Below are 234,861 nucleotides of genomic sequence, written 5' to 3' on the forward strand. Positions count from 1 at the left end.
TGTTTATAAATCTATACGTCTCTGTTTATGCTGACTCAAACTATGTATATGTAAACTGATTTTACCATAACTGTATAGGCTTAAATATTTAATCTTACTAATTTTATAATTAAACATTCTACAGTTCTTTTCAAAATTATTTAAATTAATCTGAACACTTTCCATTTACTTGTTGACTATTTTGCTTTAACTGTGTCAGTTATTTATGCTTGTACTTTTCTACTGGAACATCATTGCTTTTCTCAATAATTTAATCAGTTTTTAACATTATAATTTTTCTATCGTACATGGTTTGCATGAAATTTTCAGGTAATTTTTTTCTTGAATTTGATGTTTATTTGGGCTACAAATGCCCATTTTTGTATTCTCAAATATTTTAATATTTCACCTTTGTGAAGTAACAAACCTGATACTTGAAGTAGTTCTTATGTGTTGATAAATGTGAAATTCATTTCATATGGCTATTGTACTAGATGTTACAAATTAAACACAGTAGAAACTGATGTCTGAAATAGCTCTTCTACCTGAACATTATACATTGTTAACTCCCAATTGTAATCCAGGATCCACACTCATGAAACCGTGGTCCATCTGTCTATGCATCTCACTTGCTTAAAATCTATCAGTGGCTCCCTGATCACTCTCTGAGTAAAGTCCAGTCTCCTTGTCAGGTCTATGAAATCTTTTCTGATTCCTCCCTACCTCACATCACCCATCACAATGAATTTTCTGAGTTCTAGTCATGCTGATTTTTTGAAGCTTCGCAGTTGTGCTTTTTCTTTTTCTTGTTGGTCTTTCACATTCTGTTTCTCCTAAGTGTTGATTTTGTCCATGTCTACCTACCAAAGTTATATTCAAGTTTGAATCTCACATGAAATGTCATTTCCTTTCAGATCTATTTCCGGGCCTCCAAGAAAGTGTTTATTTCTTCTCTACATTAGTATAGTGTCTTCCATCTTTTACTATTAATGTGCTTATTATATTGCTATAATTTTTATATGTTTACCCTGTGGGGTTTTGTATCTGCTATACCTATAAGCTCCTTCATCTCACTGCTGCTTACCTGTGTGATCAATGTGCTGGAGAAAAGATTTTTGTTACACAGACCGATACAAAATGAAGAAGCAGGTTTCTACTAATCATGTTTTATTTTTCCTTTGAGTAATATTAATGATAATAATAGCTTCATTGATTTATTGCATACTTACTATATGGTTATAGATATTGTTGAATACTCACTACACTGAAAACTATTTACACACATTTATGAATTAAAATCTGATTTCAAAAATGTTATCTCCATTTTGCAGATGAAACTCAGAGATAGGAACATGCTTCCTACACCTATACATTATTTAATCAGTGAAGCAGTATTTAATGAAAGACATAGACATTTGTTGAGATAGTTTTCACGTAAAAGTATTTTATTTGCTTTTATATTAAGTTCTTTAGTCTTAACAGGTGGTAAGAATGTAGGTGTTGGACTGCTGAAGAAATTCAGAGGACTCAAACAGCTTATACTCAAAAAGGGCTGTATCACAGGCAAAGGGCCCAGCAACAGTAGGAGAGGGTTGTTCATTGAGAGATCCATCCATAGAACTCACACACAGACTTCTTTGTCCTACCACCACTGGGTCATACAGGATGCATTTTATCTCTAGATACAAACCACATCAGCATGTGTGTGTGTGAAACCTGAATTTCCTTTGTTTCACTGAAGCATATGCTGTACATCAGTCCAGTAATGATGTAGCTCAAGCCTGCTGCTTCCCAGATCCATGGCATTTTGTTCTAGAAATGGTAGGGTCTTAGAGAGACAATGTATTTCACTCTTACAGGTGTCTGAATCAAAGGTAAGAGAGAAAATTATTTTCTTGCTCTAAGGCTGTCTAGAGGTAAACAAAGCTATGTTTGATTTTCCCTTTTAATGGTTACATAACTATTCCATTTTAATAGTATATTCCCTTTTAATAGTATATTTGTTAGATATCTTATTTAGGTAATTATGCCACTTTCTTTTTATCTATCACTTATTTTAACCCAAAGTTTCCTCTCCAAAAAGAAACATCAGGCTTGACCATCAAGCTAATCCATTCACTGGAAATAAGAATCATGCCAGTGCCTCTCTCATGATTTGTTTTCATTCATATGGGGTAGGATTAGAAATGTACACACTTATTGGCCTGCTACTTCTACTTGGTAACAAAGCATTTGTCCCTGAAGGCCCAGTTAGGCCAGGTGAGAGGACGGGACATTCTAGCTTCTGTGGTGGCTGTTGCAACTACTCTGTTGTGCCCTGATAGTGTGAAAACAGCCATGGGGAATATGTGAACTAGTGAACATGGTTGTGTTCCAATAAAACTTTATGGACACAAATGTGAATTTCATATAAATTTTATGAATATAATTTTAATTATAAAAATATTATTCTTATTTTAAATTTAAAAAGATGTCAAAATGTAAAAACCATTGTAGTCAGAGCCCTACAAAAATAGGCAGCAGGCCACAGTTCCCCATGACTGCCATTTGCCAGTCCTTCATCTGGCCCAGCAACCCCTTCTGAATTCAGTTAAATTAAAAACTATAGACAGTAACTCCTGTTTAAATATGAGTGATGCTTCAAGAACTGTTCATTTTAAACTGGACTCAGAAGTTATAGCGTAAGGCAAAGAAGAAGGAAATTGTGATGTGTTTGGAAAGACTTGTAGATAAGTGCTGGTTTCATCCCCAGATCGTTGTTTCCTCTACCACTGTATCTAGGAAATTTATCTAATAGTAAACCATCTTTGATTTATCTCATGTTTACCTTTTTAATTTTATTTTTATGTTTTACTTTTGTTTTAGATTCAGGAGTATACGTGTGGGTTTGCTATGTAGGTAAATTGCATGTCATGCGGGGGTTTGATGTACAAATTATTTTGTCACCCAGGTAATAAGCATAGCACCTGATAGATGGTTTTTCTGTCTTCACCCTCCCATCCTCCACCCTCAAGAAAGCCCCAATATTTGTTGTTCTCTTCTTTGTGTCCATATGTATTTGATGTTTAGCTTCCACTTATAAGTGAGAACATGGGGTTTTTGGTTTTCTGTTCCTGTGTCAGTTTGCTTAGATAATGGCCTCCAGGTCCATCCATGTTCCTTCAAAGGACAAAATCTCATTCTTTTTTATGGCTACACAGTATTCCATGGTGTATGTGTACCACATCTTTAAAGTCCAGTCTACCATTGATGGGCATTTAGATTGAATCTCTGTACAGATCAATGGTGAAAAACCCTACCAACCAGAAAAAGCCCAGCACCAGCCAGGTTCTCAGCAGAATTCTACTAGATATGTAAGGAAGAGCTGGTACCATTCCTACTGAAACCATTCCAAAAAATTGAGGAGGAGGGACTCCTTGCTAATTCATTTTATGAGGCCAGCATCATCCTGATACCAAAACCTAGCAGAGATACAACAAAAAAGAAAACTGCAGGCCAGTATCCTGATGAATATAGACACGAAAATCCTAAGAACAAAAACAAACAAACAAACAAACAAAAACTATCAAAATGTATCCAGCAGTACATCAAAAAGCTAATACACTGCAATCAAGTAGGCTTTATCCATGGGATGCAATGTTGGTTCAACATATGTAAATCAATAAATGTTATTCACCACATAAACAGAAAAAATGACAAAAACCACATGATCGTCTCATGCTTAATTTTAATGCACAACTTAGTAAATGAGCCTTTTCGTCCTTTATCACTGCACTACCCTGACTTTAGTTTTTTTAAGCAGGTTTTCAGCTAATGATTCCAAACAGTTCCACTACTCTGCAGATGATAAAGGATACTGTATGTTCATTTGATGTGGTGTTTCTTTGACCATTGTTGTATACCATGTGCTGTAATATAGTATCCTTCGTCGGAAGAATATAACTTGGTAGACAAAAATAATTTCAATTCTTTTTTTTTTTTGAGACGGAGTCTCGCTCTGTCGCCCAGGCTGCAGTGTAGTGGCGCAATCTCGGCTCACTACAAGCTCCGCCTCTGGGGTTCACGCCATTCTCCTGCCTCAGCCTCCCGAGTAGCGGGGACTACAGGCACTGGCCAGTATGTCCAACTAATTTTTTGTTTTTGTATTTTTAGTAGAGACGGGGTTTTACCGTGTTAGCCAGGATGGTGTCGATCTCCTGACCTCGTGTTCCGTCTGCCTCGCCTCCCAAAGTGCTGGGATTACAGGCGTGAGCCACCGAGCCTGGTTAATAATTTCTTTAATTCTTTAATTGTCGTGTGTTAGATTTAACATCCATGAAAAAACCAAGTCTCAATGGCCTTCAAATCTTGCTTAATCTTCCTGTTGTTAAAAACAAACAATATGGTGAAAACCCGTCTCCACTAAAAATGCAAAAGTTGGCCAGATTTGGTGGTGCGAGCCTGTAGTCCCAGCTACTTGGGAGGCTGAGGCAGAAGAATCGCTTGAACCCGGGAGGCAGAGATTGCAGTGAGCTGAGATCATGCCACTGCACTCCAGCCTAGGCGACAGAGCAAGACTCCGTCTCAAAAAACAAACAAATTAAAACAAACAAAAAATCCACCCACCTAATAAAATCTATTTATTAGCTGTATGCTGGTCCATCATTCCTGTGGATATGTCCCAATGCATTTTTTAATCTTACACCTCTTACTAAGAAACTGGACAATTATGATTAACAATTTGTGCCTTTTCTTGTGCTGGTGTTGGTTTGGGTCCTTCTGTGACCATTCATTTCATGTACCTAAGTAGCCACTTCTAGGTAATGATCCAAAATATCTATTCGTTGACTCCAGTTCCTTTCCAGTCCTGGTGGAGTTTTTATTTTGGTAGGCATCTACGTGTCCCAATTTTAATTCCCATAAAGATAGTGTATCAGGCAAGAAGTATTTGAATCAACTGCTTTCCTACGAATTAATCCCTGACTGTGGATTGGTATCAACCCATGTGATTGTGTTTTTTATGTACTCAAAATCTTCCATAATAGCTAGGAATAGAGATTAAAGTTTAGCCCACTGGGCTGGTTTAGTCTTATATTTTCCCATCAGGATCTGCCACAATTTTCCAGGCAGAGAAGTGACCATTCTTTTATGAATGGCCATCAGAGAGATAGGCTGATCATTTAGCCTCCTGCAGCAGATGGTCTAGTGAAAGATCCCTTGTTTAAATTCTTCCTTCTATAGCCTAAGACAGAGCCTCAACAGTCTCTGCAGTGAGTCCCAGAAGAAGAGAAGCTATTTACTTACGAATATGACCAAGGCTGCTACTGTACCCTCTTGTAGAATTTTCTTTCGTATACAATGCCCATTTAACGATGGAACTACTTTGTGCATTCTCTCCTCTTTTGGTATGGTTTTCAGACAAAACCATTTGGACACTTCAAAAATTAAAATAATTTTATACCTTTAAGTTATTAGAGGAATTTTAATTAATGCCCTATACCATCTCAAATGGCAGGTAATTTGTGTCTGCTTTTTTTCCTTAGTTATTTTTGCTAAAAATAAATTTATTATTATTCTCAAAGAATTAGCATTGGTTCGTTTCATTTGTTCTTTGAGAAGATTACTAAAATATATTTTTTCTAAATTGAATTTGCTTCATTGATTTCTTCATTAATATTAATTATTTCCTACTTTCTTATATTGTAAGCTTAGTTTAGTGTTTTGAGATGTTTATTCTTTTCTAGTACATCATTTAATGACATCTCACAATTCTATGGGACAGTAATTTTGGTGGGATTCAGACGGATAATTCTTTTGTTTTTTTGGGCATTAATAAAGGCATTCAATGTTATTTATCTGGTACATATTCTGGAGTTGATGGTTTAACATGTCTTCAGTCACATATTTGGTGCTTTGCCAACAATGGGTGAAATTTGGGGTTCAGGTGACTTCTGTCACTCTCAGGGCCTCTCTACAAGGTAGTAAGAATTCTCACGTACTGGTTAGAAGCTACTAAAGACAAAGCTGTTATTTTTCTTTAAAGCTTTTATCCATAATTGACATAGAGATACTTATACTATATCCTATTGGTCAAAGCAGTCATGGGTTAGCACAAGTTCAAGATGATGGGGAAATAGATCACTTAATCAGAGGATTTTCAAATTATTTGTGGGACATCTTTAATCTGCATAATGTAACTATGCTGCATTACATGCTAATATTTTAATTATCTCCACTCTGAGGTACATACGTGTCATAAAAATGATTGTAATTAAGAATGTACTCCATTATGATTACTTACCTAGTTCATCTTTGTTGGTGACATCAAATATAACCAAGTCTTAACTATTTTAGAAATCATATTTAAATTTAAGTTTTCAAAGTTAAATTGTATTTCTGATGAAATAATAATGTTTTATTTCTTTACCTATGTAGTGCTCACCCATGTTTTTGGGTTTTCTGCATGTTTCTTTAAGAAAAGGTTTAAAAACAAGTCTGGTGTTTTCTCTAATTTCATAGAAGACTGATAATGTGACCCTTGTTAAAATTCTTGCAAGAGAAACTTGTACACCAGATCCAAGATAAATAAGATTCTGGGTTAAGGTGCTCAAATCATGCTTTTTAAGTTGTTCATCTAAAATAAGTATAATAAATAACTGGATTTCATGAGATGCAGCTGAGGGAGCTCATCGACTTATAAAGTACAAGAGATGGAGGAACTTAAGAGACGACAGACACTCAGCAACTATTGTCTCTCTTTGCCACATGCATTCTGAGGACAGATTTGGACAGTCAGAAGCCACACGTGGGAGTTACAATTCTCACTATGCTCTTGACATTATTGCTGTTTAAAATAACTTTTAAAAGTTAACATAATGATAGGTAAAAGTGTGAATTGTTAGTTCTGAAAGCAAGATCACTGCTGTTAGCTGAGCAGTGTAGGAGTTGCAGAGTGGTATCAGAAATGGACACTCAGCTTCTCACCTTCTTCATGAGATGGTAAAGGCACCATGAAATTTAAAAATGGGTAGGATGGAGGGTCTGACAAACTTCTATTGCCAGAGTGTTACCAATCCACTTTTTCTTTGAAGGGAAAATCCTCTGAGGAAGATTATCTGGGATGAATAGTAGGAGTGGAGTTTGGATTATATGACTTTGGCTCCAGAATTTGTGAAAAAATATATTTAGAATAAGATACAATATGATGAAGAAATTAGTAGAAATACAATTTCTTGGTTGCTGCTAACAAGTTTGGTGAAATTAAAACATCTCATGGTGGAGAGTAAAGAAAATGAACAATTTAACCCAGCAATATTGAGAGAAATATTTGAACTAAAAATGTGTGACAAAGGTTCTGATGGAGATTTGGGAAGACACAGGTTAAATCATGGCACTCCTTCGGTCTGACCCTTCATCAACAGATCCCACCTTCCAAGCGCCAGGTTTTAGAGATCAGATGATCATAAATACTGGAGAAATAACATTAAATATGTGATCTGTTTTGCAAAACAGAAAAATATTGGTGCCTGCCAGGTTAATTTTAACCACAGATTCTTTAAAATAAATGGTTTGTAATTTGGTGGTGAATTCAATTACCAGCTTATAGTCAGACTTTGGAAAAGTTCTCTCTTCACCCAGTCTTAGTTGTTCTTGTTAAATGAGAATTTTATCACTGATCAAACTAGCCTCTCTAGTGAATATTAAGTGATACAAATCCTAGGAAGATAGTGAGAGATTTTAATTGGTTAAAAAAATTAAGTGGTAAGATGATGTATTAGTGTTTCCCAGAGAAACAGAATGTACAGTGTGAGATGTATTTAGATAGATGAGATAGAGAGAGTTTTTTTATGCAATTGGTTTACTTAATTTGTGGATATATGCAAGTCCAAAATTCATAGGCTAATGGAGTAGAAGCTCAGACAAGGGTTGATGTTACAGTCTTGAGGTAGAATTTCTTCTTCTTTGGGAAGCCTAAGTTTTGACTCTAACTGCTTCAATTGATTGAATGTGACCCACCCATATTATCAAGGGTAATCTTTACTTAAAGGCAACTTATTGTAGATGTTATTAACTCCATCTATAAAATACCTTCTTCACAGCAACACTTAGATTAACATTTGAGTAAATAACTGGGCTTAATAGCCTAGCCAAGTTGACACATAAAACTAGCCATTGCAGTTGCTAATTCTCACCAAAACACAAATTATTTTGATTAGTTATGTGGATATACATAGTTGCAAGCTCTGAAAGAAGGCCAACATGAGCTCCCAGGCTGTGACTGTTAGGAAATGACATTTCAAGATACCTGGGGTAACATCTAGATATAATTCCTTCAGTTACCAATAATATACTATGGAGTACCAGATAGCTGAAAGGAGAATATTTAATGCTCCTAACCCAAAGAAATGAAAAATGTTTGAGATAATGGATATACTAATTACCCTAACTGACCATTATACATTATATATATGGAAACATTACCATGTACTCCATGAATATATACAGTTATTATCAATATTTTTAAAAAGAAAAAAAAGACAATTCCTAGGTTGTTCTTTAGATTTGGTGAAGATAGTCCTCACCATTGTGACACGTCTCAGATTGTAATTGCATTTTCACAAATCAATACAAAACTTTATTTATGAATAAAAATGAGTAAAACAGTACTTGGAAAATGAAATTGAAAACAAATTTAATAGTAAATTCAGAAAAAAGTTGTGCATTTTACTAATAGTAATGCCATTGATTCTATTTTTCTTCACAACTGGGATATACCAGTTTCCCATTCTGACACATTGCTCGAAATGAATGAGATTTTGTTGGATGATATCCAGATTTACAAACAAATTCAACTATGTCACCTGTTCTTGCATAAAGCTTTTGTTGGTTTGTCCACTTTAATGTTATGCTGTATTTTTCCATAATTTCTTGTGATATTACACATGGATCTGAAAGTAGAAAAAAATGAACATAAAACATTAAGTAGTATGCAAATCTTCACTGACTCTCAGATTTTCAAGTAGAATGTTATATGATGGTTAAGGAATTATTTCTCAAAATCCTTTCCAAACCAATGCTGTAAAAACAAAACATAGATTTAAGTAAAGTTAAAACGGTAAATGATGTAAAAATGAGGTATTATATTTAATGGATGATAATTTGATGTTATTACCAAAGATTCATAACATCAATTGTCATATTAAGATAGTTGCATTTTAGAACCTATCATTGCTGTTTTTGTTTGATTATGATATTGGTGAAAGAATCCAAACTTTCGGAGGCCAAGGCAGGCGGAGCAGGAGGTCAGGAGATCCAGACCGCAGTGAAACCCTGTCTCTACTAAAAATACAAAAAATTAGCCGGGTGTGGTGGCGGGCGCCTGTAGTCCCAGCTACTCGGAGAGGCTGAGGCAGGAGAATGGCGTGAACCCGGGAGGCGGAGCTTGCAGTGAGCCGAGATTGCGCCACTGCACTCCAGCCTGGACGACAGAGTGAGACTCCGTCTTGGAAAAAAAAAAAAAAAAAGAATCCAAACTTTCAGTAATAAGATGAACAAGAACTGGGAATCAAATAGAGAAATGTAAAGACATTAATAGCTAATAATATAGTATTATTTACTTGAAATTTGAAAAGAGAGCAGATTTTAAGAGTCCTCATCTCTCTCTCTCTCTCTCTCTCTCACACACACACACACACACACAGTTACACACAATGGTAACCGTAGGTGGTAATGAATGTGTTAATTAATTTATAGTAATCATTGCTTTATAAATATATCAAATCAACATGTTGTAGAACATAAATATGTATTCTTTTTATTTATCTCAACTAAATGTTTTTCAATAAAATATAAATATAAAGAGAAAAATTTCTAAACTTTACATTCTATCATATAAACATTTGGTAGGCAAGCATTCAGCAGAATGCTTGTTTGTTAATCTATGAAAATTCTTTTACAAACAGTGAAATATCAGACTCATCACACTGATTTTTCCAGAATCCATGAGAATATTAAAGTACTTACGTAAGCATTTTGGTGGTTCTGACCATTGTCCATTTCTACACGTTATTCGCTTGTTACCCTCAAGTTGATACAAGTTCTGGCATTGGTAATCAACTGATGAATCTGGAGCATATACTGACAATGGGAATGAAGTAATGTCTCCATTGTCAATAGGTGGAGGGGGCCCACATTTTTCTGCAGAAACTAAAAAAACATCATTTGATTTACTGGGAGGGCAAATAAAAATACAAGTTCAAATAAGGCAAATACAAACTAGGCACTTTGTATTCTATCAGGGCTTTTGTGATTTGTGCTGAATGAAATGATTCCTGGAGTAAAATTTATCCTACAAACTGAAAGTTAAATTTTAAGTTCTTTTCTCCTCACTGAATGAACACATACAGCATTAACAAAGACAACACCTTGTAGTATTCCAGGATTAAGAAATGTTTTTCTAAATGAATACATGCTAAACAGATAGAAAGCTATGACAAAACACAGAAAGTTTCTTATTTTAAATTCAACATTGTTTGGAGTTTATTGGGTCTGTAGTCATTTCATTCTTTATTTTCATTTGCCTTGCAAAAGAAACATTAACTCCTTGAAAAATTTAAAGAATACAAATTAATAGAAAGTAAAAGGGAATTGCTGGATTCTTGGTATTGGCAAAATGAGGAACAAACTTTTCTACCTCTTCCTTATGCGAAGTACAACTCGAATTTTGGACACAATGTAAAAAAAAAAAGGAAAAGAACATTAAAAGACTCTGAAAGATGTAGAGAATTTGATGTGGCTGGAGACTTCAGGACTCAAGGAATGACACAGCAGGGTGTCATGTGGGTTTTCTTATGCACTCCTTTGTATCCTGGATAGGACACTGGAGAAGACCACAACCCAGTATTGATATGAGGTTCAGACAAAAAAAGAAAATCCTCAGAAGAGCCTACTTTCTATACCCAAAAGCCCAGGAAAAGAGCAGCCTTACAAAATAAAAATCATTTTTAACAATAACTTACATACTGTAGGAAAGATCCTAAGAAGCCAATGACCACCCTCCACACTTCCAGATAAACAGAGGTCAACTGAGGAACGTAGACTTCTACCCACATGGTCAAGTAACAAGACACCTCTCCATTTTCCCATGATGTCAGCAGAAGCCAAGCGGGAAACCTGGGCTTATACCCAGCATGGCAGCAATGGAATCTGCCAAATAAGACTTTTTGCAATCCAGTACTCAAAATATAACAGCTAAAATATCTAGAATAAATTTAAAAATTACTCTTCATATTAAGGACCAGGAAACTCTCAATAGGGAAAAGACAATTATTAATAACAAAAGACAACACTAAGAAGACACAGATGTTGAAATTGATGATGCTTTAAAAAATCCAATAGGAATTATAAACCCAAATAGTAAAACAAGAATTAAAAAACAACCACTGGATGGGCTTAATAATACATTGGGAGATGACAGATGAATAAATTCATGAACTTCAATACAGAGCAATATTAATTACCCAGTCTGAAAATAGACTGAAAACAGAAAGCTGAACTGAGCTTCAGAGACCTTTAGAATACAACAAACAACAACAATTAAGTAGAGGCAATCCAGAAAGAGAAGAGAAAAAGTACTGGGCTGAAAACAATAAAAAAACGACTGAACACTTCCTAGATTGACCATAAGGCATAAACTAATAGTGAAATGTAGAACCAACTAATACTATACAATATTTTTCTCATAACTTGAAAAAATGATCAGCTATTTAGACTTAATTACATTAAATTATTCCAAATCTATCAAAAATACAAGAAGAGACTGATATTAGAAGACTGAGGAGATATTGGTAGCTGGAGCGCTTGAGATTACTCTTTTTTGCGTTCACATCATTTATTGCACATACTTGCCACCTGATATAGTTAGGCTTTGTGTCTCCACTCACACCACTCACATCTTATCTTGAATTGTAATCCCCAGGTATTGAGGCAGAGACCTGGTGGGGGGTAGTTGGATCATGGGGATGGCTTCCCCCATGCTGTTCTCATGATAGTGAGTGAGTTCTCATGAGATCTGATGGTTTTATAAGTGTTTGGAAGTTCCTCCTTCGCCCACTTGTTTCTCTCCTGCTGCCTTGTGAAGAAGTGTCTGCCCCCGCTTCTGCCATGATTGTAAGTTTTCTGAAGCCACAGCCATGTGGAACTGTGAGTCAATTAAACCTACTTTATTTGTTTATTATTATTATTTTTCTGAGACAGAGTCTCGCTCTGTCACCCAGACTACAGTACAGTGGCACTGTCTTGGCTCACTGCAGCTTCTGCCTCCCCGGCTCAAGTGATGCTCCAGCCTCAGCCTCCCGAGTAGCTGAGATTACAGGTGTGCACCACCATGCTCAGCTAATTTTTATATTTTATTAAAGACAGAGTTTCACCATGTGGGTCAGGCTAGTCCCAAATTCCTGACCTCAAGTGATTTGCCTGCCCCAGTCTCCCAAAGTGCTAGGATTACAGGTGTGAGCCACCATGTCCGGCCAAACCTATTTTACTGATACATTACCCAGGTTGGAGAAGTTCTTTATAGCAGTGTGACAATGGACTAATACAGTAGATTGGTACAGTGGGCACTGCTATAAAGATACCTGAAAATGTGGAAGTGACTTTGGAACTGGGTAACAGGCAGAGGTTGGAACAGCTTAGGGGGCTCAGAAGAAGACAGGAAGATGAGAGAAAGTTTGGAACCCCCTTGAGACTTGTTCAATGGTTTTGACCAAAATGCTTATAGAGATATGGACAATGAAGTCCAGGCCGAAGTGGTCTTAGATGGAGATGAGAAACTTATTGGGAACTGGAACAAAAGTCACTCTTGCTATGCCGTAGCAAAGAGACTAGTGTCAATTTGCCCCTGTCCTAGAGATCTGTGGAACTTCGAAGTTGAGAGAGATGGTTTAGGGTAACTGGAGTAGGAAATTTCTAAGCAGCAAAATGTTCAAGAGTGACAAAGTTTGCAAAATTTGCTGCCTGACCATGTGGTAGAAGAGAAAAACTCATATTCTGGGGAGTAATTCAATCCTGCTACAGAAATTTGCATAAGTTACAAAAAGCCAAATGTTAATAGCCTAAGACAATGGGGAAAAGGACTCCAGGGCATGTCAGAGATCTTTGAGGCTTTCCCAGAGAAAAATATTTTCATGGGCCTGGGCCCTGCTGCTGTGTGCAGCCTCGGGACCTGGTGCCCTGCTGAGTCCTAGCTGCTCCAGCTCCAGCCGTGGCTAAATGTGGCCAACATATAGCTCAGGTCATTTTTTCAGAAGGTGCAAACCTCGAACCTTGGCAGCTTCCACATGGTGTTGTGCCTGTGGGTGCACAGAAGACAAGATCTGAGCTTTTTTTTGGTTCCAGGTGGGAACCTCTTCCTGGATTTCTGAGGTTGTATGGAAATTTCTGCATGTCCAGGCAGAAGTCTGCAGGGGTGGAGTCTGCAGGTTCATGGAGAACCTCTGCTAGGGCAGTGTGGAAGGGAAATGTAGGGTTGGAACCCCCACACAGAGTCACCACTGAGGCACTGCGTAGTGGAGCTTTGAGTAGGAGGCTACTCTCCTCCAGACCACAGAATGGTAGATACACCAACAGCTTGTACTATGCACCTGGAAAGGCTGCAGGCACTCAATGCCAGCCCATGAGAGCAGCCCTGGGGGCTGAACCCTGCAAAGCCACAGAAGTGGAGCTACCCAAGACCTTGGAAGCCTACCCCTTGCATCAGTGTGTCCTGGATGTGAGACGAGGAGTCAAATGAGACCTTTTTTGGAGATTTGAGATTTAAGATTTAAGGAGTGCCCTGCTGGGTTTTGAACTTGTATAGGGACTGTAGCCCCTTTCTTTCGGCCAATTTCGCCCATATGGGCAGAAAGTTGGAGGGAAATTATAAAGCAAATTATTCCCAATTTTACCAAACGGGTAACTAAATATCAAAGACTTTTTAAAAACCCCATCTTCTAGGTTTTTTGAACCTTTCCATTATTCTCAACTCCATCACTAGTATGTTTATAAAAACTAACTCATTATGAATATCTTCTGATTCAATTAGAAATAGCTATGTATATGAATATGTGTTTATTTTTCTTAATCATCTTTCATTAATGGTTAGTTTATAAAAGTATATATTAATTCTTATGTAAACTACATAATTGACATTCAAGACAAAGTAAATAATCTGAATAAATCAAGTATACACAAAAAAATTGAAATATTTTCTAATAATCTCATAAATATTATTTAAAGAAACTAGTTTTATGTACTGTTGTAGGCACTGTAATGGTTTGATTGCAGTTTACTCAAGCAAATCCCACTAAAATGTGACTCATTTCACTTATATAAAACTTGTATCCCTAAATCTCTGTATTTTATTCCAATATTTGGATGGCAATTCTTTATTGATTATCATCTTTTAAAAAATCTAATTGTAAAAACTAAATGCCATTGAAAACGATCTGTCTGGGTACAGTGGCTCATGCCTGTTATGTCAGCACTTTGGGAGACCAAGGTTGGTGGATCGCCTGAGGTTGGGAGTTGGAGACCAGTCTGGCCAATTTGGTGAAACCGTGGCTCTACTAAGAATACAAAAATTAGCTGGGTGTGGTGACACATGCATGTAATCCCAACTACTCAGGAGGCTGAGGCACAAGAATCGCTTGAACCTTGGAGGTAGAGTTTGCAGGGAGCCAAGATCCCACCATTGTACTCCAGCCTGGGCAACACAGTGAGACTTTGTCTCAAAAAAATAAATAAGTAAATAAGTAAGTAAATAAATAAATAAATAATCTTGGCTGATGTAGGGTTTCCCAGCTGCTTTATTCATATATGGTTATTGCATGGTGTCGTAAACGAAATAACAGCCCCCAGAGATTGCGCTGTACTAATCCCTGCAACATGGATTACCATAACTTGCAAAATGTTACCTTACATGAAAAAACAGACTGTGCAGCTATCACTAGGAGTCTAGTTGCCCTGAACTTTATTAACTCTCCACAGTGTTCTTGAGCTACCATTCAACCTTGGACATAGAGTGTTCCGCTAAATTCTTCCACTTTGGAGACTCTGACTTCCTCCATCTACTCTGATAACCTCAATATGTTGCCTTATGCTTTTGGAATACGTGACAGGCAGAGAGGGAAAAGTAGCAATATTCTGAGAACTTGAACAAAAAAATGTGTTCTTTGTCAGATTAAATAAAACGTGCTAAAAGTTTTGAAGCCAGTTTATTTTGGCAACTTAGTTTCTAAATGTCATTACCCACTGAATGGAACCAGAACTTATTGGAGGTATGGTTGATTCTAGTTCTTAGATGGGGAAAACATGAATTAAACCGGGGATATTTTTTGTGTCACAAAACAACAGACTTAATCAAAGCTAACAAATTCTTAGACTGTACACAAGAGCCAGCTTGTATGGGACACAGCTGGTCAAACTTAATTTGTCAAGCTTCTAAATTATAATTGTTGGGCTGACAATAGCCATCATCCCACGAAATGAAGAGAGCTTGTTCATGACATAGAGAAAGTATGGAAATATTTATGCCATCACTGAACCCTATAAATCCTAAACCCTATTCAATCACTGGAATTTTCTGGTATTCATAACATTCGTTCTTTTTTTTGTTTTTTTGCAAATGTTAATAATGTTTAATCCTCTAGTAATAGAAAGGGGCTATGACTTAACTGTTTACTGAAAAACTATCACATTTCAGCTGTTTTAAGAAGACTCAATTTTCTAGAAGTGTAAATTTAGTGAAGACAGGGTCTCACTCTGTTGCCCAGATTGGAGTGCACTGGTGCCGTCATAGCTCACTGCAGCCTTGAACACCTGGGCTCAAGTGATCCTCCTGCTTCAGCCTTCCCAGTGGCTGGGACTAGAGGCACACACCACTGTGCCCTGCTCTAGAGGTTTAAAATTAAGAATTAAAGATGTGGAATAATATTTGATAACATCTTTTGAAAAGCATACCACGGATTCTATTTCCTATTGGATGGAATAGCCGGTATCAACATAGCCTCCCAGGAAAAAAATTAGAAAACTGTACAAAATATATTTCAAGAACACTGGAAATCACCCAGCACATGACCGTGATGACTAAGAAAATGAAAAAAACTCGAAACCCCAAACTACCATAGCACACAGCCCCATCTGTTTGCTGGGAGGCCTTTTCTAGACTCTGTGCTGTGAGGGAGAACTCAGCAAGAACTCAGTGGTCTTCTTTAGTTGAGACTGATAAAGTCAGTCTTGGAGACTGCGGTGGCCAGAAGTTACTGGGCATAGTAGGAGAGAGAAAGTGGTATGAAGAGAAAGAGCTATAGAATTGTCCATGGGGCTCCTTTTGTTTTTAGTTGAATACTGAGCTGTGCAAGCATAGGACGGAATCGTATTGGGCTGGGCAAAAAACAATTACTGAGGAACTATAAAGATGAAGAATTGCAAGAGTTCACACAGGACTGGGAGGTGCCATCATTTATACCACAGGTTTCCAAAAGAATCGTTTTCCAAATGCTAAGCTACTCACAAATAAACATACCTCTCAGAAGTATGGACTTTCTAAAACTTAGGAATTGATGATTTATCGAATAGAGCATATGAATTTAAATAAAGATAAATATTACTGTCTTACTTATAAGACATTTTAACTAGAGTTGGATTTATTTTCACTTCAGTGCTTCAGTTTTGTAACCATTTCTTGTCAACTAACCTGATACTATAAACCACACACAGGTATTATTTAAACTTCAAGGGATTATCTTCAAGGTGTATCCTTGTCTAATATTTTTACTTATCACATATATTTGATTTATATAGGTAGGCAAACTATGTTACTGCACATCCACTTAGACACAATTGGAACTGAGAATCAAATGAATAATGATAGAAGTATGTGGTAAAGCCTGTATTTAACCTATATTTAATCTGTAAAAAAAGATTTATTTCTTTTAAACTTTATAATATATAACAGCATCTGAGAGAACAGCATTGTACTTACCAGTGGACCTGCATTTGGGAGGAGTGGACCAGCCCCGTTCTACACATGAAATGTTTTTCTCATTGTTTTGAAGTCTGTATCCTGTGTTGCAAATAATTTGTACAGTATCACCTTCCAGATGTGTTTGTCCTGAAGATTCAGAATGACCATTTTCCACAAAAGGAAAGAAACACAGTCCTAAATACCAAAAACGGATTAATATACAAGATGGAAGTAGCAAAGAAAAAGTACAACTGCATTTTAAAATATTTTAATAAACCAGGTGAAGTGGCTCACGCTGGTAATCCCTGCACTTTGGGAGGCTGAGGTGAGTGGATCACTTGTGGCCAGGATTTCGAGGCCAGCCTGGCCAACATGGTGAAACCCTGTTTCTACTAAAAATACAAAAATTAGCGGGCATAGTGGTGCGCACTTGTAATTCCAGCTACTCTGGAGGCTGAGACAGGAGAATCACTTGAACCCAGAAGGCAGAGGTAGCAGTGAGTCAACATGGCACCACTGCACTCCAGCCTGGGTGACAGAATGAGACTCTGTCTCAAAAAACAAAACAAAACAAACAAAAAACCAAAAAGGAAATCTTTCAAAGCTGATATCAAATATAAACATTTTCAAAAGAAGTTAAGTCATGCTACTATATATATGATGAAATATATTTTTGGGTCTTTTATGTGTATGTATAGAAGAAAATATTTCATGTTGTTGTTCTATGGTCTTTATAATAAAATATTTTATGTTTAGCAACTCTTTTAGGGACAAAAGAACATCTCCATATATCTATTTCTCTCTTAACTCTCATAAATGTTTCTTAGGAGAAAGATCATTGCTATCTCCTTTGTTGCCTCATCTATCTGTCTCCCAATTGTTTTCTCTTTTAATACACCTGTTATCATCGGAGTCTGCTCTCTACATTTATTGGAGGGTTAATATAGCTACACTCTAAGGACCAAAGAAATTATTTATTGAAATATAAAAGTAAAAATGCTAAACCTCCTTGCAATATGCAAAAGAATGGTAAATTCAAAACAGAATATGTATAAAAATGACATTTAAAAGGAAAACTATGATCAGGCTGCTGCCAAATGAATATTAGTAAAGAAATATTAGCAGTAAAATATATTAATCATTAGTTTAAAAAATTAATGTATTTCAACATGTAGAGCATTTCCAGGTAATGCAAGACAGTTGACATATTTATTCTTCCCTGATTCTCATAGGAGGCATCTCAAAATAGGAGGACTACATCTCCCATCTTTCCAGCTCCTCTGGTCACCGCCCCCGTGATTATCAAGACCTTATGATCTTGTCTGGTATATCCTTCTCTATTCACTGAATGACATCCATTTAATGAACAGGGCATTTACTCACTGAGACACTTTGGTGCTGGTGACCATCCTTCTTCTGTGCATATTATGCGAGTCCAAAAGGATTTTGAAGGAGACACAAAATTATAATCACAGGAGTAATAGAAAACTTCCCCTGTAGGAACCTGGGAAAATGGCTTATATTTTTCTTCATCATATAGAATTCCATGGTTTATTTTTGGAAAATCACAAAATGTTGCTGGGAAAATAACACAAAACTGAAGAGTTACATAATAAGCTACATAAATAAATCACTAGATTATATTTTAATCATCTCACTTAGTTTTTTTCTTTCATTTAGCTTAAATGCCTTTAGCTTAAATGCTTTCCAGTGTACAAATTAGGAATGAAAAGACATCACTAATTAAGAGTACATGAGTATTTGAGGAGGTAATTGTTAATGAATATAAAATTTATATTTTGGAGTGATATGAAATATGAACTCTCTTGCAATGTCTTCAAGAAGAAAACCCTCACACAACAATTTAAGAATGAAGACAGAGTGTAAGAGTAGCAAATCTTCCTGATCTACATACTATACAGTAGAGGGGTGATAGGGTTGTTCTTAGCTCTCAGTTTACTTCTTTTCTCTATTCTCATTGACTGTTGTAGGTATCTCAGCCAGAAACTCTGTCCTATTTTTTTTTCAGGTGCAGAAAAGATGTTGGGTAGGTAGTTTTGTTTTTTGTTTATTAATATCATTTTGAATATTTTCTGATTACAAAGTTAATATAGTTTCAGTGGAAATAATTGAGAGAATATAAGAAAATCACTAAGAACAACTCAATCAAGATGAAGTTAGAGCTAAATTCTGGTTAATGTTGTATATACAAATACATATTTGTATATTTGTATTTATATATTTATACTTGTATACATATATATATACGGTCAGCCCCACTGGTTTCACATCCTCTGATTCAACCAACTGCAGATCAAAAATATTTAGAAAAACAACAATAAAGAGACAATAAAACAATAAAAATAATGCAATTAATACAATATAACAACCATTTGTGTAGCATTTACATTGTATTAGGTATTAGAAATAATCTAGAGATTACTTAAATTGTATGAGAGGGCTGGGTGTGGTAGCTCATGCCTGTAATCCCAGCACTTTGGGAGGCTGAGGCGGGTGGGTCACTTGAGGTCAGGAGTTTCAGACCAGCCTGGCCAACATGGTGAAACCCCATCTCTACTAAAAATACAAAAATTAGCCAGGTGTGGTGGTGCGCACCTGTAATCCCAGCTACTTGGGAGGCTGAGGCAGAAGAATCACTTGAACCCAGGAGGGGGAGGTTGCGGTGAGCCGAGATCATGCCACTAAACACCATCCTGGGGGCGACAGAGCAAGACTCCGCCTCAAAAAAAATTAAAATGAAATAAAATAAATTGTATGGGAGGATATGCACAGGTTATATACAAATACCACATCATTCTCTCTTAGAGACTTGCGTATCCTTGGATTTTGGTATCTGCTGGGGGTGGGTAGAGTCCTGGAACCAATTCCTTGAGGATACTAAAGGACTACTGTATATATATATATGTCCTGTGCAAGATAAATTAAAACAATGTAGAAAATGGGTGAAATCTTCATGCTTTTTGACTCTTTCTTTGTGTACATGTACATATATATACACACATATTTTTTATTAGACTTTACATTTTATTAACAGGTTTTTCACAGCAAAATTGAGTGGAAGGTAGATATTTCCTACATACCACTTCCTCTTCCCTACCACATGCATAACCTCCCTCACCGTCAATATAATTATCACCCAAAGTCCATAGTTTATGTTAGGGTTCACTCTTGATGTTGTACATTCCATGTGTTTGATACACTTTATCTTTGAGTATGTATTTAGCTCAAAATATTTCCTCAATATAATACTGCTCTTTGTTTTTATGTCAAGATATTTTTGCAATATAGTACTGCTGCATAAGAAATAATTTTATTTTTCACCTTATTTGGAAGATGTGTGCAGAAATTAAGCTGACAAATCAAGAGAAATTTCTCTTTTTCATCTATCTAGAAGTAATGTTTAATGTTGCACAATATTTGAAATATTATCACCTCGTGAAACCTGAAATTGATTATCTATCTGTTTAAAATTTGACATTAGATTGTTTTGGTAAAGGTGTTGAGGGAAAGACTCCCGTGTTGATAATATTAACCTACCATAACTCTTTCAATTATCCTTCACTCTTCCAAAATTATAGTAGTTTATTTTCATACATTTGTACCTACATATTCTTTGCTATCTAGAATAACTTGGTTTTCATCACCCAGTTATATTGTACCTATGCTTCAGAACTAACTCTATGACATTCATCAAATATTCACTGTGCATATCTGCAATGGTGCTAGCTAGAAGTGTTAATGTATTTTTGCAAGCCTCCTTCACACAACCACCCACTTCAAAAGTAAGAAATAATTTTTCTTGTCTCAACATTCTGATAGAACATTATGAATATATTTCCTCTGGGATATATATATATATACACACACACACACATATATATATACAGTCGTACAGTTATTCACCACATAATGACATTTTGGCCAGTGATGATCGCTTATATGACAGTGGACCCATAAGATTATAGTGTAGGTGAAAAATTCCTATCACCTAATAGCCATTGTAACATTGCAGTGCGATATATTACTCACATGTTTGTGGCAATGCTGGTGTAAACAAACCTACAGCATTGCCAGTCACATAAAAATATACCACACACAATTTTGTACAATATGTAACTTGATGATGACAATATAGAAGTGCTACTGGTTAATGTATTTCATATAGTATAGTTGTTATCAGTATTTTATAGTTTGCTTCTTCTATTCATTAAAAAAATTAACTGTAAAACTGTTAATTTTTCCTGAGGCAGGTCCTTCAGGGACTATTCCAGACGAAACCTTTGTTATCACAGGAGAGGACAGCTCCATGAGTGTTACTGCCCTGAAGACCTTCTAGTGGGAAAAGAGCGGAGGAGGAAGACAGTGATACTGATGATCCTGACCCTTTGTAGGCCCAGCTTAATGTGTGCGTTTGTGTCTGTTTTTAACAAAAAGGTTTAAAAAGTAAATAAATAAGTAAAATATTTAAAAGATAAAAGCTTATAGAACAAGAACAGAAAGAAAAAATCTTTTGTACATCTCTACAATGTCTTTTAAGCTAAATATTATCACAAAAGACCAAAAAATTATAGTTGATGAAGTAAAAAGGTTAACATAAACTAAGATTAATTTATTATCGAAGAATAGCTTTAAAATAAATTTAGTCTATCCTGGGTGCATCAAAAGCTCAGTAATTAGCACTAAAGAACTTATCCATGTAACCAAAAACCACCTGCTCCCCCAAAACTATTGAAATAAATAAATAAATAAAATAAATTAGTTTAGCCTAAGTATACAGTGTTTATACCACCTCTAGTAGTGTATGGTGATGTTCTAAGCCATCACATTCACTCACCACTCACGTAATGACTTACTGAGAGTAACTTTCAGTCCTGCACACCCTATTCATGGTAAGAGCCCTATATAAGTCTGCCGTTTTTAATGTTTTATACTGTATTTTTATTGTACTTTTCCATATTTAGATAAACATATACTTACAATTGTGCTACAATTGCCCACAGTATTCAGTACAGTAACATGCTGTACAGGTTTGCAGCCTAGGAGTGACAGGCTATATCATATGGCCTAGCTAGGTAGTAGGCTGTACAACCTAGGTTTGTGTAAGTACACTCTATAATGTTTGAATAAGAAGACAATCGCCTAAGGATGCACTTCTTAGAACGTGTCCCTATCATTAAGTGATGCATGACTGTTTATACACACACACACACTCACAGTTACCTATATATAGCCTTGCAATTTATTTGCCTATTTACATTTTGCTTTTCTTTAGGACACTATAAGTTGCAGTGAGGTGTGGTTAGGGTTGTCATTTTCTTCCGGCTTCTTTGCTACATGAAGCACAACATATTGCTTGATAAATATTTTGCTACTGGAAGCATGCAGTTTTCTATGTATACAAATGTGTTGCTTCAGTGTGTTGTTTTTGCTGTTTGGCAGGTCTCTCAATAGACACCTAATCGACAGTGTAACACACACTTACAGATCATTTAACATCTAGGCAACCTTTAGATAGAATTTCACTGAAGTTTCTCCCAGAGACTGGATTGAAGCTTGAACTTTTTTGGTGGGGGGAGGGTTAGGAATTGTCAAAATTCTATATATTTTTCTCATATTTTTCACTTATCTTCCTCTGCTTCTCCCCTATTTAGAAATCCTCGTGTAATGCCATTTGTAACAGGTGTATAAGCCACTTAATAAATACCATAAACACAGACTTAAGAAAAATCAAATACACTCATACAATCGCACTCCTGTGATTACAGCTCAGCACAAAAGTGAAAACAAAATAAAATGAATTTCAAGGGCTAGGCGTGGTAGCTCATGCGTGTAATCCCAGCACTTTGGGAGGCCGAGGTGTGTGAATCACCTGAGGTCGGGAGTTCGAGACCAGCCTGACCAACATGGAGAAACCCCATCTCTACTAAAAATACAAAATTATCCAGGAGTGGTGGTGCATGCCTGTAATCCTAGCCACTTGGGAGGCTGAGGCAGGAGAATCTCTTGAACCTGGGAGATGGAAGTTGTGGTGAGCCGAAATCACACCATTGCACCCCAGCCTGGCAAACGAGTGAAACTCCATCTCAAAAAAAAAAAAAAAAAAGAATTTCAAGCCAATAGAAATAATATTTTGCAACATTTCTAAGGGCAAATATTTAAAGGAAAGCATTTTATTTTTCATGTTGTTCTCTTATGTCAGGACTGAAGAGAAACTGTTCAAATAAAACTTCAAAGGTCTGTAAACATTAGGAAACAGCAAAACAGTAAAGTAAAAACTTTCTGGAAATCAAAGGGTAAAGCATAATGATCGAAAGTCCATGTACAGACATAGTTTAATTAGTAGCCTAGACCTTGGTAGAGATTTTGTTTGCAATTCCTTTGATATGGTGGCCTTAATTTCAACATGAAATAAAATGGGACTGTTGATAAAATATTGTAAGAAGCAGTTTGTAGTATTAATAAAGAGGTGATACATTACTTTATTCTAGACATTTAAGAGCTCAGAAGAAGCAATTTCTTGACAGTTCGCCGGTTTATATATAAATGATATTTTCTATTGTTTCAGTAAAATATATTTCCCTCTGTTGAATGATAATTAGATTGAAATGGGAATTCCTCCACTTTAATGACTTTTAAAATTGAAATGATCAAACCTAGGAAAATAAAATCCAAAGAGCGTTTTGAAGGTGGCCAAATCTTTTTGAGATTGATTTTTCTAGTTAGTGGCATTGCAGTTTATGCAGAATTACCCTGATACTTCACCTTGCCACCGTTATTATAGCAGGTTTTCCCTCATTTAATTCCTCTTTACATTCTCTATTTGGTGGCCATTTAGCTTTGCAACTTAGAGGATGGAAAGAACTAATTTTATTCTATTTTCCTGCTAATTGCATGTTAGAAAGTATTTCCATAAAACAGATTAATATTATAACTCATTTAAAATATTTTCAGCTATTTATTCATTTAAAAATATGTAAGCATACAAACAAAAACCGATAAATGTATCTGAAAAAGGAACTAAATATTCAGGTCTATTTTGAACTTACCTTCTCCCCCAACAGAGGATATCCGTGAGATTAGAATTACACTGACCATGAGCCACATGCTTGGTAGTTCCAATCTTATATAACTAAAAATACTTCAGTGGTGGTGGTGTTGCTTTGAATCTGCTTTCATTAACAGTTATGAGCATGACTTTGAATTTCAGTGTACTAAGTGGAAGCTAGTTTAGTAAAGTCCTTTGTGGTAAAAATCAAAGTTCATGGAGGGTTGTGCAAAATAAGCAAATAGTGTCTAATCAGTGTTTTCACAATAGTACTCTGAGTTTATCATGTAATATTAACTTGAGCAAAATAAAAGCTGTTCAATTCCCTTGTTGTGGTCCCTGAGTCCCTGAGATTGGAATATTCAGAAATGGGCCATTGAAGAGGAAAGAGGAAGCTCCTTCTTTTTTCTAGCCAAGAGTTCAGCTACATCAATAGGCAAGCAAGTAAAGGTGATCAGTCCTCATCTTAACATAACAGCATCACTGTTCTATTTGTAAATTCCACTTAAAACTGGTATTAAGAATGAGGTAACTTCAGACCATCCTGGCTAACATGGTGAAATGACATCTCTACTAAAAATACAAAAATTAGCTGGGCGTGGTGGCAAGCACCTGTAGTCCCAGCTACTTGGGAGGCTGAGGCAGGAGAATGGTGTGAACCCGGGAGGCAGAGTTTGCAGTGAGCTGAGATTGCACCACTCCCCTCCAGCCAAGGTGACAGAGCGAGACTCTGTCTCAAAAAAAAAAAAAAAAAAAAAAGAATGAAGTAACTTCTTAATGGTTTTCATATTTTGTAGACTATAAAAAGTCAAATCAAGAATAATTTTTGGTATGTAATGGTTCCTGAAATTTTTGAACAAATTTTACTTCAGAATCATTTTGTTCAGATGGGACTTTGAGAATGGGTATTTATGGGTCTTGGTATATTCACTCACCACCAAAAGGCAGCAATAAAACTGGATAAAATTATAAAAATAATCTCTAGAAATTGGACAAAGAGCATACTGTTGGGAAATATTTATTCCAGAAAGTCCACATAAATCTCAGTAAAAAAGAGTGGCTGTTTTTATCCACCTTTGTCTCGCAGCCCAGTTCTGTGGCTCAGAAGTTGAACCCCGGATAGGCAAGCAGCCTATGTGGACTGGAAGCTCTGCTGCCCCACTGGAGGGGAGTGACTTTATAGTGTGGAAAAGTCCCTGCCCAAGGATCCTATTGAATACAAACAGGTTACAGTGGGAAGCAAGTAGAGAAGATTAGTATGTGTAGAGGATATTAGCTGGGGCAAGCAACAAAGTGGCCAGTCAGCCAAAAATTTAATGGCAAAATTTGGAGAAAGGGACAGCCTAAGGACTCCCACTAAGATGAAACTTACTGATGATGGTTCAGAAGTCAATGGGAATGCATATAGCTATGTTCAATCAAGAAACCAGAGAAGTCTCTGTGAGCTACTAGTCTGCACTATTGATCCTAGTCTATCTAAACCTTATCATTTCCAATTAAACTACCTAAATTACCTAAATATTAAGCATCACACTCTAGACCATTTCAACAATCTTTTTAGCTCATTTACTCTACTAAATTTGTTCCAACCATTCAATGACACTGATGCTTTTTCACTATTCTTTTCCCTTCACTTTCTCGCTTCCCACCATACCCAAATTAGATTCAATGGTTCATCACTGTAAGTCAATCCCTTGCACACACTCTCCTGCCCATTCCTTTCTTTCTATCTGTAATCCAAGTCTTAGAAAACCTCAATCCTTTGCAAATAAATTCTCTGCCTGCCCTCTCCCTGAACTGAAGCAGCAGAGTGTGTCTACAAGAAAAACAAATGCGGTCACCGCTCCAAGATGGCTGAATAGAAACAGCTCTGGTCTGCAGCTCCCAGCGTGATCAGTGCAGAAGATGGGTGATTTCTGCATTTCCAGCTGAGGTACCTAGTTCATCTCACTGGGACTGGTTGGACAGTGGGTGCAGCACATGGAGGGGGAGCTGAAGCAGGGCAGGGCATCGCCTCACCCCAGAAGTGCAAGGGGTCAGGGGATTTCCCTTTCCTAGCCAAGGGAAGCCGTGGCAGACTGGACCTGGGAAAAATGGGACACTCCTGCCCAAATACTGCACTTTTCCAAGGGTCTTAGTAAACGGCAGACCAGAAGACACTCTCCTGCTCCTGGCTTGGTGGGTCCCACACCCACGGAGCCTTGCTGACTGCTAGTGCAGCAGTCTGAGATCAACCTGTGAGGCAACAGCCCGGTGGGGGGAGGGGCATCTACTATTGCTGAGGCTTGAGTAGGTAAACAAAGTGGCCTGGAAGCTTGAACTGGGTGGAGCCCACTGCAGCACAGCTAGGCCTGCTGCCTCTGTAGACCCCACATCTAGGGGCAGGGCATAGCTAAACAAAAGGCAGCAGAAACTTCTGCAGACTTTAAACATCCCTGTCTGACAGCTCTGAAGAGAGAGGTGGTTCTCCCAGCATGGCATTTGAGCTCTGAGAACAGACAGACTGCCTCCTCAAGTGGGTCCCTGACCCCTATGTAGCCTAAATGGGAGACACCCTCCCAGTAGGGGATGACTTACACCTCATACAGGCGAGTGCCCCTCTGGGACAAAGCTTCCAGAGGAAGGGTCAGGCAGCAATATTTGCTGTTATGCAATATTTGTTATTCTGCAGCCTCTGCTGGTGATATCCAAGCAAACAGGGTCTGGAGTGGACCTCCAGCAAACTCCAACAGACCTGCAGCTGAGGGACCTGACTGTTAGAAGGAAAACTAACAAACAGGAATAGCATCAACATCAACAAAAAGGACATCCACACCAAAACCCCATCTGTAGGTCACCAACATCAAAGACCAAAGGTAGATAAAACCACAAAGATGGGGAGAAACCAGAGCAGAAAACCTGAAAATTTGAAAAACCAGAGCACCTCTTTTCCTCCAAAGGATCGTGGGACAAAGCTGGACAGAAAATGACTTTGACGAGTTGACAGAAGTAGGCTTCAGAAGGTCAGTAATAACAAACTTCTCCAAGCTAAAGGAGGATGTTTAAACCCATTGCAAGGAAGCTAAAAATCTTCAAAAAAGATTAGATGAATGGCTAACTAGAATAAACAGCATAGAGAAGACCTTAAATGACCTGATGGAGCTAAACACCATGGTACGAGAACTTCGTGACACATGCACAAGCTTCAATAGCTGATGCAATCAGTGGAAGAAAGGATATCAGTGATTGAAGATCAAATTAATGAAATAAAGTGAGAAGAGAAGTTTAGAGAAAAAAGAGTAAAAATGAATGAACAAAGCCTCCAAGAAATATGGGACTATGTGAAAAGACCAAATCTACGTTTGATTGGTGTACCTGAAAGTGACAGGGAGAATGGAACCAAGTTGGAAAATACTCTTCAGGATATTATCCAGGAGAACTTCCCCAACCTAACAAGGCAGGCCAACATTCAAATTCGGGAAATACACAGAACACCACAAAGATACTCCTTGAGAAGAGCAACACCAAGACGCATAATTGTCATATTCATCAAGGTTGAAATGAAGGAAAAAATGTTGAGGGCAGCCAGAGAGAAAGGCCGGGTTACCCACAAAGGGAAGCCCATCAGGCTAACAGCTGATCTCTTGGCAGAAACTCTACAAGCCAGAAGAGAGTAGGGGCCAATACGCAAAAATCTTAAAAGAATTTTCAACCCAGAATTTCATATCCAGCAAAACCAAGCTTCATAAGTGAAGGAGAAATAAAATCCTTTGTAGACAAGCAAATGCTGAGAGATTTTGTCACCACCAGGCCTGCCTTACAAGAGCTCCTGAAGGAAGCACTAAACATGGAAAGGAACAACTGATACCAGCCACTGAAAAAACATGCCAAATTGTAAAGACCATTGATGCTATGAAGAAACTGCATCAATTAATGGGTAAAATAACCAGCTAACATCATAATGACAGGATCAAATTCTCACATAACAATATTAACCTTAAAGGTAAATGGGCTAAATGCCCCAATTAAAAGACACAGACTGGCAAATTGGATAAAGAGTCAAGAGCAATCAGTGTGCTGTATTCAGGAGACCCATCTCACATGCAGAGACAAACATGGTTCAAAATAAAAGGATGAAGGAATATCTACCAAGCAAATGGAAAGCAAAAAAAAAGCAGGGGTTGCAATCCTAGTCTCTGATAAAACAGACTTTAAACCAACAAAGATCAAAAGAGACAAAGAAGGCTATTGCATAATGGTAAAGGGATCAATTCAACAAGAAGAGCTAACTATCCTAAATGTATATGCACCCAATACAGGAGCACCCACATTCTAAGCAAGTCCTTAGATACCTACAAAGAGACTTAGACTCCCACACAATAATAATGGGAGACTTTAACACCCCACTGTCAATATTAGACAGATTAATGAGATAGATGGTTAATAAGGATATCCAGGACTTGAACTCAGCTCTACACCAAGCAGACCTAACAGACATCTACAGAACTCTCCACCCCAAATCAACAGAATATACATTCTTCTCAGCACCACATCGCACTTATTCTAAAATTGACCACATAGTTGGAAGTAAAGCACTCCTCAGCAAATGTAAAAGAACAGAAATCACAACAAACTGTCTCTTAGACCACAGTGCAATCAAATTAGAACTCAGGATTAAGAAACTCACTCAAAACCACACAACTACAAGGAAACTGAACTCCTGCTTCTGAATGATTACTGGGTAAATAACAAAATGAAGGCAGAAATAAATACGTTCTTTGAAACCAATGAGAACAAAGACACAACTTACCAGAATCTCTGGGACACATTTAAAGCAGTGTAGAGAGGGAAATTTATAGCATTAAATGCCCACAAGAGAAAGCAGGAAAGATCTAAAATCGACACCTTAACCTCACAATTAAAAGAATTAGAGAAACAAGAGCAAACAAATTCAAAAGCTAGCAGAAGGCAAGAAATAACTAAGATCAGAGCAGAACTGAAGGAGATAGACACACAAAAAACCCTTCAAAAAATCAAGGAATCCAGGAACTGGTTTTTTGAAAGATTCAACAAAATTAATATACCCCTAGCAATACTAATAAAGAAGAAAAGAGAAAGGAATCAAATAGATGCAATAAAAAATGATAAAAGGGATATCACCACCCATCCCACAGAAATACAAACTACCATCAGAGAATACTATAAACACCTCTATGCAAATACACTAGAAAATCTAGAAGAAATGGATACATTCCTGAACACACACACCCTCCCAAGACTAAACCAGGAAGAATTTGAATGTCTGAATAGACCAATAATAGGTTCTGAAATTGAGGCAATAATTAACGACCTACCAACCAAAAAAAAGTCCAGGAGCAGATGAATTTACAGCTGAATTCTACCAAAAGTACAAAGAGGAGCTGGTGCCATTCTTTCTGAAACTATTCCAATCAATTGAAAAAGAGGGACTCCTCCCTAACTCATTTTATGAGGCCAAAATCATCCTGACATCAAAACCTGGCAGAGACACAACAAAAAAATAGAATTTCAGACCAATATCCCTGATGAACTTTGATGCGAAAATCCTCAATAAAATACTGGCAAACGGAATACAGCAGCACATCAAAAAGCTTATCCACCACGATCAAGTCAGCCTCATCTCCAGGATGCAAGGCTGGCTCAACATACGCAAATCAATAAACATACTCCACCACATAAACAGAACCAAAGACAAAAACCACGTGATTATCTCAATAGATGCAGAAAAGGCCTTCAACAAAATTCAACAGCCCTTCATGCTAAAAACTTTCAAGAAACTAGGTATTGATGGGATGTATCTCAAAATAATAAGAGCTATTTATAACAAACCCACAGCGAATATCATTCTAAATGGGCAAAAACTGGAAGCATTCCCTTTGAAAACTGACATACGACAGGGGTGTCCTCTCTCACCTATTCTCTCTCCTATTCAACACTGTGTTGGAAGTTCTGGCCAGGAATTTCCGTCAAGAGAAAGAAATAAAGGTATTCAATTAGGAAAAGAGGAAGTCAATTTGTCTCTGTTTGCAGATGACATGATTGTATATTTAGAAAACCCCATCATCTCAGCCCAAAATCTCCTTAGGCTGGTAAGCAACTTCAGCAAAGTCTCAGGATACAAAGTCAATGTGCAAAAATCACAAGCATTCCTATACACCAATAACAGACAAGCAGAAAGCCAAATCATGAGTGAACTCCCACTCACAATTGCTACAAAGAGAATAAAATACCTAGGAATCCAATTTACAAAGGATGTGAAGGACCTCTTCATGGAGAACGATGATCCACTGCTTAACGAAATAAAAGAGGACACGAACAAATGGAAGAACATTTCATGCTCATGGATAGGAAGAATCAATATCGTGAAAACGGCCATATTGCCCAAGGTGATTTATAGATTCAATGCCATTCCCATCAAGCTACCAATGTGTTTCTTCACAGAATTGGACGAAACTACTTTAAAGTTCATATGGAACCAAAAAAGGGCCCTCATTACCAAAGCAATCCTAAGCAAAAAGAACAAAGCTGGAGGCATCATGCTACCTGACTTCAAACTATGCTACAGTAACCAAAACAGCATGGTACAGCATGGTACCAGTAACAAAACAGAGATATAGATTGATGGACCAGAACAGAGGCCTCAGAAATAACACCACACATCTACAACCATCTGATCTTTGACAAACCTGACAAAAACAAGAAATGGAGAAAAGGTTTCCTATTTCTTAAATGGTGTTGGGAAAACTGTCTAGCCATATATAGAAAGCTGAAACTGGATCCCTTCCTTACACCTTATACAAAAATTAATTCAAGATAGAATAAAGACTTGAATGTTAGACCTAAAACCATAAAAACCCTAAAAGAAAACCTAAGCCATACCATTCAGGACATAGGTACGGGCAAGGACTTCATGACTAAAACACCAAAAGCAATGACAAAAAAAGCAAAATAGACAAATGGGATCTAATTATACTAAAGAGCTTCTGCACAGCAAAAGAAACTACCATCAGAGTGAACAGGCAACCTACAGAATGGGAGAAAATTTTTGCAATCTACCCATCTGACAAAGGGCTGATAGCCAGAATCTACAAAGAACTTAACAAATTTAGAAGAAAAAAACAAACAACCCTATCAAAAAGTGGGAAAAGGATATGAACAGACACTTCTCAAAAGAAGATATTTATTCAGCCAACAGACACATGAAAAAATGCTCATCATCACTGGTCATCAGAGAAATGCAAATCAAAATGGCAATGAGATACCATCTCACACCATTTAGAATGGTGACCATTTATAAGTCAGGAAACAACAAATGCTGGAGAGGATGTGGAGAAATAGGAACAGTTTTACACTGTTGCTGGGAGTGTAAATCAGTTCAACCATTGTGGAAGACAGTGTGGCGATTCCTCAAGGATCTAGAACTAGAAATACCATTTTATCCAGCAATCCCATTACTGGATATATATACCCAAAGGATTATAAATCATGCTACTATAAAGACACATGCACACGTATGTTTTTCGTGGCACTATTCTCAATTGCAAAGACTTGGAACTAGGCCAAATGTCCATCAATGATAGACTAGATTAAGAAAATGTGGCACATATACACCATGGAATACTATGCACCCATAAAAAGGATGAGTTCATGTCCTTTGAAGGGACATGGATGAAACTGGAAACCATCATTCTCAGCAAACTATCACAAGGACAGAAAACCAAACACCACATGTTCTCATTCATAGGTGGGAATTGAACAAAGAGAACACTTAGACACAGGGCGGGGGACATCACACACCAGGGCCTATCATGGGGTGGGGGGCAGGGGGAGTGATAGCATTAGGAGAAATACCTGATGTAAATGATGAGTTGATGGGTGCAGCAAACCAACATGGCACATTTATACCTATGTAGCAAACCTGCGCGTTGTGCACATGTACCCTAGAACTTAAAGTATAATAATAAAGATAAATAAATAAATAAAGGTTTACATTATGAAGAGTCAAAAAAAAAAAGAAAAAAAAAAACCAAATGCAATGGTGCTGACTTGCCTTGCTTTAAATTAATGATCATGGGCCTAAATGATTTTGACACTTCCTTTCTCCTCACCTGTTTTATTATCTCCCTCCTTAACCACCAGTCCTCACCTTGTGCTTTGCTAATGACTTCATTTATTTTTTTCATCTAGATATAGAAGCAATCAGAAGAAAACTACCTGCTGTTCACATGCATCCTTTTCTGCATTGTCTCCTGTTTCACTAGATGTTGATCCTTACTCCTATCCTGTTATGGTCTCTACCAGATTTGATCCCCTCTTTTCTATGCAAGGATTTTGCTCTTTCAATTATTCCCTCTCAACTGTGTCATTAATTTCTCCATTTTTCAAATTATTTCTGCCAATATGCAAAAATACCGAACATCTGCCACCTTAAAGAGCAACAACAACAAAAAAAGCTCAAAAAATCCTTTGTGGAACAAAATCTCTTCCTAGTAATCTCCCAATTCTCTTCTCATTTTATAATACAATGACTCCAATGTATTATCTACAATTTCTGCCTCATTTCATTTTTTCATTCCCACCACTACACTTAAACCTCTCTTGTAACAGTCACCAATGTCTTCTTTGTAATCAAATCCATTGGTTGAAACTGAATAATCTGCAAAAATTCACGAGTTTCCCATCTTTCCATTTTGAAATACCTGCTTCACATGGTCTATGGAACAACATATTCTCCTGGTTTCTCTTCTGTCTGAAACGCTTCACCATGTCAATTTTTTGATGGCTTCTTCTAAACTCTCTGACATTTAAATATTGGCTTGTCTGAATCTAGGGGATGTTATCATTTATTTATGAGCACAGAGTTAATTTTCACAGAGCTAGTGCTAATTTTTAGTTGAATTAACAGTATCTTCTCTTGTCTATTCTTTTTTGAAGCAGTACTCAACAATTATTTTCCAATTTTTTTGCGAATTTTTCTCCTATTCTTCTAATTTGGAAACTTAGATTTTCCTTTTGTTTTTCTGTTTCTTATTTTGAGTAATTTCAGTAGATTATGCCCTCCCATGTATTACCAAGTACAATAACTGAGACCAGGGAATTGACATCAGCACAGAGTGAGACCCTGTCTCAAAAAAAAAAAAAAACTGAAAAACTTTTAATTGATTTATTTATGCACATATAAAGTACAAACATTATTTCTAAAATCCTGTATAATTTTACAAACTTCAACACATTTTATTTTCATCTTTTTTATTTGTTTTGTGTTCTGTGTTTTCAGTGCCCATTGTGTTCCATCAGTTGATAAGTTTTAATGGATAATGACTTGACTTTTACCTACTAACTGAGCAAAGAAATGAGAACAGGTTGTGATGCCCTACTCATGCTATTTTCCTCCAGGGATCACGTAAGATGATCATGCAAGAGTTTACCTAATCCATAGCTTCCTCCCTTGCGGAGAGCTCCAGTGTTCTCCAGCTGTACTCCATAAAGTCCTTGCTATACATCCCATCCTTTACTTACAGAACATATTCTTCCTACCGATACTCAAGACCAAACCATTTTAGAAATATATGTCTCATAGCAGAATTGTGCAAGTTTACTAAAAATGCTCTCAGATGTTTTATATCATGTTTTGTGCCCTGAAAGTAATTTATGAATGGTTGCTAATGGAAAACACCTTCATTTCCTTCTTCAGCCTTTTTTCAACTCAATCAGGATAACTTTTTGTTCCCAAAACAGTCAAGCTTTACACTTCAGTATCTCTCTTGTTTGTCTGCCAACGACTCTCAAGGATTTTCTATTTTCTTGCATATTTGTGGATAGTTTTAAAATCATTTAAGAACAGTATAGAGATTTCACATTTCATGTTATATTTAAAACCATTAATGTGATTTTGATGATTTTAATGTAAGCTTAAATATTTACAACTTCTGTCATATAATTTAATATTTCCTTTTGGGTAATAAGAGTGCTCTCAGTTTTTCTGGTTATAGTGAAGTTGCAGAAAAATTGTTTGTAAATAATATTTTAAAAAGTTATTTACATAAATTTTGAGTAGTGGGAAGGAAAAGACAAAATATTGATGCATTTTTTAAGTTCTGGTTAAACCCTAGCATGTTGTTTATAAACCTGTACATATCTGTTTATGCTGACTCAAACTATGTATAGGTAAACTTTTTACCATAACTGTATAGGCTTAAATATTTAATCTTACTAATTTTATAATAAAAAATTCTACTTTTTTTACAAAAGTATTTAAATTTTTTGAACACTTTCCATTTACTTGTTTACTATTTTGCTTTAACTGTATGAATTATTCATGCTGTACCTTTCTACTGGAACATCACTGATTTTCTCAGTAGATTGAATCAGTTTTTAATATTATAATTTTTATTGTACATGATTTGCATGGAATTTCCAATTAATTTTCTTCTTGAAATTGAGGTTTATTTGGGCTACAAATGCCCATTTTTTTATTCTCAAATATTTTAGTATTTCACCTTTGTGAAGTAAGAAACCTGATACTTAAAAAAAGTATTTCTTTTGTCTCAATAAATGTCAAATTCATTTTGCATAGATATTGTACTGGATATTACAAATCATACACAGTAGAAACTGATGTTTCAAATAGTGCTGCTCCTATCTGAACATTCTATGTTGTTAACTCCTGACTTCCTGACTGTAATTCAGTCTCCACGCTCATGAAACCGTGGTCCGTCTGTCTATGCATCTCGCTTGCTTAAAATCCATCAGTGGCTCCCTGATCACTCTGTGAGTAAAGTTCAGTCTCCTTGTCAGGTCTATAAAGTCTTAAAATCTTTTCTGATTCCATACCTCACATCACCCATCACAGTGAATACCCTGAGTTTTAGTCATGCTAACTTTTTGAAGCTTCCCAGTTATGTTTTTTCTTTATCTTGTTGGTCTTTCACATTCTGTTTCTCCTAAGTATTGATTTTCTCCGTATCTACCTACCAAAATTATATGCAAGTTTGAACCTCACATGAAATATAATCTCCTTTCAGATCTATTTCCTGGCCTCCAAGAGGGTGTTATTTTTTTTGTCTAAATTCTTGTAGTGTCTTTCATCTTTTTCTATTAATGTGCTTATTATATTGTTATAGTTTTTATATGTGGGATTTTGTATCTGTTATATCTATAAGCTGCCTTTAACTCACTGCTGCTTACCTGTGTGATCAATTTGTGGGAGAAGAGATTTCTTGTTACACAGGCTGATGCAAAAAGAAAAAGTAGGCTTCTACAGGCTTCTACTGACCAAGTCTCTGTTTTCCTTTGAGTAATATTAATGATAACAGTAGCTTCAATGATTTATTGAATACTTACTCTATGGTTATAAATATTGATGAATGCCCAGTATACTGAAACCTATTTACATACATTTGTGAATTAAATTCTGATTTCAAAAATGCCATATCCATTTTGTAGATGAAACTCAGAGATGCAGACATACTCCTGCAAATATATATTATTTAATGACTGAAGCAGTTTTTAATGAAAGACTTAGACATTTATTGAGATAGTTTTCACATAGAAGTATTTTATTTGCTTTTATATATATTAAGTTGTTTAGTCTTACCAGGTGGTAAGAATGTAGGTGTTGGACTGCTGAAGGAATTCACAGGACTCAAATAGCTTATGCTCATAAAAAGGCTGTATCACAGGCAAAGGGCACAGCAACAGTAGGAGAGGGTTGTTCATTGAGAGATCCATCCCTAGAACTCACACAGAGACTTCTTTGTCCTACCACCACTGGGTCATACAGGATGCATTTTATCTCCAGATACAAACTACATCAGCATGTGTGTGTGTGAAACCTGAATTTCCTTTGTTTCACTGAAGCATACGCTGTACATCACTCCAGTAATGATGTTGCTCAAGCCTGCTGCTTACCAGATCCCTGGCATTTTGTTTTAGTAACGGTAGTGTGTCTAGAATTAGTGGGTTCTTGGTCTCACTGACTTCAAGAATGAAGCCGCAGACCCTCGCGGTGAGTGTTACAGTTCTTAAAGGTGATGCGTCTGGAGTTTGTTCCTTCTGATGTTCACAAGTTTGTTGCTTCTTCCTTCTGGTGGGTTCGTGGTCTCGCTGGCTTCAGGAGTGAAGCTGCAGACCTTCATGGTGAGTGTTACAGCTCTTAAGGCAGGATGTCTGGAGTTTTTCATTCCTCCCAGTGGGTTCGTGGTCTCCCTGGCCTCACTCGCTGGCTTCAAGAGTAAAGCTGCAGACCTTCGCAGTGAGTGTTACAGCTCATAAAGGCAATGCGGAACCAAAGAGTGAGCAGCAGCAAGATTTATTGCAAAGAGTGAAAGAACAGTGTGGAAAGGGACCCCAGGGGGTTGCCACTGCTGTCCAGGGCAGCCTACTTTTATTCCCTTATCTGGCCCCATGCACATCCTGCCGATTGGTCCATTTTACAGAGAGTTGATTGGTCTGTTTTACAGAGAGCTAATTGGTCTGTTTTGACAGGGTGCTGATTGGTGCATTTACAAACCTTGAGCTAGACACAGAGTGCTGATTGGTGTATTTACAATCCCTTAGCTGGACATAAAGGTTCTCCAAGTCCCCACCAGATTAGTCAGATACAGAGTGCTGATTGGTGCATTCACAAACCTTGAGCCAGACACAGAGTGCTGATTTGATTGGTGTATTTACAATCCCTTAGCTAGACATAAAGGTTCTCCAAGTCCCCACCAGATTAGCCAGATACAGAGTGCTGATTGGTGCATTCACAAACCTTGAGCCAGACAGAGTGCTGCTTGGTGCATTTACAAACCTTGAGCTAGACACACAGTGCTGATTGGTGTAACTACAATCCCTTAGCCAGACATAAAGGATCTCCAAGTCCCCACTAGACTCAGGAGCCCAGCTGGCTTCACCTAGTGGATCTCTCACTGGGCGGCAGGCGGAGCTGCCTGCCAGTCCCGCGCCCTGCGCCTGCACTCCTCAGCCCTTGGGCGGTTAATGGGAATGGGTGCTGCAGAGCAGGGGGCCGTACTCGTCCGGGAGGCTCTGGCTGCACAGAAGCCCACGGCAGGGGGGTGGCTCAGGCATGGCTGGCTGCAGGTCCCAAGCCCTGCCCCACAGGGAGGCAGCTGAGGCCCCATGAGAATTCGAGCTCTGTGCTGGCCAGCTGGCACTGCTGGGGGACCCGGCACACCCTCTGCAGCTGCTGGCCCAGGTGCTAAGCCCCTCACTACCTGGGGCCGGCTGCACGGGCCGGCCATTCCAAGTGCAGGGCCCACCGATCCCACGCCCACCCGGAAGTCCTGCTGGCCCGCAAGCTCCACGGGCAGCCCGGGTTCCTGCTTGCATCTCAACCTCCACGCCTCTCCCTACACACCTCCCCGCAAGCTGAGGGAGTCGGCTCCGGCCTCAGCCAGCCCAGAAAGGGGCTCCCACAGTGCAGTGGGCTGAAGGGCTCCTCAATAGCGGCCAGAGTGGGCGCCGAGGCCGAGGAGGCGCCAAAAGCTAGCGAGGGCTGCAAGGGCTGCGAGGGCTGCCAGCACGCTGTCGCCTCTCAGTAGGGTTTTTGAGAGACAAGGTATTTCACTCTAACAGACAGACTAAAAGGCAAGAGAGAAAATTATTTTTTTGCTCTCAGACTCTCTAGAAGCAAAGTTATGTTTGATTTTTCCCTTTAAATAGTATATTTGTTAGATCTCTTATTTAGGCAATTATGTCACCTTCTTTTTATCTATCACTTATTTTAACCCAAACTTTCCTCTCCAAAAAGAAATATCGGGTTTGACCATGGAGCTAACCCATTCACTGGAAATAAGAATCTTGCCAATGCTTCTTTCTTGGTTTATTTTCATTAACATGGGATAGGATTAGAAATGTACAAACTTAGTTTAATTAGATTCCATTTGTCTATTTTGGCTTTTGTTGCCATTGCTTTTGGTGTTTTAGACATGAAGTCCTTGCCCACGCCTATGTCCTGAATGGTATTGCCTAGGTTTTCTTGTAGGATTTTAATGGTTTTAGGTCTAACATTTAAGTCTTTAATCCATCTTGAATTAGTTTTTGTATAAGGTGTAAGGAAGGCATCCAGTTTCAGCTTTCTACATATGGCTAGCCTAAAGAGCTTCCGCACAGCAAAAGAAACTACCATTAGAGTGAACAGGCAACCTACAGAATGGGAGAAAATTTTTGCAACCTACTCATCTGACAAAGGACTAATATCCAGCATCTACAATGAGCTCAAACAAATTTACAAGAAAAAAACAAACAACCCCATCAAAAAATGGGCGAAGGACATGAACAGACACTTCTCAAAAGAAGACATTTATGCAACCAAAAAACACATGAAAAAAATGCTCATCATCACTGGCCATCAGAGAAATGCAAATCAAAACCACAGTGAGATACCATCTCACACCAGTTAGAATGGCCATCATTCAAAAGTCAGGAAACAACAGGTTCTGGAGAGGATGTGGAGAAATAGGAACACTTTTACACTATTGGTGGGACTGTAAACTAGTTCAACCATTGTGGAAGTCAGTGTGGCGATTCCTCAGGGATCTCGAACTAGAAATACCATTTGACCCAGCCATCCCATTACTGGGTATATACCCAAAGGACTATAAATCATGTTGCTATAAAGACACATGCACACGTACGTTTACTGCGGCACTATTCACAATAGCAAAGACTTGGGACCAACCCAAATGTCCAACAATGATAGACTGGATTAAGAAAATGTGGCACATATACACCATGGAACACTATGCAGCCATAAAAAATGATGAGTTCATGTCCTTTGTAGGGACATGGATGAAACTGGAAAACATCATTCTCAGTAAACTATCGCAAGGACAAAAAGCCAAACACCGCATGTTCTCACTCATAGGTGGGAATTGAACAATGAGAACTCATGGACACAGGAAGGGGAACATCACACTCCGGGGACTGTTGTGGGGTGGGGAGATGGGGGAGGGACAGCATTAGGAGATATACCTAATGCTAAATGACGAGTTAATGGGTGCAGCAAAACAACATGGCACATGGATACATATGTAACAAACCTGCACATTGTGCACAGGTACCCTAAAACCTAAAGTATAATAATAAAAAAAAAATAATAAGAAATGTACAAACTTACTGGCCTGTTACCTCTACTTGGTAACAAAGCATTTCCACCTGAAGGCCCATTTAGGCCAGGTGAGAGGACGGGACATTCTCGCCTCTGTGATCTCTGTTGCAACTACTCTGTTGTCCCTGATAGCGTAAAAACAGCCATGGGGAATATGTAAACTAGTGAACATGGTCGTGTTCCAGCAAAACTTTATGGACACAAATATGTAAATTTCATATAAATTTTATGAATATTTTAATTATAAAATGATTTTTCTTACTTTAATTTTAAAAAGATGTCAAAATGTAAAAACCAGTATAGTCAGAGCCCTACAAAAATAGGCAGGAGACCACAGTTCCCCATGACTGACATTTGCCAGTCCTTCATCTGGCCCACCAATCCCTTCTGAATTCATTTAAATTAAAAACTATAGACAGTAACTTCTGTTTAAATATGAGTGATGCTTCAAGAACTGTTCATTTTAAACTGGACTCAGAAATTACGGGGTAAGGCAGAAAAGAAGAAAATTGTGATGTGTTTGAAAAGACTTGTAGATAAGTGCTGGTTTCATCCCCAAATCGTTCTTACCTCTACCACTCTATCTAGGAAATTTATCTAATAGTAAATCATCTTTGGTTTCTCCCATGTTTAACTTTTTATTTTAGTTTTATGTTTTACTTTTATTTTAGATTCGGGAGCACAGGTGCAGGTTTGCTGTATAGGTAAATTGTGTGTCAGAGGGGTTTAGTGTGCAAATTATTTTGTCACTTAGGTAATAAGCATAGTACTCAAAAGGTGGCTTGTTAAATCTTCACTTTCCTCCCATTCTCCACCCTCAAGTATCTGTTGTTCTCTTCTTTGTATCCATATGTACTCATTGTTTAGCTTTCACTTATAAGTGACAACATATGGTATTTGGTTTCCTGTTCCTGTGTTAGTTTGCTTAGATAATGGCCTCCAGCTTCATCTATGTTCCTGCAAAGGACATTATCTCACTATATTTTACAGCTGCACAGTATTCCATGGTAAATGTGTACCACATTTTAAAAATCCAATCTACCATTGATGGACATTTAGATTCAATCTCCAAGCTAAGCAAAAATGAGTTCCAAAATTGAATCAGTAATTAAAAGCCTACCAACCAGCAAAAGCCCGGGACCAGATGTATTCACAGGCAAATTCTACCAGATATGAAAGGAGAGCTGATATCATTCCTACTGAAACTATTCCACAAAATTGAGGAGGAGGGACTCCTTCCTAAATCATTCTGTGAGGCCAGCATCATCCTAATGCCAAAACCTGGCAAAGACACAGCTGAAAAGAAAACTTCTGATCAATATCCTTGATGAACATAGATGCAAAAATAGTCAACAAAATCTGATCAAACTGAATCTGGCAGCATGTCAAAATGCTAATACACCACAATCAAGTAGGCCTTATTCCTGTGGTGAAAGGTTGGCTCAACAAACATGAATCAATAAATGTTATTCATCACATAAACCAGAACTAAAAACAAAACCACATGATTATCTCATGTTTAATTTTAATGCACAACTTGAAAACAAGTAAACCAGCTCTTTCATCCTTTATTACTGACCTACCTGCCCCAGTCTTTTTTTTTTTTTGGCAGGTATTTCAATTAATGATTTCAAATATTTCCACTACTCTGCAGAAGATAAAGGATATGATATATATATTCGATGTGGTGTTTATTTGCCCATTGTTGCATATCATGTGCTGTAAAATAGCTTCCTTGATCAGAAGAATGTAACTTGGTGGGCAAAAACAATTCAAATTATTTAATTTTCATACGTTAGATTTAACTTCCATGAAAAAAACCAAGTCTCAAATATGTTTCAGTGGCCTTCAAAGCTTGCTTAAATCTTCCTGGTGTTAAGAACAAACATCAAATACAATCTATTTACTAGCTGTATGCTGGGCCATCACCCCAGTGGATATGTCCTAATGAATTTTTAAATCTTACCTATCTTGCTAAGAAACTGGACCATTATGGTAAACAATTTATACCTTTTCTGGTGCTTCTGTTGGTTTAGGTCCTTCTGTGACCATTCCTTTCATGTATATAAGTAGTTACTTCTAGGTAATGAACCGAAATATCTATTTGTTGACTCCAGTCGCTTTCCAATCCTGATAGAGTTTTATTTTGGTGGGCATCAACTTGTCCCAGTTTGATTAGTCTTTTTAATTCCCATAAAAGTAGTATCTCAGGCAAGAAGTGCTTGAATCAACTATTTTTGCATTAATTAATCACTGGTCATGAATTGGTATCAACCCACGTGATCTGGCCTTTTATGTCCTCAATGTCTTCCATAATAGCTGAGAAAACACATTAAAGTTTACCCCACTGAACTCCTTTAGTCTTATATTTTTCCATGAGGATCTGACACAACTTTCCAGGTAGAGTGGTAACCATTTATTTATGAACTGCCATCAGAAAGACAGGATGATCATCTAGCCTCTGGCAGCAGGTGTTCTAATGGAGAATCCCTTTAAACTCTTCCGTCAACAGCCTAAGACAGAGCTTCAGCAGTCTCTAGAGTGAGTCCCAGAAAAAGAGGAGGTATTTACTCTTGAATATGACCAAGGCCATTACTGTACCTTCTTGTAGAATTTTCCTTCATATAAAATTTCCATTTAATAATGGAACTCTTTTGGGTATGCTCTTTTATTGGTGTGTTTTTCAGACAAAACCCTGACACTTTGGACATTTCAAAAGTTAAAATAATTGTATATCCTTCAATTATTGGAACCATTTCAATCAACGCCCTATACCATGCCAAATGACAGGTAATTCGTTCCTTATTTTTTTCCTTCATTGTTCTTGCTAGAAATATATCATTTATTCTTCTCAAAGAACTAACTTTGGTTTTATTCATTCTTTGAGAAGATTAAGAAAACAGTTTTTTTCTATATTGCACTTGCTTCATTGATTTCTACACTAATATTCATGATTTCCTACCTTCTTAAGTTGGAACTTAGGTTAGTGTTTTGAGATATTTCTTCTTTTCTAATATACCATTTAATGACATCTCACAATTCTATGGGGCATAGAATTTTGGTGGGGTTCAAATGGATAATTCTTTTGTTTTCTGTGTATTAATGGAGGCATTCATTGTTACTCATCTGGTTAATACTCTGGGGTGGAGGGTTCAATATGTCTTCAGTCACATATTTGGTGCTTTGCCAGCAACAAGTGAATTTGGGGTTCAGGTGACTCCTGTCACTCTCAGGGCCTCTCTACAGGGTACCCCGAATTCTCTCATGCTGATTAGAAGCTACAAGACACCAAGGCAGAAGCTGCTATTTTTTAAAAACTTACATCCGTAACTGGCATAGAGATACTTATACCATATCCTATTGGTCAGAAAAGTCATGGGCTAGCACAAGTTTAAGATGATGGGGAAATAGGTCACTTAATCAGAGGATTTTCAAATTATTTGTGGACATCTTTAATCTGCAAAACATAGTAACTATGATACATTACATACTAATATTTTAATTTATCTCCACTCTGAGGTATGTATGTGTCATAAAAATAATTGTATTTAAGAATGTACTCCATTATGATTACTTACCTAGTTAATCTTTATTGATGTCATCAAATGTAACCAAGTCTTAACTATTTTAGAAATCATATTTAAATTTAAGTTTTCAAAGTTTAATTGTATTTCTAATGAAAGAGTAATGTTTTATTTCTCTACCTAGGTAGCACTCACCCATGTTTTTGAGTTTTCTGCATGTTTCCTTAAGAAAAGTTTTAAAAACAAGTCTGTGATATTTTCTCTAATTTCACAGAAGACTGATAATTTGACCCTTGTTAAAATTCTTGCAAGAGAATCTTTAGGTGTACACCAGATTGAAGATAAATAAGAATCTGAGTTAAGGTGTCCAAATCACATTTTTTAGGGTTTTCATCTAAAATAAGTATAATAAATAAATGGATTTCATAAGATGCAGCAGGTGAGGGAGCTCATCAACTAATAAAGGAAAGGAAATGGAAGAACTTCAGAGATCACAGACACTCATTGAGTCATCTCCCTTAAACATGTGAATTCAAGGTGAAGGTTAGGATAATCAGACACTACACATAAGAGTCACAATTCTCACTATGCTGTTGACATTATTGCTGTGTTAAATAATTTTCAACAGTTAACATAATGATAGGTAAAAATGTGAATTGCTAGTTCTGAAAGCAAGATCACTGCTGTTAGCTTAGCAGTGTAGGAGTGGCAGATTGGTATCAGAAGTGGACGCTGAGCTTCTTTCCTTCTTCATGATATGGTAAAGGCACCATGAAATTTAAGGAGGATAGGATGAAGGGTCTGACAAACGTTTATTGCTAGGGTGTTACCAATCCACTCTATGTCTGAAGGGAAAATCCTCAGAGGAAGATTATCTGGAATGAATCATAGGAGTGTAGTTTGGATTATATGACTTTGACTCAAGAGTTTGTTATATATATATATTTAGAATATGATAGAAAATGGTGGAGAAATGACTAGAAATACATTTTCTTGGTTGCTGCTAACAAGTTTGGTGATATTAAAACATCTCATGGTGGAAAGTAAAGCAAATGAACAATCAACCCCAGCAATATTGAGATAAATATCTGAACCAAATATAATTGGCTTCATGTGTGACAAAGGTTTTGATGGAGACTTGGGGAGATACAGGTTAAATCATGGCACTCCTTCACTCTGACCCTTCATCAACAGATCCTACCTTCCAAGCGCCAGGATTTAAAGACCAGATGACTATGAATACTAGAGAAGTAACATTAAATATGTGGTCTGTTTTGCAAAACAGAAAAGTGTTGGTGCCTGCCAGGTTAATCTTTCCACAGATTCCTTGAAATAAATGCTTTGTAATTTGGTAGTGAATTCAATTACCAGCTTATAGTCAGACTTTGGAAAAGGGCTGTCTTCACTTGGTCTTAGTTGTTCTTGATAATGAAAATTTTATAATCGGTCAAACCAGCATCTCTAGCGAATATTAAGTAATACCAAATCTTGGGAAGATAGTGAGAGATTTTAATTGCTTAAAAATGTTAAGTGGTAAGATGATGTATTAGTGTTTTCCAGAGAAACAGAATGTATAGTGTGAGGTGCGTATAGATAGGTGAGATAGAGAGAGATTTGTTTTATGCAATTGGTTTACTTGATTTGTGAGTATAAGCAAGTCCAAAATTCATAGGGCAGGCTAATAGAGTAGAAACTCAGACAAAGGTTAATGTTACAGTCTTGAGGTAGAATTTCTTCTTTGGGAAGCCTAAGTTTTGACTCTAACTGCTTCAATTGATTGAATATGACCCACCCATATTATCAAGGGTAATCTTTACTTAGAGGCAACTTATTGTAGATGTTATTAACTCCATCTATAAAATACCTTGTTCACAGCAACACTTAGATTAATATTTGATTAAATAACTTGGATTGATAGCCTAGCTAAGCTGACACATAAAACTCACCATTGCAGATGCTAATTCTCACCAAAACACAAATGATTTTGATTAATTATGTGGCTATGCATAGTTGCGAGAAGGCTAACATGAACTCCCAGGCTATGACTGTTAGGAGTTGGCATTTCAAGATACCTGGGGTTAACACTTAGATGTAATTTTTTTTTCACTTATCAAGAATATACTATATAGTACCAAATAGCTGGAAGGAGGATATTCAGTGTTCCCAACAGAAAGAAATGATAAATGTTTGAGATAATGGAGATGCTAATTACTCTGACTACTATACATTATATATATGTGTGTGTGTGTATATACACACACACACACACACACATTACTATGCACCCCATAAATATGTATGGTTATTATTTGTGAATTTTTTCAAAGGGGGATTAAAAGACAGTTCCTTGTTCGTTACTGAACTTTGATGAAGATAGCCCTCACCATTGTGGGTAATAAATCTAAAACTCAAAATGCCTATTATTTCATAGGTAATATCAGACAAGCATTCCAATTAGCATGGAACAGTTTAGAAAAACTAATAATATGGAAATGACACATGCAGCAGTCCTCCACTGGTGGTTGCTCTTGGTGTATGTTACATTCATAAGCAGTTTGCAGCCAGCATTTTTGACCAATGATATAATCCACAAAAGAACTTCTAGCTCCTTTTTTGAAATGGTCTAAACTCTGTGATTCTTTTTCTCCTTGTGCAAAGCAATCTGCCTGTTTTTCTGATAGCACATCCCAATTTGAGTGAAGCAATCACCTTGTAGATAATAAAATCTGGATTACAAGGCAAGATTCGTGGTAAATAACGTTGAAGGCAATATATCTGGAAGTTCTGAAAGAATTGAGTGGTTATCCCAAAGGCAATGCTTAGATATGTACAGACACATGGATTACGGCAAATGCTATGAATGGTCAGATCATACATACTTCCAACCCCGTAAACTGTTTCTGTTTTGCCAGATCCATTTCTACCAATTTAGAATTACAGCTGTAGATTTTGCCACAAGAAGTCATTGCAGCTGAAAACATTACTTCAAGTCCTCTGAATTTAAGTGTACATTACTAAAGGGACAATGGGCTGAGGAATGATTATTTCTCTCACTAAACTAAGACTGCCTAGATGCTGCCCCCGACTAGTGGTAGAGATACTCCTGCCATATTTTATATTTGTAACTGTACTTTTTCTTATTGGGAATGTTCATAGAGGGAAGTTGTGGAAAGGCTATTGATGCAAGGGGCTATTGCTGCACTCTATGGGTGGGTATTATAGCTCACTTATGGACTTCCATCCAGAGATACTAAGCTTGGTTAAGATAGATAGTAAACAGAAAATGGCAAAAAGTGTGACCAATGATGAGGGAATGCATGTATGTGAGAGAATATCCCAGAGAAATAGAATAATACTCTAGGCTCCTTCTTTCTGATGTGGTACTGAGGTATGGCAGATGCTGGGGGAATATATGGGGCCAGTATTACCCTGATGCCAAAATTAAACAAAGATACATCCAAAAAAGAGAAAGAAAATTACAGGTTAAAATCTCTAATAAATATCAATGCAAAAATACTCAACAAAATACTAGCAAACTGAATTCAGCAATACATTAGAAAGATCATTCATCATGACGAAATGGGATTTACCTGTGGGATGCAAGGATGGTGCAATATACACAAGTCAATCAATGTGATACATCATATTAACAGAATGAAGGATAAAAACCATATGATCATTTCAGTTGATGCTGAAAAAGCATTCGATAAAATTCAATATCCTTCATGATGAAAACCCTCAAATACTGGGGATAGAAGAACACACCTCAAAGTAACAAAGGCTGTATTCAACAGATACACAGTTAGTATCATACTGAATGGAGAAAAACTGAAATCCTTTCCTCAAAGGACTGGAACATGACAAGGATGCCCACTGTTACCATAGTTATTCAACATAATACAGGAAGTCCTAGCTACAGCAATCAGACATGAGAAGGATACAAAGGGCATCCAAATTGGGAAGGAAGAAACCAAGTTATCCTTGTTTGCAGACGATATGATCTTATATTTGGAAAAACCTAAAGACTCAACCAGAAAACTATTAGAACTGATAAATTTGGTAAATTTGCTGGGTATGAAATCAACATACAAAAATCAGTAGCATTTCTATACGTCAGCAATGAACAATGTGAAAAAGAAATCAAGAAAGTAGTCCCATTTACAGTAGCCACACACAAAGTTAAATACCTAGGAATTAAACAAAGAAGTTAAAGAGCTCTATAATGAAAACTATAAAAGACTGATGAGAGAAATTGAAAAGGATACAAAAAGATGGAAAGATATTTTATGTTTATGGATTGGAAGAATCAACATTGTTAAAATGTCCATACTACCTAGAGCAATCTACAGATTCAGTGCAATCACTGTCAAAATACCAATAACATTCTTCAGAGACGTAGGAAAAAACAATTCTAAAATTTATGTGGAACCACAAAAGACCCAGAATAGCCAAAGCTATCCTAAGCAATAAGAACAAAACTAGAGGAATCATATTACCTGACTTCAAATTATACTGCATAACTATAGTAATCAAAACAGCATAATAGTGGCATAAAAACAGACACATAGACCAATGGAACAGAATAGAGAACACAGAAATAAATCCACACACCTACAGTGAACTGACTTCTGACAAAAGTGCCAAGAACGTACACTGGGGAAAAGACTGTCTTTCAATAAATGGTGCTGGGAAAACAGGATGTCCATACGCAGAAGAATGTAACTAGACCCCTATGTCTCACCATATAAAAAAAAATCAAAGTGGATTACAGACTTAAATCTAAGACCTCAAACTATGAAACTACTACAAGAAAACATTGCAGAGAATCTCCAGGACATAGGCCTGTTCAAAAATTTTGGGGGCAATATCCCATAAGCACAGGAAACCTAAACAAAAATGAACAAATGGGGTTACACAAAGAAAAAATCTTCTTCTGCACAGTAAAATAAACAACAAAGAGAAGCGACAACCCACAGAATGGGAGAAAATATTTGTAAAGTACCCATCTGACAGGGCATGAATAACTGCAATATATAAGGAGCTCAAACAACTCTGTAGGAAAGATTCTAATAATCCAATTAAAAATGTGCAAAAGATTTGAATAGACATTTCTCAAAGGAAGTCATATAAATGGCAAACAAGCATGTGAAAAGGTGCTCACCATCATTGATTATCAGAGAAATGCAAATCAAAACTACAATGTGATATCATCTAACTCCAATTAATATGGCTTATATCCAAAAACCAAGCTTATATCCAAACACCAGTAATAAATGCTTGGGAGGATGTGGAGAAAAGGGAACACTTGTACACTGTTGGTGGGAATGCAAGTTAGCATAATCACTATGGAGAACAGTTTGGAGGTTCCTCAGAAAACTAAACATTGAGCTACCATATGATCCAGCAATCCTACTGCAGGGCATATACCCAAAAGAAAGGAAATCAGTATATGGAAGAGACATCTGCATCCCTATGTTTGTTGCTGCACTGTTTACAATAGCTAAGATTTGTAAGCAGCCTAAATGTCCATCAACAGATGAATGGATCAAGAAAATGTGGTACGTATATACAATGGAGTAGTATTCCGCCATAAAAAAGAATGAGATCCAGTTATTTATAACAACATGGATGGAACTGGAGATCATCATGTTAAGTGAAATAAGTCAGGCACAGAAAGACAAACATCACATATTCTCACTTATTTGTGGGATCTAAAAATAAGAGCAATTGAACTTACGGACATAGAAAGTAGATGAATGGTTACCAGAGGCAAGGGGCTAGTGGTGGGAGGCAGTGGTTGGGGGTGTCAGGGAGGAGGTGGGTACCTATTTTCAATAGGTACAAATAAATAATTAGAAGAATGAATAAGACCTACTAATTGATAGCACAATAAGGTGACTATAGTCAACAATAATTTAATAGTATACCTTAAATATAACTTAAAGAGTGTAATTGGGTTGTTTGTAACTCAAAGGATAATGCTTGAGGGGATGGATACCCTATTCTCCATGATGTGCTTATTTCACATTGCATGCCTGTATCAAAATATCTCATACACCCCATAAATATATACACCTACTGTGTACCCACAAAATTAAAAATAAATAAATAAATAAAATAACTGTAAAATAGAAGAAACCTCAAAGTGATAAAGTCAAAATGTCTTGTTTATCCTGCCAGTCTCCCCTCTGTTTTCTTCCCTTATTGTTAACAACATACTCTCTACATATTTTTGTATTCTGAATTTTGTGTTTGCATTGTATCTTCAAATAAGTTATAATTAACTTGATATCAAGCAATTGTATTTTCAAATTCAAAATGTGCTTCCTATCTAGATAAAAGCATATAATGATTCTTAATGGGTGTGTTAAAACAATTTAGGCATAAATTAATGAACTAATAAATGGGGGTGTTGTTTTATTTTCTTTTTGAGACAGGGACTTGCTGTGTCGCTGGGTTGGAGTGCAGTGGCACAATTGTCCCACCTCATCCTCCTCTTGTAGCTGGGACTACAGGCATGCACCGCCACGCCCAGCTAATTAGTTTTCTTTGTTTTTATAGACAGGATCTTGCTATGATTCCCAGGCTGATCACAAACTCCTGACCTCAAGCAACCCTTTCACCTCAGCATCCCAAAGTGCTGGGATTACAGGATGATCCACTATGTCTGACCCATAAATAGGTATTTTGCTTGATAAGTATCACACTAAGTATATTATATTTACATTTTAATATAACAACCATTCTATTTTCCCTAAGATTTCCTTTTCGGTCATTTTTATTTTCCTGCCTAAAGATTTGTAAGATTTGTTCATTAGTCTTATAATTAAAAAACAACTGGCTGGATTATGTTTCTGTGAGATTTTATCTCTCGCTGTGCCTGGAACCACATTAAGCTATACACTAGGAATAATTGTTTAGAAAGAAATGTAAGAATATTTTGATGATTGTACTTACTGCAATTGTTCTGGTTTCTTCCCTAGACTTAGATTTTTATGGTTTATCCTCCAGATTAATAATCTCTGTAATCATTCATTTCTCTATGGTTTCCCTTTGAAAACCCACTACACCAAATTTCTTATCTATCACACCAATTCACTTTGCTAGGTGCATACTCTACTCTTTAATAACCCCACTGATGCTTTTATATCACATTTTATTTTCATCTTCCTGATGATATTGCTTGTTGCTCCTACAATTGTGGTTTCCTGCCATTTATTTTTGTGCCATTTTAGGAAACTAAGGCAATCGTATTAGTCTGTTCTGATGCTGCTAATAAAGACATACCTGAGACTAGGTAATTTATTAAAACAGGAGGTTTAATTGACTCACAGTTCCACATGGCTGGGGAGGCCTCACAATCATGGTGGAAGGTAAATGAGGAGCAAAGTCACATCTTACATGGTGACAGGCAAGAGGGCTTGTGCAGGGGAACTCCCATTTATAAAACCATCAGATCTTGTGAGACTTATTCACTACCATGAGAACAATATGGGGAAACAGTCCCCATGATTCAGTTATCTCCACATGGCCCTGCCTTAACATGTGGTAAGATTTGAGCAGAGACACAGAGTCAAACTATATCATTCCATCCTGGCCCTTCCCAAATCTCATGTCCTCACATTTCAGAACCAATAATGCCTTCCCAAAAGCCTCTCAAAGTCTTAATTCATTTCAGAATTAACTCAAAAGTCCACAGTCCCAAGTCTCATCTGAGACAAGGCAAGTCCCTTTGTAAAATCAAAAGCAAATTAGTTATTTCCTAGATACAATGGTACAGACAATGGTGCCGACAATGGGTAAGTAAATCTGTTCCAAATGGCAGAAATTGGCCAAAACAAAGGGGCTACAGGTCTCACGCAAGTACAAAATCCAGCAGGGCAGTCAAATCTTAAAGCTCAACAATGATCTCATTTGATTCCATGTCTCACATCCAGGTCATGCTGATGCAACAGGTGGATTCCCATGGTCTTAGGCAACTCCACCCCTGTGGCTTTGCAGGGTACAGCCTTTTTTTCTTTCAGGTTTTCTTGTTGTTGCCATAATTATTGTGGCTTATATTTTTTGAATTGTGTTGCTTCAAGTTCATAGTACTTGGGGGACAAAATTCTGGAAGTATAACTATGTTACTGGCTTGAGGGGTTTTTAGTGTATTCATTTTGATTCTGGTATAAGGGAAGAGGAGAATAAGGTAAAAATGGAAAAGCACTGGGTTATGGAAATGGCTGAAGTTTCGTTAATTTCTTTCTTGCTTGCTACGAATACTGATAAAATATAAGTAAGAATAATAATCAGAGAAAGAACTTCTCAGTGTTAACCAGCTATGTGTTCTATCAGGAAAAATTTCATGTTTTCAAGTAGGATTTAATAGTTTGTGGTTTTTTGAAACAGTGTTTTCAGAACTGTTTGAAAACTCTTTACCTCAGTGTTAATAATGTGAAAATGATTACCGGTGTTAAGCTGAGATGCCATATTTCATATGTGCGCATAAATGGATGTCATTCTTGAAGACTCATTGTATCCATTAACAAATTGAAGACTCTGAATATTCTTGGTTTTTTCTTTTTCTCTTTTTCTTTTCTTCTTCTTCTTTTTTATTTATTTATTTATTTATTTTATTTTTATTTTTTTATTTTTTTATTTTTGGAGACGGAGTCTTGCTCTGTCGCCCAGGCTGGAGGGCAATGGCGCAATCTCCACTCACCGCAACCTCTGCCTCCCGGGTTCAAGTGATTCTCCTGCCTCACCCTCCTGAGTAGCTGGGATTATAGGCATATGCCAGCATGCCTGGCTAATTTTTGTATTTTTTGTAGAGATGGGGTTCACCATGTTGGTCAGGCTGATCTCGAACTCCTGACCTCGTGATCTGCCTGCCTCGGCCTTCCAAAGTGCTAGGACTACAGGCGTGAGCCACCACCCCAGGCCGACATTCCTGTTTTAAAAAAGAAACTTGGTCATTGTTTACATGGAATTTTCTAAGCTTATACACTTATATATTAAGATCTGAAAGGCAAACATTCAGCAGAATAGCTGTTTGTGAACACAGTTCTGGGGTAATAACCCATAAAAATTCTAGTATAAAAAAGCAAATATCAAACTTATTACTCTGATTTTCTCATGATCTAGAATTTTAAGAACTTACGTATGCATCTTGGTGGTTCTGACCACTCTCCATTACTACATGTTACATAATTAGAACCCTGAAGTTCATAGTAGGACTGGCATTGGTACTCAACTCTTGACTGTGGCACATATACTTTTAGTAGAAAGGATGTGGTATCTCCATTGCTAATAGGTGGAGGAGGCCCACACTTTTCTGAAGAATCTGAAAAAAAAAATACTTTCTATGTGGGGAAAAATCAACAGTCTTATTGGGAACTTTCTAAATAAAGCTTTTTATATACTCTTAACTGTATTTTATTTGATTTCTTAGGAAGACATTTGTATTTTCAACCTTGTTTTTTTTTTTAAAGTCTCAAGATAATTCACACTCACAGGAGGACTACATATATATGTACATATATGTACACACATATATGTGTATATATACATATGTAGGTGTCTATTATTTTATTTAAAATATTTGAATAAAATACTTACTATAACATGTTGGCAAATGGGACCACCCATCTTCACCACACACTATGGAACCTGTGGTGTTTCCATAACTGCTTTCATATCCATCATAGCATTCGTAGTCCAATGTGTCATGGAGCTTAAACCACATGCCATTACTCTTGGCTCTGGAATTCTCAAAAACAGGCATATCACAAAATTCTGAAACAAAATAAAATTGAGGATTGCTTTTCTATGCCATACGATGCACAACTCAACTAAGAAAGTCCTACTGTAGGGATAAAATTTACCAATCAGTGTGTGCTAATAAATTGAGTACTATTAAAAATAGTCTGACAATCAGTGCTTCTTGTGCTATAATAGTTAACTACGATAGTTAAATATATTTCTCTCTGTATATTCTTTCTCATCATTCAAATCCTGTGAAAATATATTAGAAACATTTGGTCAGATCTATTTTTATTTGTGAAAAATCTCATTGTCTGTTATTAAAGTCTATTATTATGATGGTATAATATATCATTTTAAAGATGATAAAATTTTGTGAATTTAAAAGTTAATGTAACCATTTATGTAGTTATGTAATGATTTACTAACAGTAAGGGTGTATATGTTAGATAAAAATTATATTAATTGGATATAAGTTTTATAAAAATTTATGAAGCATCTTGTCTTTTATTTTACAAGTTTTAAAGTAGATCATTTGTCAAAGCTGAGTAAAATTGAAGTATACACCTTTTTCTTTACACAGAGCCCATGATAAGCATAGAAATTGAAAACAGTATTCTAGAAATGTAGGAATTGATATAGCCCCCAAAACTCATGGTAACATTGAGATAATCACTTTGTAAGTGTATCTTTCTTTTTTCTCACTTAGCTTAATAATTTTGAGAGTCATCCATGTTGTATTATGTATCAAGGTTCCATATTATCTCATGGCTAAAAATAGTTGCATTGTACCCTTGAAAATGAAGTGGATTTGGGAGTATGTAAATTATACAACAGTATCTGGGTTAAAAATACATTAAGCAATTTATCTTTAAAAATCTTTGTGAATATATAAAGAGGAAAGAAAAAAATCAACTTTTGCCACTGAAAGATTTCTTTTGTTCATTATGCAATCTCTTTATCATAATAAGTAAAGGTCAAGCATGTTCAGAGAACTTTACATGTAAGGAATCCATTGGCAACTATGAGGTTTGTAAACATTGAGCCCACCCACCTACCCTTTTCCTTTACTTGTTTTCTCTGTAGTAAACAATAGGGTGGAGATAATTTTTTGATTGGATATCCTCAGTAGCATCATTGATACAAATTATTAAGGTCTGATTCTCCTGATGCTAGCAGAAATTCATAATTAAGCACTCATTTCTCCCCCAACATGTACAACTTTTCTGAGTGTAAGCAAGGAATACAATAAAAGCAGTTGATAATTTTGAAATACAAAGAAAGGGAAAACAACAAAGTTTTTATTGGCAACTAACACATTTTGCTGATATTCTCATGCAGCTCCCTAAATAGTCTGTACATGATAAGATTGCTTTTATGTAAAGGCAGATTGAGTTGTAAGAGATGAAATGATCATCTTCCCAAGTAGCCATTACTCTAAACATGCAAAAGACTTAATTTGGCACAGAATGTTAAATGGTTTTAGAAGTATTTGTATCTCTTTACTCCTAAAAGTGTTTTATATATTTTTAAGTAAAACACTATCATCTCAAAGAGAGGAACGAAGTTGACAGAAACTGAATGGGAATATGTAAATCACTTACTAATGCAAATTGGTTGTGCTGACCATCCATTTTGCAAACATGTAATTGATCCTGAAGAATTTCCATCTGCTGTTGCATATCCTGGTTTACATTTATATTGTATTTCTTTATTTAAAATATAAATAGAGGAAGATTCAGAAATAAATCCATTTTCAATTTCTATATCTGATTGTGAGCATGTTCCTAAAATAGATAAAGTAGAGAAAAAAATAAATATTTGTTGAATACTTCTTTTATAGGAGGGAAGAAGTAAAAACATGGCAATATGGCAAAACAATGAAACATTTGTTAATGAGTTGAAAACAGCAAAACTGGAAGTTTCCTAGACATCCGTGTTCTTAAAAGAAACCAGAAATTTCTAAAGAAAATGTTGAAAACACAGGGAAGGGCAGAATAAAAGCAAAGAATCCTTGAGACTGTCAACAGAGCTCTGTCAGGCCTTGAGGAATGCTGATCTAGCAGACTCTCAAGTCCCTAATGGTATTTTGGAAGACTTTCTGGCTACTTTGCAACAACCTGAGTATTTTTGGTACTATTAAGGGGTCTTAAACCTCATTAAGTCAAATGCCATTTCCCAAGCAAAGATACGGCACACACTGCTACCATAGGCAAGAAAGTAATTTTGTAAATCCTTTGTCTACAAGAATTTAAAATGGTTGTCATCTTAAGTAGGTGCTTAAACCCATATAGACGTGGTGTTTGAGAGGTGTGTGGAAATGTAAGCAGAAAAAAAAAGTAAACAAGATAGCCAAAATAAGTTCTAATATATTAGCAATGTATTTGTTCTTTATATATTAGTAATGTATGTGTTCTATACATTACTAATGGGTATATGTATAAGGTAGTATTTATTTTACTAATGTATATGTTCTAAGATGTTAGTAATGTATATGTTCTTTTCTAATTAGTAATTAGAAAACAAATGTAAATGGACCAATTTACTATCTGAAAGAAAAAGAAGTCAAGTTAAAGATGATAGACATGTATACTATAGCATTTGTCATAATCATGAGTTTTCTGATCTATTCTTGTGTACTTTCCTATTAATCTCCTCCAGCCTCTAAACTACAGTGTTCACTTTCTCCTGTAAACAATTTTATTTTCAATACCTATAAAGTGTTTGACCCACAACAATATTTATTAGGTGGATTAGTGATAGAGTTGGTGCCTATGGTAGGAGAAAAAGAGACTTTTCTTTCAGAGACTTAGGCCTCTTGTTGAGGACAGTTGCTCCTACAAAGGGGTAAGAAGATTCCCATTGTCTTTCATCTCAGTTATATCATAATATTCATATGGTTTCTATAATGGAATGTTTGGTAAATTGCAAGCAATACACACAAACAACTTTCAGAGACCCCTTTACCTAAAAAAGTGAAAGTCAGCTATAACTGAAGATGAGCCTTAATTTGAAGCAACAGAACACTAACTATAAAAATACATATAATTGTGAGAGATGTAGCAGTGACCTTTGGGCAAGCATTATATTTAGTTTTTAATTAATGCTATAATTTTATAATCTACTTAAATCAATGCATTTAGCATGATCTCAATATAAATACTGAAGCAGTGTTACTTTTTAACCTGTAGTCTATTTATATTTTGCTATTCATGACTTATATTTCTATTGTTACTTGACTATTAAGTGACAGAATCCACTCATTATCCAGAAATTATAAATGTATTCAGACACGTTTGGAACTGAAAACTAGCTAGGCTTCTATTTAAAAGTAAAAAAGACATATACTCAGCTTGAGAGTTGATACACAAAATTTTCCAGTTAAAGGTCTAGATCTTAGACAGTTAAGGACATACTGGGGTCTCAAACAAGTGGACTAACTGCCACGAATGCATCTGGGAGGAGGAGACCGTTCATCCTCTGTACACGGAACTGCGGTCTGCACATTTGGAAGACCGTAGCCAGGATATGCTCAGCGTTTACAGATTGACCCTGTAAATATGTTCCTTCATATTTTGTGTTATATCCATTCTCCAAATAACTGAGAATACATTGTCTTAAAGACCATATAATGATTAAAAAGTAAATCAGAAACATGAATTTGATCAAAATAGTATATTAAAATAATTTTTAGAATATTTAAATAAAACTGCGTCAATACTCAAAAATAATGTATCACTGAAGGAAAACTAAAGCTACTACTAAATGTTTGTACAAAAAAGTCAGTATTCAATGTTACTTATCTTTAGTTTTTAATGATAAAATATGTTTAAATTATATAGATATTCTCATAAAGTTCCTATATTTATTTCTCATGTGATTTTCATGAAGATCTCATAACAGAAAAGATCCAGTTTGGTTTTTTTGCATGAACAACTCTTCCCTTGGTGCCACTTCTGTCATATAAGACAATGTAATCATTTATTGGCTCTTCCCTCTCCATTCTTTGCAAGTTTTACGCACATATTGTTGTAAAGAGGTTTACTTACTGAGGCATGGGACTGTTGGCGACCACCCATCTTGTGTGCAATGAATGTAATCCCAGTAACTTCCCGAAGGAGTCACAAAATTTCCGTCACAGTAATAGGAATAAGATTGTCCTGCAGCCACTGGAAAGTATGGTCTACGCCTACTCTCATAATATAGACCTCCATGTTCAATTTCTGGAAACTCACAAGGTTTCATTACTTGTAACAAAAAACAAAAATAGTATAAATAATGTTTCACTGTAACAGACAATGATATAAGAGATGACTGTTTTGATTATGTTACCTTCCACATAATGGTTTTTTTTTATCTTTCTTTCTTTTTATTTTATGGGACGGAATTTCGCTCTGTCTCCCAGGCTGGAGTGCAGTGGCGTGATCTCGGCTCACTGCAACCTCCATCTCCCAGTTCAAGTGATTCTCCTGCCTCTGCCTCCCGAGTAGCTGGTACTATGGGCACACACCAGCACACTTGTCTAATTTTTGTAATTTTAGTAGACACAGGGTTTACCATATTGGTCAGGCAGGTCTCGAACTCCTGATCTCAGGTGATCCACCCGCTTTGGCTTCCCAAAGTGCTGGGATTACAGGCATGAGCCACCACGCCTGGCTGGTTTTCTTTTTGATATTTTTTAAATTTTTATAGTTACTTTTTAAGTTCCAGGATACATGTGTAGGATGTGATGGTTTGTTACGTAGGTAAATGTGTGCCATGGTGGTTTGCTCCACCTATCAACCCATACCTTAGGCACTGAGCCCAATTCTTGCACGGTAATCTTTTCATTTTTGATGATATCATTCACTCCTCTTCTCTCCTTTTGACGCAAGTATTCCTCACTCAAGTCTAGCCCTTATTAACATTAGTATTTCTTTAGAAACTTCCCCAAGTCGTACTTTAATCCATCTTTCAAGCACTTACATAAATACATTTCTTAACATAGTACATAACACTTCTGAAATCCAAGAATTTTTAAGAGCTCTTCGATACATTCAGGGACTATTTACAATTCAAAAATAAATATTATTTGAGCACTAAATACTCCTCCAAACATATTTTCTAACACTTTCTAAAGTAGATACAGAAGTGAACACATAAATAGGGGACGATAATTAAGGTTTAGCCCATCGTAGGATCAGCCAAGATATCAGCATCATCAGTCAATATGAAAGGTAAAAGGTAGCGTAGCATCATAATAAAGGAAGTGAGTCACATCACAGAAGAGAATTGCTTGTATCATCCTATACTTGGGAACTTGAGCACTTGAAAAACTCATGAGTTTACAGTTTAAGAGCTGTGATAGGAATAGCTTATCTGACATGCAAGACCTGATGGGTATCCCAGGGCCCTACCTCATAGGCTAGTAGAAACTTGTGGCAAACTTTCTTTTAGGTTTTCTTGTTGTTGCCATAATTGTTTTGGCTCATATTTTTTGAATTGTGTTGCTTCCAGTTCATAGGACTTGGAGAACAGATTCTGGAAGTATACCTATATTACTGACTTGAGGGTTTTTTAGTGTATTCATTTTGATTCTGGGATGAGGGGAGAGTAGATGAAGGTAAAAACAGAACACACTGGGTTTTGGAAATGGCTGAACTTTCCACTAATTTCTGTCTTTCTTGCTAGAAATACCGGTAAAACATAAGACAGAACAATAATCAGAGAAAGAACTTCTCAGTGTTAACTATGTGCTCTATCAGGAAGCATTTCAGGTTTTCAAGAAGGATTTTGGTTAATCATTCATGGGTTTTATTATACTTTAAGTTCTGGGGTACATGGGAAAAACGTACAGTTTTTTTAAATAGGTATACATGTGCCATGGTGGTTTGCTGCACCCATCAACCCATCACCTACATTAGGTATTTCTCCTAATGCTATCCCTCCCCTAGCTCCCCACTCTGTGACAGGCCCTGTTGTGTGATGTTCACCTCCTTGAGTCCAGCTGTTTTTCTTATTCAGCTCCCATTTATGAGTGAGAACATGTGGTGTTAGGTTTTCTGTTCTTGTGACAGTTTGCTGAGAAGGATGGTTTCCAGCTTCCTCCGTATCCCAGCAAAAGACAGGAACTCATCCATTTTTATGGCTGCATAGTATTCCATTGTGTATATGTGCCACATTTTCTTTACCTAGTCTATCACTGATGGACATTTGGGTTGGTTCCAAGTTCATGGTTTTTTAAACAGAACAAAGTGTTTTCAAAACTCTTTGAAAACTATTTACCTAAGTGTTAATAATATGAAAATGATTACTGGTCTTAAGCTGAGATGCCATATTTCATATGTGTGCAATAAATGGATGCCATTCTTGAAGACTCATTGTGTCCATCAACAATTTGAGGTCTCTGAACATTCTTGTTTTAAAAAAGAAACTTTGTCAGTGTTTACAAGAAATTTTCCAAGCTTATACGCTTATATATTAAGATCTGAAAGGCAAACATTCAGCAGAAGAGCTGTTTCTGAACACAGTTCTAGGGTAATGACCCACAAAAATTTTAGTATGAATAAGCAAAGATCAAAGTTATTACTCCAATTTTCTCAGATCCAGAATATTAAGAACTTACATATGCATCTTGGTGGTTCTGTCCACTCTCCATTACTACATGTGACATATTTCGAACCCTGAAGTTCATAGTAGGACTGGCATTGGTACTCAACTCTTGACCGTGGCAGATACACTTTTTGCGGGAAGGTCGTGGTATCTCCATTGCTAATAGGTGGAGGAGGCCCACACTTTTCTGAAGAATCCGAAAAAAAAATACTTTATTATTGGGGAAATATCAACAGTTTTATTGGAAACTTTCTGAATAAAGCTTTTTATATACTCTTAACTGTATCTTATTTGATTTCTTAGGAAGACATTTGTATTTACAACCTTGTTTTTTTTTTACTTTTCAAGGTAATTCACACTCAAATGAGGACTACATGTATATGTATATATATGTACACATATGTGTACGTATACATATGTATGTTTCTATTTATTTATTTAATTAATTCTAGTAGAAAGAAATACTTGAATAAAATACTTACTATAGCACGTTGGCAAATGGGACCAGCCATCTTCACCACACACTATGGAACCTGTGGTGTTTCCATAACTGCTTTCATATCCATCATAGCACTCATAGTCCAATGTGTCATGGAGCTTAAACCACACGCCATTACTCTTGGCTCTGGAATTCTCAAAAACAGGCATATCACAAAGTTCTGAAACAAAATAAAATGGAGGATTGCTTTTCTATGCCATATGATGTACAACTAAACTAAGAAAGTTTCATTATAGGAATAAAATTTACCAATCAGTGTATGCTAATACATTGTGTACTATTAAAAATAGTCTGGGCCGGGCGCGGTGGCTCATGCCTGTAATATCAGCACTTTGGGAGGCCGAGGCAGGTGGATCACGAAGTCAGGAGATCGAGACCATCCTGGTTAACACGGTGAAACCTCGTCTCTACTAAAAATACAAAAAAAATTAGCCTGGCGTGGTGGCGGGCACCTGTAGTCCCAGCTACACGGGAGACTGAGGCCGGAGAATGGCGTGAACCCAGGAGGCGGAGCTTGCAGTGAGCCGAGGTCGCGCCATTGCACTCTAGCCTGGGCAACTGAGCGAGACTGCGTCTCAAAAAAAAAAAAAAAAATAGTCCGACAATTAGTGTTTTTTTTGTGCTGTAACAGTTAATTACAAGAGACAAATATATTTCTCTATATATATCCCTCTCATCATTAAAATACTATGAAAAACATATTAAGAATATTTAGTTAGACCTATTTTTATTTGCAAACACCTCATTGGCTGTTATTACAGTCTACATTTATCACTATAATGTATTATTTTAAAGAAGATAAAATTTTGTGAATTTAAAAGTTAATGTACATCTTTAAGTACCCAATTTACTGACAGTAAGGGTGTATATGTTGGATTAAAATTATATTCATTGGATAATAGGTTCTATGAAAATATATAAAGCATCTTATCTTTTATTTTACAAGTCTTTTAGTAGATCGTTTATCAAAGCTGAATCCAGTTAGGTTGAAATATACAGCTTTTCTTTACACAGAGCCCATGATAAGCATAGTAATTGAAAACAGTATTCTAGAAATGCGGGAATTGATATTTTATAGCTCCCAAATCCCAGAGTAACTTTGAGATAATCACTTTCTAAGCGTATCCTTTTCTTTTTTCTCACTTAGCTTAATATTTTGAGATTCATCCTTGTTCTATTACGTATCAATAGCTCCTTCCATTTCGTCTCATGGCTAAAAGTAGTTGAATTGTACCCTTGTAAATGAAGTGGGTTCTGCAGTATTTAAATTATGTCAATATGTGTGTTAAAAATACATTAAACAATTTATCTTTACAAATCTTTGTGAATGTCTAAAGAGGAAAGACAAAAAAGATCAGCTTTTGCCACTGCAAGATTTCCATTGTTCATTATGCAATCTCTTTATTAATAAGTAATTACAAGTTGGGAATGTTTTAGAGAACTTTAGTTGTAAGGAACCCATTGCAAAGTATGAGGTTCATAAACATTCAGCCCACCCACTTACTCTTTTGCTTTACTTGTTTTCTCTGTACTAGACAATAAGCTGGAAATAATCTTTTGAGTTGGTTCTCCTCAGTTGCATCACTGATACAAAGTATTAAGGTCTCATTCTGCTGATGCTAGCAGAAACTCAGAATTAAGCACTCATCCCTTCCCCGACATGTTCATCTTTTCTGAGTGTGAGCAAGGAATACAATACAAGCAGTTGATAATTTTGAAATACAAAGAAAGGGAAAAGAACAAGGTTTTTATTGACAACTAATGCATTGTGCTGATATACCCATGGAGCTCCCTAACTAGTCTGTACCTGATGGCATTGCTTTTACGTAAAGGCAAATTGAATTGAGAGAGATGGAATGATCATCTTCCCAAGTAGCCATTACTCTAAAAAGGCAAAAAAGACTTAGTTTGGCACAGAATGTTAAATGGTGTTAGAAGTATTTATATCTCTTTACTCCTAAAAGTGTTTTCCATATTTTTAAGTTAAACACTGTCATCTTAGAGGGAGGAACAAAGTTGACAGAAACTGAGTGGGAATATCTAAATCACTTACTAATGCAAATTGGTTGTGTTGACCATCCATTTTGCAAACATGTAATTGATCCTGAAGAATTTCCATCTGCTGTTGCATATCCTGGTTTACAATTGTATTGTGTTTCTTTATTTAAAATATAAATGGAGGAAGATTCAGAAATAAATCCATTTTCAATTTCTATATCTGATTTTGAGCATGTTCCTAAAATAGAAAAAGTAGAGAAAAAATAAACATTTGTTGAATACTTGGAACAGGTGAAAACATGGCAATATGGTAAAACAATGAAACATTTGTTAATGAATTAAAAACAGCAAAACTGGAAGTTTCCTAGACATCCGTGTTCTTAAAAGAAACCAGAAATTTCTAAAGAAAATGTCGAAAACACAGGGAAGGGCAGAATAAAAGCAAAGAATCCTTGAGACTGTCAACAGAGCTCTGTCAGGCCTTGAGGAATGCAGATCTAGCAGACTCTCAAGTCCCTAATGGTATTTTGGAAGATTTTCTGGCTACTTTCCAAAAACCTGGGTATTTTTGGCACTATTAAGGGGTCTTAAACCTCATTAAGTCAAATGCCATTTCCCAAGCAAAGATACGGCACACACTGCTACCATAGGCAAGGAGTAATTTTGTAAATCTTTTATCTCCAGAAATTTTAAATGGTTGTCATCTTAAGTGGGTGCTTAAACCCATATGGACATGGTGCTTGATAGGAATGGGGAAACGTAAGCAGAAAAAAAGCAAACAAGATAGCAAAAATAAGTTCCAATCTATTAGTAATGTGTATGTTCTTTATATATTAGTAATGTATGTGTTCTATACATTACTAATGGGTATATGCATAAGGTAGTATTTATTTTAGTAATGTATCTGTTCTAAGATGTTAGTAATGTATATGTTCTTTTCTAATTAGTAATTAGAAAACAAATGTAAATGGACCAATTTACTATCTGAAAGAAAAAGAAGTCATGTTAAAGATGACAGATATGTATACTATAGCATTTGTCATAATCATGAGTTTTCTGATCTATTCTTGTGTACTTTCCTATTAATCTCCTCCAGCCTCTAAACTACAGTGTTCACTTTCTCTTGTAAACAATTTTATTTTCAATACCTATAAAGTGACCCACAACAATATTTATTAGGTGGATTAGTGATAGAGTTGGTGCCTATGGTAGGAGAAAAAGGGACTTTTCTTTCAGAGACTTAGGCCTCTTGTTGAGGACAGTTGCTCCTACAAAGGGGTAAGAAGATTCCCACTGTCTTTCATCTCAGTTATATCATAATATTCATATGGTTTCTATAATGGAATGTTTGGTAAATTGCAAGCAATACACACAAACAACTTTCAGAGACCCCTTTACCTAAAAAAGTGAAAGTCAGCTATAACTGAAGATGAGCCTTAATTTGAAGCAACAGAACACTAACTATAAAAATACATATAATTGTGAGAGATGTAGCAGTGACCTTTGGGCAAGCATTATATTTAGTTTTTAATTAATGCTATAATTTTATAATCTACTTAAATCAATGCATTTAGCATGATCTCAATATAAATACTGAAGCAGTGTTACTTTTTAACCTGTAGTCTATTTATATTTTGCTATTCATGACTTATATTTCTATTGTTACTTGACTATTAAGTGACAGAATCCACTCATTATCCAGAAATTATAAATGTATTCAGACACGTTTGGAACTGAAAACTAGCTAGGCTTCTATTTAAAAGTAAAAAAGACATATACTCAGCTTGAGAGTTGATACACAAAATTTTCCAGTTAAAGGTCTAGATCTTAGACAGTTAAGGACATACTGGGGTCTCAAACAAGTGGACTAACTGCCACGAATGCATCTGGGAGGAGGAGACCGTTCATCCTCTGTACACGGAACTGCGGTCTGCACATTTGGAAGACCGTAGCCAGGATATGCTCAGCGTTTACAGATTGACCCTGTAAATATGTTCCTTCATATTTTGTGTTATATCCATTCTCCAAATAACTGAGAATACATTGTCTTAAAGACCATAAAATGATTAAAAAGTAAATCAGAAACATGAATTTGATCAAAATAGTATATTAAAATAATTTTTAGAATATTTAAATAAAACTGCGTCAATACTCAAAAATAATGTATCACTGAAGGAAAACTAAAGCTACTACTAAATGTTTGTACAAAAAAGTCAGTATTCAATGTTACTTATCTTTAGTTTTTAATGATAAAATATGTTTAAATTATATAGATATTCTCATAAAGTTCCTATATTTATTTCTCATGTGATTTTCATGAAGATCTCATAACAGAAAAGATCCAGTTTGGTTTTTTTGCATGAACAACTCTTCCCTTGGTGCCACTTCTGTCATATAAGACAATGTAATCATTTATTGGCTCTTCCCTCTCCATTCTTTGCAAGTTTTACGCACATATTGTTGTAAAGAGGTTTACTTACTGAGGCATGGGACTGTTGGCGACCACCCATCTTGTGTGCAATGAATGTAATCCCAGTAACTTCCCGAAGGAGTCACAAAATTTCCGTCACAGTAATAGGAATAAGATTGTCCTGCAGCCACTGGAAAGTATGGTCTACGCCTACTCTCATAATATAGACCTCCATGTTCAATTTCTGGAAACTCACAAGGTTTCATTACTTGTAACAAAAAACAAAAATAGTATAAATAATGTTTCACTGTAACAGACAATGATATAAGAGATGACTGTTTTGATTATGTTACCTTCCACATAATGGTTTTTTTTTATCTTTCTTTCTTTTTATTTTATGGGACGGAATTTCGCTCTGTCTCCCAGGCTGGAGTGCAGTGGCGTGATCTCGGCTCACTGCAACCTCCATCTCCCAGTTCAAGTGATTCTCCTGCCTCTGCCTCCCGAGTAGCTGGTACTATGGGCACACACCAGCACACTTGTCTAATTTTTGTAATTTTAGTAGACACAGGGTTTACCATATTGGTCAGGCAGGTCTCGAACTCCTGATCTCAGGTGATCCACCCGCTTTGGCTTCCCAAAGTGCTGGGATTACAGGCATGAGCCACCACGCCTGGCTGGTTTTCTTTTTGATATTTTTTAAATTTTTATAGTTACTTTTTAAGTTCCAGGATACATGTGTAGGATGTGATGGTTTGTTACGTAGGTAAATGTGTGCCATGGTGGTTTGCTCCACCTATCAACCCATACCTTAGGCACTGAGCCCAATTCTTGCACGGTAATCTTTTCATTTTTGATGATATCATTCACTCCTCTTCTCTCCTTTTGACGCAAGTATTCCTCACTCAAGTCTAGCCCTTATTAACATTAGTATTTCTTTAGAAACTTCCCCAAGTCGTACTTTAATCCATCTTTCAAGCACTTACATAAATACATTTCTTAACATAGTACATAACACTTCTGAAATCCAAGAATTTTTAAGAGCTCTTCGATACATTCAGGGACTATTTACAATTCAAAAATAAATATTATTTGAGCACTAAATACTCCTCCAAACATATTTTCTAACACTTTCTAAAGTAGATACAGAAGTGAACACATAAATAGGGGACGATAATTAAGGTTTAGCCCATCGTAGGATCAGCCAAGATATCAGCATCATCAGTCAATATGAAAGGTAAAAGGTAGCGTAGCATCATAATAAAGGAAGTGAGTCACATCACAGAAGAGAATTGCTTGTATCATCCTATACTTGGGAACTTGAGCACTTGAAAAACTCATGAGTTTACAGTTTAAGAGCTGTGATAGGAATAGCTTATCTGACATGCAAGACCTGATGGGTATCCCAGGGCCCTACCTCATAGGCTAGTAGAAACTTGTGGCAAACTTTCTTTTAGGTTTTCTTGTTGTTGCCATAATTGTTTTGGCTCATATTTTTTGAATTGTGTTGCTTCCAGTTCATAGGACTTGGAGAACAGATTCTGGAAGTATACCTATATTACTGACTTGAGGGTTTTTTAGTGTATTCATTTTGATTCTGGGATGAGGGGAGAGTAGATGAAGGTAAAAACAGAACACACTGGGTTTTGGAAATGGCTGAACTTTCCACTAATTTCTGTCTTTCTTGCTAGAAATACCGGTAAAACATAAGACAGAACAATAATCAGAGAAAGAACTTCTCAGTGTTAACTATGTGCTCTATCAGGAAGCATTTCAGGTTTTCAAGAAGGATTTTGGTTAATCATTCATGGGTTTTATTATACTTTAAGTTCTGGGGTACATGGGAAAAACGTACAGTTTTTTTAAATAGGTATACATGTGCCATGGTGGTTTGCTGCACCCATCAACCCATCACCTACATTAGGTATTTCTCCTAATGCTATCCCTCCCCTAGCTCCCCACTCTGTGACAGGCCCTGTTGTGTGATGTTCACCTCCTTGAGTCCAGCTGTTTTTCTTATTCAGCTCCCATTTATGAGTGAGAACATGTGGTGTTAGGTTTTCTGTTCTTGTGACAGTTTGCTGAGAAGGATGGTTTCCAGCTTCCTCCGTATCCCAGCAAAAGACAGGAACTCATCCATTTTTATGGCTGCATAGTATTCCATTGTGTATATGTGCCACATTTTCTTTACCTAGTCTATCACTGATGGACATTTGGGTTGGTTCCAAGTTCATGGTTTTTTAAACAGAACAAAGTGTTTTCAAAACTCTTTGAAAACTATTTACCTAAGTGTTAATAATATGAAAATGATTACTGGTCTTAAGCTGAGATGCCATATTTCATATGTGTGCAATAAATGGATGCCATTCTTGAAGACTCATTGTGTCCATCAACAATTTGAGGTCTCTGAACATTCTTGTTTTAAAAAAGAAACTTTGTCAGTGTTTACAAGAAATTTTCCAAGCTTATACGCTTATATATTAAGATCTGAAAGGCAAACATTCAGCAGAAGAGCTGTTTCTGAACACAGTTCTAGGGTAATGACCCACAAAAATTTTAGTATGAATAAGCAAAGATCAAAGTTATTACTCCAATTTTCTCAGATCCAGAATATTAAGAACTTACATATGCATCTTGGTGGTTCTGTCCACTCTCCATTACTACATGTGACATATTTCGAACCCTGAAGTTCATAGTAGGACTGGCATTGGTACTCAACTCTTGACCGTGGCAGATACACTTTTTGCGGGAAGGTCGTGGTATCTCCATTGCTAATAGGTGGAGGAGGCCCACACTTTTCTGAAGAATCCGAAAAAAAAATACTTTATTATTGGGGAAATATCAACAGTTTTATTGGAAACTTTCTGAATAAAGCTTTTTATATACTCTTAACTGTATCTTATTTGATTTCTTAGGAAGACATTTGTATTTACAACCTTGTTTTTTTTTTACTTTTCAAGGTAATTCACACTCAAATGAGGACTACATGTATATGTATATATATGTACACATATGTGTACGTATACATATGTATGTTTCTATTTATTTATTTAATTAATTCTAGTAGAAAGAAATACTTGAATAAAATACTTACTATAGCACGTTGGCAAATGGGACCAGCCATCTTCACCACACACTATGGAACCTGTGGTGTTTCCATAACTGCTTTCATATCCATCATAGCACTCATAGTCCAATGTGTCATGGAGCTTAAACCACACGCCATTACTCTTGGCTCTGGAATTCTCAAAAACAGGCATATCACAAAGTTCTGAAACAAAATAAAATGGAGGATTGCTTTTCTATGCCATATGATGTACAACTAAACTAAGAAAGTTTCATTATAGGAATAAAATTTACCAATCAGTGTATGCTAATACATTGTGTACTATTAAAAATAGTCTGGGCCGGGCGCGGTGGCTCATGCCTGTAATATCAGCACTTTGGGAGGCCGAGGCAGGTGGATCACGAAGTCAGGAGATCGAGACCATCCTGGTTAACACGGTGAAACCTCGTCTCTACTAAAAATACAAAAAAAATTAGCCTGGCGTGGTGGCGGGCACCTGTAGTCCCAGCTACACGGGAGACTGAGGCCGGAGAATGGCGTGAACCCAGGAGGCGGAGCTTGCAGTGAGCCGAGGTCGCGCCATTGCACTCTAGCCTGGGCAACTGAGCGAGACTGCGTCTCAAAAAAAAAAAAAAAAATAGTCCGACAATTAGTGTTTTTTTTGTGCTGTAACAGTTAATTACAAGAGACAAATATATTTCTCTATATATATCCCTCTCATCATTAAAATACTATGAAAAACATATTAAGAATATTTAGTTAGACCTATTTTTATTTGCAAACACCTCATTGGCTGTTATTACAGTCTACATTTATCACTATAATGTATTATTTTAAAGAAGATAAAATTTTGTGAATTTAAAAGTTAATGTACATCTTTAAGTACCCAATTTACTGACAGTAAGGGTGTATATGTTGGATTAAAATTATATTCATTGGATAATAGGTTCTATGAAAATATATAAAGCATCTTATCTTTTATTTTACAAGTCTTTTAGTAGATCGTTTATCAAAGCTGAATCCAGTTAGGTTGAAATATACAGCTTTTCTTTACACAGAGCCCATGATAAGCATAGTAATTGAAAACAGTATTCTAGAAATGCGGGAATTGATATTTTATAGCTCCCAAATCCCAGAGTAACTTTGAGATAATCACTTTCTAAGCGTATCCTTTTCTTTTTTCTCACTTAGCTTAATATTTTGAGATTCATCCTTGTTCTATTACGTATCAATAGCTCCTTCCATTTCGTCTCATGGCTAAAAGTAGTTGAATTGTACCCTTGTAAATGAAGTGGGTTCTGCAGTATTTAAATTATGTCAATATGTGTGTTAAAAATACATTAAACAATTTATCTTTACAAATCTTTGTGAATGTCTAAAGAGGAAAGACAAAAAAGATCAGCTTTTGCCACTGCAAGATTTCCATTGTTCATTATGCAATCTCTTTATTAATAAGTAATTACAAGTTGGGAATGTTTTAGAGAACTTTAGTTGTAAGGAACCCATTGCAAAGTATGAGGTTCATAAACATTCAGCCCACCCACTTACTCTTTTGCTTTACTTGTTTTCTCTGTACTAGACAATAAGCTGGAAATAATCTTTTGAGTTGGTTCTCCTCAGTTGCATCACTGATACAAAGTATTAAGGTCTCATTCTGCTGATGCTAGCAGAAACTCAGAATTAAGCACTCATCCCTTCCCCGACATGTTCATCTTTTCTGAGTGTGAGCAAGGAATACAATACAAGCAGTTGATAATTTTGAAATACAAAGAAAGGGAAAAGAACAAGGTTTTTATTGACAACTAATGCATTGTGCTGATATACCCATGGAGCTCCCTAACTAGTCTGTACCTGATGGCATTGCTTTTACGTAAAGGCAAATTGAATTGAGAGAGATGGAATGATCATCTTCCCAAGTAGCCATTACTCTAAAAAGGCAAAAAAGACTTAGTTTGGCACAGAATGTTAAATGGTGTTAGAAGTATTTATATCTCTTTACTCCTAAAAGTGTTTTCCATATTTTTAAGTTAAACACTGTCATCTTAGAGGGAGGAACAAAGTTGACAGAAACTGAGTGGGAATATCTAAATCACTTACTAATGCAAATTGGTTGTGTTGACCATCCATTTTGCAAACATGTAATTGATCCTGAAGAATTTCCATCTGCTGTTGCATATCCTGGTTTACAATTGTATTGTGTTTCTTTATTTAAAATATAAATGGAGGAAGATTCAGAAATAAATCCATTTTCAATTTCTATATCTGATTTTGAGCATGTTCCTAAAATAGAAAAAGTAGAGAAAAAATAAACATTTGTTGAATACTTGGAACAGGTGAAAACATGGCAATATGGTAAAACAATGAAACATTTGTTAATGAATTAAAAACAGCAAAACTGGAAGTTTCCTAGACATCCGTGTTCTTAAAAGAAACCAGAAATTTCTAAAGAAAATGTCGAAAACACAGGGAAGGGCAGAATAAAAGCAAAGAATCCTTGAGACTGTCAACAGAGCTCTGTCAGGCCTTGAGGAATGCAGATCTAGCAGACTCTCAAGTCCCTAATGGTATTTTGGAAGATTTTCTGGCTACTTTCCAAAAACCTGGGTATTTTTGGCACTATTAAGGGGTCTTAAACCTCATTAAGTCAAATGCCATTTCCCAAGCAAAGATACGGCACACACTGCTACCATAGGCAAGGAGTAATTTTGTAAATCTTTTATCTCCAGAAATTTTAAATGGTTGTCATCTTAAGTGGGTGCTTAAACCCATATGGACATGGTGCTTGATAGGAATGGGGAAACGTAAGCAGAAAAAAAGCAAACAAGATAGCAAAAATAAGTTCCAATCTATTAGTAATGTGTATGTTCTTTATATATTAGTAATGTATGTGTTCTATACATTACTAATGGGTATATGCATAAGGTAGTATTTATTTTAGTAATGTATCTGTTCTAAGATGTTAGTAATGTATATGTTCTTTTCTAATTAGTAATTAGAAAACAAATGTAAATGGACCAATTTACTATCTGAAAGAAAAAGAAGTCATGTTAAAGATGACAGATATGTATACTATAGCATTTGTCATAATCATGAGTTTTCTGATCTATTCTTGTGTACTTTCCTATTAATCTCCTCCAGCCTCTAAACTACAGTGTTCACTTTCTCTTGTAAACAATTTTATTTTCAATACCTATAAAGTGACCCACAACAATATTTATTAGGTGGATTAGTGATAGAGTTGGTGCCTATGGTAGGAGAAAAAGGGACTTTTCTTTCAGAGACTTAGGCCTCTTGTTGAGGACAGTTGCTCCTACAAAGGGGTAAGAAGATTCCCACTGTCTTTCATCTCAGTTATATCATAATATTCATATGGTTTCTATAATGGAATGTTTGGTAAATTGCAAGCAATACACACAAACAACTTTCAGAGACCCCTTTACCTAAAAAAGTGAAAGTCAGCTATAACTGAAGATGAGCCTTAATTTGAAGCAACAGAACACTAACTATAAAAATACATATAATTGTGAGAGATGTAGCAGTGACCTTTGGGCAAGCATTATATTTAGTTTTTAATTAATGCTATAATTTTATAATCTACTTAAATCAATGCATTTAGCATGATCTCAATATAAATACTGAAGCAGTGTTACTTTTTAACCTGTAGTCTATTTATATTTTGCTATTCATGACTTATATTTCTATTGTTACTTGACTATTAAGTGACAGAATCCACTCATTATCCAGAAATTATAAATGTATTCAGACACGTTTGGAACTGAAAACTAGCTAGGCTTCTATTTAAAAGTAAAAAAGACATATACTCAGCTTGAGAGTTGATACACAAAATTTTCCAGTTAAAGGTCTAGATCTTAGACAGTTAAGGACATACTGGGGTCTCAAACAAGTGGACTAACTGCCACGAATGCATCTGGGAGGAGGAGACCGTTCATCCTCTGTACACGGAACTGCGGTCTGCACATTTGGAAGACCGTAGCCAGGATATGCTCAGCGTTTACAGATTGACCCTGTAAATATGTTCCTTCATATTTTGTGTTATATCCATTCTCCAAATAACTGAGAATACATTGTCTTAAAGACCATAAAATGATTAAAAAGTAAATCAGAAACATGAATTTGATCAAAATAGTATATTAAAATAATTTTTAGAATATTTAAATAAAACTGCGTCAATACTCAAAAATAATGTATCACTGAAGGAAAACTAAAGCTACTACTAAATGTTTGTACAAAAAAGTCAGTATTCAATGTTACTTATCTTTAGTTTTTAATGATAAAATATGTTTAAATTATATAGATATTCTCATAAAGTTCCTATATTTATTTCTCATGTGATTTTCATGAAGATCTCATAACAGAAAAGATCCAGTTTGGTTTTTTTGCATGAACAACTCTTCCCTTGGTGCCACTTCTGTCATATAAGACAATGTAATCATTTATTGGCTCTTCCCTCTCCATTCTTTGCAAGTTTTACGCACATATTGTTGTAAAGAGGTTTACTTACTGAGGCATGGGACTGTTGGCGACCACCCATCTTGTGTGCAATGAATGTAATCCCAGTAACTTCCCGAAGGAGTCACAAAATTTCCGTCACAGTAATAGGAATAAGATTGTCCTGCAGCCACTGGAAAGTATGGTCTACGCCTACTCTCATAATATAGACCTCCATGTTCAATTTCTGGAAACTCACAAGGTTTCATTACTTGTAACAAAAAACAAAAATAGTATAAATAATGTTTCACTGTAACAGACAATGATATAAGAGATGACTGTTTTGATTATGTTACCTTCCACATAATGGTTTTTTTTTATCTTTCTTTCTTTTTATTTTATGGGACGGAATTTCGCTCTGTCTCCCAGGCTGGAGTGCAGTGGCGTGATCTCGGCTCACTGCAACCTCCATCTCCCAGTTCAAGTGATTCTCCTGCCTCTGCCTCCCGAGTAGCTGGTACTATGGGCACACACCAGCACACTTGTCTAATTTTTGTAATTTTAGTAGACACAGGGTTTACCATATTGGTCAGGCAGGTCTCGAACTCCTGATCTCAGGTGATCCACCCGCTTTGGCTTCCCAAAGTGCTGGGATTACAGGCATGAGCCACCACGCCTGGCTGGTTTTCTTTTTGATATTTTTTAAATTTTTATAGTTACTTTTTAAGTTCCAGGATACATGTGTAGGATGTGATGGTTTGTTACGTAGGTAAATGTGTGCCATGGTGGTTTGCTCCACCTATCAACCCATACCTTAGGCACTGAGCCCAATTCTTGCACGGTAATCTTTTCATTTTTGATGATATCATTCACTCCTCTTCTCTCCTTTTGACGCAAGTATTCCTCACTCAAGTCTAGCCCTTATTAACATTAGTATTTCTTTAGAAACTTCCCCAAGTCGTACTTTAATCCATCTTTCAAGCACTTACATAAATACATTTCTTAACATAGTACATAACACTTCTGAAATCCAAGAATTTTTAAGAGCTCTTCGATACATTCAGGGACTATTTACAATTCAAAAATAAATATTATTTGAGCACTAAATACTCCTCCAAACATATTTTCTAACACTTTCTAAAGTAGATACAGAAGTGAACACATAAATAGGGGACGATAATTAAGGTTTAGCCCATCGTAGGATCAGCCAAGATATCAGCATCATCAGTCAATATGAAAGGTAAAAGGTAGCGTAGCATCATAATAAAGGAAGTGAGTCACATCACAGAAGAGAATTGCTTGTATCATCCTATACTTGGGAACTTGAGCACTTGAAAAACTCATGAGTTTACAGTTTAAGAGCTGTGATAGGAATAGCTTATCTGACATGCAAGACCTGATGGGTATCCCAGGGCCCTACCTCATAGGCTAGTAGAAACTTGTGGCAAACTTTCTTTTAGGTTTTCTTGTTGTTGCCATAATTGTTTTGGCTCATATTTTTTGAATTGTGTTGCTTCCAGTTCATAGGACTTGGAGAACAGATTCTGGAAGTATACCTATATTACTGACTTGAGGGTTTTTTAGTGTATTCATTTTGATTCTGGGATGAGGGGAGAGTAGATGAAGGTAAAAACAGAACACACTGGGTTTTGGAAATGGCTGAACTTTCCACTAATTTCTGTCTTTCTTGCTAGAAATACCGGTAAAACATAAGACAGAACAATAATCAGAGAAAGAACTTCTCAGTGTTAACTATGTGCTCTATCAGGAAGCATTTCAGGTTTTCAAGAAGGATTTTGGTTAATCATTCATGGGTTTTATTATACTTTAAGTTCTGGGGTACATGGGAAAAACGTACAGTTTTTTTAAATAGGTATACATGTGCCATGGTGGTTTGCTGCACCCATCAACCCATCACCTACATTAGGTATTTCTCCTAATGCTATCCCTCCCCTAGCTCCCCACTCTGTGACAGGCCCTGTTGTGTGATGTTCACCTCCTTGAGTCCAGCTGTTTTCCTTATTCAGCTCCCATTTATGAGTGAGAACATGTGGTGTTAGGTTTTCTGTTCTTGTAATAGTTTGCTGAGAAGGATGGTTTCCAGCTTCCTCCGTATCCCAGCAAAAGACATGAACTCATTCATTTTTATGGCTGCATAGTATTCCATTGTGTATATGTGCCACATTTTCTTTACCTAGTCTATCACTGATGGACATTTGGGTTGGTTCCAAGTTCATTGTTTTCTAAACAGAACAAAGTGTTTTCAAAACTCTTTGAAAACTATTTACCTAAGTGTTAATAATATGAAAATGATTACTGGTCTTAAGCTGAGATGCCATATTTCACATGTGTGCAATAAATGGATGCCATTCTTGAAGACTCATTGTGTCCATTAACAATTTGAGGTCTCTGAACATTCTTGTTTTAAAAAAGAAACTTTGTCATTGTTTACAAGAAATTTTCCAAGCTTATACGCTTATATATTAAGTTCTGAAAGGAAAACATTCAGCAGAAGAGCTGTTTGTGAACACAGTTCTAGGGTAATGACCCACAAAAATTTTAGTATGAATAAGCAAAGATCAAAGTTATTACTCCAATTTTCTCAGACCCAGAATATTAAGAACTTACATATGCATCTTGGTGGTTCTGTCCACTCTCCATTACTACATGTGACATATTTCGAACCCTGAAGTTCATAGTAGGACTGGCATTGGTACTCAACTCTTGACCGTGGCAGATACACTTTTTGCGGGAAGGTCGTGGTATCTCCATTGCTAATAGGTGGAGGAGGCCCACACTTTTCTGAAGAATCTGAAAAAAAAAAAAACTTTATTATTGGAGAAATATCAACAGTTTTATTGGAAACTTTCTGAATAAAGCTTTTTATATACTCTTAACTGTATCTTATTTGATTTCTTAGGAAGACATTTGTATTTACAACCTTGTTTTTTTTTACGTTTCAAGGTAATTCACACTCAAATGAGGACTACATGTATATCTATATATATGTACACATACACATACATGTGTATATATAAGTACACATACACATATGTGTACATATACATATGTATGTTTCTATTTGTTTATTTAATTAATTCTAGTAGAAAGAAATACTTGAATAAAATACTTACTATAGCACGTTGGCAAATGGGACCAGCCATCTTCACCACACACTATGGAACCTGTGGTGTTTCCATAACTGCTTTCATATCCATCATAGCACTCATAGTCCAATGTGTCATGGAGCTTAAACCACACGCCATTACTCTTGGCTCTGGAATTCTCAAAAACAGGCATATCACAAAGTTCTGAAACAAAATAAAATGGAGGATTGCTTTTCTATGCCATATGATGTACAACTCAACTAAGAAAGTTTCATTATAGGAATAAAATTTACCAATCAGTGTATGCTAATACATTGTGTACTATTAAAAATAGTCTGGGCCGGGCGCGGTGGCTCATGCCTGTAATATCAGCACTTTGGGAGGTCGAGGCAGGTGGATCACAAAGTCAGGAGATCGAGACCATCCTGGTTAACACGGTGAAACCTCGTCTCTACTAAAAATACAAAAAAAATTAGCCTGGCGTGGTGGCGGGCACCTGTAGTCCCAGCTACACGGGAGACTGAGGCCGGAGAATGGCGTGAACCCAGGAGGCGGAGCTTGCAGTGAGCCGAGGTCGCGCCATTGCACTCTAGCCTGGGCACCTGAACCAGACTGCATCTCAAAAAAAAAAAAAAAGAATAGTCTGACAATTAGTGTTTTTTTTGTGCTGTAACAGTTAATTACAAGAGACAAATATATTTCCCTATATATATCCTTCTCATCATTAAAATCCTATTAAAAACCTATTAAGAATATTTAGTTAGACCTATTTTTATTTGCAAACACCTCATTGACTGTTATTACAGTCTACATTTATCACTATAATGTATTATTTTAAAGAAGATAAAATTTTGTGAATTTAAAAGTTAATGTACATCTTTAAGTACCCAATTTACTGACAGTAAGGGTGTATATGTTGGATTAAAATTATATCCATTGGATAATAGGTTCTATAAAAATATATAAAGCATCTTATCTTTTATTTTACAAGTCTTTTAGTAGATCATTTATCAAAGCTGAATCCAGTTAGGTTGAAATATACAGCTTTTCTTTACACAGAGCCCATGATAAGCATAGTAATTGAAAACAGTATTCTAGAAATGCGGGAATTGATATTTTATAGCTCCCAAATCCCAGAGTAACTTTGAGATAATCACTTTCTAAGAGTATCCTTTTCTTTTTTCTCACTTAGCTTAATATTTTGAGATTCATCCATGTTCTATTACGTATCAATAGCTCCTTCCATTTCATCTCATGGCTAAAAATAGTTGAATTGTACCCTTGTAAATGAAGTGGATTTTGCAGTATTTAAATTATGTCAATATGTGTGTTAAAAATACATTAAACAATTTATCTTTACAAATCTTTGTGAATGTCTAAAGAGGAAAGACAAAAAAGATCAACTTTTGCCACTGCAAGATTTCCATTGTTCATTATGCAATCTCTTTATTAATAAGTAGTTACAAGTTGGGAATGTTTTAGAGAACTTTAGTTGTAAGGAACCCATTGCCAAGTATGAGGTTTGTAAACATTCAGCCCACCCACTTACTCTTTTGCTTTACTTGTTTTCTCTGTACTAGACAATAAGCTGGAAATAATCTTTTGAGTTGGTTGTCCTCAGTTGCATCACTGATACAAATTATTAAGGTCTCATTCTCCTGATGCTAGCAGAAACTCAGAATTAAGCACTCATCCCTTCCCCGACATGTTCATCTTTTCTGAGTGTGAGCAAGGAATACAATACAAGCAGTTGATAATTTTGAAATACAAAGCAAGGGAAAAGAACAAAGTTTTTATTGACAACTAATGCATTGTGCTGATATACCCATGCAGCTCCCTAACTAGTCTGTACCTGATGGGATTGCTTTTACGTAAAGGGAAATTGAATTGAGAGAGATGGAATGATCATCTTCCCAAGTAGCCATTACTCTAAAAAGGCAAAAAAGACTTAGTTTGGCACAGAATGTTAAATGGTGTTAGAAGTATTTATATCTCTTTACTCCTAAAAGTGTTTTCCATATTTTTAAGTAAAACACTGTCATCTTAGAGGGAGGAACAAAGTTGACAGTAACTGAGTGGGAATATCTAAATCACTTACTAATGCAAATTGGTTGTGTTGACCATCCATTTTGCAAACATGTAATTGATCCTGAAGAATTTCCATCTGCTGTTGCATATCCTGGTTTACAATTATATTGTGTTTCCTTATTTAAAATATAAATAGAGGAAGATTCAGAAATAAATCCATTTTCAATTTCTATATCTGATTTTGAGCATGTTCCTAAAATAGAAAAAGTAGAGAAAAAATAAACATTTGTTGAATACTTGGAACAGGTAAAAACATGGCAATATGGTCAAACAATGAAACATTTGTTAATGAATTGAAAACAGCAAAACTGGAAGTTTCCTAGACATCCGTGTTCTTAAAAGAAACCAGAAATTTCTAAAGAAAATGTTGAAAACACAGGCAAGGGCAGAATAAAAGCAAAGAATCCTTGAGACTGTCAACAGAGCTCTGTCAGGCCTTGAGGAATGCAGATCTAGCAGACTCTCAAGTCCCTAATGGTATTTTGGAAGATTTTCTGGCTACTTTCCAAAAACCTGGGTATTTTTGGCACTATTAAGGGGTCTTAAACCTCATTAAGTCAAATGCCATTTCCCAAGCAAAGATACGGCACACACTGCTACCACAGGCAAGGAGTAATTTTGTAAATCCTTTATCTCCAGAAATTTTAAATAGTTGTCATCTTAAGTGGGTGCTTAAACCCATATGGACATGGTGCTTGATAGGAATGGGGAAACGTAAGCAGAAAAAAAAAGCAAAGAAGATAGCAAAAATAAGTTCCAATCTATTAGTAATGTGTACGTTCTTTATATATTAGTAATGTATGTGTTCTATACATTACTAATGGGTATATGCATAAGGTAGTATTTATTTTACTAATGTATATGTTCTAAGATGTTAGTAATGTATATGTTCTTTTCTAATTAGTAATTAGAAAACAAATGTAAATGGTCCAATTTACTATCTGAAAGGAAAAGAAGTCATGTTAAAGATGATAGATATGTATAATACAGCATTTGTCATAATCATGAGTTTTCTGATCTATTCTTGTGTACTTTCCTATTAATCTCCTCCAGCCTCTAAACTACAGTGTTCACTTTCTCTTGTAAACAATTTTATTTTCAATACCTATAAAGTGTTTGACCCACAACAATATTTATTAGGTGGATTAGTGACAGAGTGGGTGCCTATGGTAGGAGAAAAAGGGACTTTTCTTTCAGAGACTTAGGCCTCTTGTTGAGGACAGTTGCTCCTACAAAGGGGTAAGAAGATTCCCATTGTCTTTCATCTCAGTTATATCATAATATTCATATGGTTTCTATAATGGAATGTTTGGTAAATTGCAAGCAATACACACAAACAACTTTCAGAGACCCCTTTACCTAAAAAAGTGAAAGTCAGCTATAACTGAAGATGAGCCTTAATTTAAAGCAACAGAACATTAACTATAAAAATAGATATAATTGTGAGAGATGTAGCAGTGACCTTTGGGCAAGCATTATATTTATTTTTTAATTAATGCTATAATTTTATAATCTACTTAAATCAATACATTTAGCATGATTTCAATATAAATACTGAAGCAGTGTTACTTTTTAACCTGTAGTCTATTTATGTTTTGCTATTCATGACTTATATTTCTATTGTTACTTGACTATTAAGTGACAGAATCCACTCATTATCCAGAAATTATAAATGTATTCAGACACGTTTGGAACTGAAAATTAGCTAGGCTTCTATTTAAAAGTAAAAAAGACATCTACTCAGCTTGAGAGTTGATACACAAAATTTTCCAGTTAAAGGTCTAGATCTTAGACAGTTAAGGACATACTGGGGTCTCAAACGAGTGGACTAACTGCCACGAATGCATCTGGGAGGAGGAGACCGTTCATCCTCTGTACACGGAACTGTGGTCTGCACATTTGGGAGACGGTAGCCAGGATATCCTCAGCTTTTACAGATTGACCCTGTAAATATGTTCCTTCATATTTTGTGTTATATCCATTCTCCAAATAACTGAGAATAGATTGTCTTAAAGACCATAAAATGATTAAAAAGTAAATTAGAAACATGAATTTGATCAAAATAGTATATTAGAATAATTATTAGAATATTTAAGTAAAACTGCGTCAATACTCAAAAATAATGTATCACTGAAGGAAAACTAAAGCTACTACTAAAGGTTTGTACAAAAAAGTCAGTATTCAATGTTACTTATCTTTAGTTTTTATGCTAAAATATGTTTAAATTACATAGATATTCTCATAAAGTTCCTATATTTATTTCTCATGTGATTTTCATGAAGATCTCATAACAGAAAAGATCCAGTTTGGTTTTTTTGCATGAACAACTCTTCCCTTGGTGCCACTTCTGTCATATAAGACAATGTAATCATTTATTTGCTCTTCTCTCTCCATTCTTTGCAAGTTTTACGCACATATTGTTGTAAAGAGGTTTACTTACTGAGGCATGGGACTGTTGGCGACCACCCATCTTGTGTGCAATGAATGTAATCCCAGTAACTTCCCGAAGGAGTCACATAATTTCGGTCACAGTAATAGGAATAAGATTGTCCTGCAGCCACTGGAAAGTATCGTCTACGCCTACTCTCATAATATAGACCTCCATGTTGAATTTCTGGAAACTCACAAGGTTTCATTACTTGTAACAAAAACAAAAATAGTATAAATAATGTTTCACTGTAACAGACAACGATATAAGAGATGACTGTTTTGATTATGTTACCTTCCACATAATGGTTTTTTTTTTTTTCTTTCTTTTTATTTTATGGGACGGAATTTCGCTCTGTCTCCCAGGCTGGAGTGCAGTGGGGTGATGTCGGCTCACTGCGACCTCCGTCTCCCACATTCAAGTGATTCTCCTGTCTCAGTCTCCCAAGTAGCTGGCATTATGGGCCCACCACCATGACCGTCTAATTTTTGTAATTTTAGTAGACACAGAGTTTTACCATTTGGTCAGGCTGGTCTCGAACTCCCGACCTAAGGTGATCCACCTGCTTCGGCTTCCGAAAGGGCTGGGATTGCAGGTGTGAGCCACCGCGCCTGGCTGGTTTTCTTTTAGATTTTTTTTAAATTTTACAATTATTTTTTAAGTTCCCTGGTTACATGTGTAGGATATGAAGGTTTGTTACGTAGGTAAATGTGTGTCATGGTGGTTTGTTCCACCCATCAACCCATACCCTAGGTATTAAGCCCAATTCTTCCATGGTAAGCTTTTCATTTTTGATGATATAATTCCCTCTTCTTCCCTCCTTTTGATGCAAGTATTCTGCACTCAAGTCTAGCCCTTATTAACATTAGTATTTCTTTAGACATTTCCCCAAATCATATTTTAATCCATTTTTCAGGCACTTACTTAAATAAATTTCTTAACGTAGTACATATCACTTTTGAAATCCAAAAATTTTGAAGATCTCTTCAATACATTCAGGGGCTGTTTCCAATTCAAAAATAAATATTATTTGAGCACTACATACTTCTCCAAACATATTTTTCAAAAGTTTCTAAAGTTTCCTGCTGTTCTGGAACGTTTTCCTTATTACTTTAATATGCCATATGTATATGTAATATTTTTCATAAGGTTGCCTTTTTCCCTAGAATTCCCTGCTTGAATGCTCTTTGCTTCTTTAGATTTTAAGACTGAAAGTCTTGCTTGTATCATGGAACTGATCTTATGTCCTCAGATAATTATAATCCTTTCCTGTTCTTGATTATGAGAAGAAGTAATGCTTTTGCTGTGAAACCCATCTTAGGAGTGTCCATCTCTGCTGTCAATCTAATTTAAGACTCAGAATTTATCTCTGAAACCTAACACTTAATTTTTCCTATGAAATCAAGTTTGAAGATGCTGGTAAACTATTTTGATTTGAGGATACTAATTTTCTCTGCAGTCTTGCCACGTGCATGGTTTGGAGCCTAGACTTACACATGATCATCTACAGAAGTGGATACACAAATAGGGATAATAATTAAGGTTTAGCCCATCATACGATCAGCCAAAATATCAGCATCATCAGTCAATATAAAAGGTAAAAGGTAGCATAGCATCAAAATAAAAGAAATTAGTCATATCACAGAAAAGAACTGCTTGTATCATCCTGTACTTAGGAACTTGAGCATTTGAAAAACTCAAGAGTTTACAGTTTAAGAGCTGTGACAGGAATAAGTTATCTGATATGCAAGGCCTGATGGGTATCTCAGTTCTCTACCTCATAGGCTAGTAGAAATTTGTGGCAAACATTCTTTTAGGTTTTCTTTTTGTTGCCATAATTATTTTGGCTCGTATCTTTTGAATTGTGTTGCTTCAAGTTCATAGGATTTGTGGGACAAAATTCTAAGAGTATACCTATATTACAGATTTGAGGGGTTTTTAGTGTATTCATTTTCATTCTGGGACAAGGGGAGAGGAGATGAAGGTAAAAACAGAAAGCACTGGGATTTGGAAATGGCTGAACTTTCTGTTAATTTCTTTCTTACTAGAAATACTGGTAAAGTGTAAGAAAAAACAATAACCAGAGAAAGAACTCAGTGTTAACCAGCTATGTGCTCTATCAGGAAGCATTTCAGCTTTTCAAGTAGGATTTTAGTTAACAGTGCATGGTTTTTATTATACTTTAAGTTCGGGGTACATGTGCAGAACGTGCAGTTATTTTACATAGGAATACCTGTACCATGGTCATTTGCTGCACCCGTCAACCCATCACCTACATTAGGTATTTCTCTTAATGCTATCCCTCCCCTAGCTCCCCATCCTGTGACAGACCCTGGTGTGTGATGTTCCCCTCCCTGAGTTCACCTGTTCTCCTTGTTCAGTTCCCACATATGAGTGAGAACATGTGGTGCTAGATTTTCTGTTCTTGTGATAGTTTGCTGAGAAGGATGGTTTCCAGCTTCCTCCATGTCACTTTTGACATGGACATGAAGGCATCCATTTTTATGGCTGCATAGTATTCCATGGTGTACATGTGCCACATTTTCTTTATCTAGTCTATCATTTGGGCCTGGACATTTGGGTTGGTTCCACTTCCATGGTTTTTAAAACAGTGTTTTCAAAACTCTTTGAAAACAATTTACCTAAGTATTAATAATGTGAAAATGGTTATTGATGTTAAGGTGAGATGCTATATTTCATATGTGTGCAATAAATGGATATCATTCTTGAAGACTCATTGTGTCCATTAACAAATTGAGGTCTCTGAACATTCCTGTTTTAAAAAGGAAACTTTGTCATTGTTTACATGAAATTTTCCAAGCTTATACACTTATATATTAAGATCTGAAAGGCAAACATTCAGCAGAAGAGCTGTTTGTGAACACAGTTCTAGAGTAATAACCCATAAAAATTTTAGTATAAATAAACAAGGATCAAACTTATTACTCTAATTTTCTCAGATCCAGAATATTAAGAACTTACATATGCATCTTGGTGGTTCTGTCCACTCTCCATTACTACATGTGACATATTTAGAACCCTGAAGTTCATAGGAGGACTGGCATTGGTACTCGACTCTTGACCATGGCAGATACACTTTTTGCGGGAAGGTCGTGGTATCTCCATTGCTAATAGGTGGAGGAAGCCCACACTTTTCTGAAGAATCTGAAAAAAATACTTTATTATTGGGGAAAAATCAACAGTTTTATTGGAAACTTTCTGAATAAAGCTTTTTATATACTCTTAAATGTATCTTATTTGATTTCTTAGTAAGACATTTGAATTTTCAACCTTGTTTTTTTTAAGTTTCAAGGTAATTCACACTCAAATGAGGACTACATGTGTATGTACATATATGTACACATACACATATATATGTGTACATTTACATATGTATGTTTATTTATTTAATTAATTATAGTAGAAAGAAATACTTGAATAAAATACTTACTATAGCATGTTGGCAAATGGGACCAGCCATCTTCACCACACACTATGGAACCTGTGGCGTTTCCATAACTGCTTTCATATCCATCATAGCATTCATAGTCCAATGTGTCATGGAGCTTAAACCACATGCCATTACTCTTGGCTCTGGAATTCTCAAAAACAGGCATATCACAAAGTTCTGAAACAAAATGAAATGGAGGATTGCTTTTCTATGCCATATGATGTACAACTCAACTAAGAAAGTCCCATTGTAGGAATAAAATTTACCAATCAGTGCGTGCTAATTAATAAATTGAGTACTATTAAAAATAGTCTGACAATCAGTGTTTTTTTGTGCTGTAACAGTTAATTACAAAAGAAAAATATATTTCCCTATAATGATCCTTCTCATCATACAAACCCTACGAAAAACATATTAAGACTATTTAGTCAGATCTATTTTTATTTGTGAACACCTCACTGGCTGTTATTATATTCTACCTTTATTACTATAATGTATTATTTTAAAGATGATAAAATTTTGTGAATTTAAAAGTTAATGTACATATTTATGTACTCAATTTACTGACAGTAAGGGTGTATATGTTGGATTAAAATTATATTCATTTGATATACATTCTATAAAAATTTTAAAGCATCCTCTTTTATTTTACAAATCTTATATTAGATCATTTATCAAAACTGGTCAAATCTGATTAAAGTATACAGCTTTGTCTTTTGCAGAGCCCATGATAAGCATAGTAATTGAAAACAGTATTCTAGAAATGTAGGAGTTGATATTTTATAGCTCCCAAATCTCGGAGTAACTTTGAGATAATCACTTTCTAAGTGTATCCTCTTTTCTCACTTAGATTAATATTTTTGAGATTCATCCATGTTCTATTACATATCAGTAGTCCTTTCCATTTCATCTCATGGCTAAAAATAGTTGGATTGTACCCTTGAAAATGAAGTGGGTTCTGCAGTATGTAAATTATATATCAATATGTGTGTTAAAAATACATTAAACAATTTATCTTTACAAATCTTCGTGAATGTCTAAAGAGGAAAGACAAAAAAGATCAACTTTTGCCACTGCAAGATTTCCATTGTTCATTATGCAATCTCTTTATTAGTAAGTAATTACAAGTTGGGAATGTTTTAGAGAACTTTAGTTGTAAGGAACCCATTGCCAAGTATGAGGTTTGTAAACATCCAGCCCACCCACTTACTCTTTTGCTTTACTTGTTTTCTCTGTACTAGACAATAAGCTGGAAATCATTTTTTGAGTTGGTTCTCCTCAGTTGCATCATTGATACAAATTATTAAGGTCTCATTCTCCTGATGCTAGCAGAAACTCAGAATTAAGCACTCATCCCTTCCCCGACATGTTCATCTTTTCTGAGTGTGAGCAAGGAATACAATGCAAGCAGTTGATAATTTTGAAATACAAAGAAAGGGAAAAGAACAAAGTTTTTATTGACAACTAATGCATTGTGCTGATATACCCATGCAACTCCCTAACTAGTCTGTACCTGATGGGATTGCTTTTACGTAAAGGCAAATTGAATTGAGAGAGACGGAATGATCATCTTCCCAAGCAGCCATTACTCTAAAAAGGCAAAAAAGACTTAGTTTGGCACAGAATGTTAAATGGTGTTAGAAGTATTTATATCTCTTTACTCCTAAAAGTGTTTTCTATATTTTTCTGTAAAACACTATCATCTCAAAGAGAGGAAAGAAGTTGACAGAAACTGAGTGGGAATATGCAAATAACTTACTAATGCAAATTGGTTGTGTTGACCACCCATTTTGCAAACATGTAATTGATCCTGAAGAATTTCCATCTGCTGTTGCATATCCTGGTTTACAATTATATTGTATTTCTTTATTTAAAATATAAATTGAGGAAGATTCAGAAATGAATCCATTTTCAATTTCTACGTCTGATTGTGAGCATGTTCCTAAAATAGAAAAAGTAGAGAAAAAAGTAAATATTTGTTGAATACTTCTTTTATAGAAGGGAACAAGTAAAAAATGGCAATATGGTAAAACAATGAAACATTTATTAATGAATTGAAACAGCAAAACTGGAAGTTTCCTAGACATCCATGAATTTTGAAAGAAAATAGTGAAAACACAGGGAAGGGCAGAATAAAAGCAAAGAATTCTTGAGACTGTCAACAGAGCTCTGGCAGGCCTTGAAGAATGCAGATCTAGCAGACTCTCCAGTCCCTATAATTTTTTGGAAGAGTTTCTGGCTACTTTGCAATAACCTGAATCTTTTTGGTGCTATTAAGAGGTCTTAGACCTCAGTTAGTCAAATGCCATTTCCCAGGCAAAGATACAGTACACACTGCTACCACGGGCAAGGAAATAAATTTGTAAATCTTTTGTCTCCAGGAATTTAAAATAGTTGTCATCTTAAGTGGATGCTTAAACCCATATAGCCATGGTGTTTGAGAGAAATGTGGAAATGTAAGCAGGAAGAAACACACAAGATAGCAAAAATAAGTTCTAATATATTAGTAATGTATATGTTCTTTATATATTATCAATGTATATGTTCTATACATTACTCATGGGTATATGTATAAGGTAGTAATTATTTTAGTAATGTATATGTTCTAAATTATTAGTAATGTGTATGTTCTTTTTTGGTTAGTAATTAGAAAAAATGTAAATGGACCAATTTTACTGTCTGAAAGGAAAATTAATCATGTTAAAGATGATACATATTTATAATAAAGCATTTGTCATAATCATGAGTTTTCTGATCTATTCTTGCCGACTTTTCGATTACTCTCCTCCAGCCTCTAAACTACAGTATTTAGTTTCTCTTGTAAACAATTTTATTTTCAATACCTATAAAGGCACTTGACACACAACAGTATTTGTTAAGTGAATTAATAACAGAGTTGGTGCCTATGGCAGGAGAAAAAGGGACTTCTCTTCCAGAGGCTTAGGCTGTTGTTGAGGGCAGTGCTCCTATGAATGTGTAAGAAGATTCCCATTGTCCTTTATCTCTATTGTATCCTAATTATCATATAGTTTCTATAATGGAATGTTTTGTAAATTGCAAACAATACACACAAACAACTTTCAGGCTGGACGCGGTGGCTCACGCTTGTAATCCCAGCACTTTGGGAGACCGAGGCGTGCAGATCACGAGGTCAGGAGATCGAGACCACGGTGAAACCCTGTCTCTACTAAAACAATACAAAAACTTAGCCGGGCGTGGTGGCGGGCGCCTGTAGGCCCAGCTACTCGGAGAGGCTGAGGCAGGAGAATGGCGTGAACCCGGGAGGCGGAGCTTCCAGTGAGCCGAGATTGCACCACTGCACTCCAGCCTGGGCGATAGAGCGAGACTCTGCCTCAAAAAAAAAAAAAAAAAAAAAAACTTTCAGAGACCCCTTTACCTAAAAAGTGAAAGTCAGCTATAACTGAATGTAAGTCTTCATTTAAAGTAACAGAGCATGAGCATTAGCTATAAGAATAGATGTCATACAATTGTGAGAGATGTACAAGTGACCTTTGGGCAAGCATTGTTAATTAATGCTATGATTTTATAATCTACTTAAATCAATGCATTCGCTTTGATATAAATACTGAAGCAGTGTTACTTTAATGTGTATTTAGTGTATTTTGTGATCTTCATGACGTGTGTGTGTGTATACATATACATATACATATACATATATATATGTTTTTTTTTCTTTTCTTGAGATAGAGTCTTGCTCTATCACTGAGTCTGGAGTGCAATGGTCTAATCTCAACTCACTGCAATCTCCGCCTCCCTGGTTCAAGCCATTCTCCAGCCTCAACCTCCTGGGTAGCTGGGATTACAGGCATGTGCCACTGCACCCGGCTAATTTTTGTATTTTTAGTAGAGACGGGGTTCCACCATGTTGGCCAGGCTGGTCTTGAACTCCTCACCTAAAGTGATCTGCCCGTCTCGGTCTCCCATAGTGCTGGGATTACAGGAGTGAGCCACTGTGCCTGGCCCCTAACTTATATTTCTATTGCTACTTGGCCCTGTTAAGTGACAGAATCCACTAATTATCCAGAAATTTTAAATGTATTCAGACACATTTGGAACTGGAAACTAGACAGGCTTCTGTTTTAAAATGAAAAGACATAAATTCAGCTTGAGAGTTGATGTACAAAATTTTCCAGTTAAATGTCTAGCTCTTAGTCCGTTACGGACATACTGGGATCTCAAATGAGTGGACTTAACTGACACGAATGCATCTGGGAGGAGGAGACCAGTCGTAAATATGTTCTTCCATATTTTTTATTATATCCATTCTCCAAATAATTGAAAATACATAGTCCTAAGGACCATAAAATGATTTAAAGGTAAATTAGAGATATGAATTTGTTCAAAATAGTATATTAAAATAATTTTTAGAACATTTAAATAAGACTGCATCAATACCGAAAATAATGTATAACTCAAGAAAAACTAAAGCTACTACTAAATGTTTGTACAAAAAAGTCAGTATTCAATGTTACTTAACCTTAGTTTTTTATGATAAAATATATTTAAATTATATAGGTATTCTCATAAAGTTGCCACATTTATTTCTCATGTAATTTTCATGAAGATCTCATAACAGAAAAGATCCATTTTGGTCTTTTTGCTTGAACAACTCTTCCTTTAGTCCTATTTGTGTTATATAAGACAATATAATCATTTATTTGCTGTTGTCTCACTCTTTTCAAGTTTTATGCACATATTGTGGTAAAGAGGTTTACTTACTGAGGCATGGGACTGTTGGCGACCACCCATCTTGTGTGCAATGAATGTAATCCCAGTAACTTTCCGAAGGAGTCACAAAATTTCGGTCACAGTAATAGGAATAAGATTGTCCTGCAGCCACTGGAAAGTATGGTCTACGCATACTCTCATAATATAGACCTCCATGTTGAATTTCTGGAAACTCACAAGGTTTCACTTCTTGTAATAAAAAACACAAAACAGTATAAATAATGTTTTTCTATAACAGATAATCATGTAACAGATGACATTTTTGATCAATAAATTATATTCTCTTCTTAGTGTAATGAATTAGAGCTTTTAGGGCAAGAAAAGTTACAGAAATCCAATGACCTAGATATGTGAAGAGCTGTTCGCTAATGAAGATTGAAGAAAACTGTGCAGACCTATTTAATGTACTCTTCCATGAGTACACATATCCTAGCCCTGGTTGATTAGTGAGTGTCCTGGTTGAGAGATGAAGGTGCTTATTTTACCATTCAGCTCATCTGTCTTCTTTTTCTTTCTGTTCCATCCCATCAGCAATCAGAGCCCTGCCTGTTCTTCTCAGACCAACTCTATAGTGGGAGATAGTAGTTTTTTGAAGATTTTAAAAAATTGACTGGAAGGAATGTAAAAACTACAGAGAAACATAGGAATTTCTCATTGATCACATCACACAACAAAATAATATTGCTAATTCATGTGTCAAACCAGTTATTAAGACAAGATTTCTATTCTTTATTTAACCAGGAAAATGAACTAGGAATATATCTTAATATCTAAATATCTAAGAGTATAATAAGCATTTTTATTGATTTTTAATTTTGATTAGAAAATAAGATGTTTTTAATGTTTTATATACAATATTTTTAGCACACTATAATTACAGTTTATTGAGGAATTTGTGTATATTGAATATTTGACATATATGTTTAAGCACTATGTTATTATAAGGCTTATACTTGATACTGCCAAAAATGTTTCCATTTCCATGGGATGATTCAGAGATAATTTACTACTTGTAATACCAGAAGAGTATTCATTTTTTCTACGAAATATGATCATTGTTCAAGAAAGCTTATACTACACATTATAAAAAATTCCAACATATGCACCACACACGCACGCACAATATTGTTTATTATCTCCATTATTCTTTAGTCCACTGGTTTATTGTCTTTCTTTCTTATTTTTTCATTAGCAAGATTTTCAGGCAGTTTCTACAGTCTTGTTATGTGGATTATAGATGTTGAATTCTTTTTTTTTTTTTTTTTTTTTTTTTGAGACGGGGTCTTTCTCTGTCCCCCAGGCTGGAGTGCAGTGGCGCGATCTCGGCTCACCGCAACCTCCACCTCCTGGGTTCACGCCATTCTCCTGCCTCAGCCTCCCAAGTAGCTGGGACCACAGGCGCCCGCCAGCACGCCTGGCTAATTTTTTTGTATTTTTTAGTAGAGACGGGGTTTCACCATGTTAGCCAGGATGGTCTCGATCTCCTGACCTCGTGATCCACCCGCCTCGGCCTCCCAAAGTGCTGGGATTACAGGCTTGAGCCACCGCGCCCGGCCTGAATTCTTGCATCTCTTAAGTATCTTCATTTTAAAGATATGCGGGTAACTTCTCTAGGTATAGATTCTTGGCCTACAGTCCATATTTATCTTCACTATTTTTTTTTGCCACATTTTTGAAACTTCCAATGTGGAAGTTCAAATATTCATTCAGTTTCATTGCTTATAAATAGCGTTTTAATTACTCTGATTTTAGGGTATAAATCCTCAGCTGTGCTGTTTTTCAAGCTTAGCTCAAGACTTCTTTCCCCTATTGCTATAGTCAAATAAAATCTGTCTTGTCATATTTAACAAGTGTCAGATGAATATTTTGTCTTTAACACATCTTGCGTTCATCAATCTATTTCTTTTTGTTTGACTAGAAAAATTTTTCAAGCGGTTTCTACAGATTAGTTATGCCGATTATAACTTTGAATCCTTGCATGTTGTAAATGTCTTTAACAAAGACCTGGGAACAATAACTTGTCTTTGTGTAGTTTCTTGGCCTATATCCATATCTCTCATGGTTGATAGATTTTGCCCCCCATTTTTTGAACTTCCAAAGTTGAGCTTAAAATGCCTCATTTAGTTTCATTCCTTCTATGTTACATTCTGTTGATTCCCCCCCGACCACTGTTTGGAGATTTGTATTATTTTCTCTTTACCTTTGAAATTTGCAAATTTCATCATGATATATTATGATACATCATGATACATCAACATAGATCATTTAACACTAATTCCACCTTGGACAAGCTTGAGTCTTTGGATTTGCAAGAAGTGAGCCTTAAAAAACTCAATTAAAATTTCCATTAAATGGTAGAGCAGAGATTTAAACTTTAGTTTTCTGATTTCAGAACAAATATAGTTATATATCTCATGATGGTGTTACATAGAATGTAAATAACATAGTCTGCTGAGATTTCTTTTCAACAAATCAAAAAGGAAGTATAATTAAAAGTAGCTATCATTATCATTAATACCACAGGCTTGAGCCACTTCATGACTTTTCTTTTTTACTGAGCAAATTTAAACCCTTTTTATCTTTTTCACATGGTAGTTCTCTAAAGCAAAAAAAAAAAAAAAAAAAATTCCACCTATGATCTGATTGGCACTGAAGTCAGCAGAACTTAGAGCAGCCTCATTCTGTTTCTTAATCTTCTACCAATGTAAATTGTAGACTCACAAGTAGTTATGATGGTTCTATCACAATGTTAACTCAAACTGACCTTAATATTGATTAAAATACTCACTAATTTTTATAGTGGTTGCTAATCTGTTTGTACTAGTACAGCTGATTCCTTTGACCCAAGACCAGGATCTTACAGTTACCAGTACTAAATTTAATTTTTTTAGATTTAGCTTTGCACACAGGATTCTTCTGGAATTATGAATCTATACTAATGCAGATTCACTATCACCATCTGCTGTAGCATTTCATTTGTGAATTTATACTGCATTTCTTCTAAACCGTTAAACTATGGGCAGACACAAAAGAGTAATGACGCCTGAGAATAAAATGCTGTATCTGATAATCAGGTAAAACATATTTAATAAAACTACAAACTACTTGATAAGTCATCAAACCAGTCAATTTCTCCATCTTTTCCACACAAATTTCAGAAGGTCACTTGGGAAATACTTTTGCAGAAAACCAGATATAGCTGGGATTCAGTTGGTCCAGAAGCATTTGGGCTGATCTAGCATTTTCATAAGCCAACTATAGAATAATTATTTATTTTCCTTATAGTTTTTATGCACAATGAAATTGGTTTCACAGTTACAATAGCTACCTCTCTTAAGAACTCATGCTTTTGACAACTCATCTGGGTTTGGGCACGATAATCTGAACACCTTGGGAGGCCAAGGTGGGAGGACTGCTTGCGGCCAGGAGATTGAGATCAGCCTAGGCATCATAGCAAGACCTTGTGTCTACAAAATAAAAATAAAAAATTAACTGGGCATGGTGGTACATGCCTATATTCCTAGCTGCTTAAGAGATTGCAGTGGGAAGATCATTTGAGCCAAAGAGGTCAAGATCGCAGCGACGTATACTGCGCTGCTGCACTCCAGCCTGGGCAACAGAGGAAGACCTTGTTTTAAAAAGAAGAGAAAAGAACATTTTTCTGTCATGGACTATCCACTTTAAGTATGGTTCACCTTTACAATGCACTGTTAGATAGAAAAAAAAAAAGAATATGTTTGTAGAGACAGAAAAAATCTTGAAAAAGCCAAAGGAACCATCATAGAAATAAAACACCCTATTGATGTGAGAGACATTTTGCTACATTTGATGATTTGTGGAAATTCCACAAATTCTTCAATACTCCTTCCTCAAAATAGTGGAGCCTAATTCTCCTCCACTTGTGTGCTGGACTTAGTGACTCATTTCTGCAGAATAAATATGGCTCAGGTGAGAGTGTGTGACTAGGTGATAAATGACATGAAGGCTTCCTCCTCCTCCTCACTCTCTCTCTCTCGAATCTTCAGCTCTGGGGAAATTTAGTTGCCATTTAAGCAACCTGTGGAGGGGACAGTGTGGTAAGGTACTGGGGCCTCGTACCAAAATCTGTGTGCATGAGCCATGTTGGAAGCAGATCCTGCAGCCCAGCCAAGTTGTCAGGTCACTGCAGCCCAGGCCAACATCCTTGACAACTACACAGGAGAGCATCTGACACAGAACTAAACAGCAAAGTCACTCCCAAATGCCTGACCCACAAAATATGTGAGAAAATAAAGGTTTATTGTTTTAAGCAAATATGTTTTTAGCAAAATATGTTACACAACCATACATAACTAATATAGTAGGCTTTAGAGGGTACTAGTCTCACCCAGTGTATTATTTTGGACATTGGAAGAATAGAGAAATATCTATTCATATACACACATCCATCTGTATAATTCTGAGTAGCAAACATTAAAGAGAATTTTAGTTTACAATAATTGTTTTAAATTCTACTTAGAATTATCTACTTTGGAAAGCAAAGACTTCTCAAAACTCCATATACTAAAATATTGAAATTTATTGTTTCCCCTTTTTTTGTGTTTAAGAGAGAGTAATTTCGGATTTTAAATGTAAGTCAGTATATGGACTGGAACTTACTGCAACATCCTGGAGCAGGTAGGTACCCACCCACTACTAGTGCATTTGCCCTGTTTCCCTGGGTTGTAGGATAAAAGCCATCTATACACTCACATATTATTAAGTCTTCAATTCTGTGTTTTGTCTTTTCAGGTGTGTAGACACCATTTTGAATATAAGGAGGATTACATTTTTCTTTTTTCTGAAAAGAAAACGGCTGTGTGGACTATGTAGAAATCACTACCCATTAAAATAAAGTACATTCTTGCTAGAAACACAGTAAAAATGCAAATAAGGAAGGCCTTAGTAAGGACTTACCAGTATTAACCATCCATGTATTCTACACAGAAGTCTTTCAGCTTTTCTCCTCGAGTACACATATCTTAGCTCTGGTTGATTTAGTGAAAGTCTTTGATACGGAAAGGAGACAGGCAAATACTGGGTAGAAGAGGGCGGGTCCCTGTCAAAGGCCCCACCCCAACCCTAAATGAGGACCGGCATGTCTGTTTTCCTGTCCAAAATGTTGCCTTTTGGCCCTCCATGCTCCTCATCCAGCCCCCATATAAACCCAACACCTTAGCGGGCACACATAGGCGGCTGAACATGAAGACCAATCACAGCGGAACAAGGCGGCAGAGAAAGAGAGGAGAGGAGCGATGTCTGGATGCCGAGGGAAATGAGTTCCGCTAGGGGAGGTCGGAGAAAAATCTGGCCGCTGGGTGGCCCAACTCCAGGGGAAGACCACCTTCCCACTCCTTCCCCCACTTTGGGCTCCCTATCCAACTTGCTGAGAACCACCTCCATCACTCAATAAAACCTTGCAGTCATCCTTTGAGCCCGCATGTGATCCAATTCTTTAGGACCACTGGGCAAGAGCTCAGGATACAGAAGGTTGTCACACTGGCCCCAGGCTCTTGAGATAAGGCAGAGGGTCCATTGAGCGGATTAACACACAAGCCGTCTGCAGAGAGCAAATCTGAGTTTTGTAACATATGTCCACTTGGGCTTCTGTAGTCACAGACACCTACCCTAGACGCTGCCGTGGGGCCAGAGCTCAAAAGCACTCATGCCGGCCTCTGCACCTGCCGTCTGCAAGCTGCCCCTAGGGGGTTGAGCTGCGGGGCGGCAAAGTAGGTGACACCCCTCTCGCACATCCTGCGAGGGGAATCAGGGAACTCTCGCATTTCATCTTGATTGAAAGACAAAGGTGCTTTCACCAGTTCAGTCCTTTTTTTTCTTTCTGTTCCCTTCCATCAGAATTCAGAGCCCTGCCTTTTCTTCTCAGAACAACTCAACGGAGGGAGCTAGTAGTGTTTTTGTTTGATACCTAATGTAAATGATGAGTGCAGCAAACCAACACAGCATATTTATACGTATGTAACAAACCTGCACGTTGTGCACATGTACCCTAGAACTTAAAGTATAATAATAATAATAATAACAATAATAAAGATTAAATTCATTAGCTTGTTATTCTATTTACTGAAAGCAATCTAAGAAATATAGAAAAAGAAATCTGGGAAGATGGCGGAGGAGGAAACACCTGGAATCTGACTCCTCACCTTTACAGTTGCATGGCCAGAATTTGTCTGATTGTACTATTTTTGGAGTCTATTGAAGGCCTACAACTTCTAGGGATGACTTGGATCGTAAGTTGCACTCACATTCAGTCAATTTTAGCTCCTACACAGTGTCATATGTTCATATCGCGCTCCTTAGCCACATGGCAGGCAGCTGTTATGTGTATTTATGCAGCAACCTGCACATAGGCAGCAGGGAACGAGAGTGTCAAAAACAACTCGATTCTTCAAATATTTGAGATTTGCGCTCTGATTACTGGGTTCTTTGATCACAGAGATGCAGACAGAAAGATAGGCGGGCTTTGTTTTTGCAGCTTTCTCCATTGTTGCAAGCCCCTCGCCTTGGCTGATGTGAATTTGTCCAAGGGGAGATACACTCGGATATTCCAAAGCAATCGCATGAATGGGGAAAATTAGAATATGACTATGAACACTTAGCAAAAAGTGCAGGCTTGGCAAACACTGGAGACAACCTAAAGTCTATACTACAGGCTAATTCGTGACACAGACATAGCCTACAACATTCAGACAAAAACAATAAATGAAAACAATGCAGGAAGCCCCTCGACAAACATGTAGAAGGAGGAGAATCTGATTCCCATTGTTACCCATTATTAGATTAAAATGTTCAGTTTTCAACAAAAAAAATTATGTAATACAAAGAAATAGGAAAGTATGGCCTATTAAAAGAAAAAAAATAAACTGAAAGTTTCCCTAAAAAAGCTCTGCTGATAGGTCTATTAGACAGAAACTTTAAAATAACTGTATTAAAGATAGTGAAAGAAGTAAAGAAAGATGTGAAGAAAGAAAATGATGTGTGATCAAAATGGAAATATGAATAAAGGGATAGAAAGCCTGAAAAGGAACCAAAAAGAAATTCTGAAGGCAAAAAGTACAATAATTAAAAGGAAAAAAATCAAAAAAGAGATTCAGAGGCATAGTAGAGCAGGCAGATAAAAGAATTAGCAATTTTAGAAAAACCAAAATTATTGAATCTGAATAACAGAAAAATAGATTAAAGTATAAAGTGAAAAGAATCTAAGGAACATGGGACACCAGGAAGCAGACCAACATACACAAAGTGGATTTCAGAAGGAGAAGAGAAAGATGAATAATGTTTGAAGAAATAATGGCATTAATAGAGACCCTCAATAAGCTTAATGAACTTAATGAGATTAATTCAAAGAGATAGATATTAAGATACATTATAATCAAACTTTAATTTAATTAAGTTATTTAATTTGTAGAGATAGGGTCTTGCTCTGTCACCCAGGGAGGAGTGCAGTGGTGTGATCATAGCTCACTGCAATCTCAAATTCCTAGTCTAAAGCAATCCTCCTGCCTCAGTCTCTTGAATAGTAAGGACTACAGGCATGCTCTACTATATCAGGCTAAGTTTTTTACTTTAATATAATTTTTTTTGACAGGGTCATGCTCTGGCACCCAGGCCGGAATGCAGTGATGTGATCATGCTTCGCTGTAGACTTGACTTCCTGGGCTCAAGTGATCCTTCCACTTCAGCCTCTTGAGTAGCTGGGACTACAGGTGCTTTTCACCATACCTGAATAATTTTGTTGTTGTTGTTGTTGTTTTTAGAGACAGGGTTTTGCCATGCTTGCCAGGCTGGCCTCAAACTTCCGGCCGCAAGCAACTCTCCCCATTCAGCCTTCCAAAGTGCTGGCGCCTCAAGCAACTCTCCCCATTCAGCCTTCCAAAGTGCTGGCGTTACAGGAATGAACCACTGTACTTGGTCATAATCAAATTTTAAAATAGCAAAGACACAGAGAGAATCTTGTATGCAGCAAGAGAGAAGCAATTTCTCACAGGTAAGTATTTCTTAGTAAGATTATTAGCAGATTTCTCATCAGAAATTTATAGGCCAGAAGGCATTGGGCCAATATGTTCAAAATGCTAAAAGAAAAAAAAAACGTCTTTCAACTAAGAATCCCATATCTGTCAAAAGTGTCCTTCAAAAGTGAAGGAGAAATTAATCCATTCCCAGATAAACAAAAGGTGAGGGAGTGTGAGACCACTAGACTTGCCTTTCAAGAAATGTCTAATAGAGTCCTGAAGGGTAAAGTGAAATAACACTAGACAGTAACTGGACATTGTAGGAAGAAATAATGACCTCAATAAAGGTAAATATATGGGCAATTTAAAAAGGCTAGCATTATGGTAACAATGGTTTTTGTCTCCATTTTTTGTTTTTCTATATGATTTGAGAGACCAGTGAAGTTTAGAAAAACAATTATTAACCTAAAAGATTCTATTGCTGTAATTTTGGTTTATAACTCCACATTTCATTTTCTACATAATTTAAGAAACCAATGCATTTAAATGAATATTAAGTTTTGGGCACATGATGTGTAAAGATGAAATTCTGTGACATTAACAACTGAAAAGGGGGGATGGAGCAGTTTCTCTATATTAGCGAAGTTAAGCAGGTGCAATTTAACTGAGAGTGTTGTAATATGTAATAGGTGTAAATAAGAGTTAATATTCAGCTTCGGAGGAATTTTAAGAAGCCATTGGAGAAATTTTTGTGTTATCTTTCCAGCTGTTAAGAGTTATCATGGAAGCACATAGAGAGATTAGCTCTGTGTCACCTGAGTCTTAGAATTCATGTAATAAACAAAATTCGCTTCCAAGCTATATTGAAAACAAAGTGTGAACAAGACATAAACTTTGGTTTATTAAGCTACTGAGATTTGGGAATACGATTATTCCCAAATAACAAGAAAATCTGCTTCTTGTGTTGGTAAGCCTTTTACGTCTGAAGACAAACAATGGTATTCCACATACCATCAGCCAAACATAAATCTAATGTGGGTTATCATTTTCTTGTGTTCATAAACCTCTTTCTAACATATTTTCTTAACAATGCTTATAAGTGAAGATCGCTCAATTGTGTAGTGAAATATATTTTCCAAGGAACTGCTTGTGAGCTCAAGTCAAAAATTAAAAGAAAAATAAATTATAAAATCAACTCAAAAGATAATTGCAGTTTTTAAAATAGAGTATAATTAAAACAAAGTTTGTATGTGTAATTTTGAATCATATCACTTAAAATGTGGAGGGCTCAGAAGAGATCAACTCTTCTACCACCACCCCCTATCCCAGCAACATATGGCAATATCTGTAAAGGTCACCATTTTAGAAAGTCACTCGACCTCTGATTCGATGTTGGATAATACTGTTACCTGCTTCACTGACTGTGACAGTCCTCGTCAAAAACTAACTTGCTCCCCTTTGTAAATGTTTTGAAATATCTCAAGACAGTCATTATAATGCTATAACTGTATCTTTTTGCATGCTTTTTATGCTATAATTTCTTTAACTCTTCAACTATCTATATATTGTCTTCTATGCCGTGATAGTTTGAAACCAATCATTTTAAAATGTGGTAGACTAAGTGCAATATATTATTACAGCTATTTGGTGGGCAAACCACTCAATTGAGATTAATTTCTTGACACTGGAAAACACCATTTCCTTATGAAGCCTAAAAGAGATAGATGTTCCTCTCAGTACCACCATTGTCCACTAATATTAGGGTTATTAATGAAAATCTTCATTTTCTTCCACTTAATTGCATTGTTAGTTGAATGTTTCCTCATCTGATATTAATGGAATTTTCTTTTTAAAGCTAAATACAAATGTTGTTTCCACTAGGTAAATCTGCCAACAAAGAAATAAAAATTCTTTTCGACTTGAATGCCTCATGAATGATTTATCTGCTCTTAACAGATAAATAATAAAGGCATTTTTGAAAGAAGTTAAAATTTTAATTAAAAATATGTTGCTGATTTTATTTCCTTTGAAGATTAGTTCTCTTGAGATAAATGGTATAGAGTAATATTCTTTAAATGTGTATGTGAATTTCAATATAGACATAGGTTTGCTGTGATAGCTATTTTCTCCGAGTCAGCTGCAAAAATAACCCATGCTCTATTTATTCATAATATGGTAATTATTGATGGAACTTTTTTGGGGGGAAATTCATATTAATCATTCTCATTACCTCTCTCAAAATTAACTGAACTTCTGCATTTGTGGTGTTCCTGTTCATTCAATTTTTCTATCAAAACAAAGAAACAAACACAACAGGCACAAATAAACCCTGCCAATAATCTTTGATATCATCTTCTCTCAACCATTTTCTTCTGGGATTACAGCAACCATAACTAGTTTCCTGATCCTGACCTCTCATCTTTATAATCTATTTTCCTGTGTATAAATGAGTGACCTTTCATGTGGTCATTTTATTGCTCCACTTAAAATCCTTAGTGGCTCCCAAATCAGCTAACAAGACAAGAAGAACCTCATTCCACTTTATCCACTTCTCCTACGTAGTATGGTCTCTTCGGTAATTCTGGAAATTTTATCAGCATTAATTTAAACTGAGTTTATCTAAAACTATACCAAGTTGTGCTAAAGCTGTCAGTTCAGGGTGCACACATTAGCAATAATTGTTTTTTGGAAAAGAGAGAAAAGAAATATTACTATAACAAAAGAAAAAATCTGAGATATAGCAAATTATCTCCAGAAATAAAACATTTTGTTGAGTTTTGTGGCATTTTGTTTCTATTAGATGGCATACATTCTTACCATAGTTAGAATTCATACATCAGGTGAGACATATTATTGATATAAAAATATAGGTACACACACGAATATACGTATATATTCACACATTCTATGTTTATGTAGATATGTGTATGTATATACATAGAGAATGTTGAACACCACCAAAATTTAAATACCAAATAATTTGTTTCTTTATAATTTTGAAACAAGTTTCTTTATATCAAGTTCTTTATAATTCTGGAACAAATGATAGAAATTAATATTTACATTCTATTTGTTATGAAATCTTAAGACTATAACTAAAGAAAAATCTTTAAGTTTGAATCATCATAAATCAGAGAGAATGGGAAGGAGGCTAGCGGCACAACAGCTTTAGTGTGCAGATGAGAAGACTAAGTTCAGAGAAGTGACATCTTTACTTTGTAGGAAGCGTTTGCTAGTTACAGAACTGGCTCCAGAGGCTTGTTGGGTGACGCATGACAGCTTCTCTGACCCAGTCCCTCAAGCACGGATGCACAGTTTTCTGCTGAGTGTCTCCTCCATATTGGAAAATCTAAACCTCCCTGCTCTGTGTAACCTCCTGAGATACTCTTACATTTTCTTATGATTGCAGGATATTTAGTCTGAGGAAGAAAGGGACATATATTAAAGGAAATCATTTTAATTTTTCTTTTTCTTTCTTTTTTTTTTTTTTTTTTTTAACAGTGTTGCTCTGTCGCCAAGGCTAGAGTACAGTGGCACCATCTCGGCTCACTGCAACCTCTGCCTCCCAGGTTCAAGTGATTCTCCTGCCTCAGTCTCCTGAGTAGCTGGAATTACAGATGTGTGCTGCCACTCCGGCTAATTTTTTGAATTTTTAGTAGAGACAGTGTTCCATCATGTTGCCCGGGCTGGTCTCCAATTCCTGACCTCAAGTGGTCCGTGCGCCTTGGCCCCCGAAAGTGCTGGGATTAAGGCGGGAGCCCTCCAGCTCGACCAAAAATTGCTTTTCTTACTCAATGAAAATTTCGAAACTGTAGTGAGTTTTTCATAGTTTAGGTTTGTGTCTGAAAATCGTTTCTCCCACTAAAAGGCACTGGAATTTCATAGAGAAATTATTGGAACTTGGTCTGTAGTAGGTAGGAAAAGTCAAGGAAATCCTGGGACCTTTTGTTATGCCAAAGCTTAATGGGGACACGTGAAATATACACAGAAGCCAGCTTCTTAGTGAGATTGGAAATAAATTTGAGCGTCCCAAAGAAGTACAATGGCAAATAATTGTAATGCATTGGGTACTGAAAATGATCAGTTTAAAAGGGATTTAGAAGCAACCCTGCTCTATATTACTAATTCTCACCCTTGACACTTTGTTATGGCAAGTCTAGTAGATGAATATAAAGTTTATACAATTCTGAAAGGATATTCATAATGAAAAATAATTTTCCTGACAACCTATTTTTAAATAAGTGTAAATAACTTATGAGTTGATGGAAGAAATATTGGTCAATACAAATTCAATGAACATTATAATAGGTTACAGTTACAAATTTTCTGTCAAGTTTATCTTTCAAATAGTGTGGCTTCCAAAAGAATTGGCGTGCTGATTTTATTGTTCAGAACTGAAACATCAACCACCATTAAAAAAAAATTCTTAGCATAAGCAACTCAAAAAGTATATCCTTCATTAATCATATGAAAAATATTTGTTGATTTCATTTACTAGATTCTGAATATAGATGAATACAGATAATATGTAAGCATAAAGTATTCAAAAACACAATAATCAGCAAGGACAATACACCCAAGATATAATTACCAAATTCTGATGAATACCCTCTAAAATCTATGTTGGTGGGTATATATATATCTATATCCTTGAGTAAAAAGTAAAAGGTTATTTTTAATTATTAATATTCTTTTAATACATTGTGTAAATATCATTGTGTTCATCTGCTAGAGCTACCATAACAAAGTACCACTGATTTCATAGAAATTTATTTTCTCACAGTTCTGGAGGCTACTAGTTTGAGATATAGCTGTCAACAGGATTGGATTCTCCTGAGACCTCTTCCTTTGCCTTGTAAATGATTGTATTCTCTATATGCCTTGCGTGATCTTTCTCTATACGGTGTGTTCTTATTTTCTCTTCTTATGTAGACACCAGTTATATTGGAGTAGGACCCACCTGAATCATTGACCTTTAACTTAATTACATCTTTAAGCACTCCTTCTCCAAATGCAGTCACATTCTCAGGTATTGGGAATTTGGACTTTAACAAATGGATTTTGGCAGGATGCAGTTGAGCCAATGCTACTGAATACACAAAGAAGTTTCTCTCTACCCAAGACGTTGAAAGTAACCCAATGAGTCACTTTCTCCTTCGAGAAATATAGGTGCAACCCAAATTTACAAGAGATTTTGCTCAAGTTTACTTTTACAAAGAGCTCATTGGAGGAGGCAAGTTTTCCACTGGAATATCAGATAAGAAAGAATTTGTCATCATTCTTTTCTATAGTGCTTTTAAGAAAGTAAGTAAGAAAGTAAAGTGCATATGCTTTTCTAATTCTAGTCATTTCAAAATAGTACTATTTTTCTTCTTTGCATTCTACTTTAATCTATTAATCTTTATTATAATTATGTAATTTAATGTAATTAAATCTATATTTAATCCTTTATAAACACAAAGGATTATAAAAACTACAAGGAACAATTGTTTGCCAATAAATTGGTATACCTGGAAGAAATGGATAAATTTTTGGACACATACAACATATCAAGATTGAATTAGGAATAAATAGAAATCTAAACAGACAAATAATGAGTAAGTTGATTAAATCAGTAATAAAATTCTTATTTAATATAAGAAATGTACCTGTAACAGTTCAGTTAAAAAACGAAATAACTGGTGAAATTCCTTTTTTTTTCCATTTTGGCACACATCAAGGTTGATTTTGCACAACAAATGAAACTAGCAAATCATGTGATAGATAATACTGTAAAACCTAAAGCTCCTTCCCCAGAATCAAATAAGGTGGCATAGCTTTTCGAAGAGTGGCTGAGGGAAAAGATAGTCTCATAAACTGATAATGGGATTTCCAATATTACCCTCCATTACATTGGCTGAAATACAAAGTTTTTGATATTACAAAATTTGTATTCTTCATTAATGGCCACACACCCTTGATTGTCCATGATTTTTGACCCATGTGGTTCCACTGCTAGTGTTATGATATAGTTTTTTAATATGCAAGGCCTGCATTCAAAAAGATAGTTAATATAGAAAATATATGACTATCAAGGAGAAATCAGTGAACAATGACATAATGCTATGAAAAGTATTTTCTGTGTATTTACTTGTAGAACATTTGCTAGTGAACTCAGAAATGCCAATAAAAACTTACTGTCATTCCAATGTAAGTTTATATTTTATTTTTTCATTATATATGTATGTTGCTAATTTTGTTGAAATATTAAGTTGATATTAATGTAAATGAAATATTAAGTTGATATTAATGTTATTTAGTTTTAGCAGCTTTCTTAAGATATAATAAAAATATAAGAAACTGCATAATTTAAAATGTATTATTTGATTTTTTGATATATAAATCTATAAAAATCACCATATGTAAGATTATGAAAACATCAATCACTCCCAATGTTCCCCTTGTATTACGTATAAGAAAATTCTGAACATTTTAAGCTTAGAATCTGTCTAATGACATGTTTCTACTTAAAGTTTCATGAGTATATTCACATATCTCCATAATCAATATTAAATGCCTTTTACACTGTAGAACTTAGAAAACAAAACATTATTCATTTTTCTTTAAGTTAAAATGAGATAATATTTTATAAAATTAATTTATGTTATATTCTTACAAAATATGTCACTTCTACTAGCATAGTGAATAAATCCTCTTTGATTCATAAAAAAATTATAGACATACAAAGCTAGATATTACATGAAGTTACATTTAAGAGAGAAGATGAGTGTTTAGATCTCTTTTAACTTACCTTGTCCATTAGCATAGGAAACCCACAAGGTCAGAATGACATTGATTAGTAACAACATGTTAAATATTCTTAGTAGTATGTTAATACAAAAGTTTCAGTTGTACTGTTTGGGGTTTGAAATCTTTCATTATTAGTTACCAAGTGTGGTTCTGAATTTAAGTACACTACCATGAAGCTAGGGCTTTAAGGTCACTTAGTAAATATCAAAGTTCAGAGAGTTTTGCAAAATCCTTCAATAATTCCAGTTAGTGGTTTCACAATCTTCTGTGGAATTGATTCCCTGATATGTACTGGTACAATTTTATTTAGGCACAGTAATGGACTGAATCCAAAGGTAATATAAAACATTAATTTATTTTATTTCTCATTTTTTGAGTAAAGAGAGTTTTCATAAAGGGAACGAAAGGCTTCTGCAACTATTGGAAGAATTGAGGGAACAAAGGTCAAAAATGCTATTTCCAGAAAATTCTGATGTTCAAGAATCTTAGTGATGCCCTCACTAATTATCTATGGTGCTGCAGTAGATGTTTCTCAGGAAAACCTCCAGAATCAAGGAAAGCTACTGTTGGTGATCTCAGCTGCTACCAGCAGCTGCTTCCAGATAATGCCTTGTCTTTCTCTTCTTCCAAGTCTTCTTTGAGTACATCTCATGGGGGAATCTAAGGGAGAAGCAAGCTATGGAGAAAGGAACTTCAGAAACTGTAGTTTCGGGCTGATCTTCTGCAATGCAGAAGAAAATGAAGGTAGGAACTGGGTTGATTTCAAGTTGAAAATAAACATCTGGCACACTCATCTCCTGAAAATCCTGCTGTTTGTGCATGGCAAACTATTCCCCCCCCCACCCCCCGAGAAATGGTGAAAATACTATCTCTTATCCCACATACTCTTCTTAAAATCAGAACACTAATTTTAAAATTAAACACTGGAAAATAGGTGAGTTTCTTCCACATACAGATGAATCATTAAATGGGTAACTCTCAGGGTCCATGTCTCTGAAATTTTCTGTTGTCCTTTGCTTTCCAGTACCCAACTTACTTATTTAAGGTTGTATGAAAACAAACCGGTGTGTCTGGATCCCATTCCACTCCCTGTATTTTTACGTGTTTAGAGTAGCATACTGATTTTCAGAATTCACAATAGATCATACTGAGTACAAAAGTTTCAGCATATTCTTGATATTTAAATATTTTTAAAGTTGTGTTTTCGGGTATCTTTTATTTTAAGGTATAAATTTCTGTTTTGTTGGAAGAATATAACTCAATTCCACACATGTTCTCTCATTGACTTCTTCTGTTTATTCTTTATTTTACATTATTATACTAGCCGTGTTTTAAGATACCGTTCATTAAAATAAGAGAATCGTGGAGAGAATAACATCAGCAAAACTGCAGTGTAGGAGTTCTCCAGCTTCTCTCCCTCCTACAGAAACTTAAAAGCAACCACCGAGAGCCAAGATTACCACCCTGAATATCCTAGAACTTAGAAGTGAAGCTATAATACAGCAAATAATTAAAAATAATAGCTACAAAATTGATTAGAGAATATGCAATTTTAAAAGTTGTGAGTTGTAACATCAAAAATTCAAAATATGTGATAAGGTAGAGTAAAAATGTAGAGTTGTTTTTTTTCTTTTAAAAAGTGAATCACAAGTTGTTATCATGGTAAAATAAGCTGTTATAAATATAAGAATTTTGTGGGCCTCAAATAACCCAGCACAAATCTATAATAATTACATTACAAGTAAAAAGAGAAGAGTCAAATAACACTGATAGAAAAAAATCATTTAACCACCAAAGAGTGAAGAAGAAAGGAAGAAAAAAAAATCTGCCAAACGACTAGAATATAATTACCAAATGGCAATAGTTAATCTTTATCTATCAATAATTACCTTGAATGTCAATGGATTGAATTATTCAATTAAAAGACATAGAGTCGGTTAGTGGATAAAAAAAAACAAAACACTCAACTATATGCTTGCTACAAGAGACACATGATACCTCTAAGGACTCAGTCTGAAAGTGAAAGGAGAGAAAGAGATATTCCATGCTGTTGGAAAAGAAGAGCATGAGCAGAAATGTGTAAATCAGATAAAATGGACTTTAACTGAAAACAGAAAAAGAAAAAATGAAAGTCATTATATAGTGATAAAGGCAACAAATCAGCATATGCACATGGGAATTGTAAACATATATATATATACTCAACATTAGAGCACCTATATATATATATAGAGAGAGAGAGAGAGCAAATATTAATAGCTGTAAAGAGAGAGATTGCAATACAATAGTAGTAGGAGTTTTCAACTCCCCAATTTCAGCAATGGAAAAATAATTCCCACTGAAAATCAACAAAAAGACACCGGACTTAAAGAACATTCTAGACCAAATAGATCTAACAGATATTTTTAGAATATTTAATTCGACTGCTGCAGAACACATTCTCCTTAACTGCACATAGAATATTCTCCAGAATAGATCATAAGTTAGGTCATAAAACAAGTTGTAACAGATTGAAAAAAATAGGAATTATATCAAGAATCTTTTCTGATCATAATGGTATACAACAATTAATAACTGAAGAAAACTTGGAAACTTTACAAACACTTGGAAATTAAACAACATGTTCATTTAAAACCAATGGCTCAATGAAGGAACTAAAAAAAAAATTTGAAAAGTTTTTGAGACAAATGACAATGGAAACACAACATACCATAATAGATGAGATACAGCAAAACAAGTTCTAAGAGGAAAATTTATAGCAATAAATGCCTTATCAAAAAGAAGAAAGCTCTCGCATAAACAACCAAACATTGCACCTTAAGGAGCTAGAAATATAAGAACAACATTATTAAAAACAAGTCGAAAAAGAATTAATAAATATCAGAGCAGAAACAAACAACATAGAGACTAAATGTAAGTATGACAAAATCAGTAAAGCAAAAATTTAAAAAAAAATTGACAAACCTTTTATTAGACTAAGAAAAATAAGGGAGAAGATCCAAATAAATAAAATCAGAGAGGAAAAAGGAGACATTACATCTTGTTCTACAGAACCACAAAGGATTACAAAAACTATAAGGAACAATTGTTTGCCAATAAATTGGTATACCTGGAAGAAATGGATAAATTTTTGGACACATACAACATATCAAGATTGAATCAGGAATAAATAGAAATCTAAACAGACAAATAATGAGTAAGTTGATTAAACCAGTAATAAAATTCACTCATCAAAAAAGCCCAAAACCTGTTACCGTCACTACTGAATTCTACCAAACATTAAAAAAAAAAAAAAACTGAGAGTAATTTTTCTCAAACTATGCCAAAAGTAAAGATAATGGAATTTTTCCAACTTATTGTAGCATGCCAGCACTGCCCTGATAACAAAACAAAACAAGGAAACAACGCAAAAAGAAAACCACAGGCTCATGTCCCTGTTGAACAGAGGTGTTAAAATTCTTAATAAAATACAAAAAACGTGAATTTCTGTTTGTTTGTTTGTTTGTTTGTTTGTTTGTTTGTTTGTTTTTGAGAAGAGGTCTCTCTCTATCAGCCCGGTTGGAATGCAGGGGCGCAATCCTGGCTGGCTGTATCCTCGACCTCTTGGGCTCAAGCAATCCTTTCACCTCATCCTCCAGAGTAGCTGGGACTACAGGCCTGTGTCAACACATTCAGCTAACTCAAAAGATAACTGCAGTTTTTAAAATATAGTATAATTAAAACAAGGTTCGTATGTATAATTTTGAATCATACAACTTAAAACGTGGAGGGCTCAGAAGAGATCAACTCTTCTACCCCCATCCCTGACATATGGCAATATCCGTAAAGGTCACACTTTTAGAAAAACACTTGACCTCTGATTCGATGTTGGATAACACTGTTACCTGCTTCACTGACTGTGACAGTCTTCATCAAAAGCTAACTTACTCCCCCTCATAAATGTTTTGAAATATCTCTAGACAGTCATTATAATGCTATAACTGAATCTTTTTGCATGCTTCTTATGCTATAATTTCTTTAACTCTTCAACTATCTATATGTTCTCTTCTACGCCATGATAGTTGGAAACCAATCATTTTAAAATGTGGTAGGCCAAGTATGGTATATTATTACAGATGTGATATTTGGTGGACAAACCACACAGTTGAGATTAATTTGTTGACACTGAAAAACATCATTTCCTCATGAAGCCTAAAAAGAGACAGATGTTCTTCTCAGTGCCACCATTGTCTATTAATATTAGGGTTATTTATGAAAATCTTCATTTTCCTCCACTTAATTTACCTTTAAAGCTAAACACAAATGTTTTTTCCACTAGGTAAATCTGCCAACAAAAAAATAAAAATTCTTTTTTGACTCGAATGCCTCATGAATGATTTATCTGTTCTTAACAGATCAATAAAAAAGACTTTTTTTTTTGAGAGAGTCTTGCTCAGTCACCCAGGCTGGAGTGCAGTGGCTCAATCTCTGCTCACTGCAAGCTCTGCCTCCTGGATTAATGCAATTCTCCTGCCTCATCCTCCCGAGTAGCTGGGACTACAGGCATCTGCCACCACCCCCAGCTAATATTTTTTGTATATTTTTTAGTAGAGACGGGGTTCCACCGTGTTAGCCAGGATGGTCTCGATCTCCTGACCTCGTGATCTGCCCTCCTCGGCCTCCCAAAGTGCTGGGGTTACAGGCATGAGCCACCGCGCCTGGTCAAAAAGACATTTTTGAAGGAAGTTAAAATTTTAATTAAAAACATGTTGCTGATTTCTTTTGCTTTGAAGATTAGTTCTCTTGAGATAAATGGTATAGAGTAATATTCTTTGAATGTATTTATGAATTTCAATATAGACATAGGTTTGCTGTAATAGCTATTTTCTCTGAGTCAGCTATAAAAATATTCCATGCTCTATTTATTTGTAACATAGTAATTATTGACAGAACATTTTTGGGGGAAAATTCATCTCAATCATTCTCATTACCTCTCTCAATAATAACTGAACTTCTGCAATTGTGGAGTTCCCTTTCACTCAATTCTTTTCTGTCAAAACAAACAAACACACAAACACAACAGGTGCAAAAAAACCCTAGCAATAACCTTTAATAAACATCATCTCTCAACCATTTTCTTCTGGGATTACAGCAATCATAACTAGTTTCCTGATCCTGACCTCTCATCTTTGTAATCTATTTTCCTGTGTATAAATTAATGACCTTTCATCTGGTCATTTTATTTCTCCACTTAAAATCTTTAATGGATCTCAAGTCAGCTAACAGGACAAGAACCTCATTTCACTTTCTCTGCTTCTACTAACATAGTATGGTCTCTTCAGCAATTCTGGAGGTTTTATCAGCATTAATTTAAACTGAGCTTATCTGCAACTATACCAAGTTAAGCTCAAGCTATCAGTTCGGGGTGCACACATTAGCAATGATTGTTTTTTGGAAAAGAGAGACAAGAAATATGACTGTAACATAAAAAATCTGAGATGTAGCAAATTATCTCCAGATATAAAACATTTTGTTTAGTTTTATGGCATTTTGTTTGTATTCGATGGCATGCATTCTTACCATAGTTAGAATTCATGTATCAGATGAGACATATTATTGACATAAAAAATAGGTGCATAGACGAATGTACAAATATGTATATATTCTTACTTTCTATAGGTATATATACCTATAGAATCTTGAACGCCACCACAATTTAAATAGCATATCATTTATCTTTCCTCTATAATTATGGAACAAGTGATAGAAAACCGTATTTACATCCTATTTGTCATGAAAACTTAAGAATATAATTAAAGAAAAATTAAGTTTGAATCATCATAAATCAGAGAGAACTAGAAAGAGGCTAGTTGCACAACAGCTTTAGCGTGCAGATGAGAAGACTAAGTTCAGAGAAGTGACATCTTTACTTTTAAGGGAAGCGTTTGCTAGTTACAGAACTGGCTCCAGAGGCTTGTTGGGTGACGCATGACAGCTTCTCTGACCCAGTCCCTCAAGCATGGATGCACAGTTTTCTGCTGAGTGTCTCCTCCGTATTGGAAAATCTAATCTTCCCTGCCCTGTGTAACCTCCTGAGATACTCTTACATTTTCTTATGATTGCAATATATTTAGTCCGAGGTAGAAAGGGACATAAACTAAAGGAAATCATTTCAATCTTTCTTTTTTCTTTATTTTTATTTTTATTTTTAACAGTCTTGCTCTGTCGCCAAAGCTAGAGTGCAGTGGCACTATCTCGGCTCACTTCAACCTCCGCCTGCCGGGTTCAAGTGATTCTCCTGCCTCAGTCTCCTGAGAAGCTGGAATTACAGGTTTGTGCCGCCACATCCGGCTAATTTTTTGAATTTTTAGTAGAGACAGCATTTCTTCATGTTGGCCAACTCCTGGCCTCAAGTGATCTGCGTGCATTGGCCCTGCAAAGTGCTGGGATGAAGATATGAGCCACCCCGCCCGGCCAACAATTATTTTTCTTAGTCAATGATAATTTCGAAACTGAAGTGAGTTTTTCATAGTGTAGGTTTGTTTCTAAAAATCGTTTTTCCCACTAAAAGGCACTGGAATTTCATACAGAAATTATTGAAACTTAGTCGGTAGTAGGAAAAGTCAAGGAAAGCATGGGCTCTTTTGTTATGCCAAAGCTTAATGGGGGCACATGAAATATACACAGAAGCCAGCTTCTTAGTGAGATTTGAAACAAGTTTGAGCATCCCAAAGAAGTACAATGGCAATCAATTCTAATGCATTTGGTACTGTAATGATCAGTTTAAAAGGGATTTAAAAGTAACCCTGCTCCACAATACTAATTACCACCCTTGACACTTTGTTATGGCAACTCTAGCAGATGAATATAAAATTTATACAATTCTGAAAGGATATTCATAATTAAAAATAATTTTCTTGACAACCTATTTCTAAATAAGTATAAATAACTTACGACTTGATGGAAGAAATAATGGCCAATACAAATTCAATGAACATTATAATAGGTTACAATTACAAATTTTCTGTCAAGTTTATCTTTCAAATAGTGTGGCTTCCAAAAGAATTGGTGTGCTGATTTTATTGTTCAGAACTGAAGTATCAACTACCATTAAAAAAAATTTTATTAGCATAAGCAATTCACAAAGTATGTCCTACATTAATGATATGAAAAATATTTTTTAGATTTGATTTACTATATTCTGAATATAGATGAATACAGATATATATAAAGTATTCAACAAGACAAAAATCAGCAAGGACAATACAGCCAAGATATGATTACCAAATTCTGATGAATATCCTCTAAAATCTGTGTGGTGGATACATCTATCTATCTATCTATCTATCTATCTATCTATCTATCTATCTATCTATCTATGAGTAAAAAGTAAAAAATTATTTTTAGTTATTAATGTTCTTTTAATAAATTGTGTAAATATCATTGTATGCATCTGCTAGAGCTACCATAACAAAATACTACAGGTTTCATAGAAATTCATTTTCTCACAGTTCTGGAGGCTAATAGTTTGAGATAGAGCTGTCAGTTGGTTTGGATTCTTCTGAGGCCTCTTCCTTTGCCTTGTAAATTGTTGTATTCTCTCTATGCCTTGCGTGGTCTTTCTCTATATGGTGTGTCCTTATTGTCTCTTCTTATACAGACACCAGTTACATTGGAGTAGGGCCCACCTGAATCATTGACCTTTAACTTAATTACGTCTTTAAGTACTCCTTCTCCACATCCAGTCAGATTCTTAGGTATTGGGAGTTTGGACTTTAACAAATGAATTTTGGCGGGATGCAGTTGAGCCAATGCTACTGAATACACAAAGAAGTTTCTCTCTACCCAAGACGTTGAAAGTAACCCAATGAGTTACTTTCTCCTTTAAGAAATATAGGTGCGACCCAAATTTACAAGACATTTTGCTCAAGTTTACTCTTACAAAGAGTTCATTGGAGGAGACAAGTTTTCCACTGAAATATCAGATAAGGAAGAATTTGTCATCATGCTTTTTTTATAGTGCTTTTAAGAAAGTAAGAAAGTATAGCACATGTGCTTCTCTAATTCCAGTCATTTCAAAATAGTACTACTTTTCTTCTTTGCATTCTACTTTAATCTATTTAATCTTTATTTGAAAAATGTACTTGTATCAGTTCAGTTAACACAGGGAATAACAGGAGAAATTCCCTTTTTTTTCCATTTTGGCACAGATTAAGATTGAGTTTGCACAACAAATAAAACTAGCAAATCATGTGATAGATAATACTGTAAAACCCAAAGCTCTTTACCTAGAATCAAATAAAGTGGCATAGCTTTGAGAAGAGAGGCTGAGGGAAAAGATAGTCTCATAAATTGATAATTGGATTTCCAGTATTACCCTCCATTACATTTGTTGAAATATTATAAAGTTTTGGATAATTACAAAATTTGTATTCCTCATTAACGGCCACACATCCTTGATTGTCCATGATTTTTGAGCCATGTGGTTCCACTGCTAATGTTATGATATAGTTCTTTAATATGCAAGGCCTGCATTGAAAAAGATAGTTAATATAGAAAATATATGACTGTCGAGGAGAAAACAAATCAGTGAACAATAACATAAAGGTATAAAAATTATTTATGTATTTATTTATTGAAGAAGTTGAAGGATACTTTCTAGAGACTGTGAAGGGTGGTATAGGACTAGAGGGGAGATGGGGATGGTCAATGTGTACCAAAAAAAAACCAGAAAAAATAAATAAGTCCATCTATTTGATAGCACAATTGGTTGGCTGTCGTCAATGATAACTTACTTGTACATTTCAAAATAACTTATACAGTATTATTGGATTGTTGGAACTCAAAGGATAAATACTTGAGGGCTTGTATACCCCATTCTCCATGATGTGCTTATTTCACATTGTGTGCCTGTATCAAAATATTCTAAGTACTCCATCAATACATACACCTACTGTACACCTATGATGTGCACATAAAAATTTAAAAACATATATATAGAAGAAAAGTACCCCAATACCATAAATATCATATATGACAAACTCATAGGTAACTTTATATTCCATGGCTGTCATCACAATGTGTTATTGGCATTGCCCACAGTAGAATAAAACACTACTAGAGAAGCAGAAAATATGGCCCATATTTAGGAGAAAAAGATCTATCAATAATGATAAAGACAAACCATATAATAAATATAGTAAAATAAGCAAAACCTCCTCCACAACTTTAAAGTAACTGAAAAATATAAGATAAAAATCTTCAGGAAAATATATATGGAAATGTTGAAGAGAGGTGGAATTTTAGTTGAATAATGACATTTAGCCAAGTATAACAGGTTAATGAAAACATTTTCAGTTATAATGAAATTTTACTCTATCTGTAAGTAGTGTTTGTTAAAACTTTATAAAAGTATTGTAATTCTCAAAACTATTGTTAGTATTTTAAACATGGTTGTTTTTGAAATTCTGTAAAAAAGAGAAATAAATATTTTTGAAAATAATTTTATTTTTCCAAGTGTCCCAACCTTTTGCAACATCTGTGATTGGTCAGAAATATGGATAATAATAAACTTTAAAATGTAGCACAAGGTGTTTTCAAAGTTCTTTGCATAAAATATAATCAGAAATTACTTACCACGGAGCTTAGTGAAGAACACCAGGAATCCACTAATATTGTTAAGTGTGCTATTAACAGAAAAAGAGTCAGCCCCTCATTAATTACTTTTTAAAGTATAGCATAGCAAAAAATCTTGACTATCCAAAACGACACACAAATGTAAGTAGGTTCCTCAGCGGATTTTTAGGAGGTTATATGACTGTATGTATTAGTTGGTACTATTTTAATTTTTTCAATATTCAGTAAATACGAAGTGAAATACCCAAACTGAAACATGCTTCATACTTTTATCTATTTTTACATAAAATTTTTCTTATGGAATAATTTTAGACTTACATAAAAGTTGTAAAGAGTATTCAGATAAGGTCTTTGTTAATCTGAAAATCAATAAAACAAAGATTAATTACATGAATGTCAAATGAACTTATTTCTTGTAAGATAAGCATACAACAAACGTTTAGCTTCTCTTTCTGTAGTAGTTAGAAAGGTTAGGCTTAAATATATTAAATAGAATATATGTACTCACAGCAATATTGAAATATATAATATTATCACTATTATTACGTGTGATCACCATGCTGTGAAATAGATAGTAAAATGTATTCCTGTAGTCTAACTGAAATTTTATACCCTTTGACCAACACCTCCCTAGAACCACCGCCATCCCTTCAGCCTCTGGTAACCACCACTCCACTCTTACCTTCTGTAAATTTGAATTTTTTAGATTCCACATATCAATAAGATCATGCAGGATTTGTCTTTGTGTTGAGTTTGTTTTAGTTAGCATAATATCCACTAGATTCATCCACGTTTTCACTATTGACAAAATTGTCTTCTTTTTAGTTTGTATAGTATTCTACTGTGTATCTATACCACATTTTCTATTTTTGTAAATATTTTCATTTATTTTTTATTGGCAAATAAAATTGCATATATTTATTATGTAAAACATATTGTGTTGAAATATGTATACATTAGATAATGGCTAAATCAAACTAATAAATATATGCTTTACTTCACATACTTCTCATTTTGTTGTGTGGTGAGACTGCTTAAAATCTACACTGAGTAGTTTTCAAGAATACAACATATTATTATTAGCTAAAGTCACCATATTTTACAACAGATATTTTTATTTATTTCTCCCAGCTAACTGAAATTTTTTATCTTTTGACCAACATGTCTTCACCCTCATTCGCCCTCTAGTCCTGGTAACCACCATTCTACTATTTCTACGAGTCCAACGTTTTTGGATTCCACGTATAAGTGCAATCGTGGTTTTGTCTGTCTTATTCCACCTAACTTAATGTCCTCCCTGTTTATTCTATGATCTTGAAAATACAGGATTTCCTTTTTTCAAGGCTGAATAGTATTACATTGTGTATATAGACCACATTTTCTTTATCTATTCATCTGTAATGGATACTTAAGCTGATTCCATATTTTGGCTATTATAAATAATGCTGTAATGAACATGGGAATGCAGATAACTCTTTGACATACTGATTCCATTTTCTTTGTACATATATTCAGTAGTGGGATTACTGGATTGATTATATGTTCTGTTTTTCATTTCTGACAAACTGTATACTGTTTTCCATAATGGCTGTACTAATATGCATTTCCATCAACAATGTGCAAGTGTGTCCTTTCCTCCACGTTTGATAGCACTTGTTTTTTTTTGTACTGTTGATAATAATACTTGCTGGCCATTTGTACGTCTTCTTTTGAGAAATGTCTATTCAGGTACATTGCCTATTTTTAAATTGGTTAACTCCTTTTTATTAGCCATTGAGTTGAGTTCCTTATATATTTTGAATATTAACCCTTTATCAGATATATGGTTTGCAAATATTTTTTCAACTCATGAGTTGTCTCTTCACTCTGGGAATTGTTTAATTTGCTGTGCAGAAGCTTTTTAGTTTGATGTAATACAATGTATTTTTCCTTTTGTTGCCTATGCTTGGGGAACCGATCCAAGAAATCATAGCCCAGACCAATGTCATGGATTTTTTTCTCCTTTATTTTCCTCTAGCAGTTTTATTGTTTCAAGCTTTACATGTCAGTCTTACACATATTCTGAGTAGATAGTTTTATATAGTGTGAAACAAGGGATCAATTTCATTCTTCTATATGTGAATATACGATTTTCCCAGCAAGATGTATTGAAGAGACTATTATTTTCTCATTGTGAGTTCTTGTCATCTTTATTGAAAATATATTGAATTCTATTCTGTTTTATTGGTGGATATGTCTTGTTTTATGCCAATGTCATGTTATCTTGACTATGATAGCATTATATCATAATTCAAAATTTAGAAGTGTGATGCCTCCAGCTTTGTTCTTTTTAATTAAAACTACTTCGACCTTCTGGATCTCTTGTCATTTCATACATATTTTTGAACTGTTTTGCATTTTTCTGTGAAAAATTACATTAGAATTTTGATGGGGACTGCATTGAATCCTTACATCTTTTTGTGTAATATGAACATTTTAACCATATTAAATCTTGCAGTCCACGAACATGGGCTATTTTTCTGTTTATGTGTGTCTTCTTCAATTTGTTTCATCAATATTTTATTGTTTATAATATATAGATTTTTGACATCCTTGGTTAAATTTACTCCTAATTTTATTTTTTGATATTATCAGAAAAGGAATAGATTTTTAAATTTCTTTTTCAGACAGTTTATTGTTAGTGCATAAGAAAGAAAAAAGAAGCAAAATCTAAGAATAAAGAAAACAAGTGAAAATTACTATGCAACTCTATGGATTTGGTAATAGGGTGAACCAGAGATAAGAAGTATTTTAAGTCATTTTTGAAAAGAAGATTAACACTCAGAGTCAACTATCTAGGGGCAAAATAAACACAAAGAAATTTTAATTTTCACTTAGTAGTTTAACTACTAATAGCAACGTTTCATTACAATTTTGACATTTTCATGAATCAGTCAGTAAAGACAAATGAAACAAGGATATATTTAATGAGTATAAACACATAGAGAGAAAAAATAAGATCTAGCATTTGATAGCACAACAGGGTGACTATAATCAAGAGTAATTTATTGCACGTTTTAAAATAAAAGGTACAATTGGATTGTTTGTAACACAAAGAAACGATAAATGCTAGATATGATGAATACCTCATTGACCCTGATGTGATTATTACACCTTGCATGCTTGTAACAAAATATTTTATGTACCTCATACATACATAGACGTACCACATACTCACAAAAATGAAAAAATATATATACTAAAGTTGTTTTCACAGATGTATTGTTAAATTTGAATTGCAAAATCCAGTGAGAACAACAAACTTTTATATTTTATTTATGTTTCAAAGATTTTACCACCAAAAATCCCTGAAAATAATTATATTTCCAAAGTATTGGACATTCCCATCTATTACCAATACTTCATGGTCCTTGAGTTCTAAATTTTATTCTGCTTTAAAAATAATCAGACTTTCTGGGAAAGGTGTATGATTTTGAATGTTGGGCAGAGGAAATATAAAGTGAACTTAGAACATGCTATGCTGAAAAAAAAAGAGAGAAATGCTCAAATAAAATTAGGACACATGAGAAGCAATGAGGAGCCAGTTTCCAGAGATATCCAGATTGAATAAATCAAAATACATGACTCCAAGGTGATACAAACAACTACAACAAACAGAAAACCTTTCTCTTTTTACAAAAAGACATATTTATATTTCAAAACCTAGAAGTAATATTTTGGTCCATTAACTTCCATTTTTATTGATTAATGTAATCAATATTTTCACCTCTATAAAAGCATCATTGACAAATACAAACTTTTATATTCATGTTATACAACATATTATTTTGATATACATAACATTTTAAAATGATTATCATAATGAAGCTAATCAAATATCCAATATCTCACCTTGTTACCTTTTGTGTGTATGAATGACATCAGAACACTTGAGAACTATTGTCTTTGTAATTTCAAGTATATAATATATTATTAATAACTATAGTCACCCATGCTTTACACTAGGTCTCCAGAAATTATTCGTCTTATAACTTGCATCCTCTAACTGACATCTCTCCATTTCTCCCACTGTGCAACCCCTGGTAACTATACTTCTACTCTCCATATCTATGAGCTCAGGTGTTAGATTCCAAATATAAATGACATCATGCAGTATTTGTCTTTCTGTGTCTGGTTTACTCCACTTACTTAATATCTGCCATGTTTGTCAATGCTGTTAAAAAAGGCAGATTTGCCTTCTTTTTAAAGGCAGAATTTAATGTGTTCCACTGTATATATGCACCACATTTTCTTTATTCAATCATCTTTGACAGAAACATAGGTTGTTTCCATATCATAGCTATTGTGAACAATACTGCAAAAAACAGGAGAATGCAGATATTTCTTAGACATACTGATTTCGTTTTCTTTGTTTATACACCCAGAAGTGGAATTGCTGAATCATACAATAGTTCTATGTTTAATATTTTGAGGAACCTCCATACAGTTTTCCACAATGGCTGTAACAATCTACATTCCCACCCATAATGTACAAGTGTTTCCTTTTTTCCACATCCTAACCAACACTTGTCATGGAGCGTCACTGAAATTATTGAAAAATTTTGGGGGACAACACCCCAAAAGAAATCAGCCATTTACAAACAGATAACTCGTTTTCGGCAGAGACAAGACAATGTTAAGGATGAAGCCCACAGCGGCAGATTGGCCACACTAATTTGTGAGAAAAAAATAATTTTGCTCATACCTGGATTAAAGACGACTGATGACTAAAAGCAGAATCAATAGTCAACACCATAATTAGTTCACCTTACAAATTCCGATGGAAAAATTAATGTTAAAGCAAAATTTCCATTCGATGAAAGCCAAGACCATTGCATCCAGATGAGGTGTAGTAGACAAGAGAAGAGTGTGTTTTTTTTTGAAGACTTGTGTCTGGCTCTGTTGCCCAGGCTGGAGTGCTGTGGGGCAATCTCAGTTCACTGGAAGCTCTGCCTGCCGGGTTCAGGCCATTCTCCTGCCTCAGCCTCCCCAGTAGCTGGGACTACAGGCCCCCACCACCTTGCCCGCAGAATTTTTTCATTTTTAGTAGAGACGGGGTTTCACCGTCTTAGCCAGGATAGTCTTGATCTCCTGACCTCATGATCCACATGCTTCGGCCTCCCAAAGTGCTGGGATTACAGGCATGAGCCACGGCGCCCGGCCAACAAGAGAATAGTTTTTAACGGAAAGTGTATTATACAAGTGGGAACAAGAACCTGAAACATTTCTTCAAAGATTTGTAACAAGAGCTGAAACATGAGTTTATCAGTATGATCCTGAATACAAACCATAATCAAAGCAATGGCATAGCAAAGGTGGAAGTGGTCCAATGAAAGCAAAAGCAGGCCAGTCAGGAGAAAACATCATGGCAACAGTTTGTGAGATGGCCAAGGCATTTTACTAGTAGAGTTCTGGAAGGCCAAAGAGAGAATGTTTTGAGAAAGTTTTCAAAGCTTTAGCAGAAAAATGCCCAGGAAAACTTCATCAGAGAGTCCTCCTCCACCAGAACAATGCTCCTGCCCATTCCTCTCAACAAATAAAAACAATTTTGTGAGAATTTTTATGGGAAATCTTTGAGCATTCCTACATTACAGTCCTGATTTGCCTTCTCCTGACTTCTTTCTTTTGCCTAATTTTAAAAAATCTTACAAAGGGTACCCATTGTTTCAGTTAATTACGTGAAAAAGACTGGGTAACATGGCTATATTCCCAGAACCATCGAGTCTTTAGGGATGGACTAAATGGCTTGTATCACTGTTTTCAAAAGTGTGTTGAACTTGATGGAACTTATGTTAAGAAATACAGTGTATTTTAAAAATTGTCTTATTTTAATTGAATTTTCCATGAATATTTGGAAGTGCCTTTATATATGCATGATTTTATTTAGGAGCTTTTAATTCTGTCTATGTATCTTTTTTGTGTCAGGACTAAACTGTTCTGATTATTATAGATTTGTAGTGTAATTTGAAACCAGAGAGCATGATAGTGTGCTGTCTCTTCCTTTTTTGTCTTGTAAGACTGCTTTAGCTATTTGGTGTCTCTTGTTCTATATTAATTTTAGATTTTTTTTTCCATTTCTGCAAAAAATGTGTTTAGAATATTGACAATATTGCATGGAATCTGGAGTTTTAGGTATTGGAGACAATTTTATAATGTTGATTCTTTTGATCCTTGAAGACAGGACATCTTTTCATTTATTTGTGTTTTCTTCAATTTCTTTCATCAATATTTTGTAGTATTCAGAGTGCAGAACTCTCATCTCCTTGCTTTAATTTAGTCTCAAGTATTTTATTATTTTGGATGCTATTGTAAATTGGATGTTTGTTTTCAATTTCTTATTTCAATAGTTTGCTGTTAGTGTATAGAAATGTAACTGGCTCTGTCTGAAGATCTTGTACCCTGCAACTTTACTGAATTGGTTATTACTTTTAGCAAGGTTTGGTGAAGTCCTTGGGTTTTCCATGTATATAGTGAGATCATGTCATCTGCAAACAGAGACAACTGTCTTCTTTTCCGATTTCCATGCTCAATAGCTCTAGCCAGGATTTCCAGCACTATGTTGAACAGAAGTGGTGAGAGTGAGCCTCATCGTTTTTTTTTTTTTCTTATCATAGATAAAAATGTTTCTACTTTTCTTTCTTGAGTATAATGTTAAATGTGAGCTTGTGATATGTAGCCTTTATGGTCTTGGGGTAATTTCTTTTATGGCTAATTTGTTGAGACTTTTTGTCATGAAAGGATGTTGATTTTGTTAAATGCTTTTTCTGTATCTATTGAGATGAATATACAATTTTTGTTTTTCATTCTTTTAATTCGGTGTGGAACAGTGATTGGTGTATGTATGCTATCTTTACATCCCAGATATACACCCCCTTTCATTATGGCGAATGATTTAATATGTTGTGTTCACTTTGCAAGTATTTTGTCGAGCATTTTTGCCTCTATATTCATGAAGAATATTGACCTATAATTGTTTTTTGTAGTGTCCATGTGTGGCTTTGGTGTCAGTGTGATTTTTGACCTCATATAATAAAACTGAGAGTTCACTCTTAAATTTTTGACAGAATTTGAGAAGTATTCGTGTTGATTCTTTAAATGTTTGGTAGGATTCCATCCGTCATGAAGCCACTAGTTTTTTTTTTTTTTTTTTGATGAGAGACTTTTTATTACTTGTTCATTTTTCTTACTCATTACTGTTTTGTATTAATTTTGTATTTCGTTATGTTTCAGTAATCTTGGTAGGTTGTAGATGTCTATGAATGTGTCTGTTTCCATTAGGTTATCCAACAGTTATATGTTGGCATGTAACTGTTCATAGTGATCTCTTCTGGTTTTTTGTATTTCTGTGCTATCAGTTACAATGTTTCCTGTTTCATTTCTAATTTTATTTATTTGTTCCTTCTCTCTTTTTTAGTTCAGCTAAAGGTTTCTCAATCTTGCTTATATTTTCAAAAGCCAACTTCTAGTTTTGTGGATCCTCTATTATTTTTCCAGTCTGTTTTATTTATTTCTGTTCTGTGCCTTACTATTTTTTTCTTTCCACTAGCTTTGGGTTAATTTTTTTCTTCATTTTCTAGTTTCCAGAGATACAAAGTTATTGCTTTATTAGGATCTTCATGGAGTCATTCATATCTCTAAGCATCCCTTTATACTGCTTTTGTTGCATACCATGTGTTTTTTAGTATGTTGCTTTTCCATTTTTGTTTTTCTCAAGGTATTTTTAAATTTCCCTTTGAATTTCTTCATTGCCCCATTGGTTGTTCAGGATCATGTTGTTTAATTTCCATGTATTTGTGAATTTCCTAACATTTCTTCTGCTATTGTTTTCTAGTTTCATATCACAATGTTAAAAAAAAATTTATGTAATTTCAATCTTTTTAAAAATTTTTAAGACTTGTTTGTGGCCCAACATATGACCTATATTGGAGATTATAGCTTGTGTGCTTGAGAAGAATGTTTATTCTACTGTTGTCAAATGGAATGTTCTATATAGGTCTGATAGGTCCATTTGGTCTACCATATAGTTCAAGTCCAATGTTTTTATTGATTTCTGTATAGACTGTCTATCCATTGTTGAATGTGGGGTATTGAAGTCCCCTACTATTACTGCATTGTTGTCTATTTCTTCCTTTAGATGTATTAATGCTCGCTTTATAAGTTTCATTGCTGCCATGTTGAGTGCATATATATTTGCAATAGTTATAGTCTATTTGTGAATTGACTCCTTTATTACTGTATAATGACCTTCCTTGTTTCTTTTTACAGATTTGACTTAAAATTCAATTTTAGTTAATGTTAGTATAGCCCTCCTGCTTTCTTTTGGTTTCCATTTACATGGAACATATTAGTTTATCCCTCTGCTGTGCTATGGTCTACATAGTAGTACCCCTTCAAAATTTATATGTTACATCCTTATCACTATGGTGATAGTATCAGAAAGTAAGGACTTTTTAGGTGATTAGGTCATGAGGATTCCACCCTAATACATTGGATTAGTCTTTTTACAAAGAAGAGTCATGGAACTCCCTTGCCCCTTCCACATTGTAAGGACATAGTAGGAAGGCACCATAGTGGGAAGGCACCAAAACAGGGAGCAAGCCCTTACAAGACATCAAATCAGTTGGTATCTTAAGCTGGAAAATCTCAGCCTCTAAAACTGTGTGAAAATAATTTCTATTTTTTATAAACTAGCCAGTTTATGGTAATTTCTTATAGTGGCCCAAATGTACTAAAACAATTTAGGAATAAACGTATATTCCTAAGTGTTAACATTACTACCAACATAACTTGCTAATTATAACAAATGTCCTTTAGATTTTTGAAATCTGGCTTTCCTCAACTCAAGCAATTTATCTAAATCACGATCACTAACAAGGGGACAGCCTGAGTATATAAGCCACCTGATTTTATACAATAAGAAGTAATAAGGTATCATTAAATAATATTTGTTTTGTATTATTGATATCTTTATTTTTCACATAATGGCTTCACCTCCTTTATGAGTTTAAAATGTTCCTAATCAAAAATGATTTTACCTAACTAGTGCTGATTAAAAAGAATGAATATAAAAATTACATTTCAGAACCTTACTATTGAAATTTCCAAAACTCTTCCACTCCAAAAATAGTTGAGGCTATTTGATGTTAAGATCATTACTGATGAAATCTTTACCATTCTCAACATGCAGTGCCTTGCTTGTTAGACATCATTATTTTAAAATAAATTGTGCTTTTGTTTCAAAAGTGATATATGTTAAAGGTAGAAAAATCAGAGAATGCTCATATATACAAAAGAATTAAACCATAACTTTTACCCCTACTATCTCTAAACACACACACGCACACACACGCATACATATACATACACACACACACACACACACACACATTTATCTATAGTTTTGAATTTCCTGGCAATATTTTTTCTGTAAACATTAATTCAGGGCAAAAGTATCGTGTTTCTGTGTTTGCAAGTGAGTGCATGCAAGTGAGCATGTTACAACTGATACTGTATTTTTATTTTTTGTATGTTTATGTTGTAATATTTATATACCCAATTACGTTTTAATTCCTCTTTATGATTAGTTTGCATTATCACGTGTGCTAGATTGACATCTTATAGAAGTATCTACATTTCACCAGTTTTGGTTAATTTACGTATTGATATCACTTTTGGTGCATTTATGTATTGATAAATAGTAATTACTTATATCTCATTATCAACATGAGTTAAGACTTGACTTGGTTTTTACATCTTTGTAAAGTGATATAATTTTGAAATCAGAGACAATGATATGTTTTCCATTTACTGTAAAACAATGAGCCTCAGAAGCCATGGAGAAAGCTTTGAGAGATTTAAGAGTGATGAACAGAAATAAAGTCTGAAAAATTGCATCTAATTTCTTGCCACAACAATGTTATGAACTGGACACAGCAGTTAGTTTTCCAAGTTTTAATAGGGTGCTTTTAAGAAGAGAGCCACCGGTCTCCGATTATAATTACATTTTCACAAATTAATCCAAAATTTTACCTATGAATAAAAAGGAGTAAAACAATACTTAAAAAATGAAATTGAGATCTGATTTAATACTAAAGTTCTGAATAAAGGTGTGCATTTTATGATTGATTCTATCTTTTTACGCAAGATGGATACTCCATTTTCCCATCCCAACATCTTGTTCGCAATGTGTGAGAACTTGGTGAAAGACGATATCCAGATCTACACACAAATTCAATTGATTCACCTGTTCTCGAATAAAGTTTATCTTTGGCTATCCACCTTAATGTTATGTTATATTTTTCCATAATTTCTCGGGATATTACACACGGATCTGAAAATAAAACACAGTAAACATAAAACACTAAGTAGTAAGCAAATCTTCATAGACTTTCAGGTTTTCAAGTAGAATGTTATATGATGGTTCAGGAACTATTTCTCAAAACACGATCCAAACCGACTATGTAAAAACATCATACTGATTTAAATAAACTTAAAATGGTAATCGATGTGAAAATGAGGTTCTATGTTTAATGTATGAGAATTAGGGGTGTATTATCAATGATACACTACCTCAGTTGTCATTTTACGATCCCTGCATTTTAGAACTTATCATTGCTGCTTTTGTTTGATTAAGGTATTGGTCAAAGAGTACAAACTTTCAGCTATAATATGAATAAGAACTTGGAATCAAACATAGAGATCTAGTGATATTTAGAGCTAATAATATTGTATTGTTTATTTGAAAATTGGTAAGAAAGCAGATTTTAAGTGTCCTCACCACAAACACACACACACAGACTCACACACCAACCTACACCCAATGGTAAGCATAGGTGATGAAGAATGTGCTAATTAATTTGTGGTAATCATTGTAGCATAAATACATCAAAACAGCATATTGTCAAAAATGAAAATATATTTTTATTTGTTAGCTAAATGCTTTAAAATAAAATATAAATATAAAGAGAAAAATTACTTATTTTTGTTGTTTTTATTGAGACGGAGTCTCGCTCTGTCGCCCAAGCTGGAGTGCAGTGGCGCGATCTCGGCTCACTGCAAGCTCCGCCTCCCGGGTTCCTGCCATTTTCCTGCCTCAGATTCCCGACTAGCTGGGACTACAGGTGCCCGTCACCATGCCGGTTATTATTATTATTATTATTATTATTATTTTGTATTTTTAGTAGAGACGGGGTTTCACCCTGTTAGCCAGGATGGTCTCAATCTCCTGACTTCGTAATCTGCCCGCCTCGGCCTCCCAAAGTGCTGGGATTACAGGTGTGAGCCACCACGCCCAGCCCTAAAGAGAAAAATGTCTAAACTTTACTTTCTAACATCAATAGTTGGTAGGCAAGCATTCAGCAGAATGGTTGTTCAATAATCTGTGATTATTTTGTTACAAACAGCGAAATATCAGACTCATCACACTGATTTTTCCAGCCACGTGAATATTAAAGTACTTACGTAAGCATTTTGGAGGTTTTGACCATTGTCCATTTCTACATGTTATTCGCTTGTTACCCTCAAGTTGATACAAGTCCTGGCATTTGTACTCAACTGATGAATCTGGAGCATATACTGACAACGGGAATGAAGTAATGTCTCCATTGTCAATAGGTGGAGGGGGCCCACATTTTCCTGTAGAATCTAAAAAACATCATTTCCTCACTTGATTTATTGTGAGAGCAAATCAAAATACAAGCTCAAATAAGGCAAATACAAACACAGCACTTTATATAATATCAACAGTTTTGTGATTTCTGGTAAAAGAAATGAGTCCTGGAAGAAATTTTAACCCTTTAAACTGAAAGTAATTTATTTAAGTTCTTTTCTCCCTACTGAAAGAACACATAAAACATTAACAAATATTGCAGCTTATAGTAGACCAGGATTAAGAAATGTCTTAATGAATACATGCTAAACATAGAAAACTATAACAAAGTTTCTTATTTCATATTCAACATTCTTTGGAGTAACACTAAGCGGACACGGGTTTTGAAATTGATGATGGTGCCGGGCGCGGTGGCTCACGCTTGTAATCCCAGCACTTTGGGAGGCCGAGGCGGGCGGATCACGAGGTCAGGAGATCGAGATCACGGTGAAACCCCTTCTCTACTAAAAATACAAAAAATTAGCCGGGCATGGTGGCAGGCGCCTGTAGTCCCAGCTACTCGGAGAGGCTGAGGCAGGAGAATGGCGTGAACCCGGGAGGCGGAGCTTGCAGTGAGCCGAGATCGCGCCACTGCACTCCAGCCTGGGTGACAGAGCGAGACTCCCAAAAAAAAAAAAAAAAAAAATTGATGATGGTTTTTAAAAATCCCATAGGAATTATAAAATGGAAAAGTATGACAAAAATTTTTTAAAAACACTGAATATACTTAATAATACATTGGGAGCTGACAGACAAATAAATCCATGAACTTGAACATACAGCAATATAAATTACCCACTGTGAAAATAGACTGAAAACAAAAAACTGAACTGAAACATTCAGAAAAATACAACAACAAATAATGCAGATGCAGAAAAAGAAGAGAAAGGATATTGGGCTGGAAAAATGAAAAAATAAAATGATGCCTGAAAACTCCCCATTTTGACCATAAGGCATAAACTTATATTTAAGAAGCTGAGTGAAATCCAAAGAGGATAAACATATTGGAATTTATACCAATACACATTAAAATAAAACTACTTTAAAAAAAGAAAAAAATACCTTGAAAGCAACTAGACAAAAACTATGCTTTTCCTCGAGGGGATCAACATTTCCAATGATGGTGAGTTTTTCATCATAACCATGTGGCACAGTTTTCAAGTGTTCAAAGAACTGTCAACTCCAAATTTTATATCCAGTGACACTATCTTTTACAAGTAAAGGGGTAAACATAGACATTCTCAGAGAAAGGGAAACCAAGAGAATTTGTCTCCAGCAGACCTATGCCTAAAGATTAACTAAAGGAATTCTTCAAATTAAAATAAAAAAGATAAAAAGAGCTTGAGACTTTAGGATACTGAAAAAATAGAACAATATAATGGATAAAAAGAGGAGTCAATATAACAGGATATCTTCTTCCTCATAAGTTTTTTCAATTATGTTTGATGTTTGAAGCTAATGAGTTTAATATGGTGCTCAATGTATGTACAGAAAATACTAATGGCATTTATACTTAAAATGTGGAGAGTATAAATGGATCTACATGAAAGTAAGGTTTCCATATTCCAACTGAAGATTTAAATGTCAGTACCAGTGGACAGTAATATATTATTACATGTATACAGTATTAGCTAGAGCAACAACTTTTTAAAAGGAGGAAAAAAGCTATGCAAAGAGATACAATGGAAAATAATACATATGAATCAAAATTAATCTCCTTAATAATTTTCCCTACAGGGAATGGAGGAATATGGAAGTTGGACTGAAACCCAGAGGAAACAGACAGGAACAAATAAATGACAGAGGTTTAAGTCCTATATGTCAATAATTATTTTAAGTGTAAACGGTCCAAGTGCACCAGTTAACAGGCCATGAAAGGATGAATGGATATGTAAACAAGACCCAACTATATGCTGTCTGCAAAAACTCACTTCAATATAAAACATAGGTAGAGTCTAAGTGAAATAGTGAAAAAAAAAACACAGAAAAACATTAATTTTAAAACATAAAGGTGAGTAAGATACAATTTCCTTTTTTGGTTTCGCTTACTTCATCCCTATATATTAGAATGACCCAGGACTATGTGCTCAGACTTCTTTTTATAAATACAGTCAGTCACACACCTTTAAATATAATCCATATACTGAAGATGCCCACATTTATATCACAATCTATGATCTCTCTTCAACTGCCTATTACATATCTTAGAATGCACATCACTTACGGCTGTCAAATGCACATAATGTCTCTTTTATTACACGTATTCCTGAGAAGGAACTAAGTGTTGTAATGCTTAAAAAGTATTTTTTTTCAGGTTCCAACACTTTTAATTTGGTCAAATCTTTCTCAAAAATCATATACCCTATTACTTGTGTTCTGTTCACAGGAAGAATTGAATTTTAAGCACCATCAATCATTTTATTTGCATTTGAAAAATCTATTAATAAAAATTACTTCATTTTATTTAAATCAACGTATTTTAACCCTGCTATACTACCCCAAAATGTTAAAAGAAATATAATTACCTTTGCATTGAGGTGGTTCTGTCCAGTTTCCATTTAAACACATCACTTCTTTTTCCCCAAACATTTCATAAGGGCTCCTACATTCATAACTTACTCTCTCATCAGATGGATATTTACTCATCTGTCTCGACACTATATGAGCATTTTGTACTGTGGGTGGATTCACACAGGAAGTGTCTGAATAGAAAAAAAATAGTGGTTCCACCTAGTGTTCATTTTGAGTAGCAAATCAACTAATACAGTTACAAATATATTTCAAGATGAATTTAAAATAAGTAGACAATCTCTCAAATATTTTGTTGATTTTAATAAATTTAAATGTAATATTGAGGAAAAGGCATGAAACTATTTTTTGTAAGGTACAAGCTTTGATGTTTTCAATTTTTTCTTCATCCTTCGCTAGAACACTGATAGACCTTTATTTTTTCACTTCTGGGAAGGCAGTGTAAATGAAAGTTTTCCTGGACATCTCTCTTTGAGTTCGAGCAGAACAAATATTACCAGTTCTATTTATTTAACATTAATTTATAAAACGCAAAAAGTCAGCATAAATAGATTACGTGATATCAGATTTTTGTTTGCAATCATCCTGCTTATACATTTTAGCCTCTTAAAAATAAACACAAATAGGCATTTTCTTAGCAAATAAGCAAAGAATTAAAAACACATTTTGAAAATTATGCAAGTTAAAAGAGAAGAAGAATGGTTAATCAAAGGATCCAAATTGGAGATGTGGAAAAATAAAAGAAAATAAGTCTATAATAATAAAAATAACTTCAGATAATTTAATTGCCAATGATTAAGGATACTATGCTGAACAATGCAAAATTCATCAGAGAGTTTCAGGTCCATGTGTAGTGATAATAGACTATAGCAATGCTTCCCACTCAGAAGTGTGCATAGAATTCCCTGGAGGGGTTGGTAAAACAGTTTCTGGGTTCTATTTTGAGATTTTTGATTCCGTTATGTCTAGAATGAGCTTACAGAATTTTATTTTCACTTCACACAATCTCCAAGAAGATGATGATGCTACCAGTTTGGCGACCACACTTTGAGAACTATTGAGCTAAGATTAATCATCAACTACTCAGTTCCATCTTTGTATTTTTAGGCATATGACTACTTTTTCCTGCCCTAGAAACTTAATTTATGTCCATTTTAATGACGTTAGAGACAATTCTATATTTTATTGCCTAAGACACTCTATATAAATAAATTGTACTTATATGTTTACTTATTTTATGTTTATCTATTTTTTTGAGATGGAATCTCACTCTGTCACCCTGAGTGGAGTGCAGTGGCGCGACCTTGGCCCACTTCAATCTTCATCTCCCTGGTTCAAGCGATTATCCTGCCTCAGCCTCCTGAGTAGCTGCGACTTCAGATGCATGTCACCATGCCCCACTAATTTTTTTGTATTTTTAGTAGAGATGGGTTTTCACCATGTTGGCCAGGCTGGTCTCGAACTCCTGACCTCAAGTGATCCGCCCACCTCGGCCTCCCAAAGTGCTGGGATTACAAGTGTGAGCCACTGGGCCAGGCCCGCTCATTATATAAATAAATTTTAAAAATTCATCAAAGTACCTCTGCATGTTGGCCTTCCTGTCCATCTGCTATTAATGCATGTTACATTACTGGGTCCATCCATTTTGTAATGTGTTGCACAAGTGTAAGTCACTTGCTCACCCGACTTATACGAATCCTTCTTCTCTCCCATGGGTATGGCATTTTCAAAGCTAGGTAAACTGAGACAATCTGTCTCTGAAATAGGAAAAATATGTATTTGTTCAGCAAATCTTTAAAAATAGGTTACATACAGTGCATGTAATGGATTCTAAAATAGCGATATATAGAATCAATGAATACTTTACAACATTTTTCTTGTAACTTGAGAAACTATATTAGCCATTTTGTCTTAATTACTTTAAATTCTTAATAGGAATGATATTAGAAGCCTGAAGAGAGATTGGTAGCCGTAGCACTTGAGATTACACATTTTTTTGTTCACATTATTTTTTGTCCACACTTGCCACCTGATATGGTTAGGCTTTGTGTCCCCACCCAAATCTCATCTTGAATAATAATCCCCAGGTGTTGAGAGAGAGACCTGGTGGGAAGTGATTGGATCATGGTGGCAGTTTCCCACATGCTGTTCTCATGATAGTGAGTTCTCACAAGACATGATGGTTTAATAAGTGTTTAGATGTTCCTCCTTCACTCACTCCTCTCCTGCCACCTTGTAAAGAAGGTGCCTGCTTCCCCTTCAGGGGTAATGGTAAGTTTCATGACACCTCCTCAGCCATGTGGAACTGTGATCAATTAAAATTTTTTCTTGATAAATTATCCAGTCTCAGGAAGGTCTTTACAGCAGTGTGAAAATGGAATAATACACCACCTATGTTGTGTACGTATTTCCAAATTTTTTGCTTGTATCAAATGTGAAATATTTATAATAATTTTTTAAAATATTTTAGAAAATGTACTTATAGGGAGATTGTTGATAAACTGACAGAAGATTGAATAATGAGGAGATTGATGAGTAGAGGCAGTTGTGCCCTAAGAACAGAGATGAGAAGTCTGAGAATACATATTAGAGGATGCTTAAAGTTCACACAAGATGACGTGAAAATGAACTAATTTGACTTATAATGTCAAATGTTTTAATTAATACAGCTATAATTTCCCACAACAATCCAGAATATTCAAGAAAACCTTATGAATTTCCAGGGTCACTGTTTACTTTCTTATTGGTACCACTTATACTTTGAATGAAGAATATTTATCATACATATAATAAAATTCAATGCACCATACTTATGCATGATGGAGGCTGAGACCATTTTTCTCCTAAGCATTTTGCAATTGCAGGCCCATCAATTCCAAAACCATCAAAACATTTGTATGTAACTTCTTCTCCATACTGATAACTGTCTGACATGTGAGCTACAGCACCCTGAGAAATCTCAGGTGGAGATTTACATGGAAGGCCTAAGAAAAAAAAGAATGAATTCAGGTTTCAGTAACTCAGATATTTAATTTTATGTGCCTGTTTTTATATTAAGTAGTTTTATTTGAAAATAATACAGGAGCTACTATGACGTCACAGAGAAGTACACAAATGTTTCCTAAAACCAGCCTTCTGGTGTCTGTCTGTCTATCTGACCGTCACCAACTGAAGAAGGACTTGAAACTAAAAATAGCAACACATTTCAGAAAGAGATCATCTATGCCTGGTAAGCAATGCCTCTGTAAACTTAATAGTGATAATAAGATACACATTGAGGGTTAACCATTCCAGGTAAAACATAATATATTGTAGGAAATCAGAAGGGGCATTGTGGGAAGAATGTAAAAGAAGTTTTAAAACATAGTGGCAAAGCAAACATGACAACTTGCAGAATAGGTTTGGCTGTGTCCCCACCCAAATCTTTTCATGAATTGCAATTGCCATAATCCTCATGTGTTGTGGATGAGACCTGGTGGGAGAAAATTGAATCATGAGGGCGATTTTTCCTCTGCTGCTGTTCTCATGATACTGCATGAGTTCTCCTGAGATCTGATGGTTTTATAAAGAGCTTTTCAGTCTTCGCTTTGCACTTCTCCTTCCTGTCATCATGTGAAGAAGGACATGTTTGCTTACCCTTCCACCATGGTTGTAAGTTTCCTGAGGCCTCCCAGCCATGTGGAATTGTGAGTCAATTACACCTGTTTCCTTAATAAATCATGCAGTCTTGGGTAGTTCTTTATAGCAGCATGATAACAGACTAATACAGTAAATTGGTACTGCAGAGAGTAGGGTGCTGCTGTAAAGATAACCAAAAATGTGGAAGCAGCTTTGGAACTGGGTAACAGGCAGGGGTTAGAACCATTTGGAGGGGTCAGAAGAAGACAGGAGAATGTTAAAATGTTTGGAACTTCCAAGGGATTTGGAGGGCTCAGAAGACAAGAAGATGTGGGAAAGCTTGGCACTTCCTAGAGACTTGTTGAATGGCTTTGACCAAAATGCTCACAGTGATATGGACAATGAAGTCCAGGATGGGGTGGTCTCAGATGAAGATGAGGTGAGGAAATTGTTGGAAACTGGAGTAAAGGTCACTCCTGCTATGCAAAGAGACTGGTGGCATATTGCCCTGCCCTAGAGATCTGAGGAACTTTGAACTTGAGAGAGATGATTTAGGGTATCTGGCAGAATAAACTTCTAAGTGGCAAAGATCTCAAGAGGAAGCAGAGCATAAAAGTTTGGAAAATGTGCAGCTTGTAAATGCAATTAAAACTTCGTATTTCTAGAGAGAAATTCAAGCCTGCTGCAGAAATTTGCAAAAATAATATGGAGCCAAAGTTAATCACCAAGACAATGGGGAAAATATCTCCGGGGCATGTCAGAGGCCTTCATGACACCCCCACCCATCACAGGCCCAGAAACCCAGGAGGAAAAATGATTTGATGGATCTGGATCAGGTCCCTGCTGCTCTATGCAGCCTCAGGACATGGTGTCCTGTATCCCAGCTGCTTCAGCTCCAGCTGTGGCTAAAAGGGGCCAACATACACCTTGGTCCATTGCCTCAAAGGGTGAAAACCCCAAGCCTTGGTGGATTACACATAGTCTTGGGCCTGTGGGTGCACACAAGTCAAGAATTGAGATTTGGGAACCTACAACTAGGTTGCAGTGGATATATGAAGATACCTGGATGTCCAGGCAGAAGTTTGCTGCAGGGTGGAGCCCACATGGAGAACCTCTGCTAGGCCACTGAGGAAAGGAAATGTGGGGTTAGAGCCCTCACACAGATCCCCACTGGGGCACTGCCTTGTGGAGCTGTGAGAACAGGGCCACAATCATTGAAGCACCAGAATGGTAGATCCATCGATAGCTTGCACTATGTTCCTGGAAAAGCCACAGACAATGCCAGCCCATGAAAGCAGCCAGGAGGGGGACAAAGCCACATCTGCCCAAGGCTGTGGGAGTTCACCTCTGGCATCAGCATGACCTGTATGTGAGACATGGAGTCAAAGGTGATAATCTTGGAACTTTAAGGTTTAATGACTGCCTTATTAAATTTTGGACTTCCATCATGCATGTAGCCACTTTGTTTCAGCCATTTCCTACCTTTTGGAATGGAAGCATTTACCCAATTGTAGCTCCATTGTATCTAGGAAATAACAAACTTGCTTTTGATTTTACAGGCTTATAAGTAGAGAAGACTTGCCTTGTCTCAGATGAGACTTTGGATATGAACTTTTGACTTAATGCTGGAATAAGTTAAGATTTGGAGGACTGTTGGGAAGCCATGATTGTGTTTTGAATTGTGAGGGCATGAGGCTTGGGATGGGCCATGGTGGAATGATAGGATTTGACTGTATCTCCAACCAAATAACAATTTGAATTGTAGTTCCCATAATCTCCACGTTTTGTGGGAGGGACCCAGTAAGGAAGTAATTGAATGATGGGGGCAGTTATCCCCATGCTTCTGTTCTCAGGTTAGTGAGTGTGTTTTCATGAGATCTAATGGTTTTATAAGGGACTTTTCCCTCTTTGGTCAGAACTTCTCCTTCCTGCCATCATGCATTTGTTTCTCCCTCCACCATGATTGTAAGTTTCCTAAGACCTCCTCAGCCATGCAGAACAGTGAGCCAATTAAACTTTTTTTTGTATGTATAAATTATCCAGCATTGGGCAGTTCTTTATGGCAGCATGGGAATAATACAGATAGGTTTAATTTCACTAGATATTATTTTTTAATGCCAGAATAAAAGGTGACTCCATCATGAACAAATAAAATTAACATAAATAGAATACATTCAATCATGCAAAAAGTATTTTAATGGTACAATATATAAATAATTTTATATATGCAGTGATCTCAATTATTCTTTCCCCTCATTTTGATAATAAGAGATTATTTTTATGAATTCTACTGTAAACAGAAATTGAGTATTCATATTGGCCTAACCTTCACACTGAGGTGGAGAACTCCATTTTCCCATGTAGCATGTTGTTTCATTTTCTTCAGATAGCCTGAAACCACCTTCACAAGTATAACTCAATTTAGTCCCATGTGCATAACTTTCTTGTGAAGACCTGGATGAATTAATGGTTCCATGTTCTATCGGAGGTGGTTGTGAACATGGAATTTTTTCTAAATGAGGAATGAAAATCAAAGGGTCAAAAACAAATAAAATACTTAAATTGAAATATAAAACTAAATACTATTTTGGATTTTCAAGTGAGTATAATTTGAACAAATAAAATTATTTAAAAACAAAAGCATATTAGAAACTCGCGAAGATATATTCCTGCACCATATCTATGTTACCATCCTCTTGTTCAATAATCCTCTTCATTCATGTCTTGTTCATCATGAGGATTAAAATATGCATGAATGGAAATGTTATTTGACATTTACATAATATTCCAAAGATTTTGGCTGTATTTTGTTCAAAAAACTGAAAGAGTGGTGATTGATTAATGTGCCTAGGTCCTAATTTATTTTGTCAGGATAAAGTAATAGACATAGAGAAAGAACTTCTCTCTCGTTTACATGAAGCACAGGAGAATATTAACCTCATTTGAAAGAATTATGTAAAACAAATTATACACTACTGACCAACACAGCGTGGTATTGACTGCCATCTTCCATCTTTGCATGTAATTTCTTCTCCTTCCTGAATTAGATAATTTTCTTGGCAAAGAACAGATACTTTTTCTCCATCCCGGTAATTCAATGTGGTTGTCATATTGTGAGAATTGGGAATCTGAGGAGGAGGTGGGCATAATTGCATTTGTGCCACTAAAAAATATAAAAATATAATTAATTTTATGATAAAAAATTAAAAATAAAAATATTAAAATTAGGCTTTTTATTAAAAATAATTTATATGATTAAAATAGAATAAATGGAAAGCTCAATAACTGTTTCATAAATTATCACATATTAATTATGATGTTTTTGTATGCAGATATTATACTTTTCAGCTGTGTAACAGTTACATTAAACAATAGAACTTTTGGTTTGTATTCTCAAAGACTTTCTTGTAGTTTTTTCATATATTCTTTGTTTAATACATTTTGCATAATTTATGAATATTGATTTTAATTATTTTGAGCCTTTAGAATGTTTTAATGGAATTACACACTCTTAATTACATGCATTAAATAAAAATTGATATCTATAATCAAATGTATTAGGATTGGATTAAAACACTCACAAATTTTCTGCCAATGGAATCTGATTAGCCAGAAGTAGAATTATATTTAGTTAATAATCAATTTGGTACTGACACTTGACCAATACAAGCATTAAATATAATCGCTAGTGATTTATAGTGTGATATTTAAAGCTTGAAACTCCCCTAGAACTTTTATTTACTAGCTTACCTGTACTGTTTAGGGATATTTAAATGGATGTTATGCACCCAGTTTAATGCATTGCACAGTCTGGCTTTAGTTATATAATCATACATAAAGATATCTTCGTAAACTCACAGCTAAGCTCCTGTTAAACTGCGATACATAAGAAATACCTTATTTTCTCATAATATGAAGATGAATCATGTCCTGTTTGACTGATGGGGGAGTTTAGAAGCATCTGGGAGCATTCAGCATTCTATAATCCCTTGATTTTGCTTTCTCCTATCATAGTGTATGCTCTACTTCACCTAAAGCATCATGTAATCATACTCTAGGAAATCCTGGCAATGATTTCAAGTGTCTGACATTTTGTTATCAATTCAGGGAGACGTTTGGGTGAATAAAACTTCATTAAAGTTTATTAATAATGTCGAGTTTTCTTTTTTCGCTTATGATAAAGTATTTATATTTATCGAAAGTATTTTGCTTATTTCAGTTTTTCAATATTTTAACATGTTTTAAACATTCTCATCAATTTATTTTTCTTAAGATTAATGATCAACTATTTATGCTTGAATGATTCTTTCCTTCTATTTTTGTTGGGTGTATGTTCCTGTCTACCTTCTAGATTGTAGTACCTGTTGCTTTTATTTTTTTATTTGCTTTTTCTGATGCATGTTGTAATGCTAAATACATCTCTGTTTCAGCTGTATCCCATTGATTTTAATGTGTACCACAATCATTATTATTTAATTTAAAGTATTTTCTGATAGTAAGCAATTGAGAAAGAGATTATTTAACATTTTGTGACATGGCAAATAAATTTAAAGAACATTGAGACCCAGTATAGCCTAATTCTACTTTTAGTGTGTATGCATATTTTTATTTGTAAATAGAACCGTCAGCAAGGTAGACTATGTGCTGTGCAATTAAAAAACTGAGTGTTTCAAAATATTGAAATTTTCCCAGTATTCTTTCACAACAGAATTAAATTGGAAACCAGCAAAAATCACCTATCTAGAAAAAAACAGATATTTTGAAATTAAACAATAAAATTCTATATAATTGATCATCAACAGACAAACCACAAGACAAATGAGAAAATATTTCAAATCAAATAAAAATGAACTCTCTCTCTGTCTCCCAACACACAGAACATACACACACACATACGTGTGTAACATTTTGGGACACAGCTAAAGCAGTGCTTAAAAGAATCGAGCTTTAAAGTTTTATATTTTCAAAGTATGATCGTTTATGACCATGTTTTCATTTTTCACCCTAAGATTGAGAAAAGTGAAATTAAAACTGAAGACATCAGAAGGAAGAAAACAGTAAAATCAGTGAAGAAGAGAAAACGGACAAAGAAACACAGAAAAGGGAGAAAATTAGCAAAGCTAAAATTAGTAAAATATAAGAAAGCTAAAAAATAGAGAGCAAATGGAGAAAATGTAAAAGCATTACAATTGGTTTTTGAAAATATTAATAAAATTGAGGACAAAGTAAAAACAATGATCAAGATTTAAAAAATGATCAATATTGAGGATGAAAGAGGGCAGTGACATCAGCAAGATGCCAGTATAGGAAGCCACCACTCTCTCTTCCCCTCACAGGCACACTGATTCAATGACGATACTGGAACCAATTCCCTTTATGAGATATCAAGAAACCAGTTCAGAGCCTCCTGCAACCCTCTAAAGTAAACAGAGATCAGTATATTTTGGCTGCTGCTCCAACAGAGAGGAAAGATAAGAGTGAACTATTTATCATCCTAGCTTTTTGGGGAGCATCCTAAAGTACTGGTTTCTCTGTTGCTTGTGTAGGAGCACTTAACGATACCTGCAATACTCTAGTTTCCTGGGAGTAAAATAAAGAGCTACACAGGGGGTGATGTCAGCAACATGGCAGAAGTGGAAGCTCCTGACTCTTCTTCCGCCAAAGAATGTCCTAAACAAACATCTATTCATGAATAAACTCCTTCGGAAAGAAAATCAAAGACCAGTAAAGGGACTCCTACTTACCAGGCAACAAAGAAAACATTCACATTAAACAAGCAAGAAAAGCTGCAACACAATGGAGCATGGACCCCAGCCTTGTTCACTGCACCACACAATTAGAAAAGGAATCTCAAAACCCCAATTTCTCCTTGTGGAGAGTTGTTTTTGGATCTCACATAAAGCATCCAAAGTTTAAGTTTCCTGTGCTTTGGCCTTTAATTCACTAATTTTGGAAGCAGAGGAGATTAGACACATGAGAGTCTCTCTAGATCACAGGAAAAATAATGGTATGATACAAGTGCTGAAGAGCTTCCAGAAACTTCATTCCTTAATAGCAGTTCAGAGAAGGGGCTGAAAAAACAGTCCCCTGTTTCTCCCCAGAAGGAATTTTATGATATATTCTTCCTGTGGCTACTTGGAGGTCTGAATTCTAAAAAACTTGCAGTCTGGATTCTAACGAACTTGCATCAGGCACTTCTCTAGCCGGTTCCCATGGCTCACCACAGTGATAAATCCAGGTACATTAATCACTCTTAGAACAAGTTTGTCCACACAAACTTGAGTGCCCTAACTTTTACAACTTTCATTCAGGGACTGTATCCTAAAGCTCTTAGTTCTGGGAGTAGAGGGCACAAAATATATCCAGAGTCTATCTAGACCACTGAAAAAAGAAATGGCAGTTTTATATGGGTGTGTAAGCACTTCCAGGAGCTTCATTGCCCAAGAGCAGTGCAGAGAAAAGGTGTTTAAAATGCAGCTCCCTGTTTGTCCTCAAAAAGGTTTGTGTCATCCATCAAGTGCTACAACCTGTACAGTTACCTCCAAAAGGACTCCTCTTAAAACTCTTAACTGTCACAGCAGATATTAGAAAAATACCAGTCTCCATAGTTCATAAAGCAAATAGGTGGTCTTAAAATGCTATGTAAAAACTCCAGGCGCTATGCCAAATTGGAGCAGTGCAGAAAAGGGAACAGAAAGTTCAATTTCCATTCCTCTGTCGAAAGGGCTTAGGCCACATACTTGCACTGGCTACTTAATGAACTGGCCTCTATCGAGTTTGCACAGGGCATCTAATGACGCAAACAAACAATAATTTTCCTGCAGCCAAAGCCAAAGTTTGGCACTTCATGAGTCTCGCCCCAATGATAAATTCAGATTTATCCATTCTTCCTGGACGAAGTTTAGCCATGCATTCAAATGTCATTACTTCTATAGTTCCAACTCAAGAGATTGTCACCTTAATAAACTCACACTGGGAGATGATAGAGATTTGCATTCCTGAAAGGCCCTACATCACAGAATACAAAAAGCTGGTAATACGATGGACTCATTTCAAGCAGATACCTCCTCAAGATCAGAGTATGCAGCCTGAATATTAGTACAGGCATTAGCCACGGATTCTTTACTAGGTGTAATACAGAGCGAGTAGGAGATAAACACGCACATTCACTTTCACTATGAAAACAGAAATAAGTAAATACACAGCCAAATCCTCAATATTTTCAGCTACATCTAGACAGCCTGGCTCCTAACTTATTGGTCCCAGGTCCTGAAAAGATGTGGCACATTCTAACCTCGAAGGGGCCACCAAAAATAAGAGACAGCAGTCTGCACAAAGACTTGAGAGGCACATGAAAATCTCTGGCTGGAAAAATTAGTGAGATCTTTCTCCTATATGAAGCCAGTCTGATAAGACTGAGAAAGGCCATTGTCTTATCTATTGCATAGAAACACTGTGAGTTAAAGAAAAATAAAGAAACAAGATAATATACTCCAAACAAAAGAACAAGATGAGTCTCCAGAAATTCACCTGAGGGAAGTGGATATAGGTGTTTTACTCAAGAAGGAATTCAAAATAATGGTCATAAAGATACTCACTGAGACCAAGAGAGTAATGCAAAAACAAATTAACTACTTCAACAAAGAGGTAGAAAGTATTTTAAAAAATACCAAACAAAAACCACAAATTTGAGAATACTATAACTGAACAGAAAAGTTTTAAAGAGGTATTCATCAGCGGACTAGATGAAGTAGAAGAAGGAATTAGTGAACTTGAAGGCAAATTACTGAAAATCACTGAATCTGAGAACCAAAATAAATACATAAATAAATAAAAGTGAAGATAGCTTAAGATCCAGATGGAATACCACCATGTAGAATAACGTATGCATTATCACCATGTTAAAAATAGAGACACAATGATACAGAAAATATATTCAAAAGAATAATGATAGAAAACTTTCAACAGCTGGGAAAGAAATAGAAACCCACATCCAGAAATCTCAAAGGAAATCAAATAAGTTTAATAAGAGATAGTCACTTAAAGACATAACACAATCAAATTATCAAAAGTTATAGACGAAGTATTGAAAAAAGCCAATGAAAAGTGAATGGTTACATAAAATGGAATTTCCACAAGACTGTCAGTGGATTACTCAACAGAAACACTGCAGGCCATAGTGAAGTGGAATGATATACTCAAAATTCTGAAAGAAAATAACTGCCAAGCAATAATTCTAGGTTCCACTATTCTGTCTTAAAAACAAAAGGGTGATAAAGGCCTTCAGAGATTGAAAAAGCCTGAGAGAGCATAAGGACTCTTTTCTGCCTTACAAGAAATGTTAAAGGGAGTTCTCGAAGGTGAAAGAAGAGGATGCTAATTAGTAACATGAAGATGTTAAAGTATAAAACTTACTGGTAAAAGTAAATACAATATGAAATTCAAACACTCTAATACTGTAACAGTGATGGGTAAATATAGCTAGCATAAACGTTAAAAGGTAAAAGTACTAAGAACAACAGAGGCTACAAACTTTGTTAAGAGATACGAATTATTGAAAGATGCAAAGTATGTGATCAAAGAGAAAACATAGGAGGAGCAGAGTAAAATTTAGAGATCTTATATGTAATCAGAATTCAGTTCCTATCAACTTACAATATCCTGTTATAAGATACGTTATGCAAGCCTAAGGATAACCATAACTTAAAATAGCCTTTTATAAGGTATGTTATGCAAGCCTAAGGATAGCCACAAAGCAAAACCTCTGATAGATACACAAAAGATTAAAAGAAAATATCCTAAGCATATGGCTATAGAAAGCCATCAAACCATGAATAAAGCAAGCAAGAGAGAAAGAAACAAATAATTTAAAAAACAATCAGAACACAATTAACAAATTGCCACTATAAATCCTTACCTATCTAAAATTACTTTGTATGGAAATGGAATATATTCTACAATCAAAAGGCATAGAATGACTAAATAAATTAAAAATTAATACCCAATTATAAACTGCTTACAATTGACTTACTTCACTGTAACGTACATTCATAGATTGCAGTGACGGCATGGAAAAAATCTATAAAAATAAAAACTAAAAGAGAACGGGGTAGTTATACTCATTTCAGACAAAATAGACTTAAAGGAAAAATTGTAAAAAGGTACAAAGAAGGCTATTATATAATGATAACAGGGTCCATTTGTCAAGATAATACAACTATTGTAAATCTATATATGCACTCAACATCAAAGCAACTAAATATATACAGGAAACATTTAGGAAGCTGAATGGAGATGTGGACTGCAATACAGTAATAGTAGGGGATATCAGTATTTTACTTTCAACATTGAGACAGATCATCCAGACAGAATATCATAAGGAAACATTAAACTTGAACAATAATTTACACCAAATAGATTGGACGAACATATAAAGAACATTCCACATAACAACAAAACACATATTCTTCTCAAATGCACACAGAATATTCTCCAGGATATATTATATGTTAGGCCACAAAACAAGTCTTTTCAAATTCAAGAAGACTGAAATCATATCAAGCCACTTTTCTGACAAAAAAGGTATGAAATGAGAAATCAATAATAGGAGGAACTATGGAAAATTTTAAATTAGGTGAAAATTAGACAATATGCTCTGAAACAATAATAGGGTCAAAACATTTTAAATAAATTTTAAAATATTTTGAGAAAAGGAGAATGGAAACAAAACCTAGCAAAACTTATGGGATGCAGCAAAAGTAGTTCTAAGATGGATGTTTTTAGGAATAATTGCCGATATCAAGAAAGCGGAAAGAACTCAAATAAACAGTCTAGTAGTACCCCTCAAAGAAACAGAAAAACATGAACAAACTAGTCAATTCCAAAATTAGTAGAAGGATAGAAATCATAAAGATCAGAGTAAAAGTAAGTAAAATAGAGCCCCCAAAGCAGTACAAAATATCAATGAAAATAGTTTTTTTTTAGATAATCAAAGATTGACAAAGCTTTAACCAGAATAACTAAAAAAGAGAGATATGGCTTAAAGAAATACACAATCGGAGATGAAAAACGTGACATTACAACTGATATCACAAAAATGTAAAGAATAATGAGAGACAATTATCAGCAATTATTTGCCAACAAATTGGATAACCTAGAAGAAATGGATAAATTTCTAGGCACACACAGCCTACTAAGATTAATTCAGAGGAAATAGAAAATCTGAACAGAGTAATCACGAGGAAAGAGATTAAGTCAGTAATAAAATGTTTCCCATCAAAGAAACTCCAAGACCTGATGGCTTCATTGCTGAATTACAACAACATTTTAAAAAGAACTAATACCGATTCTTCTAAAACGACTCCAAAAATTTGAAGAGAAGATCATTTTTCTAACTCATTCTAGTGGCCCAACATTACTCTGGAACCAAAACCAGACAAGGGCACAACGCAAAAAGAAAACTACAGGCAAAATCCCCTGATGAACATAGGTACAAAATCCCTCAACATTATACTAGGAAAACAAATCCTACAGCACATTAAAAAGATCATTCACTATGATCAAATGGGTTTAATCCAAGGAATGTAAAGGTCGTTTAACACAGGCAAATTAGTAAAGGTGATGCATCACATTAACAGAAAGGACAATAACTATACGATCATTTTAATAAATCTATATAGAATTGCTAAAACTATAAAACTTCAAGAAAAAACTGTAGAACATGTACACTTCCCTGCATATATATATTATTTGCTTCTTTAAGGACTCTAAACATATTGAAATGTTGATAGCAGATTAGTTTTTGTATTGGTTGTCAATACTTTCTGTATATCCTAGACTGGCAGACATTGGTAAAAATATTGAAGCTAGTGAGGCAAGGAAACCCACAATTGGATAGCAAAATACAGATATAAAATGTGAGAAGACTAGAATAAACCCTACACCATTCAAGTGAAACTGTATGTGTGAATATGACTAACTTTTCAAGATAGATAAACAATAAATTAATAGATAAATAGATGATTAGGTAAATGAACAGATAGATGAATAGACAGAGAGATAGATTAAATAAATGAATCAACAGAAATAGATATAGATACATACATACAAGCATACAGACATATACAAACAGATACATAGTAGTTATTGGCATAGACAGAGGTATAGGCACAGGAACATTTGTTGACAAGAAAAGGAATGAGAAGCACTGGTCCTCCAACAGTAATGATGACATGTGGTGCCTGGTTTATGTGTATGTGTGTGTGTGTGTGTGTGTGTGTGTGTGTGTTTATACTAACGGTAACTAATTCACATGGCACAGTTAATATTAGGAACAGTGTTTTCATTAGTTTCTAATTTACCTGCCTTATTCAGGAGCATTTGTAATAATAAATAGCTAAAATTTTTAAAAGACACACATACCTATTACTTTTCCAAATGAGAAATAGAATACATTTCTCAAAACAAAATAAGAGCTTACTTGAGCAGGTCACTTCCGGATCCCATCTTCCATTTATGCAGACTGCTTGTATGTGTTCTTCTTTTCCTCTACATCTGTATCTTATGTTAGAATTATGATCGAATTCTTTCTTGTTTATAAAATTTCCTTCAATTATAATTAAATTTGATGATTTGCACTTCTTAAGTTTATCTATTGCTATAAAATAAATATATTTTTATGAAAATTCAAATTATAAGAAACCAACTATTACATAAAAAGTTATAAAGTAAATAGTATTAGCATGGTAAAATTATGACATCATTATAAATTTCACCAATCAAGTTATTCCTGATCACATTGCATCAAAATGCCATTATGTCAAAATATAAGCCCTGTATTCTGTCGCTGAAATGTTAGAGATATCTATCATAAGACATTTTGTTCTTTGGGAAATACAAAATATCATTGGATATTTCATTGGATGAATAAATACGATGGGACATTAGGACTCTTAGAATTCAGGACCCAGGAAAACTTTAGGAAATAACTCAGTTTTAGAGAAAAGCGAATGAGGGTCCCCAAGATCCTCCCGGTTAGTCATCAAAGAGGCAAAATGATTTTAAAGATTGTAAATCTCAAGTCACACCCTAAGTAAATCACCTTGCCTTCTTGCTGATCAAGACATGAGACTTACAGTGTGAAGTCCATCAATGACATGTACGTCCTGACTCAGTCCCTGACTACCTCATGTCACTCAGCTATACCACTGATGTAGAGGGCCTGTGGCCCACCAACCCTGCAGCACATTCACTTATTTTGGCTGATATGGAACGAACTGAAAAATTATCACTTTTGGAAGCTTTAAGAGAGAAAGGAATCCTATGGGAGAGTAGTAAGTAGGTACTTTGTCAACTTTGTTTCTTTGCTTCTCAGTGCCTAAAAAGGAATACCATATAACAACAATAATATTTATATTTTATATAAAACACTCATAATTTCTCAGTAAATAGTACTCATATTTAATCATATGACAATTTTTTAATATTTTTAGTTTTTAAAGAAATAGTCTTACTCTGTTGCCCAGGCTGGAATGCACAATAGAGCTCACTGCAATCTCGAATTCCTGGCCTTAAGCAATCATCCCTCCTCAGCCTCCCAAATAGCTGGATTACAGGCATGCACCACCACACCTTGACTAATTACAAAATTTTTTTTATAGAGATGGCCTTTTGCTATATTGCCCACACTAGTGTCTAGCTCCCGGCCTCAAGAAATCTTCTTGCCTTGGCCTCCTGAAGTGTTGGGGTTATAGGCGTGAGAAAACACCCTGGCCTCACATGACAATTTTATAAGTAAAATGTTGCTTCACACTTTTAAATATAAAGAATACTGATATCAGATGAAGAAAGATTCATAAAATTATATTGCTAGCTTTCTTTTTTCTCTCTAGACACATATTGAATTATAAACAATATGCAAAAGATTGGTCTCATTATATTGAAGACTGGACATTTTGAGGCATATCTGTAAATTTCAAAAATATAGTTGCAATTATTGTTTTTACAATAAAAACATTAAACTTTGTTAAATGTTGATTTAAGAAGGGTATTCTCACCCACACACTGAGGAAGTTGGGTCCATACTCCATGAATACACGTAATTGATCTGTGCCCAATCATTGTAAATGATTCTGAGCAATTGAATTCCACTGAATCTCCATAGTAATAAGGAGGGGAAGAAAACTGGGCATAGCCATGTTCAAGTTCAGGTATATCTCCACAGGTACTTTCCTCCACTATGTAAATTTTACAAAAAAAGTTTATTGTGAAAACATGATTTTTGTGTTTTAGATACAAAATACAAAAGTTTTCACGTTTAAATATTAATATTTTATACATTACCAATACACACTGGCAAAGTTGTCCACTCTCCATCAACACATTGAATTTTATTAGGTCCCTTCATTAGAAATCTAGGATTACAATAATATTCCACCACTTCACTGTGTCCATATTCTTCTTTTCTTTTTTCCTTAACATCCCCATTGAGGAGTTCAGGAGGTGGACCACATGATTGTACTTGCTCTATAGTAGAAATACTATGTAAATAATGGTTAAATTGTCTGTTTTACAATATAAAGATTCAGTAAAATGGAAAGATTTTCTTCTTTTATTCATGTATTCTTCATTATGTAACTTATTATAGCATCCTAAACAATCAAGAATGGTGTTCATATTGTATTACTTATACTAAATTGTCACATTGAAGGTATATTAAAATGTTAAAATATGCTCAGACTTCTAGATATCTTAAAGATGCAAGAAAACCAATTAGCAAATGTGGTTATGAAAATCATGTTAATTTTTACATTTCATGGAAACATTTTATCATAACATTTTGGAAAAACATCATAACTGAGGCAAGCATTTGATCAACATCTTTTAAGTTTGACTAATCAATACAAGCAACTGAATTGAATATAAGCTGCTTAAATATTGTTTAGACACACTCAGTGAAACTTAAGTTACAGCCCACACTATATAAAATGTCCAGAATGGATGTTGACATTTCAAACAAAATGAAAATTAACAAAGAAATCCCTCCATTGTCAGCCACTACTATGGTTTAAATGTTTGTCACCTCCAACCCCATGTTGAAACTTCATCCCTAGTGTTTCAGGTGGGGCCTAATGGAAGATGTTTGGGTCATGGGTACGGATCTCTCATGAATAGATGAATGCCCCCACTCAGGGAGAGTTCTCACTCTATTAGCTCCTGCAAGAGCTGGTTCTTAAAAAGAGCCTGTCACTACCCTGCTCTGTCTCTTGCTTCCTCTCTCATCATGTGTTCTCTGGACACACTGGCTCCTCTTCCCTTTCTACTAGTATTCTGTGGCTCTCACTGAATGCAGATGCCTGATCTTGAATTTTGTCGTCATGAGTATAGTGAGCCAAATAAAACATTTTCATAAATCATCCAGACTCAGTTATTCCTTTAGAGAAACATAAACCTAAAGTAGACTAAGACCGACAACACCTGTGTGTCTAGGAATACTTCCAGTACATCGTTCAAGAAACAATGGAGATTAACTTAAGTAACTGAATCTCAGGTATTCAGTACCCAATACATATCCTTCACAGGCAAATCTTTGACTTAATTCATTAGATTACAGGCAATGGAAGCCCAAACAAAATTAAGAAAAAAAAGTTGGTATTTAAAGTTCTAATTCTTATTTCAGCAATTGTAAGATAAGCATTCACCTTTACATATTGGGAGGTCAGGAGACAATCCAAAGTGGTAGCACTGAATGGAATTAGGTCCAACTATTGTAAATCCTGGTTTGCAGGAGAATTTCAACACCTCTCCAACTTTATACTGGTCTTTCTTGCGATCAGGAACTAAGTGTACATCTATTTTAGGAAGTTCGCATTCTCTTTCTTAAAAAAGGCAAAATAATTTCATGAGAATATATAATTAATCATTGCCAAAGTTAATTTTACATGTGCCACAATAAAGCGAGGTTGATATTGGGTCATACAGAGGGGCATCAGATAAATCCTTTTCCCTCTAAAGAATGCTACATATTACGTTTTAGATGCTGTCTAAATTGAAATGGAACTTTATTACAAATGTTATGGTATTGAAATAGATCTCTTCTAAAAATTAATTTGTAAATGCAACTTATTTAAAATGAATCTAGTTTTAATCACTGACATTTATGAAATTTAATATTACTTTTTTTACTCAAAACATGAAATTACTCTCTCATACTAAAAAAGACTAATTTACAATTTTAAAAGTGCATATAGACCAGAATTGGGGCTTTTTAAAAACAAGATGACTGACTAAGGAGTTTGGACACCAGTTCTCCTCAGAAAGAAGAACCAAAGTTACAGGTAAATGATCATAACTTGAAAAATATTTAAGAGAGGGTGCAGGAGCGTCATAGAGAAGCCACAGCACGGAAAAAGATAGAAGCAAGAGCCTGGCAAAGGTTGACTAGGACCCTGTGGGACCTCATAGAAAGCATAGGTCGGAGTTTTTTGGGCTCCCTGCAGCTCACCGTGTGGATCCAAGCCGTCAGAGAGCTCTTCTGCCTTCGTGAACACACACACTGGTGTGAGTAGAGATTTGGGAACTTCTTGAGGGCATTACACCAAACTACTAGTTGAATAGGGTCATCTGCCTTCCCCTTGGGCCTGAGCTGCAGTGGTAGGTTTCATGCCTGCAGTGCACTCACGTGGGGACTCTTTCCTACCCAGGAACCTCAGCCGTCTGCCCCCATAACACCAGAGCCGCACAAATATTCCCTGGCACCTGCTTGGATGTGGCAGTCACCCATAGCTGGCTGGACCCAAAGGAGTTACAGCATTGCCAACAGTTTAACCACCAGGGAGGCTATTCCTAATGGAAAGTGCAACAAAGGGACACCCCTTGTGGCAAAGAAGACTGTAGCATTCACTTTCCTGTGAGCAAGAGCAACCTGCTTGTGGGCTGAAAATGACTACACCACTTCCGGCAGACATACAGACGCGGTGTTTGGCTCTGCAAGGGAGGAGTATAGATCCTTCCCAGGAGCCCAGTGGTCCCAGTGCTTGGGCACGGATGTAGAGAGGGGAACATGTCCCATGCGCCCAATTCTGTGTTCATAGCTGTGGTCACTCGCAAAGGAGACTGGTGCAGACACACCAGAGGACAGACATTCTAGGGGTATTAGGGGTGGCTACATCTCCACTGGTGATGTGCCCAATGAAGCCAGGCTTGCAAGAAAGACAAGCTACGGGTATCTCCCCAGGGTCTTCCCCTGACACCCCTGTCAGGGCTGGTGCTTGTGCTCATCCTTGGAGCAACCAAGGGTGAGCTTAGTGGTACAGATCTACCCCGCTTTGTCCCCAGCTCCTCAGACCACTGTACCTTTCACAGATCAGTCCATTCCCTGGGGCAACAGAGAGTTTCTCCCATAAACAATGACAAGCATATGCTCATCTGCTTCCCCTGCAGCTGGCTCTTACCTATCCGCGCCACCTACTGTCCTGAATGTTGAACTGCACAGCCCAGTGCAAAATGCTGACACTAGGGCATGTTGCAGGAGAACAAGGTTAGTTTTCTGCGAAGTCCTCCATACCAGCCCTTCAGGAGGCAGTAAGCCTCGTCATACACCCAGTACATAACTACTACAACCAGCAATTAAGAAAGCCATCGTACAAAAGTTATCTCTAACCAATGTACTCAGAGTCTTTACCACTGAAAGAACCTAGAACCTAAACCGAATAGCCCTATACAACATACATCATAGTTATATTCTCAAAGGGGAAAAAAAAAATCCTGTCTGTTGGAAACTGGACTCAAAAATAAGAAGAGATAGTTCATCTGGATGAGAAGAAACCACTGAAACATTTCTGGAAGTATGATTTAAAACAGCGTATTACAACACTCGCAAAGGATCACACTAACTCTTCAGCAATAAGTCCTAACCAAAATAAAATCTTTGAAATACCAAAGAATTTAAAATATTTATTTTAAAGTAGCTAAATGGAGTCCAAGAGAAAGTTGAAAAGCAACACAAAGAAATTAGAAAAAAACTCAGGATATGAATGAAAAATGTACTAAAAATATTTTTAAAAAACAAATAGAACTTATGGAAATGAAAAATTCATTGAAGAATTACAAAATATAGTTGAAAGATTTAATTACAGACTATATCAAGCAGAAAAACTTGCTCTCTGAGAGCATGAAGACAGATCTTTCCAATTAACCCTGTCAGACAAAAATAAAGAGCAAATAACTTTTCTTAATGAGCAAAGGTTTTGAGAAAAATGACGTTCTAAAAAATGAGAAAACTTAAGAGTTACAGATATTCTTGAGGGAGAAGAAAAAGCTAAAAAAACCTTTTTCAGGAAAATTTATCTCCTCTTGCCCTCTTGCTAGAGATATAGACATCCTTATACAAGAGGCTCAGATAACACCAGGAAGATGCATTGCGAGATGAACTTCTACAAACGTATAGTCATCAGGCTATCTAAAGTCAATGTGAATGGGAAAAATTATAAAATCAGCAAGAGAAAAGCATCTAATCAAGTATAAAGGAAATCTCATAAGACTAACAGTGGACTTCTCAGCAGAAACTACAAGCCAGAAGATATTGGTGTCCTATTTTCAGAGTTCTTAAAGAAAGATTATTTCATATTTATTGAAAAAACATATATTAGAGATATATTTTGTATTTTGCTAAACTAAACTTCATAAATGAAGAATATATAAAGTCTTTCCAAAACAAGCTAACACTAAGGGAGTTCATCACCACTAGAAATCAACTTTAGGAATTCACCCCACAAGAAATGGTCCAGGGAGTCCTGAACATGGATATAGATGGTCAATACTCACCATCATAAAGACATGCAAAAGTACAAAACTCACAGGTCTTATTAAAAAATTACACAGTTAAGACTACAAACCAGCTAGGTAACAACTACCATAATGACAAGAACAAAACCTCACATGACAATATTAACTTTTAACGTAAATAGATTAAATGTTCCACTTAAAAGATGTAGATTTGTGGACCAAATTTGGAAAACAGAAACCAACCACATGCTGCTCACAAGAAACCCACCTAACTTAGAGAAACCTATAAAAACTCATGGTAAAGGTATGGAGACAGATATTTTGAACAACAGAAACAAAAAGCATTTAGTATAGTTATATTTATATAAAAAAAGACTTTAAATCAACAAGAGAAAAAAAGACAAAGAAGTTCATTATATAATGATAAAGGAAGCAAGAAGATATAAAAGTTCTAAATATATGCGCACTCAAAACCTCAGCACTCAGATTCATAAATGAAATACTACTAGAGCTAAGTAGAAAGATAAACAGCAATATAATGAGGCGAGCAACCTCAACACCCCCAATGACTGTATTAGACAGATTTCCGGGACAAAAAAATAAACAAAGAAACCTTATACTTAAATTGGACTCTAGAACAAATGGACCTAACAGACATTTTAACGACCTTCCGCCCAACAACCTCAGAATATATGTTTTTCTCACCTGTGCATGGAACATTCTCCAAAATAGACCATATGCTAGGCTACAGCAGCAAAGCAAGTCCCCAAAATTTTAAAGCTTAGAAATAATATCAAGTATCTTATCAGAACATGGTGAAATATAACTATAAATCAATATCATAAAGAGTTTTCAAAACTATCCATATACATGAAAATTAAATGACCTACTTCTGGGTGATTTTGAATTAAACTAAAAATCTTCTGCACAGCAAACGAAATAATAAACAGAGTAAACAGACAAACTCAGAATGGAAGAAAATATTTGCAAACTATTAATCTGAAAAAGGACTAATATCCAGAATCTACAAAGAACTGAAACAACTCAACAAGAAAAAAAAAAAATAATAATCCCATGAAAAAGTGGACAAAGGATATGAAGAGACATTTTGCAAAAGAAGACACGAAAATGACCAAGAAATATGAAAAAAACTCAATATCACTAATCATCAGAGAAATGTGAATTAAAAAAATGAGTTATCATCTTACATTAGACACAGTGGCCACTGTCAAATAGTCAAAAAATCATAAATGTTGGTGACAGCGAGGAGAAAGAAGAATGCTTATACGCTGTTGGTGGGAATGTAAATTAGTACAACCTCTATGGAAAACAGAATGGACATTTCCCAAAGAACTAAAAACAGAACTACCATTTCATCCAGCAATCCCACTACTGTGTATCTACCCAAAGGAAATCAATTATTATATCAAAATGATACTCAGACTCATATGTTTATAGCCTCACTACTCACAGTAGCAATATGGAATTAAACTAATTGTCCACCAACAGATGATTGGATAAAGAATATGTGGTATAGATATATGCCATAGAATACTACTCAGCCAAAAAAAGAAAAAGAAAAAGAAAAAAAGAATAAAATCATGCCTTCAGAAGCAACATGTATAAAACTAGAGGCCATTATTTTAGGTGAAATAATTCAGATTCAGAAAGTAAAATCCCACGTATTGTCACTTATAAGTGAGAGCTAAATAATGTGTACATAAGGACAGAGAGTGCTGAGTAATAGACATTGGAGACTCACAAATGTGGCAGGATAGCAGGAGGGTGAGGAATAAGAAATTACCTAATGGGTGCAATGTTCACTATTTGGGTGATGAATACACTAAAAGTACAGACTTCACCGCTATGCAATATATCCATGCAACAAAACTGCATTTGGACCGTCTAAACGTATAAAACATAGAAATTAAAATTTTAAAAATAAAAGAACACATCATAAAACACCATGGAAATATCTTAAGAAGTTAAATTTATAATAGAACTGGGGAGGATCCCGAGAATAATGATGATATAATATCTGTCATTGCAGAGTCAAGGATAACTTTATTTAACTGAAACTAAACAACCTCAAATGATTTCCAGTTTCATCATGTTTATAATTCTTGATGACTGACATATACATCACAAAAAGGTAAATTCTCATCAAAGATTTACCAGTGAAGATGTATGCACTAAGAAATTAATTAAAATTGGTATTTTTGTTTAATGTAATCAAGGAAAAAGAACCCAAAATAGCATTTCTAATATATGTTAAGTTAGAAAAAATATAAAAAACACATAATTAATATATTACAAATAAAGAAAACAAACCAAGATCTATTTTCAAGGTCACATGGAAAGGCAAATTCTAGGTATCCTGAATATTTTTGTTAACATAACAATTTTTGTTATATGTACTATTTATATCAATGTTTAATAAATTTGATAATTATTCTGATTCAAATAAGAAATGTGTAAAATTATCTCTTACATGTTTATAATTTTTAAAAATCAGCAACATTACTAAATATTATCCAAAATATTATTTTTCTTATACAGAATCCTCCTTTCTTGCTAATTTAGAAAAGTACAAGCTAGAATTCACTAATTAGAATCAAACTAAAAAGAAAATTAATTACATCATAACCGGCCAGGCGCGCTGGCTCACGCTTGTAATCCCAGCACTTTGGGAGGCCGAGGCGGGCGGATCATGAGGTCAGGAGATAGAGACCACGGTGAAACCCCGTCTCTACTAAAAATACAAAAAATTAGCCGGGCGTGGTGGCGGGCACCTGTAGTCCCAGCTACTCGGAGAGGCTGAGGCAGGAGAATGGCGTGGACCTGGGAGGCGGAGCTTGCAGTGAGCCGAGATTGCGCCACCGCACTCCAGCCTGGGCGACAGAGCGAGACTCTGTCTCAAAAAAAAAAAAAAAATTACATCATAACCTCAATTATTAAAATACAACTAAAAAATTAGATTTAAAATTATTCTTAAAAGTAATGTCATAAAATAATAACTACAGAAATTTGCTTTTGTGTTTGTTTTAACGAGTTTTGCAGATTGAAAAAATCACACTTGAATGAGAATCACTGAGATTTCTCTCCTAAAAGTCTATACCAATCTTCTACATAGCAAATCTTTTTTTTTTGTATGTGTGTTTGTTTACATATTTTGTGCTAATTTTATATAAATTCTCTCTGTAGTAATACTGTGAAAAGCATTATCTTAAAAAGAAAACTTAAGATCTTGATTATTGGTTATTATTCAAATGCTGTATTTATATAAAGGTAATAACTTACTAAACGTGATTTAGAGAAGAATGTGAATGGACACTCCATGAATTAGAAATACTTTTCTTCATCTAAAACTCAAAACCCTAAGTCCTAGTACTAGATATGTGAAATGTTAATATGAATTTTTAACTCTGAGATACATACTCCTTATTTAGCTTATGTGCTCTGTAATAACAATTCTGTGGAAAACTTTCCACAAAGAAGAGACCTCCTAGGACACTTGAGATATACTCAGATATCTGTCAATCCGCATGCAGTTTTCTGTTACATGGCTGAGAGAAGAATATTTGAAAAGAATACTAAGCTGGTATTTCTTCGTTTAATGTTTGGAGGCCTGTATTATACTAGCAAATTCCTAGTTTTGTGTTCAAATGATCCTAAGTCTTTGTACAATTTGCAATAGAAAGACATTTTCTACATCAGCTTCTGCTGCTATGTCCACCACTCCAACTTTCTCTCCTTCCGGTTTTCATTTCATGTCTGGTGATTGGAAAGACTATTGAAGTAATATATTCACAATTTTGTGTTCTTTTTTGAAGAAGACCCCTCAAAATTGTAAAAGCTTCTGGCTTCATAAAACCTAAATTTACCTGTCATCACAGAAAAGAAATTTATGATTCTCTTAAATTAAGTCTTCCCCTTTCAATTACAACAAAACTCAAACTATTTATGGTCCATGCCTACTCTTCCAATGTTATCAAATGTCTCTCTCCTCCACTAAATCCAGGATTCAGATTTTATGATCTTTGAATTTTATTAAAAAGTTCAAGTTCTTTGCTGCCTCAGCTGTTGCACATACCCTTCTCACTATAATGAATGGCTTTCAACCATTCTTTGCATAGATGACTTCCTATGTGAAACAGATCTCCAGTTCCTTCCCTCCTATTTTCTATCTCAATTATTGGATTTTCTATTTCTCTGAACACAGTGATCCATAAAATATATTTCAAATATTTTTATTACTTGGATATTTGGCTTATTTCTTTTTTGTTTTCCACTCTCTTATATTAGAATAAAATCTCTGGATAGGTAGACCTGTGCTTGTGTTTTCACCATTTTCTCCTGTCCTATGATAGGTGTTTGCAACAGCTGGAATGAGTCAAATTTAACTGGACCTTTGACACTGCTTTTCATCTACAATGTACTCATTCTCTTTCTCAGCTGCGACTACTTCAAAACTTTTCTGTTCTACCTAGTACTCTTCCTCCTCCTTCGCCCACACACTATTCAATCTCAGATGACCATGTCTCATACTTCAAAACAGAATCCATCAGCTTCTACCATTTTCCAAAGTTACTGCTCATTTTCCTTCCCATCTCCTGTCACAAAGTTGTAAGCAGTCCTGTTGTCACCTGTCACAAGGTTGTAAGCAGTCCTGTTGCCACCAAAGCACAATACCTCCACAGTAGCTGTGAATCCCTTCCCCTCGCATTTTCTCAGGGCAACTATGTAAGTCATGTGTTCAGCCTTTGCAGCTCCCCTTTTGCTGTATCTGCTCTGGTGTCTTACATCTTTTTTTTTTTAATTCTCTCTTCAGTGCACAACTTTCCTCAAGCAATATTCTGATCTTCCTATTTGATTCAAAGCCAGAATCTTGAAAGACTTATGTCCACAGTCTGTATTGAATGTCTTGCTCATTATTTTTATTGGCAGATTCTATGTAGGGTCTGTCTCTTCTACTCTATTAAAAACCATTTTTGTTACACTTGTCACTGGCCTGTACCTTACCTAATCCATCACAATTTCTGAACAGAACATAGTAACTAAATTAGAAATATTTGTCACTTTGATAATGATAATAAGGTAATTAAATTACAACTTCTTTGACTTTATTATATAAGGCACTATGGCAATAAATATTTATAAATATTTTAGTCTGCTAACCAACATGATCCTTTGAAATATTAGAACTGTTTGTAAATATTGTGACATTTTACCAGCAAGAAAGAGTCAACAAAGCTTCAAATAGACTTGCTGTGTTGACCAAAGATACATGCCTAGCAAGTAGTGGAATTAGAATTCAGACAGGATGACTTATTAAGCAATCTGTTACACTCCCTTTTCATTAATAATTTCCTTATTTTTATGTCTATGGCAATATTCTAGATTTTTTCTCCTGTTTCTCTGGGTCCTCCTTTTTTCCCCATTTTCTTTACTATCTGTTCCTCTTTTGTCTTATATGTAAATGTGGTAATGTTTCAGGGCTTCATCTTGAGCTCTTTACTCTTTTCATTCGGTATTCTTATCCAATTTAGTGTCATCATTTATATGATGATACTCCAAAATGCATATCTCCTCTCTAGATGCATATCCAACTCCGCAGTTCACATAACCAGTTTTGATTTTCCATTGGTGACTCAATTATAATGTGTCCAAGTCAAAAGTTGCAACAGCCCTCTCAAAATGCTTTCTATCCAGTCAGTATCATTTTACAAAATAGTATTGCCATTTACCTACATACTTGTGAGAAAACAATTAAAAACAAACATGTGAGTCCCTTGATCTCACTCTTTTTCACACCCAACATTTAGTAACATCACCTGTACTTTTCATCACCAAAATGTTTTCCAAATCAGCCTTCTGCTCTGCACCTCCCCTATCATCAATCTCTCTCAGTCCCCACACTTTCTCACCCTACCTGGACTCATTGTGTCGCCTCTTGCCTACAACAAGTACAGCATCCAGGAAAACAATCCAACAAAACTAGAAATCAAATTATACCATTCGTTTTCTTAAAACTCTTTTATGGGTTTTCATTAGTCATAAAATGAATCCAAATGATACGATGCCCTGAGCTGATCTGGATAATTGTTTCCTTGCGTCCCATCTAGCCTCAGCAGGCTAGACTCTGCTTTACCACCTTGAAATATATTTTGTTTTTACAGCTTTGCACATATTTTTCTTTGCCTTGGAACACTCTGCATATACTTGTTTTCCCACAGAGTCCATCCTTCTTCTAACCCTGAAAAATAGATGGCTGATTGGGAAACATAAATGAGATTCATATAATGGTCTTCAGAACTTGTCAAATTTAGAAAATAAAGAACTACACTCAGAAAGTACAGATATTAACACACAAGATAGAAGATGTAAAGTAGAAAGTAAAAAAACAAATTAGCTGAGGAAGTTGTAACCAACTATAATTTTGGTAATGAGTGCTAGGTTCTAAATAATTTGGAATCTTTTATTTAGGGTAACAAAAGCAATTATACTACAATCACAAATCTGGAAGGTAATATTAACTTAATGCAGCATTTTAGAGATATTTTCAAAACTCCCTTCTTTTCCCAGGTGTCAAATCAGGAGATACCTTGATTTTAATCAACATTCCTTAACAATTCCTCTACATAATTCAAATTTTTAAAATTGGAACACAGATTTATTTTCATTTTGAAAATGAATTTCTGAACAACCAGTACTTACCATAACATATGGGTAAATCAGACCAACCATTGTAACCACACACTATGGAACCAGTGGTGCTTCCATTTGTGCTTTCATAACCATCATGGCATTCATAGTCCAATATGTCATTCAGCTTAAACCATGTGATGTCATTTTTAGCTCTGGCATTCATAAATACTGGCATATCACAAGATTCTAGTGCATAAAAAATTTAGAATGTCATTTCTAATATCATCTAATAAACAATCTGAGTATTTCCCATTCTAAGAAGAAACAGCTTTATTGATTAGATATACTAATAAATAAGTACTGTACAAAAATAATCTATGACTGGTGAGAATTTATTGTCGTAAAATAGTTGCCAAAAGTGAAAGTCTATGTTTCTACACAACATTTTTTTTCATTGCTTAAGCCCCAAAATATATTTTAAAAACATTTTTCTTAATTCATTTATACTAAAGCATTTATGACAATGCTAGTAATAAAACAGGCCACTACAGGTGTACATTACTTTTTTAAAGAAAATCATAAAAGAATTTTGTAAATTAAGAGTCCAGACTAATTCGTAGTTGAGACATATGTAAAAAGGAAAAAAATGATTGAAAAGATGAATTCCTATGTTATACAAGACATTTTCTCTTTAATAATAAGAAAATCTTAAAAAGAATAATTAATAAAAATTTAGTATAAAATGAGCTTTTTTATGAGGACTAACATTTTTTGTAAACTAGACCTCATATTAAGCACAGACATTAAAAAAATGAAAACAGTATACATGAATATCTTAAATATTCACTTCACTTAACAAGAGTATATTAAATATTACTTCAAATATATTACTGAGAGGCAGGAGGATCATTTGAGATTAGGAGTTCGAGACCAGCCTGGCTAACATGGCAAAACCCTGTCTCAACTAAAAATACAAAAATTAGGCGGGCATGATGGCAGGTGCCTGTAATCCCAGCTATTCAGGAGGCTGAGCTAGGAGAATCGCTTGAACATGAAAATGGAGGTTGCAGTGAGCCAAGATCATGCCACTGCACTCCAGCCTGGACGACGACAGAGCAAGACTCCATCTCTCTCTCTCTCTCTCTCTCTCTCTCTCTCTATATATATATATATATATATATGTATATATATATCTCTATACATAGAGATATATATACACACATATACATATACATATATATACATGTATATATACATATATACATACATATATATGTATACACAGATATACATATACATATATATCTATATGTATATATATCTCTATATATAGATATATATACACACATATACATATACATATATACATATATGCATACATATATATGTATACACACATATACATATACATATATACATATATGCATACATATATATGTATACACACATATACATATATATCTATATGTATATATCTCTCTATATATATAGATATATATATGTATACGCACACACACACATATATATATATATATATTACTGAGTGGTTTTGCAAAAAATAAGACAAATTGAGCCAATTGTTCCTAGAAAATTTTCATAAATATCTAGATAGTGTGGCAGGGAAATCTTCATAACTATCTAGATAGTGTGGTAGGGAAATCATGCAACAGAGAGGAAATTGGTACCATCTAGGAATATTTTGTCTCTCTACTACCTAAATATTTATGAAAAATTTCTAAGAGGGAAGATATTCAGTATTAGACATATCCTACAGTGTCAAATCTACAAATTATAGAGTTTAAATTATTCTGGTATTATGCACTATGCATCCATATCTTCAATAAAAACATTACTTTTACATCTAGGAGTAAAGACTTTGATGTAAAAGGCTAATCATATAAAACAGATATATATATAACAGTCATAAAGCTCTCAGCTAAAGCAAAATCAATTTAAACCAGAATACACATAAAGCTCCCTAACTTGTTTCTGTAACACAGAATGCTTTAGAGTAAGAAAAGCCTGAATGGAAAGACAGACTAATATTTGAGTAATTAATGTGAAAAGGAAAAAAAATTGATGTTTGCTTTGTTCCTGTAGGTTTTTTTTCTTTTCTTTTCAAGTGAAATTATATCAGCCCCCACAAAAAGACTAAAGTTAGTAAACTTTTTGTATCATCTGGATAATCAATACAAACATAATAAATTACTCACTAATGCATGTGGGTTGAGCTGACCATCCATTTTTCCCACATGTAATTGATCCTGATGTTTCACCGTCTGCTGTTACATATCCTAGTTTGCATTGATATTTTGCTTTTTTATTTAAGGCATATGTATACTGAGATTCAGAAATAAACCCATTCTCAATATCTATACTTGATTTGGAACACGTTTCTAAAAGGGAAGAGAATGAGAAAAAGATAAGTGTATGTTCAATAACATTTTATAAGAATTTAAATAATATGTAAATATAAAAAATAATGAGTCATTTGTAACTGAAAACCTGGATAATCATAAGCATTCAAATACTTAAGTCAAGGAAAGTAAGTTCAGCTTTGCCGAAGACATTACATCAAGACTCTTCATCACTTTTTAAAACAAGGCTCTGTTTAAGACACTTACAATTATTTCTAAGACATTATTGGAAATCTGTTTGTCTAATGGATTTGGAATTCTATAGCATGTCAGAACTCAATAGATAATGAGTATTATTTCTTAGGACTTTTTAATCTTGCCTATTTTAGATCTTCTGGCAATTCCAAATCTCATTTAGCCAATTGGAGTATATGAGATCCCGTGATGATCTTAGAAAATCTGCCAAAATAATTGTCATAGCCTTTGGCTCCAAGAATTTGAAATGTCATTCTTATTGTGTGCTTCAAAGTAAATGGACATGTGGAGTTCAAAGAAGATGAGGAACAGATTTATTTATCTTGAAAGGCCAAAATGATGATTCCTCAAATTATGTAGAACTTAACTTGAAAGAGTGGAAGTTACTGCCTCTGTAAACTGATGATAGAAATTACTGTCAGTTCCTAGGTTGCTTCGCAGAACTCAGCTTCATTTATAAATAACTCATGGATAAGGAGAGAATCAGAAGAGGAAACATTAAATATTTTGAATTGAATGATAATAAAAACATATTAAATAAAACTTGGTGAGATGACACTCAAATAGTCTTCAGAGGGAAATTTATCATTATGTAGCTATAAAAGAAAAGAATAAAACTGAAAATAAATTATTATTTATAATAAATTATAACAAAGAAAACAGACAAAATCCAGCATGAGTATAAATTTTGAAACAAATCCAAATACGAGCAGAAATCAAGTAGAAAACAAACAGTAGAGACAATTTAAAAAGGTAAAAGGCCAGGCAAGAATAATAAAGTAAAACAGAGTTCTAGCCACAAATAAGGAAATGGAACCAAACAGATGAAAATAACATTTTCAGACACTGGAAAGCAGGGAGCAACTAATTTCAGAGAAAAAGTCACAATGAGATGAGTTCCATCATCAAAGTGACTTTATGCTGGGAGAAATTTTCCAAACAGCAGCACGGAGAAGGAGAATTCAAGCAGAAAATGACACACTTGCTGAGTAGAAGAAACAGAACTCAGTGTTCCCAAAGAAGATGAGGTCACTAGAATCTGCAGGAAACAAAGTGAGAAAAGAAGAAACTATGGAGTGAAAGGGCTCTACAAATTTCCACAGCAACTCCCTAGATTATTTGGCTGAATATTGACACTCTGGATAGTTGAGTAAAACTCCGCAAGGATACCTATCAGCTGAAGAACACTACCAGAGAACAAAAAAGTAAAGGATTCCCAGAGCACACACAACATGGGGAGATATTTAAATGGAATCAGAGTAGAAAGACTCATTTGAACATCTAGGTCATTTAGTGGAGACATCAGAAACAGCTTAATATTCTGAACAAATTATCTCTGGGGTTTACCCAGAGGCTAGAACTGGGACACAGTTCTAGCCTCCCTAAACCAGCTTTTTAAAAGCTTAAAAATAAGCCTTGAAAGAACTAAGTTGACCCATAACAAACTTAGACTTAAAAAAATTAAAACAACTAATCCTTGGAGTCTCACAGATGTACAGACTTGAGAAGTTCCAAAGCTCCTTCTCTTAGCCAAAATACAGAGTGGAGTTAAAAAAAAAATCCACTTTTTGGCAATAATACTCTCTTCACACATCCCTCCAAAAATCACAGTAAATCTTTCATGGAATACTCACCCTACTCAGCCAAACACTGATTGATATACTACATATCAAAAGTTGTGAAATGACACTAGAGCAGTAGGAAATAAATTGGTGTCACTAAATACCTGGGATAGAAAATGACGGTGTTCCACTTCAATAACCTTAGCCTCTACCATTAGATATTAGAAAAAGTAGAAAAAATTAATCTCAAAGTAAGCAGAAGAAATACTACAATAAAGATCAGAGATGAAATAATAAAGAAGTAAATATGTATTTAAACAAGGAAACCAAAAGCTTGTTATTTTAGATCTCTATAATTGAGAAATCTTTAGAGAGACTAAATCAGAAAAAAATGACACAAATTGCTTATAACAGTAATGACAGAAATGACATCGTTATTGTTTTTACATATATTAAAAGAAAAATAAAAAATATCCTGAATAATGCCATGTCAATAAATTCAAGAACTTGAATGAATTAAAAAATTACTGAAGCCACAAACTACCATAGCTCTCTCAAGAAGGATTAGGTAGCATTAATAAATTCTGTCTATTAAACAAATTGAATTTTTAGTTGAAGGATGAAATACAAAATATTTAGTTATAAATCTAGTAAAATACAGGATCTGTATGCTCAAAATCACACAAAAACTAGTGTAAGACCGTATGATCTTACTAAATCAAAGGATATATAATGTTCATGTACTGAAAAATTTAATACTATTACATATCAGTTCTCCCCAGATTCATCTATGAATGTGTCCCAGTTCTAGTGAATAACCAAGCACAATGTTTTGCACGTATGAACATGCTGATTCTAAAGTCATATGGAAAGGTAAAGGGGCTAAAATAGCTAAACAATTCTTCAAAAGATAACAGAAGTTGAACAACTCACATTACCAAATTTTAAGACTTAAAAAAGCTACAGTGAATAAAGGATCTCGTGATACTGGTTAAAGGATAAACACGCAGAAGAATAGAAGAGAAAATGGTGTCCAGAAATAGACTCACATGCATGGATCGATCCTATAAATAGCTTCTATTCTATTTTGTTATAACACTATCAGGTTCACATGTCCACTGTTTAGCAATAGACCAATACGCTGAGACAGTAGGGTTTGCAGCAAAGAAAGGCTTTAATCAACACAAGGGCACCAAACAAGGAATTGGGAGGATTCTCAAGCCCCAGATCTGTTCTGAGAAGGGACTATGTGCAAGAGACCTTAAGGGGATCATGGAGGGTGAGGGGCTAGAAAATTTGGGTTGTCAATTGGTCAGGGTAAGGGGGATGAAGTCACCAGGATGTGGAACCTGCATTATTTCCTGAGTCAGCATTTTACTGGGCTCCTTAGACCAGCTGATGTTTGTGTGTGTGTGTGTGTGCGTGTGTGTGTGTTTGTTTTTTGTTTTTGAGACATGGTCTTGCTCTGTTGCCCAACTGGATTTCAGTAGCGTGATCTCAGCTCACTGCAACTTCTGCCTCCCAGGCTCAAGTGGTCCTCCCACCTCAGATCTCCTGAGCAGATGGTACTACAGACCTGTGCCATAATGACTGGCTAATTTTTTAATTTTTTGTGAAAATAAGGTTTTGCCTAATTGACCAGTATGTTGGTAGGTTTTGTTTTTTCGTATGCAGAACCTAAAGGAGAAACTCATGCAGAAAGATTATCGTCTGACAATGTCTCAGATTTTATCTATAGAAAGGAAAAGGACTAAAAGGTCTTGTGACAAGGGCTTCTTTATCCTAGGGTAGTAATCACTGACCAGTTACAGAGAAGCAGGACAAATGGAAAGCTGACTTAGTGATTACTGCTGATTTTCCTGAAAGCATAGTTGAATTTTTCCCCCTTAATCAATTTTATATGACTTTCCTAGGGACAGTTTCAGTTCCTCCCAGGCTTGATCCCTTCTCAACCCTGAGGTGTAACGGCTAATATGGTATGAATCGGGCAACGGCCATTCTAGCTTCTTTTTGCTGACAAGGTGCACAGTGAGTCAGGATTAGAGGAATGAAACCGTCTTGTAACAACCTGCAAGTTGTTATACCCAGCTTAGGGTGCTGCATGAACATGTTAGTACTTCAGTCTATGGTTTTATTGTAATATATAATTGAATAGCAGCCTATGATGTAAATTATAAGCCCTATAAACAGAATTGTGAGCTTGAACTTTAAGTGCCCTTGAAAAATGGACTGGAAAACACGGAGTATGCAGGGGGAAAGCTCAAAAAACTAGTCAGACATAGGGTCTGTGGTCTCCAGCGAGACTGCTGAAAGATTTTCTTTAGCTTGGTTTTTATTTTACCAGAAGCATTGATATAAGTACAACAGGTAGTATTGATCACTATACAGACTCCTCTCTGTAAAGCCAAGAGAAAATCAAGTGTAGTTCCGTTGTCAAGAACTATCTGGGCAAGTAAATTTGAAGAGTTTTCTCAGTCTTAATGTTCTTAGCAGCCTCTTTTGCAATTATTTCTGTGGTTGCCAATAAGTGTCTGATCATGTCCCAGTGAATGTATACTCCATAGCCAGGACTCGTGATGCCTAGAAGGCTCTGCCACCAGATATATTGATATACGCCTGGCAGTCCCTTTAGGAGTCTGTGGGAAAATGGGCAGAATCTTTTGTCATTAGGATGGACTGAGAAGTATCTCAGTAAGTGAGAGCCCTCAATATACAGGTTATTGAGACACCAGTGGGCTTGTCCTAACAGAGGAGGGTCTGATCCTATGCCACAAATAAACATGTACCAAGGGGGTACACAGGTAAAGCCCTCAAGGGTGCATTTATTGATGGATTTTTTCATGGGGAATACAGACAAATGGAATTGAACTAGGGATCTTTTTTTTTTTTTTTTTTTTTTTGAGACGGAGTCTCGCTCTGTCGCCCAGGTTGAAGTGCAGTGGCGCGATCTCGGCTTACTGCAAGCTCCGCCTCCCGGGTTCACGCCGTTCTGCTGCCTCAGCCTCCAGAGTAGCTGGGACTACAGGTGCTCGCCACCACGCCCGGCTAATTTTTTGTATTTTCAATAGAGACGGGGTTTCACCGTGTTAGCCAGGATGGTTTCGATATCCTGACCTCGTGATCCACCCGCCTCGGTCTCCCAAAGTGCTGGGATTACAGGCGTGAGCCACCGCGCCCGGCCTAACTAGAGATCTTTTTTTACAGGCTCCCCATAATTTGTGTGATATTCCCCACTGTAAATATTTTTGGCATAGTAAGGAGAAACTTTTAGTTTTATTTCCCTTCTCCTAGCTGCGTTTGTCTGCCCAGTATGCCATGGGGCATGGAGGGTCTATGTAATGGAATGACTTTCCATTTATGATAGGCAGAGAGAGATTGACACATGGGGTGGTGATTTCTTGGTGTACTATTACTTGGACCTGGAAAGTAGCCATGGAAAGACACTGGTGCAGATAGGTAGTCGTATTTGGGACATCCAGAAAGTCAGTGACAAGTATGACTAACAGAAAATGCTTATTTTGAATAGTTTGGGGGGAGTTACTGACAGATCCAACATTCTCATAAGTTTCTTCCAGTGGCAATACCTTGAAACAGTTGAACTACAGTGTTGCTATGCCTGTCTAGGCATTGTAGTAACAGGAGAGGTATAATTAGAAGTTTTAAAACAAGGTGACCATTTCTAAATTTTAGAATGTCCACATAATGAGTGGCAGGAGACTATGTTAGCACGGCATAGAATGCCTAGAAAATCTATAAGTGTAACAATTGTGATGACCAAGGCAATTATGAAGTAATATCTATAACGGTAGCAATTGTAATGATCTAGGCAATTATAATGACCAAGTAAATATATGGCTTAAGCATTCAGTAAGGCAGGGAATAGACAGGAAAGTATCTCACCTTTTTATATAAAATAATTATAATAAAAATTCCTATTATGCTCAACTAACTATTGTAGTAGTCAAGAGGACGTATGTTTTGTCTAATTTCATTGAAGTTACTTATCTGATATTTTTCCTCAAAAGATATTTGAGGCCCATCAAAGATTTACTTATCCATTCAGATAGGGTTGAGACAGTCTCTGAAGTCGAAGTGGCCTCTCTACATTTCTTGATAGGACAAGAATCTGGCGGGGTGGGTTTTATATGGCTGTGGTGAATCCACGGTCTAAGTCATTCAAGCTGAACAGAGGAATGAGTCACCAGTCATACTTTGCATGGCCTCTTTCACTGTGTTTTCAAGTGGTCCCCAGGATGTTGACTTTTCCTGGTCTTGAGCAGAATCCAGTCTCTGGGTTGGATGCGATGCAAGAGAATGTCAGTTGGATACCACAATCTGCTGGAACCACAAACTCGTGAATAGTAGATAAAGTACAACCTAAAGATTGTGTATATTTGATAATATCTAATTTATTTAGGTGTGTTATTGGCATTCCTTAGTCTGAGAAGATAACAGAAGAATTATCTCCCATGTAAAATTTTTAAAGGGCTTAATTTAGGCCCACTTTTAAGGACCACACTTACTCTGAGCAGGGCAATGGACAGAATGTTATTCCAGGTTGTTAGTTTCTTGGCAAATCTTAGCTAAAGTTTGTTTTGTTTTTTATGGTATGATTTATCTTTTGAGTTTTTTCAGTAGACTTCAGTCTGCAGGCTGTATGAAGATTCCAGATTATGCTGAGGGCCTGGAATATATGGTGTCCTAGGCTACAGAAGTTGCACTATGGTCACACTGGATGGAGATAGGCCACCTAAACCTGAGATTAATCTTCTCTACCAAGGCTCTCATAACCTCAGACATTCTCTTTGTCTTGCAGGGGAATGCTTTTGTTTATCTTGAAAATATATCTAAAAATACAAGCAAGTATTTAAAATTTCCTGCTACCCTTGGCATCACGGTAAAATCAATTTGCCAGTCCTCTATTAGCCCTGCACCTCTTGCTTGAATCCCTGGTACTGGGGGTGGAGGATCAGTCTTAAGATTGTTCTGGGCACAAAGTAGGTATTTTTAAATTATTTTTTGGATAGTCTTCTTTAAGTGTGTCCCAAAGATGTAGTCTTGGATCAATTGAAGTGTGGCATGCCTGCCATACTGTGTGGTATCATGTATGTGTTTGATGATATCTGTCACAAGATACCTGGGCACCAGAACCTTTTCTTCCGTGTTACATATCCACTCATTTTGAGTTCTTTGATTGGAGTCAAAGCCTCAATCGAGTTCTCTCTTTACATCTTCTTCAATTAGGTAGGGATTTTAGGCTGAAGTTTATTTCAGGGATTAATGACATTAGGAAGGCTTTGGGCATTTTTTTTCTCTGTTCACCTCTTTAGTGGCCTGCTCTGCCTAGTGATTATTTTTTTCTTGCTACCAAATTGTCCATCCACTGTGTCCATGGTAGTGTATTATAGCTACTTTCTTAGGTACCAAGACTGCCTTTAGTCAGGCTAAGATTTCTTTAGCATGTTTAATTGTTTTTCTTTTTTAATCATCAAAGGTTAAGAGCCCACTTTCTGTCCAAACAGCCCCATGAGCGTGGACAACAATAAGAACATACCTGGAATCAGAGTAATTGGTGACTCAGGAGTCTTTACCTAGTTGGGATGCCCTGATTAGGACTCTAAGTTCTGCCTTCTGTGCCGATGAACCCAGAGGGAGTGTCTCTGCATCTAGGATCTGTCACAGGGTTACCATAGCATACTCAGCCTTCTGTTGTCCGTGGTCCATAAAGCTGCTTTCCTCAGTGAATATTTCTAAGTCCAGGTTTTTAAAGGGAATTTTGGTCATGTCTGGTTGAAGAGAACACACTTGCTCAATAATTTATATGCAATCATGTATAGGTTTATTTAGCAGGATTTAGAGTAGAAACAGCTCTCAAAGTAACACTAGGATTATCCAGGAGGATGACCTGATACCTATTCAGTCTTCTAGAAGTAAGTCAGTAGCTCCACTTCTGTTCCAACAAACAGCATACACAGTGTGTACTGTGCTAGGTTAACCCAAAGTGAACTCTTCTGCCTCCTGGAAGATCACAAGTGGTGCCAGTGGCTCAGAGACAAGAAGTCCAACCCATCATAACAATGTCCAGCTGTTTTGAAAAGTGGGCTACAGGCCTCATGATATTCCCCAAGTCTTAGGTTACCACTCCTAAACCCACTCCTTCTCTCTCATGTATGAACAAATCAAATGGCTTTCTTAGTTCAGGGAGTCTCAGTAGCCAGATCCATTGCTAATTTTTACTTAATGGTTAGAAAGGCCTTTTGACATTCCTTGTCCATTCTAGACGTCAAGTGTCTGGTCTTAGGGCTTCATAGAGACATTTTGCTATAAGCCCAAAATAAGAAAATGAAATATGGCAACATTCAGCCATACATAAAAATCCCTCACAGCTGCTGCCATGTCCTGAGTCTGGCCACCCTGACAAGAGCTTCCCTCCCATCCAAAAGCACATTACTCTGCTCCTGAGAAATTTCAAACCTAAGATATATAATGGAGTGTTTCAATATTTGTGATTTCTTTTCTTGGATACTTTGGATCCCCACCCAGACAAAAAAATATATAAAGCCAGTATAATATTCTGGTCAATTTGCCTTAGTTGTGCTGGCTACTAATATGCCATCAACATATATAAGCAAAGTCTCATTTTTCAACTGGAAGTCCCAAAACTCCTTAGCATGTATTTCCCCTAGATGGTTAGTGAGTTTTTGAAGCCTTGAGGAAGCATCGTCCAGCAACACTATCATTTAGCTTTAGTGTCAGAGTCTTCCTATTCAAAGGCAAACACTTTATGGGACTCTGGACTCAGGGGAAGACAGATGAAGGCATCCTTCAGAATCAAGACTGAACACCAGGACAACTCACTGGTTAAAGTCATGAATAATGTATAAGGATCAGGTATCACCAGATAAATGGCTTTGAAAATTTGGCTAGTAGCCCTCAAATCCTGTACAAACCAATATTCCTCAGTTCCATGTTTTTGTCCTGGCAAGACAGGTATGTTACATGGGAAACGAGGAATTCTTCCTGTATTGCAGGAAGGCCATTAGCAGAGGCTACATGCATTGCTGTGCCTTTTCTCTCAAAGGATACTGCTTTAGATTTGTCAGCGCTACTCCTGCACAAAACTTGACTTGTACTGGAGATGCAGTTTTTGTTTTCCCTGGTCTCCCATCTGCCCATATTTCCGGACTAACCTTTTGGAGTATCTCTTCAGGGGTGCAAGCACTTTCAAGGATCTCCAGTTGTAATAATATGGCCTGCAGAGCACACGCTTGGTCTGAAGGCACCTGGATGTCCAATCATCTCAGAGAAAAAGTAATCTTAGCATTTAGTTTGGTTAAGAGTACTGCCCTAACAGGCCGGGAGCAGTGGCTCACACCTGTAATCCCAGCTCCCAGCATTTTGGGAGGTCGAGGAGGGCAGATTACCTGATGTCAGGAGTTGAAGACCAGCCAGGCCAACATGGTGAAACCCTGTCTTTACTAAAAATACAAAAATTAGCTGGCTGTGGTGGCACACGCCTGTAATCCCAGCTACTTGGGAGGCTGAGACAGGAAAATTGCTTTAGCTCATGAGGTGGAGGTTTCAGTGAGCCAGAGGTTGCAGTGAGCCACGATCGTGCCACCACACTCCAGCCTGAGCGACAGGGCAAGACTCTGTCTCAAAACAAAACAAAACAACAACAAAAAAGGACGACTTTCCCCAACAAAGGGATGGGACATTCACGGATGTATAGAAAAACTCTGTCTTTTTTTCTTCTTTTTTTTTTTGACAGGGTGTTGCTCTGTCCCCCAGGCTGGAGTGCAGTGGCATGATCTTGGCTCACTGCAAGCTCTCCCAGATTCACGCCGTTCTCCTGCCTCAGCCTCCCAAGTAGCTGGGACTACAGGTGCCCACCACCATGCCCGACTAATTTTTTGTATTTTTAGTAGAGACGGGGTTTCACTGTGTTAGCCAGGATGGTCTCGATCTCCTGACCTTGTGATCTGCCCACCTCAGCCTCCCAAAGTGCTGGGATTACAGGAGTGAGCCACCGCGCCCAGCAAAAAACTCTGCTTTAAATGATCTTACTCTAGCTGACAATCCAAAATTTGGAGGAATGATCTCATCAGCATTCTTTCTGAGATTTCAGTCACCTTCATTATTTCTGAGGAAAGTTTAGACAACCAGATATTTAACACCAAATAGGGGGCACCATGTCTACTAGAAAGTCCAGAAGCTGATTTCTCACCATCATCAAGATCTCAAGCCCCATGTGGGAAATATGGAGGGTGTTGTCTGGGTCAGGAGAAGCCCCTGGGTGCTACCATTTCTGGTCTTTTACTTCATTATCTCTCTCAAGCTCCCCAGCTATCCCAGGCATTTGGTGGGCAGAAGGCTGATTCTGTTTCACATCAGGCTTTGTAAGTCATGGGCAATCTTCCTTTCAGTGTCCCCCCTGTTGCAGTAAGCACACTGCTTGGGACCTGCAATGGGATGTCCCTTTTTATTGGCTTTTGGGGGCCCAGGTGGTTCTACCATAGATGGAGTGTCTGATGACGGCTCTTGTTGTGGTCCAGGGACTACTAGGGTCAGAGCCACAGATAACAAGTCAGCTTGCCATTTTCATTATTCCTTGTGTTTTATTTTCCACTTTTTAAACTCGTGATCAGTAAATACATTAGAAACAATCTTCACTAATTGAGACAAAAACATGTCCAATGCCTCAGCTATGTTTTGTAACTTTCTCTGAATATCTGGGGCACTTTGTTGGATAAACATCATGTTAGCTATCATTAAATTTTCTGGGGCTTCTGGGTCAATATCCATTTATTCTCTGAAAGCTTCAAAGACTTGTTCTAAGAATTCCAAAGCAACCCTCATTAGGCTTCTGCTTGACCATCCTGGACCTTACTGAGGCTCCTTTCTTGGGCACTCCCTTGCAGAGGCTGATCAAAATGCAGTTTTGATAGTGTTCGAGGTTAGATCTATCTCCAGTGTTTAGATTCCATCCCAGGACAGAGGTGGGAACTGCAATCTGAGCAGCTGCCCTTACTGGATTACTGGGAGAGTCAGTGTGAATAAAATCAGTCTTTTCCTTAGCTTTTTCTAAAACCATTCTTTGTTTCTCTGAAGTCAACAAAATATTGAGCAAATTGGGGGTACCTGCTCAGGTAGGGTTCTGTGTAGCAAATACAGAGGAGAATAGATTCTCCATATGCTTTGGATTTTTTTTTTTAATCCTGTTCCTTCCATAAACTTTAGATCTTCTCAATAAATAGGCATATTATTTTTCTAATTAAGTAGGTTGGAAGTGGAGAACAGAGAATAAGCCAAGATAAATCCTATAGGCTGGCCTGTGGCAGCAACACCTCCTATAAGCAGTTGTTATGGGGAAACTGCCTCTAAGAACCAGAGTGACTCCCTGGCTAAATGGAGTTCCCTGTTGGGTATAAGAAGTGACACCCTGCCTAAATGGAGTCCCCTGTTGGGTTATAAGAAGCAGAGATCGTACCTGTTGCCCCGGACTTGTGACTTTTTGGTGGTGGGGACTCTGGAGAGGTGCCAGTAGTGCTGCTGCAGCTCCCCCATAAGGTGGAGGAGGGTGAGTCATAGGTTCCTTTAACTGAACCATCATAGCATCATCTTTTTCTTGTAAATCAGTACAAACAGTTTTTAATTTCTTGCTTTATCATTATTTTACCTTTTTCTACATTGTTCTACTTTTCTAAAGCAACATAAAACATTATACATAGGGGATTTCATCTCATTCCTCTTCCTTCTTACAAAACAAATCTAGCTACAGGATCGTACTGTAAGCATGAGGACAATGCAGTGGCCTCTGTTCTCCGAAATCCAGTGGGTATTAAGGTTAAGTCATGTAAAAAAAATAAGATAATCTTTTTTTTGTTTCACGGAATGATAGACAAAGGCCTTTCAATTTTGGAAGATGCAGCCCATCAGGGTTGCATTATGGGTTACTGTGGGAGAACTAAGGGACAGCCCTTAGTTCCTGAGAGCTAAGAAGCTGCTAGGGCTTGTCTCTGGGTCTGCCCCAGTGGCAAGGGGGCACTAGGTGGTGAGTAAATGTCCTCAAGGAGAGTGACCTCTACCTGGCTTGCCACAAATAGTTACGAGATTGTCAGATTTGTATGCCTGCTGCACAGCAACAGAACAATACACTGAGACAGCGGGGTTTGCAGCAGAGAAAGAGTTTAATAATCTCAAAGCCACCAGCCCCATTGGGCTGCCCGGAGGAGCTGAGTTAGCATTTCCCATTCTGGCTGGAATAATTCACACGTAACAAAATGCAGACTAGTCACCATACTCAGGACCCAAGTATTGACCTGGCAAGGCTCAAACTTGGTTCCATTGCCCCTTGTCATCTTTGATCCACTCAAGTTGGAGAGGGACGACCTTTGATCAGGAGTTCAGTGGGTAAATCCTGGGAAAGATTGAAGAGCAGATAGTTACCCTGAGTTAGGCTTGCTGAGATTCCACTAGCAACTCCTTCAGGACTAACTGAATGTGACTGACCAAACAAGAAGGGTTCCCTGAGTTAGTAATTTTTCCACTAGTAATTTCTTCAGGGATCCCCTCCACAAACATAAATACATATAACAAGACAAAGACAACCAAAAGACCTTTCTATATAAAGTTTCAGATTCCAAAATCCAAGACCATTTCTCCCAAGCAATGCCCTCTAGTCTTTTTCCATCTGAAGGGAGATCTCCTCAAATAAGTTCCTACCTAGACTTAGGGAGTGTCAACAAGACCTCAAAAGAGGCCACAAGACCTCTAAGATGAAAACACGCACACACACATACACACACACACAGAAGGAAATGGGGTGCCAGCTGCTCTGAGAAAATTCACCTGAGACTTCTGAGACCAGACATGGTTTCTCTGCTGCAGACAAGGTTATGTGCTGAAAGTCAGCACTGCCCTGCCAACACAGAAGGCCCCAGCAAAGGCCGTTAGTTCATCATAACTAAGCAGCTGCTTGGGCTTGTCTCTGGGTCAACCCCAGTGGCATGGGGGCACTGGACTGTAGGTAAATGATTGCAAGGAGAGTGGCTTGCCATGAATTCTTTTTTTCTTTTTTTTGAGACGGAGTCTCACTCTGTCTCCCAGGATGGAGTGCAGTGGCACGATCTTGGCTCACTGCAACCTCTGCCTCCCAGGTTCAAGTGATTCTCCAACCTCAGCCTCCCAAGTAGCTGGGATTACAGGCATGTGCCACCATGCCTGGGAAACTTTTGTATTTCTAGTAGAGACAGGGTTTCACCATGTTGGCCAGCCTGGTCTCGAACTTCTGACCTCAAGTAATCTACCCTCCTTTGCCTCACAAAGAGCTGGGATTACAGGTGTGAGCCATCATGCCTGGCTGCTTGCCATGAATTTTTACAAGATTGTAAGGTTTGTATGCCTGCTGTGCAGCAACAGAATACACCGAGACAGTGGAGTTTGCAACAGAGAGTTTACCAATTGCAAGGTCACCAAACAAGGACATGAGAAGAATTCTCAAGACTCAAATCCATTTCACTGAAGGTTTCTGGGCAAGAATCTTTGAAGGGGGAGTGGCTGGAAAATTGAGGTCATCAACTGATTCGGGTAAGGGGGATGAAATCATCAGGATATGGAAACTACATTCTTCCCTAAGTTGAGTTTCTTGCAAAGCCTTTCAGAATGGCTGGCATCAGTAGTTTTGTTAGTATGCAGAACCTAAAGGAGAAACTCAAATGGAAAGTTTGTCATCTCATATTGTCTTAAATTTTATCTGAAGAACAGAAAAAGATCAAAGATTCTAGTGACAAAGATTATGTTATCCTGGACTGGTAATCAGTGACCAGCTATAAGGAAGTGGGTCAATGGAAAGCTAGCCTAATGATTACCATTGATTGTCCTACAAACCTAGTTGAATTTTACTTTTTCCTCCTTAACTGTTTTTACAAGATTTTGTTGAGGATGTTTTCAATTTAAAAAAGGAGCAAAGGCAATTCAGTGAAGAAAACATAGTCTTTTAAACAAGTGATACTGGAACAGTAAGGCATCCAAATGCAAAATAATAACCCTCTACATATTCCTCATACCTCATACAAAAGTTAACTCAAAATTGGTCATATAACTAAGTGTAAAATGTTAACTTCTAGAACTGTATATGGCCTTGATTTAGGCAAGGAAATTTTAGGTGACACAAAGAGCGTAATCTATAAATGAAAAATGTGATAACATCAAAATTACATACTTTTGCTCAAGGAAAGAGACTATTAGAAAGAAAAGTAAAGCTACAGATGCAAGAAAAATACTTGCAAAATATTTACTCAGTGAAGGGCTTGTAGCCACAATATATTATGTAGTCTCAAAATTCCGTAATGGAAGAAATAACTCAATGAAAAGTGGGCAAAATTTAGACGTGCTCACCAAAGGAGGTATAGATGGTAAATAAGTACAAAGAAGATGCTAAGCAGCATTAGTCACCAGGGAATGCAATACCATCACACACATATTAGAATGGATAATTTAATGGAGAAAAACCACACTATCTCAAAGGCTGGCAAGGTTGCAAAACAATTGGAACTCACATACACTGAGTATGTGAAGGTACAATGTATGATCACTCAGGAAAACAGTTTGTCTATTTCTTATAAAAATAAACACACATATTTAGTATGATATTTGCTATGGGTTTTTTAAAAATAGCTCTTATAATTTTGAGATATGTTCCATCAATATCTAGCTTATTGAGTGTTTTTACCATGAAGGGGTGTTGAATTTTATTGAAGGCCTTTTCTGCATCTATTGAGTTAATTATGTGTTTTTTGTCATTACATTTATTGATTTGTGTATGTTGAAACAGCCTTGCATCACAGAGATAATGCCGACTTGCTCATGGTGAATAAGCTTTTTATATATGCTGCTGGATTTGCTTTGCCAGTATTTTATTGAGGATTTTCGTATCGATGTTCATCAGGGATATTAGACTGAAATTTTCTTTTTCTGTTGTGTCTCTGCCAGGTTTTGGTATCAGGATGATGTTGGCCTCATAAAATGAGTTAAGGAGGAGTCCTTCTTTCCCAATTGTTTGAAATAGTTTCTGAAGGAATGGTACCAACTCTTCTTTGTACCTCTGGTAGAAATACAACTTACAAGGGATGCGAAGGACCTCTTCAAGGAGAACTAAAAACCACCGCTCAAGGAAATAAGAGAGGGCCCAAATAAATAGAAAAATATTCCATCCTCATGGATAGGAAGAATCAATATCATGAAAATGGCCATATTGCCCAAAGTAGTTGATACATTCAATGCTATTCCCATCTAGCTATCATTATCTTTCTTCACAGAACTAAGAAAACTACTTTAAATTTCATATGAAACCAAAAAAAGGTCCCATATAGCCAATACAATCCTAATCAAAAAGCACAAAGCTGAGGCATCACGCTACCTGATTTCAAACTATACTACAAGACTACAGTAACCAAAACAACATGGTACTTGTACCAAAACAGATATATAGACCAATGGAACAGAACAGAGGCCTCAGAAATAACACCACATGTCTACCACCATTTGATCTTCAACAAACCTGACAAAAACAAGCAATAGGGAAAAGATTCCCTATTGAATAAATGATGCGGGGAAAATTGGCTGGCCATATGCAGAAAACTGAAACTGGACCCTTCCCTTACACCTAATATAAAAATTAACTCATGATGTATTAAAGGCTTAAATGTAAGACCTAAAACCATAAAAACCCTAGAAAAAAACCTAGGCAGTACTATTCAGGACATAGGCATGGGCAAAGACTTCATGACTAAAACACCAAAAGCAATGGCAACAAAAGCCAAAATTGACAAGTGGGATCTAATTAAACTAAAGAGCTTCTGCACAGCAGAAGAAACTATCATCAGAGTGAATAAGCAATCTACAGAATGGGAGAAAATTTTTGCAATCTATCCATCTGACAGAGGTCTAATATCAAGAATCTACAAGGAACTTAAGCAAATTTATACGAAAGAAACAAACAGCCCCATCAAAAAGTAGGTGAAGGATATGAACAGACACTTCTCAAAAGAAGACATTTATGCAGTCAACAAATACATGAAAACAAGCTCATCATCACTGGTCATTAGAGAAATGCAAATCAAAACCACAATGAGAAACCAATTCACTCCAGTTAGAATGCCAATCATTAAAACATCTGGAAACAACAGGTGCTGGTGAGAATGTGGAGAAATAGGAACGCTTTTACTCTGTTGGTGGGAGTGTAAATTAGTTCAACCATAGTGGAAGACAGTGTGGCAACTCCTCAAAGATCTAGAACCAGAAATACCATTTGACCCAGCAATCCCATTACTGGGTATATACCCAAAGGAATATAAATCATTCTACTATAAAGACACATGCACACATATGTTTATCGCAGCACCATTTACAGTAGCAAAGACTTGGAACCAACCCAAATGCCCATCAATGATAGACTGGATAAAGAAAATGTGGCACATATACACCATGGAATACTATGCATCCATAAACTGAATGAGTTCGTGTCCTTTGCAGGGACATGGATGAAGCTGGAAACCATCATCCTCAGCAAACTAACACTGGAACAGAAAACAAAACACCGCAAATTCTGACTCATAAGTGAGAGTTGATCAATGAGAACACATGGACACAGGGAGGGGAACATCACACATCAGGGCTTGTTGGGGTGTGGGGGGAAAAGGGGAGAGAGAGCATCAGGACAAATAGCTAATTCATGCAAGCCTTACAACCTAGATGACGGGTTTATGGGTGCAGCAAACCACCATGGCACATGTATACCTATGTAACAAACCTGCACGTTCTGCACATATATCCCAGAACTTAAAGTATAATAAGAAAACACACACACACACACACACACCATTTATCCAACAAACCCAGTCTTAGATATGTATCTATGAGGAATAAATTTGTGTTTATATAAAAACTGTAGATGAATATTTTTCTTAACAGCATGATTCACAAATACCAAAAACAATGCAAATGCCCTTCAACACGTGAATGGATTAAAAGACCATGATACATGATACAATGGAATAATACTTAGCAATAAAAAAAAGGTGTCCTGGGTAGTGTGATGAAATCCTATGCCATTCAGCTCCATTCTCCCCAGAGCATGAATCCTTTCTTGTCTAGTGCATCCACAGTTTATACTACCTGCCTGTTAGTCACTTAGTAGTCTTTGAAGAAATCCTATGCCATTCAGCTCCATCCTGCCCAGAGCATGAATCCTCCCTTCATCTAGTGTATCCACAGTGTACACACCAGCCTTAGTCACTTAGTAGTATTCCAAGTTAACAGGTGGAAAAACATAGTCTACTTGGGTTTTATACTATTAATCATTTCAGGCATTTACTGGGGAGCCTGGAACATATCCCACATGAATAAGAGGGACTAGTGCAGCTTTTTTCTCTCACAGGTAAGTAGAAACTATTCTATCTACCTTCAGAAGAATCATTCAGATGGCACTAGTAATTCAAGTTTTACAAGTCAAGAGAAATTGATATTCTGTGATTTATCTGGCAATTTTTTTCTTTAAATGACTATTTTAAAGGAAACTATAGCCAGTTTGCACTCATACAGGATACACTCCAATATATATCTACTGTACTCACTCAAGTATGTTTAATTTTTTCTGCATATTTTCACAACATGGTTATGAGGAATTCAGATTTTATTAAATTGAAAAGTAATGTGATTCACTGACTATTGGCTGTACATTGAAAATATAATGTTGATATCTCAATCTGAAGATGAAGCTAAGACTTGTTAATCATATGACCACCGTAAAGTAGCTAAATAACCTGACTAAAGTACAGGGTCTAGCATGAAGAGTAAAATAGTAACATTCTTAAGAATAACTTGAGCCAGACAAACTTGGGACAAAAGGAAGGAAGGAAGGAAGGAAGAGAGGGAGGGAGGGAGGAAGGGAGGGGAGCGAGGGAAGGAGGGAAGGAAGGGAGGGAAAGAAGAAAGAAAAGAAAGAAATAAAGAAAGAAAGAAAGAAAGAAAGGGAGAAAGGAAGAAAAAGAAAGAGAAAGGAAGAGAAAGAAAGAAACAGAAAAAAGAAAAAGAAGGAGAAAGGTAGACAAAGAAAGGAAGAAAGAAAAAAGAATGAAAGACAGAAAGAAAAAGAAAGAGAAGGAAGAGAAGGAAAGAAAGAAAGAGAGAGAGAAAGGAAGAAAAAGTAAAAGGAAGAGAAAGAAAGAAAGAGAAAAAAGAAAAAGAAGGAGAAAGGTAGACAAAGAAAGGAAGAAAGAAAAAAGAATGAAAGAGAGAAAGAAAAAGAAAGAGAGGGAAGAGAAGGAAAGAAAGAAAGAAAAAAGAATGAAAGAAAGAAAGAGAGAGAAAGGAAGAAAAAGTAAAAGGAAGAGAAAGAAAGAGAAAAAAAGAAAAAGAAGGAGAAAGGTAGACAAAGAAAGGAAGAAAGAAAAAAGAATGAAAGAGAGAAAGAAAAAGAAAGAGAGGGAAGAGAAGGAAAGAAAGAAAGAAAAAAGAAAGAAAGAAAGAGAGAGAGAAAGGAAGAAAAAGTAAAAGGAAGAGAAAGAAAGAGAAAAAAGAAAAAGAAGGAGAAAGGTAGACAAAGAAAGGAAGAAAGAAAAAAGAATGAAAGAGAGAAAGAAAAAGAAAGAGAAGGAAAGAAAGAAAAGAAAGAAAGAAAGAAAGAAAGAAAGAAAGAAAGAAAGAAAGAAAGAAAAGAGAGAGAGAAAGGAAGGAAGGAAAGAAGGAAGGAAGGAAGGAAGGAAGGAAGGAAGGAAGGAAGGAAGGAAGGAAGGAAGGAGAAAAAATAAGTAGTTGATTCTACAGTCAGCTCCCAAATCAAACCAAGAGGCATAAACCTTGATTGTGTTGTTTGATATCAGGAGAAATTGCATATCTAATCAAGGCATATTATTAGCCTCAATTAATCTATCAAGAAAAAAATAAAAGTAATGGGATCATCTGACACCGAATGATGAGACAAAAAAGAGACTGATGAAGCAAAAAGATTTGGGTGAAAGGTCATGATTAGGGTGAAAAGTTATATCCATACTTATTAAAAACCTATATTAATTAAAATTCAGGGAGTGGAGGTTGCAGCGAGGCGAGATTGTGGCATTGCACTCCAGCCTGGGTGACACAGTGAGATTCTATCTCAAAATAAAATAACAAAATAAAATAAATAAATAAAATTCAATAGAGGGTTACTACAATGCTGTTAAAAAATTGTTTACTAATAGTGCAGAATACTCAGAATAATAGTCATTGTGTGTGTGTATATACACACAATGTACAAAATATACAATAAAAAATATACTGTTTGAGAAAGGTACTATAAAAATTGTTAGGGAAATGTTGAGTTTACTATATTTTATTTAAAAATGAAATACAGCCATTATCATGAATAAAATCAGCACAAAATATTTTTTAAAATATGAAAAGAAAAGATAACATATAACTTTTTAGAATAAAGAATAGTATAGTGGCTCTGTGTTTTTTAAGTATTCCTTTAAATAGAAACAAGAAATATTCATCATGAAAAAAGATTGATTATTATGTAGTGAAATGAGCAACTTATGTTCATAATGCAGAAAAAAGGAAAGAAAAATACTAGCCACAAAGAGAATGCATTTGCATTACATATAATTAAAAGAGATTTTATATTCAGAATTATTAAGATGATTCCAACTAATAATACCAAAACTCTCAAAAAGGTAAATAAAAAAATCAAACTGCATTTCCAAAGATTAGAAGCATTAAATACCAATTAAACTGTGAATATATATTCTAAACCCAGTTAGTGGTAAAAGAAATGCAAATTTACACTATAATGTTATAACATTTTATAGCCACTCAATTTGTAAACATTAAAATGTGACATCACTCATCATTAACACGTAAAAAAAGAAGGAACTGTTGATATAAATGTATGTTGGAATAAATACTGTAGGAAACCTTCTAGAGTAGAATATGCACAAGATCCCAGAATACCCATTTGTACTTACATATACTAGAAAAAGTCAAATAGCTTTACTGTAAAAATGTCATATCACTGCTTGAATATATGAATTATTGGGTATCATCGTATTTACTTTCTATTTTAAACTATAATTGTATAATTATTTGGAGTCAAATTGTTGATTCCAATGTACATATTAATATTGATATAGGAGTTGAGAAAAAATTGTTTAGGCAGATAATGAGGGTACAGCAGTCCTTGATAAGGTTTTTCCTTTTAATGAAAGGCAGCCCCCAAATCATTTTCTTTTCTAACAAGAGGAGCCTGTAAAATCGAACTGCAAACATAGACAAGCAAGCTGGAAGCTTGCAAGGTGAATGCCAGCAGTTGTGCCTATAGGAAAAGGCTACCTGGGACTAGGCATGTTCCATATGGCAGCTGCATCTTCCCTTCTCTTTGCCAGCCACGTGTACAGTAAGGAGAAGGCAACATGGCGCTGGCCAGGCAAAGATCCCATTTGATTAATAAGATTAGGGTGGGGCGGCCAGCTTCCTGGCATATTATGTAAATATAACACCTGGTTTAACCAATCTTTGGGCCCTATGTAAATCAGACACTGCTTCCTCAAGACTGTTTATAAAATCCAGTGCACTCCACCAGGGGCAGGGATTCACTTTCAGGTGCCGCTCTCTCTCACAAGAGAGGAAGCTGTTCTCCTTTCTCTTTCTTTTGCCTATTAAATCTGTGCTTCCTAAACTCACTCCTTGTGTGTGTCCATGTCCTTAATCTTCTTGGTGTGAGATAACGAACCTCAGGTATTTACCCAGACAATGATGCCGCTTCAATATGACTTCATTTAACCAACAAGTATTGTGTTCAAATTCTTTTACTGTATTCTTGATTAATGCCCATTGATAGGAGAATTTATTTTACTATGTACTTATCAAGAAATTTGTATATTCATTTATACACAATTGAAAAACCAAAAACTAAATAGGTCTTTTGGCAAAACAAGGTGACATAAACATTTTGCCACAATTAATATAGATGAGACTTAGAATGTCATCTATGTTACTTAGAAAGATATGAACATGCTAGGATCTCAGAGTAGTGTACTTACTGACACGGATGCATCTGGGAGTAAGAGACCAGCCATTCTCCATACATGTAACTGTGGTCTGCGCTTTTGGAAGACTGTAGCCAGGATGGCAGTCAACTTCTACAGAGTTACCCTGTACAAACTTTCTTCCATGATTTTGATTATATGCATTTTCCAAATAAGGAAAATAACATTTTCCTAAGGACCATAACAATGATAAATAAATAAAGTAAATGAGAAACATAAATTTGCTCAAAATAGTATATTACAATTATTTTTACAATATTTAAATAAGATTGCATAAACATCCAAAAATAATGTATAACTGAAGATGAACTAAAGTTACTAACAAAGGTTTGTACAAAAAGAAATATCAATATTCAATATTACTTATCTTTAGTTTTTATAATTAAAAGATGTATAAATTATATAGATATTCTCATAAATTCCCTATATTTATTTCTCCTGTGATTTTCAAGAAGAAATCCTCATAATAGAAAAGACCTATTTTGGTCACTTTGCTTGAACAACTCTTTTCTTGGCCCTATTTCTGTTACATAAGACAAGTGTAATCACTTATGTGCTCTCCCCTCTTCGATCTTTGAAAGTTTTATACATATATAGCAGTTCAGAGGTTTACTTACTGAGACATGGTACTGCTGGCGACCATCCATCTTGTGTGCAATGAATGTTATCCCAGTAACTTCCTGAAGGAGTCTCAAAAGATTCATCACAGTAATAGGCGTAATATTTTCCTACAGCTACTGGAAAGTATGGTCTACGCAAACTCTCATAATATAGACCTCCATGTTTAATGTTTGGATAATCACAAGGTTTCACTTGCAATAAAAATTTTAAAAAAAGTATAAAGATTTATTACTGTAATGAACAATCATATTAGAGATAAATTTTTATCACTGAATTATATTCTCTTCTTAGTATAATTACACATTCCATTAGGGTTTCTAGGTCAAAACAAATGATAGAACTCAGATGACTGAGATATGTGACAAGGTCTTTGTTAATGAAGATGAAATTATGTCTTGTGGATCACATGATGCATAAATTTGTATGAAGGCTCTCCAGAAACAAAAATGTACAGACCTATTTAATGTATTCCCCTTAAATAAACACACCCTATCCCTGGCTAATTAAATAAACTTTTTGGTTGAGAAATATGCCAATTTTACCGCTTAGCTCATGTATTTCTTTCTTTCTTTTTTTTTTTTTTCTATTCTCATCAGTAAATAAGAGCCCTGCATTTTCTTCTCAGAACAACTCAATATAAGGAGGTAGTATTTTGAGGGATTTAAGGTTTTTATTCGTTTTAGACTGAATTCATGAACTGGGCGCAGTGGCTCACGCCTGTAATCCCAGCACTTTGGAAGGCTGAGACAGGCAGATCACTTGAGGTAAGGAGTTCGAGACCAGCCGGGCCAACATGGTGAAACCCCGTCTCTACTAAAAATACAAAAAAAATTAGCCAGGCCTGGAGGTGCACCCCTGTAATTCCAGCTACTTAGAAGGCAGAGGCAGGAGAATCACTTGAACCCAGGAGGCAGAGGTTGCAGTGAATCGAGATTGTGTCACTGCACTCCAGCATGGGTTACAGAGCGAGACTCCATCTTGAAAAATATAAATAAGTAAATAAATAAATTAGGCTCTTTCCTATTTATTGCAGACAATGTAAAAATATAGAGAAACACAAAAATTTTTCTTTGCTGATACCGCACAGAAAAATAACATAGTTAATTCGTGCCTCAAACAATTCATTGAGCCAAGTTCTCCAGTCTGTATTTAACCAGAGAAACAGACTAGAAATTTTTCTTCATATCCAAATAGCTAAGATTTTCATTAACTTTTTTTGTTTATACCTAATTTTAATGGGAGAACAAAATAATTTTAATGTCATAAAATATATTTAAGTAAGGTACAATATAATTACATTTTACTGAGTTATTATATATTAATTTTGACAAATACATTTGAGTGCTATCTTGTTTATTATATTAACATGTTTATATATTTTTCAGAAAATTTGCTCTTTTCATGGGATTATTTATAGATTATCTAGTACTTTCAATAACAAAATGGTATTAATGTTTTCCATGAAATATGTTTCTATTTCAATAAACATTATGCAACAGGTTAAAAAGAATTTCAATACACACATACACATACACACACATATAAATATTCTTTTTCATCTCCATCTTTCTTAAATTCAGTGATTTATTTTCTTTGGTATTTGATTAGAGAAATTTTCATGTAGTTTCTACATTTATTACATGGATTATAAACTGAATAATTGTATATCTTAAATGTCTTTCTCTAACAAAGACTAGTGACTGATACTTCTTTCAGTATAGTTTCTTGGCCTACAATCCATGTATCTTATAATTGATAGATTTTTTTCCCTGTTTATCTGAAGTTCCCAGTGTTAAAACTAAAACATTTACTTAGTCTTATTTCTTTTAAGTAACATTCTACATTTTTCCCCACCACTTTTTAAAGATTTGGAATATTTTCTGTTTACCACTGGATTTTACAAATTTCATCATGATTTGTTGAGACGTATTATTTAACAATAATTCTGCATTGGGAATGCTTGAGTCTTGGATTTGCAGGAGCTGTGTCTTAAAGATCTCAATTGAATTTCACATTAAATGGTAGAGTAGAGATTTGAAAGCTTGTGGTTGATTTCAAAACAAGTATGAGTATCCATCTTATTATGGTATTTACCACAATGTCATAAAATAAAATTGTCCACTGAGATTTCTTTCCAAAAGGAATAAAAAGGAGGCATAATTAAAAACATATATCATTACCACAGGCTCGAACTATTTAGCTCTTCTCCAATTTAGTCACATTTACATCTGTTTTTATCCCTTTTACAAATCGATTCCTTGAAGCAAATATTAGGACCCACATAGGGTCTCATCAGCGCTGAGAATAGAAGGACTTCAAATAGCTTCATTCTACTTGTTACACTTCTACAAATGTAGATTTTGGTTTCACAGCATTTATGGTGTTTCCATCATAAAATTGGCTCAAACGGATCTTAAAATTGATAAAAATATTCACTAATTTTTATAACTGCTGCTAATATATTCATACTATAATTTATTTGACCCAAGTCCAGGATCTTAGAGTCAACGTTGTTAAATTTCATCTTATTAGATTCAGCTTAGCACATAAAATTCTCTTTGAATGCTGAATCTGCCCTAATGCAGATTCATTATTATCATCCTCTGTATCATTCCAATTGTGAATTTGTACTGCACTTCCGCTAAATCATTAAACTGTTCAGTGACACAAGTGAGTAATGAAGCAGGCCTGAGAATAAAGTCCTGCATCTAATAATTAGATGTGGTTATTTAATGAAATTAAAAACTGATAAACAATATAACTGATCAACTTCTCTATCTTGTCCATGAGAACTCCAGATGGTTCATTGCTAAACATTAATAATTGAAATCCAAATATAGTTGGGTCTCAGTCGGTTTAGATACATTTGGGCTGAACTTCCTTGTCATAAGCCAACCATAAAATCATTAAATATTTTACTTATAATTCTTATGCACATTGAAATCTGTTTCATACTGATAATAGCTTCCTCTCTTAGGGACTGGAATTATGCTGGGAATTAAAGTTGAAGTCATTGATCAATCACTTGTATCATATTTTTCTTTCATGGAATATATAGTTTAAGTGTAGTACATCTTGTCTAGGTACTTCTAGATAGAAAGAAAAGAAATTTGATCGTAGAGATATAAAAAAATATTAAAAAGGGGTAAAGGAGCATCCCAGAAATAAAATACTCTGTTGACTTGAGTGGTATTTTGCTACATGTGATGATTTTAGGAAATTACCTCCAACACTAGGAAATGACTAAGACTTGGAGTCCTTCAACACTCCTCCCTCCAAATAGTGGTGCCTTATTTCTCTCCCCCTGGATATATGCTGGACTTAAGTGTCTCACTTCGAAAGAATAGATATGGCTGAAGTTAACAGTGTGTGAGTAGATAATTGATATGGTTTGGCTCTGTGTCCCCACACACATCTCATGTTGAATTGTAATTCCCAATGTTGAGGGAGGTAATTGGATCATAGAGGTGGATCTCCCCCCTGCTGTTTTCATGATAGTGAGTGAGTTCTCATGAGACCTGGTTGTTTAAAAGTGTGTAGCACTTTCCCCTTTGCTCTCTCTCTCTCCTGCTCTGCCATGGTAAGATGTGCTTGCCTCCCCTTCATCTTCTACCATGATTGTAAGTTTCCTAAGGCCTCCCAGCCATGCTTCCTGTACAGGCTATGGAACTGTGAGTCAATTTAACCTCTTTTCTTCATAAATTATCCAGTCTCAGGTAGTTCTTTCTAGTAGTGTGAGAATGGACTAATACATGGTATTGTGGCTTCCTCTATTCTCAGATTAGTAGTGCTGGAGAAAGCTGCTATTTATCAACTCATGGGAAGGCCTATGTGGTGAGGACCTGAGGCCTCCTGACAACAGCCATTTGTGTCAGCAATGTTAGAAGCAGATGCTCCTGCCCAGTCAAGCCTTCTGATCACTGTAGCCTGGGCCATGATCCTGATTGCAACACAAGAAGACAGTCTGATTCACAACTACTTATATAAGCCATTTTGAGATTACTGACCAATAGAAACTGTAAGATAATAAAGGTTAGTTGTTTTAAGTAAATATGTTTTCAGGGTATTTTGTTACAATGCAATAAATAACTAATATAGTATGTGTTAGATGACATTATTTTTATCTAGTGTTTTAATTCAGATATTGAAAGAATTTATTAATTAGGGAAACATACGTTCATAAACACACATACACATTTAATTTTGAGTAGCAAAGAAAATGAGTTACAGCAACTTTGAAAACTACAGAATGCTTCCACCAGCCTTACTTTGTATACACAATAAGACAAATATTTGGTTTTATTGAGTCCCCATTTTTTATGTGTTTAAAAGAAATTTCAGAATTAAGAAATGGGTCAAGATATGAATGGAACTTACAGGTACATCTTGGAGCAGGTATCCAGCCAGTACTTGTGCATTTTGCTGTATTTCCCCGGGTTGCAGGATAAAAACCATTTATACACTGGTACCTGATTTCATCTCCAGTTCTGTGTTTAATCCTTAAAGGTGAGTAGACACCATTTGGAATATAAGGAGCATTACATGTTTTTTCTGAAAAGAAAAAGGATGTGTGGACAATGCAGAAATAAGTATCATTAAAATTCATCATTTATATAAACATTTAAAAGTAGGTGTTATTGGCTGGGCGCAGTGGCTCACGCTTGTAATCCCAGCACTTTGGGAGGCCGAGGCGGGCGGATCACGAGGTCAGGAGATCGAGACCACAGTGAAACGCCGTCTCTACTAAAAACACAAAAAAATTAGCCGGCCGTGGTGGCGGGCGCCTGTAGTCCCAGCTACTCGGAGAGGCTGAGGCAGGAGAATGGCGTGAACCCGGGAGGCGGAGCTTGCAGTGAGCCGAGATTGCACCACTGCACTCCAGCCTGGGCGACAGAGCGAGACTCCGTCTCAAAAAAAAAAAAAAAAAAAGTAGGTGTTGTTTATTTGTCCTTAGCATAATATAAAATGGCATTAAAATGAACATATCATAGTATCCTTTCTGATATATCACTTATTTTTCCCTTCACTATATTCTCATCTGACATATTTGTGCCTCCTGGGCTCTTAATCCCTTCTTCTCCAAAGTCATCCCTTACTTCATGATTATCCATAACTGGCAATGTTCTCATCACATATAACTTCAATTCCTGCTTTCGCTTTCCTTCTATTCTTTGGTTTTTGTGGTTCTCATAAGGATTGTTTACAAATATTCAGGGTTTCTTTCTTCTGGACAATTGATAGGACTGCACAAACCTTCCTCTTTGAAGTAACTGTGGCCATGTGATTGAGTTGGAGACTATAATAAAAGTGGAAGTAATATCTTTCACTTTAGAGAGAAGTTTTAAAAGCCATTGTGTGAATTTTTATGTTCTCTTTCCCAAAGATACCGTGATTAAAGAAGGACAGAGCAAGACTCCGTCTCAAAAAAAAAAAAAAAAAAAGAAGGACAAGAAAAAAATGATGTTTCTGTCACTTGATTCTTACAATTAATACCATGAGTAAAGTCCCTTCTAATCTACATTGAAAGTGAACATGAATGAAAATAAACTTTAGTCTTAATATCTTAAACATTGAGATATTGCATTACATTTTTCTTACTATAATAGGATAAAATAGCAGAGGGTTTGGAAAACCTTTTCCGTAAAGGGCCAGATAAAAGGTCTCTGCTGCAACAACTCAACTCTGCCATTATAGTACAAAAGTAGTGAAAAAAATACATAAACAAATGAACATGGCTGTGTTTCAATAAAACTTTGTTTACACAAAGGGGGCAAGTTGTATTTTACCTGCAGCCTATAGTTTGCCATCCTTTGGCCCAGTGTGTCCTAATCTATAAAGCACCTTCTCATTCCTTTCCATTAACTCTGCTATATCTCAATATTGGATCCATTTGCAATATTCCTTTTAAAATAAAATACTATGCATTTTAAGTATTGTAGAAAAGCTATATGACCACTTATATTGGAGTCATATTTTATTTTGGACTAAAAAGCTGTGGCGAACATTCAGCATTGCTTGAAATCCATTTATATACCCCCAATTTGTTTACTATTTGATTTCCCATAGTAAATGATCCATAGTCTCCTCACTTTTCTCAAGCCACCTGAAACAATTGCCTCTTCATCAACAGATAATGTCTCCATTCACACAAAACAATTGAGGCCACCAGTAGTGAGTTTCCTATACTTCTTTCCAGCACTCCTCAACATTATCTGTATCTATACTGATTTAAGTCTTTAGTTTAGTCTTCAATGGTAAGGTGTTGCTTTCAAATTCTTTAATTCTTTCATTTTCCCCCGTATTTTAAACCATTGTTTATTCCTTCCCTCTTTCTTACCTTATCAACCACACTCTTAAATTGATATGGAAGCTTTTCCAATTTTAAGTCCCTTCTCTCAACCCTTTGTTCAAGTTTAGCTAATGTACTACATTTCTCCTCCCCTTCAAAACCCAAATTCTTAAAATACCATTTTATAATTGCTGTCTCCACTTTCCCCTCTCACATTTATTCTTCAACTCACTACTACCTAGTTTCTGACACCTCTATTTTGTTGCCATTGCTCTGATAAAAGCTACCAATGAACTCCAATGTTCTAATTCAGAAATGCTTTGCATTTCACATATTCCAGTCACTGGTACATATTATGGATTTCTTAATTATTTATTGAACAGAGAAAACTCTGTAATATTTGACTCTGTTGATTACATACTTTTTGGTGTTCTCCATTACCTTATATATTTATGTTCTCCTGCTTCTCCTTGTTTTTGTCTAAGTGATGCTTTTCTTTTATATTTTATTATTTTCCTTTACTTTATATTTTTTGCTTCTCCTCTTCTACTTTACTTAAATTTTAGGCCCTGCCTACTTGTCACATCTCCTCTCCTGCCATTTTTCTACTTCTTCTCTATACTACCACCATTCCTTTCTCATAAGTTGTATATTTAGTCAAACATAAAATTTTATAAAGTTTTAATTATTCATTATATATTTCCTCTTCTCAATACCATACTTCCACTGTGTCCATTCAGCCCCTAAGTTTATACTTCATTCTGACAGAATAAGCTTTAATATATCTCTATAGCTAACAGGATAATATATTTAGATTAGCAATAATTATATGAGAAACTATGTATGTGACTTAATATACAAGTTTTAAAGTTTTACTATTTTATGTAAAAATATGTCTTCAGTGTCTGATGTTGACACTAACTTCAAACAAGTCTTAAATGTATTCCTTTTTTCTTTTTTTCTCTGTCACTTCATTCTTCTGTGTCATATTTTCATATACCCATTAAAGTTCAGTTTGTGTATCTTCAATTATTTTTCCTTATGATATAGCTCAATTTAATACCAATTTTTGAAGTCAAAAGCTATGAGATGCAAAAACAAAGAGTTTAACTAAGAAATCAATAAAATAATACAGAACAATTTTGTTAATTAAGAATAGAAGGACTTCCGGTGATTATGCTCAAGCAGTAGATATAAATCCTGTGATAAACCTTAATTTCTTACACTCATAATCGTTTTTAAAATAAATCATGTTATTAAAACATTGCCTGAACCTGTACCTTTATCCAAAATAATACTTGAGACTATCCATATTTTCCTACTATTGGAAACAACCATTAGTCATTTGAAGTTAGAATACTAATTCAAGGGTAGCACTCTATGCTTTGAACCAACAGAAAATCCAATCTGTACAGGGAAGAGATAGATTTGGATCAAAGATAGCTTTCATTTAGCAGTTCTTGGTATCTTTGATTGTTTCTGTAAATAACTTTCTGTTACAGATTGTCCCTATTGGACACAGAGACCAAAGTTTTGACAATTCACCTTCAAATCAGTCCTCTGACATGTATGTGCCATAGACCAGATTGAAGAAAATTTAAGTATTTAAAATTTAAATAGATTATTTTACTTTAATATTATCTTATTATTTAATTCCAAACTTCTTATAGATTTAGAAGCATCAAAGAGAGTTTGGAAGTTACCTGATTTCAGAGAAAATGATGTGTATAGATTTTGAATTCATCTTATATCAGCAAGTAGATCCTTGCTTTGTACCAAGGAAATAGTCGTGTTTATGCTATATTAGTTGGCATACAAAGAGTGGAATTCTTTTATTAAGAAAGACTTCTCTATACCTAATCAGCATAAAGTATATTTCAATAAAATAAAACGTGGTAAGAGAGAGTGTATGCTTAACTAATTTGGAATGAATCCTCCTTTATTTATATTGATTATTAGTGAACTGTCTTCTGAAAAGGAGTACCCAATCCCAGTGCCTTCTCTTGGTATCTCTTTTCCTAAAGAAAGCAGGACCCTCAAGCATTGTCTTGAATATTCAGGTTTTACTTGTACTTGTGACTAAGAAATGGAAAAAAATTATAAAAGAAAAATGTTTTATAAATGTAGAGTCTTTGGGGTGTGTGTGTGTGTGTGTGTGTGTGTGTGTGTGTGTGTGTGTGTGAGTGAATCAATCAGTGTTCAAGAGAAGCAAGAATAGAAATGCAGTAATACATTTGGGAAAAACAGATGGATCTCCCATTGTGAAAACAAATATGTGCTAATGAAGAGTTTTAAGTAGGTAGCAAAGTGAAGAAGTAAAAGAGATGAAAAAATCAGATGACTACAGTGAGTTAGTAATGCTACAGAGTCACATGTTGAAATAAAACTAAATTCCCAGAGTCTTATTTTGAATTCATCAAAAGCTGGAATGATGGTTTATTGTAATGTTTATCTTCAATACACAGCAAGGCCCTGATGTAAAATAAGTGGTTTATAAGTTACATTTTGATTATTGGATGGATAAATTCTTATAAATTTGAGAGGGGCTCTGGAAGTAATATACTTCAGGTAGAAGTTAATGCCAAAGGACTTGTGCATGCACTTCCTTTGCTTAGGAACTATGAATGTCATGAAGACAAATAGTTGGACCCCACACACCATTAGCCAAACATGGATCTGATGTGGGTTATTACTGTCTCGTATTCATTAATTTCTTTCTAAATATTTTCTTAACAGTGCCTAAAAGTAGAGATCACGCAATTGTGAAGAAAGATATGTTTTCCAAGGAGACATTTGTGGCTCAAACCAAAATTTTTTTAGTGTATAAAATTAACCCAAAATTAACTATTCTTTTTGTAAAAGAGGATTACTAAAGTACGGTTTAAATATATATTTATGAATCACGGGATTTAAAGTTCAGAGGGCTCTTAAGAGTTCCACTCTTCTTTCTCTCACAGTATGGCAGTATCACCCTTCTAGATTTCTGGACCATATGTGGTAACACTGTTCCTTGTTTCACTAATTGCAGCAGTCCTCATCAAAAGCAAACTCACTCATTTTATAAATGTTTGAAAATATCTCAAAACAGTTATCACCACACTATAGCTGTAGCTTCTTACTATACGTCTTACGGCATAATTTCTTAAAAGTCCGCAACTGTCTATATTCTCTCTTCCTGGCCATGATAGTTTGAAACTTTCCCTTTTAAAATGAAGTAGGTTAAGTAGAACACTCTATTCCAGATATATTTTTTGGTGGGCAAAGAGCACAGTTGAGATGAACTCTTTGGCTCTGTGTAACATCCCTCCATAATGGAACTTAAGAGAGTTTGGTTTTTTGTTTTTTGTTTTTTGTTTTTTTGGTAATTTTCCAGCACCATCATCACTGTTGAGTCATACTGGGCCTGTTGTTAACAAAAATATTCATTTCCTTCAACTTAATTCCATTGTCAGTTGAGAGTTTCCTCACCTGGTATTAATACAAGTTACTTTTAAAGTATTTTAAAATATTAATATAATTTAAATAAATTCTGGACATTAGTGGAGCAATCTACTTGTTTGAGAATTGTATGTTACTGAGAATTAGGAAGTCTATTATAGTCCTCACTCTGATCCAGACATGGTTTTTGATGACAGACCAATGACTTAATAAGCTACTGAACTTTTCTGGCTCTGTTTGTGTCTGTTTTCAGAGTGAGTGTATCGTACTAAGTGTACTCAAAATGAACCTTGAACACAGAAAATTCTATATGTTTTTTATAATAGTTTATTTACATAAATTAGCACTCTACTTTTGATTAAAATAAGTGGCTTTATTAAAAAATTAATTAAAATATGTGATAAATTTATAAAGATCCAGAAAATAAAGGTAACATTACCTTCACATGAAGGCAACGGATGCCATCCAGATTCAGTGCATACAGCATCTCCCCTTTCACTGTATTCATAACCGCTGTTACATTTATATTGAAATCGTTCATTCTCCTTATAAATAATCTTCTGAGATATAGGAGATCCATTTATAACATCTGGGGATTTGCATGAAATTTCTAAATAAAAGGGATTAAATTCCAAAATGTTTATTGCAAATTAAAGGACTGTGACCAGGACATAATTATATGAAAACAGAAATGTTGTTTCCATCAGGTAAATCAGTCAACCAAACAAAAGTTCTGTTTGACTTGACTGCTTAATAAATGATTTATCTGAAGAAAGTTAAAATTCTGATTAAAATTATGCTTCTAATTTTATTTAGTTTCAGGATAAATTAGCCTTCTTGAAATAAATAGTGACCAGTAACATTCATCAAGTATATAAATAAAATTGATCATAAATATAGTTTTATTGTGATGTTTTCACTGAATGACCTGCAAAAAACAACACATCTTCTAGTTATTGATAAGTTATTGATAAGACAGGACTCTTTGCCAAAGACATTGATTTAACTCATTGTCATTACATCTCAGAAAAGTAACTGACCTGTTTTTGTGTCATCACCATTTAGCCAAGATTTCCTCAGAAAAAAAAAAAATGGCCATCATCTTTTATACCCACTTCTCTCAAACATTTTTATCTGAGATTGTGCCAATCATAAGTAGTTTCCCAAACTCTGTTCTCCCACTTTCTAATCCATTTTCCTTCTGTATAGCTTGATGACCTCTCAGGTAGACACATCATAACTCCACTTGAAATCCTTCATTGATTCCCAAATCAATCTGAATAAAAGATGTGTTCTTCAGCATGGTGCATGCAGCACCTCAGCACTCTGTATTGGCCCACCTTCTATTTATCACTGACTCATTCCCTACCTGCATCCTAGACTAAGGTGCCTAGGAACAATGGACAAGGATCAGTGGTGCTTCGTGCTGCTTAAAGCCTCACTGCCCTTCCACTTCTCTTTCCCTGAACTCTGGTATGCTTTTGCTCTCATTTTCATCTACAAAATCTCATTTTTTTCTTTAAGACTTAATCGTAGGCATCAGCTATTCCAGGAAGGTTTCACTAACCACAGGAATCTAGTTGTAAGGATGTAAATTCCATCCATGTACTTCTAAAGTACATAATATTTGCTATGCTGAATAAAAATATTAGATTTAACATAAAGAACTATTGTCATAAAGAATTCTTAAGAAGAGAAATTCTTTTCTCTGTATCTAACTATAAGATAGAACAGACTTTAAAAGTAAAAATAATTTCGAGATTTTAGATAATATTAAAATATAAATATGACAGAAACTTCTGCCAAACAATTATTGGTAAAATGAACTTGAACTATGGTACTACTAAACAAATCAACCACGATGTTTATCACAGAAGCCAAAATCTTTGATTGGTCATGATGCACAGGTTGGCAGTATTATGACTAAAAAAATCCTGGCTTACAGTTTACTATAAAACTTTTTTTAAGAGGCAACAATTTATTTAGTGGATTCTGTTCAATTCAGCAACATTTATAGTAAACTTGCAGTACAAATATAAAACACGTCTGCTTCCTAGAAGTGTTATTCAAAAACGAATGTCATTCTAATGTATCTCTGGAAATACATAATGAATCTTTGGCTTTCAAAATTAAAAACAAATGTGTGTTACAGATGTCTCACAGCTTGCAGCAGAAATGCTTAGCATTCTCTTTCAGCCTAAGAGGCAACTACAATGGAGTTATGGTTAAAGCATGGACTCTGGCATCAGATAATCTACATTTAAATCCTAACTTGACTCTTTATGACATGATAATCCAGGGCATGTGATTTAACTTCTTTGCACCAGTCTCTTCAATTATAAAATAAAAGTGATGAGTAAATAAATCGTGGAGTTTTTTGAAAGTTAAAATGAAATGATGCATGCAAAGAACTTAGCTCAATTACAGGCAGATAGTAAGTGCTCAGTAAACATTAGCTATTGTTAATATTGCTGATATTCCTTATAATGAACGATGTTTTAAATGTATATTTACATTTACAAAGCTAAAAATACTAAAACAGTAAGTGTATCTTACCCACACACTTTGGTTTCTCTTTACTCCAAAAACCATCATCTGAACAATGCATTTCTTTATCTCCTTCAATCTTGTAGCCTGAGTTACATGCAAACTGTACTGCTTGTCCAAAATGGTATTCCCGATCTGGTTCCATTGCACCACTGACAATTTTTCCGTTCTCTGGTGCTGTCACTGGTAAACACTTCACAACTGAAGAAAATAAATATAATGTTTTCTAATGGAATTTTAAAAGTTTATTGTGAAAAATATGTGTATGTATAAAATCGTCCTCAGGATAAGATTGGAGGAAATTACTTATATTATTTTTAGAAGCATTTGATATGCCTGTTTGCTAAAGATAGATGCTTCTAAGAAACAAGCAAATGGAATGTTTATTCATGATTCTTTTCTATGGGAGTGGACAATGAAAATTACTACTTTCAACACTAGCTTGTATTTTTGTAGTAACAAACATGTATTTTTAAATAATTAAGAAATATAAAGCTTGAGATAATTAAATACAACATTTTCATTTATGCCCTAGAATAATATAACACTGCATTCCTAAAAGATGTAAAAGCAAACTTTATGACATTAACTTCAACAGAGAAATCATCCTTAATTTTCCATCCTCTTCGACCTCAGTGTTTAAAATAATTTGAGTACTTCTTTTGATTCTACTTAATATTTTCCAATTTCTCTAAGGTTGTGGTCAGACTTTATTGTACTATAGAATGACTCAGGATGCTTGTTAAAATAAAAATTTTAGGGCTATCTTCCTGCTTGCTCACCCCAAAGATACTGATTCAGTAGGTCATTTTTTAGTAACCAAAGATTTTAGTTTTTAACAAGCATCCCAGGTGATTTCAATGCAGATGTTCCCTAGACCATTAATCTTCTTCCTCTAATTTTCATAGATGAAAAAACCTTCCATTATTTTCTGTAGTTGACAGAGTTTTTGAATGATTATCACATTTCTTCTGTATCTCTCTCCACTTGCTACTCACTGTGGAATTAGGAAATACTACTCTGATTGATTTCTTTTATTTCCATAATGACTAGAGATTTGGATTATTAGCTCAAAACATGAAAACAGAATCTACAGTTTCTCATTTTCACTGTTTGCTTTACAGACCAGTAAGAAATAACAGAGCTCGCCCTTAGTTTATTCCTCTTTTCAGTAAAGGTAAGTCCACAGGAAACCTCCCTTGGTGGGAGGTCTCAATCGGGTTCTCCACTTCAGCTGCTACCATAGATCCTTGCATTTGGGTGGTCACTGGGCGAGTTCTTCTTCATTAATAAAGGCAAAATTCTGGTCTTTATTTAGCTAATGATGCTTATATGCGTTTCTAGTCATTAGAATCCAAAAGGAAATAAAAATGAGTTTTAGATTCCTTAATGTCTAATACTTCAATTATTAGATCAGATCATGCTGCATTCATATTTGGCTTTTGAAACACCAAGAATGTAGTAATAAAAAGGCCAGATTCCCACTCTACGTTGTATGAGAAGCAAAAAATAAATAAATAAAAAATATTTAATAGAGACTTTAAGATATTTTAATGTAAGACATTTTTAAAAATCTTAGATATTTATTTCAATATACTTGTAAATACATTTTATGTCTACCTTCACATATAGGAATATCATTGGTCCATCCAGCTGTGTCACATTCACGGTAATTAATCTCACCTAGCAATTGATACCTGAAAACCCAAAAATAACAGAACGTTGAGATAATGTGTGTTTATACGCAGTTTTAGACTCAATGCCATTTTGAGTGTCCAGAAACTCCATATTAAGGAAAATGAACAGCATATGCATTTTCTTGTTTCTTGTTTCTTGTTTGTTTTTCCTTCGTCCTTCTCTTCCTCCTTCACTCTCTTTCTGTCTTAGATTTCTTAATGTTCTCTAGGACATTAATCTTCTTCCTCTAATTTTCATAGATGAAAAATCTCTTAACCTCTCTCTTCCTTTATCTTTCTCTCTTTCTTGGTGCATGGACTGAAAATAATCATAATCCTTGGTTCATGACAAACTCATTATTGTTTCATACAAAATATTCTTATTTTTCATGGAATTATCTAATTAGCTAAATTCAATAATGTAGTAAGCTCCATAAACTATCACCAAAACAAAAGCTAAAAATATCCTAGTAACCAACAACTAACCTTATGTTTCCCTCTCCTCCAGTCTTAGATCATATTTCTGTCCTCCACGATTCTGATATTTTCTGAACACCTTAGGCTTTCTACATAATAAAGATAGTGCCAGCCAAAAGTTGTTAGTGTGTGATTTACTTTCAGCACTTGCCTCCATCTCTCCATCTCTATCCTAGAGATTTTTTCCTGGGAATACCCAGTGAGTCAAATCTGCTTATCCAATCCATCTAATGTTGAACTTAAGTAATTTTAGTAACCCATCAAGCCTGCCCTTTGAATCTAAAAATGCTCTATTTGAATATGAGTTCCCTGGGACATGTGCAAAATGTGCAATCATTGCTAGAGGCTTCAGATCTATACATTTTTATCTCCTTAGCCAAGTCAAGTGCTGAACTTAAAGAGAGGACACAAGCCTGTGATAAAAGAAATATTTCAGAGGTGAGGAAGGTAGCAAATTAAAAAATTCAGCCCCAGGATATTATAACCTATTTGGTTATGTGTGATAAGATCAGCAGTAATGATTGAAGGGCTAAAAATGTATTTGAAAAACCTCCCTCAGGTAGTGACTAAGGAGAGAATAAATTCATAAGAAATCATACTTATTTGGTATCTACAATATCTTAAGGTCTCTTCTAAGGCCTGCAGATGTGTGTCTTATTTATTTTTCCTGCCAATCCATGATGCACATAAAATGTGTCTGTTTTGTAGGAGAGGAAATGGTAGCAAAGGGATATTTTTTTAAATACCCATAAATGTTAAATGGTAGAGTATTGAAAGGCAGGCTTCCTCCAGTGACTAAGCTTTAAACTATTATATTTTATTGCTTCAAATTAAGAAAAAAATGAAGAAAGAATAATGTTATTCCATTTGTAATATTTAGTTACATTTATATTTATGAAGTATACAATTATAGTGATCTAATCCTGGTTTTCCCATATATAAGTTTTTCTTCAAAATAATTTTTGATCTAGCAGAGAATAAGAGGGATAAAATAACACTGAGGATATACAGTGATGATTTTGGCAATGAAAACCCAGTAGTTGGTTAGAAGGAACAGAGTCAATGATTCTGAAAGAGTAGTATTTTTAATCCATGTGGTAAGAATAATTTGCAGACCTGGGACATTAAGTAACATTAGTTGTAAGTAAAACTTATAAGCAGGTGAAAATCTTGCTTTCCTTACATTTTATAAAACCTCTCAAAACAGTTACCATACAATATAAATTGTTTACAATTCCTATTGTTCCTGACACATTGAACTCCCATGATACTCTGCACAAAATAGAATGTCGTGAAGACTTGTTGGGTGAATACTTATATATGTGCATACTGTTTCCCCACTCTCCTATAATTATACTCTATCAGATAAGTTATACTTCATTTAAATTTTTCAATGTTAAGGAGATAATATGGTATCCAGATTTAATTATTTCCATCATAGTTTAATTTTCAGGTACTTGTGCATTACTTTTTTAAATGCTCATAGAAAAATATAATAACCTTAAAAATATATAAAGTAGTACAGTTCCTATTTTCTATCTTAATTATAAACCTCTTTTCGTGTGGACTACATACCCCTCATTACATGTATACACAGCTTTTACACCATATTCAAACACATTTCCTCCTGTGAGGCTAAAAGAACCAAAGGGAGTATCTCCAGGATGTCCACAGGGCCTTTCTAAAACGAAAAAAAAAAAGTTATGAATTAGTATGTAATAACAAGGAATATATTTTATGTAGGAGTGGGGGAACAAGTATATTTGATATTATATAAGAAGACAGATTGAATATAAGGAAAATTAAATATAGCAAAGCTATTATTTCATAATTGAACTTAAACTATATGCTTGCTTTTTTAATTTTGGAGGATGACCACTCCTTTTTGAAAATGATGATGTATTGGCTGGGCATGGTGGCTCACGCCTGTAATCCCAGCACCTTGGGAGGCCGAGGTGGGTGGATCACGAGGCCAGGAGTTCGAGACCAGCCTGTCCAGCATGGTGAAACCCCATCTCTACTAAAATTACAAAAATTAGCCGGGCGTGGTGGCACGTGCCTATAGTCCCAGCTACTCAGGAAGTTGAGGCAGGAGAATTGCTTGAACCAGGGAGGCAGAGGTTGCAGTGAGCCGAGATAGTACCACTGCACTCCAGCCAGGCGATAGAGGGAGACTCCATCTCAAAATTGCGCCACTGCACTGCAGCCTAGGTGACAGAGCCAGACTCCATCTCAAAAAAAAAAAAAAAAAGATGATGTATTATTTTGTATTTGACTGGCAATAGTGATATAATTCAGCCGTAATTGCTACAGTATTAAATCTTAAGTATTTTTACACCTAAAAGTTTTCATAAATTTCACAAACGTATTAAGTACTTACTCTGACATTTCTTTAATGGATTAAGAGCAACCCATTCTCCCTTCCTGCATACCATTATTATATTTCCAAGAGATATATATCCAGGGCGGCATTTATAGATAGCCTGAGTGCCTTCTCGATATGTTTGGTCAGACCAGGAACCTGTCAGAATTTCTGTATTTTTTCTTGGAGGAAGTTCATTGCAATCTACAAACAATAAAAACAAAATAAGTGCATAAAGTATCTATTTAAATGTACAGTATATTTAGGTAATTGTTGCTTTTAAAAATGCCTAGACAGTTACAGGTCTATCTAAATTTCTCTCTCTCTCTCTCTCTCTCTTTCTCCTAACCCCTATCTATGGAGTAAACATACATTTCATGCATGTAGTGTAAGTATACATTTCACCTTACAAAATTTGTATCTACATAATTTTATAAGAATGTTCACTGTGGAAAAACACCTAAAAAACTTTGCAAAGCAATAGATATATTTTGTTATATTACTCTTAATTGCTGGAGAGCATTCTACTATTCTTCCATTAATTTGGGAAATATTTATTGAGCACTATTCTAAGTTATAAAGAAAAAACAATGAAGAAACAAATTATCTGTTCTCAAAGCATTTCCATTCTATTAGGGAAGCCAGTTATTAAATACATCTCAAAGAGATGTATAATATGCATTACAGGTAGAAAAATTATATTTACAAAATGAAGCATGATGTTAATACAGAATTATACGGGCACTCCAAATAAGATAGAATAGGATGGAAAAGAACAATGTTTCTACTCCAAATTGGAACAACAACAAATTGTGTGTGCACATGTATGTTCAAAGGTAAGTTGTGGGAGCAAAGAGGATTAAAGGAACAAAACCCAAGTAGGAAGGACCTGTTTCAAGTAAATATAGGGTCTCTGGCCATTTTTCACCTGGTTATGTTTGTCAGCTCTGGATATGGATTCAAGATCAGGCCTCTATTTAGTCTGAATGGAAGAATGGTAATGAGGTAAGAAAGAATCAAACATAAGGAGGCTATATTTAGCATGAAAAATTCTGAAACTTTGCCAAATCAGGTTGCTTTGCTAGAGTCTAGGTAGCTTCATACGGGAAGACTGACTTTCCCATTGTCTCATAGAAAAAAAGTCTCAATAAGAAAATGGATCTGATTCAAATACACAACTAGTATTCTCATCAAAACACGCCATATTTGAAAGTCACTCTGGGTGATATTTAAGAGCAGATGTCAAAACAGCAGAAAAGCTGTATACATATATATATTATTTATCTATAATAAAAGCTCTTTTTATATATATGTTCACTTTTCTGCTGTTTCATGTATATATGAGCATTTAAGATTATAAATATATAAGAGCAGAGTCAAAACAGCAGAAAAGCAAACATATATATAAACAGCTTTTATTGTATATATATATATATCATATGCTCACATACTTAATATATATGTGTTGGCTTCTTTTTCTCAAAAGTCTAATATATGTACACACATATATAGTGTGTATATATATACATATTTATATTTATGTATATATGTATATACTCTGTGTGTGTGTATGTATGTGTGTATTAGTCTTTTGAGATAGAAGAAACCAACCAGATTCTTGACTTTAAAAACCCAAGAGGGTTTAATCTTTGAGACTTTAGAAACCAGAAGTGGGACTGACTCAAACTAAAAGTGTTACCCAGGTCCCTCTGAGTTAAATTTTTGAGTGGCTCAAGAAAGAGCAAACAATCTTGCTGATGAGAGTAAGTTATATCAACTTTGGTCATTACATGTTTTTGTTTAAAAATACGATTTTGAATAAAAATTAAAAGATACACAAAGAAGCAAAACAACTGTGAACAAAAAGAGAAAATAAATATTCAGTAGAACTAGACACTCAGATTCAGATGTTAGAATTAGTGTTAAGGTCTTTATAACAGTATTTTAGGGATGTTAAAGGAACCATAGAAAATATATAGATGAAAATTTTAAAAAGATATTCAAAATAAAATTGACTCATAATAAATCATGTGCTATCTTAAAATTGCACAAAAAATCAGAAATAACAACTTGTCAGATGGTGTTAAGAATCAAATGGACACAGCACAATACAAACTTATTAAACTTAGAGTAAGTTTAATGTAAAAATATCCAAAATGAAATATAGAAAGACAAAAGTGTATAAACAACAACAAACAAAACAGAGTATAAAAAATGTGTGGTGTAGAGTCAAGTTATAAAACATGTTTAACTGGAATTCTAATAATAGAGAAGAAAATGAACATAGGCAATATTTGAAGAAACAATAGCTCAAAGGTTTCCAAAACTGATGATAGAAATCAACTCACAAAATCAAAATTTCAACAAACCCCCAAAATGCTATATACCAAGAAAACCTATACTGATACTCTGCTGAAAACCAAAGATAAAGGCAAAATCTTAAAAGCAGATTGTATTAGTTCATTTTTTCACAGCTATGAAGAAATACTCAAGACTGGGTAATTTATAAATAAAAGAGATATAATTGACTCACAATTCCACATGGTTGGGGAGGCCTCAGGAAACTTACAATCATGGTGGAAGGGGAAGCAAGGACCTCTTCACATGGTGGCAGGAGAGAGAAGTGCAAACAGGGGAAATGCCAGATGCTTATAAAACCATCAAACCTCATGAGAACTCACTCACTATCATGAGAACAGCATGGGAGAAACTGCCCCATGATCCAATCACCTCCCACTGGGTCCCTCCCTCAACACACGGGGATTATGGTGATTACAATTTAAGATGAGATTTGGGTGGGGACACAGAGCCTAACCAAATCATTCAGCCCCTTGCCTTTCCAAAATCTCATGTCCTCACATTTCAAAACACAATCATGCCTTCCCAACAGTCCCCCAAGGTCTTAACTCACTACAGCATTAACCCAAAAGTCCATGTCCAAAGTCTCATCTGAGACAAGGCAAGTCCCTTCCACATATGAGCTTGTAAAATCAAAAGCAAATTAGTCATTTTCAAGATACAATGGGAATACAGGCATTGGGTAAATTCTCCCATCCCAAATGGGATGAATTGGCTAAAACAAAGGGACCAAAGGCTCCATGAAAGTCAGAAATCCAATAGGGAAGTCATTAAAACTTAAAGTTCCAAAACAGTCCCCTTTGATTCCATGTCTCACATTCAGGTCACACTGATGCAAGAAGTGAGCTCCCACAGCCTTGGGCAGACCTGCCCCAATGATTTTGCAAGGTATGGGCCCTTGCCCTGGCTGCTTTCACTGCTGGCATTGAGTCTCTGTGGCTTTTCCAGGCACAAGGTGCAACCTGTCAGTGAATCTACCATTCTGGGGTCTGGAGGATCTGTGGCCCTCTTCTCGCAGCTCCGGTAGGTAGTGTCCCAGTGGGACCTCTGTGTGGGGGCTCCAATCCTACATTTCCCTTGCTCATTGCCCTAGTAGAGGTTCTCCATGAGGGTTCCTCCCTTGCAACACACCTCTGCCTGGACATCTAAGCATTTCTATACATTTTCTGACTCTAGGTGGAGGTTTTGTATTCTGTGTACCCACAGGACCAACACCATGTGGAAGCTGCTAAGGCTTAGGGCTTTCATCCTCTGAAGCAATGGTCCAAGCTGTATGTTGGCCCCTTTTAGACATGGCTGCAGCTGGAGCAGCTAGGATACAAGCCACCAACTCCTGAGACTGCATACAGCAGTGGGGCCCAGGCCTGCAAAACCATTTTTCCTTCCTAGGCATCCAGGCCTGTGATGGGAGAGGCTGCTTTGAAGATCACTAGCATTCCCTGGAGACATTTTTCCCTTGTCATGGTGATTAACATTTGGCTCCTCATTCCTTACACAGACTTCTCCAGTGGGCTTGCATTTGTCCCAAGAAAACTGGGGTTTCATTTCTATTGCATCATCAGGCTGCAAATTTTCCAAACTTTTATGCTCTGCTTCCCTTTTAAACATAAGTTCCAACTTCAGACCAACTTTCTCAAAGTTCAAAGTTCCACAGATCTCTAGGGAAGGGGCAAAATGTTGCCAATCTCTTTGCTAAAACACAGTTAGAGTGATCTTTGCTCCAGCTCCCAGTAAGTTCCTTGTCCCCATCTGAGACCACCTCAGCCTGGACTTCACATTCCAGATCACTACCAGCATTTTGATCTAAAGCATTCAACAAATCTCTAGGAAGTTCCAAGCTTTCTCACATCTTCCTGTCTTCTTTTGAGACCTTCAAACTGTTCCTCTGCCCATTACCCAGTTCCAAAGTCACTTCCACATTTTGAGGTATCTTTATAAAAGTGCCCTACTACCTCGGTACCAATTTACTATATTAGTCCATTTTGCACTGCTTTAAAGAATTACCTGAGACTGGGTAGTTCATAAAAAAAGAAGTTTAAACTGATTCATACTTTTACATGGTTGGGGAGGCTTCAGGAAACTTACAATCATGGTGGAAGGTGAAGAAGAAGAGAGGACCTTCTTCATATGGTAGCAGGAGAGAGAAGTGCAAGTTGGCGAAATGCCAGATGCTTAAACCATTAAATCTCATAAGAACTCGCTCACTATCATGAGAACAGCATGGGGCAAACAACTCCCATGATCCAGTCACCTCCCACTGAGTTCCTCCCTTGACATGCGATGATTATGGAGATTATAATTTAAGATGAGATTTGGGTGGGGACACAAAGCCAAACCATATCACAGACAAAGGAAACATTTTTTTTTTCCAGGAGAATACTAAAAATAACAGCCAAGTCTGTGGAAGTAAATACTGAAGTCTGAATATATATGTCTTAGCATCACTAAAGTGCTGAAAATTAAAAGTCAGCAGAGAACTCTATAAATGGTGAAAATATACTTCAAAAATGAAAGCGAACAGAAACACATTCTTAAGCAAACAAAAGCAGAAAAAATTCAACAAGAGCAGACTCAACTATAGAAAAATACTAAAAAAGTTCTCTGGGCTGAAGGAAACTGATCTAAAATATAAGCAAAGAAGTACAAAAAGGAATAAGCAGAACTGAAGAAAATAAATGGAAGAGTAAATAAAAAAGCTATTGAAACATGATAAACATTATGCTATGTATATTTTACTCAAATAAAAAAGAGCCTCGACTGTTTAAATCAATAGGCCATGTTTAATAGTGTTTTTAATAAATTCAAGAGTATAATATGAAACAATAATAGCAAAAGTGTCAGGAAAAGGTAAAGAAAATAAAAGTGTTGTAATGTTTTCCCCATAGTCTTGATGTGGTAAAAATATTAATTTAGGATAAATTGTAATAATTTGAGTATGTTTTGTTGTAATTGCTAAGTTAGCCACTAAACCAATAATATTGAGATACATAAAATAACTAGTATACATGATGTAGTGAGATAGTCAAGACTATTTGATTAAAATAAGAGAAGGCAGGAAAAGAAGAAAGAAAAAATGAGGCAAAAATAAATAGCAATATGCTAGACTTAAACTGAACTGTATCAGTAATTACATTAAATGTAAATGGATTCATCACCACACTTAACACACAAAGATTGTCTGACTGGATAAAAGCATAAAAGAAAACTCAAATATATGATGATTACTTTTAATAAAATTGTACATATAAATTGAGAGTAAATGATAAAAACCAATATGCCAGAAAAGTATCAACCAAAGTAAGAATGATATTAATGTATTAATATCAAGCAAATGATAATTTAAGTTAGAAAGTATTACTAGATAAAAAGATTCATTTCATATTAATAAAAAGTCTACTTTAACAGAAAGATGTAATAACTGTAAATGTGTCTGAACAATGTTTGCTGGAGCTGGCTCATACTGACTCATAGGAGCCAATTATACACATCTTTTGCTAATACAATGTCTACTGATGACACGTTGGTAACTTGAAATTGACCATATTCTGAGAATTTACACCATTAAACTCAGCAAATTTTACAAATCATGGTTGTTCCCTTTCCTTTTAAAAAATAATTGGTTGTTTTACATTTACCAGCATGCCTCTTTGCATAAAAATATTAATATATCTTCAAAATATAACAGAAATAAAAGAAGTAAGCAATCCCCCATCATAGTTTGAGATTTAAGCACACTGTTTCCAATATCCAATAGAAAAGAAATAGAAAAATAAGGATATACAAGATATGAGCAGGATTATTAACCATATTAAGTTCTTTATATTAATAAAACACTGCCTTCAACAATTGCAAGATACATATTCATTCCAAGCAAATCTCTACCAATTTCAAAAAATTAAAATCACTCTAAGTATACTCCCTGACCACTAGACATTGCTAACAGAAAATAAGTGGAAAATTCACAAAATTTTTAAAGTTAAGCAACATTTTTTTTTTTTTTTTTTTGAGAGGCAGTCTTGCTCTGTTCCCTGTGCTGGAGTGCAGTGGCCCAATCTCGGCTCACCGCAACCTCCATTCCTGGGTTCACACCATTCTCCTGCCTCAGCCTCCTGAATAGCTGGGGCTACAGGCGCCCGCCACCATGCCCGGATTTTTTTTTTTTTTTTTTTTTTTTTTTGTATTTTCAGTAGAGACAGGGTTTCACCGTGTTAGCCAGAATGGTCTCAATCTCCTGACCTTGGCCTCCCAAAAGTGATCTGCCCACCTTGGCCTCCCAAAGTGCTGAGATTACAGGCGTGAGCCACCGCGCCCGGCAAGCAACACTTATAAATAACTCATGAGTTAAATAAAAATACAATATAAATTAGAATAGGATTTGAAATAAACAATAATGGAAATATATGTTAAAATTTGTGGGCTGATGCTGAAGCAGTGATTAGAGAGAACAAATATAACTCGAATTAATTAGAAATAAAAAACTGTTGGAAATAAATTATCCAAATTTCTAATTCAAGAAACCAGTAAAACATTAAATGAAATCTAAAGAAAATAGAAAACAGCAAATAATAGTGATGATCACATAAATCACCCTCCAAGTTCAAGGTGACAACTAAAATATTTAAACTAAGGATACCCAATTCTGTTGTTACCGGGCATGTATGTGACCTATACTGGCATCAACTTTCATCCTTCATCAGCAAAATTATCCTGGGGTGGTTAAGATATCAGAAGCTGAGTTTGAGTGCCTGAAATCTCCATCAAGCTGTTCTTGGGCATACTGCCTTTATCCTTATTCTGTATTTTCCTTGAAGCCAAGTAACCTTGGCAATGAGTAAGTCTATTGTACTGTGTAAACTTGGACAATCTCAAATTGAAACTCACTCTGGCAGCCTTGCAATTAAAACCTGCTGGGGCCAGGTGTGGTGGCTCACGCCTCTATTCCCAGCACTTTGGGAGGCTGAGATGGATGGATCACCTGAGGTCAGGAGTTTGAGACCAGCCCGACAAACATGTTGAAACTCTGTCTCTACTAAAAATACAAAATTAGCCAGCTGTTGTGGCACATGCCGTAATCCCAGCTACGTGGGTGCCTGAGGCAGGAGAATCTCTTGAACCTGAGAGGCGGGGATTGCAGTAAGCCAAGATTGCACCATTGCACTCCAGCCTGGGCAACAAGAGTGAAGCTCTGTCTCAAAAAATAATAATAATAATAAATAAAAAATAAAAACCACTGGAAATGAAATGGAATAAATTTGAATCCTTACTTTATTTTCACAGACACATGCACACAAATGCCAGGTAGATTAAACAGTTAGGTTTAAACAAATTTAAAATAAATACATATATGTTTCATTCTTTTATAATTTTTTAATTATCTGCTATATATGATGATATGTCATTTTTAACTTACTATTATCTTAGTGCCATCTATCTGTAATCATATTTATTTTATAAATATATTCATTAAAAAGTATGAGTAAATATCAAAAATGTAAGGCAATGCATAAAGCAATTTGCAAACAGAACATATACATATTAAAACTTTTTTAATTAAAAATTGTATTTGTGAAAAAATCATATATACAAAATTTAAAGAAAATTTAACTGAAAAATTATTCTTAACACAAACACTTCTTGCAGTAACAAAAGCACTAAACACTATCTAAAGAAAAATGTTAGAGTAGGATAGATCATTTACTTAAGAACAGGCATTAACATGACCACTACCAATAATTAAAAGAGATAAAAATTAAAAGAAAGTTATTTTTTGACCAATTTTAATGACAAAAATGTAAAGGAGATGATATTCAATTTTGCTGGAAAATTAGGTAATGTAAATATTATTATTAAATAAAACTGAAGTATAAATGTCTATTACCTCACTAAAAAGCAACTTAGCAATAAAGAATCTTAAAAGTACTCATAGGTAAGTTGACAAATAATTTCAATTTTTTAAAAGTAACAAATAATAATTAAAGATTTTGTGAAATATTTAGGTACAGACTGTTTATTCCAGCATTTTTAATAATGGATATAATTAGAATATTTATGAAAATTGTTAAATTATGCTACACCCATCTGAATTAAAAATTGTGGTTTGGGTAATATTTAATTATGTGCATAAAATCTATAATAGTAAGAAGGAAAGTCAATATATATTTTCTGTTATAGTGAGATACATTAGGTCGGGGGCCAGAAAACTAACCTGTGGGCCAAATCCAATCGCTGCTTGTTTTGTAAATAAAATTTTAGTAGAACACAGCTATGTTCATGTAGTTATATATTGTCTATGGCTCCTTTTATGTTACAATAGAATTGCTGAGTAGTGAGACATTATGGCACACAAAGTCTAAAATATTTATTTTCTGGCTATTTCACAAAAAATTTGAGTGCCTTGGGATGCATTATTTCAGATTAATCTTATCACTTAGGACATCTTCACAATAAAACCAGGTGGCCAGCCATGGTGGCTCACACCTGTAATACCAACATTTTGGGAGGCTGAGGTGGGAGAATCCCCTTGAGCCCAGGAGTTTGAGACCACCCTGGGTAATATAGCAAGATCCCATCTGTACAAAAAATTAAAGAAACAAATTAGTTATGCATAGTGGCACACACTTGTTGTCCCAGCTATGTGAGAGGCTGGGACAGGAGGGTCTCTTGAGCCCAAGAGTTTAAGGATGCAGTGAGCTATGATCATGTCACCATACTCCAGCCTGAGAGACAGGGTGAGACCCTGTCACAAAAGGGGAAAAAAAACAGGAAAACATATGTTTTGAAATAAATACTTTCATAGAAGCATTTAGAAAGCTGACAAGACAGTAAAGAATTACCATAACAAATCTTGCTATAATCAGAACCCAGAGAGGAAAACAGGCAGCCGATTTTTTTCTGCACTGAGGGCATTCACCGTTTGAGGAAGACACGAGCTTGCTTTTTGATAGCCTTATTAGGCTAAAGCAACAAAATTCAAAGTTGGAAACCTAAATGAATTCACCCACAGGATAAGGGAGAACTGGAAGTAAACCACACTCTTCTTACAGGAACCCAGCTTTGAATTGCTTAGAGGACCAAGGAATTTTAAAGCACAAATTTGGCTTAAGGTAGTTTCACACTGAAAGTTCTCCTAGCCACCCAGAAAAGATATGTTGTAACTTTAATGTGAGGAAGATTTTTTTCTTAAGCACCAAATTATTATTACAAATGTCAAAGACATTATAGGGGGAAAAAGCACCTAGTTACTATAAACTTCATAAGGAACAAAATAGATATTTGATATTGGAATAAATATCTACGGACTATAATCAACAATACTAATTCCATTGTTTAAATGTAAGAGAAAAGTTTGACTAATGATATCTGAGGAACGAAATTATAACAAAGTAGTAGCAGATTTTAAAAAGAACCAAATATAATTTCTAAAAATGAAAAAACCCATTTTAATAATCAATGGACAACTTAATAGCAGATAACACAGTTGTAAAAAGAATTCATGGACAGGAGGGCAGGTCAAAAGAAATAATACAGGATGCAACATGGAGACACACATGTGTGGAAAATACACAAGATGAGCTAAGAGTCAATGAGGATAGAAAAGCCAGAGCAATGTTGGAAGAGAATTTAAAAAAATGAATGGAACATACCAATTAATAAATCCAAGAATTAAAAAATTCCATGCAGTAAAAAAATACACCTATATGCATCATAAGGAATATGCAGAAAACCAAAGAGAAAATACCTTAACCTTGTTAGAGAAAAATATTAATTTAAAAGCAGTGATGATTAGATTTACAAGGACTTCTCAATAGCAATAGCAGACACCAGCAGGTATTAATCACTTCCATTTGCAGGAAGAAATAACTATCTCTATAGAATTCTATATACAGAAATAATTTTTCAAGAATAAAGTTTTGATTCATAAAATTTATTTTATTTTATTTTTTTGACAAGATCTCTATTGCCCAGGCTGGAGTGCAGTGGTGTGATCTTAGCTCACTGCGACCCTGACCTCCTGGGCTCAAGTGGTCCACTGCCTCAGTCCCCCAAGTAGCTGTGACTGCAGTCACAAACAACCTCTCCCAGATAATTTTTGTATGTTTTGTAGAGAAGAGGTTTTGCCGTTTTGCCCAGGCTGGTCTCAAACTCCTGGGCTCAAGCAATCCACCCACCTTGGCCTCCCAAAATGCTGGGATTACAGGAGTGAGCCACCGTGCCCGGGCTGATTAATAAAGTTTGAGAGAATTTGCCACTATAAACACACATTAAGGAGAGAAAAAAGATATATTTCAGAAAACTGAAACTGATCCTAAATATAAGGTCTTAGGATGAAAGAAGAAATGAAAAACAAAGAAAACAGTAAATGTTCAAGTAAATATAAATGAATACTGACTATAAAATAAAAAAATATTACCTTATATGGTTTTAAATACAAACATGTATGTGTATACACCCATATACATAAAACACATGACAACAGCATGTAAACTGTGAGAAGGATTAACAAAATTAATGTCTTTTAAGTTCTTCACAGTGTCCAGAAAAACAGAAAGGTATTAATGAGCTGTGATAGTTTTCTTAATAAGTCATCTTGCTTAAGTCAGCATTCCCAGTTATTGAGTCAAACTAATCTAAATGTTGGTGGGAAAATATGTTGCCAGATATACTCCCAATCAGTTGACTTTAAACAAGCTGATCATTATAGGTAATCTAGACAGGCCAGATCAAATCATTTGAAAGGTCTGAAACACAGGGCTGAGGTTCCTCTGAAAAAGAGAGGGAATTCTGTGGAAAGCAGCTTCCTTTCCTGTGAGTTCCATCCTGTCTGTAATCTTCCTTTTCTGACTACCTGCCCTGTGGATTTCAGACTTGCTTATCTCATGCTCACAATTCCATGAGGCAATTTATTTAAAAAAAACAAAACTCTTTTTAAGTAGCTAGATAGGAGATTGGTATGTCAATCAATTAATTGACTGATAGATAGGTAATCTTCTACTTCTACTTAAGCTTCCCGCATTGAATCCTGAGTGATAAATTATTATTAGACTTTAGTAAGTTAAGAAGGCATATGCTATGCTCTGAATATATGCAACCTCCCCACAACCCCCAATTTATATGTTTAAACCTAATTACCAATGTGATAGTATTAGGAGGTAGGGACATTGGGAAGTGATTAGGTCATGAAGGTGGAGCTGTCGTGATTTGGGATGTGTGCCTTTATAGAAGAGTCACTACAGAGCTGCCATGTCCCTTTCATCATTGGAGGGCACAGCCAAAAGACATTATCTCTGAACCAGAAAGCAGACCCTCACCAAACACTGAATCTGCTGGTACTATCTTGCTCTTAGACTTTCCAGCATTCAGAAGTGTAAGAAATATATTTCTGTTGTTTATAAGCTGTGCAGTTAATAATATTTTGTTGTAGCAGCCCAAACAGAAAAGTTTTAGAAGTGCCCATTAACATGGTGGAACAAATCCATGTGAAAACATTTTGCAATCTTTCATAAGAAAGAAAACACCATATAAAATTTTATTTTACAAAATAAAAAAAAAGCTTGTGAAAGTTTTTATGGGCACTAATTTTCTCTTGGATTTTTTGCAAATTTGTATTAGTGAACTCATGTAATATGTGATTCCACATTGCACTGTTTCGGTATTTATAATTTAAGTAAACATATTCTACTCCACTAGATGGTGCTAATACTCTATCATAACAACACAATCCCTGGCCCTTTCCGCACAAAAGGAAAACTGATTAATTACAAGCTGGTATGTGTGTTTTTCACTTTCAAAATTTAGATCCACTTGATGATATTCAGGTTATTGGAAAAAATAAATAAGTAAAGTAATCCATCTACAGAAAAAAAGTTTAGCCCGCTCACTTCCTAGTGAGAAGTAAATGCTTTCCCCTCTGGTTATTATTATATTTCCAGATGATACGTTTGTGCCCCTAATTCTTGATTTCCAAATATAGTTCATTGCTTTTAACAACCAGATGTAGAAAACAAGGATACACCTCTTCCACAAAATCTTCCTGCCAGCTTCTCACAATATTTACTCTGTGAATATGTTTACTATATATAAAGAATTCTCATATTGATTACCTTCTTTCTTCAAATAGTACTTAAAATTCTGGTGCTTTTTCCATCAATGTTAGATGGCATGTTTTGATTCTGCTTGTAAGAAAAAGATATGACTGCCCCTATTCTATTTTCCCTTGCTCCTATTACCATCTTCAAAATCTTAGTTCAGATCATCATCTGTCACCTTGGTCATGAAACTTGCCTGCTAACCAGCCTCCAGTCCTCTACTCTCATGTTATTTCAGTCTATTCACAGAATGACAAGTGATTCTTGCAAATCTCGTCATCTCATTCTTGTGATTAAAATTCTTCTATGACTTCACTTTTTACTTATCCAGCATTGCTAACTCCTTCCCTTGGTTTGGGAACCCCTTATCTGGCTCTTGACACTTTCTCGGATCTCATCATGTTAAATCTCCCATGTATTTACTGTGCAAAGTCACGCGGATTTATCTGTTTATATTTTGTTGAGCATTTCAAACTTATTTTTTCTCTTAGATCCTTACACAGGTTATTTCCTTCTCTTAGAATAATTTTAAGACAGATTTCTGATGACTGGCTTTGTCTCATCTTTCAGGCCTCTACTCAAATGTGCTGTCCCCAAAGTGATCCACTCATTTTAGTCCCCAAGACCAGCCCACCTAATGTCTCTACATACTACCATCCCCATCTCTATTTTCTCTTAGGCCCTACTTTACCTCCTTCACAACATTGTTCACAATGCTATAACTATTTTTGTTCATTAGGTTTTCTATCTGTCTCCCCACATCAAAACGTAAGCTCCCCACAATTGAAGAACAATGTTTTTCATAGTTAGTGGAAGAATTTTCATTAATGTCTAGGTCTTCTCACTTCAAATACACTTTCCTGTCTGCTTTTGTTCTAACCATTATTATATTGAGTATTATTGAGATAGGAGACCGGACTTGGACACTGGACCAAATTGAGGATTATCCAAAACAGGTCTGAGTGGAAGCCCCTCCCTGTAAGACACACAGAGCAGTATGCTATGCCAGTTTACCATTACCATGGCAACACCCAGAAGTTACAGGCCCTTTCCACAGCAATGACCCAACAACCGGAAGATACCATCCTCCTCCTGGCAATTTCAGCATTAACTACCTCTTAATTTCCATATAATTAAAAGTGTATAAATATGAGTGCAGAACTGCCTCTGAGCTGCTACTGTGGGCACACTGCCTATGGGTAGCCCTGCTTAGCAAGGAGTGGTACCTCTGCGGCTGCTATACACTGCCACTTCAACAAAAATTGCTGTTTAACACCACAGGCTCACCCTTGAATTCTTTACTGGACAAAACCAAGAACCTTCCCAGGCTAAGACCCAATCTGGGGGCTTGCTGTCCTACATCATTATCAACTCATGCCATAGCAAAAGTATTTAAGGTAATGATTCACTGCACTGAGTTCTAATAATAATTAGGTATATCTTGCGACATAACTTTTATTTGCCTGAATTGACTAACAATCGAATGTTCAAGCTCAGTTGAACCACCTTCTCAAAGACTTCCAATTAGACAACAAACAGTTATTTTGGCCCAAGTAGTCAAACTCTCAGCATGTATGTACAATGGCCACATTTGCTTGACTTAAATTGGCAACTCTTGAAGGAAATAGGGCATGGGCTTATTAAATAGGATGCATACAAATTCAAAGGCACAGAAACATTTTTTGAGATGTGATTTGTCTTAAAACTTTAAAAAAAAATAGCCATCTCATTTTTCTCATTCTAGATTAATGAGTAGACTAAGCCATCATGTCTAAGTATTTGAGTTTAAACAATGAATACTTCATCTTACATTTACAGTCATTTAATTGCCAGTTAATTTTGTTTACAAAACACTACATTGGTGAAGCTTTAATTCATTTGGCTTTATTTTGCAATTTAAAATTAGTTTTAGTCTGGATGCAGTAGTTCATGCTTATAATCCCAGCGCTTTGGCATGCCAAGTCAAGAGGATCAATAGACCCCAGGAGTTCAAGACCAGCCTGGGCAACGTGGTGAAACCCTGTCTCTACAAAAAATTTAAAAAATTACCTGAGCAGGCCGGGCGCGGTGGCTCATGCTTGTAATCCCAGCACTTTGGGAGACCGAGGCCAGCAGATCATGAGGTCAGGAGATCCCAACCATCCTGGCTAACACGGTGAAACCCCGTCTCTACTACAAATACAAAAAAATAGCCGGGCGTGGTGGCGGGCGCCTGTAGTCCCAGCTACTTGGGAGGCTGAGGCAGGAGAATGGCGTGAACCCGGGAGGCGGAGCTTGCAGTGAGCTGAGATCGTGCCGCTGCACTCCAGCCTGGGCGACAGAGCAAGACTCTGTCTCAAAAAAAAAAAAAAAAAAAAAAAGAAAAAATACCTGAGGAGGGTGGCTGTAATCCCTGCCACTTGGGATGCTTAGGTGGGAGGACTGCTTGAGCCCAGGAGGTCAAGGCTGCAGTGAGCCATGGTTGCACCACTATGCTGCAGCCTGGGTGACAAAGTGATTCCCTGTCTCAAAAAAATAAGAATAATACTAAGCAAAATCAAATTTTTTTTAGCCCATGAATTAGGAATGTGAATATGTTTAACTACTGGTAAAGAGTAGGAATCTTTTTACCATAATTTGAGGAAAATAGTTATATAATTTTGGTCAAAGCTAAAAATCAATGTTACTTAATATTTTAATAATCTTAATTTACCTAATTTTTTCACTTTCAAGTTTTAAGGAGGTATTATTGACATAGAAACACCAAGCTAATTACTTATTATTGACATACAAACATAGAACTAATTACTTATTTTCAATGTCAATATATCTTTTAACTGTTAGTTGAAAAGTGTTTTTATTCCAGTGAAATAAATCATGATAAAATTATATATTTGGGAAATCCTTAATCAAATTTGTGCCAGATAAAGACTAAAGTTGGTCTATTTGTTCAATTATTCTATTTTTATTATTTTTTATTTTTTGAGATGGAGTCTCACTCTGTCACCCAGGCTGGAGTGCAGTGGCCCGATCTCAGCTCACTGCAAGCTCCGCCTCCCAGGTTCACGCCATTCTCCTGCCTCAGCCTCCCGAGTAGCTGGGACTACAGGCGCCCGCCACCACGCCTGGCTAATTTTTTGTATTTTTAGTAGAGACGGGGTTTCACCGTGTTAGACAGGATAGTCTCGATCTCCTGACCTTGTGATCGGCCCGCCTCGGCCTCCCAAAGTGCTAGGATTACAGGCGTGAGCCACCGCACCCGGCTCAATTATTCTATTTTTCTAAAATTATTTTGTGGATAAAAAAACAGGGAATATAATTTTTTAAATAGCCTACTTCTAAACTTAGTAGGTATCAGAATATATTATAAAGCAAAGTTACAAAATCAATTTGGAAAAAAATAAAGCAAATGAACAAAACAGAAATAGCAAAAATAGGTATTTTGCATTAAATTTCTTTCTTATCTTCTCACTGATCTATATTAATACTATTTATTCAATCATCCTTTGGTATACACAGGGGATATATATTCCAGGACTCCCACATATGCCAAAATCTGCACATACTTAAATTCTACATTTGGCTCTGTGGAAACCACATGTACGAAAAGTCAGTTTTTCCTGTGCATAAGTTTTGCAACCCACCAATACTGTATTTTTGACCTGGGTTTAGTTGAAACAAATTCACGTAGTAAGCAGACACCTGAAGTTCAACCACATATTGGTCCAGGGTCAATTCTATATGCATATATATGATATGATCTAATTAGCTTTTCAAAATAAGAAATATTCAAATAATTTTATAAATAACATGAGAATAACTAAAGATCATTTCAGAAGTAACATATATACCTTTGTAAAGACAGTAAAGAATTGTTTAAAGAAACAAATTCTAGAGACAAAGCAGAATAGAGATTATGTCACACTTAATAGGCATTTGAGAAAGAAAAAGAAAAAAGAAAAGAAAAAAATTTAGCTAGGTGTGGGAGGCTGAGGCAGGAGGATTGTGTGAGCCCAGGTGTTGGCAGCTGCAGTGAACTATGATCGCACCACTGCACTCCAGCGTGGGCACTCCAGCCTCAGGCAACAAAGTGAGATCCTGTCTCAAAACAAACAAACAAACAAACAAACAACTTAACAGTGAAAAGAGCAAGAAGAAAATTCCAGAATCATAAAAAGCAGATGGGAGAATAGATGATAGGCATATGAAGTTGGATAGAATAACAAGTATGTCATAATTAGAGGTAAAACAAGATACTATCAGAACATGGGTTGAAATTGCACAATTTTCTTGAAATGTGTGGTATTTGAATAGCTAATTTCTAATGCCAGTTATTGTTCCAGTGACAAAAAAGGAACTCAGCCACAAAGAGACAGTACAATTAAGACCCTGAAAATAGAGGAAAAAAAGAAAAAAACACAACACACATTTTACCAAGTATTATTAAGTAATACTTGTGGAAGTTAAAGTGATGGAAAAATGAGTGAGCAAAAGAACAGATGAGTAACAATGAAACTATCTGGAAGCCTTTCCACTATATCTGTAGATTATGGACAGCCTGTGGAAAAAGCGTAGTAGACAGTAGTGACTAGAAAATATAAGAGAAGACAAGGTGATAACTGTTTAGTGCACTTAAAGCTCTGTTGCAAGAACCCAGGAAACTCTAACATTTGTAATTCCATTGTACATCTGACCTATGTGTCCTAAGCTTAAATTTATGTTACAGTTCAGGAGTTTCTGAAAGAATATTTCTTTTTTCTTTTCCTTCTTTCTTTCTTTGTTTTTTTGAGATGGAATCTCCCTCTGTCGCCCAAGCTGGAATGCAATGGCATGATCTCAGCTCACTGCAACCTCCGCCTCCCGGGTTCAAGCAATTCTCCTGCTTCAGCCTCCTGAATAGCTGAGATTACAGGCACGTGCCACCACGCCTGGCTAATTTTTGTATTTTTAGTAGAGATGGGGTTTCACCATTTTGGTCAGGCTGGTCTCAAATTCCTGACATGGTGATCCACCCACCTCGGCCTCCCAAAGTGTTGGGATTACAGGTGTGAGCCACCATGCCAGGCCTGGAAGAATATTTCTATAATCACTTTTCTATCTATTACATTTCCAGTTAACAAGGTTTATGAAAAACTTGGCTAAGTTAAAATGTCAGAAGAAATAAAAGTGTTCTGTCAAATGTTTTTTCTTTCCTTTTTATTGTTTCATTTTTTGATGTTCAGTTACTTTATTTCCTCTGAGCTATCTTTTTATGACTCCTTATAATTTTAAGCTAAAATGCAATACTTTTTGTCAATTACATCATCCCCTTTCCATGTACTATGGTTTTGTGAAGAAATGGGTAAAGTACACATTAGTTAACTGAGCATGGGATAGATTGGGTGGCAGAATCTCAAAGGCCTAGACAGGTGGGGGATGGTGTGTGTGGGGAGGAGGAGAAGGCATAACTGGGAAGAATGAAAAGTGACAAAAGACTGCAGAATAAACAATCAAGGATTAAGCAAATAAAAGTGGGTCAATGTAGACTGGCTCAGATCTTAGAAACCAAAGGCCACACAGGAAGAACATTTACCAATCTGCTTTTGAACTTATATTTGGGAACTTACTTCTACCTAAGAATAATTATAGTTAGCAATACTTAGATATTTCATTTTTAGTTTAAATTATATGTAGGCAAAAGAGTAGCATATGCATTCCCAGGATATGCCTAAATTTAAAATAAGCAAAGCTTGCCTTGGCAGACGTCTCAGGCTCGTGCCATTTCTGTGGGCATTTTTCTCTACCCCTTCTCTTATAGCACTCACTATAGCACTTCAACCAGCAGATCTGTCCTACCTGGGAAAACCCCATCTTCCAGAATCACTTTGTTCTATTCTTATCCTCATCAACATCCATTTCTACCCTCCCCCACCCACTGAAATTGTTTCAGAGAAGTTGTCAGATGATAATAATTCAAAGTAAATTATGAATAATACTAAATTTAACTATCCTAAAATATGTATTCAGTGTATTTGTCATTCCGTGTAAATGACAGATTGGTTGAGTTTATAGTAATATTAACATCAACACGTAACGTACTTTAGGAGGAGATGAGATATTGAGGCCAATTGGTCCATGGCACAATTTAAATCACACCATATAGGTAACTACACATACTACTATCTCTGAAAATGTGGGGGTTTGGGGGAGCAAAGGGGAATTCTTATTTATCACACTGAAATTCAAGCATACAATTTAGGATTTTAGACCACTATTCCCCTTTCTCTGATTGTAATGGAATCTATCAATCCTTGATCTATAATGTCTTCTGGGACCTGAAATAACATTTCTGCACTCTAAATCTCCAGGATTAAAAAACATGTCTCCCAAACAACACAGCCAGTATTTACGTGGACATGTTTCAGTAGAGTTTTAATTTATTCACTTTAATCATCTTGGAATTTCTGGGCTGTGGCCTAATTTCATATAGTACACAATTGTTAGACCCTAAATCTAAAAAATCTGCTTGGTCATAATATATTCAAAAGCTTGGTCATACTATATTTCAAAAAGGTGAAATTAGGTGGTACGATCGAGAAACTGTTGTTTTAAACTTTGTCCTTTAAATCTGACCCAATTCTTAGTAGCCTGCAGTGACTCCCTGAGCCACAGACTGTTACAACAAGGAGGCAATTAACGTTCCTACGCAATTGGAAATGTTACTGTAGACAATATATTGCATTAGAAAGATTCTATGTAGTACCCAATATATTAAAAAAAGAAAACAAATAGAAAGCTGAAATTACAAATTATTCCTGCTGGCTGTAATTCTTTCTTAGTAGTGAATAGTGTTTTTTTGAAGAGAGTTCACTCTTAACAGAGCAGAAGTAATGCTAAAATGTTACGCAGTTGAGTAAAGCACATTGTGATAGTATTCAAACTATCTTTTCTCAATTTGGTATTCAGTATTCAATGTGGAAAATATAAACAGAAGCAAATATTGAAATACATGTGAGTACTTTTCATGATCAAGGCTACTCTGTTAAGTAAAAATTTGTTAGATATGGTAGATTAATAGAACTGATGGACATCTCGAACTAGTTTAGTTTCAGAGAGTATTTGGGAAACAAGGAATAAATTAGGAGTCTGATATCCACTGAAAATTCATGTAGTTTTTCTCCATTGGCTTTTGCATTACATGTGCTTTTATGAAAATTATGAGGCTGGCCTAAGCATTGCTTTAAATACAAAGTTGTGCTTTATCTTTTAGGAAAAATCAGATTTATATCATTTTCACCATAACATATATAGTGCTGATGTTCAATTCACCAGTAGAAACTGATATCACATTTAAACACACATTGATGAAAAATAAAATAAGTGAAACAAGTCAGCAATAATCAATTATGTAAATAAGATGTTTGAATCACTATTGTTTAATTATCACATATACTTTGACGTACTCTTTTAATAATATTTCAAATTCAACTTTTTAATAACTTAAACTGTTTATTAAACTTGCCATTGATTCTTGATTTTAAAGATTAGAAATAAAACAAATCTCTCTTTTATGACAGATGGTAACTTTGTAAAACCTGAACAAACAGTATGTAAGTATGAAACATTAGAAACATTTCCGTAAATTTAGTAAGAAAAGACAGAAATATTTACACAAAGAAACAGAAAAAGATGTCTGTTACGATAGGTAATATTGACACTGTTCTGGAACTGTTTGTAAATCCAAAAGGTTTCATTTTAAAATACTAATTATAATATTTATATGTACAAAGAAATAATTGTCTTCTTCATTTAAAAAGTGGCTACATATAAAGTTTACAAGCCAAAGAACAAGCAAAAGCATTAGAAAATATAACTGAATAAAGTTCAACCTTTCAAAAGGTATTAAACATATTTGAATATTTTTTAAATTACTGAAGTATATAACTATAAAAATATATATGCCTTTATTTTCTAGATTGGAAGACTCAAACAGAGATTTTGTATTATTTGCTAATATTCTTCAGTTCCTAGAGGCTATGTAATGGTCACTCAATCAAAATTTCTTTACTAAGTGAAAAGATTTTAGACATTATGAATAATATGTAATTCATTCAGTTTAAAAATGTTTACCAGATATCTATCACATAACTGGTTACCTATCAAAAACTAGGAAAGCAAACCTCCTCCAAGAATAAGCTTTTTAATCTATCAAGAAGCAGTGATATAATTAAATTTTATTATGAATCCAGAAATTGTCTTACTGAGGTCAGAAAAAAACTCCTACACTCATATTCACTACTCCAAAAGACTGCTCTTCAAGAATATATGTTATATACAACTACAGGAAAAAAATCTCTATTGAACAACTTAACTGTTACAAATATTGTATATTCAATTGGGTTTCAAATTTATATAATATTTTTATTGTGATAATACAAGTAATACTCGTCTACAAGAATTCTAAGGTCATTACAATATCAGTTGTAAATGATAAATGATTTTTATTTAGGAAGAGTTAAAATCATATTTGAAATAAATCTAATCATTATGATTTGATGGCTTTTATTGACTATGTATATTCACATCCTTCTTAATGCTTTCACATGATACATTTTGGTTATACTTCTAAGCAAAAAAGTAAATTACATTTTATGATAATTACAAGGGAAATGATTATTCCAGATCATAGTTTTTCAGAAATGATTATTAAAACATTTTATTCTATTTTATATTAAATACAATTATGAAGAATATTTAGATATACCATTCAAATAAGGTACTTATATTTTTAAACTCAACAATGTTAAAAGCCACTCAATTGTCAAGCTACAGAATACTTAAGCACATTTTCTAAATCAAATTTTTATTACCCCTGTGAAAAGCATCATTAGCAAATGTTTCATAATACAGTTTTCGGAAAAGAGTGTCTTTTAATCTTACCTTCTGCTACACAAATAGCCCATAACATAAGGCAAATAATCTTTGCTAGAAGTCTCATTTTTTGGATCTTTTATGAGGACATTTACCAGCTAACTCTGTTCACAACGTCCAGTTCTCCTCTTCCAAGAATTGTGATTAGTGCAGGAAAGAACTTGCTGCAAAAGGAAGTTGAAACTAGATGATCCGCCTATCAGAAACTTTTGCAAAGTAAATAAAAAATCAACCACAAGCCACAAGCCCAGAAACGTCAGAGGTTAAACCCAATTCTCACTGCACTCCCACAGAATGTTAATGCTGTGACCTGCTCTTGGACTTTTTCTTATAAAGCTAGGGAAATTCTCCGTTGGAAAATGTTCATGTTCTTGGTATGTGCAAAGCAGCAGCTGGTGATATCCTCTGGATTTCATAAACCCTTCAATTATTCAAACTCTATTCAGGTCTATTGTGTATAAACCTCAGAACAGGAAATAAGAGAAACTTTAAAAGAAATCACATACAAAACTTTGGTTTAGGCAATGTTTTCACAATCAGCATCCAGACGATGTGTACAAACTTTGCCAAGAATGCAGTGCTTGATGAATTTGGGGGTCTGCTTTTCTAGCAATTCATGAAATTAGTTTTCTAAATACTTTTTGTATATGTGTATGAAGCAACTGGGTCACTCTCATTTGACATAAATAGGTTTAATAATCCAAAAATCAACAAATTGAAATGCTGATTTTTAAAACTTTGTATTGTAGTGTAATATGTATAAGGAAAACATAAACAAATCATATGCTGAATATTGAGAAGGTAAAGATACCTATGAAACCACCACCAAGGTCAAAACACTGAACATTATTACCTCCCAGAAAACCCCGGTACTCCTTTTCAGTCAATACGCCTCTCAACCCTCTCCCACACCCCCCACACAGAGAGACCACGATTCTGATCTTCAAGAACATGGAATATATTTGTCTGGCTTTTGAACTTTGTGTAATGAAAAAGAAGCAGTTTACTCTTATGTTTAGAGTTTTTCATCAAAAATTATGTTTGGACCATTCAAACACATTGTTAGACGTATGGATAGTTCATTCTTATTGTGATCTAATATTCCATTTTTTGAATAGTTCACATTTTATTTATCTGTGTGCCTGTTAGTGAGCATTTGAGGAGATTTTAGTTCGGAGCTGATAAGAGTAGTGCTGCTATGAGCCTTATATTACGTGGTTTTTTGGTAAACACAATCCACATTTCTGGTAAGTGCATACTTGGTAGTGAAACATTGGGACATAACTTATGTTTAGGTGTAATGGATAAAATTAGACAATTTTCCAAATGGATTATAACACTTGACATCACTTGACATTTCTATCAGCAGTGTCCAAGTTGCTCCAAACCCTCAAAGATACTTGGTAATTTTAATCTTTGTAATTTTAGCTTTTCTGGTAACACAAAGCAATAATTCTCTGTGGTTATAATATGAATTTTCCTGATGACTAATTGAAGTGTGAGAGATCCCTGATTCCCCTTGAAGGACATGCAACAGGGGTGCGGCTTGCCAGTTAGGTCGCCCTGCAGCTCAAACCCCTTACGGGAAGGGGAGCACACAGATGCACAGGTGCAGGAACTTGGGTGAGCGCTTTCGGGCTCTGGCCTCACAGCAGCATTTAGGGGTGGGTGTCTGCGATTTCCGAAGCCCAAGTGGGCGTAAGTTACAGTTGTTAGGTAACAGGGGTACCTTAATGGCGCCGGTTCCGGGTTCTTCTCCCCTCCTTGACTGGGCACTGTCTGAACCCGCCAAAGGAGGGCCAATCAGGAAGAAGCATCTCCCGCCTTTCCTTGGGCCCGCCCCACGTAGGCCCAAGGAATATAAAACCCAGCACACCAGCAGCTCTCTCTCTCTCTTCTCTTCTCTTCCCTCTCTCCCCCGCGCGACCTGACCTCTACCTCTCCAATAAAGATCTCTTGGCTGCCACCGGTGTCATCTCTGACTAGCCTGTCGCCCTTCATTTTGGTGCCGTGACTCGGATCGGGATTCCCCACCTTTAGGTGGGACCCCGATCCCCTTCCCAGGCTCAGTCTAGACCTCCGGCCAACCTTCACCCATTTTCCTGTTCGCCGAGCTCTTCGCCCACCACCGGCCTCATCTCGGTAAGTTTTCCCCTCCTGGGCCTACCTCTTGGGCAAATCGCCAGACCCCAGCCACTCCCGTGACTGCCCGATGCCCTTAGGGCAGTGGTAGGCTCCTATCATTCACTTCCGCCTCGGCCTGCAGGGAACGGAGTTTTCCCCCTCTCCTCCTCGCGTCTCCGGCCTGGGCCCCTCTCCTTCGCTCGTTAAAATCCTGGTACCAGGTGACCCACGGCCTCCCGCCTCTCAGAGGCTCCTCAGTCCTTCCGTTTAGGTGACGATCGATCTGGAGGCTCTGACTCGCTCCGCGGCAAGCAGCCAGCAGGGGACGCCCTGCCTAGCTCCTCGCCGTCTATTCCTTCCTCTCATTATGGGAGGCTCTGCATCCCTGACGGGCGACTCCCCCCTACAATGTCTTTTAAATAATTTGTCGACCCTTGGCCTCGCCTCAGACATCAAACCAAAACACCTAATTAAATTTTGCACTCAAAACTGGCCCACCTATCCCCTAGACAACCAAAACAAATGGCCTCCTTATGGCTCTCTCAATCCTAATCTTCTTCAGGATCTCTACAACTATTGCGTGTGAACAGAAAAATGGGTAGAGATCCCATATATTCACGGCTTCTTCCTCTTACAGGACAGACCCGACCTTTGCCTCCCTTGCAAGCCCCAACAACTTCTCGCCGCCCTTAAACTGCCAACCCCTCCCTCTGCCCCTGACTTTGATCCTGCCGACGAACCTCCACCATACCACCATCCCCCACCCCGCCTTCCAGCCGCCGCCCAACCCCAACACCCAACAGCTTCCGCTCCCCCCACTTCCGCCTCCTCACCCTCCTCACTGCCCGCTCTCTCCTCATCATTTAGCCCTCCCATTACTCGCTCAAAATCTTCCCACCCTCTTCTCGCCCCCCTCAGAGAAGTGGCCGGGGCAGAGGGCATCGTTCGCATCCACGTCCCTTTCTCCATAGCTGACCTATCTCAAATCGAAAAACGTTTAGGTTCTTACACTTCTAACCCTTCTTCATACATCAAAGAATTTCAGTACCTTTGCCAAGCTTATAGCCTCACCTTCCATGACCTTTCTAACACCCTTCTTCCTGAAGAGCGTAGGCGAGTTTGGGAACATGCTCGCGCTCATGCAGATGAGGTCCACCAAACAGCCCCAGCCCTGCCACTGGGGGCGCAGGCGGTGCCAGAACAGGAGCCCAACTGGGACTATAACACACCAAACGGCACAGCAGTCTGAGAAACCAGCTTCTCCTTAGGAACTACCAACTTCTGGCAACGTGTGAAGACACAACTGGCTCTAGAGAAAACCTCACAGAGTGCTGACACCCCGTCCATCAACAGCTCGCCTTCACAAGTTGCCTCTACAAGGGTATGTCTGCTTAAAGCGTCCTACAACCCACACCCTAAATTAAACTGTCATTTTATTTTCTATTAAAGATGAACCCTAACCGGTTCCATCAGTTCCTAACCAATCTCCACACCGACAGCTGGCTCATCAATGATCCAGCCTTACCTCTAGGGTGGCTCACTGCACTCAACGACCTCTACCTACAAGGCGGAATCATACTCCTACTATACCCCAACCCTCCCAAGCCAAACTCCCTTCCATTTTCCCCCTCACAACGCCCCCCACTCAGCAGGAAGTAGTCAGACGAACTACAACGCCCATTTCCCCACTTCTTAAGAAACAAAAAAGGGAGGAATGTTAGGTAACAGGGGTACCTTAATGGCGCTGGTTCCGGGTTCTTCTCCCCTCCTTGACCGGGCACTGTCTGAACCCGCCAAAGGAGAGCCAATCAAGAAGAAGCATCTCCCGCCTTCCCTTGGGCCCGCCCCACGTAGGCCCAAGGGATATAAAACCCAGCACACCAGCAGCTCTCTCTCTCTCTTCTCTCTCTCCCCCCTGCAACCTGACCTCTACCTCTCCAATAAAGATCTCTTGGCTGCCACCGGTGTCATCTCTGACTAGCCTGTCGCCCTTCAACAGTGTGCTCCTTTAGCTTTGCCATCTGCAAATGGTTTATGTGTTAATCAGCTCAACAAACCCTCTTCCTTATCTCATGGGCAATGGGACAGTGAAATAGCCCTCTGTATCCCCAGCTCTTGCCCAGTGTCCCAAAAGAATCTGATCACACTGGGGCTCGAGGGATGAGGGCAACATTTTATTGAGTGGTGGAGGTGGCTGTCAGCGAGATGGAGTGGGAAGGTGACCTTTGCCCAGTGTCAGGCCTCCCAGTGGCCAGACTCTTCTCCACTCGTCCCTGGCCAGACTCCCTTCAGAGTCCAGACATCCCTCCTCTCTTTCTCTGCTGCATCATTCTGCCATCGTAGGCCTGTTTGTCGGCTTGCCTCTCTGTTTCCTCACCGGAGCTTGGAGTTTGGGATTTATATGGGGGTAGGACAGCGGGGCATGGGGGGTCAAAAGGCAACTTTTTGGGTGTGAAACCTGAAATGCCTGTCTTCATTTAGGGCTACAGGTCTTCAGGCTTGAGGGTGCGGCCTTTGCTTGGGGACCACCCTCTTCTACCCAGTATTTCCCTGTCTCCTGTCCTTAACATGAAGCTGAGAAACTTTCCTGTGGTAATTGGTCATTTAGATATCCTCTTTGGTAAATGTTCTATTCAAATCCTTTGCATATTTTTTTCTTATTGAGTTGTTTGTCTTATTGGATTGTAGGAATTGTTTCTATATAATTACTTATATATTCTAGACATGAAAATAATCTTATAATATGTATTACAAGTATCTTCTTCCAGTCTGTGGGGTTTTCTTTCCATTCGGTATTACATGTCTTTTATAATAATAAAAAGAATTCCTTAATTTTAAAATAGAGCAAAGTTTCAATTTTTTTCTATGACTAGTGCATTATGTGTCCTATTTAACGAAACCTTGCCTAGTCCTAGAACACAATGCTTTTCTTCTAAAAGAATTATTTTATCTTTCACATTTAAGACCTTTAGAACAACTGTAATTGTCTTTTGTGTATAGCATAATAAAAAGCTCCAGATGCATTTTTAAAATAGAGATATCCAATTGTTATAGCATTATTTAATGAAAGTATCATTCTTTCCTCTGTACTGACATGCTTTCACCTTTGTCATAAGTCAGGTGCAGGATATGTGTGGGTCTATATCACCAAGCTCTTCTTACTGTAATAGTTTATTTTTAAAACTTTTCTAAAGTGTAAATTTCTGGGAACTTTGGCTTTCTAGTTATCTTTTAAACTGATTTCTTATTTAATTTCATATTCTAAATAATTATACTGTTTTAAAATTTGATGGGTCTTTCTTTATGGCCCACTGTAGTCAAAATTCTACCTATGTCATTAGGTCAAGTTTGTAATTTGTTAAAATCTTTTGTATTTTTACTATGTTTTTGTCTGATTATTCTATGAGATATTGAAAGGGTGTATTACATCTCCCATTATAAATGTGGATTTGTGTATTTCCCTGTTTAATGCTGTGAATCTTTATATATTTTAGGGCTATGATGATTCTTGCATACGTATTTAGAATTGTGATATCCTCCTTTTGCATTGGTCATTTTCTCATATTAAATGGCCCACCCTAACTCTAATTTTGCTTCCAGTGTGAATTTTACATTTTATTTTATTTTTATTTTTATTCGTGTGATAAAAATATAAGGATTAAAGAGTTAGACTTTGTCATTTGTTCTGAGAAAAATAAGAAATAAAATAGCGTGGATATATGAATAATCAAGCAAATACAAATTCTGAACTATCATTCTGAACCTTAATTTGATTTAACTGATAACACATATGTTGACATAATAGATCATTTAAACTTCTTTATTCCTTCCTTAGTTTTATCTGCTTGAGTATGAATTCAAATATTTTACTTGGGCTTAAATTTCCAATAGTGGTTTCTATTCTAATAGCAATTATCACTTGGAGAGTATTCCAGAAACTTACTAAGATTAATATTATTGAGTGTTAGTTATATACCAGGCACACATCTAAGCACATTTATTCAATACTTAATGCAACACAATGAAATGGGAGACTATTACTCTTTCAAAGGTATAGATAACTGAACTGAGACACAGAACATTTTAGCAACTCCCTTAAGGTCACAAGACATTGCTAGAGCCAGGTATCAAATCCAGTGGTCTGTGCTTAAAATATGTGTTTAAAAATATGGTAAAATATTTACATATGTACTCTAGTGTATGCTTCACATTTATTTATTTTACAATTATGCATATACTGTAAAAGTATTGAAGGTACACACACACATATATATATGTTTGTGGATAATTTAAAGTACATGCAGGAATGATTTTGCTATACAAATCTTCACCTAATTTGCAATTGTTGAATGTAAAATGCCACTCTACTATCCAAGTAGAAATAATCCTCTTGAATTAATTTCAACAAATATCTTTCAGATATATTATTTTAACTATTTTTTCTTTATTCTACCTTTTTTCAAAGGCTGATGGCTAAGACATCAATTGAGTGTTTTTGTTTCCCTTTTTTCATCAATACTTTTCAAAACTACAAAAGTCTATTACAAAGAAATTTAGAAGAACATAAGAAAATTAGCAACATATTATTCCTTAAACTCATAAAATTATTATATAGTATTAGATTACCATTAGAAAGAACAAATAGCAAATAGTTAGCTATTAATACTAAGATTAAACCTGAAATGGATTCAATTTATTTTCAATATTCATGTTGGCACATTCTCAGCAAATATGTACTATGTATTTGTAGGACATTAAAAATTTAGAAAGGCAAGGATATAAATTTGTATTAGAGAAAAATCCATATTTAAAAAATTAGAAATAGTTAATATCTATGCTAAGTAACAAATGACTGTTATGATTAAAATTTTCAAAGGAAGTTTACAGGAAAGAGAAATTACTGAACACTGGTCTTGATCAGGGATGATTTTAGGAACACTTGGATATTACACTGTAGTTTAATGGAAGAGTACCACTGAGATTGTGAAGAATAGGAAAGTGTGGGGACTAAGAATTAATGAGAAGACTCACATTGGAGCAGTGGTTTTGCACAAGGAAATTGTGAAAGAAGTAAAAGGAGTTTTAAATGAGGAATGGTTTGAATTCCAGATCAAAAACTTGTGAATTATTTTACAGGCAATAAAGAATCTTTGATAGATCTAATTGAGGAAGAAACATAGGTAATGCATTATTTAAGTAATGGTGCTTTGGCAGTTGTATTAAAATAGATGGAGGAAAAAGGACTCAGAGAAATGGATACAAATTAAATAAATTACTGAATGAATTCATAATACAACAATTACACAGCATCTCAATGTAAAGAAAAAGTGTAAAAACTAATATTTATAACAGAGCTTGATTTTTCTATGAAGCTAATGAAGTTTAAGCTTCAGGTCTCCTAATTTGAAGAGACACCATCAAGGACCTGAGCTGGCCCTTAATAACGTTTCTGCATGGTCATCTATTTTTGTAAAAAATTGAAGAGAATTAATCTCTTAATTGCAAGAGAATGAACGGCTCTCTCTCTTATTCTATGCTGATTTCCCCTTCATTGCATTTCCACTGAGTCAGTTGACATTACAGTTTCAGGCATTTGAAGGATGCAACAAAAAGTTACACATAGGATGCTATTAGTTTGAGATTTATGTGGTATATTTTACAGTCACAATTAAATATAATTTGATAACTGATGGTCCTCCAAGTGTAAGAATGGTTTCCAGGAATACTCCTACCACCCCTGTGCCAAATCAGTTGGCATCATAACACAAAACTTCAGTGTCTGAAGACAGCACATATGAATATGCCTGACACCAGAAGTCTATGTGTAGTGAAGGAGAAACAAGATTAAAAAGTATAGAGACTATGATCAGCTGTGTAAAATTTTAAGTGGATGATTCCATTCTCATTGATTCTTCTCCTAGTAAAAATGTAAACTTGCTCAAGTCATTCACAATATATTGACATCAATAACAATACCATAAAACTTATAATGCACCTTTGAAATGAAGACATTGAGGTCAAACTAGTTTTCAATGTTTCAATTCAAAGAACATTTAATATTAATCATATCATTAGAACTCTTTTAATGTCCTGAAACCTTGGAGCTTATTATGTCGGGGAAATCTGACAGGATTTTTTCCAAAATTTGATGACAATCTTAAAAATGTTTAGACATAAGTGGTGAACTTGAAATGACTTCAAATATTTCCACATAACAAGAAACAAATTTAAATCAAACATACTGAAAGAAAGACTGAATTATTTTTTCTATTTTGTGTACACTGAAAATATTATAAAATTGTGTCATATGAAGGAAAAGTCAAAAAAGTATTCAACAAAAATGTAGAAATTCAAGGTAACAGACTTTATCACACAATGAATATACCTATTATATTTTGTGTTTCTATGATATTTCATTGTGGTTTTAATTTGCATTTCCCTAATAGTTATTGATGTTGAGTATTTTTTTCATGAACCTGCTAGTTATTTGTATGTTTTCTTTTGAGAAATGTCTGATCAGTTCCTTTGCCCATTTTTAAATTATGTTATTTGTTTCCTTGCTATTGAGTCGTTTAGAGTTCCTTATATATTTTGGATGTTAACCCCTTATCAAGTGTATGGTTTACAAATGTTTTCTCCCATTCCATAGGCTTTCTCTTCATTCTGTTATTTGTTTCCATAGCTGTACAGAAGCTCTTTAGTTTGATGAAATCCCATTTGTCTATTTTCACCTTTGTTGCCTCTGCTTTCAGAGTCACTAAAAAAAAAAATAAAAAAAGCATTGCAATATTGTGGAGCTTTTAACTCATTTCTTCTAGTAGTTTTACAGTTTTTTATTTGTCTTTAATCCATTTTGAGTTGACTTTTGTATCTGGTGTAAGATAAAGATCCAGTTTAATCCTTCTGCATATAGATACCCAATTTTCCCAATACAATTTGTTGAAGAGTCTGTCCTTTCTTCATTTGTGTTCTTGGCACCTTTATTGAAAATCAATTGGCCGTAAATGCATGGGTTTATTTCTGGGCTTTCTATCTTGTTTTGTTGATAAATATGTTTGTTTTTATGCCAGCACCATGCTGTTTTGATTACAATAGTTTTGTAATAAATTTTGAAATCAAGGAGTATGATGCCTTCCCCTTTATTTTTTCTATTCAAAGTTGTTTTGATTATTTGGGAACTTTTGTGTTTCCATATGAATTACTATGGGCTTGTCATATATGGTGCTTATTGTGTTGAGGTACATTTCTTCTATACTTAATCAGTTGGAATTTTTATCATGAAAGGATATTGAATTTTGTCAGATGCTTTTTCTGTATTTATTGAGATGATCATCTGGTTTTTGTCCTTCATTCTGTTATATTGGTATATCATATGTACTGATTTGCATATGTTGCAACATCCTTGCATCCCAGAGATAAATCCAACTTGATCATGGTGGATGATTCTTTCGATGTGTTGTTGAATTCAGTTTGCTAATATATTGTTGAGGCTTTTTGTGCCTATGTGATCAGAGATACTGGCCTGTAATTTTCATTTCTTGTAGTGTCTTTGGCTGGTTTTGGTATCAAAATAATATTGACTTCATAGAATGACGTTAGAAGTACTTCTTCCACTTCAATTCTTTTAAAAAGTTTGAGAAAGATCGATATTAGTTCTTCTTAAAGGTTTGGTAGAATTTAGCTGTACAACCATACAGCTTTTGGCTTTTCTTTGACAGGAAATTTTTTTGATTCAGTCATTTTATTTGTTATTGATCTGTTCAGATTTCTATTATTTAATGATTCAGCCTCGGTAGGTTGTATATGTCTAGGTTGCATGTGGATGTGTCTTGATACGTTGTATGTGTATGCATGTAGAAATTTATACATTTCCCCTAGGTTAACCAAATTATTGGTGTATGATTCTTCATAGTTGTCTCACAACTTTTTATTTCTGTAGTATCAATTGTTATGTCTCCTCTTTCATTTCTGATTTTATTTCATTCTCCTTTTTTAATGTAGCTAAATATTATTATCTTTTCAAAAGATCAACTCTTTTTCATTGATTTTTTCCTACTATTTTATTTTTTCTGCTCTGTTCTTTGTTATTTCCTTCCTTTTGCTAGGTTTGAACTTTGTTCTTCTCCCAGTTCCTTGAATTTTACATAGTTCATTTGAGATCTTTTTTTTGATATGGACATTTGTTGTTATATATTTTCTATGAAGAACCTTCCACTTATAAATTTTTTCACTGCATCCCATGAGTTTTGCAATGTAGCTTTTTCATTTTTATCTTGTATTTTTTATTTTCCTTTTGATTTCTTCTTTGACACATTGTTGAAGAGCATGGTGATTAATTCCCACGTATTTGTAAATTTTTCATGATTTCTCTTGTTGTTGATTTCTAGTTTCATGTTACTATGATTGGAAAAGATTGTTATGATTTCAACTCCCTTAAAATCCCCAAGTTATTTCATGGCCTAACGTACGATCTATCCTGGAGGATGTTCCTTATGTGTTTGAAAAGAATGTGCATTCTGTTGCTGGTGGTTGGCCTCTTTGGTATCTGTCTGTTGGGTCTATTTGGTCTAAAGTGTAATTCAAGTCCATTTGATATTTATTGATTTTCTGTCTAGATGATCTTTTCATTGTTGAAAATGGGGTTTTGAAGTCCTTTGCTATATTTGTGTTTCATTCTATCTTTCCCTTCAGATTGCTTACCCATTCTCCTGTTTGACCCAAGAATACTAGCTGGTGGCATCTGTGACTGCAGCATTTACCCCAAGATGACTTTGCATTGAAATATCTTGGTTTTTCTATTATTTTTACATTGCTCTAGTATATCAACTTTGGAAACAAAAGACATCATTCTATTTATAGCATTCTGTTTTTAGTAGTGGTATTTTCGTTTACAAAATGTGGCAATTCTTGATCACTGAAAATGTTAAATCCTAGAAAACGTAGCAGTCCTACATGTGATGTTAACATAGTTCTTGAACAGATGTTGGCTGAAGATTCATTTGATGAATCTAATTGTTCTCAAATAGATGATTCTGATGTCCGTTCTATTTAGAAATAACTCCAAGAAACTTTCATATTTTATTTTCACATTGAAAATTAGTCATATTTGCTTCGACCTCAAAGAGTTTGTTTATGTAAAATTAAGTGAATGTTGGCAGCAAGATGTACTTTTTTTTTTCTAAATGGGAAAACAGTTAATAACTGCTTTATATATTTAGGTGCTCTGATGTTGACTGCATATATATTTACAATTGTTATATTATCTTGATGAATTCACCACTTTATCATTACACAGTGACCTTCTTTGTTTCCTTTTACACTTTACTACTTAAAGTCTATTTTGTCTGATACAAGTGGAGCTACCTCTGCCCTCTTTTGGTTTTCATTTTGCATGGAATATCCTTTTCTATCCTAGCAGTTTCTGTGTGTCTCTGAAGGTGAATTGAGTTTCTTGTTAACAGAATATACTTGGATCTTGTTATTGTTTTTAAAAAATATTCATTCTGCCACTCTTGATCTTTGAATTACAGAAGTTAATTCGTGTACATTTAAGGTAATTATTGATAGGTAGGGATTTGCTACCGCCACTTTGTAATTTGTTTTCTGGCTTTCTTATAGATGATTTGTTTCTGCCTTCCTCTCTTGCTGTCTTTCTTTGTGGTTTGATAATTTTCTCTAGTGGTATTCTTTTAATCCTTTCTTTTTTGTTCTTTTGCATCAACTATAGGTTTCTGCCTTGTGGTTAGTTAGCATGAGGAATACATAAAACATCTTAAACATTTAAATCAATTAAACATTTTAAATCACTTCATCAGTCTCACTAGTCACATTTCAAATACTCAATAGCCACATGTGGGTAATGGCTATTACAGAGCATTTTCATCATCACAGAAATTTTTATAAGATAGTGCTAAGTGATATGGTAGTCCAAATCAGGTGCCCATTATGCTCAGAAAAAGGATGGAAAGGAAATGAGTATTTTCCATATGGTGATCTTGATATATATTCAAAAGAGCAGGATATTAAACATCATAAATTATTAATAATAAAACTACTAGTTACATCTGATTGGTAAACATATTTAATTTTTTTTTTAAGACAGAGTCTCCCTCTCTCGCCCAGGCTGGAGTGCAGTGGTGCTATCTTGGCTCACTGCAACCTCTGCCTCCCAGGTTCCAGTGATTCTCCTGCCTCAGCCTCCCCAATAGCTGGGATTACAGGTGCACATCACCCCTCCCAACTGATTTTTTTTTTATTTTTTGGTAGAGATGGGGTTTCACCGTGTTGCCCAGCCTGGTCTCAAACTCCTGAGCTCAAGCAATCCACCTGCCTCAGCCTCCCAAATTGCTGGGATTACAGGCGTGAGCCACTGCACCCGGCCAATTTATTTTTAATAATCACAAATATAAGTGTTATAATTCACATGTGAAGATTCGGTCATCAATTACTCACTCTGTGTTTTTATTTTTTCAGTTGTCATGGTTTGGGCTTTTCTGTCTGTACCCTCACACAACCACCAGCACTTTGAAAGCATAGCTACTACAAATTAAAGCACAACACAAATTAAAGTTACAAAAAAGAGGAGAATTGTGCAGAGTCCGTTGTCCTTTCTCTAATTAATTCAAATCATGATCAGCTTGTCACTTTCTTTCACTTTTCCTGATTTGAAATCAAATTTTCCTCCCCTTACTGACTCAGACATATACTGGTCTCCTTTCTCTCCCAATAAAAAAGAGTTTTAAAATCCCGAAAAGTGTCCTTGTTATATTTCCCTTTTAATTGCAGGAAAAAAATAATGCCCCAATACCCTTTTATTCTTATATGCATTGCCTAAGATAAAGGTCACCTTTATGATTTATTTTAGAACATTTTTTCATTGCATGAAGAAGCCCTAACATTCTAAAGTTTCCTTTCCCACTTAGTAGCTTTACTTCTTTCTAGAAGGACACTGCTAGCACAATTCAATAATTTGGACAAAAGTGAAGAATGACGACTTTAGATTTTATTTAATTTTAGTTGTAAGGAAGTGAAAACACACATGATCCTACATTTATATTTATTGCAATTATTTTATTAGGTGCATTATTAAAGCTAGATTGCAAGCTCTTCAAATAATTTAACCGTCTGAAGGTAAAGGAAAAAAAAATACCATATCCTTGGCAACTTCCTCAGTCATCTAAAATCGCATGCAAAATCTTTTAAAATCTTCAGAGAAAATTGATTTTCCTCCCTTCACTATACTAGCTGCCTCTTTTAATGTTCTCTTTCCCAGGTTCCCAGGCAGTTATCCCAGAGTACAACACACAACACAACTGCAGATTTCTGTCTTTTAAATGGCATATTAGAAATCTGTGAGCAAAGTCACTTTTTTGGCCCAGCACTGGCATTGCATCAACTTTCCAAGCTCTACTGACTCAATTTTAATTGCTATGTAATGATTAATTTATATGTGTCAGGTGCTATATTAAATGCATTATCTAATTTAATTCACTCAAAAACCTTATAATATACTTTTATCATTGCCTTTTTATGCCTAGGGAAGCTGAATTCCAGAGAGGTTAAAATGACTTGCTTAAGTTAGTAGTGAACTTGAGATTTGATCCCTGGCTGGCTGGTTCCACAATTGAGCATGTACACATTAGGCTCACTGCCTTTTTGACTCCAAGTGTATTTTATTCCAAAACTTTGTTATCAATTTTGGTTTTGGACAGAGGAAACTCTTAGAGCTGATATTTTCCAGTCTCTAATGAAGATTCATAGAGACATAATTTAATACGTTGTGTAATGATCATACTTAAGTAGAGTGTATTTGCTTTCTGTAAGTTAATCTTCCAAGATATCTAACAAATTATGTACTGCTACATATCAGATAGAAGTAATCATTTCTTGGGAAAAATAAAACCAGTCTTACCTATGATGTATAATTAATAAATGACTGAAAGTAGATGGTTAATTGTCATTTATCCATTGTAAGTAAATAATTTATAACCCAGTTAATATAACTAATTAGATTAGCTTATACATATCATTTAAATGAAATTCAAATTCAAAATGATGCCTGAGAATTCGTATATGTTTACATTTTGATATTTATTATGCTATCTCTATTTCCCCCCCAGAAAAAGTCTATTCCTTAACCTTAATTAATTTTTAAATCAACAGCAAAAAAAAAAAAATGTAAAAATTAATCTGGGTACATGACCAAGTTTTAGTAGATTTGATAAAATATTTTATTCATATATCAGAAAACAACATAATTACTACTAGTTCCATTGTTAAAGTTTTAATTCTAATAAGAAATCCTATTTATTAATAATTAAACATTACATTACTAATAATATTCCTATTTAATGTCATCATTAAATTAACAAAACAGCATTTCAGTGTAAAAGAGAAATTTTTTCTATTAGATATTCCCAGGGAATAAAGTTCCACTCACAAAGTATTCCTCAAAAGTGATTTTAAAGTAATCTTTAAGGTAATCCCTAATTCTCAATAGCACATAAAAGCATGCATTTTTTTAAAGTAATCAATAAACCAAAAAAGATGAAGTAAACTATTAATTCCTTTGGAGAGGTCTTAATAGTATGCAAGTGTTCATTTTTCTCTGTCAGGTAAATTATTAGCAATAAATTTGAATGCCAAGGTGATGAAGATTCCTTTTGATTACATATGAAAAACTTCTTAAAAAATTATTCACAGAAAAAAATTTTCACTTCTCCATGGTTTCAGTGCCAGGGTATTATATAAAAAATGGTTAAACTGCTAAATAAAATATGCAATTCCAGGTGTCTTATTTGTAATCTTTAGTTTTGTTTCAGCAGTTGTCCAAGGTCAGGCTAATTGTAATGATCAATTTTGTAGAACACAATGGTAAGGATGACTTTTTGTTGTTGTTGTTTAAGATGGAGCCTCCCTCTGTCACCCAGGCTGGAGTGTAGTGGTGTGATCTCAGCTCCCTGGAACCTCTGCCTCCTGGGCTCAAACAATTCTCCCCCCTCAGCCTCCCAAGTACCTGGGATTACAGGCATGCACCACCACAGCCCTGCTAACTTTTGTATTTTCAGTAGAGACGGGGTTTCGCCATGTTGACCAGGGTGGTCTCGAACTTCTGACCTCAACACCCACCTCGGCCTCCCAAAGTGCTCGGATTACAGGCATAAGCTACAGCACCCAGCCGCGGGTGACTATTTTTATAGTGGCATCTTAAAATGGTTAAACTATTTAAATTTAAAAGGTCATTAATAGTGTGAAAAATTTCCACTAATTTCCACTTCTAAAGTGAGATTTGTAATAGATGCCTTCTTTGTTCTTAAAAACGAGTTGCATACATTAAATATGTACAGTTTTATGTGTTAATCATACATCAATAAAATGATTTGAAAAACAATGTTCAAAGTCAGTTGAAACCTATTCTTAAAGGAATAATGGTAGCGACTAGTTGTTGTAAACCCTGTACTACCAGTATCTAACTAATAGCCAACACTATACAGGCTTCAGGGCTAGTTGGATCCAGATAGAAGCATTTGTCTAGCCTTTGTGTTATTTTAAGATTGAACTACATATTGACCTTCATAACATGAAATGAAATGGTATCCTGATTCTTTGCACATACAACTGGCTGCAAAGAAAAGCTGAGTTAGATTACACGGCAGAGAACTAAAAGAAAGACAAAAAGTACCTCTTACTTTCATTTGAATGTAACTGTGAAAATGGATGTATGTAATATTGGCTAAAATACGCTTAGGAAGGAAATTTCTAAAATAAGAATACATTTGCGAAGCCACAGATGCTATGAATTTTTATGTTTCAAGACATTACAAATTGTTGTCTAAGAATGTTATCCTAATTCCCAAACTCCCAATTGCACATAAAGGCAGGTATTTTTCCACAGCCTTGCAAAATTGCTTAATACAAAACTTTTACATTATTGTTAATATAAGTGAAAAAGCATAATACATTCTTGTTTTGATCACTTCAGACATTTTTGGAAGAATGGTTTATGACTACGGCATTAATTTGTTAATTACTCACATACTTCCTAGCTATTTGCTATTTGATTTATCTCTCACTGTTTTTCTAAAACTATTATCTTGACACATCCCCTACTCAGCTCCTTAATCATTTAGTCCTTTTCTTTTCTATTTTCTTTCTTTTCTTTTTTTTTTTTTTTTTTTGAGACAGAGTTTCGCTCTTGTTGCCCAGGTTGGAGTGAGGTGGCATGATCTTGGCTCATTATAACCTCCGCCTCCCGGGTTCAAGTGATTCTCTTGCCTCAACCTCCCGAGTAGCTAGGATTGCAGGCATGCACCACCACGCCCAGCTAATTTTGTATTTTTGATAGAGACAGGGTTTCTCCATGTTGGTCAGGCTGGTCTCAAACTCCCGACCTCAGGTGATCCACCCACCTCAGCCTCCCAAAGTGCTGGGATTACAAGCTTGAGCCACTGTGCCCGGCCATAGTCCTTTTGAATGTATTAGTTTCCCAGGGCTGTTATCACAAATTACCACTAACTGGGTGGTTAAAAATACATTTTCTCACTTTGCGGAGGTTAGAAATACTAAGTCAAGGTGTCAGCAGGGCCACGCTACCTCCAGAGATGCCAGAGAAGAATCCTTCTAGCATAGGGTGATTGCTGTCAATTCTTGTAATTCCTCGGCTTTCAGTTGCATCACTCCAATATCTGCATTCATCATCACATAGATTTTTTCATTGCGTGTGTCTCTGTTTCTGTGTCTAAATCTCCCTCTTCTTTCTCATAAAATCACCAAATCCAGTATGACCTAATATTAACTTGATTATATCTGCAAAGACTCTATTTCCAAATAAGTCACATTCATAATTACTGGGGGTTAGGGTAGTCAGCACATATTGGCAACCACATATATTTATGTTTGGTGGGCACTGATTGTGTGGAGAAAAGTTAAGTGTAATCATCGACTTAGGGAACTTAAGGTAGAACAAACAGTCACATATAAATATGCCGATAAGTGCAGAACTGAGTAGAAAAGAAACACAGGTAATGGAAGGAGAAAGCCGTCAAGCTAGAGAAGACACTCAAACTGGATTTTGATAAAATGAGTAAGTGTTCAACAGGCCAACTTTGTGAATTTCTGCTCTGCTATTTTTTCTCTTGGTGGGAAGGTTTTAATCATGAAGTATATTTCTTTAATAGATATAAAATATTCATATTTTAATTTCTGTTTGTGTTAACCTTTTAATAAACTTTTTATTTTAGTATAGTTTTCAATTTATAGAACTGTTGAAAATAGAATACAGAGAATCCTGAATACCTCATATAGAATTTCCCCTATCATTAATATCTTATATTACTATGGTACATTTGTCACAACAAATGAAGCAATATTGCCACATTATAATTCATTAAAGTTCATGGTTTACAATTATTTCCTTATTTTTACCAAATATCTTTGTTCTGTGCCACGATCCCATTCGGGATATCACCTATTTAGTCGTCATGTCTCCTGAGGCTCATCTAGGCTGACAGTTTCTTACACTTACCTTGTTTCCTTGAAAAATTTGAGGAGTACTGGTTAGAAATTTGAAATAACATCTCTCAGTTGGAGTTGGTCTGAAGTTTTCCTCATGATTAAATAAGGGTTATGGATTTTTGGAGGAAGATCACTCACATGAAGTGTCATTTTCATTACATCCCATCAAGGGTACATGATACCAACATACATCACTGATTATGTTAACCTGAATCACTTGGCTGGAGTAGTGTTTGCCAGGTTTATACACTGTTTATTTAACTCATTTTCCCATTTCCATACCGTGTTTATTTGGAAGAGCATTACTAAGCACACCTTATGTTCAAGGGGTAGGACATTAAGCTTCACTCCTTTGAAAGGGGAATACTACATATATTCTTTGTAATTCTTTAGTACTGGAAATTTGTTTCTTCCCTCCCATTAATTTATGCATTCAATCCGTTACGTATATAAATATGGACTCATGGAGGTTTAGTTTACATTTTGGGTTATGATCCAAAACTATATTATTTATTTTGTCTTTCAAATTGTTCCAGATTAGGCCATTAAGAGATCTTTCAGATTGACTCCTGTATGCTTTTGACATGACTCCATCATTTTATTCTTTTCAGTGCTTCCTTATTTCTGACACTACAAGATAATCTAGGTTCGTCTTGTATATTCCCTGCCTCAGTCCTAGAATAAGCCGTTTTTGCAAGTAACAAGCCCTTTCTGCTTGTTTCTGTCTATTGGAGGATAGTTCTAGAAACCAAGATCTGGGTGCTGAATGTTGTTTGTTGCTTTGTCGTTACTGAGGTTTTATTTCTCTTAGGTCTTCTCAGCAAATAGAGCTGGGAAATGTACATATGTATACTAATCTATGTACGCACATATTTATTATAATTTCCATTTGTACCTATCCATATATTAAGCTAACATGAGTTCAGACTAATGTCTCTGACTCTAACCCAATGCTAAAGGGTTTATTCTAGATTTCCTCCTGTTTTATGTAACCTCCCCTTCCAACAGTGAGAAGCTGGCTCCTACCATGTAACATCTATTTACTTTTGTTTAATCACAGTACACATGTATAGAGTTTTGAGAATTATTCATCCACACCCACATGAGACATAACTTTGCCAGCTAGAATAGTACTTATGTACAGTTCCTTTTGCCTTCAGACTTACAGTTTCCAATAATCATCAAACTTACTTAGATAAGCACACTTTCCCCTCTTCTTTAAGTGAGGTGATATCATACATTTAATAGAGTTAATTTTTATAATCTGAATTCCACCCAGAGATCCATCATCTTCCTACTTGATTA

At 35.5% G+C, this 234,861-nt stretch overlaps 1 protein-coding gene across 1 annotated transcript; it reads right to left on the reverse strand.

Annotated features, from left to right (window-relative positions):
• Nucleotides 1-8,706: 8,706 nt before the first annotated feature.
• LOC129458233 (complement factor H) lies at nucleotides 8,707-217,756 on the reverse strand. Its single transcript, XM_063613713.1, is given in 35 exon segments — nucleotides 8,707-8,906; nucleotides 9,982-10,164; nucleotides 51,823-52,005; nucleotides 54,029-54,211; nucleotides 55,866-55,958; nucleotides 55,961-56,040; nucleotides 56,470-56,671; nucleotides 59,029-59,211; nucleotides 59,498-59,674; nucleotides 61,568-61,750; nucleotides 63,993-64,190; nucleotides 66,548-66,730; nucleotides 67,017-67,193; nucleotides 69,087-69,269; nucleotides 71,512-71,709; nucleotides 74,067-74,249; nucleotides 74,573-74,749; nucleotides 76,644-76,826; nucleotides 79,074-79,271; nucleotides 82,044-82,226; nucleotides 82,513-82,689; nucleotides 84,272-84,454; nucleotides 87,253-87,450; nucleotides 123,153-123,335; nucleotides 153,988-154,164; nucleotides 156,132-156,314; nucleotides 177,795-177,989; nucleotides 182,176-182,349; nucleotides 187,965-188,135; nucleotides 190,082-190,273; nucleotides 191,693-191,769; nucleotides 193,801-193,906; nucleotides 194,606-194,791; nucleotides 215,929-216,083; nucleotides 217,649-217,756. Coding segments are annotated over 34 exon segments (5,790 nt in total). The 5' UTR covers nucleotides 215,987-216,083; nucleotides 217,649-217,756.
• Nucleotides 217,757-234,861: the final 17,105 nt, after the last annotated feature.

Source organism: Symphalangus syndactylus, chromosome 19, assembly GCF_028878055.3.
Source record: "Symphalangus syndactylus isolate Jambi chromosome 19, NHGRI_mSymSyn1-v2.1_pri, whole genome shotgun sequence".
Classification (NCBI taxonomy): domain Eukaryota; kingdom Metazoa; phylum Chordata; class Mammalia; order Primates; family Hylobatidae; genus Symphalangus; species Symphalangus syndactylus.